At 44.4% G+C, this 288,358-nt stretch overlaps 1 protein-coding gene and 1 long non-coding RNA gene across 10 annotated transcripts; one reads left to right on the forward strand and one right to left on the reverse strand.

Annotated features, from left to right (window-relative positions):
* The first annotated feature begins 14,226 nt into the window (after positions 1 to 14,226).
* LOC140258270 (uncharacterized) lies at positions 14,227 to 23,647 on the forward strand. Of its 3 annotated transcripts, none has more exons than XR_011905222.1 (3): positions 14,227 to 14,323; positions 22,015 to 22,085; positions 23,539 to 23,647. It is a non-coding gene; the product is annotated as an uncharacterized lncRNA (long non-coding RNA). The 3 variants fall into 3 exon arrangements; XR_011905224.1 differs by lacking the exons at positions 22,015 to 22,085; positions 23,539 to 23,647 and adding exons at positions 20,737 to 20,929; positions 21,008 to 21,271; XR_011905223.1 differs by lacking the exons at positions 22,015 to 22,085; positions 23,539 to 23,647 and adding exons at positions 20,737 to 20,799; positions 21,008 to 21,271.
* Positions 17,741 to 201,417, reverse strand: FSTL4 (follistatin like 4). 7 transcript variants are annotated; one of them, XM_072348399.1, is made up of 16 exons: positions 201,305 to 201,417; positions 196,932 to 197,067; positions 186,032 to 186,065; positions 140,816 to 141,064; positions 106,450 to 106,640; positions 103,014 to 103,134; positions 53,421 to 53,587; positions 43,126 to 43,246; positions 36,441 to 36,602; positions 35,379 to 35,513; positions 33,972 to 33,998; positions 29,407 to 29,525; positions 27,062 to 27,211; positions 26,376 to 26,483; positions 23,991 to 24,100; positions 17,741 to 21,056 (listed from the first exon to the last, which is right to left on the reverse strand). In XM_072348399.1, the coding sequence occupies exons 2-16, from the start codon at positions 197,058 to 197,060 to the stop codon at positions 20,357 to 20,359; spliced, it is 2,523 nt and encodes an 840-aa protein (XP_072204500.1). In that variant the 5' UTR covers positions 197,061 to 197,067; positions 201,305 to 201,417; the 3' UTR covers positions 17,741 to 20,356. The 7 variants fall into 7 exon arrangements, with proteins under 7 accessions (XP_072204500.1, XP_072204495.1, XP_072204496.1 ...); XM_072348394.1 differs by lacking the exon at positions 201,305 to 201,417 and adding an exon at positions 199,225 to 199,362; XM_072348395.1 differs by lacking the exon at positions 201,305 to 201,417 and adding an exon at positions 197,157 to 197,294.
* Between the last annotated feature and the right edge of the window lie 86,941 nt (positions 201,418 to 288,358).

Below are 288,358 nucleotides of genomic sequence, written 5' to 3' on the forward strand. Positions count from 1 at the left end.
TTAATTTTAGCTGCTGTTCTTCAGGGTGCTCTGGAAGTGGGGTGAAACAGCACCCAGCAATGGGATGAGGGTGGGTGCTTGGTGCTGGGACAGTGAAACCCACACTCTGTGCTGGGATGCTGGGAGCAGAGCTGTGCCATGGATGCAGCAGCTCATGGCTGCCCGTAGTGCAATCACATGAGACAAACTGTGGGATTTCTTCAAATCCTTCCAATATATCTGGGTGTGTGAATGACACTACCTTTCTCTCTCTCAGTGTTACAAATGCTGCTTTTCTGGCATCTTTTGCTGTCAGCTGTCTCTCTTCATTTCAGCAGATAAACATTTCCAACATGCAGTAATGCAGAGAGAAACTCACTGCTTCTCAGGCCTGTGTGGTCCTGGAGGAGCTGCTGGGTGTCCCATGGCATCGTGTAACATGCAATTCATTTTTCTCTGAAGTGGTACCTATTTCAGTAGAAAGATAAATTCATGCTATGCTGGTGGTGCTTAGAGAGGGAAATACAGAATCATAGCAGTTGGAAGAGACCTCTGGAATAGAATCATAGAACCATTCAAGTTGGAAAAGACCTCTCAGATCCCCAGGTCCATCTCCAACCCACCCCACCATGCCCAATGACCATTACCCCCAGTGCCACATCTCCACAGTTCATAGGCACCTACATGGGAGCTCCCCAAGGCGTCCCATCAAATTTTGGACACCTGTACCTCTGCAGAGCCTGTATAATTCCAGGCCAGAGCCCTTGGCTGGGGGGTGTTGGGAGATGACAAGCTCCAACTCACCCTGGTTTGGAGTGGGTCTCCAGGACAGCTGTGTCAGCAGTCACCGACCTGGTGACAAAGTGGGAGAATCAAAAGAGATGACACTGGATCAAAAAACAAACAAATGCAAATCAGGGAAGGAAATTATCTGGGTTGATTACATCGAGCATAAATTCAACCTGGCTGGTGGCACTGAAGCCAGATGAGGAGATGGGCATGGCTGGAATGTTAAACTCATTTGTTATGATTTATTTAGCAAGTTCTGACTGGGATGAAGGGGTGCAACTGTCAACCTGTTGTGTGTTGGAGGTGGGGAGAACTTGGAAGCAAGTGGTCGTCTGGGACCAGTGAGGGAAGTAGGGGAAGTAGGGACAGGTGAAGTGCAGCAGCACCCTGCTGTCCTGTCTGCAGCATGCCTTGTCCCAAGGGTCATACACGCACAGGGCTGGAGAACTGGCTACAACCTCCTGGTGAAAGTCATTCCAGGAAAAGGATGTACTGGAGGTCATTTTAACTGATCTGGGGGGTTTGGTCACCAAATTAAAACGTAGCACTTGGTGGATATCCATGGCTGTGCTTTTGCCATTTCCCAGGTGGATTTCATGGATTGTTGCTGCTCAGGGTTTGTTACACTCATGCAGACACTGATGATACAGTGTACTGGCAGAGCCACAAAGCTGGAAACTACTGAACCAAATCAATATGGAATTTAAAGAGTTCCAATTATCATTCGTGTTCCTTTGAGTTACAGCCCATTAGTGGATACCAGAGAAGTAACAATTAAGTATTCAGAGACTGCAGGACAGGTTAATTTCACAAGAATTAGGTTGATTTTCCAGCTGAAGATATCAGTGGAATCTCATTTCTTTCAATTTGGACATTTCATTTTGTTAGAGATACATTTGCTATGGTACGTATCTTTGATTGCCCCTATAAAAGCAGCATTAGGGGCATTTTGCTGTTAACTCAGTAAGGAAAGATGCAATTGAAAATACAATCCAGGAACGTCTTCTTGTGATTTGTCTTATGAATCTGAATTGCTGATTGAGGGGTGCTGGGGAGATCAGCTGCAAGTGGTATGGAAATGGAGCAGGAGGAGGAGGAGGGCAAGTCCAGTTTTCATGTAATGTTTATTTTGGCTCTTTATTCTTGTTGTTGTTGATGGCATTAATGAGAATATGCACAATTACGTGCTGTGCTGAATCAAAAGTGAAATGATAACTTGGGAAGACAAAAGGCTTTCTAATGCTTGATCAGCTGCTCGAGCTCACCATTCCTGTGTCTATCTTGAGCTTTAAATATTTGCATTAAGATCCAGACTGCAAGTAACGGGTCTCAGAATAGCATATGGAACAGGAATGCTAAATGGAAACGTGAGTGGAGAAAGTTGCATTCTGGAGCTGGGCTTACCTGAGTGAGCAGCAAAGGCACCACAGTCTGTGAAAGCAGTACTTCATAATAATGCTTTATTGGCAAGTTGTGGGATTCAGAATTTGTTCTTCCAAGCCTGATTTCTACAGTCTCATGCTGGTGTTGGTGTTCTCAGTGCAGGCTTCACAGTGATCTGCTGGCATCCTCTCCTGTATTCTCCTCAAGTGAAAATGCCCCAGTGCAAACTCCAACATTACAGCTTTTGGTGTTTGGGACTGTGGTAATTCCTAGCTTCAATTCTGATTTCCACTAACTAAGTAATTGCACGATGTTCTTAGCCATGTGTAAAACAAAGCAGGCTGGCACCACTGCTCTGTGCCCAGCGCCCTCTGACCGCTGCTGCCTTTCCCTCTTTCCTCAGCCTCATAGAGCAAACTCTGTCCAAGCCCAGGGCCAGCACTGTGCAATGAGAGGTGTTTGCTGGGGGGCTGGGAGGGCTCAGGAGCAACACTGCTGAAGCAACCATTCTGAGACTGCTCCCAGTGTTGGGATTTTCAGGTTTTTTCCCCATTTTTAGCAATTACACTTTTCTGCCTCTGCAGAGTTTCTGCTGACGGGACAGAACTGCTGGGAGCAAACACATTATTCATTGTGATTGAGTGCCTAGTAATTACTTTATATATTTTTTCAGTCCTCAAATTAAAAGCACTTACTAGTGGGAACAGATGTTAAATTCAGGACTCTTGTTGACTGTTAGTGTGACACACACACAAAATGTTCTAAATGAGGAGGTTGATTGAATTTTAAATATGCTGATCACACCGGTGGAATTGAGCGTAATGGAAGCAGGAGGAACAGAAGTGTTTCCAAGAGGAGATGGCAGAGGTGAGGTTTTCCTTTTCAAACCCAAAGCACAAATCCCGCTGAATCCTGCAGGCTAAATACAGAAACATTCAGTGTGCTGCAGTACCAAATGTGGGACTTGTGTGGCGAGAGAAGAGATTTAAAGTTGGGTGTAAAGTTTATTTTCAAGCCAATACTTCAGATACCCTTTGGGAAAGACAAAGCTTTTGTTTATCCATTTGTTACAAATGCACTTTTCAGGAGATGCAACACCATTGTTTGCTGTGGAATCAGTGCCCATCGTGTTCCAGTGATCCCCACACAATCTGAGATGGAAGAGGCGATGGCTTCACTCTGTAAGGGCTGGTCATTGAAAGCATGGTATGTTATTGCATTGGATGGATGCAGCCATAAGGCAGCCTGAGTATTGCTGAGGACAAATCTGTCAGTGCTGGTATTTTTGCAGAAGACACTAAAAGCCCGTGGATGTATTTATGAGAAAAAAATGTCTGCTTTAAGGTTTTGTGCCATTATGTGTTCTATCGCTCTGCTCGAGGTGGCTCTGATGGACAGGTGGCACCTTGGTTTGCTCCCCAGTTGCTGCCCCCAAGTCATGGAGGTCAGCATGAAGGCAGCAATATCCACTTCCTCACTGAAAGGGGATATTTTCCAGCTGCCTGGAGGCGTTCAGAGGGGTAATCACTGTTTGCTGAACTCTCTCCTGTATTTGAGTTAGAGATGATGCACGCTTTGTACACTGCGATGCTTTTACACTACCTGATTTGTAGGATTAATTGCACACAAGGAATGGAAATTTGATTTTGGAACATCATACGGTAACAATCACAATTAACCTCCACAACCCCCACGTGACCCCCAGGTGTTACACTTAAATCACATTGCTTTTAATTAAGGTTAGTGGCCGAGTACTTCTTGTTCTGAAACATTTCGCTGGCACTTCTGCAAGGAAATGCTTTAAAGTCTGAAAAGTGCCCACTTGTCCCCATGTGAACCAATGCCAGAAGGTAACAGTGGAGGGAGTTTGCAAGAGCAGTTTCTGATCTTATCTTTAGTGTAGATGTACTTTCCTCTTGCATCCTTGCTAACATACAGACTTACAGCACTTGCTGAACTTCTCAAAATGAGAGAACCCCGCAGAGACAAAAAACTGTTTCACTGAGTGATCCTAGACAACCTGTTGTCCCAGTAAGTGCCACATTACAGCAGCCTGGCACTGACACGGGAGAAAGTCTTGTGACACGTGTTGTCTTCTGGGGCCATTGTGGTTTATGATGCTCATAATCCGTGGTTGCTAATAGCAGACATTGACCCTAATTGCTGCAAGAATGTTGTTCAGGCTTATAACATTAATGACAGAAGGAAGAGGCACTTCCTAAGAAGTTAGCATGTCTTCACAGGAGATGCTGTGTTTATTTAACTGACTGATCATTTAAAGGTTTATTAAATGCCTTCTCTGTACAGAAACGCTGCGTAGTCACGTCCGTAGGAATCAAACAATGCACACAACGGTTGTTGCAATCTGATTTTCATGTAAAAATTCCAGACTTTATGGTCTTATTTACATACCAAGTCATGGTCTGGTCTCCTCGCAGTGTCAGCCTGTCACGGAGCTGGATGCAGCTGTGAATTTTTACAGTTTGGAATGACTGAAATAGAAGAGAGCGCTCTGCATATTTTACTGATTTTTCTTGCCTGTAAAAATCATTTCGGAGCACGGCTTTCTTCCAGCAGAAGGCACAAATCTTCCCCAGAACTGTGCTGCTTGTGCTCTTTGCAGGGATGAACCCATCACATTGCTCTGCCTAGCAGCCCCACGCTATGCGCTCTTCTCTGTGCCCAGGAACAAAGCCATGGTGGAGATCTGGGGCTGAGCACCTGCAGCTGCATGCACTGATAGCTCTCAGTGCTCTGAGGTGCTCAGTCACACCAATGCAAAGCTGCACACAGAGCCAGCAGGCAGGGCTGGGGTATCCTGCAGGTGGGAAGGCGCAGCCAAGCTGCTCCTTGGGATGAGTGCTATAGCAAGAGCCATCTGGAGGGTCTCTGTCAGATTTGGTGATGGTGATCTCTGAGGCAGGCATTGCTGAGCTGGTGAGTGAATCAGTGAGTGGAAGTTAAAAGCCATAGCCTGGAGCATGTTGCAGTTCAGCTGGTAGAGCAGAAGGAGAGGAGGTTTGGGGCAGGGCACAACCAGCACTGCTCTGCTCCTGGGTCCGCCCATGTGTTTCCCTAGGCTCACCCATCTGCCTCTCAGCTCTCCTCATTCTGCAATGCTTTGACTTGCACTCAAAGGACAGTTACAGCAACTTAATTTGTGTCATGTTAAACTCATTGGTTTGTGAGCCCAGAGCTCTGGAAGATGGATAGATTTTCAGGTTCAAGAGAGGTCGTTCTTCATTTAACCCACATATCTGTTGCTGCTGCTTTTAAAACTATTAATCTGCTGGGAAAATCTCAGGGGGCAAAAAAGGATAAACCATGCAGATTGGAAAGATTCCTTTTCCCTCCCCCGTCCTCATGGCTTGGGCAGATTAGGGCAGCATTCCTTCATGTTGCTTTGCAGTGTATGATGACTTCTGCATTTGCAACCACTGCCACTGAGCAGCTCAGAGAACAGATGAAGACACTGAAGGATCTGAAAAGTTTTCAGATCTGCGTGCAAAAATCATGGTTACGTCAACCTGCATTAAGTCAGCCCTGCACCTTCTTAGCAGTTACCACTTTGAACTTCTACATGAAACAGACACACCGACCTTTACAGATAAAATACATAAATAAACCTTTGCTTAAACGTCCATTAGAGAACACGGTGCTTTACTGCGGAAGGTCCCCAGTTGCCCTTCTCTCTTATGTGTCAGAAAAACAGGTAAAAACCTGCCGGCTGCAGGTTCAGTGGCTGGGAGGGGAGTGTCTGCAACCTGATTTTCCATCTTATTTTTAACTGTGTAATTCACATCAGGATGGAAGAAAAAACAGTGAAAAAACAGAAAACAGAAGTTAATGGTACAACATACCTCTGTTCTCACCACCTTCCCAGCATCTGTGCTACCTAATAAAAAAAGCAATCAGGTGGACGGATGAGCTTTCCTGGCTCCCTTTGTTCCACAGACCGCGGGAGGCAACATCTGCTTCTCCTCATTCTCCTCCTCCTCGAACAGGAAATTAAATACAAATTACTAGATTAAAGTAATGGAAGGAATTAACTTAATTAAAAATAAGAAAGCTGAGACTTGAGTGTTTTCACCTCTGTCCTCCAGAAGGTCATGCTGTTGGAGGTCCTGTTGGTGATGGAGCTGATGGCCACCACCCTGCTGGAACATGAGTGGATGCACACCTACAAATCCAACATGGTGTCACCTCCCTTTGATCCAGCTGCTGTTGGTGGCTGATTGGTGCTGATCAACTTTGTTCCCAGCCTTGACAAGTCCATGGGAGTGGTGCAGCTTCCCTGGTCAAGCTCATGTAGCACTATCAGCTCCAGGGTTGTGGTGAGCAGCCCAGCAAGAGTGCTGGATGTTCAGATGATTCCAGACAGAGCTTGCATTTCTCACCACCCCATGATGAGCGTCTGGTTCTGATTTTCTCAGCACACAACTCATCTTTCCAGGTAGAAATTCAACAGCTCTCATCAAAACTACAGGCGATAGATCAAATATTTACTTGTTCCTTCTCAGGCACTTGTGGTTCACCAGAATTCAAGCAGCTCTAAGCCCGGAGTGCAGCTGGGCTGCAGCGGGTGGGTGCTCAGGCAATGGCACAGTGGTCCTGCATGGGGTATTGAACACCAGTGCTGAGCACTGAGGGCATGATGTGGTTCTCAGTAGGAAAGGGTTGATGTTTGAGCACAGGGATGCACCTTGGGCTGAAGTGCTCTGAATTGGAGCCTGGCTGAGGTCTCTGACAGTTAATTTTTATGGGTTTGAGATCTGAGCTGTGTGCTGACAACTGAACTCATAGCTTTGTTATTTAAAAAGCAAATGATCTAAGATTCCTGTCTTTCTATGCTATCCAACCCCCCCACCCTTAGGCAATATCTGCACAAGCATTGACTGCTTTATTTTGTTTCATTAGAAACTGGTGCAGTCAAAATAGTTCTGGTTTTCCTGATGGTGCTTAAGTAACATTTCCTCTTCTTTCATAATTCATCCCAATCTCTTGTCCTGAAAGAGAAGCTCCATTGCCATGTAAGCTCTTCTTCAAACACTCTTGTGGACCATGACAATGCAGTGACAGTGTGTACAAGGCACTCCAGTAAGAACACCCCAGTGACAAGGTACAGTGGGTAGCAGTAAGGCCAACCTTTCAGTCATAACCCAACAGCGCAATGCCTTTTGGTGGGACTTGCAAAGGTAATTTAAAAACACATCCAAGAACTGTTAAAAAAGCAATCTGCACACACTGATCTGATTTCACTCAACCATATGGTCTTTATATGGTTCACATCTTTTTTTTTTCCATGTTCAGTTTTTCCCCCCTGAATGGCTGCTTGCTGGAACAGCTGTGCAGGTACAGAAAGCCCCAAAAGCTAAAGCAGAAAGTTCATGGATCTGGTGTTTGCAAATAGATATGGATTTATTGCAGGAGCAGGGGATGTCTGCTCTGAGTGCTGCAGGCTTCTCTCTGCTTTGGCATTGACAGGAGGTCAGGGGATGTATGGAGAGGTAATAGAAGGTTGGTGAATTTGCTTTGCAGCTCACATACATCTTATGTACCATATTTCATCAAAGACAGAAAGAGGAACTTGAGCAATATACTTTGGAAGTTAATTGAAGCAGACATCCAAGTCTTAAGTAAATCAGCTCTATATCATTTGACACACAACATTACTTCAATTAGTATGACTTTCACCATTATCTAGACAGAGGAAAAGATGTACCATGCTAATCAGAATATTAAAGTGACACCAGCATTTATATATTATGAATATTTACTCAACGAATGAATGCATGATAAATGAGATAGGACCAGAAGTATTTCTCTGTGGAGGAGCTGTGCATTTCCCCCACCTCAGGAAATTCTTGTGTCTAACACAGCTATCACACTGTCAGTGCATCATATACTGACACTTCTGCCCCACAGCAGCTCGTGCCACAGCTTGTGCAGAGATTTCTGCATGCACTAGAGCTGCAGTTTTCTGAATGGCCCGTGAGTCTGAGGTAGCTCCCTTATGCCTGTTTGTATGCCAGGTGACCCAATGCAGATAGCAGATCAGAACCTGGAGCGTGAAGCCACACACTGAGCCTTGCATTTACTGTTGGAGCATTGTGAGCACAGCACCCCTCAGCTAAAGTGTGGAGCATCTAAAGCTGTGCATGTTAAAGATCCAAAGTGCTTGGGGCTGGAGGCATGCATGTCCCCATCCTCCCTCGCTCTCTCAGGGTGAGGTTCATGGACACAGCAGTGTCTTCCCCCTGTGTGTTTCTTGATGATGTTTTCTTGGGAAGGGACACCTTTCCAAAACCAGAAAAACAGCAAGATCAAACCTGGCCTCTGTTTACTATGGAATGTGTGTCTCCAAATGCTGACCCAGAGCTCCACGTTGGACAGACCCTGAGATTTGCTTTGTAAGCCCACAAAGTTTCTTGCAGTGTGTGCTGACCATTGACGGGTTTTTGCAAATGTGACTGATGTGGCAGATTTATTTAAAATGAAAATGCATGAATGTCATCAAGAGATCTCTTCAGTGCAATGCTCATCTGCACAAAGAGACAATCGGGTTTTCTATTACTGCTCAGGACCTCAGTAGCACTGCTCATCTGGCTTGGTTTTCTTTCTTATGCTGTGTTGCTGGCTCAATCAGAAGTACAGACAAGCTGTATCAATGGCAGTAAAGCATCCAGCCTCCAAATCCAGGTTTCTCTAACATTCAAACAGTGGTCACTTCTGAAAACATGGTAATGTTGTGCCTTGGGAATAGGTGGGGCTGGTTTGATGTTTCCCCTGAAGTTCACTGCTTTGTCCACCTATCTTTTCTAGCACCTTTGGGGTCTGGCATAGGCATGCCACATCCATTCTAAGTGTAGGTGTGTGTGTGCTAAGAGGGCTGTATGATGACAGTAGGACTAGGTGATCTTGTGGGTCCTTTCAAACCTTATGATTCTATGATTCTATGAAGTCTCTTGATTTTTGAGGACTTGATACTGTGACCTTACTGACAGATTCTGCCTTTGCCATGCCCATGTACGCATGGGTGGAAGTTCTGTATCTTTGGCCAGGTATGGAAGTGACCTGATTTCCACTTTGCCTTATGTCTTACTGACATTATCTCATCATGGGACAGGGGTGAATGCAAGAGGAGCCAAGTGCGAGCTGATTCTCCTGCTATCTTATTGTCTGCAGTACATAAATCTTGAAAAGTGTGCTTTGAATGGGAAAGGATACCAACTTAATGATACATTTACTCTAACTACTGCGGGGCATGCACAGAATCCTAATGCGTGCTGCAGACTCTCCATTGTAACAGATGTTGCTCTCTGGTTATAAAGTAAGTTTATTGCATTAGCTGCCTGTAAGCAGTTTACTCTTTAAAAGATTCATAAAGTAAATTAAAATTATCTAATTATCTGTTATCTAATTTAATAGAGAGATAATCTTGGTCTTCAGATATTACACATATGTTATGATATTACAAGCCAGTGTGCCAGAGGTCCCTTTCTGTCACATATGGACACGTCCAGAGCGGCTGCAACGGGAGGGATCAGTGGGTTATCACTGCTGTGTATTGCTATTTTATTGTGGGTGGGACAAGGGGGCATGGTTTTAAATTAAAAGAGGGGAAATTTCAGCTAGATGTTGGGTAGAAATTCATCAGAGGGTGGTGAGGTGCTGGCACTGCTGCCTAGAGCTGTGCTGCCCCATCCCTGGAGGTGATCAATGCTATGGATGGGCCCTGAGCAGCCTGAGCTGGTGGAAGGAAGCCAGCCTGCATCAGGCATGGGGCTGGGGGGGGGGGGGGGGAGTGAAAGATCCCTTCCAACCCAACCATTCTATCCAACCCAGCCATTCTGTGGTGCTGAGTATGGCACAGTGCTGGGCTGGGCTGAAAGCAGCAGTGCCCATCACTTGGAAAAGCACCTGGTGCTGTGACACAGCCCATTGCCCTGTGCTTTGAGTTCAGCATGGGAGCGGGGCATGGGCTGAGAGCAGGAAGTCTTTAGGGGAAATGAATGAGCCCTACTTTTATTGTAATGCTGACATCTACATTTTATCCTGCAATTTTCTGAGTCATTATAACAAATTGCTGGTGCTGGTGTCACTCATTTCCCCACAGCTCTCTTTACTCCCCGGTCAACATGCAGCAAGATGCAAATAGTATTTCAAAATGAAAAATCACAGGTGTTTCCTGGATGCCATCCAGAGCAAGGAGCAGGGATTTCAGGCAGAAATCAGATCCGACTACATGGAACGATCCCCTGAACGTCTCAGACAGCCAACAGATGGTGGTCGTGACATGAAGAGCCTTCTCACCTGGGAAACACATGACATTAAGCAGCAAAAGCATGCATTTAAATTAAGGCTGCTTTAAAAGGCTGCTAATAAGGAAAGGCTAAAACAGCATTAATGCCACGTCAAAGACTTCAACACTGCAGGAGGAATAGAGGAACACTGCCATGACTCCACAAAATGTAAAGAAAACCCACATCATCTTCAGGGAGCCACTAGAATATACCATGTATATATATATACACATATGTATGTATGGAATGCAACATTAGGAGAGCCATCATAGCTGTCAGTCACCTTTGAACCTTCCTTATATTGAACTCCTTTCTCTCTGGGGCTTCTCACTGTGTGTCTGCCCCACATGAGCACAGGCTGCAGCTTCTACTGAAGCACAGCTCCTTACCAACGGAATTGCAGAACACCCGTCAAAATGGCAGAAAGGTGGAAGCATAGAAAATGAAATATAGGGCAAGGAAGATTTTTATTAGAAATATAGCAGAAAAGAAAATAGCAGATCAGTATTGCTTTACGGTGATGTGCAGGACTTCCCCTTTGCTGCTGCTGTTCCTCTGCAGTGACTACAGTGGAGCTCATGAGATATGTGTGTTAGTAGTAGACTGTCATGAGGTGCCCCGGCTCTAACACCACCACAAATACAGATCCTGTATCTGCAGGAGAGTGCTTTCTGTTGGGCTGGGCAAAAGTAGCTGCAGGAAAGCTGTGGTGCTGGGTTTTAATGCTCTGCGTTGTTAGCGATAACTACTTAATATTTTACTCATATATTCCTTTGGGTCCTTTTAAACAGCAGCCTTTCTAAGCACAGCAGAAAGAAGTAATGTGATAAATTAAGCTAGGTCAAAGAGGAGAAATTATTTTAAATGAATACAAACATCTAATTTGTCTAGACTTTTAATGAATTGAAACGCCAAAGTTGCTGGAGATGACAGCATTGTAAATCCTATTTATCTCTGCTAAAGTCTCCTTGTTTCTTCCCACTCCTTCTTCCTGCACTCATACATCAAGTCAACGTGGTGTGACTTGCTCTACTGAGGTGCAACCACCAGTTATGGTCTCCAATCCCACAGGACCACCTTTTGGGTCCAGCATGGGGCCGTGCCAACCTGGAGCCGTTCCCAATGAACACATGGAGAGTTTTGGTCAAGTGAGGAGGTGGCAGCTGGAGGGGAACTTCATTTGCTGCATGAAGGCTGAAAGACGTGTGAGCTCAGTGAGAAAATGCTGATTAAAGCACCACATTGGGAAGAGCTGCAATAGGTTTAAAAGGCATCAGTGATGGCAGGGCTGTGCTGCCTGTGAGGCTGCAGGAAGGTGAAGATGTCAGTTTTAGACATGTACCTGCTTTATTCTGTCACAAAAGATGACAAAGCCCTTTTCTGTTGGTCACAAGAGGCTCATATTTTCACTCCTGTTGCTCATTACTTGGAGCCATAGCAAGTGCTCAGCAAATTCTGTTGTTCTGGGGGAGTGCTGCCATGTTTTACAACATGGATTTGAGGGAAAAGGTTCAGACTGATGCCAAGCCAAGAACTTCCCAGGAGCCAAGGCTGTCCCTTAGCACAGGTCTGGCCATGGGCAGGGAACAAGCTGGGCATCCCTGCATTGCAAATGCTAAACAACAGAGGCATGAAAAATAGAAAACAATGAGAATGTGGGAGTGCGGTGACATCCATCGCTGCTGCCCAAAGTATTTTCCCCTGTCCCACAGTGGTGCCTCCTGGGATGGGGCAGTGCAGGCTGCTGACCTCAGGAAAAGGGACACTGACCTGCAGCTCTGTGCGCCCCAGCGCCCTGCAGGGATGATCTCATTCATCTGCAGTGACTCCATCATAACAAATGCTGTTCTGAACAGTAGCCACGTTCTATTTTAGAGGAAACAGACAGACCAAGGAGAAATCTGTTCACACAATGCCATGGAGAGTAAGATGAAGGCTTTTATTTACTTGGAAGCCAGTCGGGACATTAGTTCGGGTAATAAAGGCTGGCTGGGAAAAGGCACCCCTGGGGCTGAGGCTGTGAAGGTACCCGGATTTTGGTGAGTGCATCTTTGCTTTATGAGCCCCCTGCACCAGGAGAGGGATTTCTTTCTCCATATCTTTCTGGGTGAGGAAGAAGTTTGATGGAGAAAAAGAAATCATGGGAATTCTCTGTGGGACAGCATCCTCCAGAACCCCACCACGCTCCACATCCACTGCTTGGGCAGCACTGGGAGAAGTCTACCTGCAGCAGGCAATGGGCTCATGGCTTGTAGGAGGGAGAGGAGCCAGGTTTTGCTTTTTGCTGTACCTTTGTTTTAGGTAAGACTGCAGGCAGATGCATCTACTAACTGCCTGCTCCCTTGATGTGGCGATGGCATGGAGTGGAAGCAGATCCTGCAACATGGCTGGGAGCAGCGGGAGAGCAGCAAGAACTGGGGGTCAGCCCACATCCAAACTGCAGAAATCAGACAGCACCTTCACTGCTGCCCTTGTTCTCCCCATGCTGCAACCTGCTATCCCAGTGCCTTCTGCTACCTCCGCAAAGCAAGGTGCCAGCCCTGCTGGGTAAACATGCACTGCCTGCACAATAGCTGTTAGGAGCAAACTTCTTCCCATCCGTGCTGGGTGTGGATGGAGGAGCTCTGGGGTGTTCATTACCACATCCCAGCCCTGGGGCTCCCCAGGGGCCTATGAGAGGAGAAAACAAATGAAGCTGCGGTCGTTGACCGTAACACAAATTGACTGCTGCTTGTGCTGATGTTTTCGACATAATTCATCTCAGCTCAAGCATGTTGGCTATCTGCATAATTTCTCCTTGAGTAGCTTTACTGCCATATGGGACACTGCAGACCTCGGGCTGCTGCTCTGCCTGTAACCCCCCTCGCTGTAGTGGTGCTCAGAATGCGTGGTCCTGCAGCCTCCGAAGTGCCATCATGAGGGCTGGAGCTGCAGGTGGGGCCCAGGGGTGTAGGAGCTCTACACACCCCACAGAGCAGGAATGAGCTTTGAGGGGGCAGAGAGGATTTAACCTCTGAAGCTGGGTGTTTTCACCAGCACTGATTTGAGCTTTGAAGGTTGGAGAGCACACAAGGAAAAGGACCAGCTGAGCCCTGCTGCTCAGGAGGGCTTCAGAACCTCTTTGCAAAGTCCGTCCTTTACTGCTCAGCCTTAATGCGAAGCATAACCTCTAGCAATGTTTGCTGCAGTTAGCACTGTTGACAAGCAGTCTTTCAACGCAGACCTTGTGTCTTAATTAAATGGAATTTGTTTCAGCAAATAATGCTTGTCAGAAGCACTTCCTTTTGCCGCAGGACTCTTACAAAGATGCCATCAGACATTTCAATAATCAGCCATCTGTGTCTCAGCGTTCCAATGGCTCCATTTGAAGGCAGACTTGTTCTTGCCAGGCCAAATTTGTAATTATGAATGACAGAGGAACAGCAGAGCCATTGGAATGGAGCAGGACAGCCGCAGCTCACCCCTCCCAGCCCCCAGTGCCCCAAACCCACTGCACCCCACACAGCTGTAAGCACATCTTAAGAAGCCGTTGAGTGCAGTCTGCAAAAAGGGGGTGGTCTGCAGTCACCAGCCACTCCAAAAGGATGAACCAGACGTCAGCACAAGTTTGTTAAGTTTTACCGTGAAATAGGCAGGAAAAAAACAAAGGAGCCATTTACAGTGTTTCTAGAGAAAGCACTTTGCGGGATTGGCTCCCACCCCTCTCACACACCAGGTGCTGCTGCAAAGTAAATACAAATGCATTCCACCTGTGATGCCCGGTGGGAGCTGCCTTTATTCTCGGTGCTGTCTCCGGGGTGGTGCTTACAGGACGCCATGGAGCTCGGCATGGATGGGGGGGATCCACACAACACTGTGGCTGGACTCAGGTATTTGACTATTTATATGCAAATCAACGTTGTTCTTTGCTCTTCTGTACTTAAGTCTTGACAAAAGCGTTTGGGTTTTGGACTCAATGGATGGAATAGCAAGCTCTTTGCTGCTGTCCTGCCCTCGTTCGGGGGCTCCTACCTGCTTGGGCTGTCCCCTCTGGCCGAGCCGTGGGGATGGGGCAGTGGGTGCTGTGTGTCTGGGGGGATATGGGGGGGGGGGGGGGTGGGCTCAGTGCCTTCCCAGCAGGGGGAGCTCAGTTCTGGTGCTGAGCTGTAGGGATGCAATGGTAACTTTCCCCACACGCGTGCTTAGCAGTATGGAGACTCCGTGCTTTTTTACACCATGGTGCGCTGTCTGAAGCTGTGCTAAAACTGCTTGTTTAGTGCAGGAGTTGCTGTTTTTCCTTCTAAACGCAAATAAACAAATAATCACAGCAACCTCCCCTCCCCCCTGTTTGAAGTGCTGATACGTGCTGGGCTCTGGCTGCTCTGTGCCGCTTTTGCTAGCCAAAAAATGACGGTGCACGATGTTGGTCTGTGTTTCTTCGATGGTTTGGCAATGCTGACCTTTATGCTGGGTTTTCAGTGCTGTATTTTAAAGTAGTTCTCTGTGTAGGAGTAAGACCGGAGTGCAATGCAATGCAATGCTGGGTGCGCAGCTCAGCGCAGCACCTGTTACTGCAGGCACCAGGCTCTGGGAGTGCAGCTGTGCTCAAAGGGACTGGGGGGGGGGGGGGGGGAGTGTTTGAACTTATGAACGAACAGGCTCTTTTTTCTTTAGATTTAAAATTTCCTGGCACCTGCCTTCCTGCTCCTTCATTGTTAAAAATCAACAACGAACTTTTTTCCTTTTTCCGTTCTTTTTTTCCTTCTCTCTTCATTCTTTCCTCTCCTCGTCTTGTCTTCTCTTTCTTCCCCCCCCCCCCTTGCCTTGTAGCTACAAGCATTCTGATAATACCAAAGTAATAAGTGCTCAGGGACATGATTCAGCAGAGGGTTCTTAGTTAGGGTGGTATGGTTGGGTTGTGGGCTGACTTGATGATCTTTAAGGTCTTTTCCAGCCTGAGCAATTCTATGATTCTGTGCCCCCCATACTCCTCTGTATTTCCCTGGCTCTAAGACATAAGAATGGTGAGAGCCCCTTAGTTTACCTTTGCTTTCTGTGCCACTAGCAAGAGCTTTCATCCCTTTTCAAGAAGAATATTTCTTCTTACTATGAAGGAAGAATAAAATTACTTAAAGAAAACGTAGGAAAGCAGTGCTGCTCTATGAGCCAGTCATGCCTGGGAGGACAAACGGTACCCAAGGGCCTTACAGTGAGGCACATAGGAGTGCTGAAGCAATGCATGAAGAGCTTTGGGCATCAGTGTGGCCATCCAGTGATTGGATAGGGCTAGGGCCACGGCAGTTCTGTGCTACTCCTGTCCCACATGGGCTGTTAGTCCCATCTGCTCACGCTGGTGCCTGCAGCAGTGGCTTTGCATTCTGGGGATGTTTCCACATGTAAGCAGAGGTAAAATGGCCTGCCTGCAAGCTTCTGCTTTCAGGGTGGTGTGAAACATGCTTTCTATTTTGTTCATTGAATGAACCAGCCCCTTGGTTGCAGTGGGTTGGAAATGAGTTACACTTCAGTGTCAGTGTGCTCTTGGAGCAGATTGGAGCAAATGGTCCTTGCTTCCCCAGCTGGTTGGGCCTGGCCATGAGCTCATCTTGTGCTCAGTACCAGACACAGCTGCAGCACATCTTCCTTAGTAGGAACACAAGAGCTTCCCTGGTCTCCAGGAAGAGATTTCCCTGCTTCCAAGTGTTTGGGGAATGCATTCAAAAAGGAAAGTTCAAAGCAGTGAGTCAGGCAATAAAGGTGATGTCAGATGTAATCCAGAATGGAAGCCCCATGCTGGCTACTTGCCTTGCAGGATGCAAACAAAGGTTCAAAGAAGCAGACAGTAGATATTAGGGTATCAGGAGAAATGGCTTCTCCAAAGAGCAGTCATGCCCTGGCACAGGCTGCCCAGGGAATGGGGCAGTCGCTGTCCCTGAGGGTGTTGCAAAAAAGGGAAGATATTGCACTGAGGGATGTGGTTCAGCAGTGTGGTGACCTATTGATGGTCACACTAATTGAACTTAGTGCTCCTTCCAACTGTAGTGATCCCAGAATTCTATGACTTACCCAATGTTTTCTAAGGGGGAAATGATCCAAACATGCAGCACTGATTCATAGCACCAGTCACTTAATGGACTGCTCTGAGGACAAGTTGGCCAGTCCCAGGGGTTTAACAAAGAGCAAAGAACAGTCACGTGATTCACTCTGTGTAAGTCTGGTTGAAATAATGCCCTGAATGGGCAAAAGGAGAAACACATACAGGCAATGTGTCATGTCAGCATTGCACTGTTAATGAATAGCCAGGCTGTGCGCTCACATCAACCCCTAGCTCTCACCCAGCCCCAGGTCCTGCTTTATCTGATTTGTTGACCTGCTGTAAAGTCAGGTGGGGAATTGGTTGTTTTCTCCTCACAGAGTAGGGTGCTTGGCCTCTCAATCTGCTTTACACAGTGCCAAGCACGCTGCTGGGCACTGCAGTAATTAAGATATAATCATGGTGTAAATCAAGTGAACAAGCACTTGTCGACAGGTCATCAGGACTGCTGTGTCTCACGTCAGAGTCATGTTCATGGGGTCAGCACGGCCCAATGGCTGAATCCCTTCTGCTGTTGGGTATTTCAATGTGGCCAGGTCTCTTTTGGCTGAGCAGCTCAGCACTCAGCAGGTCTCCAGTTAGCACCGACCCCATGGCAATGCCAACCTCTGCCCACTGATACCTTTTGGAACTGCGTTACTTCATGTGGTGATAAAGAAAAAGACTTGATGTGTTGTCAGTTTTCATCTTAAGGCACTTGTAGCTTTTCTCTCCAAGTAATAACATCACACGTGGGCAGTTTCTGATCAGTTGTTGGGCTGCACAGGTAGAGAGGTTAAGTAACAATACCCATTTAGAAAATGGCAATGTTGAGGGGAATGCTAAGGGAAGACAGTAGTTGCAGTACAGTATGCAGTTACATTGCAGTATTTGCTATTAAACCTCAGCACTGATTGGAAAATGCATCTGATCTTGGGACAAGAGTCTAATTGTCAAGCAGGGGGCCATCTTTTTTTTTCCTGTGACCCTATGTCAGAATACCCAACTTGTATAGAAGAACTAAACCATTGTTACTTCAGTTTCCTTCCAATTAACCACTGTGATCAATCAGTCCATTTATTGGGTATAGATTGGTAACTGGTGGAGCACACAAAGAGTGGGAAAGAAAGGGCAGAGAAGGCAGTACAGCCTCCTTCTGATAGAGCTGGAAGGCAAGGAATGAATGAAACGCTTTCTGAGTATGGATAAAATCTGTGTTGGAACAAAAAATAAAATCCGAGTAACAAATGTGCAGCACTTTAATGTCAGAACTGACCGTCGTTGGAGCTGTTCACAAGTTGTGTGGACAATCTAAGTTGTACTTCATTTTCTAAGTATGATATATAACCATTAGGATAATTTAGAAAACACATCACCAGAACTTGGGCTGAGGGGGAAGAAAGGGAACATCTTTGGAAGGTCCAAGTGGGAGTTTTCAAGTGAACGCTATTCCAATATCTTGCGACAAACGGGGAGGAGTGAGGTCTGTTACACATCTTTCACAGCCTATAGATAAACCAGCCTCAAGAATATTTACCTGAACAGATATTTACAGCTTTTGTTTCTTGTTGTTTTTTTTTGTTTTTTTTTTTCTTCTTTTAAATATTCTTAGAAAAGTAATATTTGATCTATGACACAATGGACGTCTCTACAGGGAAACATAGGCATAACAAAATATTCAAGAAGTCATAAAAGAGAACACGAGAGCAGTGTTTGGCCTCAGTAAAACACGTTTCAGATGACTGCAATGTATGGATACAGCTTTGTTCAAGAAAGGAGTTGTGCATATTTAAAGGTACTTACAAAGCTGGTCTCCTCCTTTTCTTGACATGGGTATGTTTCCTAACCAGATGAGTAGAAAATCATGGACACCATGCATTGCTAAGGGAAGGCTACGCCAATCTCTTTCATATGCCTGTGCTGCAATGAGGGGATAGTCTCTTCTAACCCCTATGGCTCATCAGTGACAATACATGTAGGTTTAAGCCTATGGGTGTTGAAGGGCAGTTTAAAGGATGCTGTGTTGAATGAATTCATAGGATTCATCTCCTTTGTCTGTCTGAGCAGATCTGTATATGTTTTCTATAGAACTGAAATAGTATAAATTACTTCAGGCCTACAGCCATGCTGAAATGCTTTTCTCTTGGTGCTACAATTGAACACGTAAAGCGCAGATTGCAAGTCTGCATCCTTCTCACTTTAAGTCCCTCTGTGTGCATTGTGAAATGGTTGACTTTAAGCACCTCTGCTGGAAAATAATTACTGTGCCTCTAAGTATCTCTGGATGTGTTTGTGCAGCACTTGTTTCCATACAACTCTAGCAATAGGGTCATTCTCAAAAGGAGCTGGATCTTCCAAAAGGGCAGTGCACGGCTCTGACGCAGCAGATGTTTACCTCTGGGGAGAGCTTGCCCCCACATCAAGGCCATGTTTCAAAGCAGTGCTGAGATCCAACTGCTCGTGGCTGGCTGAGCATGGTGGCTGTGGTTCTCCCATGGCTTGCACCATTTGTGAGCCAGAGCTGCTCCTGCCCTGATTACTTCACAGTAATGAATATAGAAAGTTACAGAAAAGCAGCTAGAAAAGTTTTTATGTCTTACCAAATGGATCTAAGTTTTTATGGGAACTGAAGTGGAATTTCTTGATGCCAGCTGTTGCATTCTAGGGTAATTCTGCTGGTTTTACATGAACTTCTTTGCTCATAACTAAAAGATAATTGACTATAAACGAGTGTACTGGAAATAAGGAGGAAAAAAACAAAGAATGATTTCCCAGAATGCCTAAAAAGAAACAGGCAAGTGAAGGCTACAGCTAGAAAATGAGTTTTCTGCTTAAAATACCCTCTCTCATTGTGGTTATTTTATGAAGAGCCTAGCGACTTCAGCACTACTAAATATTTGATAAGAGCAACCAGCAACTTCCAGAAGTGCTGCTGCCTCCTATGGGACCAACTGTGATTAATTTCTCTGCCCTCTGAAGAGCAGATTTTGCATCCTGTGCCCAAGCCGACCACACTCACAAGCTGCTTAAGGACTAACACCCTCATATTGTCTCTCTCTTTCTATATATATTTAACAAAATGTTACCCCCCCAGTCCTTCCTGGCTTTTATGCACTCTAATGGCCTGGATATTTCATGCTGAATTTCTCCTATGCAATCTTACACGTATGCATTAGAAGAGGCAGGGCTCATAACATTGCTTTCAGTAGTACCAGGAGCAAAATAAAGCACCAAAGACAGAGAGCTGACAGTTACTATTTCTGTTATGCCTCTTCCTGAAACCACAGCCACGAATCCTCCCAAAGCCAACCTGCAGAGAAAATGGATCGGTTTCCATTTAAATCTCTCTCCCAGGTCTCTGTGGTTTGAAAACTGCTCCCTGATGGTTATTTTCCTTTGTCTTCATGTATTTTAGCTGCAGACGTTAAGCAGGGCAGCTGGCATGGCGGGTAGGGAGAGAACGGGTGGTGTGAATGTAACAAAAAGCCCTTCAATATGGAAACTCAACATTGGTTTTGTTCTACAGAATCACTAAGGAAGTTTTGTGGCTTTATGTGGTAGCTCAGTGGAGATATTTGCTTCCCAGCATTTTTCTCATAACCACAACTCATACCCCCAAATAAAAAAATATCCCTTCAAAACCGCTTCCTATTAGCAGAGCATACCTTGTATTATAAAACTTGCAAGTAGACCAGTGTTGTACCATGAAGCCTATACAGGGTTGGTTTGTTTTTTCTTTTTTTTCTTTTTTTTTTTTCCCCCATTGTGAAAATATACAATGCTACTGCTCACTTGTTGCAGCATAAAGGTCCGACTGGTGCTGTCTGCCAAAGGCTCTGCTGCTGCTGCCCCTTCATACCTCCCCAACCCAGACCACTGTGTTACCCCTCCTTATACCTGAAACCTCACAGCGTAACGTGTTTTGCCTCCCATTTATAACAAACAGTGAATCTTTAGCTGGTGTAATGAGATACTGTCCAAACAACCCACTGTCTTTCATAATTCTGTTGTAGCTGCTCCAGGGCCAGTCTTTGGATGCGATAGGGTCCTTTAAATTCTTCAGTACATTCATTTTCCCCGTTGACAGCTCCACGAAAAGCACATCTGTTTGCAAATGTGAAGTCGCATATATATAGTACTGATTGCCTTCGGTGAAGGAGGGTTGAAATGTCAGATCAGATACGTGTATGTTTGTTTGTAAGTCATAAATCAACTTGATTTCCCCCTGGACAGTCACAGTCTGGACCTGGATCCTGCCTCCATCCCCATCTGCGCTGACCAAGAAGCGCCCATCAGGTGAGATGTGCGGTGTGCCCAGCACGGCGCCATTGGTGCCAATGACGGCATCGGTGACGCTGTCGATGAGGAGCTGTGGGGCAGCAGCCCCCCACCGGTCCCTGCACTGCACCAGGAAATACCCCCCCAGGTGGGTGTAGGCCATGGTCTGTGGTGCACAGCTGTAGTTCCTGAAGCTGATGGTCTTGATGTGGGTTACTGTTTCCAGGTCAATCTTGTGGATGGCGGGTTTCGATTTGTTATAAATGAAGCCAAACCTGAAAGAGAAAATGTGACACTGAAGTCATCTCCAGAGACTCAGATATACTCAGAGAAAGAGGAAAGTCAGCAAAAGTGGGAAATTCTGTCCTCTTCATTTTGTGTGCAATAATGCTGCCTGCTTTCAGCAAGAAACCTCTCCTGTTTCAGTGCTCCTAAAGAAGGAATTTGGTTACAATTAGCAACCTGATGCTGGAAGCTTGAGTGTGTGCTTTGCTTGGCTCACATCCTCCAGATTCCATGTCTCAGTAACAATGACATCAGAGCTTGGGGTGTTCTGTGGGCAGGCACTAACAAGCTACATATTCAATCTGTTTCCCTTTTAGAAGGGTGTAATTCGTTATGCGCTCAAGACCTTCAATCCTGAAACAGGAAATTGCTCAACATATGGCATCTGTCAGGTTGGGTGGAGAGCAGCTCTATGTAAGTAACTACAGAGTGCCCAACCCTGCGTCCTAAACTGGAGCATCAGAGGGTACAGCAGCCTGTTCCACCAGCCTGGAAGGTTCTCAGTGAGCAGAACGAGCAAAGGTGGGCTGAAGAAAAGTGTCTTTGTTTTCTTACTCCAGCGAGGGCAGACAGCAGTGAGCAGACAGAGAATAAATGATCTCTGAGAGATGTAGGTTGCAGCACAGCTGACCTCTGCTGAAGACAGGCCGAAAAAAGAAGAGGTCAGGAAGAGCCAGGAAAGGTTTCAGCTTAATTTGAGCGGAGCCCATGGAAGCAGCCTGTTTGTGTTCCCCTGGATTCACAGGTCACTGGTACTGACTTAAACAACCTGATTTTACACTGGCACTCTTTTCAGCCATTCAGTGCAGAGGGAAGGAAATGAAGCGAGTGCTTAGTTTTGCATCTTTTCCCTGAATGATGTAAAATTGCTTTTAGAAACATGGAGTACTGTGCCTACATGCAGATAATAGCTATTTTGCTTAAAACACTGTGTTTATTTTTTTTTAGCCATCCGTCAATGAGATGCTCAGCAATGATTTCACATCCAATGCAGTGTATGATCCCATGAAAATCACTGGGTAAGCCTTCCATTTTCCCATTATACTCGCATCCATTAAAGACTTCACAAAATACACGCAGCAGAGATTCGTAGTGCACTGTGTGTGGGGAAATTGGATACGACACTTATGCTTCCCTTGGCTGAATGCATTTTAAGTACACCTTAAAAGATGCTTTTTCTCACAGCGTATTTAGTTTATTTTTTTTCTTGAGACTTCCTCAATCCTTGGCCAAACGCCTGAAGAAGTTGAAAAAATAATGTTCTTATTGTGAACTTTGATTTAAAGAAGTGGGTCAGCACGTATCCAGGGTGCACAGAGCTGCAGAAGAGGCTCAGTGCTCGTGTGAGATCTGTGATGCAAAATCTCAATGAGAACCTTGCACTTACCTAGAGAGATTTTAATAGACAGCAACCTACCCTTGGAGCTTATGTGCACGGATACCTTTCCAGATATCCATCTGAAATAACAGGCAGCCAAAATACATGTGCAGGGATATTTGCATACAAATATTTTTGGGCTCTTGGGAGAGATGGCTTAAATATTCACCTTCCTGGGAAATGCTGGTATCACCATTTACTGTTCTGAGTGCAGAATTTAGCACACGATCCCACTAAGTCTCATTAGACTGTGAGCAATTATTTTTTGTGCTGAAGGTGAGAGAGAACTGAGAAAGATCTGGCCCTGAACAAATGAAATAGGAAATTAGGCGCAGCGTTCTCTGCTTTGCACAGGGAAACCTATCTGCAATTGCCTACATTTCATGCTTCTCAAGGAAGATGGGCTGTTTGCAGCTGATGAATTGTACTGGAGCAAGAAAAAACCCACACATAACCAGCAAAGGAAAAACAACACAGAAAAGGAGCAAAGTAAAACTGTTCGAACCCAGGATGTGCCACCTCATCCCAATACATAACATTCAGCAGCCACACAGCCTTGCACTATTCTCACTTATAACAGTGGTTTAAAAGCAAACTGGAAGGAGGAGGTAGGGGAAAATGAAGAGTGACAGCCATGAAGTATGGCTTATTTTATGTCTTAGCAAGCGAAGTTAGTTTGTTATTTTATATCACATTTAACCCCAAATCATTTAAGTGTGACCCTCTGTCCTCAGTGAGCATTGCAGGGAACCTAAGCTTAATGTAAGGACTTAATTGTGATTTCTGGAGAGTTTAACTTAGTTAGACTGTATTGGTGACAGGAGATGATTAAGCAGTTGTTGTAACGTGGTAGGAAGAGTATAAATTGCTGTGAAGTTATCATCCATTTTGATAACTTTAATGGGAAGCTTCCTGTTCCTGCTGGGAAGCAGTCAGTATTACTCTAAGTTATTAGTATGTTAGTTATAAAATCTCATTAACCACTACATCACATTAACATTCAAAACTGATGGTTCAGAGAAGTGATTTTTTTTTTTTTTTTCTTGTTTTTAACATGCACAGCATATCGTTTTTTTTCTGCTCTTCCCATACAGAGCCCACATTTGAACAAGCAGCTGGAAACATGGAAGAGCCATGCTTTATGCCTCAAGTAGGGCAAACCTTTACCACTAATGGCAATAAATCTTTGATCCAAGAAGCAACTTCAAGATTGGGTGGAAAATTGGCTTCCCTTTGTGTTTCTGGCACCAACACACCAGGGCAATGCTGCACAGAGGCATGGCTGGCCAAGCCAAGGTTTGAACCCTAACGCCAGGGCCAAGTGAGGCTGAGATTTGTTCCTTTCTGTCTCACTGAGCTGCTGTATAACAACCAATGTGCTCAATAATTTCTCCTTTTTTTTGTGTGTGTGTGAAAATGATAAGAAGAGTATTTAGCTCCGCCACACATTTATTAACAGTTGTAAAGTGCTGTAGGGTTGTTTGGCAGATCCCACTAGCAGCGAGCAGTGTGGCAACCGTCGCTATTCATTAAGGTAATTTCTTACCTAACATGATTAATAATAAGATTTGTAGGTGGTATAAAGAAGTCATCCACTCCTTTGAACGGCGTGCGGATAACGTGCTGCTCCTCCCCTGCGCTCGCCTCTGGGATCACCTGCAATAAATACACACAGGGAAGCAGTGACTGAGGCAGAAAGGTAAATACAGATTACACGGTCAAACATGGTACCTTGGCTTTTCCCAAGGATGTGGTAGACTCAAGTTGATTAACGACTTCAAAATCCTGTTTGGTGTAGCTGCCTCGAAAAAGTGGGCTAATAAATAGTATTTGAGGCTTGACATTTGTAAGGCAAGTACACAACTCTGCTTTCATAAGATGTTTATATTGCGAGAAAGAGCAGTCATGCGGGAGCTGAAATAGCATGACAGCACAAAGACCACAATAGTTTATTCCTCACTGTCTAAAATAAACATTTAGTTCATGGTCATATTTATTAATCTCACTTAGGTGCAGAGTGATGATTTACCAGCCTGAAGGCTTAGCCGCTAACTCACAGCACTCAATTATCACTTTGAAGGAGAAGACCTGTCCATCCATCTGCCACACCATGCAGGACTCATGGGCTGTGACTAAGTCCCTTCTCCAGTTCCTCCCATTCTGTCCCCCAGCACAGAGACCTTTCCACTGCCAGAGACTCCTCACCAGACACAGAGAAGCTGCTTTCAATACTTAAAATGTTCTCAAACAGTTTGCTTGGCTCAAGATGACTTCAGTCCATTCATTAGGATACTCTGCCTGTGCAACAGCAGTTGCTGTGAATTTATGGCCACATAATTCATTGAGGAAATGCTAAAGTCTTTCAAGGTTTAGTTCAGGAAGCCGTTCTGGCCACGTCATTTAGATTTCTTCCAATTAAACTGCTCAAGAAAGATGTCTGTTCTTGCACAGTGCTTTCTTGGGGCCACAGACAGCACTGCACATTTCCTTCCCAGCAGCTCATCATGGCCAAACAACAGCATCCCCTCAGTCAGCTTCATGGGCCATGTGACAAACCTCTGACACCCAAGAGCTGGTGGAAATTTAGGCCAGCTTCCACAATAGCATTTTTTGTTAAAATCAATCAATCAATCAATAAATTATGGCATTTCTGCTGGTCTCGTGAATGAACTTCACCAAATGAGCTGCTCGTCACCTTTTGGGAAAGACAGTGGGGAAAAGAACCAAAAAGGATCTGCTGGTGTGGATGCTGATCTCACTCACCACATGCGTAACTGCACTTTATAACGATAACAGAAAGCACTATCAGAGCTGGAGCTTCATAACAAGTTTCCAGCTGTGCAGATGGTGTGTTCTTCTCAATAATCACATGCTTGAGACACCTCTCCTTTAATTACAGAAACCTCTCACAGCTGGATGGAGGAAATTAAGTCAGGGAGAGTAAAGAGAGCCCATTTTGTCTCCTTATACCCCATACAGCGCACTGCAGTCTCCAGGTGAGGTGAGTTGGCAGCTGTGCCTCAAGAACCCTTTTTCCTTTTGCCTCCATTCTGTTTCTGGTGTCTTACCCTGAAAGTGCCCACAGTGCATCCTCTGCATGTGCTGTTTTCGGGTCAGAAAGCACAGACCCCTTCCCCACACTGTTAGGGTATGCTGTTATACAGCCCCAGAAACAGATTTTGTGCTACAGGAAACATTCACCCTTCTTCTGTTGCCTGGAAAGGTTGGGCAGCAAGTGCTGGAAATTTACTACTGCAGAAGGGAACGTCTGGATAGATCAGATCAGGGCTGGTGTTAATTTGTCATATGACATAGAGCAGCAGCAAAACGCCCAATTAGATGCCTACACTTAACACTGCTGTGCCACTGACACGAGATGAACAAATCCCATAGGGCCATACAGAAGAGGAAGCTAATTGGGATGGCCAAGCCCATGTGCACTGCCGTGCCCTGGGAGCCCACAATGGTGCTGAGCACAGGCAGCTCCAGGCAGCAAAAAGCAGAGTCACAGACACAGAACATGTCCCTCAGGTCCTATTTTGCTCTTTATGCCTCTTTCATGCCCTTGAGAGTTCTTTCTATTTTCTTTTTCATTTTATTTTCTGCTTCTTTTATTTTTGGGGGAGAAGACGTGAAGCTGGATTTACAGAACACTTCCAATGACTTCACCTTTTTACTTCATAATACACAGCTTTCTGAAGCAATGAACAAACTACCTCCCGTGCTATGGCCTTGCATTTTACTCCAAGAAGAATGTCACTGTGCCACCACCACTGGGAAAGAATAAAAGGCAGGGGGAAGCAACAAAATAAACAGAGTTTAAGGAAAACAAGAAACCATTTAGTGCATAGGCAGAAAACATGGACTTCTACATTAAAAGCTGTTAATTACTCGCAAGCAGCCCACCATGCTCAGTGAGGGAAAGACTTACCTGCAGTGTTGGTGATGAGCGCTGCATGTCACCCCAGCTGAGCACCCACACCTGGTCGTGGGATTTGTCATAATGCAGTTTGGTTGGCAATGGGTCCACATCCACAGACTTAAAAAAATAATAATAATTAAAAAACAGGAGGTGATCCATGTTTACACAGTGACACAAATGTCCCCAGGCACAAGGCAGTCACAGCAGTTCACTGCTGACATTCCCATGTACCACAGCTACACTCATTTGTAAGCTTTATACGATTACCTTTAAATCAATCTGGGGATCAGCAGCAGCTCCAGCAACAGAAAAGCTGGCTGCTCGGCTCCATTCTCTGGCTGCACATCCTGCTCTGTTCCTCACAGCCAGCAGCTCAGGGGCCAACCCCAGCCACACCTGCATCAGCTCCTTCTTCCTGACCTGCTCCGAATGGTGAAGGAGCACCATTTTACCAGGGTAGCTGCAAACCCAACTGCAGATGTAGCCCTGAGATGATGATCAGCAGCTCATAAGGGATTCTTTCCCTGGCAGTGTGGTTTCAGAACAGCCAATAACGCAGTGTGACCCCATGGGTGAAAACAACAGGCGCAGCATCATGCAGAGCAATGTCTGATCCACCAGGCAGAAACCTACTTTTGTTTTCCCACAGCAAAGTCTTTTGCCATCAGTGAATAAAGAGCTCCCCTTGTAGGTACCTGCACGGCTTTCTGTGTCTGGATATCGATGATCATTACTCTGTTCTGCTTAGGCTGTGTCACATAGATGTACTTGTCTCGGACATTGACTGCAGAGGCCCAGAGGCAGGACTGAGTTCCTTCCCCTTCCACTCTGGGACAGATCTCCTCCTGTGGAAACAAAAAAGAGGAAAAGCAGCTTAATTTCTGCAAGTTCAGAGTCTGGAGCAGTATGAAGTTTGGCTTTGAAAACCGCAGAAAACATTTCCATGGGGTTTCGGGATGGCTTTTTATATTATTATTTTATTTCCTTTCTTGGATAACGTAAAATAATTACTCGGCGCGGCACTGCGCTGCAGCCTGGCTCTGCCCCAGGACATCATGCAGCCAGACCTCTGGCAGACACACACTGCATTTAAATGATGATGTTGTCTGTGGATCTGTGTTTTGAAGGACACCCTGGTTTATCGAGGCTAGCAGTGCTGTCAGCATTTATATTAACTAAATCACAGCTTCATATTTTTTCATACATTCTTCATTTTCAGCTCAGAAGAGCCCACTCCGTGATGGCTGTGAACAAAGACATGGGAGCAAAGCAGGCAGGGTCCCATCGGATGTGGCTCTGACATACATAGAAACTTCCCCTGTTCCAAAGGAACCAAATTCTGATGCCTTGGACCAAACCCTGATCTCAGCTGCCTCATGCCCTATTTTGTTGTGGATCTTCCTTTTTTAAGCCTTGTGCAAAATCTGTACTAGCTTCTGTGGGAGCTTGCTGGGACCCCAAGCAGGAAAAGCGATGCATGATCTCACCACAATCTTTTTCCTTCTCCTGACTTTCTCTTCTGCTGAGATACACTATAGGAACAAGCATTCGTGTTGGCCCCGGCTGTGATGTGGAAAGGATAAACCAAAGGGAACATGTACAACAGCACAAGTGTTGGGTTTAAATCCTGTCAGCAGAGCAGCTGGGTCACTTTAAATGATAGCACTGCCCCTAGGGGGTAAGTAAATGGAGCAGCAGAGCTTGTTCAGTGCAAGAGGCTGCAGAAACAAAAGCAAGCCACCACCAAGTCTGTGTCAGAGCACTGAGTGGGGATACAGAGATTGCACCTGCAAGCAACACAGCCCTGTCAAGAACTTGCTGGAGGACACATGCAAGGGATGATGTGATACTGCAGCAAGGTACAGCATGGTGCAAAGGCAGCAAACAGGCTCTGGACTGCCCTCCTCATCCCCAGCAGTACTGGGAGCTCCTCAGCCACAGAACCCACCCCACCAAGGAGAGGTCAACCCCAGCTTTCTGCTGCACTGCTTTGCTGCACTTCTAATAGCAAACAAGCTAAAAGTTCCTACGCTTTTAGTGTAGGAACCCACCTAAAACTGTGAGATAATATCAACATCCACATGGCAAACACTCAAGATGCTGAAAGGGAAAAAAGAAAAGCCAGACCTCCCTTCAGCGTGGCAAAGGGCCCTATGATATCTGCAGGAAATGCTGAGAGGTCTCTGTAAGGCAGCCAAATAATGGTGATAAAAATCCCTTCCATGCCCACTGTGCTGACATTCTCTCTCTAAGAAGTGCCCTCTCACCACAGTGCTTTGCACACTGTTTCTCCAGAACCACCCCTTCGATATTTACAGCTCTTTGAAAAGGCAACACAGGGTGTGTACACCTGTCTGCAGTAACAGCTGAAGTGTGGGTTAATATTATTAAGTTTATGCTAAGGGTCAGTCCTGGGGTGAGCATCGGTGGGTTTCCACTAAAGTTTATCAATACGTCAGTGGAGAAAAAACAACAAACCCAAATTAACCTATTGCCAACCACAAACATATGAGACTTGAACACCGAATGCAGACACACAAGATGATGGTGACCCACAGCAGCAGTGCCTGACCTGGCCTGCAGGGCTCACAACCATGATATTCCCTGTTATTCTACCAAGAACTGAAAGCAAGGCTGAGCCCTTTTCTTCAGAAAGGAACCACATGCTCAGCTCCCTCCATTAATTGGGTCTTCCCATAAAACTAAGCAAAGGAGTGATTAAGAAAGCATCTCTTAAGCCTGTCCCTTTAGGAGGTGCAATAGTTCACAATGTGTTTCTGTGCAGTACGCACACACAAGTCACTGGGATCACTTGGCCTCCTGGAAGCCATCCTCTCCACATCCCTCCTTGCCTCCCTGCTTTGCTTTAATTTAGGAAATAGATCCCACACTTCTCCCACGTGGAGGACCCTTAATTTTCAAGAGGAGATGAGGCACCCCGGGGATGCCACGTGAAGCCCACCAAGCTCCAACCTTTGAGGCAATAACAACCTTTTGAGAGACTAAGAAACATTTCCCAGCTGCCAGCTGCAGGACTTACATAACTGGAGAAGATCCTCTCCTCGGGCCTGATGTGCCTCCGGATTTCACATTCGTTTGGCTGAAGGACTGTGATCCCATCATCAGAAAAGACGTAGAACATATTCCCAACGCTCAGGCCTGGAAGGGAAATAAAGCAAAAGAAGCAGAATTTTTTCTGTATGTATCCTCCCCCAACAAAAACCGCCTTACATAAAAGTCGGTCATTCGGATGCAGTCGGTGCATTCACAAAATCAAATTTCATGTCACAACGAGGGCTTCAAGGAGTGCAGAGGTACAGACACCTTCAAAAATGCATTGCCTTGGTGGCTGCAGCCGTGCACGAACGTCACCACTCAGCTCTACGTGGATATAGGCAGCGGGATGTGGGTCGCACAGCCCCTTCACGACACTGCAGCCAACTCAGATGGTGGCTCTGTTTCATTAATAGTTCCGAGTTCGTTAGTAGAGTTTGCTAAAAATTCGACAACTTAGAAATTCTAGCGGAAATTAATCCGGGGGTTGTCCTATCACAGTTAACTTCTCACACCATGCAAAATGCACGCACTTAAAGGCTGTCCACAAATAAAAACCTCTACTTGCTCAAACTCGACGATAGCCACCAAAGCAAATGCATTTTTGAAACGTTGCGAACTGTAATTCACAAATGTGGAGTACTTCAGCATTGCAATAGCACTCGTTTATCCACAACGGGGGCATTCCAGGAGCTTTGGGGAGCTGCCTGTCACTGCTTTGCTGTTAGGTCACGCTTTCTCATTTCCGCCATGCAGAAATGTTGTGAACCGCTGACAATTTAGTCCTTCAGCTACATGCAGTTGCAGGAATGTGCATCTTTAAGAAATGGTTGGGATCTTTTCCAACACTTGAGTTCAAAAGATCCAGGCCTCATTTCTTTTTTTCTGTTTCTTAAATTACTTTGGGTACCATCACCAATAAACGTTTGCGATGACCGCTGTCACCCCCAGTGATGTTGATAGTGTACTTATCTGCCAACAGTGTGCTGATAATTTGTAATTTCCTGTTAATTATATTTTAAGCGTGGAGAAATAAGTTCTATGGATCTGAACATCACAGTGCCTTCAGCTGGGCCTGTGGTGGCAGCTGCCTACAGAGTTTCTCACTTCTCTCAGAGGTGGATTGCAGGATTGAGGCAAATCATAGCAAAACTTCACAGTATATACAAGCATAATTTGGATAAATGGCTTTTTTGGAGAATTTCATTGAGTTTAGTGATGCTAGGAGGGTTTTTTAAGTCAAAAAACCCCTCTATTAGTGCCAAATAAGTGGCTTCAGAGTACAACTTCTCAGCATCAGCTGCTTGCTGTTTGGACAGTGTTGAAGCTGAGTCTCTCTACAACACAGCACGGAAACACCCTGGTTTGGGCACCGGGAGTTGGGACCCTCAGATGTGATACCACAAAAGGGATCATGCACAGAGAAAAAAGGCACTGAACTCCCATTGACAACTAAGTTACCTTATTGACTGAGGGCTCATTTTCTGAGTATAATGTTAAAGCATTTTCACTGGGGCATTTTGGACCAAAACCTGCACTCGCAGCATGCACACAGCTCCCACCTGCTGCAATGGGATTTGAGTGAACACATCAGAGGGCACAGCTTGGCCCCACCTGGAATGAGTGCACACACTTCCATGAGGAAAAGGTTTTAATCCTAACAAGTGGAAACAGGCAGGCAACAAACTATGACCATTGTGAAGATGCTCATCGTTACTTTCATGCACGATAGCAGCGTGGTTATCTGATGCTCCAAATACAATGAGTGTGTATTTCAGAATTAAGGCCTTGATTTGTCACAAAATTACTTTTCTAACGATTTCACCTCAGTAGGCTTTGACTGGGCAAGTCCCACCACTTATTTTGGAATAAAACAAGTGCAAGTTTTCCTGGTGACTGGACACCACTTCCTAATAGCATCGAGGTACACTGAGGGTGCACCCTTGTCAGAGCTTATGGAATGAAATCAACACGCTTCTGCACTCGGTAATAACCTTCACACTGATTTTTAAACAAAGCAGGCTTTTTGCTAGGCAGACTAAGCATTCTGCTGCAACTTGAAAGGATTACCAATTTGCCAAGTCTCGGTTGGGGTATAAACATGAACATGTCCTCTCTGGGGCACCTTCTGGCTTAAATGATGCTAACAGTAAGAGCTCTCCTTATTTAAGGAATAGAGTTCCACCTAAGATGGGTGAATTTGTCACTGGGGAATACTCTCCTCTGATCCAGTATGTGCATAATTCTCCTCAGTTCAATCTAAATGCTTGGAAGTATTTTAGAACTTACATAAGGTAACTAAAAGGCTTTCAGCTTTTTAAGTGCATTGCCTTTATGTAACTGATGGCTGCCTGCTGGCATGATAGGCTCCTGTTATCCAGGAATAAAGAAAGCAACACGCACTGCAAAAATGATCGCTGGCATGAAAACAAATCTCTGCTTTACATTTGGGGTATTCATAACTTTTTATGCACAAAAACTAAGAACTTGCTTGCATACTGAATAAATATTGCATGAGCTTCCAGTCTCATGTTTAACTGGCAGGTCATGTACGTGTGCTCACTTCTGGAGCTTTCCTTGCATGTGGTCTATGAAAGGTGTTGAGGACAGACTGATAGACCGACTTCAAGGGACCAACTACTTGTGATACAACTCTGACCTGCAGCAAAAGCTTGCTCTATGCAGTGCTCTGAGTGGGATCTTCCCAAGGGCTTTAGCTGACACAGGCATCATGCCGTGAGGATGTGACCATTTAAAAGGAGCTCAAGTCTATCAACTCATCTGTTAATACTTCCCCTTGCTTACACAGACACTTTCATTTTAACAGAATTGATGGAATATGTTAAAATGCAAAAACAGACACCATTCCTCCCTCCTGGCTTTATCCGAGCAACATTTCACATGCTGAATTCCATTCAGTGGATCCTTTGCTGGAATGGAGGTATGGAACAAATGTAGTGGGGAATAAACCTCCTTTAAAGATGCTCAATTGCTTAGGAACATCAACACTAAATCTGCCCTCAAAGCCTGTGTTTTCCATGTGAACTGCTCATAATTTATTAAAAATGAGCAAGGTTGATAAGCATTAAGTCCAAATTGTTAAGTAAAATTATACTAAGGGTTTTTGCAACCAACTTTTTAGTTTTCTTTGAGCATTGCTATGCTTCTACGCCTGATAGGGTTATCCAACTACCTTCTTTAAAGAGGACCACAAGGGATGATTAGAAGCACTAAGATTTAACTTCTAAGCAGAAGGGAAATCGCAGTTCTTAGTGCCTGGAATGCCACTTTAAGTATAAAGGCACTCTTTGTGGCCATGCATCAGGCACCTGCAGGTGGCATATCTGGGGATAAAAGCTGAAGAGCTGTGTCATATGACCTCCAGCTGGCTGCACTGGGTGGGTGCACATACCTGCACTGTCAGTAGGACCTCAGGTGCACACGGGGACAGCACTGGTCACTGAGGGCTGGCACTTTCCTTCTGCTCCCAAAACCATCTGAGCAAATCAGAGTTCCAAGCCAACGCATGGAGCACAGCTCTCATTTAGGTAGATGAAGATGTTCCTTATGAAATGGTCTTCAAGGCCCTTTCCTAAGCAATCCCCTGGATGGAAGGGTGTTAGCAGCAGGCAGCTCTGATGTGCACAGAGATCTCCATGGGCTGGAAGGGCTGCAAGGTCCTGGCTTCCCCATGTGCATGTGGCAGACCTAAGCAGCAGCTTATGCCTGCACTCCTTGAGCAATGCAAGAGCCTTCTACCTGCAGGATGCCCACTGTGGGCATCTCACTGTGTGTTTTAGAAGCATTCACAGTACTAGTGCATACGAAATCAAATCAGTTCTGACTTCAGGTGCCTCCACAGTATATTTGAGTCAATTAGCTGTTTAGGATGCTTTGCTTCTCATTTAGCTTCCAAGATACGCAGATGTTGACCTTGTGCAGGGCACGCTATAAATTTAATCAAACTGAAGATCTTAACTGCCAATTAAAACAAGGAGAAACGGGGCAACCTTTACCCTGCATCGATTTAAAGGACAGAGGGAAGTAAAACTTGAGGGATTTTTTTCTGCTTAACAGACAAGAACACAATTTTGTTGCTCACCTAGTAAACATCAATACATGCTACTGAGGAGAAAGGGCTTGAATTGTTTGCTTACAAATGCAGTGTATTGAATTTATGCCTTACTTGTTCGATTATGGTAATTTGGGAGCACTTCTGACACTTGTGTAATTGTTAATGTAGCTTGAGAATCTCAGGCTACTTGCTTTGGTGGCAGTTTCTATAAAAATCCACATTTTTATGTATTTTCTTTTTATCAATTATTATTTCATGGTGGGAAAACATAAGAAGCTATCAGCAGGATTGATATCGCTGGAGCAATACCTTTCAATTTAATACTTTATTAGCTTTTAAACTTCTGCTCTGTACGTAATCTGGTAACTGCAAACACTGGCAGAGTTAGTGGCAGGTCAGTGGAGAATGGCCCATCATGGAATTACTAAAGCAGACAAGCACATTATCACTACGACAAAAGAACTTTACTGCAGTACCTTCCTCTCGCCACAGTATGTTTGCAACTGCAGCATCAGAAAATTGGGGAAGCCAGAAAATAATCAAGGAAAAGAAAAAAACAAACAAACAAACAACAAAGCAATGTCAAAATTGTCATCGTAGCAAGTAACGGAATTAATATTCACGTTTAAATGAACTGTTTAGCTTGTGAAAAGTCCGTAACATTCATCCCAACACAACAAACCATCAGGACAGGCACTTATTTCAAAACACATCTGCTCTGCTTAGAGGCAATTCTGAAGCTACGACACGGGCAAAATCCTTACTGACAGGAAGACAACTTCAGCCTGTGCAAAGATCAAAGCCTTACAGAACTGAAGATGCCATCTCCAAATGTAACTGGAGGTACAGAACAGGCTGTGACTTTGCTACAGTCCCAGTGAGCACACACGACATCTTTCAAAAGCCAGAGATGGGCAGTTATGGCAGCTACACGCTTTGCAGCATTTCTTCTCTGAATTTCATGTGAGAGCTGCATTTTCTTTTAGGATTCAGACCCTACATCTACATTTGAATTTCTATTTAGGATACATCCAATTATTTCTCAACATACTGTAATTTTCCTTGCTCAAGTATTCATGATATTAACAAGAGTACATAAATCTGTTTAATGAGGAAAGGAATATATTTCCCGAAGAATTGCCAGGAGAATGCATATTTATGGCCAACTTCTGTATTAACAGCCAGAAAATAGCAAAAATCACATTTGCACTCAGACTTTTAGTATCACCAGCAACCCAAGCAATCTCCCAGGTAGTTAAGGCAGCAGAATTAGGAAGGCTCGGGCCTCTGTGAGCTTTTCCACAGGGACAACTAATCACCTCCTTCATTAATTGTGTTTTGGGGACAGCGCAGACAAGGTAACAGTGCCACACTCCAGTGGGAGATACGCAGCTAGGAGTTGCTGCGAGAACATTCATCTCTGAAGTGGAAGATAATTTCATGCCAAGGGAAACCTATTTTACTAGTTAGAGATGTAAAGAAAGACAAAATATATAATCCAATCAGAACACCTTTCAAGCATCTAAATATTTGAGAAATTCAACTTTCAGCTGGCTGAAAAGGTCTCGTACAGAAGACAATAAAATGTTATTTCTGAAACTGTATCTTGTTCCACAAAATATGACACCTTGATCTAAAAATACTGCCAGTTCATTACTTCGGTCAAGTTGCTACCCATATCAGCACAATTCTGGCATATGAAAGGCATCGTGGTCCTGCACAAGTGGCTTTTTACCTTCCCCACACAATTCCTTCTCAAAACCAATCCTTACGAGTCAGAGCCCCACGTAATGCATGCAATGGATTAAATTCTTACATTGCATGTGCGCTATCTCACTTCAAATATGCCTTAAAGAAAGAAATATGTGGTAAATGAAGCTTACGGGTCTTTCTTGCGGAATCTTCTATGAAAAGTGAAGATATGTCCTCATCCACTCCCACTTCATTCTTAGCAATGCAGGTATAGGCACCAGTGTCTTCATACCGAACGCTGCTGATGTGGAGCTCACTCCCGTTTGCTGCAAGAGAGATACCCATGAGCAGAGCTCCTGATCGCTGCTATCTGGCTCCATCCCAGCATGGTGCTCCCACTCCCTCAGTAGCAGCTTTGGGGGAACTCTTATGAGAGCTGGCGTGGTGCTTCTGTCCGTCAACACAGACAAATTTTGTGCCAGAAATGAACAAAGATAAATCCCAAGGGTAGACAGTCAGGTAAAGGTATGCCTTGTTAGCTATCCTTTGGTTCAGCAGAACAACAGAATCACATGGACTTTGGAAATGGTTCTTCACCACATCACCAAACAGGTTTGGAAGAGGTCTCTCTAAACTCCTCCTATCGTTCTGATTTCCCAAGTGGGATCATTGTCCAAAATCTTTTTGAGACATTGCTCACAAGGCAAGGGTAGCTGTGCTGCCAGTGCTGGTGGAGGGCTGCAATGCGCCACGGCACAGTGTAGACAGTAAGGAGCTGGTCCTTAATAGTATGGCAACTCACAAAGAAATATGATTGTTTTTCATTGGGTCTGTTACATCCCAATTTGCAATACAGGGGCCAAAGAAGGTGGCTGAGAGAAGACATGCAGATTCTCAGCACAATTGCACGCTGCATAGTCCTTATGCCCGAACAAACTATGTAATGCCTCAGACCCGAACAAACCATTTAATGCACTGTTCCTCTGATGTGCAAAGACGTACGCAGGAGGAAAGGCAGCGAGAATCAGGAGCAGTGTCTTTTAACAGAGCACTGTTACCACTTACATCAATCAATACTGTATTTCCCGAGAAATTCACCGGAGAAAAAGATAAGAAGAAGAACAGGGGGTTTGTAACACCATTTTCAACAACCGTGGCTTAGTGAAAGTACAAGAACTTCCATCTTAAAGTGCAAAATAATCCTCTGTAATCCCCATCTACAATACTTTAATTAACCACAATTCTGTTCTTACCTAGGAGCGTGAGCTGTTTGGATAGTTTTGGCATGATATCCATGCCGTTCTTCAGCCAGGTGATTCGGGGATTAGGGATGCCTTCGGCGTGGCACTTGAGGCTGGCTGACACGCCGGGCTCCTGCGCCTGCGTCTCCGGGTAGACGCGGATCACCGGCGGCACTGTGGGGACATGGAATGGAGATGCTGAGCTCAGCCCATGGCTCTCAGCTCAAGGCTACAGCCCAGCTTGGAGCAGAACATGGGAAATAAAGAAGAGAACAAACCAATAATGCAACGCCAGGAAACAACTTGGATGCTGGATGTGGTATTTAGGCCCCTCTGGTTTGCCTTCGCTAAACGACTGATTGAGCATTAGTGAAGTTGGATTAACACCTAAGCAAGGTACTCATACAGTGAAAAATTAAAGTTTAAATTCTATTGAATCCTTTTAAGGGAGGATTTTGGGCCCTGCCCATTATTTTGCTATTAAACAGACCATGATTCAACACTTTAAATAAATATGCGTAAGAAAATACCCTATATATTTACTACCTGTTATTCTAAACAAATATAGTGTTAATTATTTATATTTCTGAGAGACTTTCAAACTGTGACTTACCTTGTTTCGGGAAGCTGCCTCCGAACCATTTAATACACTAAATTGGCAGAACGACCAATTATATTACCATTTCAGACAAGTCCATTGATTTTCAATCATGCTGCTTTACTGCTCAAACCAACCAGACTTAATACTTCTCATTAACTATTTCTTAACAATACTCTCACGTTCTCTCCACAGTGCTCCTCCTGGCACTCCCAGGGCACACATATTCCAGAATTACACTGATTAGAACTTTTCTGTGATAAAATTTGGGGGAGAACAGAAAGGCCAGGACCCTCCAAGTTAACAGTGCTGATGGTGGTCTTGACCTGCTCTGCTCTATAATTGAGTGGACAGCTTTGAGCCATTCAGAGGGGTTGGCAGAGGGTCAAGGAGAATGTGAGTGTGGATGGAGGGCAATGCAAAGCCAGAATGAGTCAACAACGAACTAATGTTTTCCAGTGGAAGTTTAAAGTACCTAACTCCCTACTGTGCTTTTACGTAGCCCATCGTTAGGCTACAGGACTGACAAAATTAAATGCACTCAACAGTTGCTTTAGAATAAAATGAAATCTGTGCTTGCAGCATGCTATATATCCATATATCCATCTGGGGATAGTTTGAATAATTACACTCACTAGCACACACTTTACATCTTTCTATTTCTGTTTTTTTATGAGCCTTACCAGAGAGAGACGTATTTTACCCCTGTCTAACCTACCAGCTGCTTAAAAAAAGCACTGAGTCATCACCTCTGGTTAATACTCGGAATGAAATCAGCCATGACAGAAAGCCCTCAAGTCTACTTGTTTTTATAGCTTTAAAAGAGAGGGATTGTTCAAGTGTAATCTGAGAGGAAACGCCTGGAGGCAACTGGGAAGCAAAAAGAAAATGAGGACATTTAGCAAAGGCATGTCTTTAAATCCCACTTCTGCAATGGCCATGTGGAGTTACTTCCTTTTCTTCCACTCCCTTTGCTTACAAAGCAAAGGAAATGTGCTGTAAGAAGCACGGCAGTCAGTACAGCACTGCATGAGAGCTTTTTAATCAGGAGGATACCAAAAAGTCAAGACTTTTATTTTTTAATTTCTAAATAAAAACACTCACTGTTGGTTTTGTTTTACCTTCTCTTTCTGCCATTACTGTCAGGACTGATGCTCCTCCTGACTTCAGGAGGTGCCCAATGGAGTGGGAGAAGAGCAGAGAAAGCTCTGCAGCCAGAATAGCTGGAGCTGCTCTGTGCATCAATATGAGATGCAGCATCCATGTGGTTTGGGTAAATAAGACTGAGTTGGGAGCACCTGATTCCTGCTGTACCTTGGAAAGTTAATTTCAGTTTCTATGAGCAAATATCTCCAGGTACTGCAAGAAATTCATTTTCATCCACTTTGACAGAATTGTACAAAGTCCTGCAGCCAACGCCAGTTTCACATAAGACCTGTTTGCTATTAAGAGCATTTTTAGAACTAATTTAGGACTGAGGTCCACTGAAAGCCTACATAATTTACTGAGGTTCAGAGATGAATCACAGAATAACCAAGGTTGGAAAATACCTCCAAGATCATCCAGTCCAGCCATCCAGCCACCACCACCATTCCCCCATTAAGCCATGCTCCTCGGTACAACAGCAAGCACATGGTTTGTCTTCTAGAAAAACCTCATTAAGAAGAATCTCACAAGACTTGAACCAGTGAGATTCTCAAACCCTGGTGAAGCTAAATGGTGCTCAGTGCTCCAGAGAGCTTCCCTAGCTCTCCAGAAGGAACTCATATTGCACAGCATAGCTCGGGTGTCCCAGATACTGCATCAACATTCTGGGTGAAAACTGGCTGAACTTGAAAGTACAGCAAGGTGTGCATCTTTTCAATAGTGATTACTAGGGAGACTGCTTGTTTACACCTTGCAAAAAATGCATTGCAGCTCTGTTGTTGCTTTCTTATCATTCTCCTGCTCCTTTCATTTTAAAACTTTTTATTTCTCCTTACTTGTCTTGCATAATTCATTGCACAGGTAAATTACTGCATGCAACTGCCTTGCGATAACAGCAAACTGCAGAATGCATTTTTATTGTCCTTGTTACAAATTAATACATTCCAAGTAAGCACATTTTACTTTAAACTTGCAAAGATTTCAGCTCCAGACTTTGGAATATATGGATTACCCTTTGCTATTTCCCTTGGTGAATATATATCTTTACTAACCATTACAGTGCCTGCAGCCAAAGGCAATATAAAAAGGCTATTATCTTAAGCAAAGTTGGAAGGAAAAAAAAACAGGCACTCGAACAAGTAGGAGATTAGGTGGGTTGCCTATTACTGCATACTGAGTAGTCCCTTCCTTACAGTTCCTTGCAGTAAAACAGCTCAGGTGATACAGCACACGGTGGGTACAAATAGCACTATCAGGCCCTAAAGACACACACACTGCTGCTGCTGCACCCATATACTGCAGTGGTTATTTAAATTAATACATTAATCATTCACTTCAGATGGTTTAATCTTCCCATTTATGATTTGAAAGGAGTTTGCAGCGTTACATATTTTCTCTTGAAATGCCACATGAACAAAAGCTGGGTTTGAAACATCTCTGTTATTCGAAAACTTGTCCTATTGGACATTGGGCTGAAGATTGAATTACTTTTTTTTCCAACTGGTTTCAAGGAATACAATATTCTGATTTATGCTGATGTTTTGCAGAGTGCAAGGATGAAGGAAAACGAGGCCTCACACTCAGCAGTCTCTTGCTTTGCAAACTATCAATTTTCATAGTTGATTACAATTTTATGAGATCCTTTATCCTCACCAACTCTTTTTCCTCTTGAAAGTGATAAATGGCCTTTCCTCCCTACAGTCGGTGCACGCTGAACACATTTCCCAAGCAATATCCATACACAGGAAAGAACATAATTTGCCTACTGCTCTTCACTTTTCCTGATCAGCACCCAAGATGAATTTTTCATTCTTAAACTCAGTGCTGCCTTTCAACGGGTTTGTTTCTTCCACACACACGATGGGCCACAGCTATAAACGCACTGACTTGCATGTTATAACTGCTGGGAACGCTAAGATCAATGAGCCCACTCTAAAGGTACCCCACCACGTGTTACATGTGCTTTGTGCCTCGTGCCCAGAAGACACCAGCCAATGGTTTGGGCCAACTATGTGGTGTGCTTCACGTTTTCTGCTTAGCAGCGCTCTCACCTCAGTTTGTCCACAGGAACCTCTGGGTCTGCCTGTGTTATTTGTGGGATCCCAGAAGAGCTGAGCAAGTCCTGATGAATATTGCACACGAAGCACTGCTTCCTGTAGCCCTGTGCTAAAGGTTCTGATAAATATTTCAGTGGGTTTGCTCAGATGTTTGCACAGGAGCACCAGGACAGCACTGTTCGGATAGCTGCCCAGGCAGGTACCTCAGAGGCCCAACAACTGCATGTTTCACCTGATACTACATGCTTAGATGTAGCTACAAGGGAAGCATTGCATGGCAGTGAGCAGTTTGAGCAAAACCATTTTTTTCCCCCCACTTCAGCTAGGTCAGAAAGAAAAGCATGCAAAGAGAGTGTGTGTGGCCAGGACTGGATTATTTTAAGGAGAAAAAAGGCAAGAAAAGGAGAAGATCTTGTAAGCTGAAGCTATGAGCCTCAGCAATGAGCCAGACAGTACAAAAAGGATCAGAGGGGACCAGGAGAGGGACTGCAGCAAAGTCTGGGAACAAACCCACTGCTTCCAAGTGGTTCTTCTTTCCCTAATTACTCCCCATAGAGAAACTTGGAGTTTTCTCTATTTCAAATGAAAGAAAAAAATCACTTTTTTTTTTTTTTTTTTTTTTTTTTTTTTAGAATAAAACAGAACAAAACAAAAACTAAGTCCAAACTGCCTGTTTGATGTTAGAAGTGCATTACCCCCTCCCTGGGGGAGGCAGGCAAGCAGATACATCCCAGTTCTGGCTGACTTACTGCTGTCACATCCCCTTACAGCTTTAGTCTAATACAGAACAGCAGCAGCAAAAAGTCCACATTGAAGATGGAGTTTTTAGTCTGATACGGACAGACAGAGACAGTCCCAGTGCTGAACAGAGACAATGAACTATACTTAGATTCTCTACATCTTCACTCAGTTCAGCTCAGCTTCTCCCCTCTTCTCCTGTCAGGAGAAATTCCTCAATTTGTCCATTATGGTTCTGAAAAGCAAGGAGGATTTCTGAGTTGTGCTCAGCCTTGGGATATGTCAGAGGGTGAGCAGTGCTGTGCTGCCATCAGCCCTGCAGCCTGACCATCAGTGGAAGCAATGACACCAGCAGGAGATGTGGGCAGCAAACTGCAAGATCCTGGTTCTGCATAGCCTAGTGGCTCATCTGGGAATACCAGGTGCTCTAAAACAAAGTGTTCTCATCCTACAATGCTTTCATAGAATCAATCAATATGGAAGAGACTTCTAAGATTACCACATCTGTCCCCAGCCCACCCCTATGCCCACTGACCATATCCCCAGGGGTCACATCCCCCCCATTCTGGAATACCTACAGGGACAGTGACTCCCTACTCCCTGGACAGCTGTGCCAGCGTCTGACTGCTCTTTGGAGGAGGAATTTTCCCCTCATACCCAAGCTGAACCTGCCTTACAACAACATAAGGCCATCCCCTATCACTGTTACCTGGAGCAGAGGCTGACTCCCACCTCACTACAGTCTCCTTTCAGTAGCTGTAGCCTTCTAGTGAGCCCAGGCTGACAGCAGAACGCATGGCATTTTTTTTTGCAGTGTTTAATGACCACATAGCAACACTGAAAATACAACATACAAATACAACAATAATATCATTATTCCTTATTTTTCTTTTTGTATCATTGAATTCTTCTACTAGTAAGAAAACCCACATGGCAGCTGCGCCATGAAACTTCCAGTCAAAGAGCAAATATGGAGTTCAACCCAAGCAGCAGACACAAGCACACTGCAGCTCAGAAACATGAGCACAGCCCTCCCTGCATTCACCTCAGCTTTCCTCCCGTTCTGGTTTTAGTTTCAAAGCATTTGAGCCTTAAATTCTCAGTGATGATAAAGACTACATTGTCGCCTGCCAACTAAACTCCATTCAGGCCTCATAATATATCACATAATATAACAGGATTAAGTTGTTAGCATGCTTTCCTTTCAGCTGCCATTCATCAAACAAATAGCACTTTGAGGAAGGAAACCTATTTTCCCAGCTGCAGCACACACAATCTAGTTACCCGTATTGCTGAGATTTTGCAGTTTACTCTCTCAAAAGATGACAAATTATTATGTGGAAACATTAAGTCTGTTTCCATTCAAATCAAGTGGAAGCTTCGTGCTCTTCCCCAGCCACACGCTACAGGTGGAGCATGTAGGCATGGCCCAAGGCCTGAGCTGCAGCCAAACCTACACCCATGAAATACCAGTTTGAGTCAATGTAATTTTAAACTCAGCCCGACTGAGTCTGAGCCCAAAAGAAAGACGGCAAATGTCTGAATGGAAGTTCCACCAGGCTCAAATATGGCCCAGGGAGGTGGCTGAATGAGATGCTGGAATACAGCCTGCATGGTTCTCTCACTCAGAGAACCATTTGCCCTCATTTTACAGCCCAGTGGGCCGTGCCTTCAGCTGATGCGAACAGCCCTCTGCTGAACCAAGCTGGCTACAGCCAGGAAATGACTGGTACATAGCTGTGAGGTAGATCACTAGTTTTGGAAATACTGTGCTGTATTCATTTAAATATCCTGGCCTATTTCATGCAATGGAAATTATTCTCTGGAAGGTGGAAGAACTGAAGCAACAAAAGCAGTCATTAGTCCAAGAGAAGCTCTGAAACACCACTCTAAAACTCTATGGAAATGCTACACCAATGGTAAAACAAGCAGTCAGTGCCAGCTATGGCCCAGGCAATGGCACACACGTCCCCATGTGCTCCCATCCTTCCCAATTGCCTGTGTGATAACAGAAGTGAGCCCGCTGCTGGTGCCTTTGCTCTGCTACACCAAGCCCATTAGTTGCGTGGCTCTTCGCGTCTTTGTGCGAAGGAGATTAACCCGCAGCTTTGCTTACAGGAACGTTTTCAGTGGATTGTCACACATGCCATTTACTAACCATTCACCTGAAGGATGTGGGTCTGATACAGCTCTTCATAGCCGTAGGCATGACAGGTGTAATTGCCCATGTGAATAGTTGTTACCTTGGTGATGTAAAGGGAATCGTCTTCTCCAAAATCCTGTAGCAACAAAAGACAGGAAAGGCACCTTATTATATAGTAAAAGTGCGTTACACACCGCGGGAAGGGAGGTGACCTGCTCAGTTGTTTGGAGAGCAGCACGGCTTGGGAACACAGCCTGAATTCCGAGCAGCAAATTTCAGAGTTCATAAATCAACGCGAAGAAGAAAATGAGCAGCAATTTCAGAGTAAGGCAAAGTAACTCATCTGAGAATATGAACTTTTGTGCCGGTTGTTAACAAGGTGCTTTTTGCACATAAAAAAAAAAGATAGCAATCTCCAGCTGTTTAATTTATAGAGAAATTTAACATCTACCCGTTAACCTCAGGTGCACAGCACACAACTTCGGGGCGGGCTGAGGCTTCTTTTAGCCGTGCTGGTTCTCAGAAAACACACAGTAACCTTGAGACTTGACGAGGAAGAGCTGAAGCTGTTTGTCAGCCCTCAGACCGCATCCCAGGCAGGAGACAGGGAAAAAGACAAAGGCTTTCTTTCAGAGAGTCTTCCTTGGAGTCAGCCTGCCTTCATCTGTAACTGCCTGACAAGTATCCTTTTCTTTTCCCCTTCCCTTTCCCACATCTGCTGTTGCACCACAATGTTTGGTTGTCAGCAGGGTGCAGGTCCGTTATTAGGGAGGTTTGGGCACTGAGTGTTTCGTACAACTGCTCTCATTAGGAATATAATTTCAAATTATATTTAAAGCGCTGATGGGTACACAAAGCAGCTTCTTTTGTTATTCCATTAACAGCTCCCAAATGTTCATACCTTCGTGCAAACCCAGAAGGATATACTTAAAGAACAGTTAATGAGCTTAAAGAATGATTTTCCCTTAATTAACTCCGTGCATGAAGCATGCTAAATTCAACTCCTTGCACAATTTCATCACAAAAGTATAGTAAAAAGCAATTAAGAATCGGGGTGGCACGAAACCAGTACAACAGGGTGGGCACTGGAGAGCTGGAATGGCAAAGTCACACTCGTTGTGCAACCCCTCTGTTGCTCTTCCTCCCCACAGCCCAGCAGCAAAGTGGCAGCAAAGGGAAGCGTGGGGACTTGCCTACATTTTAGACATGCTACAAGGCAGAGCTTGCAGGTGGGACAACATCTTGCTCTCCTTCTGATCTGAGGGGGGATGGAAATAAGGGTGCTGCTGCTCTGACAGCACCGCAGACCACAAATGCATGCACAGATCTGAATGAGAACAAATCCAAAGATGTGCCCAAAATTCGTTATCAATAACCATAAGCATCACAGATATGAGTGCTGCTTTGGGTGTCAGGCAGATTGGGTACCTGGAATGAGCAGGTTAAGCTACCCAATACATCACAGATATCTATACTGAAAACTTCTCATTTCCAGCATCTGCCTGCTTTCTGGCCAGCTAGATCTCTCCTGCTGAAAAGCAAAGGTGCATGAACAACCACAAACAGAAGAGCTATCACCCCTGCTCAAATGATATTTGCACGAGATAGAGAAGATGCCTGCAGCAGAGGGGACTCAATAACAGTTTTTCAAGTTAAGCCCAAAGCAACTCAGATTGAGTTCAGGTCAATAAAGGCAGGACGACTGCTTTTATGGGATGATTTATATGGAGTGGTACAATGCAATCTTTTCAGTTCTAAGCGCCTGCTTCCTTCAAGAGCTCTCAGCAAAATATTGTGAATGCTTGGTTGGTGCTCTGAAATTGTCTTTAAACAGACAAGCTGCTTTTTTCAATGCGTACGAATGTATTAATGTAATTCATTTAATACAACAACCCTTATGTAAACAAACTGATGCCAGGTTACGGGATTATTCTCTTCCTCTCCAAACGCGTTTTTCTTGTAAAGAGAAGCTTTTGTTGGTAAGAGCATGGTTTATGGCACGTAAGAACTATTTTCTGTCTTCCAGCACTTAAAAAAAGGCCATCAAATGCGATTTAGGCAATGCTGTGCCCTTCACATCAGGTTCAGAAGGGAAATAATCTGCTCTACGTTAGAGCTCACATGAGACCACAACTGTTGTCGAGAATCACAATGTTAGGGGTTGGAAGGAAAACGTAATCACCAAATTTAGGTTCAATACTGAAACTTCTGTTGCTACAAAAAGAATGCTGAGTTCTGTAACAAATCACCGCTTCTTTCCGTGCGCTTATTTATTGCAGCTTACAGTTTCTCCCTGTGTTTCCCTGTGGATATAATTAGCGCATGAAGATTTCACGGTTACATTTGCTACATATGCATGCATTCTTATGCACAAACACCTCCTGTTTATACTCAGTTATATAAAGGTAAAGTTTTTTGAATAAAAGTTCTTAAATACCATTTACCATAAGACATTTTTAGAGCCAAGTTTGGAGCTTGTTCCACCATCCATCCACCAACCCGCCCACCCCTCCATACAAGCACATTCATGTAAAGCTTCCTGGGAAGAACTGGAGGGAAGAGGTTGAAACAGGCAAAGGGAATGTGAAGAATTAATGCTTGGAAGAGGCAGAAGAAACACTTCTGTGTGCTTTGACTTTTCCAGATGGCTTCAGTTTGCAAAGCCAAGTTCCCAAGTCACCACAAAGCCAAGTTCAGTCACACCAAGCCTGAAAGCAGTCAGAAGGAGCAATAAACATCTATAAATCTGATGTAACACAATTCTTCCCCCCTAAAGCTATCACACCTTTCAAGCAGAGCATCTCATGGCTGCCCAAAGTCACAGTGCTGTGCAACCCTGGGAGCTGGGTCTGCCCTACAATTCCCCCACAATGCAGGAAGGCAAACTGCAGAGACATCTTTATGTACAGTCCCATGACAAAGGACAAGCAAGCAGGAGAAAGGGTAGAAGGTCACTTCTGGGGCACAGATTTCCTCTGTTACTGCTGAAGCTGAATCTCCTTGTGAAGAAATAGAAGCAATGAAAATGTATGAACAAGAGGCAGAAACGCTTCTAAGAGCCACAGAGCAACAAGCCTTGTGGGAAAGCAGTCAGATAAGGACAAGGTGTTCTTCACCTCCATTTTATGAATTTCATTATAAAATAAGGTTACATGTTCTGAGTTAAAAGCTAAATATATATATATATAAATATATATAAAATAAAGAAAGAAAAAACTCAGCAAGCTGTGCTTGTAATTTCTCATAATTGATGAGGTCACGTAGTGACAGCTGACAAATGGACTCCCCCAGCAGTCTATCTCATGCTCCTTCTCCCTGTCTGGAATCAAAGTTCTCTGCCCTTCATGAGCTTCTTTTACACCTTGCAGGAACCCTTCAAACAAAGGGCTGATTAAGTGATCTCGGGATACATTTGAACTTTTCAAGATTAAAAGAAAACCACCACCCTGCATTTAAATTGATAACAGCTCAGTAATGTGAAAAACACAACCCAAGTTGCCACTGCACACACTCCATTTTAAAAAATAACTAAGATCCAAGGAAAATGGATATGCGCTTTTTTGGTACTGAATTTCCCTTCCATCACCACTGATTACCCAAGGCATCAATCCCTCCAAACAGAAGATTTTTCATATTTATTTATCCCATTCCTCCTCTCTAATGCATTCCCTGGTCATGCAATCTGCTGCTGCTCGGAAACACGGTGCTTAGAAATGTGTAAAACATCGCCTATTGCTTGTAAATCCAGCTCCTGTTCTGTCTCAGGTGCAATGCATTACAGAGCTGGAATGCCACAAATCTCCAGCTCTGACACATGGGAAGGGGAGCAGGCATAGTGCTGGGGCAGCCCACTGACACTGCCATGTGCTTTCCTTTTCAGACCTTTTTCGTAAAGCTTTCCAACAGGACTTGGGGTTGTTCTGACACAGAGGGAGAAACGTATACAAAACGCTCCGAAATTTTGGCAAAAAGGAGCTGTTTCCCCATAAGGTCTTATTTTAAAGAGCAATCAGCATACGGCAGATTCAGATTTATTATTAGAATCACAGAATGGCCTGGGTTGAAAAGGACCACAATGATCATGTAGTTCCAACCCCCCGCAATGTGCAGGGTCACCAACCACCAGACCAGGCTGCCCAGAGTCACATCCAGCCCAGCCTTGGAATAGAAGGCCAGAATAACTTCCATTTACTTGAGGAAAATAAAACCAAACTGGTCTTAAATGATTGGAAGGAACAATCCCAGCTGAGCCCAAGGAAACTGGGAACCTTCCCCACACAGCTCTGGTACCTCCTCCAGACAAAGCCAGCCCTGGCACCGGGGCTTGTTGGTGTCACTGGTTTTCCACTAGAGGGAAATCAACGCCGTCACACTTTCATAACAACCAACACAGCGATGAAAATTCAACTGTTCGCTTTAAAAAGCCTGTCTGATCCTCAGAGTCCTGGAAATCTCTCTCTGATAATGTTTACGGGATTTTAAAACAAAATGTACCCAAGCATTTAATGAGATTATTATTATGCAAAACCTCCAACAATGGCTATCACTTGGAAAGTGATTTCCCCACACTGATCAAACGGCTCTGATCTTTTTCCACAATAGACTCATGAGTGATTCATATAAAAATAATAAAAACTAAATTAGTCATGGCCTCTTAAATCACTTTCTTTGGTGCTCTTAATAATTCATTTCCAGAGACAAGCTGAGAACTTACGCTTCATTAATATTATTTGTTCTTGGTTTTACACACGCCATCTTACACTTTAGTACTCTACATGGGGAAAAATTCAGCCTTAAGCAAATGCCAGAAAACTGTTGCAAACACAGCCCGGTGGGATATTAATTTATCTCTGTTCCTGTTTTGCTGCTCAAAGAACTTGCACAACAGAAGACTTGGCTGGTGAGCCAGAAAAGTTGTTTTTTTCCTTGAGTTATATGGATACAGCCTTTTAAAATAACCATACAATTTTAGCATAGATAAAAATGGATGACTTCATATCCTGAGAAACCCAGAGAGACAAGATGAGGAAAATCCACGGTGGGTCTCCCTGCTGGAGCTGCTGGTGGAAAGGAGGGATGACTCAGTGAAGCATTCCTATTAGTCGGATTACTGCCCATTGCAGAGAAAAGCAATGAGTCTGATCAAACAACTACTGACCTTGGGAGAAAACAGAATTCATCAACTCTCCAGCTTTCTGCCCATGGCTCAGGGGCAGGGACTCACAGGCTTTGGTTGGTAACCCAACTCTTGGTTGCATCAGTCTGAGCAAGTGTTGTACAGCACATCCAATTCCAAAGAGCCATCTCACCCTCAGAGCTCTCCCAATGCATTTTGTAAGCATGCCAGCCCAGTTACCTCAGCACTTCACAGCAGATGATTTTAATTGGCTCACTCCTTTCTTCCTGCTCATTTCTGGAAGTTTCACACTGTATTTATAGTTCCCTGTTATAAAACCCTGATCGAGCGTGAGCAATTCATCTCTAGGAGAGTTACAGCTCATGTGCCTCAAAAAATTTCACAAGGTCTGTACCCATCTGTAAGAGGCACAAACCGAACTACCCAGGCTGCTGGGAGAATGCCTTCCTTCATAGAAATGAGAACTTTAGGGAGGTGAACCCTTATAACCTAAGGGAAGTTAGGACCAGGTGAACAACTGCACTGTCTCAGTGAATGTATTCCTGCACCTGCAGCAATCACCTGCAAACTTTGGGCCACAGCACAAAATTAAGCTCTCCCAATGAAGGCACCAAGTGGATACAACTTGGCTTTAAACATGCAAGTTTAAATGCACTCACATCACGGTGTTACTGCAGCATTCAGGATAACACAAGGTTTGATCATTTTAAGGGCCTCTTTCCTATTAGCAGGATATTAAGTGGGGTTATTCACACCTGAACTTTATTATTTAACAACGGAATTACATTAAAACCATCATCAGGGATGTACCTACTTCATGCAGCCTGTTCTAATGAGCAATCTGGTCCAGGTGACTTCTACTTTTAAGGTTGGCCATTTGCTTTGGTCTCCAAACATTACACAGCTGAACCTGTGTGAAGTTGGCATCGGTCCCTTCTAAAGAGGAGCACTCCAGACATGAAGAGGCTGGCATGGGGATCTCTCATCAGATGGACACCTCTCCCTGCATTTTCTACAAGATCAGCCAATTGATACACACAAGTGACAACCGCAAATGAATGACACGCCACACATCAGCTCCCAGGAGCATACTTTTTAGGGCCACTATTGATTCTTCCATCAGACTGGGAGAAAGCCTTTACTCCTCGAGTGCTCCCCCTGAGGGGAGCTGGCTCTGGAGTCTTGCATTTGTTCCTAGATAAAGACTTTTTTGGGATCTGGATTAAACTGTACAGAAGAACATGAAAAGAATAATGAGAACTGCTCATGAATTAGTTTAAACTCTTTGCAACATACTTGGTGATTCACCAAATTCCCCCCTACCTGTGCTCTGTTACACTTGTTTCCTTGTGATAATACGCTCTTCTCTGTTGTTTGCGTACATTTTCATCATGCTTCTGTAGATAAGCTTTTGTTTACAAGTTTAGTTCATAAATTTATGTATTTCTCTCCAGATGATGTCAAATCACATGAAACAATACCCTATAAATACTGTATAAATACACTTGACTCCATGAGGAGGTTGTTTTTAATGTTTTCAAATTGAGGAATGCTTTCATAATCGCAGATTTAGGACAGCATATTGCCTTTCCCTGGGAGGCAGAAGTATATTACTCTGAAAGATAACACATTTTAACCAGTTTGCTATTTGTAGTCAAGCATCAATTTACAGCTATCGCAATCTCTCCCGTTTCGGATACACTGTAGTTATTTTCTTCATCAGAAAAGTTGATGGGGCTTTTCCCCCCCTCCCCAGTACAGCTGCAAAAACATTTATAATGGATAAATAACCTGGATGGGAAATGTATGGATAAATAGTATTTTCATGCAAAAAGCAATCTTAAATGTTTGCAATAAAATCACTTAATTACATGTACCATTAAGATGGCTCTTTCGTACCAGCTACGCAACAACTCATTAACAGAGCTCTTCACCAACAAGACAAATTAAGGTTGCTTATGAAAGCTTCTGATTAAGAGAGAAATGGAAAGTTATTAATACTTGGTTGCCACTCGAGATATCTCAAAAATGATTTAAGCAAAGCACATAAACATCCAGGCATTACAGTAATCTTCAGCCTCTCCATTCTGCATAAATTTCAGGTTACTTTGGTTTTTGTTGAACTTCTCATTTCTAGTATTAATTTGGAACACAGGCAACCTTCTCGTATCATGTTTATCAATAATCTTAAGGGAATAAAGCCACAAAGGACTCCACAGCGGTTCCTTCCCTCCGCTGCGCTCACACCGTCTTTGAAGAGTTCTGTTCCTTCTGACTCGGACCAATATTTAGATCTGATTCCCTCAATTAGCATTTAGAAGAGAAAGAGCATAATTGAAATCTAATACAAGGATTTTTCTAAGTGTATGAATATCCTGTAGGTTTCTATGTGATTACCACTGTGCCAGGAGCAGGGAGGATTTTCTTGAACTTAAAAAGGTACAATTAATCTCCTGTTGCACTTCCAATTAGCCAAATTGCTAACCTTATTGTGAAAAGCAGAAATGCAATTGAGTTTCTGCTTGAGGCACTCTAAAAGAAAACTGAAGTAATTTCATTAACTGACTTCAAGTGTATTAAGAAGCACACTGCCTTCACTTTCCTGTTGTCAATGCCCTTAAAGAGATGACTGCTTAATGTCCTTCTCCGCACCCACAAGGGGCTGCCCACACTGCAACCTCAAAGCAAACACTGCAGCTGCCCCTGGTGCCTACAGGCAAGAACTAACTGTGAGCACAGGTATGTTCACACTTCCAAAGGGCCATCTCCACCTGAGCTCCCAACAAGTGCACCCAGCATGCAGGGGCCCACCTGGGTAGCCACAGACACGCTGCCCAGAAGGGCGAAATAAAAGGGTCACAGTCCCCAGATTGCCTCACCTCAAGTCACCAGACCAGAACGCAGATGGCAATGGTATATATATGGAACATAAAGAGCTTTACAGTTTAATTAAAGATGGAAAAGATGCTGAAGTGTTTATTAGATTAAAAAAAGAAACTGACATGCAATAGAACCAGGTGTTACACGACAAGGTGAAAGAGATCATAAACTGACAGATCAAACATTAAAACTGAGCGTAAATCCTGTTTTGCCTCCTTTTAAGAGCCTGAGTGCTCTTTATGTGGTTTCTCAGTGATATTAGTTCAAACAGATCAAAAATGATATTTTTTTCCCCTGCTATTGCTTTAGACTGTCCAGGGAGTGTGCAATCATGCAGGATCCAGTTTGTGTTCGAGGACCTAAGTCCTCCTAGCATTTAGCAACAAATGCTCAAGTGAATTACTCATAAGTAAACCACAAGTCCACTCAAGCCAGCGCTAAATTATGAAGGAACTGGCATTTGAGCTTCAAAATTTACTGCTCCAATCCTAATTAAAATAGTTGGGTTACAAACGAAGCCTCAGAGCCAACATGCCTTCACCGTGCTCCACTTCCCCAATTGCTATCCTGTGCTCCATTCACAAACCAACTTCAAACTCTCTGAAGATCAACATCATCATAACCAAAATTTCATAAAGACCAAACAAATGCCCGGAATTTTCATTAGTTTGAGCCAAAAGATTCTATTACCACCCTTGAGCCTCCAGAGGATGAGGAAATGGGATTTCAGAATAGCTGACTTCCACCTTTAACTCAGTTGGGCTCAGCAGCAAACCTGAGCCTCAAAACTGGGCACCTCAGATCAACCCAGCAAACATCGCTGCCCATAGAAAGGCTCCTTCGACCTTCAGATCACACCAAGTTTGCTTGCTATGGATTAAACTAAGCACGCTGGCAGCAGGTGTAATCTTTACTCAGCTTAATCTGCATTGAGGACTAGATCTGTTCTGAAGAATATCTGGACAGGACCATAAGCTGTCAGGTCAACTGCTCTCCCACTCCACGAGGGAACGCCGGATTTTGCATCTCATCCTGGTGGTGGCTCCATGTATTTTTATTGCAATGACCCAATGGCCATTATCCCAACCACAGCACCAACGGATGGATGGAAGAAACCCGGTCAGCTCTGCAAGCCTTGGGCTGGGTGTACAATCCTAAGCATCCTCAGCACTGCTCCTTACAAACCTGTGCCAGCACTGCAGTGGGATGTTTGCTGTTTTCACACTGCATGTCAATGCCACGCTCCAAAAGGCAAAAAAATGCACTTAGGAAAAAAGTAATTCTTGCTTTGATTGAAACAAAAATTTTAGATGGCTGTAATTACTGAACTCGTGTGTACAGTAATCACTTTAGTGCGGTGTGCACCAAGTTCCTACCCAGGCAGAGGCAACAAATAACGTGTTATGTTGCAGTAAAGAGTAAAACAAAGACTTCTTGCATTTCAGCAATCCCAGACACACAGCAATTTAGAGAGCTATGGCTGTAACAACCCTGAACTGAGTGGTCATCAAATTAACAAGAGCTGAACAAAAACATAAATCAGCTCTTTCCGTAGCATAATTAAAATAAGAACTGATTTACCATGTACTGCAATTGAAGGAGAAATTAAATACAGACCATATATATACACATATTCTTTTTTAAACATGACTTTCCAGTCTCTCCATAATTAAATGTTATTAAATAAATGAGGAAGTTTATGCCATTACTCAGGTATTGTCTTTACGATCAACTGTGACTCACACATCAGACCAGCACTGAGAATTAAGAGAGATCCATCTCCCTTCCTGCCAAGGTATCACCATACCCTGCTGAATTACCCCATATTTTAAACTGCTCCTCAGAAATCCTGAGGAATGAGAGATGGGAGCAGGCTGAAAGGCGAGGGAAAGGGGAGAAACAGATTTATTTGATTTAGATAGGGGAGAGATTTCACTGCCAGCCGTAAATGCGTTGTTTCATGCTCTCAATGAACCTGCAGCTCTGTAGTGGGAATGAGAAAGCCAAGAGGTTAATGGTGTGGAGAGCTCCTTTCCCTGCTTTCCAGGGCTGCTCTGGTTGCACTGAACTGAACAAGGAACACAGGATGAAGTATCAGTGCTAAGCAAATTGCAATAACCTGAGCATTTCAAGTACCCACTCTTTCAGATGTTTTGATTAAGATATTACCATAAACACAAAACATCACACCAGCTTTGTTTTCCATGACAATAACGAGACAAAATTTGTTCCCTTCAAAAGCTGCTAAATGAAGCTGCATTCAATACACAAGAAGGACTAACTCAGGACTTACATTGATGTCTTCCAGGTCAAGGAAGTTGAGGATGATGCCGTTGCGCTTCCAGATGATGGGTGGCCGCAGTGCCCCGCGGATGCTGCATGTCAGGATGGTGCTGAGGCCCACTGTGATGGTGGTGATGCTGACACGCTGCTCCTCAGGTAGGCTGAGCTGGACCACCTCTGCAAAGGAATAACACCAAATAGCACCAGGGTTCCCTTTCTTCTCCATTCCAGGAATAACTTTGAAAGATTTTCTGCAAGGAGTTGGACGTAAAAAAATCTCTAAGCAACAAAGCCAGGAGGGAAGCTTTCCCACTGAGCGGAGCAATGAATGCACACAGCCCACTGGCATTATGCTGCCTCAGACAAGACAGAAACTTGGTCAGGGGAATGAGCCCCTCTGTCCTCATCCCACTGGCACTGTCTGCAGTCAAACAGGGATGAAAGAGATGGATGCTGCCTTGCCCCAGGCTGTATGCTTTAAGAAAACCAAGTGCAGCAGCACTGACACTACAAAACAGCAGTAGGCTCATGTTATTCCCTTCCTTGCACCAGCTGGCAGTTCCCCTACTCATCAGGCTCACTCTCTTGTATCTGCAGTGTGACCCACACAAGATCTGCGCATCGCTTGCAGTGTCCGCACTGGGAAGATTTAAACGCCTCGTGCACTTTCTTCTGCTGACTTCCAGCGACTGCAAACACTATTTTTATCGTTTCAAGTCACAGCTTAAGATGTGATACTGCCTTAAGAGTTAACAGCTTTGGTGGTAAAATCCTCTTCACGTGGCCTCCACTACAGAAATGCACTGAACAAAACCCAGCACCTACTCCTTCAAGGAACATTTTCCATCTCTTCAGACCCTCTACATGAAAATCTGCTTTTAAAACTCTCAAGTAACAATTCTAGAAAATATTTGATGCCTTCCACAACCTCGGGCAGCTGACAGGACTCACTTCAGGGCTCCATCTGCTGATTGTGAGGCCCTCTGCAGAACCCACTTGCGCTGCAGTACTGAGCAGCTCTGCATCCCTTTTCCACCCAAGCAAGAAGTCAATTCAGTGTGCCACAAACCACATTCACTACCGGAGGTCTGAGGCTGATTTAGGGCTGCAAAGATCAATACATTGCACACCGTGTCTGCCAGCCACGAGCTGATCTCCCACTTAATATTCCCAGCACTTCTTAGAAACACCGCGAGTTAAACTAAACAGCTGTAGCATCGATCAAAAAATAGGGAAGTCTGACCAACATCATGCTTGTATTTGGGGTGCAGTCACTCATATAGGAAAAACACAGGAAGTGTCAGACCATCAAACTTTAATCCCCCTGAAATCTTAAAGCCCAAACGGAGTGGCAGAAGAGGAACAGGAAGAGGAGAACATTGGCCACCCATGGTCAGGTTAGCAGCTAAGCCAGGAATGAACACCTCATTAAACACCACCTCATTAAACTACATCTCACTAGGCATCACCCTCAGGTACCAGCTGGAGAAGGTCTCATGCTGGGGTCAGTGTACAGTGCAGTGCCCCAGCCCTCTGCCTTCACCCACCTGCCCGAAGCATGTAAACCCCACAGAGGTGCTCATAACTGTCAATTTCTGCATTAAAAAGAGCTCCATTTTTATAAATGAAATATTTGGAGCACACCTGTCAGGATAAAGAATCAATAATTACAATAACTTGTAGCACAGAGAAGGGCTAATGAGGACCATCTTTTCTTGATGAAAATGAAATAAAGGGTTATTCATTTATGAGAATTCTTTATACCTTCTTACTGCTGCTCTCCTTAACTCTGTGCACTGTTTCTCACACTGCCCAGCCCCTGAGCTCCAGTGGTCCCTAAAGAAGACAACTTGGGTGGCTGTCACTTGCGTATAGTTGGAATAATACAAGCATATAGTTGTAATTACAAAGTGAATGGATAGCCAGAGAGTATCTAAGAAAAGACTCACCAGCACTGAGGCTTTCAGTTGAGATGGATGCTCACCAATATTGAAGCTTACCACAAAAACTCCAAAAAGGAGCAATCTCCAGAAAGAGATGCTACCTTAGTGCTGGTCAGCCCTTAAATGGGATCTGGGAGAGGTGGAGTCAAGCTCCCCCCCTTTTGGGAGCACAGCTGAATTACCTTCACCTGTGCTCCCACAGCTGACCCATCACTTGCCTCAGATGGTTAATGAGAGATTCAGGCTGTGATCAACAGTTTCCCTTACACACTTGTAAAGGAACTGAATAAGGGCAAGATGGGACTTCTTAGACTACAGCATGTATGTCATATAGATCACTTAAATAATTCTCCCCTCAAATACTTCTCTGGAATATATTTGAAGGCATCCTATCATGACCACACTGACTTTCAAAAGTCTTTCCATTAAGAGGATTATGTTGTCTGGTTTTAGTCACAGCTTTCTTGGCATCGCTAGAAAAAGAACGCACTTAAACAACCAGGTGCTTTGGGATGGAAACAGAGAAGCCCCAAGAGGAGATGAAGGTTGTGCTCCTTGGTGTAAGAACACACATCTTCTTAGAAAAATCAGGCTCTTGTACTTAAGCTGCAGTCCTCAAACACTCTGATGCTGGTCACACAAATTATTCAAGTCACCATAATGATTTTGGGTAGAACCCTCTAGATTAAGTATTGAGCTTCTCATTTTATGTTTAAAAATCTTCATGAGATAAAAGGATTTTTTACCACACACATAAAAAACAAATGGAACGAATGGGTAATATTCAGAACATGCTCACATGCGGAATGCAGGCTGGAATGGAATCTGGTCCTAAACTGGGACAATTTCAAGTTCATTGGGAAATTCTGCAGGCTGATGTAAGCACAGTAGCTCTGTATACATTCCATGGATTCTCTAAGTATCAGTCCTTGATTACTGCATTTATCAAGCCACGTCAAACCTTGTATTCCTCATTGATATTTCACCTGAAGCAAAATAGCATGGAGAGGAAAAAGTCGTTCTTGTAACCCATCTGCCACCAACAGGGGAATGGGATCCCAACACTTGCGACTCAACTTTAGGTAGCTCAAGACAGGGGTACCGCCTCAGTAACAATCAGCTTCAGGAAGGAACAGATGCAATCATGTTTGCCTATGGCATTTTAATTCCAAATTAAATCACGGTCACTAAAAGGAGGCCAGGATGGCCCCATGGTCAGGGCAGGAGGGCGGTTCAGGGAAACCCTGCTCCTCACAGCTCTTATCTCTGCTGCTACACCCCATCCCAGAGGGGCTGCAAAGCAGTGCAGACCACTGGGCCAACCACGCAGCCATGCCACCATTTAAATGTCTTGCATCCCCTGATGCGACGCTGACACGTTTGACGCGGTGAAGGCTCACTAATTCCTTTTCTTGTTAAGAATGGCAAGATACTGCCAAATGTTTTCCTACACCCCTCCTCTCCAATTTTATTTCTTAAGGCTCTAAAGCAGGAGTTGCGCTTCACCTCGGCACACTCTGCATACTAATGCACACAGGTATTACTTGTTGTGCTGTTTTATCACGGAAATCTTTCCTCTGCTGTCATTTGCAGCCCGCCAAAGGCAATCATAATTTCACAATGAAGACATGTATAATTGAGGTCATTATAGGGAGCAACCTGGAATGAGCATCTATGGAGGAAAACTCATTGATTTAGCACGGCGTAGAGATAATTTACATAGTAAATGTCGTTTCCCTGCGCGCCTTTGCTCATGCTACACTATGCAGAAAAAGATTTCATGTCTTTTTAAAGTGCTTCATATCATTAATTAGATCTTTTCACTTAAACCTAAAGAAAAAAAAAATATTTTTAATACATTGTTACCACCTTTAATCATTGCTACATTTGTTCATGGGTATCTGCTTTAGGAGGACGAGAATCCAGAGCAAAGGACTTTATTGCTTAAATTATGCTGAAGGGACAAGGAAATAATTCTTTAATCTTATAACAGGCTCTTGGACAGTACACAACGTACTAAAACACAGCACTGCTGGAAGCAAGGGATGGGAGAACTCACTGCTACAGAAAGTCTCATGCACAGATCCTCACCTCCAAATTAGCTCACACGGATGTTTAGCTCGGGAAATGGAGCATTGGGTAATGCAGCCCCAAACACGTCACTCTTTCCCAGCAGTGGGACAAGTTGAGACTGATTTAATGGGATGCAAACTTTTGCCCCCACTCGGTTCCCCAAGTGCTGCAGCTGCGTTCAGGCACTGCACTGAGTCAGTATATGTCTGTCTATTGCCCTGTGGCCAACAGTGCAGCACGAAGGACAAGGGTGATATTAGCGTTTGTTTCAACAGATAGAAATCTTCTCTGATTTTATCTGCAGGTGAGGACCTAACTGAATCAAGAAAGCCAAAGCAATTAGTGTGCAAGTGGGTAAAATAAGATATTCCTTTTTTAATTGCTTTTTCTCCAATAGTTTTGATAAAAAGTGTTTGGCTCGCTATAGAAGAAAGAGATCAATTTCAGACCCTCTTAAACCTGAGAGGATCGCAGCTAATGGATTTTAAAATGAGTGTTCTGTAGGTGAGGTACAACACAACTGACCATCAGGTCTGACCAGCCAAAGAATGACTCCAACATGAGGTGTTACTGTCTAGGATGGGATGTGCTCACTGCAAATATTAAGGGCAGTTCACAGTGAGTCTGAATGTGCAAAACAGCGGTTAACACACATAAATTACTCGGATTAGCACTAGAGTATTTTCCAAACACCCCGTGATTTAGTTTCTACCCTACTCCTAGAGCAAATAAATGAATTAACAAAACCACTGCTGAACAAATCACCCCGGGTCTGTGCGCTCATGCAAAGCTGTCACAGTGGCTGCCTCCAGGACCAGCTCTGGAAGAAATGTTGCCATGTTAACACAGTTTGCTGGAGATTAAGGCTCGACAACCCGCCCTCTCCAGCAGTATTTACATCCCCTCACCTGCTTGCTGGCGGTGAAGGATTATCCATCACTCAACCCGAGATGAAAACTCCATTTTCCAAACACCAACCTTGAATTATGGGAAAGCCAATCACGCTACCGGGAATGTTTGTGTTATTAATTAACCACATTAGAGCTGTTAATGAACTCGATTCAAGTTGTTCACAATTAATTAATCCGGAGAATTCCATCAGCTCCCACCTGGGGTCAGAGCAAGGGATGGGATCAGGATTCTGGCCTCACAACCTGCAAAGAACATCATCAGGACTCCAGGTGACCCCACAGCCCTCCATAGGATGCTCAGAGAGTTTGGTTTCTCAGGAAAAGAGTGACCACTTCACAGCTTTCCTCTAAGGCTTAGAGGCTTAATTAATGTGAATAACAAAATGATTTCTAATGCTAAGTAGGAACGCTCATACTCCAGCTATATTTTGTAGCTGTAATAATTCAAGTTCTTAATGTAATTTATAAATCCTCGGGACCTTGGGCATGCTACTTCAGGAAGTATCTTATTGTAAATTCTCCACTAAATTAGTAATGCTGTTTCCTAAGTCATAAAAAGGCATAATTATATTTCTAGCAGTATGAGAGAATTCAGCACTCAGAGCCTTCTTCTGTCATTACTCACAAAGGCCATGGGTGAGGGCTCCCCAGGCAGGTCCCAGCATGGCACAGGAAGCCTGCAGCCTGTCTTATTGCACAATCTGGCATAAATACATGCGAATCTTCAGCGATATCCAGCACCGTGCTGCAGGACGAGACCCTGTCTCACATTCCTGTCAAGTCTGGACACCCTTCTAACAACACTGTGACAAGGAACCCAAGATTCAACACAAGAGAGAAGCAGATAATAAGGAAATATTGCAACGCCTTCTTGCATTCTTCAGCCCAGCTTTGCCACATGAAGTTGTATCAAGAGTGTTCACACAGCTAACAAGCTTGCTAAAACCATATATATTGACTTTCAATCAAAAACAGCATCTTGATGCACTGTATTCTAAAGATCAATTTCTTTTCTCTTTAAGAAAACGAGCAGTACACTTCCCATTGTAAAATCCCATCCCTGCCCTCCTGTTATTAATCAAAGAACATTCACTTTGTGCAGAAAGGGATAATTCATTCATTCTTGAAAGTACATGAATAAATATAAGTTGCTCAGTGCTTAATTATCTAATCTCCTGGGGGTGATAAGTGATGGATTCATTATGTAAATAGGCACAAGTAGTCTATTTTAGAGACTAGTTTACATAAATGCATTTGTTTTTATTTTAAACTCCTATTTCCCACATATTGAGAGCAGTGTTGATATGATTAATTTTTGATAAATTATTCCCATGTTGTGTCAACAGTGTCCTGTAACAGCCATGCACTTTCCCAGTCAATTTATTAATCTGAAAGGTAGAATTGCTAATGGCCTGATAACGGTCTTATCACTACTTCTGTAGTCGTGATCATTGTAACACTTGGCTCCAAAGATTTCTCTCTTTTACTACGAGTCAAAAGCGCCCTCCCAAGAACCAAAGGACAGAAGTACCAAAGTTTTCCACTGAACACACAGGAAAAAAAGAACGTGATGGTCTGGGACAGGTGTGAAGCTTCACCTGCTCTCTGTAGTTCTGCACTTTACTGCATCCAATTGGAATTGAAAGAAACCATTGGTAGCAACTGCAGTTTCACCACTCCAAAAGCAAGAGCTGCCTCAAGCAAAAGGCTTAATCCAAGAACCAGCATTACTGGGAGCACGGAGGATTTTGCCTTTCCATCAGCAATTCCTTAGCTTCAAAATGGGAACTCTTTAGAATGGTTCATCCAAAGGAATGGAACTTTCAAGAGCAGCCATTACCTGTATTTAAAATGTGGTATTTCAGAAATTCAGAGGTCCAAAAAACATGAAACTACTGGACTTTTTTATTTTGAACTTCAATAAGCTACAGTAGCTGAACTGATTTATACCTGATTTAAGGCAGAAAAAAAGAGCTTCTGGTATGGGACGTGGCATGCCAAGTTTCTCCCTGGAGTGAATTTTTATGGCTGCTCTATAAACCCCTAGGGTTTATCATGGAAATGCTGTCAGATCATTAAGTACAGCATGACTTGTGGGAACCACTGTAATGTGTACGTAAATTACTTAGCAAATAGAGCAGAGTCGGGCTGCAGGGTATGTGGGTTCAGGAAGGATTCCCAAGCAGCGCAACAACATTGAGACCCCTGAAATGGCCACACTGAATGGCTGCAATCTTATCCTCCCCACTCATTTCACTTCGAGGTCTGGGCCAGCAATATGCAATGAATGTGATAAACTGAAAAATGCATGAACCGGGAAACAAGGAGCTGAGAAAAAGGGCTCACACTGCCTTTAAAGCCCAGATTAAGGGTTTCTAAAAAAAACCCCAAGCATTTCAAATGGGATCTATTTATTTCCTTCATACTCTCTCATATTCCTGCGCTCATAAACCCTCAAATCAATGATACCACACTCTCAAGTTGTAAATAAGCATTCGTAATAATATTCACGGAGCTTTCATTGCTCTTTGTAAGGATGACTGCAAACTTAGCTGTGGTGATTACATGGATCTGGCATCTTTTCTGACTGTGGCCACGCTCAGGACACTTACAGAAACACAAGAACTCAGCTTTCCCAGGCTCGCTCCATCCAACTGGAGCTATTCCATCCCTCTCCTTCATCTTCCAGCCATTGCTCACTTGGGTTTTGCCTCATTCAAGTCAGAGTTCAGCCTCCCCAGAAGGCTTCTTTGGTGCTTTTCCACACCAACAGCAACCTTGCTCTCGAGCCAGTCGTGTAAAATCAGAGCACATTTCATTTGTAAATTGCGATTATGTAACTGGGGGAAAAACCAACGACTCAAAGGCACACACAGCTATTTCTGCCACATGCTCCAGGCTCACACTGTGGTATATGGAAATGCCTTCTCTAGGCTGTGGAGTGGGATGGCTGATGGGAGGGCCTGGCTACCCCAGGCTGAGCTCAGCATGCCCAAAGAAAGCATCTTTCCATGTGCTGCTGTGCTGCCCTGGAAGGGCAGGCCTCAGCCCAATCTGATGTATGCTGCAGCAATATGCAGCTCTGCAAATAAAGAAATGGCACAGATTTGCCTGGGAGAACTGTACTGTACTTGAACTCTCAGAATCACAGCATAGTTGGGCTGGAAGGGACCTCACAGCTCTCCCCAATCTCCCTGCTGCAGGCTGACTGCCCTGCACCAAGTAAGGTTGCCCATGGCCCATCCATGGCCTTGGGTGCTTCCAGGGATGGGACAAAGCCATTCACCTTCTGCCAAGGCTAAGGCACAGCAAGGCTGTGCTGCAGCAGCAGCCCAGATAGCATCTCCTGTTTTAAAAACATCAGTTGATATAAAGTTTTGCATCAGCATTCTCATGCGTGCCCTTCCTATCTTACAAACACAAAGGGTAGGGGAAAGTCAGAAATTACTGAAGAAATTTGGCAAGAAACAGATAATTAAAAATAACATTTCCTTCTGGTGAGGAAGGCGAATGGAACCAAAGCACAAAGAGCAGCCCCTGAAGAAAATCCCCTGCTTCATGCTCTCAGCACATCTTTTGTCCCAGTTAAACCTTTGCCAGCCCAATCCCCCGCAGTTCAGAGGCTTTTAAGAACCTGCAGAAGGGGCTGGGCCATGCCCAGTGCTGGTACCGGGCCCAGCAGGCAGTGTAGATCCACTGCACAATACTGAAGCATCACTTTAAAGCCTGGCATTCCCCTGGGTTTTGTCTCTGCAGGGAATTGCAGGATGGACAATAAAGGGCTGGGAGGAGGCTCTACAGAGAGGGTCAGAGCTGGGGATGCCTCAGTTTCCCTGCAGGAAGAATTAATCCATCTGGAAAGATTTCTCAGCATCCAAGGCAATAGAGGCCATGCAAATAGCCACAGGCATGTCATGTCTGTGGATTTCTCATTAAAATCCCTCAGAGGTTTACAGATAAAATCCACATATAAAACTGAAATTTAATTATACGAAAGTACTTTGAAGCAGAGATTCACAGCGACTGCTGCAACTTAAATTCCAGAAATACAAGAATGATAAATGCTGCATCGCTGGAAGTAACAGGGAAAACAAATCATCTGTGCTATCATACGAAAAGGCATTTTGAAAAGCAAGATATGGCAGCAAAGCCCACTGAGGCCAGTACTCTTTGTGTACCGACCAACAACATCAGCTTCTTGAACCTTTGAAATCTTCAGAGCAAAACAATTTATAGGAGCAGTTCTTTCTTACAAATGCCATGGCATGTAACCCCAGGCACCAGCAGGGCAAAGCTGCAGGTCAGCAGCTGTGGGACACAGGCAGCACAGGGCTGCAGTCCCTTCTCCATCCTGCAGAATGGAGCAGACCACTTGTTTACAGAGCAGCTACGTCAGCACTTTGGTTTTCTTACCTTATATCCTCGACTTTATTTTAAACTCTTCACATTTGGCTCTGACAGCTGAAATGATGCGTTTTCTTCATGTTCATTCCCTAATATCCTTTGTTGTTAAATCCCCTTCAGAATCACCTTTGACATTTGCTCTCAGAGGCTGTGCAACCTCACAGTGGGATCACAGCACCAACACCTCTCAGCCCCTCAGTCTCGGCCCTGATGAGCCCCAGCTGCCACCATCCCAGTCCTCCTGCTGGCACCCAGCTTCCTTCACCCCATCCTGGTCTCCCTTCCCCACTGCTTCATTCCTTGAAGCTCAGGTGAACTCAGGCTGCCGATCCCTGGTACACCCAGCCCCACCTCACCACACCAACTGGATGCAAAGGGTGCTTCAGTCACCTGTTCCAATCCAACAGCATGTAAACACAACATTTGAGGAGCGCATATTGCTTTATATACCATGAACTACTCCTGGTTAAGTCTGTAACATAAATACAAACAGTCTTTAAATAAATATTTGATTTACAGCAGCCCGGAAAAAACTGAGTGGACCAAATGAAAGCTTGTTTAATTCTAAATTATTTGCTAGCAAAGCGACCATATGCTGAGTGCCACAACAACAACATTCATCACATCAAGAGTCTGGGGATACTCTCTTTAAGATCTTTGGCACAGCACTCATCACAAATATTGCCAACCAGATGCTCTGTTTTTCCAAGAAACAATTCACTCCTAAGTACAAACACTCGGAGGGTGCATTGCCCCTGAAAGAGGCAGTGAGAATGTGCTGGGCTCAGCCATGGGGGGGAAGGAAAGGCTGGGTGGGAATCATCTCTCCTAACACACCTGACCAACTCCTGACCAACTATTAATGCAGACCTATCAGCTGACTTTGTTTGCACCTGTCTGGTCAGGGCTCACCATAGCACTCAGGTTGCAAACTCATGTGTTGGCATTTACAAAACATCTTTTCCATTGCATTGTACACACAGGCACACACAGACCTCAACCCCCAGGTACAGCCACTGCGCTGCTATATTACATCCTTAGAGCACTTACAAGGAATGAGATCTCAGTGCAGGAGTGAGGGAGCATCATCACAGGAGTGATTAAAGCAGCGTCCCTTCCTCAGTGCTGGCTTTTACCTGAGCACCCCTCCTCACCTGCTGCAACAGAGCTTCTCTGCCCTCTGTTTTATACAGCTGTGCAGAGCCACACAAACAGCACACAGAATGCATTCATACACTCACCAAAGGTCAGATACAAATAAGTGCACCATAAAAAGACACTATCTCAAGCACTGCTGCCTCGATTGGTTTTGCTAGTATCTTATCTAAATAACAGCTCTGAGATAGGAAAACCTCAGAACACAGCATTAAAGTGTAGCTACAGCTCATGATGATAAAGCAAAAATTAAAGATTTCCAACATGAAACCTACAGCCAATCTGAGTATTAACAAGATCAGTGCCTGGTTTGTGTTTTGCCAGTAAGTATAATCCGTTGCGTAAATCACTGCTTTGATAATGGACTGATTTTCACAAATGTAACATGACATTCAGCCACTAAGATATAACACACACCTGCAGGGCATTTGGTGAACGGCGTTCTGCTGTACTTTAATTGATGTACAGTCCTTTGTGGCTTGTATCCCTTCAAAGCCATCTCACATCCGACAGCAGACAATGCCTGACAAGGTCTGGTGAGACAGCACGCCAAAAAGGCCCAACCATGAGCAGGGATTCTTGGTGCAAAGCTTTCCTCAAACACACTGAAAACAGCCTGAAGACTGACTGTTTCTATCAGTTATTAATTCTAAGTGGAAGGGATTCGATAATAACTATTGAAATTATGCTATTGGAACCAAGTGACAGGAATACTCCTTCATTCGTCTTGCAGTTATGTTTCACCTTTTGCCATGCCTCCAGTTTCTCTGTCCTTCCCTTCACTACGTCTTCATCGAGCAGCACAGCAAAACACCAGCACTGCTGGAACAGAGAAGGATCTGGGGCATCACCGAGTGAAAAATCAAGATGATCATTTGCGTCAGAAGGAACCTTTGATTATCATTCAGTTTGATACCCCTGACATGGGCAGGGACATCTATTGTGAGATTGGGTTGCTCGAGATGCCTCCAACTGGAGCAAAAGCCAGAGATTTTGCTCCTTCAGTCCATGTCTAGGTTAGATGGAGGGCTGCAGATGCTCACCCCTTTTCACTAAGCCACCGAGTACATCTGACCTCAAAGCACAGCAGCGTGGTCCCAAAGCATGCACCAAGGGCTGCCTTGCACAGGAACCTCTGCTCTTAGCCCCAAATTAAAGCACTGCTATCCCCATAATTTTACATCCCCACCCCCAAAACTAGGGTGATTTTGTTGTACTTCACGCACTTCAAATCATTAACACTCAACATAAATCAAGAGCAATGCTCATACAAGAACTGTCAAGGATGAAGTACTGAAGTCAGGGACATATTGTGAAAAAAGGCTCCTAATGATTCAGAGTAATATATGTCAGATGTTTGAGCAAACAAAGCATTCATAAACCACTGCAGAACTGCTCCTTTCAAACTGAACCGAGCCTTTATTCCCACGCTACAGATAACAGTGATTGAGGGAAGGAGAAAAGCCAAGGACACCAAACCAGGTAAATCACTGCTCCCCAATACTGTCAAGCGAGACAGCACAGAAATATCATCTCTCATACATTCTACTGACTACTGCTCTGTGGAAAATTGCTTAAACTATTTTTCTAGATTTTTCACTTAGCAATGGCTGAAAGTATGAAATGTTCATCCAAATTTAGGACACGTTGAAGGAAAATGCATGCTTATCAACCAAGGTCAGGAGGCAGAACTCCAGAGCCCTGCTCATAGACAGCACGAGGGCTCTGCCCAGCAGCACTGCATGCCCTTGTCCTTGTGTGTCCCTGGGGAGGCTCTTGGCTGTCACCTCTGCCAGAGCACCAGGGGGAAAAATCACATGTGGGCTGGTCTCTGGTGAACAGTCCTGAGAGGACTCTATGTCTGAAGCTCCAGGAGGACCACGTTACTGAGGCTAAGTTTGCTGCAGCCTGCAGTGGGAGACCCACATCTGCATTTGCTCCTGAAGCAAGAAACGCAGCAAATGCCCAAGAACTCAAGAGGGTACTACAGGACTGAAGAGGCTGCATCGGTTTACGCAGGGTGACTAATACAGAGTAGGAGACATTGGCATTTGTCCAGATGTCAAGGTTGACAACAGCTCTTCTGCTGCAAAGTGTTCTGGGTGAATCTTAAATGACTACAGATGGTCAGGTGTTGATTTTGTATGTCCTTTGAAAGACAGTGCTGTCAGCAAAACAGTGCCTTCTAACCAAATTCTGAAGTTCAATCCTCTGTCAGCAGGAAGAGTGTTGGCTCTTTAACTGACTCATCAAAACAACGTTCTCTTAGTTTCCTCTGGTGACTTTCCATTCAAGTACCGCTCTGTTGCTGGTTCTCCAGGACAAGAATATCTGCACAATTCATGTATTTATGTTTTTTTTTTCCCCTCCCAGCAGTATTCCTTTATGGAAAGAACGTAAAACCCCTTGCTTTACAGATGGTGAGCTAAAGCAGAGACAGACGTTATTTAGCTGCAGTTACACAGCGTATCTGAACCAGAACCAGACACATGCCTTATTTCCCAAGGTTACTCTCGCAGCCTCTCTGAGATTACTTTATAATCCCATTATGGGTGGAATTGCTACGTACACACAGCTGCCTTCTTGGAGAGCTCTTAAAATGTGAGCAGGGTCTGAGCTATCAGTGACTGCTATGTTCTGCTTTGACCTTGGCTTATGCTAAAGTTTGCACAAGGGCAGAGAAGGGACAGTTACCATCATACCTGGAAAAACAGTCTCGGAAGCAACTGGAGGCTGAAATAAAATATACAACCGTGGAACTAACAGCCTGGCACCAGAGGAAACGTCATCGCAAGACCTGCTGCATTCTCCTGCTGTTATACTGCACTATAAGTCATCTGAGTCTGCATTGCTGCAGTCTTTTGGTCCTTCCATGGCCTTTCCATGTGCCACAAAGCCCTGTGCATCTACATGTTCCAAAACAGTGTACTGCCCTGTGGTAACGGTCCTGTAACACTATGATATGATGGAAAGTACAGCAATGGTAGCAGGGTGGCAAAGCCCTAGGCTGAAGCAAAAAAAGATAAACCCAAGTGCAACAATCATGGATGTAGAAACAAAAGACCTCAGATAAACAGGAACATCCAGTGAGATACCCTCAGCTCCACTGCCAGCCCTTAAATAAGGTCTGGACAGGGGTGGATCCTTCAGTCCTTCTGGTCACTCAGCTGCATTGCATACACCTGAGCTCCCCTGTATTGGTCCTGCCTTCCCACCAGGTGCTCCGTCATGGCTTCCAGACACGACTTTAGCATTTTCACTACAGATGCCTAAGAGAAAAGGGCAACAACTCACCCCCCCCCCTTTGCTGGCACCTTTCTGGTCACTTTTCCATTTCACAGAAATTTCTCCTTATCCCCCAATTGTGATGGAGAAGATGGAAGTGAGTTGTAGGCGGGATGCTCCCAGCTCCACTCCTCCTGAGCCTCATCAGCCCAACACTGCTGTCATATCTATCAGTGGAATTGTATGCAAACAGAAAACACAATGGACTAACTCATTTATTTCCACTTGTTATTGATGACCTTTCATGACTTTCATAACTCTGCTTTGCTCCACCACTCATGAGTTATGAGGTCATCCGTAACTCAGGGAAATAAATGAAGTTTCCCATCAGTCTATTGTATATCCCATTTATTACCTTTTTATTACCAACCTTTAAAGTTTTATCCCCTAGTATCTTGTTTTACAGTGGCATAACATTCAGATGCAGGGATGTATATGAATCAGGCCAAAGCGGTTCCTTTCAGTTGGGTTTCACTGCAGGAGGAGTTATGCTGATCCACAGACACAAGCACCATCATTTTTTTATGACCCATCAGACCCCGTCCAAGTCCACACAACCCAACTGTGCCCATATTCAGGATCATCTGCTTGTACTAACCGAGGAACAATGCTTTCTTCTGACTAATTTGCACTAAGGTCATCTGTAGAATGAGGTTTGCCATAGAAATGACACGACACATCACACAAATCACTGGCTCAAAGTTCTGGAGCAGGTTTTTGAAGGTCAGCTGCAGGAGGACAGCACGGCTGCACAGCTCTGCATACAACAGATTCAATAACGACCCTTTAAAAAGCTTCAGCTGCAGCATTGCTCTGCAAGTGCACAGAACGCTTTTGTCTTTGACCTGTCACTAAAATGCCAGGAGAATAAATCAGATGGGATGGTTATCCTCAAGGTAATATTCAGATTCTGCTTCATGCAACAGAAAACCACAAAGGACAGGAGGCTTCCCCAGGTTCAGAAGCAAAGCAAGCCATGAGGACAGCTAGAACTATCTTCCAGAAGTTCTGCATGACACAAGAAGCTGCAGCTGCAGAAATGAGCTGTTGAGCAGCGCAGATAAATATGAAATAATTATCCCACACGCAGAGAATCTACAGAGGGAGCAGCTGCTAATTGCTGCAGCCATGTACAACACTTAATGGGATGTGAGAGTGGATTTATTAATTTATTCATGTTGACCAGAAACCTTTCAGACCATCGCTTGCAGCAAGAAAATCAAGCCAAAGCTATTACGGCAGGAGAAAACAAACAAAACCATCGTGCCTTCTCTTCTTGCTCACTGTACCTGGCTCTGGTGAGGAGCAAAGTGTCACTGCCCCATGAGACCAACGCTGCAGCCTCAGAACTGGCCTGAGACTGAGGGCAAGGCACAAATAATGCCTCAGTCACATGAGAGGACAGTATCAGCATTACCCATGGAAACTCTCAAGATGTTAAAGGATTGGAGACCAGATAACATTGATTTATTGCCACACTCAGGAAGAGTAGAGAGCGCTGTAATAAGGAAATACGAGCAGAGTGGAAAACTCAGAATAACTTCATAAAATAAAACAAGCAGATCTTCCAAAATATATTTTTTCTGGCAATTAAGTGAAGTCAAGAATGTGGAGAGAGCACTGGCTGGTTTCGGAAGGGAAAGCTAGAAAACAAATTGAAATGACAAGGAAATTATTTTCTCTGGAGAAATCAGGACTAAATCCCATAGCTCATGGCATCATTTCCATTGACGGTGCTCTAACAATACAAAGGTCACTGAATGCATCCCTGGAGCAGGGCAGGGGACTGGTGGGTCCAGGCACGTGAAATACATTCAGAATTTAAAACCAGAGGATTTTGTGCTAAACAAACCACTGCTGCACATCCACATCCAGGTTATGATTCACAAAACTCACCTGTCTGTAATAAATGATGACAGTTTCACTCATGCGATGCATCTCAAAGCATGCTGTGTGTTATCTGTTAAGGCTTCACACCATTTGTTGAACAGATCAGATACATTAAGGCAAATGTACCACTCGTGCCAACCCTGACCCAAGGCTGGGAGCTCATCCTAGGAACAAGGACAACAGAACTCAGCTCTTCTTCCTGGGAGGATGCTCAACACCCTGTAGATCTGTCCTGGAGAAGTGATACTGTGTGCATAGACACTCACTGCTCTTTGGAAGAGAAATGAGGAACGTGACCCTCTGCTCTTCACATAACAGTTTCCCATTAAGGATAGGTCTGTTTTATTTGTAATGGGAAATACCTTTATTCACTATCCTTTCTTTCCATAATTCCTCCTGATTTTGTGAACCCTCTCCAGCAGCACTTCCCTGAGAGCCCCAGGAAGAAGCTGGATCTGTAGCAGCTGAGCTGCAGAGCATGCAGCCTGCAGAAGGTGGTACTGGCAGTAGAGCAGAAGCCTTTTACAATCCTTTACAGGTGAACAGGGAAAACTCTATAATGTTCACCATCATTATTGAGTATAGTTATTAGCTTCGAACGCTTCCTAAAACAAGCCTGTCATTAAGACAAACTTCTTGTTAATGGCAGGAATCTCCCAGCTGAAGCATTAAAAAAATCTGCAGTGCCCTGCATCATTAGCTGCCTCAGAAAGCTTTTCCAGCCCCACTTCACAGTGCCAGGGCCAAGTTCTGCTCCATGCTGTGCCACCTGCACCCTGCAGCCTCTCCCCAATGTTTCCTGCTCTCAGCAAAGCCTGTCATGGCTCTGCCATGTCCTGGTCCCTTCTTCCTGCACTGCAAAGAGAATGGTAATGGTTTCCTGGAGGCTCTCTGTTCCCACATCTCAGACTGTTCTGCCTTCATATAATGTTATTTATAACAAACCAAAATGACACAGTCCAATCAAAGAGAGCAGCTGGCTCCTGATAGCGATGTGTGGAATCAAACTCTATAACACTAGCAATATAACATAAGCAGTCTTAAAAGCCAGTATGTTTACCTCCTCATTTCAACAGACGCGATCTACAAATCCGAACCTTGAACCTGGAGAGTCCCATCACAATTAATAGAGAGCTCTTTCTTAAAGAACAGAGAGAAGGTCAGGATGCCTGTCTGCACCTGGTTAGTCAATGCAGTGAAAGCCAAAAGTAAATGAGCACAAAGTTAATGAGAAGTCCTGCATGGGGTGGGATGAAGAATGGATACTTCAGGAGGGCTGGGTGTCCACTGTGACACACTTGCATCACCTTTCTGTTAATAAAAGCCACGTTTCCCATTACAAAATGCAATAAAAGCAGGTAAATATTTTATAAGCCTGAGGGAACCTGATAGTTTTTTCCCTCCTTGGTAGGGTGAAAGCAGCATTAGCTCTCTGTTTCAGTACAAGAGAAGTTAATATTTTCAGTATTATGCACTATCCATAAATCCAATTTCATGCCAAGTGTCTCGCAGCACCGCGTGTACTGTGGGAATAGTCAATTTTAGGGCTAGACTACAAGGACTTGTTTAATATTTAACATTTCATGTTTGTAACTCCTGATTCCTGTCTTCTAAGTTCTGATTTTTAACATTACCTTGGCAATAGAAACTGTAAGCATGACAGAGGTGTCTCTGAGACTCTGCACTGTTAATAACACCTGACGCCAGCAAAAACCATCCTGCACTTGAACTGACCTTGGCAAAGGGACTTCTATTGACATAACCGAGTTTCCAAGGTTCTGCTCAAAACAATAGAAATACATCTCCTGTAATGCAATTTCAGAACTAGCTACTGGGCTGAGGGCAGTTTTGATTTTATTGATATTAGTTTAGTGAACACCGCATATTGTAAAACTGATAGAGTGGGAAAATGACTTCGGTAGATATCAAATTTGATGGAGCTGGTAGCTGACTGCCAACCTAAGTATGGGAACCATCACCTAAAGAGGTACTCGGTATTTCACTGGGGATATTTTAATGTTTCATATTCAGAATAACCTCAAACAGTGGCCCTGAAAACAATAAAATATGCTTGTGTAAAACTGCCATTTATGTGCAGTTACACTTCATTATCCCTGTAATCTAACATGGTGGCTCAAAGAGGAGAACACGAACATTTTCTGAGTGATTTAGCAGGATGCTTTAATGATGTATTGAAAATGAACATTGACCCTATGTAATAGGTGCTAAACTGACACTCTTAAAGCACTCCATCCGTTTCACTCAGACTGACTATCCTTCCTAAATCATCAGCGTGTCACTTTTATGATGCAGATCCATCCATTGAGACTATGGGACTGTGAAATGTCATAAAAGAGGCAATAAGAAAAAAAATAAAATTAAGTTGCAGGTGGCAAGTATTAGCATTTCAAAAATGTTCTGTTGCATTACACTATTATTCCATCTTTGTCAAGGGGCAACAAGATTCAATTCTCACTTTGAAGAGTCTGTGCTGTTGAATGCATTAGCTCAGCGTGCGAGGGACGCCGGTGCCAGCTGAAGGGCATTCCACAGCAACGGCAAAAGGTATTTAGGACTAAATTTGATAGGACACAAGGGTCAGCCTCCTCCTCAGATGACAAAGCTATGATTGCTTCTTTTCTTCTCTGCTGCATTCCGTGGCTCCCAGGCTCTCTGCAAATTATAGCATTGAAAGTTTGTGTCCACCAGAGAGGCTGAAATACAACTGACGGTGGCAGGGGAGTTAATTGGAACCCTGAGAGGTCGGGGGCTCTGCTTCTCCATTTGGCAGGGTTTGTCTGAGCGTTCACACAATGCGGACCGAGGGCACTTTGTTATGGAGAACAGCACAACAGCAGCTCCCCTCAGCTGAGTTCTAACCCTCGAGCTTCAAACTGAACGGAGATTATAAACTGAGTTAAATCTCCTGAAATCACCACCAGGCAGACACTTCCCATGCACGATGTCAAGGACTTCTCCTACTGTTTATGGACCTACCAGAGGCTCTGAGTGGAGCTAGAATTAAAAAGCAACAACTGATAACAATTTCCTAGAGAGGAGCAGGTGGCACTTGGACAGTACGAGGCCATCAGACGCTCCCATCTTTTGAGGGTCAAGGACTCACTTTGGCTCCCACTAAACCCAGCCACCACCCGTGGATTTCTGTACCAAAAAACACTTTGGGAGAGCAAAGTTACCGACTCAAATGTGGTGAAATAACTCAGTGAATCCACCCCTATTCGGCAGCACCTAGGAAAGTCCTCACACTGCAATGTGTGTGCACCTCAAGAACAGCAGCATCTATCTATCAGACCCTGGGAAGAAGGGGGAGAGGAATGAATGTCCACCCAGGGACTGGGGCAGGCCCTGTTCTGGGAGCGCTGCTTCTTCCTAACTGACACCTGGTGGTTTTCAGCTTAAACCAGCAGCCTCCACTGGAGTCCAAACATGTGAATGTGAGAATACATGCAGATCCATATGCACACAGCTATACACCCCCAGCACGCTTCGGTATATGCACTTCTATAGACATCCCCAAACCCATTTAATTTCCAAACAGAAATGCATAGGAAATACTTTTTCTTTGACAAGCCTGATATTTGTGTGGTGAGTGAATTGGGAGTGATTCACCCCTACAGTAAGGAATCTGCAAAACATATTCTAACTGTTTACTATATCAAACAGTTTAAATTATGGCTGCACTTTATCTTCCTGCTCACAGAAGGCTGGCTTTTTCTTTATACGCATTCATCTAATGGGATTCTGTCTGTACTAGTTTCCCCTGGTAGCTGGAGCCTTCAGTCAGCAGTTTCCTTCCTGGAATGGGTTTTTATTTCAGTGGGTTCTGGAGTATGTGTTACTCAGTAATATATAAGCACTAACCAGGCCGGGTTGATTAAAGATCAATTAAAGCATAATAAATTTTAGAACAGATTGTGGCAATAGAAGATTGTTGTGCCTTTCTGCCTAGGACTGCACATCTCAGCAATGGGAGAGCTGAAAAAAGGACATTTTCCTGGTTCCCTCGTGTCAGCTGATCTGTGTAGATAGAGGGTGATGGGAAACAGAAGGAAGGAAGATACAGAACTGTAGAACCACAGAGTCATTCAGGTTGGAAAAGACCTCTCAGATCCCCTGGCCCAGCCCCAGCCCACCCCACCGTGCCCACTGACCTGCAGTGCCACATCCCCATGGTTCTGGAGCACCCCCAGGCATAGGGACTCCCCACTCCCTGTGCAGCTGTGCCAGTGCCCGACTGCTTTTTCAGAGCAGAAATATCTCCTGAAAGGAATGGGGTGGGAAGGGGCTGGGAGCTGCGGTGCCATGTTCCTGGCAGGCAGCTGGGTGGTGGCTATGAGCTTCCTAAGGGATGCCATTGCGCCCCTTATCAAAGCCAGGTCCACTTCAGGACTTAAATATAAAATATTATTTATTTTATATGCATTTGATCTCACATACTGCTGCATTTCTGCTAGCAAGTGAACTGCCAAGCTCCCTAACACCGAGCAGCACTCAGGAGGGTCTCCTACTCCTCCCACCCACAACCTTCACACAATTACCTGCCATTCATTAACATGACAGGTGATGGAAGTATGTGAGACAGACGGAAGCGTAGGATGGCTCTGTCTGACTGACTCACCAAATCTCCAGGGCAAATAGAAGATGTTTCCATCACACTGTGTGAGCACGAGAGCTCCCCAACTACACACCCATGGATCTCAGCTTGGTGTTACAGACATGTAGCCACGTGTGCTGGTTGCTCTGCAGGGCAGTCAGCAGTGCAAAGGATTAGCAGGCTCAATGAACTCACCAACACCAGCAGAATCCCCCTCATTCGCCCCAGTGATTGTGGCTCTGGTGCTGAGCGCCCAGCCTTCTCCCAGAAGAGCTGGGGAATGAACAGTGGTTTCCCACATGGACATTTCTCACGTACTGTGCTAGATGTATGCAAAATATATTAGACCTTATGCTTGCACTTACGGTTGCCCCCAGCTCCGCTGTTGTTGTGGAGAAACATTTAGAACTGACAACAAACAGACTTCAAGCACACATCAGAGAGGAACTTTATGACACCACGGAGCCAAAACCCATCACATTACCTGCCTGGTTTTGAGACTCAGCGAAACACACACACAGCATCTGCCTCTTACCCAGCACTGAGTCTTTGCATTTCTGTTGGCTGAAGTTTTAAATATCTTTTAATCATCCTAATATTCTTATTATTGTAATATATTACTGGGATATTAGATTGCGATTCAATTACAAAATGTCATCTGCAGGTAATTTATTCCTTGCTTGTTATTAATGGAATACTGTAGCCTCGTTGGCTTTTTCAGACAGTAATGCAACTCACTGCGCTACTTTAGAAAAAATCAAATTATATTTTACCCCTTATCAGCCAGAGGAAGACCTGCTTTTGCAAAGGTCTTGCTTTGCATATTCTCCACCCTGGCTGCAAGCACTGCTCTGTTCCTGTCGGTGTCGCTGTGTCGGGTGATGCTCCCATTGCCCACATTAGCACAGGAGCAGCGGTTTGCAGCTGAGCCCTTCTCGGTCTCCCTGCATCCATAAAGACCGGCAGCATGTGTAGGCGATAATAAGGATATGAGGATGATTAAAAGGTATTTAAATACTAAATGCTTGCAAGCAGTGCCTTCAGCACGCTATGCTGGCTCAGGGCTCAGACAGAGTCCAACCTGGAGGCTGACTCCTGCTGGTCCGGCCCCATGCTCTCCATTTGCCATTTATGGGGAAGGAAACAAGTTCTGCTGCACAGCCTATGGAACCCACACTGAAATACCTGTCCCAGCAAAGCAGTGATGTGCCAACCCACCGCACCCGCAGCAGGGCTACCCCAGGGGTTAACTTCACCCCCAGCCCCGACAGATGTTGTTCTGCCCACTTTTCACCCTCAAGCAGCAAATGGGATCAAGCAGAGCACCCTCCTGGCTCAGCTCCCACCCCACTGAGCCCTTCACTGCATCTCAGGTTCAGTTTGTTCAAGCGCAGTCGTGGGTGCTTTGTTTATCTGTGGTTATTCGGACTGAAATAAATCCACACACAAACCTAACCCTGCTCCACAAATCTCCAGAAATCTTTAAAACCACACGTGCTCCTGTGACTCTGTGCCATCAGAGCATTGCTCAGTGCTCCACTCCATCACGCTGCTGTGCTCTGTGCCCACAGCCAGAAGGGATGGGTGCAGGAGAGCCATGCTGGCAGCCTGGGTACAAGCCCAGGTAAATGCCTGCGCCATCCTTAACTGCTGGAGCACACTGCATGGCAATTTGCATCAGAAATTTAAAGAATGCATTTTAATGAGTTCCTCTGCACCGGCATCTTGCAGGTGTCAAGAGGGAGCCGCATGGATTGATCACGGATTGTTTCTGCTGGGGGGGGTTGGACTTGAGGTTAAAGGACCCCCCCCACACTGCACTGATAGATTCCTCTGCTCTTTCCTAATTAGAGGCAGATAATCACTGTGACAGTGATAAATGCCATTGCGCACAGCACATTAAATGTTACAAATATTACAGCGTTGTTCTCACTGCTGTGTCAAAGCCCTTTGAAGCAAATTCCAGACTGAGAGTATGAAGGAAGGTTGTAAAGTATTTCCTGATAGAAACCCATACGCACCTCAGACAAGGTTACTTCAAGGCCTGCAGATCTCATTAGCAGACTGCTGCTCAAGCAAAGCACTTGTGTAACTTTCTGGTTATGGCTCTTGCAGAGTGTTTAAATCCCAGCAATGTATGGAAGCAGCAATTCAGCATGAACGCCCCGCTGGATGTTACCGCTTTGTTTTCATTAAATTTGTAGGAGTGCAGGGAAACCCCAAATCCAGGAATGAAGGGCACATTTCATAGCAGGTAAATGAAAGGGTTTTTTTCTAATTGCACAGCCTTCAACAAAATGGTTTTAGAACAAAAAGGGATCCACAATCCCGCAGCATTTGAGAGTAACACTGAATTATTAAAGCAAAGGTTTGCCTCTAACTTCAGGCAGTGCCACCCTTGTGGGAGTCCAACACCTCTCCCTGTGTGACAATCCCAGGTCAGACCCTCACACTGAATTGTCCTGAATGCCCACTTTTCTAGCAAAATCATTAAATCACCCCTGAGTACCAAGGGAGCAATTTACCTCCTTCCCTGCCATGCCTCAGACCACTGGGAGCAGAGGGAAGCTTGCTCAGAATCTCCTCAGCCTCTGCAAATGCTGAATGCAGTTTTGCTTCCTCAGACGTCGAGCAGCTCATTTCCCGTGCCCGTGACATCCCCCTGTGTCAGCAGCAGACCCCTGAGAAGCTCTAATGAAGGATCAATAGAAAAATCACATAACATCTTAATGTTAATTTCCTTTCTCACTGTAGTTACGTTATTAGTGTCACACTTCTCGGAAAGGACCATACACGCTACTTGAATGGACAAGCAATAACATAATGAAATTAAATTAACAGCTCTGCGTGTAATAGATTGGAATAGCCTAATTTTAAGTTACGATCATTTAATCTCAAAGACAACCAAGCAAGCAAACATCACATTTTATAGGCATCACTTTATCTTCTTCAAGGTACCACAGAGAGCTGCTGCCTGGGTGCTACGCATAATGTGGACAGCAATACAGTGGAGCAACAGTACAAACTGGAACTTGGTGTGACCATGAAAATAAACCAAGGGATGGATTCTGCCCTCGGCCAATTCAGAAACCAGCTCAACCTCCTTTTGTGCTTCTCTCTTTTCAATTGTGGCTCATCATTGTTCCCCACCGCTGGGTTTCCACATTAGTGACAGCCATGGAGGTGACGTTCCCAGCACATTCCTGCTAAAGGCCCATTTTCTTCTTTCCTGGGGAAATAAAAGCAGTGCTTCCCCCATGGTTATGCTCCTATCCCCCCAAATCCCGCAGCACTCGCTGTGAGCCAAGCAATGCAAGGGGAAAGCACTGCCTCACTGTGGCACCAATGTCAGCGTCACAGTGTGCATGTAAGGATCAAACCAGCTCTAACCAACTTCCCAGCTAAATTATGCACACGTAAAACCTACCAAAAGTAGTGTTTGACTTTGGGAATGGAAGAAAGCAGTGCAAAACTAATCTGCACATCTTTAACTCAGCAACACATTTGCAGGGTAATTACATAGCAGGAACTCTAATGTAATTAAAAATAATGCAATATAAATTGTTGGGGAAATGTAATATTTTAGGCATGCCTTATTCCTTACTCCACTAAAAGCAGAGTTATTTTGATTCAGATCCAGGTGGCAGGAGGTTTGTAAATAAGCCAAAACACTCAGTGTGGGTATTTCATCAACCAGAACGATACAGAAAGACCACTTTGGGACTGCTAACAGCACTGAAACAACCGTATTCATGTTGGTATTCCATTAAAATTTGGGGGATTGCATCAACAACTTCAAGGCTGTCAGTGGGTTTCTCCTACTTTGTCGTTATCTCCAGCTCTGTCACAAGGCAGACAGCACACCCACGAGTCTGTGACATTGATGCTGAGTGTGGACAGGCACTGCAGAGGTCATTCAGGACTGAGCTGCCCCACAAAGCAGTGGGAGGGCACAGGGGCAGCCTGAGACTGCTGGGGACTTTCTCAGCATGGTGGTGTTTTTTGATGCAGTCCCCTATCCTGGCAGAAGCTCTCTCATGTTCATACTGTCTCTCCTGGTTTAAGGATGATTGATACTGCTCCAACTTCCTTTGTCTCAAACCTCACTAACTCGCATCAATACGATTCTTCTGTCCTAGTGTAACCACATCATTCACTTCAAATATGACCAGATATATAAAGATGCAAAACCTTCCAGCACACACAAACGAGGTGCAAAGTACCCGAGTTCTGTCTGTAGGCAAAATCGGGATCTTCTTTATTTTCTCTCTGTTCAGAAGTGTGAAACACAAACCCTTTGTGCAGCCCTGTCAGTGACCTGTCAGAGAAGGTCACCCCCCATCCAGAGAAGCACTGCTGGAGCACACAGTGCTGAGCACAGGAGGGCACTCTGCTCTCTGGCTCGTGCAGCCATTCCCCTTCTTTGCAGGAGCAGCCATGCAGGGACGGCTCCAGCCCTGATGCAGCCAAGAGATGCTGGAAAGGTCACCCTGCCTATGTCTGCAGTGGTTTCCCTACAAGTGTCTATTTTAGGCACCTATGTCCCTCCCATCCTGCTCCTCTTGTCCTTCCCCCTGCACTAGGCATACAGCTACATGCACCTCCAAGAACACAACTCCAAGCCAGGTGCCAATATGCCTATATTCAAATTGCACAACAAAATGCAAGCAGTGAATGCTATACAACCATCCTGCTTTGCAAAGACGCTTACATTGCTTTATTTGCCACTGGCCCCACTCTCCAGCAATTAATGGCACCTAGCAGGGGAAGCTCCAGCTGCACTTCCCCCATTGCTGCTTTTGGAGATTTGTAAAATGATGATGGATGTGGTCAGATCCTGGTGAAACAAGGAAATCTGCTGTGCTCTCCATCAAATACAGCCTTCCAAGATCACTAATTCTGAAGTCATTAAAGCAACTATTCAGACATCTTTTCCTTTTGTTCATAATGCAGGTCTCTTCCGCCTTCCTTCCCTCTTTCTTGTATGTGTGTGTGCCATGATAAAGTGAATTCATTGACCCATGAAAGAAGTTTCAGTTCCTTCGCTGTATCCCAAGAATTTTCTTCCCTGTTTGTTATGGTGGAGGCGTTTCCAGCACCTCCCATCCCACCTCACAGGAACACAGGAAAGCTTTCCCAATCAGTGCATCGTAGATTAATGAGCAATTTCAGCTATCAGCTCCTGTTCTATTACACTGTTGTTAAACATTTCATACTTTTACCCTAAATACTACTGGTACTGAGAAGCAATATCAGTGAAGGACCAGGGAAAGATCCAAGGGAAGCCTCAAGGCTTCCCATGGGTTTCTCCTTCCCAGAGATGCCTGTTACACACAGCCAAGAGGGAGGACAGATCAGGACAGGACAGGACAGACTGCAGTGCATCCCAGAGGTACATGAGGGCACAACAGAAATAACAAGAGGAACAAACAAATAAATAAATAAAAAGTCAAGATGTAACCTAATGAGCTCAGCTGCTACCAGCCTTGTTTTGCCCAGTGACCCAGCAAGGGGATCAGAAGAGCTTCTATGAACCTCATGAAGGGATCTCGATGGGGTGCAGAAGTGGGTTAACAGGAACTCCATGGAGTTCAACAGAGAGAAATACCCCAGGTGGGCAGAAAGATGCTCGTTCCTGCAGGATGGAAAGGTCCAGCTCCCCCAGGCATGCAGTGCACTGTCTATAGATGGTCTGAAGAAGGTATGACATAGTGACAAGCAGAGGCAGCCATGCCCCTTCCTGCAGGTACCCTGCCAAGCCACCGCTCCACCATGAGGAACCAAGCTTTATCCAAACCTCTAGCAAGCTGATTTGGCAAAAAACAGGACATAGATCTGAATGTTGGCTTGCATTTCAGATGTGCATTAAATTTCCCATCAGTGACTCTATCCATCTTTCACTTGCTGTGGAACTGTGTAGATTGTTTATAGATAAATGAGAATGAAATGTAAACTCCCTTCAGATGAGTAAGATATACAGGCCATGTCACTGGGGCTCCGCAGCACACATTTATATAAGACAATGGCCTGCATATGCATGGAAGAGCAGCTATTTCTATTTGGCAGTGACACTTATCCCTGCCTGATATAGAAGTATCATTACAGCAGGCCCCAGCTGGAATTGTTCATAAAGAGCAGGATTTTATTTCAAGTGCACCAGTCTAATTTCAGAGATGTACACACGAGTCTATGAATTTCTGCAGAGATATAATGTTAGCCCGATGATAGTGTATTTTATTAAAGAGAGGCTCTAAAATAGCAATTTCATTATTTCCATTTCTGCAGGAATGGTAACAAATTTTATCTACTTGGCTGGGATCAGTTGGTTGATTCGGGGCTTTCTGTCACCTGAAGAATTGGGTGAAAAAAATGAGAATGTGGCTCATAGGCTCATGGTGTGCCAGGCACCACAGCTGCTGCTCCACACTGGGCTGTGTGATGGGCAGGCAGGGCTGGCAGTTCTGAGGCTGGGATGAAGAAGATGCTCTGAATTAAGAGAAGTTATAGAATGGCCCGGCTTAAAAAGGACCACGATGCTCATCCAGCTCCAACCCCCTGCTGTGTGCAGGGTCACCAACCAGCAGCCCAGGCTGCCCAGAGCCACATCCAGCCTGGCCTTGAATGCCTGCAGGGATGGGGCATCCACAGCCTCCATGGGCAACCTGTTCCAGTGCGTCACCACTCTCTTAGTGAACTGCAGGTGATGACAAGACCACTCCTATGCTCTCATAATATTTGGCTAATTTACGGCATGTTCTTGCTCCTGTGTAGATTTAATCCTGTCAGAGATTTAACCTCTGTGCCGGCAAATGGACTCTTCTTCCAATGGGGGAAGCAGGGGATGTCAAAAAACGGTTCCTCCTGTGCTCTTTTGTTAAAATGGTTCTGTTCAGACAACAGGGATGAGTGGCACAAGGTGGGCTTCACCAGCACATCTCCGCTGGCTGCAGAGTAACTAAAAAAATAACAATGGGGCACAGCTTTATGGGCTCATTCCCTTTGCCGCACACCACCCTCCTCTCCCAGCCAAAGCTTCTGCATTTCCAGCCATCCCCAGGCTTTGCCAGCACTGACGCTCCCTTCAGGTAAGAGGATTTTTAGGTTTTCCAGTCAAGATCGATGCACCTGAGCACCTTCAGCGACCAGCAGCCATATTCTGCTCACAGCGTCAGGAGGAGGATAGGCAGGATGCTAAATAACTCGGCTGCCATCTTTCCACTCTCACTGTTGCAAATTGAGAGCTTTCCAAAGACAGTCCCATTATTAATGCTGTAAATCTGTTATACGTTTTATTCAAACATGCAGACAGGGATCCACGACCCTTGTGACAGGTAATTTACTGTAAGGGACTTACAGGAGAAACCTTGTAAATCAGTTTGCCATGTTTTAAGAGATAAAATTCTCAGCTTGAGATGAAATAAATTATCTTTCTTCCTGTGCATGTGAGACTGGGGAAGGACCACAGGTTTAAGATTTTATTAGCACCTGAACCACTGGGACAGTTGGCTGCTGGGTCTTACTCTACTGCTTTCTATGCTTTGTGAAAGAGATATCTTTGTTTTCCTTGATCTTTTCCAGGCACAAATGAAAAACAAAGATGCAAATGCATTTTTCTGATGTGGGCATTTTTCCTTTGTGATCACTGAACAAAGAGCTCTAATTTCTCTTTTCATTCTGCAGAAAAGACCCTCCAAACACTCGGGTTCTTCATTCAAAGGCAGCGCTGCTCCTTATTGTGTGCTGGGACTGCTGCAGCCCATCTCCAGGCTCATCCTCCACACATCTGTGTTGGATTTGCAAATTCAGGCAGTGAGCAGCACTTGTACACCCACACCTGCAGGTCTGCCTGCAATGGGCATGGAGCAGCAGATGGTGAATGTTGTCACAGAGCCCCTACCTGCACAGAGATGTGCTGGTGGAACACACTCATGTGCTTCCATTCAGAGTTTTAAACCAGCCCAGACCAACCTTTCTGCTGCTGTAGGTTCGGTTATTCGTTCTCTCACATAGATTGTTAAGGATCTGGATGAACACTTTGCATGAATGTCAGGGATGCCAGGCAATGCCCAGCACTGACATCAGCACGGTGTGATATCCTCAGCCACAGAACATCCGCTCTCATGCTCCTGACCTCCCACCCCACCTCCCTGTGCTTCTGGGACATGAAATGCAGGTAACAGCACGGCTGGCATCACCTGGTGTTCTCCTGTACCGCTCCCTGGAGCAAAGATGGGATCAGCAAGACATTTCCTTTTTCAAAACCACGTGCATAATAAGCTCAATAACTGCACCCAAGAGCAGCTTGACAGGCAGAACCATGAAGATATTAAAAATGGGCATAAAACTGAGGTCTTGAGGAGGAAGCAGAGAGAAAAAAGACTCCAAAACCAAACCCAGACATCCTGGAAAGTAAGGACTGAGGATGAAGTACATTAGGAACAATACAACAGGTATCTCTGTACTGAGTGCAAGGGCACCTGGGCTGCAATAATTCTCAGTAACCCTCCTTAATCCTCTTCTTGAACTGAACTGCACAGTACAAGCAGCGTTGAGTCCAATTCAAGTAGAGAAGCAACAATATAGGCTAATCTGTGAAAAGCTTGTTTTTAACATCACAGGTCTAACATATGTATTACAATATAAACTGTAGGAGTCTACAAACTGTCTCGGGCCTCGCAGAGCTCCATATGCTCCATCAGTAATTATTTCAATCCTAAAATATTTATTGGGTTGGATTCTCATGCTGACTGCACAGCAGTGAGCAGCACAAATCAGCTCCTCCTGCCTGCACAGGGCAGCACCGTGCCAAGCACCCCACCAGTCACTGCCTCAGGTCAGCACAGCACATGCTAAGTCATTGCAGACCATCTCTCTTTTTGCTTTCTCTTGGTGCTTCTGGTTCTTAGCCAGAGAAATGCATGGCATCTCATGACGAACGACTTCCATTTCATTAATTAATTTCTTTGTGTTTAAATTCAGAGTGGAGAAGTGAAATCTCTTCCAGCTTGGCGCAGGGCAGCTCACAACTCTGCTCTCCGCAGCATCATTTCACATTCATGAAATAAATGAAATACGTAATTGGAAAACTTGAAATGAATTTCAAGCCCATTAGAAACAGAATAATATTTACTCCAAATGGCGACGTTTCTCATGAGATAAGAAAAATACACAGAATCCTACAGCAGTTCTGCTGGCCTAGAATGAATTAGGAGTGAGAAAACAGCCGTGGGTTATGGTGTAGGACTTCACCATCAGAGCTCGTAGTCCACATCAGGCACATAATTCCCACCAGATAATACAAGAAGTTTTACTACAAGTTCTTCAGCACTGGATTTAGGAGCTGATGATGCCTCCAAAGAGCCAGAGAGTTGTTCAGAGCAGTGGTTTCTCCTGCACAGCTTCTACAGCACTGTTTTTAACCAACTCCGTATTACATGGAGAGTTACAAAATGAACACATCCACAGTGGTGCAGAAGGTTTCAAGAGAACATCTCAAAAGAACACGGGAGATCACTGTGCTGGCATTATGGATGTTTCAAAAAGCACATCTATACACACAGACAAGATACGTGTATGAGGCTCAGACCATTTTGCTGCAGCTGGATATAAAGAGTCCTAAGGCCTGTGGGAACCCATCACTTTCCGCTTCTGTTGCTGAGGTTTCAACGCATTGCCCTCAATCTGTTTGCTGATTCAACAGGAAAGAGCCTTAAACCATTCTATTTTTTTTCTTCCATCACAGGAACTATTTTTGGTGTCCAAAGCAGGTCAGGAAGGAAAACAATACTGGGATGCAGAAAATGAAATCTCAGAAGAGCTGAGATCCTGCTAGTCCCCTCAGAGTGGGAACATCTTCATTACCCAGTGCCACTGGTGCTGCTTATCTGTAATGCTAATACTGGCAAGCACGGGCTCACATGCAGCCCACCTGCTGACACACTTCCCATTGCTTCCCACTAGCAAAAAGCTCAAAAGTTCTCCAGAAACAAAGTGCTGCCAAACCAATACCCTCATTTAGCAGCAAAGAAGTGTTCTGCAAATGCACAGTGAAGCGCTACCTGGCTCCCTTTGCAGACCCCAGCAATGCACACAGGCAGACTGCTGAGTCCTTTAATTGATGCACAGAGCTTCTCCCTTCGCTCCTTTCCCTCATTCTCGTAAATCCCTCTTCAATTTGTAAAGAATATGCTCCCGCTGGGACCCCTGCTAACCACCTTTTCTATTCTTACAAGGCTTCTCTTGCTATGGCAGCTACTGCCACGACATTTATTTTCCACAATCATTAAAGAGTAAAAAAAAAAAAAAGAAAAGGGATTTTGTCATGTTGAATGAGCTCGGATTTGAATCTTTATCTGATTTTCAGGCCTGATATATGAATCCTTCTAAGTTTCCTTTTCTGTAGCTCCACAGTTATACTCTTTCATATAAAATATTTGCTAAAGAACCCACACGCTGCTCACAAAATACTATCTTCCACTGAATCAAGGCATTATAATAAGCCAAGCGGTGTGTATTGTGCTATGTATGTGATCACTCAACTCTGAAATAGTTTCCACTGATGCCGTGCACAGCAAGAACTAACAATCCCGCTGCAAATCAGGTAATTTGTTTTGAAATATCACCAGTTAAGTACTGCAGCGCTTTCTTTGATGGTCTGGAGTCTGACCTGAGCTGGGAGAGTCTTTGCTCTCACTGGGAAAACCAGCATCAGCCAGCCTGTGCTGGGAATAAAGCAAGTCATGCTGTGAGCACTGGCTGCTGATGGCATACCCTGCTCACACAATGAAGGGGATGGTCTTCATGTGAGCTTCCAAAAGTCATGTGGAAGAGAGAGTCAGATCCAGCAAATTCAGATTAATGGAAGGTTGGTTGTTTGGGATACAGATGAGGGTGCATTATTTTTGAGCCTAGATTAAGAGAGATGGACATCAGGAGAGAAAAGGCAAAGGTTAAAGCAAGGCATTCATAAAGAGACGGTGTTACTTCTCATTAAAAATGTTTTCAGCTTCTAAATTGGGCCTGCATTTTAAGGGTGATGGGCAGCGATGTACACTCAATACGTTTCCTACAATAGCATGAAAAGGCAAAGATGTGCTGTAGGGCTGCGTATGGATTTCCAAAATTGTAGACTGCTTTATATGATTAGAGCAATCAGCTCTTTCCTGGAGGGACAGAAGCATTCTGGTAAACTACAGCTGACACATATAATGAACAATTCCATTTCTTGAAGATTCAATAAGCGATAATCTGAAGGGTAAAGTTCCCTGTTGCTGACAGCTGCCAGGTGAGAAAGGGGATTTGGTTTTATTAAAGACAGAGCAAGACCAAAAGGTTTGTATTCACAGGGATCTAAGCAAATACACGCTGACAAGTTCAACATTTTGGGTGGTTTTGATAACACGTGAGTCCAACTTTTGCAAGGTTATAAAACATCTCTACCATTGACAGCCATGAGCTGCTGTACACAACAGATCTGGTGACTTTGGGTACAGGGTAGGACACAGACCTGTCAGATTTAATGCTGAATGATGGAATGAAACACTGATGTTGGGCAGCACTGAGCTAGAAGACATTGGTATCAATGTAACTCTGTGACCATCTATTAAACTCTGCAGAGATCCACACCAGGCTTGCCATCCCACTCCGCATCAGCACACTGTGGCCCGACTACCCACTGTACTCATTTACACTGCTGTGTAAATGATTTGGTTCCTTTCAGTGTGACATCCACAACTGGAAGGACTTACAGCTGCATTACAGCTGCACCTCCTTGCTGTTCCACAACTGTTAAAAATCACGACGTTTATAAAATTATTCTCTAAAAAATACAACAGTTCTCCGGCAAAAATTGCTTTTGTACCGATGATAAAGGAAACAAACCAGCCAAAGATAAAACCACAGCACTGAAGCTAATAATGCACAATGTTCAGGCACTGGAGCTTTCTCCTTGCACTGCAAACACCGCCGGACACCTGGAAGTTATTAGATACAGTAATCATTTCTACTTTGCCTCCAGTCTACATTTTTCCTCTGGGTCACTCGTGAGACATTTTTAATCCTATTAAAAAAGAAATCTAATTCAGAAAGTATTGATTCCAGATATCTTTTTATCTTCCTGACTCCCAGCCCTCCTGGGTTGCAGCACTGTCCCAGCCGACACAAAGGTACACGGAAGGAGCTCACGTGCCCCACATCTCACCATCACCTTTTTCCTTTTACAACCAGAAAAAAAGCAACCCCTAAACCTGGACAAAACATCACAATAATGTAGGTGGTGCTTCACAGCCAGAGCAGCGCTCGGCCAAGAAGCCCTCGGTTGGCTCTCCCATATCAATGAAGAGCACAGACGATGACACTGACCTTGTGTTGGCCATGGATCCTCTCAGAGGTATTGATTGAGGTTTTTCCCACTGACTTCAGTTTTTACTGAGTGGTGACAACTTTCCCAGTCCATCAGATGGAATGAAAGCAGAGCTAATATATCATCTTCCAGATGAATGGAAAACTCAGGCGGCTCTCAACTGACTGCGAACATTAAAAGTCTCATCTATCTCTTGGCAGTCCAGGTATAAACCGTGGCTACTTGGCCAAATCCCAGCTTAGTTAATTACAGTCTTACATAAAATAATATCCTGTCTAATTTAATCGGGGAATGACATAACAGAGGATTTATACTAATCAGAAAATTCCTGAATAACAATTCATTTAAGAAGCAATTTCATTATGGATTTCTACGTATTAGTGGAAGTTTTCATTAGAAATGTAAGCTGTAACCGTCACCTTATTACATTTTTGCAGTCATCCATCCTAAGGTTTAATATGATTGGCACCACTGTAGTATCTGAGCATCTTCTATGTGAAATCAATAGCAATATCAAAGCCCCATAACTTGATAATGAAGTCCCCAAAAGGAGAGTAGAGCCAAGATTCTTTCTCTTGCACATCTGTTCTTTTATTTAACCATTTTAATTTCAAGGTTTTACTTGTGTGTAGTTTTATGGTGTGGGTTTTTTTTCACTTCCTGCACTGCCCACGGCATTCAGCCTGCGCTGCGCATGGGCCGTAATACAACTCCAGTATTTTGTGTGTCTCATGTGTCAACAAGTGCAGCCCAGAAGGAGCCGCAGCCCCATGCAATAACGTCACTGCATGAGGAGTCTACAGCTGGAACAAAAGCTGTGTGACAGCAGGGAGCAGCACACCGCGTGCTGGGAGTGGCACATCTCCCACCCCACACCAGCGTCCTCCCTTCTTATTTAATGCTGGGAAAATAAATTTCATTGTAACAAGAAGCTCAGATAATTTCCTCGCCGAGGTTAGGCGCTTCCTTGACTACACCAAGTGCTACTTCTAGCAATAATGCCTTAAATCTCCCTGGGCAGGGTTTGATGGCGCAGTAATAAAAATGTCTGTGCCCTGTTTATACCTCAGCTCCTGCTCCTGCAGCAGCGGTGATGAACAGCGCGTCAGACTCTCTGAGCACAGAAGCACCCTGGCTGCCATCCCTGCCGGCTCACGGCTGCTCGCCTCCTGTTTATTACTTTCTTTCATTGGAAAATCAGATTTGGGTACAGCAGCATCTTCCAGAGGGTCTGCACAACAGATAACACGGAGCTGCACCAGCTCATCTCTGCCACAGAAGCAATGGCTGATGATGACTATTAGTGTTCAGCCACATTAGCTCCACTGGGAACAAACCTCACTGCAACGTGGCTGATCCAATCATGATGGCAACTCCTGCTGTTAGTTTTGTCTTTGCCCCCCCACTCCCTGGAACTGATCAATTTGGGCACCAGCTCATAAACATCATAAACAAATATACTTCCTGCCACACGTGCAATGGGTATGCTTGGCCATTTAAGAGGGGAGTGGACAGCTGTTTTGAAGAGAACATCATAATGATGCGATTTTTTCCCCCCAGTTCTTTTGAGTGTCAATAACCCTGGAAAAGCCAGAAATTCAGGATTCAAACTGATGTGGGTACCTCGGTGCCAGATCTGCAGACACAGAGAAAGATGAGAAAGGATGCTGTCACAAAGAGGGATGTTCCCCCCCTTTCTAACAGAACTCTGTCTCAAAAGGTCAAAGCCATTGGAAAACCAGTTTGGTTGGCATGGGACAATCCTTCCTCTTGCGCTGATAGCAATTAACACAGAAGAAGAGATCAGAACTACACTGTTGCCAAGGACCCGGGACTAGTAATTGAACCTCAGTGTGCAGGCAGCACTGTGAAACAACAAAGTATAGGGTGAAAAAGGCAAATTCAACCCCTGGATGGTCAAGGATGAGGCTCCACATCCTAGCTCTGCTCCTGGGCCACCACATCAGGAGGAGAATCCCAGCACAGAGAGAGAAGAGCAAAGAACCAAGCAAGGGATGCTCTGTAGGCGCTGACCCTCAGATGATCCCTCTGCAGGAGCTCTGGGGCTGTCTGGGTGCAGTGCTCACTTTGCATTTTCAGCATGTGTGAAGAAGCCCATGAAAGCAGGCAGCGTATCCCCATGGAGTCACCGAGCAGCCCATGTGCTCCTAAGGGCATCCCAAGGCTCCCCAGCAATGAGTCCTGAACATCATTTCTCCATCTTGGTTACACAGCTCAACTGCACACCTCATTTACGGGAAGTGAGATAAGGGGAGCCTGGCCTGCGGGGAGTACGGAGCCCGAAATTCATTTCATTTAGCTCACAGGCACGAGACTTCCTTTTCTGCTGAATTATTACTAGATAGCATTAAGATGTATGGCCTGCCAAATATGTTTAAATGACTTTTTGGTCTCCATCATCACCATGAGAAAGCTAACAAGATCTATCCAATCTATCTAAATAGAGATGGGAGGGGGCTGGGAGGAGATGGCAGGACTTAATGAAGCCATGAAGAACTGAGCCTTTTGAAAGAGCCGATAGACACGAAATAAGTAAACATAAAGCAGTAACAATGGCACAAATGCCTTGCAGGATTCTCAGAGTGCGCCTGTTAGAACAGCTGGGTGTGTTTATTCTCCCTGGTCTCTAGCCAGATCTCTGGTAGATCTGCTCACTGACAGAAGCACCAACACAAACTAATTAAAGAATCAAAACTCCCATAGAAAACTGCAGATTTACGTACTTCTTACGTAACGAGTAAGCAGCACAGATTAAAGACAGGAAAGTGAATACATCTCTGAAAGGGATAATGAGCAAAGGCAAATGTGCAAGAGAGGAAACATAATTTTAAAGCCTATTACCGGTGGGTACTCCTGTAAGTGACATAATTAAGGAATACAGCACATGCTTTCCTATTTCAGGTCAGGACAGAACTTCCTGCACCTCCCACGTCCACTGTGTGCATTTTTTTACCAACATGTCAGCAGAGACCAACAGAAAACGCGGAGGGAAAAGCCCCTGCCATGCTATGAGATGCATCGGTTTAATGCAGCTCTGCTTGGTTTGGTAACTGCACTGCTGCCCCCGAGGAGGGCTAAAATACAGAAAACCTCTCTGGAGAAAGCAACTGGTTTGAACTGTATTTTTATGCAAATAACGTAAAGATAAAATCTGTGTCCTCTCTTAATATATTTCCGCTTGTCCACAGATGCAATAAGAAGAAGCCAATTGAAAGCTTTTCATCCCTCCAAGAAAGAAAGTCTGAAAGAAAAATGAGTGCTCCACACAAAGCTGAGCAGCCAATTTGTTAAGCATCCGTGCAAGTTCCTTCTGCTTGGAGCAACAGAGCAATCCCAACCAGGGCTGCATCCTGCCATGTGAGCTGCATCAGGATTAATTAGCTTGCATTATGATGTCTGGATGTAAGGAGGGCGAACAAATGAAGTGGCCCTTTCTCTGGGTTTGGTCAGGAGGAAGCTGAGGAGGCTCTTTTGTCTTCTGTGAGGGAACAGACAGCTTAAAGGTGAATCAGCTCAGCTGCTCCTCATCTCATGGACTGACTGAGATGACAAACTTAATGACAAGCAAAGCAGGGACAAAAGGTATGGAACAGTGACAGTGAGAAATGCTGAAACTGCACTGGGTGAACTGCTTGGACTATTATCCTTTAAAATCTTTCACAAAATAAAAGCAGATGAGCAGTGTCTATTCCATGATTAACCAGGATGTTCTACCAAGGAAAGCAAAGCATCCTTCACAGCTCACTCAATGCTGTTACTGTTATTACGAAGGAAGGTAACAAGGCAGCAACTTAACAAGGAACACCGGTGCATCTGCTTACACTCACAAAGGAGCATCTCCATAGCACTGGGGTAGCTGTCAGCACCAGCACTGCTGGGTCAGCATTGGTGCCCAAATCAGTGTGGGCTCTCAGGGATGCTGTGTGCTGCAGGAAGCTCAGCAGAGCTACACTGAGATGTGGTCCCCTCCTTGCCTTCCTGCAGGAACACTTGCACACAAAAACCATCTTTTTGTTGCTCTTATTTACCGTTCCCATCCAGGCAACACAATATGAAAAGAGCCGTTCTTCTTCCTCCCATGACATGGTTGGTGATTTAAGGGACCATTGCTGCTGTTTAAAAAATTCCCTCCAAGGGAACTGACAGGTGGTTCGCTCCGATAGATTCAGGTTCACTGATTTAAGGACACAGCCCTGGAGCACAGACAGCACCTCACTCCCTTGCTGATTGTTTCCTACAAGGTACGTTACAGTTTGTGGCAGGCAGGCAGGCAGACTGGCTGCCCCATGTGCTGCAGGGCCCACGGGCTGAATGCTGCCTCAGAAACTCTTTTGCTGAAGAATCTTTTCCATCTGATTTCTTCATCTTCTGCCACCATGAGCTACAGAAGAGCCTAACACAGCACCTTTCTACAGCAATGAAATGATGCGTTCTTTTGGCAAACTTTTCCCTCGTGGTGCAGGGTAAAAGCCTCAAACTTTTACAATCACACTTAGGTTACGTCTACATGTTGCAATAAAACAACATTTCAGTCACAGCAAAATTTGACACCTTGGTCCTATGGTTTCTTGGCAGCCAGAGGGTTGAAAACTTCTCAGCACTTTCCTTCAGCCTCTCTGTAAGTCACTCCCTGTTATTACAGACACTTTCAGGATCTGCCACTGCAAAAGCAGCACCCAGACAATGCTACAGCACTTATGGGAGAGCCCAGGAGAGCCCTGCGGTGCTGACTGCATGACAAGCACTTCTCTGAAGGACAAAGGATGACACTGCGGATCTTTAAACCCAAAGCCAGGGCTGTAGGTGGTTTCTCTCAGCACAACTGCCAAGAGCCAAGCACTGCTGAGGGGTGGAAAATGCAAAAAGAAGGTAAATAGTATTGAAAAAAAAGGAATGTCTTTCTGAACAATGACAGCATAACGCAGCACAGAAGCCTTTCCTTCAGACAGCAACTGCTCTGCAACTGAAAGCAAAAGCAGAGGGAGAGCGCAGAGGAAAAGCTCAGTTGGCTGTGGTGCTCAGGGCCATGACTTAGCAGAGGGCTGTTAGTTAGGCTAATACGGCTAGGTTGCAGTTGGACTTGATTATCTTTAAGGTCTTTTCCAACCCAAGCAATTCTATGATTCTATTCTATGATTCTATGATTCCAGGTGTGTGCTCCTGCGCTCCAGAATTCACCAATTTCCTCCCGTTTAAATCAATCATCTTCATTTTGTATTTCCTTTTCATATTAACAAAAGGACAAGGATCAGCAGATTTCTTGAGCAGTGCAATAAGATCCCAGTAATAACTTGCGGGCAGCTTTAGGAATTAGTACGAAGAAGAGGAGGCAGGAAAGCTACTTCTGTCTTACTACTTCCAGCCATTCTTCAAACTCAGCTTGATGTGCTTTGCTCTACAAACTCAGGCTCCAGCCAAGTTGATGGGTAAAATCTGAGGAAATTTCCTGTCACTTCCATTTAACTCAAACCTGCAATGTGACCAGATTGGGATGCTGACACTGTACTTTTGTTCGAGCATATGAAATGGTGAATATTCTTCCTCCATTAAGGACGACTCTCCCCAGTGCCTCATTCTCTGCCAAGAAACGCCTCTCCCCCAGCACAGCCAACCCAAATTAACACACTATCACAAAGACACATTCCTTGGCAGCTGGCATTTCCATGGGACCACTGACAGTCTCCAGCCAGTGCCGGACACACCACAATTCAGGGTGAAGCTGCAAAGAAGCAGTTATAAGAAAATTACATGACATGAATTCTGTGTGCAACTCTCAATTTCCTGCCCACTGTAATGAGAGAAGAACTCCTGAAGTGTTATTTCCATATCCCCACCTGCTGTGGCACAAGGAGCTAATGGTGACACGGAACCGCCTAGGTAGAGCTTGCAGCATAGGAATCTTGCTTGCCTTATTGAAGTAGCAGCACATTCCTTTCTGCTCTGGACAGGGAAGGGACACTGGAGACTGTCCACAACAAGTCCTGCAGCAGGTATGGCTATGGGGGATTTATTTCAGTGGTGAAGCAATTTCATTCTCACTCTGATTAGGAACAGATCTGTGAAACAAGAGACAGAGATTACCCCAGAACCTTCCAGACCTTCATTGTCTGAACTGTAGAGAGGTACTGTAGCCCCTGACAGCTGACGCCCATCTTCTATCAACACAGGATCATTTCCAAGTAGGAACAATGTTTTCAAAACATCTCTAAGATATTCATGGTCAATATTTATCAAGAGATATGCGAGGAGGAGGCTTAGAAGTCCTTTCATGGGCATTGCTCATGTTCCTCTTGTGCCATCATTTGAACACCCTCCTCTCCATATCCACAGCAGAAAGAGACAGGTATGAAAAAATACAAGTTAACTCAGGAAAGACAGGCAGCCAGGCAAGGGCAGGGAAAGGCAGGGAGATGGCAATAAAGCACGGTGTGTGAGGATGCTGCACCTGCTTTGTGCTCTGCTGAGTTCTACTGACCTGCTGGAGGCAGCAGTAATGCTGCTAACAAAGTAATGAAATAGATGCATTGATGAAAAAGATAAGAATAAGAGGAAAGCAGTTTCTGTTGCTTTTAGTGTTGCTGTCCCTTTAGGCTGTCATTAGTTTATTTATTCACTGCAAAGTAGTTATAGGCTTGTGCCAGTGGGATTAGACAGCCAGAGGTCTTACCAGCTTAAACCTGGGGGTGACAAAGCAATTTGGTGTATGCAGAATTTGCATTTCTTGTATAAACTTGGTACGAGTGACAGATTCACAAAACAAATGAACCAAATCTGTTATTTCAAGTGACTAAAAATGGTTGTCATCTGACATCTTGGGAAGCCAACGTGACCTTGGTTGGGCGTCTCCACTCTACTCCTATGGGGCATCATCCACAAAAACTAATGACTACAACAACTGTTACAATAACTGCAGGAAGCCAAAAATCCCTACAAGAAGCGCAACTATTTCACCAGATATTTTAACCTTTTCTATGAGGCTTATATGTAGTCCTCAAGGTAAATTATCCAGAACAGTGAGAGAAAAACAATGAAATTGCTTTGCTGCAGGCCCTGTTGTTTCTTCTGAAGTTTCTTTTGTTACAGGAAATTGTGGATCAATTAGCAATTATTTTATTTTTATTTTGTGGGCAGAAGAATGTTGCAAAGCAGCAGGATGAGAGAGAGTTATGCTGCACCAGGGGAGGGGCAACTTGAAAAATGCATTCTCCAGAAGAGCAGTGATGTGCAGGCACAGCTGCCCATGGAGTGGGGACATCACTGTCTCGGAGGTGTCCCAGAACGTGGAGATGTGGCACACGGGGACATGGTCAGTGAGCATGGTGGGGTTGGGGCTGGACTTGGGGATCCTAGAGGTCCAACCTGAATGATTCTCTGAAAGTCTGATGCAAGATCTGCAACTCAGCTGCCACACGGGAGCATTGCAGCGATGGTTCTGTCCAACACAGCACAAAGCCCCTGAGTTCCCCCCTTAAAGGAAATTGCACCTGTCAAGTCCTCCCCTGCCTCACATTTAACGAAGGGAAAGCTAATCAATGAGTGCTTGGAGCTGCTGGTCTTCTCCCATGAGTCAAAAGAAGGAAGCTAGCCTGCCACTCTTCTTTATTTTTTAAAGCTATTGTATGCGTGATGCCTATTACAGGGAAAATCTTTTATTCCCCAATGTCCTCTGTTAAAGAGCTTTTACAGAAAAGGAATCCAACAGTTCATTACTTCTATCTGCTCAACATACTTTTGACATAATTGTATTAGTGCCCAGTTGCAGGGCTTGAAAAGGGAAAGCTGAAAAACAGCTTTTTGCCGTCGGTTTATTTATTTGTGGGAGTCCTGTTTGTGTACCAGAATACAAAGCATGTTATTTGCAGTTCATATAATTTGTTTAATGCACTGCGTTCGAGAGGCCACCCGTGCTAATGCAGCAAAGAAGTAAGCGGGTTACTCTCTCACTGCATTTAAGAAAGGAAAAAAACCTACTTTCTGAGCCAAATCCCTCCTGTTGCTGCACTCAGCTCTCACCAAATTCAAGCCTGTGAGGGAGTAGAGGAAGGGAACTGGGGAAGGGGAGCGCCTGGGGGCTGCGAGGGGCACACAGCGAGGAGGGGATACCAGCAGCACCAACAGTGCTCACCTGGATGCCAGCAGCCCACTTTGTTTTCTCACTGCCTAGGTGCCTGTCTCCATCCTGGGTGCTCGATAACAACAGAGGGAAGTGCTGCTTGCTGGAAGAGGCAGTACATCAGCAGCCTGCTCCAGCCATGGCCACAAACCCCCCTGTCTGACAAAGAAAATGCATTTCTGTTCTCACCGAAAGCTATTTGACTCGGTAGCTGTCCATGCATCACCACAAGATGAATGAGTGTTATGGCCATTATAAGTTGCTTTCATCTTCCATTCAGCTATAGAAGCTGGATGTCAATGCATTAATTACAATCCACAATGCCTGTTCATCACATTACACTGAAGTATTCAATAAACACCAATTAACATATTGGAGCCTTTCCACGAACACATCTTGCCTGACTTGGAGCGAATGGATTCATAAAAACACATCTTAAAACCAAATAAGGAGGAAAACAACAATTCTGTAACAAATTTAGACCTGGACACGCTATATTTTAGCAGATGATTGGTTGGTAAATTGCATTTAAAAGCAAAACAAGTCTATTAGCTCTGCCAGAAGATGCATTACGCTTCCCAACAGGCTCCAACACACTCCACCTGAGTGAAACACACGTATGTTTGGTAGTTCATAATGCACTTACACCGGCTAACGGTGAAATAAAACCAACAGCAATTAGTGCCAAAAGAAGTGGAGACGTGCTCACTCCAACAGTCAGTACTCATGCCCATTTTATACCTTCTGAAGCCCATAAATCTCCATCAGGGTTTATGTCTGGGGCTGAAGACAGGCAGTGCTGACTCCTGCTACAGCAGACTCTGGCACAAAGCTCTTTTTCTTAATATAATAAAGTGCCTCTGATACCAGTGATAACCAAATGCAACCAGATGCTGTCACTACTAATGAAACTGCTTTGCTTTTTTGTTCCAGAGGAGTACAAACCCAATTCAGGGATGCATGCATTATCAGCTACCAGTGGGAAATCCACGCATCCCCAACCAAGCATGGGATCACAGTCCAGGATAGTCATCCTGTGCAGGACTTGCATGTTAAAGAACATGCCAGCTTTCCCTGGATCACTACAGAATGCCTAAGAAATGAGATGTGTTGTTTCTGATGCATCAGAACTTCCTGGTGTAAGTGAGGAGGGGAAGAAGATTTGGCAGCCATCAGCCTAGGAACACTGCTTTCTTCCAAGCAATTAGGCCCCATGGATGGCTCAATTCTAACTTAATTGTTATAAAGAGCAGGAAATGATGATTTTACACGTGGACTAACAACCACAAATGAGAAGACCGTCCTTGAGAGAAGCCCTCCCCTGAGCTTTCTGGGAAGCTGCTTTCTAGCAAGGGACACAGCATGGCATTCTCCTGCTTCATCATATGAGCATTAGCCAAAGTATTCCTTCCAGCCCTCGATTTTATTAAGAGTATTCAAGAGGTCTGTGCTAATGGAGATAGATTAGACAACCAGAACAACATTAAGCCTGGACAGGCAGCAGTAGCGCTGCGTTTTCTCTCATCAGATTGCTACAGGCTCAGAATACAGCTCCCGAAATTTCACGGCAGAAATGATTTGTTTCTCCCCAGGCAAAGGGCTCCTTAGATCAATAGCCTTAGGGAGGTGAGTGGAATATAAAAGGGAGACATTCGTGCAGCAAAATTTTTAGGATTCTACCTACGAGAGCTATCAAACAGCAGCCGTGTGACTGGATATTCAACATATGCAGATGACAGCTTTTGTTGTAAAGAGGAACGTGGGGGTGGGGGTGGCACTGCCTGAGCCCAGCTGATACATGGCAGGACTGGTAATAGATCCTGGGCCCTCACAGCCCCAGGACAAACTAATATGCTTCCCCCTCACCCACACCCCTCCTTATTTTCTTTTCTTTTTTCCTTTCTTTTTTTGCTTTCCTACGTGAACAGCAGCAGGGAAATCCAGGCTGGGACTGCAGATTTGGTTTTGGCCAAGTGGGGTTTGATGGATAACCTCACGGTACAACAAAGCACTGCACAAAGCTGTGTTTTCTACACAGTTCAAATGAAGCACGCATGACATGGAGAATCAGGTCACAGAGCCAGACAGGAGAAGAGACAGTCAGGGGAAGGCAGGTTGGGCATCATCTTGCATCCTGCAACTTCAAAACCAGTCTCTGCCTGAATGCAATCTGAGCAGCAGCTCCAGCAGAGCGGAGCCCTGCACTGAAACCACACAGAATCCAGGAAAGCCCCGTGAGATACAGCTATACAGCTATACAGCTCGTGTTGAAATACGCCCTGAAAGCATGTTTTGAAAGTTACCAGTGTCTTTCAAGCTCCCTAATGTTCCATTTAATTTCGCATTTCAAAAGCACCTATAGCTTCTGTGATCACAGCGTGAGGATATTTTTACTCTCCCTTTTCACCCTGCTCCGTTTTTGGTGCTTTGCTTTGGAATTAATGTTATTCCCACTCCTTTACATGCTCCCACCTGTCCCCCCCTCCACACACCAGGGGAGGTTCGGGTTGGATATTGGAAAGAGTTTCTTCTGAGAAGGAGTGGAGAGGCATTGGCACAGATAGCCCAGGGAGTGGGGGAGTCCCCATCCCTGGATGCATTGAAGGGAAGGGCAGATGGGGTACGAAGGGACCTGGTTAGAGGGCAGTAATGGTGGTGGGTGGATGGTTGGGCTTGATGACCTTAGAGGTCTTTTCCAACGTTAATGATTCAATGATTTCACAGCCTCTCCAGCAGTTCTCTGGGGCTGTGATAAAAAGTGCTGCAGTGTTTCAGCTGGGTCAGCATCAGTGGGTACCTGCCAGCTTTTCTGTAGTCCGCTTTGCATGGCGAATGTCAACCAAAAAGAAAAGCCACAGACTGGCACACACTTAGCACGTTTCTTTTTGCTTCCTGTAAATCACAGCCACGGATCCCTTCTGCAGACAGTGAGCTCCCAACAGCGCGCTGGGATGCCCTAGTGATGCATAGGGTCTGAGTGTGGCATAAAGCACGAGGTCAGAACCATCCTTTCAGTTCATCCTATTCAATTTCCAACTGCTTTTTTGTTTTTTTTTCTTTTTCATTTCAGTTCCTATCAGGACATTCTGGATTCGTCAAGGAGATTTTCTCCTGTGAAGAACATGAAATAATAACATCTCAGCTGTGGCTCTACATAAATCGTATCACTGCACTGGGGATACGGACTGTACTCAGTAATTTTCTGATGGCTGCTCTGGCATTTTGATTATAAAATTAGCACTGCAGCTCTGTAGTGCTATGCAGTATCAATGAAGCATGTGCTAAATGAAGCAGGAACCGGCTGATGGACAGATCTCAGGGAGCAGTTCCCACCGGGGATCGCTATAATGGGGCTGTTTCAGTGGCATCACACAAAGCTGAACCTAAAAGGCACCATCAACTCCAGAAAACAAATACAATGCAAACCAAGGAGAGGTAGTGGCAGCCAATGCATCTGAGACAGATGTTGGGTGACCTCACGGTATGTTAAGGAACAGTTTTGGCCTTCGAATTAACGGATCTGCTGAAGCAGTTGAGGAAAAAAAATAGGGAGGGCATGTAGATGGAGAAGTGACACAAAGCAGCCATGAGATGCCATGCCTGAAAGTGCAAACAGAGCACACAGCAGCGTTCCTCATATGAATGCACGTTTCACAAGGCAAACACAGCTCTAGCACTTGCTGACCATCATTTCCCTCATTTTTAGAAAAAGAAAAAAAACACCATATTTTTGCTTCGTGACTTTGCTTCATTTGTTTCCCAAATTCCTTATAAAGACACAAAAAAAAAAAAAGGAATGGCAATGTGGGAAGTCTAGGTCTGACTGCAAAACCAGCTCTGCTTTCCTAGGAATGGAACAAAGCTGTAGGACAGCCTGCAGTTCCACATCCCCAGCCCATTGAAAATGCAGATTGTCACATACAGATCTCCACCGGTGGGATATGAAGGCGTGGATGCCACTCTGAAGGGCTGTCAGTCATCTCATGAGCTCACCAACATTTGTATTTGCTGTTCACTGACGTAATTTTGTGTCTGCAAGCAACTGAGAACGGTGATATTTTGTGTGTATGAGATTGCTTCAGTGAACACTGCTGGTACGGATCAAATCATTCCTTGAGAAATGGCATTTGCCTGGTTTTATGCGCCACTGAGTCACTCATAAGTGCTTATAAATATGTAGATATTCTGCTCCTGCAAGGGTGTGTCTAGACATTCGATACGGTTTGCACGACATCACCTCCGAAGCACAACTCCACACTGCAAACTCTTGCATTTAAAACCAAGATTAACAAATCGATGCACCCCGAGGAGCAGTTTAAAACCACCGGTACGTTGTATTCCACTGAGTTTTCTTTGCTATTCGTAGAGAATGGATTTCCAATAACAACTTGTAATTAGTTCATTTTCTCTTATTCAGTCACTATATATTAAGCCCATTGGCATTTTCCAGGTGGTATCTTTTGAAATGAGAGGTATTTGAAAAACTACTGGAGATCAGCAATTCCCACCGTGGGCACCACCAGGACAGACACTCTCTGCCTTAACTGGACAGCAATTCCTGACCAAAAAACACAGAATCATTCCAACCATGTCTACCCTCGCCAGAAGTTTCCACTTTGGACATTGAGGTGCAGAAATCTAGTTAAATGGCTTTAAAATTCTGCTTTTTGTCCCATGTTTAGCTTTTCAGCTTATTTTTGCTGTAAGAATGCACTATTACATGCATTATTCCAGAAATCCCCACCCCCCCCCCACTCCAGAATTGCCTTTATCCTCAGCAACATGGGCTGCGTGGGATCCCTTAAGGCAGCCTGGAGCCGCTCACATTGGCCGGCTCATTTTGTTCCCAAGCACTCTGCACCACCCCAAGCATTGCCGCCAACCCAAAGCACTGCCGCGCTGCTCTGTTTGCTGAGGCGTGTTTGAAGTCTGGATATCACATCGCTCACAGGAGAAACAAATCAATGTTGGTAAGCTAATGAATTATTTCCAACTCCGTAGCAATATCTGCAGCAACATGAAAGAAAAATCACATACAAAGGAGACTGCAGCCGAAGAGGCTGCGCACGGTGTGCAAACCGTCAATATTTCACGAGTATGATTTGATCCTGTAGATAACCGGTGCTACAACATTGCTAAAGAGAACACCTCAAGCAAAACATTTTATCTCACAATATAGTTGTCCGATATAATTAACCAGGCTTGACCAATCTGGCTGGGAGATAGCAGCAACACATGTCCAACCCTACGTGCCACACCAATGGGGAGGACAGGGCTGCAATGCACAGACCTGGACTGGAACTCACTCACAGCTGCAACTCCTGCTGGATACCTGGGCTGCCAGGCACACATGGAATACATTGATTGCAGACATTTCCAAATACACGTGTCCATTCTCCTCAAATACAAGTTATTTCTACCTTTCCTTATATCCTGAGAATAGAAGCTCTCCCCACATGCCCCGCAGCCCCTGCTCAGTCTCTGCTCCTCTCCCCAAGCGCATCTCTGTCTGTCCTGGCAGGCACGAAGCCTCAGGGCTTGGCTGACAGATACAAAGCTCCAACTTCAAGTCGTTCCCAGTGAATCACCCCTCAAAAATAAATCCACTTTATAGTCTGCTCTGCAGATGGGGCTCAGGAGGATGCCTGGAGGAGTCAAGGAAGAACAGCCCCATGCGACTTACTTACAGCCTGATGGGAAACAGAGCTGCAGGAGTTTTAAGACCTCTGAAGGAAGACTGGAGCCTGACCCACTGCTGCTCTGTGCTGCACTGGCACTGATCTATCCAATAGCCGTGCCCAGCCCTGGCTCCTGATGCCTTTATTTGCCCAAATTCACCCACAGTACGTTGTTCACTAAGCATTAAGGGCAGTTAAGCACAAGGGAAATGTGAATTAAAGCAAAACAGGAGAACAGCACAAGCTTCTTACAAAGGGCACAACAGCACTGTCAGGGCCAACACCAGCAAGCTTAGGAGTGAAAAGAGCACACTGACCCCGCAGTCTCCTCTGCACTCATTCCTGCACTAAACGCGCTCCGTTTAAACTGTGTTTGTGTTCTTCAGATAACAGCACATCTCACAGCCAGCAGCATTTCCCTGCTGTCAGAACAACAGCCATGGGGTGGGAAGGATGCTCACAAAAGGCCTTTTTGTGCTCCCTGAGGTAGAGCAAAACACACAGGCAAGCTGTCAGAAGACTGTGCTGCTTAGGAGAGTGCCCTAGTTGGCAGGGAGCTAGAAGTTAAGGGGATTTTATCATAGGGTTAATAGCTTCTTATTAGCTAAACAATGTTGACAAGATAAAGCCATTTTGATGGAACGCATGTTTTCCCTCTCTTCGACATATTTGTGTTACAAATGGACCTGTCCACATTGATGCTAATATAGATCCAGAAGATTACACTGATTTTCTCAGCTAGGCTTTCACTTCTGCCAACCCGCTACTTTCCCATTAGGGAAGACAACGGGAAAGCCAAAAGTGACATGCCTAATTCTAATGACCTCCAGTCAGCCGCTGTTCCAGAAGTTACATCCAAAAATCACTCATCTGAGTGTATTTAAAGCTCGACTCAGCTGGGTGACGTGCTTGCCAATTTCCTAGACCATCTCCATGCTGATTAATTAGGTGCATGCTCTGCTGTAGTACTGATATAAACTAAGCTTCTTATTTATTACCCATCTATTGAATCTTTTCTGACAATATCAATAAGAAAACAGACAGGTATACTTAGTAGTACACTTTCTATTTTCAGAATGTGAATATCTTTCAGTTCAACATCTTGAAAATGAATTTCTTTTCATTAGGGCCCTAATCCTGCTTATCTAATAAAACTTACTAATAAGATATTGGAAGACACCTAAAATTTGTCCTTTCCAGAGCTGCCAGGAGAACTTTTAAACTGTCTCAGATGTTACTCATCGTGTATGTATGATTAGGATGATTTGGAAAGTGATACTTTAATCCTCTGCTAATAGATCTTTCCATTCATCCTCATACACAAAAGCAGATTTCTCAAAATTGTGTTCTTGGTATTCAGGGATAAAAGAACTTTCAGAAAAAAAACCCAACAGATTAAAGATGATACATTAGAGAGGGTCAGCAGGAGGGCTGCTATTTCTATCCGCAATCTGATATTCTGCATTGAGATACGTACATAATTGATTATCGTGATTAGAAACGGTTATTAAAAGAAGCACCCATTGCGTGCAGGAGTTGTAATGGTGAGACCAGGCTTCAATAAGGCGAGGTGCTGCATTTCTTCTCACCCACTCACACAGTTTTCATTCACTCTCAGCTGACCAGCAGGGCACGGGACCAAAGATGCCCTTTGGACTACTGTGGGCCCTGAAGGGAGAAGATGGGTCAAGAAAAGGCAAGAGTGAACCATGGAGCAAGGAGGTACAATTTTGTGGCTCTGTAAGCTGCAGAAAGGCCATGAGAGTCAAGAAAATGAATTGTGACTTCAAAAGTATGGCAAGAATGACAAATTGCAAAGCTCTCTGCTTTGTCAAGGTCATCTTCAAACCTTTCCAAACTGCAACATCTCTCCGGAGCGCGGCACACTGAGACAAACCTAAGAGAGGTTTTGAGAGGATAAATCAGATTGAGACTTCCTGATGTCACTGAATCCCGAAAGTTTGGCTCCTCAATCTGCAGAGCAGCCATCCCTGCTGCTGGCACACAGAAATAAGTGACTTGGCTGAATTCTAAGCAACAGAATGCAAAAAACATGCCTGATGTTGTACTACAAAACTACTGTTAGGGGCCAGGTCTGCCTCATAATGAAGCACAAAGCTCACAAACATATCTTTGAGCAGTTGTTCTCAGACAGTGCAATATAGTAAAGGAAGACGGACTTTAACCAGGCACTGAAGTTCACTCGCAGAATCCTGTAAGGTTTCTAAAGCTGCAAGCAACGTGCTTTGCTTCTGAATTGAAAATCAATGGCCAATAAATGCTCTTGATAAAAGCAGGGATTCTGGGAAATTGAAAATAGAGAATCTGAACTCTAGCTTTTTTTAATATTCAAAGTCCTTTTGATAAATACTCAGTATGCCACGCTTTTTTTGCAACAATACTTCTTGCAGGTTATCGATTATTTCCTCTGTTCCTTGGCTAATATTTTGTACCTGTCCTATTTTCAACGGCCTGCTTAAAATTCACTGAACCACGAACTCATACAGATGACTTGTGGAATTCAGCTGCAAGTTCCTGTGACTTTGAGAACGCGTTGATCCAAACACGCTCCCAAATAACTGCATGTCAAACCTTTATAGCTGGGGTAACTCACTTTATCACCTTCTTAACGGATGAAGTTTCATGTTTTACTGCATATCTGCTGCTTTGAGTGTGCTGTGCTGAATTAAATATAGATGTGGTTCAAATAGCTGCACGGTGATTACTGGGGCTAGTCTTAAAACACATTAAATGTTATTATCCAAAGTTGCTCTTTCTCAAGAAAACAGAAAAACCTTCTCATCAGAAAAGAGGACTTCTTGTTTCCTCAGAGCTACTCAGAGCCACACGCACATGGCTACATACACGGCCACTGCCCCAACACCTCTCCACAGCCACCAACCAGATGCCATCAGCCCAAAGCACGAGAAAACCCACCAGAACACTGAGTCCCACACACTTCTACCAACCTCCTGGCTTTTGCTCATCCTTTGGAGCACAGCCATCTTTAGAAACAAGCCTTTCATAGTGATTGGCGCAACATTAAATACAAAAAGGGGTCATCTTTGCTGACCACGTCTGGGCAGACAGCGCTGCCATCTCAGATATTCAATTGCTTTCAACACTGAAGACGGGCAGAAGCATCAGGACTTACGGAAGGCTGTGTAGAGCTCTTGCAGGGTTAAGTGCCCATCGTTGTTATAATCATCAAACCGGAGGAGGTCTTCCAGCGTACAATCCAATAAATCATCTTCCAGATCCTCTTTCTTCATTACCTGCAGCAAAGAAAACACTCAACCTCAATGTAAAGCTACGGACAGTGGCTCTGGGTCACTCAGCAGATTTGTCATCTAATGACCCTAGGGTAGGAATCCTCATCCTCCTCCACAGAGCGGCATGGAGGATCTTAACAACTTGGTCTCCAGCACCATGAAACCCTCCAAGCTGGAGCTCTGACTTGGCACAAACTGGAATTGGGGTGCCAGCTGCTGGCACTGGTGCATGAGGATCCTCTGAATGCCTCCAAGCAGTAAAGGCTTTGGAGAACAGCCGCTTTCATAAGCCAGCAGATTAGGACCAGGTTTGAAGGGCAAAGAGAAATAAAAACAACATTCCACAAGCGCTTTTACCTTTCCCTTTAGGACTAGAACAGGCAAGAGATGATGGTATATTCAAAATGAATGTGTTTTCTCAGTTCTCAACAGTTTGTTTCTTCTGTATGCTAAGGATTTCACACCTTCCACACAGAAAACGAAGAGAGCTTTGAAAGTCATACATCCAAGTTAGCCAACAGCTAAACTCAGACCTAAGCATAATGAAAACAATGGCTTCTCTCAATTTATTGTGGAACATTAAGAAAACTCCTGAAATATTGCATCTCCCATGCAGGAAGGCTTGTGCTGCAGCCCAGAGACTCTTATTTACTCCTCTAGTCTTGGCCCATTATATTGAAGCAATTTAAAGTAATAATGCTAAAAAAATGACCCTTCACCCAGCCAGTAAAAATGTTCAATAAAAGTGAGATCAACCATAGCATTCAAGATCAATCTTCTAAAGATGGAAATTTCCCTCTGTCTATCTCTGTATTGAAAATTGATCAGCTTTTCATCAGACTACAAGTTTTTTACTCGTCCTTTTGATTTAATGTCAGGAGACAAAAAAAAACCAACAACACGAGACACTTCAGCTGCAAAGTGTTCAGTAGATTTATGAATCTGACTGGAAAATACATTCAGGTTTTGAATGGAAATACTATTCCAATTACTACCTTTGTTAGTAGCTTTGTACACCCAGGGCTGCAGGACTGCATGGGTGCTTCACACTGCTGGGTCCAGAGGGAAACAGTTCAATGGAGTCTGCTGGCGGTGAGGACACAAAGAGGGCTCTGCACAGAAGGGATGGATCATCTGCTGTCACTCTTTTGCTCAAAGCAATTGTGTAAAGGGAAATCAAACAAAGAAGCAAAGACCCCCACTGCATCCCGGTGCTGGAGGCTGCTCTGGCACTGGACTGTCCTTGCCGCAGGGACTCTGCTTCCAGTTTCTCCTCTGGGACAAATCCTTCTGCACTGAGCCTCCTAAAGACCCCTTCCAGGCTTTAAAAATGACACTGTTTTGTTTCTTGTTTTTTTGCTTTTCCTTCCTGCAGCAGTGTGCGTTACCTGCCTTGGGTTGTTTCTTGCAGACAAGGTTATGGTGCTCGAGAGACTATTTTTCTTTTAAATAAAACAAAGAAAATGCACAACAACAGCTCATCCAGCGGCCAGAGAGAATGAGATCACATGCCTCCCTGTGCACTACGCTCATTTTATCTACCTCTACCCATGGGCAATAAAACTCCCATCTTCGGAGGAACTTTAAAGTTGTGGCGAGCTTCAGATTAAAGGAGCTGACACAAATCAGTCACAGATCTGAATCGCAAGGCAAGGAAGTTTCTCTTAAGACTGTAATACTGAAAATTAATAATTGCTCATTGCTTAAAATAATCCCTCGGAAACGGAGTGAATAAACCAGAGAGCTGAAAGCAGATGGAATTCATCCTGGCTTGGAGTTAACAAGAAGAAATAAAGATGGTATGAGCACCCCAGGGATCAGGTGGTGCCCAGTACAGCCCAACCTGCCCAACTGCCCCAGTGGAGCCCACAGCACAGCAACTCAGTTCAGGCTTAAAGGCATCCCCAGCCTCTCTGCACTCAGCATTACCTGGCGTTGCTTTGTCTTTTGAGAGGTGCTGATACATAGTCAGCCTTTGTGCGTTCACAGAGGATGTGTAGCTGAGTGGGCTCCAGCTGAGGGCTGGACTGCGTCAGTTCATTACATCGCAGAAAGCAAAAGGGCTGCAAACACGTTTACTGAGTTTGATGATGTAGTTTGAAGAATTAAAAAAGAAGTAGCAGCCAATTCCTCTGCTTGCTGTTGTGCCTGGAGCCCTCTCTGTGCTCTCTCACATCAGCAGGTGAAGCCCACAGTAACTTCACAGCAGACCTTGAAGCACTGAATTTGGCTCTTTTAAAATGCAGGTCATTCCTTCTTCCTAATGGCGATGGGCTTGCAGGATGCCAAACATTTATTTCCATAAAGCAAGCTGAGTTTAATACCCTGACAAAATAAATTTCTTGTAAAAAGGGGGGGGGGGGGAAATGGAGAGTAGAACAGACACTAACAGACACTCAGATGTAACTGTGCAAAAGCTGGCTTTGAATTCAGAGAGAAGTGCTTTCTTATCCCTACCCATGACTTTATAAGAAATCACCGAATTCAGATGAATTATTGTATATATTCATAGCTCAGATCTAAGGGAATTTATGCTGACACTTTGCATTGTGCAGGCAGGACTGTGCATCATGTCAACAGCTTTAGGATTAAAATTCAGAGCAAATCCATTGCAAGTGGTCCTGCTTGGGGAGCAACGAGCTTGTTCTGTCCTGCTTGCTCAAAGAACATAGAGAACCACAATGTCAACATGGGGACACTCCCCCACATCTGGTACGGCACTGCTGCTCATATTGATGAGGCTGTTTTGTCAAATTTTCACACTAAGAAAACAAGTTCAGGACACAAAGTAATCAGCACAAGTGCCTGCACTGGTTCACTTTACCAATTAGTTTAATTCCAACAGCACAGCAGGCCCATAATTAGAAATAACAGATTCTTCAGGCTCTCACCTTTTCAAATGTTATTAGGATCAGCTAATCAAGATTTCACTATCTGCCTCACCGTGGCAAAATAAAACTCTCAAAAGCATTCTGACTTTACTGTCTTGTCACTGTATGGACCAGAAAAGAGGAGGAAGAAGGAAGGGATTTCTTGCAAACTCAGAATCAAAAGCTACCTGGAAATGTTTGAGGTGTCTGCTAGCAGTGAGGATTATCTGCTGTTCCCAGGAGCAAGGATGATGCTGGAAAACTGCCACGCTGTTGTTGTGGAGGATCACCAAGCATTGGACACCACAGCAGAGATGCAGAGGCAGGTGTGGGGGCTGCAGCATCACTGCTCCACCTACTGCCACACAGCTGGGCACAACCAACCTCTCCTTTTAATGAGAAACACAACCTGCTCTGCCACTCCATTTGCACCCAACGCAGCACCCACCTGTGCCAGCTCTGACCTGCTGAGCTGCCCATCCCTGTTTGCATCCAGGTGCTGGAAGAGCTCCTCCACCAAAGCACGTTTCTGAGCAGCCCTGTCGGTGGGTGGGCGGCGCGGTGGGGCTGAGCGCTGCGCCTGCAGCTCCAACAGGACGCCCTTCAGCTGCCTGTAGCTGGCCATGGTGCATGAGTCACCTGGAAGAGAGGGAGGGAGGGCTGTGTTACTGCATGGGGATCCTTTAAGGGACTCTGTTTCTGAAGCAATGATAAATAAGGCATAGCCAAAGCCGGGCTGTCTGCACATGTGGCATCACGCCAGGCTGTGCTTTGCAGCTCCTGCAGCGGTCATCCTTTGTAGGAGCTGACAGTTTGGCCAAGCCCTGCTGTCAGGGCTGTCTCCAATACGTTGCTTTGCACATTATAGGGCTTTGCTAACAGACTCCCATACTTAGTTTCATGATCCCCACCCATATCAAATTTGCTCCACATCTGTCTAAATATTACCTGTCCAATGATCACAACGTGAAAAATAAATCACAGGAAGCTGGTCTGAGATAGCTCAGTGAACAGAAACACTGCAGTGTCACGCCATGCAACACAAGGGACTAACTCTTTTGGGGTAGAGGCACAAAGCCCACAAGGACAGCACGTACATCTCACTCTCAAGGTGTTAGAGGAAGAGGAAGCCTCAGACACAGCACGAGGTGCCAGGCTGGTGGGGGAGGATAGCAAGGAGCAGCATGCTGCCTGCAGTGACATGCATGCTGCCACAGACACCTCTGCCTCTGACTGGGGAAAAACGTCATGATCAGTGAGAAGCCCTCAAGCTGCTCACTCTGAAGTGACACCAGCCTGGCTGGAGCAATGAGACTGAACCTTTGCGACCCTGAAAAGCTCCCGCTATGCTGGCGGCTGCCAGCAATCCTCTGAGCAGCGCCCCGCTCTGATTTAAAGGCATCCTCTTAGGGAGGAAGCTGACCCACGTGCCCAGAGCACCAAAAGCAATATTGCCCTTTTCTGCTCTACTGCTGTCTGGGCAAAACTTAGCAGAATGAAGTGTGGTCACTTTCCTGTTGGTGCAAATCTGTTTGCTTTAGTGCAAAGCACAGCAGTGCCCACTGCTTCTGCTAGATACCCTTTTCTCTGCACCTCTATTCTCTGCATTGGCAGTTTTGAAACAATTCTGTTTCAGCTCTCATGTTGGACTAAATCTGAGGGGTCTATGCACTCTTTAATGGACAATATTCTTACAGATCAGTTCCCCAAAGACTTCAAACGTTATTCCTCTGAAAGATGACAGGAGGTCGTCATACTGACCACCAGCCTTCCTGTCCTTTGATTGCTGAGCTGCATCATTTTTGGACCCAATTAAAATCCCCGGTGGGAGGCATTTCTCTGATAGCAAATCCCTCTACTGGCAAGATTTTTTTTTTCCTTTCCTATTCATTGCCTCTAACCTCCACAACATTGTGACTTGAGAAGGTGGAAGGGGACAGAAGGGCTGGACATGCACCAGTCACTGGGCTCGGAACCGTGCTGATTTGCCAGCAATAACCACACAGCCAGGCTCACTTCCCATCCTGAACTCAGACCCTTCTAGAGGAGAGCTCCTCACCGCCCAGTGATACTGAGCAGCCAGAACGTTTTGCCTTCTCTTTTGAACAACCACCAAAGAGCACAAAACTGGAGATCAATCTCACGGAAGGACAGGGCTCCCCTGCAACTCAGTTGCTATCAGACTTGTTTATTATTTTTGCCCTTTCCCCCGCCCCCATTTGATAGCTATCCTGAACATGGCAAGAAGAAATGTCTTCCTTACAATCATGTGCTTATTTAAACGAAAACTTGATTGCCTTCTCCAGCGCAATCACACAGTTTTGCAGTCTTGTCATAAATACAGACTTAGCTGCTTCAATAATTGCTTTTCGCTGAGATGAAGCTTTCCTTTCTTTCCAGTCAAATCTTAATTCTAGAGATGTATCTTAGGCTAATGAAGACAGGGAAAACTATTTAATTTGCTTCCCACCCTGCTCCTGTGTGGTGCCTCCCATTTGCTGGATGCACCATGATGCCCATGGCTGCATTGCTAAGAGGGGGGAGACAGCGATCTCCTTCACATCCATACAGCCCCCCCATGCTCTATCCACATTCTGACAACAAAGATGCCTCCAAACTGCTCTTCCCTAAAATGCAGAGTCTCATATGGCTGCAGGACAGCCCAAGGTGCCAACGTGGGGACTTCCGGAGTGATACAGCCATGCTGTCACCTCCAGGCAGATGCGATTGACACGAAGAGTGAAATAAAGGAAAGTGGAGGGCAGACAGAGCCGTTGGCAGCCACAGCAGCACACCCCAAATGCTGCTTTGTGCTCACATCAAAACTTCAAAAGACATTTTTCCCCTTAGTTGCAATGGCTGCTGTCAGAAACCAAGCACCCATCCCAGCAGCAGGGTAATGCCAGACTGCCCCACCAACAGCGAGGGAAGCCAGCAATAACACAATTACACCTTCTCTTTAGAGCAAATAATCAGTCCTGTTTCACATTTTGCTAATGCAAAGCACAGCTCTGCCCTGCTCACACTGCTCCAAAACCTCATCACCTTCCCTTTCCCCTGGAGAAAACAGCGCTGCTCAGCTCTGCTGGATGCCGTTCCCTCGGCACCTCTTAGCAGCACGGAGGTGACAGACTCCCCAGCTCTCACACCTCTGGCCATCCTCCCCTGACACCTGTGACACCTGAGCCTGGCAGTGATGCAGAAGTAGTTGCTTCAGGACAAGGCATATACTGGCACTTGGTGGCACATAAAGTGGAAAAGAAAGAGGAAAAGCAATAAAGTTCTGTCCTAGAGGTGCGAGATTCATCATTTGTGCTTGTTCGGTGGAACTGAAAGATGGATGAGAAAATGAGCTAAGGCTGTTATTAAAAAGTGCATATAAATATTTAAATAACTTATATATCTAATCTCATTAGCGAGAAAACAAACAACCAACAATGAGAAAAACACTCCTAGTCAAAGGATGTAATCTGTCTGACCCAACTTCCCAGTACACCTGGCCAAAGCACTGGTTTCATAGCCATCCTTGTGTGGATGTCAGACCCACACACAACACGGACCTGATGCTCCTCCAAAAGCAATGGGAAGGCACATCACATGACCCTCTGCCTCTGTCCTCCACCAAGGACACATGTAGTCAGCTTAGATAATTTGGCAAACCAGTGCTAGGGTTAACCAGGTTCTCCTGCTATAAAGACTCTTCCCCGTCCTTACCAGACGTTGCTCTTTTACCCTTAATCCAGCCATCTTTCCCATGGACTCAGCTCATAGTCCTTTGGGGCTGTCGTACAGGTCCTGCAAAGCACAGCTCAGTGCTTTCTTCCCACCCCCCCATCCCATCTCCTGCTGTCAGTGACACTTATAATCTTCTTACACCGTGCCCAGGATCCATCAGTTTTATCTGCTAAATACTCTCTTTAGGTTTCTGGCAGCACTGCTGTCTCTTCTACGTTTGCTGCTCTTTCAGGTATTATAACCACAGCTGCTGCTTGAACCACAGAAAAATCATCATCATGCCCTCTCTCATTCCCATTCTTGTCTGTGCTTTGCTAAGTGCCTCCAGCAGTTTCCTTTGCAACCTGAGCTCAGCGCTAGCCACAGACTGCTCTCCCTGCTGGAGCCTCTCGGCGGGGTTTCCTTGTTAGCACACCCCGGGCACTTGGGCTCTGTATGCAATTGCTGTCCCACAGACCCCACAGCTGCCTTGTTTGGAGCTCAGATCTCAGCCTGCACACCAGGAGCTGCCTCTGTTGCTTTTTGAGAAGAGATTTGAAGCACTTCTTCCCTGCTCCGTTTCTGAGCACTGGAGATGTCTCTGCGTGCAGCCCAAGTGCCCGCTGCTCCCATCTATACCGCCTTCAGGTGAGGAACCTGCAGACTGCACAGCTCCGGGATGAGCTGAAAACTGCTTTTCTGCTTCCATGCCCTAAACTGGATCTCTACACACTCGATCATCTTTTTCCACTACGCTGTATAAGGACTGGTTAGGAAAAAAAAGTCACTCAAGTTGTTTTTCCATCTGTAAACATGATCCCTGTAGGGTTTGTTCTGCTGACTGCTGAAGAAGAGAGCTCAAGGCACACTGTGGACACTTGATATCAAAACTAAGACGCTGATCTGCTAGTGCAGGGTGGGGTTCTTTTTAAGTTAATAGCATTAACAATATGTTGAGCCACGTCTTTGGATCCCAGTTGAGGAATTTATTTCAAACCGAAAGGCAAAATGGAAAAAAAGAAGGCTACTTTCCCCATTCCAAGAGGCTGCATCACTGCTTTTGATGGCCCCTCTGCTTTCTGAACAAGAACCTAATTTGACAGCAATGCTTTGTACAACAAACAGGAGCCTTCCCTGGGATGAGCTGCACGCTTTTTGCCCAGCCGTAGGATGCTCTGGGCAATGCTGCCTTTGTTCCCAGAACTCTGCTGGAGGTCAGCCCGGATCCCTTCTGAAAGCCTGACATCTTCCCTTGCAGCCCTAAAAGGAAAAGGCTGGTGACTTTCAAACAAACCCCACGCAAGGAGCAGCTCCTGGGATAAAACTTCTATATACTCGCCAAGCTCAAAACACAAGGATTTCTGATTATTATTATTTTTAATACGAATAGACCATTAAACACATCCTCCCAAAGCACCCACTGTGCCATCCCCAAGCCTGGCAGTGGGCAGGGAGCTCAGCGTGTCCCCAGCCATGCTGGGAGCCCTCTACAGATACAAGCCCTTTTTATCTGTTCACAGCGTTTCCAGAACCAGTGAAGCCTGGCACTGTTTGTATTGAAAAAGAAAAGAATGACAGGCAAAGAAAAACAGTAAGACAGAAGAAAAGGAAAGAAAAATCCAGTGTCTCAGGGTCTGATTGCCAAAGTGTGGCCAATAACTGTCACATTTACATGCTCTGCTCACTCCGAGCAATTCTGTTTCTTGCTCTGTTTTGCTGCAGCTACGTAATTCGTCCTGTTTAGCACTTCTGTATGCTTTGGCAGATAAAATATTGATCAGCCTGCCACGAAACACAGAGTGCCATTCTGTTTTCATGTCAGAACTCTGTAATGAACTGCATTTATCAAGACCATCCTCTCTGTGAAAGGTCAGCGGCGAATGTGGCTAAACTGTGATGACAGATCATTAATCCAGTTCCCTCAATAATTGCCCTCTTTAAGAATTTTACTGCTGGTTTCTGTGAATTGCAGCGGGATTTTCAGGAGGATCCCTGCCCAATCTGAGCCGAGGCAGATAACAGAAGCAGCAAGGCTGGGGATTTGCTGTCCTTCACAGGAATGTGGTTTAAATTGAACAAAAACAAAAATCAGGTGATGAAATGCAGAGCTTCCTTTGATGGGAGAACAACCACAACCACAGCTGGTGCCAGCAGTGCTCCACAGAACCCAGTACAGAAGTGGGATGGTTGTTCAGATCCAGGCTAAGCACCAAGCAGGTGAAGACCCACATGCGTAGCTCTGTCAAACCTTTTCTGACCTGCCAACCCCCAAGGGGGGGATTCCCCTCCAGACCACCAGCACCACTCAGGACCAGCTCCCACCAAAGTGACCTCCAGCAGAGCCAGTTCTCAAAGCCACACTTCACTGCCACCACCACCAAGAGCTGCTGGGAGCAGGAGGCACCACGGGGTCCTTTTGTTTGGCAGTTCCCCTTTCAGCACATTTTATGGCTGTTCCTAAGGCAGTTTGCTAGCACTGGGACAAAATTCGGTGTGGGATATGGGGGCACTGAGCTTTGTTTTCACATGAGATGGTTACCAAAAAGACCATTCCTGGGCAAAATCAAAGGGATTTGAGAAAGCCTTTTTTTCTTCCCTAAGAGTCCATCCTTTCATATGCTTTAGAAGCATCAGAAAAGGACTAAACTAAAACATTATGGGATACAAATCTATTTATGAGCGTAGCTCCTTAATTCTTGTGCTGTTTACAGCTAAACTGACTACCAGCAACGGCCCATTTTCATGCATACCAAATGGAAGCGTCTTCATGCCTAAACTGAGAAAATGCTGGCACCCGCAGCCCCGGCCCATCTGACCTGGCAGAGCAGATGCATACAGGGACAGGAAAATAAAAGGTGACTTCAGTCCTTATAAATCTCTGTTCCTCCAGGTCAATTTTCTGTCTCTATCTTCTTCTCCCTCTGATTGCTCTGTTTTGCATGTGCATGGAGATGTCAGAGGGACTTCCCTCCTGCTTTTCCTGAATGGTTGGAAGGAGGGAAAACCCTTCTCTCTTCTTGTGAAGGTACATGGACAGATCCCATTCCCAGCACTCTGTCTGCTAATGAGCAGCTCACTGCATACTGAAAAAGCTGGATGAGATGCAATGATTGCCTACAACACAGAGACATCTGTGACTCTGGAGCTCCCTCATACACACACACTGATTTTCATGGGCTGGAAGCACTGGGTTTGAGTGGAGCCATTTCAGATGAATAAAAATTAACCACATTTTAATCCAACCGGTCACATCAGCCATTTGACTTTTGCTTGTTCAGAGGATGCTCTGTATAAAACAGCAAGCAGGGCTCTGCAGCAATCATAACTGCAGGTAGCTACACTGCAACATCCCTCCAGTGCCTGATAATGACACAACAGCATCCTGCTGTCTTTGAAGAGTACCAGTGAGCGTGACCCTGAGCAGCACCGAGCAAACAGCGAGCTGAAAGCTTGCAGGCAAAGCTGGCTCATGGCACACACTCCCACTGCTGCGCTACCTGCCCATCTGCTCCACTCATTGCTGCGCCCTCCAAGCCTGAGGAGCACCTCCTTTATTCCTGATGTGAATTTACAAGTTAAGTGAAACTCCGTGGAAGTTCCCAGCAGGAGGAGCAGATGTTTGACATCATGCACATTTGTGAATGTTAGCAATCCTTCGGCTGCTACTGCTGAAAAAAAATCAATTAACAATGAAAGCTGAAACTTACTGCTTATCTTAGGGATATGTTTCAGTTAATAAGATGTACATTTATCAGATGTCCGTATATAATTTAATAGCAACTGGGAGCTCACAGAATATAATCACAGAAACGGGATGGGATATACTACAAAGTGATAGCATTAAAAATTAGACATTTATGACCTGGGAGAGCTAAAACTCACCTCAGCATATATTTATTTCAGCATCTCATTTTACAACAAGAAAAAGCACCCATCTACTGCTCTGGGGGCTTTTAAAACACATTCAGAACTTGTAGTGTCAGAACATGAGCTCACCGCACTATAAACTATAACTGTCCCAACCTTACCCTGCTCCCTCCCAAACATGAATGCCCACACAAATGCCCACCTCGCCCCCAAACAGACAGCAGCATCCCAAGCCAGGGATTAACAGACATTACAGCAGGGCTGTTCTCAGCCCTACAGGACATCGCTCCCAAAGAGGCACTCAGGCAGCACTCCCTAAGACTCACTTGGCACAGCAATGTAACTAAGAGCAGTGCTTGAGCTGGGAGAATGCTGCTTTTTAAACTGATAGAGGTCATTAATGTTTGAGGAGCATTCCTTTGCTAACGTAGAAGCCAAATTTTCTTAAGCAATTAAAAAAAATAACAACCATTAATAAAAATTCCCTGCAGCCTTTTGAAGCAGGTAAATTCTATGGCACATCCACTTGGGCCACTGAGTTAGGGCAGGTCAGCTCCCTATAGCAACAGCTGGGCAATCAGCAGCTCTCCCCCCAGACCCCCATCCTGCTACAGCCTTGAGCAGCCCAAAATTCCCATACAGAAAATCTCAGATATCCTGAAATTCAAACGAACCAAATGGGCTTTTATTAAATAAACGTCTGCTTCAGCTGCTGATGCTCCGCACCCTGCTGCTTGACATTTTACAGTCCTCCACCTTATTCTTATTAGAGAAAGCAAAATTGGCTGGATTCCTCTGGGATGGAACCAACACTCACTTTCTTACAGCTGACTGGCACACCTATCAAATATTTCCAGATAGCAAATGTATTATTTTGAAGCTTTAATAAACCTTTAAAACCCTCTGGCACTCATGTAAATCTTACCAACGCTGTGCTCTGAGACATTTACCTTTCTAACCAACTCACTGGTTTCTCTGCTCAGAACTCCATCACTCTGCATTAGAGACCCAGACACCTGGCTGAGCCACCTCTTACAGCCACCACAGTGTCCAGTCTGTGCATGGGATGAGTGGCCAAGGGCCTGTACGACTTCAGGCTGTCCCTGGTGAGGTCTGGAGTCAGCAACTTGGGAAGGTCCACCAGTTTGGGGCTTTTTTCTTCATAGGGTATTTGTTAAGCAGCTCTCCCAGGGAAGATTCTCTCCCCATAACCACCAGCATTTGGAGGAACAGCTGCTGATGGGACACACTTCCCCACTCTGCACTTGAACCATGAAGTCCCTGAGTTCCTCCTGCTAAGTAATGAAGGACAACACAATTACAGGAAGCAGAGTATTTATTATTGTTAAAGATGTGTGTAATGGCCTGATAATGATGTGCTATGGCTGTTGTTCAGCTTGTCATTAGGAGACCTCTAAGGCAACTCATTAGTAGATCGTAATGTACACCCCCCTAAAGGGCACTATGGCAATTATAAAACACCGACTTCTATGTAGGAAAACGCACACAAGGAGGGAGAAAATACTTCTGGTGTAAAAATAAAACAGTAAAGAGGAGTATGAAGTTTCACATAAAGCTCTTAAATGATCCCGGCAATGACGGATCAAAGGGCAGCATTTACAGCACAATCATACACTGCTCCAGAAAACAAGAACTCAGGAGAGCCTCCTGTGATGGACAGTCACGGTTCACTGCTTAATTATAGGAATTCCTGACTCGGTCAAGTATTAAATCAGATCTGTTCCATGTGGCAAACAGTGCAAAGGAGGACTCTGATTCCTAGCACAGGAACATGGCCCATTGCCTACAGCACTCAACACAGGCACACCATGGCCCGTCCACACCAAAGCAGCTGCAGCACTGCATGATGACCTGAGAGCAGCAAAGGGAAAAGTACAAATCTATGTATTGAGTTACAATTGCCAACACAATGCCATGCTGCTCCTCCTGTCCTCTCCCATTACAGCCCAGGCAACAGAAACAATTAGGTTTTTATTTCTACTCAAAACTCAGGCACAAGGAGTAAATGCAGCAGATCAAGAAACAGAACGAATAAATAACAGCTCACGAATAAAACAGGCTGAATTTTGGGGATGAACACTCCTGTTTCTACGTGGGACTTTTTATTTTTTTCTCCCTTAAGTGCTGCAATGATAGATGATGAATGGGACAGCATCTGAGCACTGGAAGTGCTCTGCTGCTGACAACGCAAATAACCCTTCTGCGATCCAGGGTACCAATTGTGGAGTAGATCTGCTGGAGGCCTGTCAAGATAACAACATCCCTGCTCCGAACCGTCGGCAGCGGGATTTTTCATTATATGTGTCACTAAAGTACAGAGGGAAGCTTCTTACTGTAAAAATAAGAGGATGAAAACATGTTTTTCCTGAAGATTTTCAACACCAAGAGTGACAGATATTCCAGGGTAAAGCACAAGTGACAAATCGCTGTGTTGTGATCTGCAGAAGCACTGCACTGAGCCTGTGCTGGGAGGGAATGAGCACGCGTTTAGGGCTGGGATGCCAGCAGTGATGGCTTCCAGGGAGCTGCCTGCCAGGTGGCAGCAGTTTAGGGCTTCTGTCCTTGTCCCACAGAGCCTCAGCTTGTGCTCTGCTCTCCAAGACCCACCAAAGAAAGGGGCTCCCCAGATTTCCCTTCAGAACTTGGATGAGGATTTCCTCTCCCATGGCAAACCTGCAGTCCCTGATGCACAGGATGTGGGCACCCCAGCAGTGCACTGCATCTCAGGGCAAGAAAGGAAAGGGAACAGAAGGAAAGGCATTCAAAGCCAGGATGGATGTGGCTCTGGGCAGCCTGGTCTGGTGGTTGGCAACCCTGTACATAGCAGGGGGGTTGTAACTGGATGATTGCTGTGTGATCCTTTTAAACCCAGGCCATCCTATCATTCTATGATAGAACATTGCCACACCCTGCCAAAAGGAAGAGCTTAAGCCAGTTACACGAGACTATTCCAAATGCAGTTGCTTTCAAACGTAATTGCCATCTTAATACTTTCCTGCCCAAATGGCACTACAACAAACAGACCTGACTACAGGAGTGAAATTGTTTCATACGCCACATCTCTGTTCCATACTCCTAACACTCTGAATTTGAGGCACATGAAATACAGCACAAGTCACAGATACAGGAGACGTATCCACTAGCTCCCAGGGGCCTGCTGCCCCATGACCTCTCACACCCTCCTCAAGCTGTGTTTGAGCAGCAAAAGGCATAGCCGTGCCCTGCTGTGCTCACCAGGATGCTCCTCTGTCCCTGGGGTTGCTGCTGCCTCGCTGTGCTGCACCATGGAGATGCTGCTGGGGTAATGCAAGGTAAGCAAGGCTCACTGAAAACGTGATGTGATTGAGTTTGATGTAAGAAAGCTCTTCCATTGCAGCACATTCCATAAGATATGAAGACATATTGATAACAAGCCTACTTCCTGGGTGAAAACTGTTTCTAACCATCTCAGGACTTTGCTAAACTCACCTGCAAGTGTGCAAAACCGTACATTAATGAAAGAGCCCAATTGGTTTGTGTGAAGTCCTGCACCAATACTTCTCCCCTCATTTTCAGCAGTGCATAACATTCAGCAGCTCTGGAAAATGGGTGAAGGTTTCTGCTCTATGAGGCACACCAAGGAACGTAACATCATTTAGCAGCTGCAGGGTCAGGCCCTCGGTCACGTTAGGTCGCTCTCACACGCCATGCAGTTTTGTGATGCACAAAGCAAGATGTTTTGGAATAGATTTCAGTTAAACCATTTGCAAAATGAGAAAAAGTAAAAAGGGGATTCAGTGTTTAAGCTCTAATTAAGGATTTAGCCAAAGCACAAAGCAGCCAATGGGCACAAGTGGCACTGCCAGCCCTGATCCTCCCACAGCTGCTGCCTTAGAAGCATCTCCAAACCACAGCCAGGCATGTTAAAACTGCACAGAATCTGTAGCCTGCCATATTGTTATCGCTTTGCACTTAAAGCAAATTAAAGGTAACTCTATTAATGCTGCAATTTCGGGGCAATGGCATTTTCCTCCCATGAAAAAAAAAGCAGAAGATTCAGCTCATGACTGGACAGCTTTGTCTGCATCCAGCTTCATAGAGATAAATTAACCTCTCCCTCTCCCACCGCTGGTTGATGCCATCTCTGACAAGCAGTGGGCAGTCACAGTGCTGGCACTGAGTTCCCAGCTGCAGCTTCTCCATGAGGTAAAGTATCCCCTCGGGTTTTGATATAGTTTTGTTATTATTTTAAATCTAACAGCAGCTGAACATTTGAAAACTTTCAGGACTAATATTCTACACTTTTATGCTTCAGAAGCTTGGATGTGTGATATTGCAAAATGTTTTGATTTGTGGTCAGCCGAGCAGAAAATGCATCTACGACTGTCAGACGCATCTATTTTAAGCCATGACAAAACATTATATTGCTATCTAATGTAAGGCAGCATCCTGTCATCCTGATGATGCCAGCCCAGAGCCCGTCGGCCTGGCTCATACTTCCGAGTTACTGCAAGCGACCCACATAGGAAATGTGATGGTGGCATTCCTGGGTAGATTTGTAGCAGCAGTGTAACCCTGTCACATTTTAAATGAAAGAAATGTAGAAAAGATTGCATACCCAAAGCAATGTGAAAGGGAACAGAAGGTCAGCAGCCACTCAGCCGGTGCAGTCTGCAGTGTCTGTATGGCACTGGCATACAGAGGAACTACAGAAGTGCATTCTCACCCAGTCGGTTCTTTGCAAATCACTGTGCCCAGCATTTCTGATCCTGTCTATCTTCCCAGAGGAAACAACCAACATATGTCAAGGCCCTGCACAAACCAGCAAACATCAGCAGGGCAACATTTTTTATGATGCTCATTAAATTTTGATCATCCTTCCCGGCCATACACAAAGATTGCTCTTTGGCTAACTTCCCCGCTCCCCAGGTCACCATCTTAAACTGTGTTATTTACTGCCTCTGGCTTCCAGTTCACTCACTGAAACTTATCTGCTCGTAATCACAATTAGATTACTGCCCAACAGTTCAAGGTCATCCACACATGACCACATTTAATAGCAACCATTTACATAAAGAGGAAGAACGACTCATCCCACTGTGGAATAAAACTCTGTGCTCTGTACCAAACAGGTCAAGTAACACAGCCATGGATGGCCACTTCAGCCTTGCAGACTATCATTATGAACGCATCATACAACAGAAGGGTAAAACTGGTCACTGATCTCTGTGCCAGGGGATGCCCTGATGCTCCTTCCTTTGGTCTCAGGGAGAGGCAAAGTGCCCCAGGCATCAGGATGAGTGGCATAAGCCCATAGGTAACAGAGGAAGCCTAAATAACCAGCGTGGAACCTTTTAAACACTTCTCACTAGGCAAAATGAATCCTCCTCTTTAGATGCCAGATCAGGTCTATGTTTCGCACTTGTGTCGCTGAGGAAGCATTCAGCAATACTGGTCCCCATGGCTGACTGGTGCAAAGTGTTAATGGCCTTATTGATACAGCTCCATGGGAACCACGTCCCTTCCCCCACATCTCCCTCCCACCTGTCTCTTCTCCCTTTCCATCCATATGTTCCATTTGTAGGAAGCCTTTACAGGAAGCCTTAAGTATTGAATTCTGCAGGAAACCAGCCCAGAAGGTCTATGGGATGGGAAGCTGGCACAGCCCGATCCTGCTGCAGTACAGCCTCGCTCTGCCACGCGTTACCAGGAATTTTTGTCTTGTGAGCTCTGTGGCATACTGTCATAACTGCTTTCCTGGAGATATTCAAATGTCAAAACAGTTCCCCTGCTTCTATTCATTGAGTTTCAAAAAAAAAATTAAGTGTTCATGTCAGATAGGAGAACTCCAGTTTTCTTAAAATGCCTTTTAACTCAGAAAGTGAAGCCTGAAATTCATAAAATCAGTGTTAGAGGCCAGGGGGACCCTGAAATCGGATTATTTGCCCAGGCTTAATTTATTAACACCTCAAAGGACCTTTACAAAAGGTTTATTGGACAGGGGTATGTTCCAAGAGCATGTGCATCCCATGGAGGGATGTGAAGAAAGGAAAATATTAGTACAAGGATGCTTGGCTAATGCCATATTCCTGAGTACTTCACTCCCCACATGCTCATCCTCTGTGTGGCTGCCAGGAAAGGATGTAATAAAGACCAGAAAAGAACCTGAGACAAGACATGAATAGCACAGCTGGAAGTGATGGTAGCAGCACATTCAAACAACACCTGAAGAAGTATTTGCAAGTGGGGAACCTTCAGGCCATAAAAGGAATGACTGCAGCCATAGTACTTCCTTCATGGAGTGAGATGCTAAATAACCACAATTGCAGAAGGCTTGGAGAGAAGAATACTGACAGATTACAGCTATTGCTAGGAAAGGACGCCACCAGCAGCCTCCTCCATCATCCCACCATGATGGCTCTGCTGTTATAGAGCCTAAAGCTTATAGAGACTGCACTGGTACGTACAGAATGGGAACCATCCACAACATCAAGGCAAACTCCTTAACACCACCGTCCTTTTTGTGGCGTTGTTAATGATAACATCAGATGCTATTAACAAAGCTAATCTTCAAGCCCCACGTTCAGCAGCTATTACATATCTCCATCCCAATCTAACAGTCATCGAGTAGAAATGAGCTTCAAATTATCTAAAACTCATACCAAGGGCTTTTGGGAGGCAGAGAGGGGAGGAGGGGCTGGGGCCAACTTTTAATTGTACATTTTACAAGCTGCTGCTAAAACTCTTCCTAATTACACAACCATGGCCATGAATACTACTGCTCAAAAACCCCACTGCCTGCATCTGTAGGAAAGTCACTCTTCCCCTGGGGAGCAGACATTACCAGCACGTCCTCATCTGCATACAAAGTCCTCTCAGCCCACTTCAAATTACGCAGATTGGAAAACACTGTAAGAACTGCCTTTATGAGACTTCAGTTGAAGGTTTTCGTGACTACTAAACTTATGAAAATTAAATAAACAGCTGCATCTGTTGCGAGCCTAGGAGATACACTGATCTGCATCCGTAGGAAGACTTTTAAACTCCTTCCAGCTTTAGATGTGGAGCTGAATTAAAAGGCCCTCAAACGCAGATTGCAACTCAGACAAGGACATCCAATGTCACAATTCCTCTTGCCCATTAAGGGCCAGCAGCGCAGGGGAGCACCAATTTACAACCTACAAACTCAGAAACACTTCAGCCTAACGTCTCCTGGGGCAGCGCACTGCTCAGCAGGGCACGCACACCATGCTGATGGCTTTAGATGACTGCATGCACATGGACACAGAGCTGCAATACGGGTCTGAACTGCTAGGGCACAGAGGAGCTGTTTGCTGCCTAGTGCAGCACTGGCATCCTTGGTGCTATAAATTGCACCCTCCACTGCAGGAGCTGGCTGCTGTATCCCTAACAGGTGCAAAGCTTCAGATATACACCTGCTTCTGCAGTGAGCATCCTCTGCACGTGGAGCCTAAACTCAGAAAAATCAATATTAAATTAAAAAAAAATAAATCTCTTAGGAATGGAGTAATGCTGCAAGTTTGTCCTCTCTTAATCATCAAATGGTTGGTTGGGAGGGACCTTAAAGACCACCTCGCTCTAAGGAAACCAGGAAAGGAAATATCAGTATCTGCTGTGGCAAAAAAAGGCATCTCAGGAGCCAAAGCCGGGACTTTTCAAAACACCCTCTGTACCTGTTTAGGACTAGCTTAGTTTTATAGGTTTTTTTTCCCTTTTCTTTGCAGTCTGTATACCGCATTCTTCATCGGGGTCCATCTCTTCACAGCTCACCCAAGCCTGCAGCCGTGCTCACTGAGGGAGAACTGGACACACCATCACCTTTCTGGCCTTGAAGCCTGCAATACCAGCCATGACTGCATGTTGGCAGAAAGACTGTTTACATGCAACTCTCATTATGTTAATGCACAGCAGAAAAAAAACCCACCACCTTTCATTAAAATAAGTGACTGGGAGCTCTTTGTAAACACTGGAGGAAAAAAATAACATCATTTTGGAGTCAGAGGTTTTGCTTCTTTGACTTGGATCAAAAAGTCTCTCCTTTGGCAACTTCCCAGCACACTCATTCATCAGCTGTTAAAAATATACTGTGAAACCCAAAATGAAATGAATCACATTTAGAACCAGTTTGCACAGGATTCTGTTTTCTAAACAGTGTTAAATTCAAATCTGGGTCTTGAAAAGACAATATCAGCGCATTAAATTTGATAGAAAAATGAGAAGTGGCTTTACTCATGTCATGCTTACTGGCTGTATACCCTTACCAAAATACCTGCAATTAGAGCTCTTCAATAACTTAATGGAGCTAAATTTGTGATTTAGATCACAAATTTAAACCTAAAAGATAAATAAATGCAAAGGCGAAGCGCTTCAGTGAATAACTACCCTGCAGCCAGACAGCAATGCAATGGAGTGCTTTGAGCCCAGCCCAGTGATGCCCGCTTGGACCAGATGGGCAACATGCTGCTCTTCTGCAAAATCTATTGCTTATTGATTCCTCTTTAGAGCACTTATTCAGACATAAACATGCTAGCTTGTAATATCTACCCAATGCAAACAGTTCATCAAACTGTATTTGTGACTGCAGGCTGTGCTCTATTTATCTCACCTTCAAGCTTCACAGGTGCGTAAAACTGTCATTTATCTGATATTGAGGGCAGCACAGAAGTTCCAGCTCAACAGGGTGAGCTCCGTTAGTGTTACCAGTCCCCTTTCTGATGCTCAGGTAAGCAAGAACTGGCAGTGCTCCACAACAGGCTACGTCTCCCCTCACATCCTCCCCAGCATCACTGAGCAGGCTTGACTGCTGACTGATACCACAGCGCAGCACTGGGACCTACAGCTGTGCTTGTGCAATGAGTGATGGGGTATTTTTCAGTAACACCAGCCTGCTCCTTTTGTGACTTCCTAATGGGACTGCAACTCCACACATCCCCCTCTGAGCACTTGGTTTGGAGCTGAGACTACAGCAAGAAGTACAAGGGAAGCAGCTGATAGCAGCAGCAGGTTTTACATAAAGCAAAATCGGGAGCATTTAATCCACCTGTGAAGAAATCTTCAGGAAAGTCTTACTGTTCTCCCACCAGTATTTCAAAATCAACAGCATTTCTTTCATCTGGGCAACAAATAAGGAGCCATGTTTATTCACAGCTGCCCTTTCTGACCTCCAAAGCAAAGCAGCCATTAAAGGAAATCAGATGCTTTCTTCCAGCATACTGGCAGGTAGGAGGGCTGAGTTACCAGAGGGCAAACAGCCCACAGCTGACAGCTCTGAACTGAGCCATCCTTCTGGCAGGAGGCTGATGGCACAGGCAGAAACAACAACTGTCACATGAGAGTGCAAGGAGGAAGGAGCAATATAAATAACTACAATAGGATGAAATAAATATCACACCAGGGCCCACACCATTCAAACATGAATGAAGCAGATGATATCCTCCTTACAGATGGGCAATTTCTTCATTAAAACAAGCAAAGATGATCCCTTCACTGTCAGAGACAGTGACACATTCCCTCGCAGCACAGAAAGCCGACTGTAACCTGGGCTACTCCAACAGAAGCATTGCCAGCAGGATTGGGGAGGTGGTCCTGCCTCTCTGCCCCGATATGTTCAACCCAATAGAGAAGATACAGTAGAAATGGGATCTGGGAACAGCATGTCTTGGATGCTGTCTTCAAAGAGACATCGAACCCCTCCATCCCTGTCTTCCTCGAGCCCTGACATGAAAGCACTGTGGCTCTTCCCATATAGCCATACAAACAAGAAGTCATTCCTGTGGCACTGGGATGCACTGAGCTCATTTCCATATATTTTCACACCTAACATCTTCCTCTGGTATCAGCTCTTTAGTGCCTCTCACCAAACAGCCTTGGACTCCCAGGAACCTGCTACAAGTTCTTGGATTTCATACAGGAAGCTCTACCCACAGCCTCTGCCTCCACTGTTAAAGTTGGCTGAAATTACACAGATGGATCCAAACGTGCTACAGAGGACAGGCAATTACCAATACCACGCTACAAAAGGCATTCGGTTGTTGCAAACCGTGTTTAAATTACCCACCATATCAGGAAGGTGTTTAGGACTACACTACCTCTGGCCATTGAGAAGATCCACCGTGAGGTCTCAGCAATCTGAGTCCCGCCTGAGTCAGCACTGAGACTACTGCCTCAAAGCTGATGCTTGAGCTGGTTTCTTCCCTGGCAAAGCATTCAGACGAGGAGCATGGAGGATATGCATGCACTTAGTTTCCATATCAGTGTGCCATTACCCTGTGCGCACAAGGAGCCAGCTACTGCTTTGTTGTTCATTTAATCCAGAGCTCCCATCAATAGCCTGATCTATCTGCAGAACCAGAATGCAGCAGAGGGTCAGCCAGGGCCAGCAGTGCACCTCTCCCATTGATTAATCTATTCATGGGATTTGGAAGGGAAAGTCATGCAGATGGAGCAGAAAAAGCATGTCTGTGGTTTGGTTAGAAAGCTGTTATTTTGTAAATGGCTGCAACACCAAGAGGCAAAAGCAAACCTTACTTGATCAAAGAATGAAAAGCAGTGCTACCACGGCCATTAGCTCTGTATTTCAGATCTCAGTGTACTCACAACAGCCTATCATTCTCACAGGGATTACACAGGTAGGCTTTAGGTTTGCAAAATTTGGGATACTCGAGAGGTATCTTACTTAAAAATAAATCAGATTGAAGATCTTCCCAGAACTTCCCATTCACCAAACGCAGCCACAGGTCAGCACTGCTTTGCTCTTGCTTTGCTATGAACAAAAACGCTGGCACTGTTGTGTTGGGAGGTATGTTGGACATATACTAATGGTGCAGTGTTTCAAAGACAAATTAGGGTGTTCCACCTGGCACCCCTGTAACCAGTGTATCTTCCAACACACAGAGCATCCAAAAAGCTTTAATTTTACTCAATTCAACACTTGCATTCCAAGAATCCAGGTTTCTTTAATAAAACCACCTTCGTGCAAAAAGGGTGATAATTACTTGAGGGGTATTTTGCCCCCTTTTCTGAATGCTAATGTTGTGTTTGCTGGTTTAAACAACTAAGGCAGCTCAAGGCAGAACACAGCTAGAGATAAGGAGCCATTCCGAGCACACCCTGAATTTTCAATGTAGTATTTTAATTAATATATGAATAGTAATTCTGTTCAAAGCTTTTAAAAATAAAACGATAGCTGTTTATTAACAAGGTGATTATGTTACAAATAAAAATATCACCAGACTTACGCATGAATTTCACCAAATAAAACCCACGTCTGAAAGGAAAAAAGCTGTCAAATTCTCCCACTGACTGTCACCAAACTTCTTACAAAGTCAAGGCCACATCAAGTGCTCTACAATAAAACCTTTCTGAAACACTGTTTTGCTAATAAAGGCAACACTGAAATCGTACCCTCTGTGTGTCAATAAAGAGGCAAAGCTCTACAAGGCAAGATTCTCCTTTCTTCTTAAAATCCATTGAAAGTCACTTCTGAGACACCTTTCCATTTCAGTTCCACAACAAATGATGGCGAGTCAACCTGCCCCAAGCACAGCTCCAGCACTAAGAGGCACAGATAGTTCTGGGCCCCGTGATTCTTCGACCCCAAACATATTAAGAGTTACATTATAACAGAATTCCGTTTGGAGCCAGCAAACAAAAGCCATGCCTTACATTTGGCTAAATGAAATCATGGAAGTTGATGTATCAGCAGTTGGGATGGTGATAAAAAGACCACAATGGAGACATATGGTGCAGACAGTCCATGCAGGAGCTCACACACTGCTGCCAACATCGCTGCCCACTGGGGCTGCTTTGCTTGCTGATGCTGAGAGCTACCTTACTAATGCTTCCACTCTGGGGTTATTACACTTCAAAGCCATGATGACAAAACTCAAGTTAAACAGCCTGCAAGCCCTGCCTACCAATATAAATGCGTTTAACTTAAAGACATAGTTGTATTGATCCCGCAGCAGCTTTCTCTCTGACATTAGCAGGAGCTCTACGCTTGTCTCACAGGGACCAGAGCATCATCTGTGCCCTTTTCATTTGGATAGGCCTTTATTCAATTAGACCCACGAGCCTGGGAACAACCTTTCTCATTTTGTAATATGCTGAAAGCAGAGCATTTGATCTGACGCAGTCTGAATGTTCTCCTAAGCAAAACAGCAGGTAGGAATTACGTCTTAATTGCAGGATCTCTCCTCAACACACAGCAAGACAAATCCTTCTTACCAAAAGGTTTATTTTTGTTGGCTGTCTTGAGACGGCTCATTATAAGAGATCACCAGATGTCACCAATTCTTCATAAGCATACAATGGAAAGAACATATTTCCTGCAAAAATCCCCTGCAACTGTCAGCTGAAGTGCAACAAGAGATTCAAATGTACCATTCCTGAGTACTTTAAGCTGCACTGTATTATCCCTTTCTCAATCAATTATCTAAGACACACCTACTGAAATATGAAAATTGCATTCTTATTGCGTCTACACTAATAAGCCCTTGTGAACAGAATCACAGAATGGTCTGGGTTGAAAAGGACCACAGTGCTCATCCAGTTCCAACCCCCTGCTATGTGCAGGGTCACCAACCAGCAGCCCAGGCTGCCCAGAGCCACATCCAGCCTGGCCTTGAATGCCTGCAGGGATGGGGCATCCACAGCCTCCTTGTGCAACCTGTTCCAGTGCATCACCACCTTCTGGGTGAAAAAACTTCTTCCTAAGATCCAACCTAAATCTCCCCCCTCCTCCAGTCTCAGTTTAAAACCATTCCCCCTTCTCCTATCACTATCAACCCTTGTAAACAGACTTGCCTCCTCCTGCTTATACGCACCTATTAAATATTGGAATGCCACAGTGAGGTCTCCCCGAAGTCCTATTTCATACCAGCTTCCAAGAGGATCAAGAGATGCCCAGCCCAGGGCTGGTGCTCAGCAGTGTGCAGCCCCCAGCAGCCAAACCCAGCAGTCCCCAAGCTGCCACGTTTTGAGTCAGCAAAGCAGAATGGCAGCTGAAATGTGGCCATGCTCTTCCATCTCAATTTAAAGGAAACATTTAAAAGTAGGGTCAAAAACCAACAACAAACAAGCCTGTTACCTAGAGCCATGTGTTTCACCAAGGGAATTCCCTGGGATGACATCATCTAGCTGAAGGTTCTGCCCTGCAAACCTCAGGTGTGTGCTGAGCTCAGCAGTCCCAGAACCTGCAGCATCACAAGAGGCTGAAGTGGTCTCCGTGAGGCAGCAGACTGGGGGGTATTTTCAACTCCTAATTTCCACAGGCAAATTCAATCAAGGAGGCTTCCTAAGGTAAATGATGCGCTACAGTTGCCATAATGCTTTCCCCGTTTTCAGTAGACTCTATCTCAAATCAAATTTGGTCACTTTGTTCTCATTATCAACACAGTGAAGTGTTTGAATGACTGTCATCCAAAATATATTAGACTGTATCTCTCTCATCCTTCACACACAGGTATGCAATCCGGTGCTCTGAGCATCTAATCTACTTTTTACCTCTGGGCCGCTTCAAGAGAAAAATATTCTGTGCACAATCTGTGTATTGCTACTTGCAGATCTGTCAGTTATATTTATTTTACAAGCAGTTTAAGGCACCATGTGAACTGAATTGATGGAAAGATTTTACAACAAGCTACCAGCACTGTAAGAAGCACACAGCACCAATGTGCTCCCCCATCCTCACTGATTCCCACTCCTAGTGCCCACAGTGAGAGCAGCCACGGCTCCAGCTGCCCCCTTCTGACACGGGGCCCCTTGCTTTGCTTCTCAGGCATGCCTAGAGTATGCATGCACAGGTACAAGATACACCAGTTTGAGCTGAGAAAGCATTAATGCATCTGTGAAATTTAGGAATCACTTATCAGGACTGTGAGTGCCTTTTGACCAAACTCCCCCGAGATGCCTGGGCTCCTGCCAAATAATTCCACTTGTGCAAAGGCTGATTTGGGATAAGCCTCCATCATCAATTGGCAAAGCTTCGTTGTCATGCTGAGGCTTACAGAGGAATTATCACCACCTGTCTGAGCTCACAGTGAGGGTTACATCAATTCCACTGCACATCTATGGAAGCTCCTCCCTTCCTCCCTTCACAGCCCCAGGACCAAACACACTTGGTCTCACTACAGCTTTGCTGCCAGCCTCAGCAACCCGTACTCCCACCCCAAACACAGGGAAAACACTCGGCAAATTGCTTTAGCTTAGGCTGTGACCCACGGACACTATTTTATGGTAACAACTGGATCTGAGAAGAATGAGAAAGACTGCTTTCAGCTGTGGGATGTGAGCAATTAAACCAGAATCCATTAAAATGACAAGGCATTAGATAGAGTGCTTGACCCTGTGAAGTTACTTTGTATTAGAAATATATTCGGCTACTTCTACATGTGAACCCAGTCTGAAGATAAAGATTTATCTGTTAAATATTATGGGATATCTGCAGCCATGACGGTTAAAAGCAGCTACTTATAAATGTAAATTTGAGTACAAGACCCAAACGTGTTTTACACAAATGCACATACTTGCACTTCATCCCACAAGTAACATTTACATCCACTTCTTCGTCTATTTATTGCAGTGCAATTTGCGAAAGCGCTGACAATTAAGCCTTAATCCAGCCACAATAAAAACGCAAAAGCATTTATATAAAAAGCAAAAAGAATTAAATCGTGACTTCAACTGAAGTTGTAGTAGGCCCCAAAAGCCCAAGAACCGTGAAAATCCTTCCTCATTATGGCACATAAAAGCATATTCATTCATACTGCCTCACCCCCCACTGACTCCACGGTGCACTTAAACTTCATGATCATAACCAGCACCTGCAAAACCTACAAAGGTTCTACATAAAGCCAAGGGTACCATCAGTTTTTGCATGCAACCAATGATAGGCAAAGAAAACCAGCATTATATCACAGAATCATTAAGGCTGGAAAAGACCTCATTGATCATCAAGCACAACCAAGCAACCCACCATGCCCACTCACTGAATCGTGTTGCATTTTGCCTATGTTACCCTCATTTCCTACCTGAAAAGTCTGCACAGAGCAGGTGTGGGGCCGTAGTATTTAAGGATGTCCCCAACAGATGGCAGACATGTGGGAAAACTGCCAGTGTTTTCAGAAGCTGGAGAGCAAAGCTTTGGAAAGCTCTTTGGAAGCTATTAGCATCTTCATTTGCAACTGCTGCATAAAGAAATCGCGCAAAGGGTGCAATAAAGGCACAAGCCACGTGAGCAAACTTTTTAACTCATGGAGGAAAGTGCTTGGTTAAGGCAATAAATAAGACATGTTGAGCAGCAATTTTTGCACAGTTAACTTGATGCAAGCGCTTCTGTACTCACTGGTATAAAAGGAGCCCCTCTCTGCCCTCCTCCACCTCCTCCCTGGACGGAGGAAACTCCTTCTGCCCTAAGAGCAGCATTAACAGCAAAACACCCCAAAAGGGTGAGCTGTGATTATTTAATAATTATTACAGTTTATCCATGCTGAGAATCCCTTCTTGCACCACAGCTCAAAGCCATGCAGCAAAGAACTTAGAACACAGACAGTGGTTTTTTCCCCCCACATATTCTCAATTCTGTTTTATGCTCTTTAAACATTTTATTTTGTTTTAAAATGACAGACTTGATTACCGAGGTATTAAATTACAGAGATGCTCCGAGGGGAAACTGCTTCATAAAAATAAAATTAGAAGGCATGAGTTACTTCCCTTCGTAAACTTTTCCATTTTCTATAGCTTAAGAGGGATTTAATACTGTATTGAAATTCTGAGTGTCAATACTTCACCTGAACAGTTTCCCAGCTGTAAATTCCCACAAACGATCCCTGTGTAGTTAAGGATTAAAAACTTCTCTTGCAGTAATAAGTAAGGACAGCGTGCTGATGAAGGCCCTACATCAGTTCTGATCAATCAGTGCCAGGCTAACTTTAGTAATCTGGATGTTCATGTCCAGAATTCCACACTTGGTATTTTCATCAAACAATTATTAGAAGTGAGGGGGACAACCCAGAAAGACAGGTTGAGTCGAGGAGACCAATGGAGGATGCCAAGAACTCCAAGAACCTACAAAGGGGATGATGCCCACGTGGGACGCATCTCCCCTACCAAAAAAACCCACAAAAGAACACATCAGGTCTCCTCCCTGCACCTCTTGTTGCATTGAGGAGCAGCGCAAAGCAAGGACTGAGGCAAAGCAACACTTGATAGAGCAGTGGTATCTGTACGAGGGGTGACTGTCACTCCTACCACTCCCCAGTGCTGCTGAGGTCCGCAGAGAAGTCACACAACCACCAGCTGCCACAGCTGCTATGTTCCTATGTACAGCTCCTCAGGTGATTACAAACAATATTACTGAGCTCAGGCTTTGCAGATCAAAGATAACTGTAAACTGCCAGCAGAAATATAACTGCAATAAACCACCGGCTAATATCTTGTTTGGTGCTTTTTGTGATGGAACACTCGGGTTCTTCCCCCTTTGTAGCAAGTATCAAGCCAAACCCAGTGATAACAGAAACACTGAGACAAGCGCTTTTGGAGTGCTCAGAAGTTTCCTCGCTCTGCATTATTTACCACTGACCTCAGAGCAGAAGATTGGTGTCAATGTTAGGAGATTTTTAAAGCCTTTAAATGTCAGATGAAGGCAGGTGCTAGCATGGCTCCCAGAAACACGCACAGCTGCATACAGCAGAGAGGCAGGATTTGCATCAAACCACCACGTGATCCACCTTACTACTTTCTCAGCATCTGAAATCCCTCAAAAGGGACAAAACTCACTTTGGCTCTGCTGTAAACAGTATCTGCTCACTCACACTGTAAATCAGCCGCAGACTGAGTTGAAACTTCAGTTCTTCAACAGCTTAAAGTACTTTCTTCCATACATTAAGCTTGCTGGTTTTTTCCCCATTGATCAGAGCGAGGATTTTCAGATGTTCATCTCCTCCACTCAGAAGCACTGCAGGATGCTGACCCACCCAACGCTCGGAGTGCTGCCCTGCACTGCAGGCCTCCTTCTTATCCCAGATTAGATCTGCAGCCTCTTGACTTTCCCAAAGGAAAAAGAACACAGCAGCCCACTGCCTGGCACCAGGAGCATGAGAGCACTTGTTGGGTGACCAGAAGCAGGAGAAAATGGGAAGCTTAAAGTAAGTGGGGAAAAACATGCCTGCTTAAAAATGAGTAGGGATGTTGTGCTCCCAAGTCTGAAATACCTCTTAAAGCATTCTGGCAGGTGCAGCTTTCAGCTGCTTTCTGAGCCAATGAACACCATGAGATGACGTTAAGAAAATATCAGTAAATAGGTTAAAGATATATTTAGAGATGTGGTAATTCTACCTGATTGCTTTGAAATGTCAGAGCTCTCCCAGCTCCATGTAGGGGACAACAGCTTTTCCTGAAGCTTTTCTGAGGAGCAAGGAGACAAGGCTCAGGGATTCCAGGCAGCCACTTGTCTGCTGGATGCACTTTTGGATAACTGGTGGTATTTTACATGTGCTATTGTCAGGAAATATAAGTGGTATTGCTTTATTTGTAGCTTAGACTACCAGAGATAAGGCAGCACAGGTCAGTTGCCATTACAAACGAGAGCCACTCTTACGACCCTAACAGCAGCAAACAGGGTAAGAAGCAGTTCTTAAATGTTTCTCCAACTCTTTCTCTGTTTTGAAACCTACAAAACAAAGGCGAATGCAATAAAGTGTAAAGGAGACAAGATGTGACCTCTGCTGATTCAGAGCAGGTGCTCTGCAGCAAGACTGAAAGGGAAAAGATGAGCCATATGTCCATGTAACACAGGGAAAGACAGTGCAGAAAAGGAAGTGTTCCCAAAACTACAGCCAGTAATTTCTGTCCAATAGGAAAATGCTGTCAGTCTAAGAAATTGACTGAATGCACCTTGAAATAGAGGCCCAGCTGGAAGAGCCTGGCAGAACCGAGCTGTTCAGGTGCAGAAGAGCCCAAGGAATTGGCAGGAACTGATGAGCCCAAAACTGCAACCTGTCCACGTTTCTAAAGTGACCCCAAAATGACCGTGCTCCAATCTGTACTGACTCGTTATGTAAAATAAAACCTAGCTGAATGCCAGCTGGGGCTCCAAAATGTCTTCAATTACCTGCAGGTTCTGTTCCAGCATCAGTGCGGTCAAAACCTCATGGGCCCAGTAGGGCTGGGGTTTCTGTCCTAACAGCCTTTTACCTCCTTGACTCCATGCAGCTTCAGCAAGATTTTCTGGTGCTTTGTTTGGCTCTAACAAGCAATTCTACCATTAAAACAAAACAAAATGTGTCTGGGAGAACTAAACATTTTCCATGAAGCCCTGTATTACTGTGATGCCCAATTACAAGTGCGAGGCAGATGTCTGCCAGGTGTGCTGACACCTCATATGTGCTCTCAACATGGGGCTCCAGCCCAGTGCAACCTGGGGTGTCTCAGATCCCAGCACTCCTGTTTATCAATTATATACTCCAAAAAACAGCCATATCTCCCTCCTGCCTACAGCAGAGCCAAGGATGAAGTCTGATGATTATCAACACATGGAACAAGTGGGGAAGTCAAAGGAACTCATGGGTGGAGATTTGCAGCACTGTGACCTCCCCACCCCTGGTAGTGCCCATCCAAGGCAGCACTGCAGTGGTTTTCTTTCAGCCTGAATTACACCTCAGGACAGAAGAGCACAGCGGAAGACAGAGTCTAGCAAAACCCATCGCATGGCAAGGGGCACCCAAAACAGAGATCTCTTCGTACTTCTAAGTCCTCCCGTCACTACAGCCCAAGCTGATCCAAAACAAAAGCAAAATATCATATCAATATGAGAGCCCACAAGCACTTTGCTAAGGCATTTTACCTGTAAGGCACCCAGCTGCTGTGCTGGGGGACCGCTTCACATGCAGCTGATCCTGCCACCCATCAGCCTTTGACGTGGCTTGAGAATCCTATTTCCTAATGAGACTTGCTCTAATTGGCCAAGCAGCTCCTCTCAGAGGAGCCAAGGCAGAGCTCCCGCAGCAAACACGAAGCTAAACCCCATTTTCCACAAATAGCCAGGAACATTTGCTCACTGGCAACACGCCTGTTAGTAAACCAATTTGCTAAAATATTCATGAATAGCAAACGAAAGGGCCACAGATTCAGCCAAAGTGATTATAGACAAAATTAAAATAAAATATTCACCGCAAATGTTTTTGCAGCATTTCCTCCAGATTTACTGAGAGGGGGGAAAAAAAAAAGCCAACCAAATCATACTAATGCCAAAAATCTCAGCAGGGGGAGAGTAGGGATGGAGGGAGCTGCACCACGTGAGCAGGGCATCACGGTGTCCCTAACCCTGCAGGAGGAACCAGGGCTAGGACTGCTGGGCCAGCAACAGAGAGGTGATACCACTGCCCAGCCAAGCGCTGCCTGAGCTCTGACTGCAAGACAAAAGCTCTGCGTGTATTCTGGATGCAATCAAATTCTGTCCCATGAGGCTTTTCTGTGCCTTGATCATAATGATCTGAACAGGATGAACAGATAAAATCCCACTGACACTTCAGTTATTCTCCTGAAATTGTTTCAGATGTAAAATTCCCCGTGTTATCCCCAAACAACAGGTGCAGTCACTAAATTCTCTTTAACTGCATTGCCCGTGTGGCAGAGGAATGCAAAGCAAGCAAGTAAAAGCAAATCCCTGAGACAGACCCTGAAAGGAGACCATAATCATTATGGGGAGAAAACACCAAGGCTTTTACAGGGAGACCCTCTGCAGGCAAAGCTGTGTTTGCAGTATTTCCTTTTCTGCCCCAAAACTGAACACGAAGCCACTCTTTGTGTAGTATCACAGCTGGATGGGCTTCAAAGCCTGCTACTGTGAGTGCCACACACAGCACAGCTCCTTGTTCACAGATATCACTGCCCACAGGCACATCTCTGCTGACTGGGACTCACAGCCCCAGCCAGACCCTCCTTCTCCTTTAGCCTTGCAAATGTATAGGAAAAAGAACAGCAAGTGCCATGGGATTTTTAAGGGATTTACAAAGGTGCCACAGAAGGGGGGATCTGGCAAGAGCTCTGATGGCCACTTCTATGATCTTGAGGAAGCCTCTGGTTCCCTCCCAGACTGCAGCCTTCCTCTGTAGAATGAGGATTACTATTTTTTCAGTACATAGGGCTGCAGCAAGATCTAATTCATTCATCTTTGTAAAGCCTTCTTGGACACTGATGGAAAACACAAAATACTATTAGCATGAGTCTCCCATTTAAATCTCACCTGGAAACCTTCCTTGTGGGTCTTAGTTTGTGACCGATCCCCATTCCATCACAGGGAATGGGATCTGCAGGTGCAGCAGAGATGCTTGCACCCACACAGAGCAGCTGTGATTGAGGAGGAAAGGCCGACAACTTCCCCCACCTCCTCGTGTGCCTCCAATGCAGCTTCAAATACAACATGCAAAAAAAGCAACCAGAGAATCACACAGGCCTCTCTCAGTGCCCCCCCCCCAACAGGATCCATCCTTCTCATGCACATCTGTTACACTGTGGAGCTGAGGCAGGAAGGGCAGCTTATAGGTTTTCCTTGCAGTTACTTAATTGAATCCACAGCGCTGAGTCTGACAGCATTCCCCAGCATTCAGAATCCCAGTTTGTTCCAAGGATTTTTACACTCTGCACCCAGTGAAACAAGCATTTGGGCTGAACACCTTTTAATCAGCCACTCTCAAATGTCAGTCCTTTTCATCTTTAAAGCACTCCTAAATCTCCTCACCCAAGTCTCTCTTAATTCTAAAACATATTTGGTATCTGCAGATTCCTTGACTTAGTTTCCAGCAGCCTCTATTACATTCAAATCACCTCAATCTTTAATGCTCATCTCAACCTTTCAACCTTCTCAGCTGTCTTTTCAAGTGATCTCCTGGTCTTTCTCAACTGCATTTTAGTTTTTTTGGGGGCCTTCAAGAACATTCACTTCCAACCTCCAAAACCAGAAGCGTGACGTTTGTCAGTAACTGCTGCTCACTGTAACCCTACCACCAGGCCAACAGCTTTCCATGTAATGAAGGCACTTCGTTACTTTGCCTTGGATTCTAGAAAAAGCAGCAGAAAGCAGAAGCCAACAGAAGCCGTCCCACGCCTCTTCCAGTGAAGGAGGACAACCAGCAGCTGGCTTTGGAAGGCTGTCAGGCTCTTCATGGTTCATCTGGCAGCAGCAGTAAGCTTTACATGGTATCATCACTATCATTAAACGCCCTTGTTTCAGTAACAAGAATAAATGAAAATTATCCTTCCACTTGGAACTGCATGATCCTTGAGGTCCCTTCCAACCCAGGTCACTGAAAATTAATAGGTGCTTGCAACCACAATAGGTACAAGAGGAAATCTCAGCGAGCTGTTTGGTATCAGAAACCGATTTACGATGAAGGAAAGCATCTTCTATTAACACCTGGGACAAAAGGCAGGTGAAATTTCACCTGTACAACAACGGATGGGAAATAATCTGACAGATCTTAGACATACTCCTACAAGATCCCTACTACCACAGCCAGGAGCAAACCGCCTCGTGTTTGCATCATCACGTAACTCAGTGGACCTTCCACAGCTTGCCCCAAAGACAGATGCAGTCAGTTCACATAGGAATTACGTTGTCGATCACATTTTAAAGGAATCAGCCTAACAATCCAGTTAAAACTGATCATCCCTACAAAGTCTCAGAGGAAACACCTGATAAAACATTATGGGAGTAACAAGGGATCCTTTGGATATTCAGAATCTTGAAGTATTTGCTGTATTAAGAACTGTATTAGCTCTAGTGAAATGAAACAGAAATCCCTATTATATAAAGTGCTTCCTCTCTCTTTCTAACGTTTGAAAGCTCTAGGATGCTTACACTGGGCACCAAAAAGATCATTAAAGGCCAATCCTGCATGCTGAAGACCCCAGTCTCCTCCCCAGAGGCACTAATTACACACATCCCAGCTCTCCAAGCCCATCTCATCGCCACCAGCCCGGCAGCAGTGCTGCAGGTTCAAATTGGCAAATATTAACTGTGGGCTGGAAATCATGCCATTAACTCACACTCCGATTTTACCACCTGGAAAGCTGCAGTGCTAAATAGAGCAGGTTTCTCTGCAGCCTGCAGTCCAGCCAACCTAACAGGTCTGTTTTGCCACCACTAAATGAGAAAAACACCCAATATATCCTCCAAGATATTCTGAAATGCTCTTTTCTGGAACAAATTACTTCTGCAAGTAACAAAGCACAGAACTAACACATGGACAATAAATAAAGTAGCGAGGAAACAAACCACCACCACCACCTGAGGCTGAATTCATAACTACTGAAGATTGCTGCAGTGCTACTTTGCATGAGTTACCAGCCTGGTGGATTTTTTTTACTTCTCCCAGTATGCAGTTCTTCCTAACATTTAAGCACTGAAAGTTTTCCACCATTGTGCAGAAATTATAATGTTCCATAACATAAGGAGAACAGACAAAAACCAACTTCTTGAAAATAGGAGGAAGGATCTACACGAAGTCAAAAATGAAAGATACCATTTATACCATGAAATGGTGAGACCGTGGATGACCCAAAGCCTCAGCACTGAGACCTCCAGAGTCACCTCCTGCTCTCAGCAGGATGCTCAGGGCTGCTCCCAGCCAGGTCTGCAGTGGCACAGCCTCAGGCATTGGCATATAGGCAATGCTACACTGGGAGGCTGCATAGAGGGCTTGTGGTATGCAGTGTCCCCTGAGCAGCACTGCAAGGCTCAAACTCAGCAGTAGGACTGTGTGCAGAACGTGGAGAAGGCAGCAGGTGATATTCCACACTCATTTCCTTCTACTTTCCATCCCAAACCAGTACAGAAGTATGATTTATTTATTATGGGGCAAAAACTGCCCTTGGATGAGAAGGAAAATTAGAAGTATTTCCCTAATAGAACAAAATATTTTAAGTCATAATAGCAAATTATTGAAAAAATTACTACTGACATTTTGGGAGAGGGTAGAGAAAGAACAAGAACAGGACTGGAATGGCAGAGCACAAATGGGCTTTTATAATGACCCATTTTTCCACATAAGCTCTGTCAGATGTCATCAAATTGGACATTTAGTAGAAGTTGGGCTGAATTTAAAAGAATCAAAGAACAAGGTAATCAGAACAGATACGGCACATTTCTGTAATGTAAAGTTGAAGAACGTGGTCAGCTGTGCTGCACTGAATCCGTGTGAGAGCTCCAACTAAACCTGACCAGGAGCAGCAGAAAGCCACGACAGATCCCAGCAAGAAAAGCTGAGCTCCTCATTAGAGATAATAACAACACACCTGGATAAACAGTACACCAGAACTAGAGCTAATAAGGAATGAGCTTGGGCAATAACATGGCTGCCCTCCCTTTCACAGCGCTGAGCTGACATCGGGCACTATAGGACTGCTGATCTCATGGAAAAGAGCAAGAGGAAAGAAGTGGGAGAGGTGAGGAATAGGACTGGAAATGGAAAAGCAGGGCGCTAAACAGAAGAGCTGTTTTTTTTTTCCTAGTGTATGTTCACTGCTAGAGAAGTAAATAGTTCCTGTGTTTGAGGAGAAAGGGAAGAAGTAAGAAGAAAATCTGTATTGAGCAGTGTTTGTGCAGCTTCTGCTGACCAAAAATAATGAGAGATGGAAAAAAAACAACAAGAGAAGAGACTGAGTGGGTGTAAGAACTCAAAAGGAAAGAAAAATGAATAGAGTGGAAATAAAGGAACTGCTGCCGTGGAAGAGCAAAATATAGTTGAAATCACTGAGCTAAAATGACATGGCTGCATTACGTGAGGCATTTATTCAGATAGGAACATTCCAAGGGCAGCGGCTCATTTTGGACATCTGTGGGACAACTGTCATTACAAGCACAGACATCTTTCTGGTTTTCAGTTACTGGAGTACTTTCAGGGAATAGAAGCTTCTTCTCTTTGGCAAGGAGCAGAATCATTTTCTCCTCATGTGTTTTGTTACAGAGTCAAAATCTCCAAGCAATTCTATGACAACAAGAAAACAAAAAAAGAGGTAAAAATACATTTAAAAAAGACTGAGAAACAAACGAACAGTGCTTCTGGTCAGACCATGAAGAATATGCTGAAAGACCTCAATCATTCCTGGACATACCAATGCATGAAAGAAACAGAGCTCTTTCCTGTCAGCTTTTTTAGCAGCCTACTTGTGGATAAACTGAGGTCAGCCCTAAATAGGGAACGGAGGTTCTTTTTACCTGTTGCACCTGACAGCCCTCCAGTGTGTCACTGATAACTGGGCAAACCAGCAGAGCACACAGATGCTGTATCTGTGTACCTCCGGGCAGGGCTTTTGGTCCTAATTGAAGAAGCTAATTGGGACAAAAAAACACAAGGAAGCCCACTCAGCAGCCTCATTAGACTCAAATAAGTAAACTGCTTACTTGAGGGAAAACAAATAGACAGCACGTGCCCACGATCTATACATCACATGCAGGTGAAACAACGCATCTTGCACCTTTCAGATACTTCTCCAGCCACAAAACCTAAGTTACATTTACAGTGCTACTGTGCATATCTGTAGATTAACAGCTGAATATAAATCTATTGATATAAAGAAGTTGTACTTTAGTCCCCTGTTTGTAAATCAAGAATGATAAAGAAATGAAAGGATACACAGATGGTCACCTCAGGAGCCACATATCAGAAAGAAGAGCCGAAACCAAATATTCCTCAGTCCTACTCTGCCTGTTTATTCTCCCTTAAGGTAAACTCTTTTTTTCCTACATTTTATCTCTGCAGACAGTCATGAAAAGTACTTTTTTATTACACACGGTGGAGAGAAGAGAGTTTGTTTCTTTCTTTCCTTCCATAAAGCTTTTATTCCGCTGGAAAGCAGATTTAAGGAGCGCCCCATTGCAAGAGTTTAAAGGTTACTTAAAACTGGGACACGAAACTACAACTTCTGACATCATTTCATGGCGTGTTCAGGAAAGCATTCAAGCGTGACATTGTATCATTAGGTATAATACAGCCATTCCAGTGGCACTGATTACTGCAATGAGAACTCATCTTCTTTAACAGTATACGCAATAAGGTGTGAATAAAAACCCAGGCCAGAAACATCACTGTAAAAAGGCATGCTATGTACAAGAATGGAAAAAGCGTCTGTAGGCATCTTTTGGGGAGCTGAAAAAAGAAAACCTGCAACACTGAGTGGGATCTGGGGGGTGCTGAGAACCCTGGAAATGATGATCTCTATTTTCCCCATCCAGTCCCAATCCTTGAGGTTTAAGGTCCCTTCCAACCGTAACCACTGTATGACTCCACGAGCCAGAAACAGGCCCTCACATTTAACAAGACTTTGCAATGTTGAGCAAAGCAGAGGCTATACAAGTCCTGAATTTTAGGGCTGGTATCTCAGGACTTCCTCCAAAGAACCGTAAGGTGTCCCCATCTACAAAGGGTATCCACAAAGCCAAATTAAGTAAAAACCTTCTTTAAATGGGCCCTTATTTCTTAAATAGACTCTTCTACCATCATGCACTTGCAAGTGTTAGTAAATGAGTTCTTCTGATGGATAGCTTTGCACGCAGTCAAACTCCTCAGGGCCTCAAGTGCCCATTCAGTTGGAGACAGAAGAATTATTTTCATATTTGATCACATAAATGTCACTGGAGATATTTGCAACAGCCCACTCTAATCTTCCTGTAGGTAGATGGAGGCATATTTGACAAGGAGTTTTCAAGATATACTCCAATGAGGCCCTTATATGACCTCTCATTAGAAGTAAAATAATTTACGACTACTTCCACTCTCTGGCATTCTATCACACTCCTCCCACTACTGCAGCCTCACTTGATTTGTGACAGGAGGTACACAGCCCACAAGTTATTAACAGAAAAAGACACACAACTCCATCCCAACAGTACTTCAGGGCAACGGCGATAATGAAATTGACTATCGTACCTGTCCAACAACAGCAGATGATTTCATCCTACTGGTAAATCACAGCTGTCTTTAACATCATCACAGCTGAATGCCTACTGGACTCAGGTCTCATGGCACAAGGGGAGACGCAATGCAGGGGGATGAAGCTTCTCTTCCCCTTGCAGTTCCTGTTCACATACCTCCTCCTGCACACGATCTCTGTGTGCTTTCTTAGCAACTTCACTGCTTTCCAAAATCAGAATAGGAAATCCACCAAGACCAAAGCAAGGCTTCGATCTTAGAAATTTCAGGTTTCTTATTTGCAGGAGCCCATATTACTATGAGCTAAATCTCAGCAGTAAGCCATTTCCCTCTGCATTACCTATGTAATTATTTGGCTATATAGTCGATTCAAAGATCAACTAGATCAAAGATCTGGAAAAAAAGCCACAAGATAGCAAACATTTCGGAACAGCTGCACATAAGCCTTGCTTCAGAGCCCTCTTCTTTCTGTGCAAACACCCAGCCTCAGAAAGCCATCTGAAATGTTTCACTTCTGGGCACAGACATTTTTGCAACCAACAGATCTGACACTTTTTTTGCAGGAATACATCTCCAACATGTTATCATTTATCCTCCTGTTGTTGTTCTTTGGCTCTGATGGTATGTTTCCTGCTTCTCTAACTTCATCTCAGCAACTTCTCTCCTTTTCCTGTGTCATTTGCCCACATGGGCTGAAATGCAATTATCAGCTGTGATGCTCTTGGGGGAAACGTTGATGCCATGGAGATGATGGACCCCTAAATGTTCCCAGCATGACCACACTACCCCATCCATCTGACCCTCACTGCCAGGACTTGTATAGCAGTCAGCGAATGATACTGCTCAGCTGGTAGAGATTCAGCTTCTACATTCAGTATTAGGTGAAAATGATTTTCCCCCCCTCACTTGTGCAACAGATTTTTGTTAACTCTGTACACTTTCTTCATAATGCCTTAGTCCTTGTCAAAGCCAACGAATCAGCTTGTAAAAGGTTACAACACTGGAAGCTGTAAGTACTGAATAGTACAACTACAGCGCACACAAAGCCTGCACTGATGTTAATTATTGATTAGATCACAGTTTGATTGCATTTTGGGTGACAACACCCAGGGGCTTAGATAACTGCATAAAACATTGCGTTCTGTTCTACAGAGACCCAGAATAAATCAACCTTTATAAATCCATCTCTTAGAAATAAAGCACATTATTCAGTCATTTATCAGAATTACACTAAGATGAGTGATGGATGTTATACAGAAGTATTCATTTTTAATGATGTCCTACCTTTGAAGAAACAGTCCTTGCTGTGGATAATGTAGATTTTCTTCCTCTGAAGACATGAGGCTCGATGTAACTGACAGTGATTTTCATAAAATTTGCCATCAGATCCACATACTGGCATGTAGCTGGACTTGCAGTCTTCTACACACCTGCACTCAGGCTGGTTGGTGTCCCTGTTCACCACGCACCTACTCCCTCGGCCACAGTACTTCTTCTCACATGATGCATGCAGGCCATCCTGACCATAAAGCACTGGACAGAGGGGGAAAAAAAATCAAAATCAGTGTTAGCAATATTTACCTAACAGACCATCCTCATCCGCTGCACAGCACTGCACAACCATTACAAGTGCAGAAGCTAAAAGATTTCCAAGGCTAAAAGCGCACTCCTCTGAACAGCAGCACGATGGCAATCTACTGAGCATCTCCACTTCTCTGCTCCCAGACCTCCAGCTCCGAGTCATCCAAATCTCAAGTACGTGCTGAAAGTGCTTCCCTGAGAACGGGTGGACGTGGGCCCAGAATAAAAACTAGTGAGAGTATTCCAGTGCCAAAACTTTGGGCATGACTTGGACTCAAAAAGCCATTCTGAAAGCCTACGCTCCGGCAGACTTACTGAATATGATGTTCTGAATGTTACTGTAACTGTCTGATGTTTGATACCAATAAAAGGCAAACTGAGCTGCCCCGGTGCTGTAACATTTTCTGCTTCTGAAGTCAGAAGGCTCGCAGCAGAACATCATTATAATTCATACAGGACAGGATACTCCCAAACAAGCCACTACTCAGAGCAATAATTAGCATTATACTCAGCAAAGAGAGTTGCAGGGAATTAGATTATTCTATGCTAATTGGAGCACACAAAGCAGCAAATTGTAAAGGGAAGCTGCAAAAGGCATGATTAAAGGAGGAATAAACATTTAGCAGTGCACACCCTGCTGCCTGCTCCAACAGCAGCAGTCCCTGTGCTGTGACAGCCTGGACCAGAAGAGCAGGTCTGATGCAAAGCCCAGCTGTTCACATTTACCACATGTAGGATCGGCTCTCGGATAGTTTTTGGTGTGTCCCAACATCTCACCCCAAAACCTCCATCACACATAATGGAGACGTGAGGAGCATCAGTAAACAGCTGCTTCAACTTACCGGTCCTATTTTTTTAATGCTAAATTTCTTGCTAACATCCACACAGTCCCTGCTTGCCCCAACTACTTTGTACCATGTGAAACATCCCAGTGTTGAGCCCACTTTTCATCTACAAGCAACGAGGGGTTAAAGCATGTTGATAAAGATGAGCAAAAGTTCCCACAAAGCCCATTTGGTTGGGTCCCCGTTAAGTCTTTGCTTTATCTGAAAGGGGGGAAAATATCTGCTGCTGGAAGATTAACTATTTGATTCAGTAACTCATTAAAATTCTTCCAACCTTGGCAAGCTAGGAAATATTGACTTTTCCTGACTCATAATAAACTAGAAGGTCAGATCATCTCTGAGCAGTGCAAAAAACACAGTCCCTGGAAAGTGTATCTGAATATCCTTTATTTATTCACTAATTGTCCCAGGGTTTCTGAAAAACATCCTCAAAAAGACACGCTTTGTGACCTCCAGGTGAGTTCACTGCCAAGGCACTCAGCCCCGCTGCTTTTCGGAGCAGCACAAAGGCTCAGGTCAGCCCTGGCCAAGCATCCTAGAATCACTGAACCACCAAGGTTAGAAATTACCTCTAAGATCATCCAGTTCAACCACCTACCTACCACCAGTGCTGCCCACTAAACCACATTCCTTAGTAGCACAAGGTACTCCTCCCTTCCCTCACACCTCACCTATCGCTAGAGACCTCAGCAAGACATGCTTTGGACACAGTAACCACTGCGAGACTTTAAAACCAAGGTTCAGGTGTTACTGCCCACATACACGTAATTCAGACACAACTGCAGCACAGCCCTTCCCATGCTGATTGCTGCAGTTCTCCCCAGACCCAGCACCAGCTGAGGACCACATAATGCACCTCACCAAAGGTTATTCCCCCCTCCTGCTGGCTACATCCTACCCCATTGGCCATCACACAGCAGTAGCAAAGTCCTCTCAGAGCCTCAAGTATCATGATTTTTAATATGAACTTGGCACTGCTGAAAACAAAAGCAATTCCTATTGCTTTTCTGTTGTTGTTATTTTTCTTTTTAAACTACACAGAAAAGATTTGTTTACCACCAGCTTATACAGCGAAGTATTCTGGCTTTTCTATCACCACCTGGTTACTATGGAGAAGCCTCATAAAGCCTGTGTGCTTTCATGTATTGCTCCTTTTGTTCAGTTTGGTTCATTCTGTGCTCCCAGATGGAGAACTCCTGTTTGAACACTCAGAAAGGGAGGTGGGTTGGACACCCTGCAAACAGCACAGAGGGCAAGAGCTGTGATTCAGTAATCCTGACACCCAAATCCACTGATAACAGCACATGAGCAAGCAGTGTTAATATAGGGTTTCTTTCCCAGAACCCGATAACACTGATCACAGTCCTTTAATTGAATTACTCCCTGAATATTCCCTGGAGGAGCTAAAGGTCCCCACACGCGCACTCAGCCACGCAGACAGTCCTTGCACTGAGGAAGAAACACAGGACACAAAACACAGCAGAGTCTGTGGAAAGCCAGAAGATGGGAGGTTTCTAACTGTAAAAGCTCTGCTGTCTTTACCCAGGTAACCAATCAACCCCCGGCAGCACTGCACACAAGGACCCAGTGCCAAACAGGCAGGACAGCAGCAAACAGCCATGGTTAGCTCTGCCGTGTTATTAGAAGTGACTGCATTCCTCACTCTTACAAGGATTATTAAAAACAGAAATAGGAAAGGTAATCAAGTGAAACCACCATGTAAGCACGTGTGGTATTGATGAGCCTCGCTGCACAACAGGATTTGTTTAATTTATTAGTTGCAAAGAAAGTCATACACTTGGGTTAAAAATTGGTCATCTTGTCAAACAAGCCACTTTTCAATGCTAATTAAGTTTACCTGGCATGGCTTGTGACTGAGTTGTGGCGTCATATTCAAGTCGGTTTGCTGGAGAGAGGAAGCCCTTTTGTGTACATCCACAAATCCCCTCCACTTCCTTAAATCAACTTCTGGCTGCCCATGAGAAATTTGGAATTCCACTCAAAACCCAACAAAGCCGGGTTACAGGCAGTACAATAACTGAGTCTGGGAACTGTGGAAGGGTGCTAACGGCTGCCTCCATCTCAAGCAAGACTTAAGGAACGAAGACTGCTATTGCTCTGTTTAGACACTGGAGGGTACGCAACCTTTGGCTGCTCATTAATTTATAATGACTGAGGTCACAACTGCCTGTTACACGTCACTAAGCATGTTACAGATCAGACTTGAGCTATCAGGCAATCCATTGTTTTCAACATCCAAATCCAACCCTATTCCTTATCTCAGCAAAACTCAAACAGTTCAAGAAAAGGCTGAGATGGTGACAAGCATCAGCTTCAATTCAGACCAAACAGACAAACCCATCACACACAGAGCAAAGCCAAAAGCCAAACAGCTCTATCATGCTGCTGCTCATACTAGGTTGCTTATACACCGCAGAAATGTAAATTATTATATTTACATTTAAGAAGCTGGTTTGATTTGAAGGAACAGCACGCTGCTGTAGGCAGCTGGACACCCATTTCATCGCTGAAGGAACAAGCTGTGGCTTTACATCAGCCAGACCTGGAAGCTTTAGTTACGAGGAACCAGAGGTGGGTATAACTACAACTGGAAGCTCCCACTCCAACTGCTTCCAAGGCAGGGCTGTACTTTGCAGATGTTGTAAAGCAGTAAAATAAAAATCTTCCATACCACTGCAAAAACAGTCTCCAAACTTCATTTGTTGCTTCCAAGAAGGAACGCAGTGAGCTCGCAAGTCTGCAACCACTCCTCCCACACCTTGACACTGAGTTCCAACACCTTCTTTTGCTACATTAAATAATCTGCTGTGGTCTGAAGCATCACACCTGCGAGCACTTTTTCCTGCTGTAAAGTACACGCTGCTGGTACACGCAGGTGTCCATACATCAAAAGAATACTTAGCTATGTCTGCTACAGAAAGATACACAGACATGCAAGAGCGACCTGCCACAACTTCAATCTTCGCTGGCAACATGGCATCCAATGCAAGGCCTCAAAGCTTCCCTTTCCATCACATCTTTAACACATGCCTTGAAGTAACAAAAGTTCAGATGCGTGACTATTGCACCAGGCGGCTGCTGTTAGCAAATGCCAGTGCTGCACACGTTGTTAATACTGCAATAAAGTAAGAAAGAAAACAAAGCAATAATTTCACAATGAACTGCTCGATGAGTTTCTCTGTTTTTCACTCTACTCCTCTTATGGAAATGGTGAAGCAGAGAAGCTGCAGTGGAACTCCCAGCACAGGGAACAGCAGCAGCACGGCCATTAGCTCTGTTACTTGCCCTTGGTGCTATAACTTATTTATTTTTACAAAGCAAAACCAGCAACTTGTTTTGGTGGAAAATACAGACAATGAGATGTGTTCAAGTACATGTCTTTCCAAGGATGCAAACTATTTGCTTTCCAGGCTCATGAGATAACTGGGGGAGACATCTTTGGGCAGGAGGGGAAGGATGCATCATGTCATTTTCTGTATCCGTCAGCCTATGAAGCCCATTAGAGGAGATAATATGAAAGGGTGTTTGGAAGTTTCAAGTAACGATGCTGGTTCCAGTGCAATTAGACTCATTGCTGCCCACTTACAAATCCCACGATGAGACCAAGAGCTTGATTGAACTACATTTTTGGATGGCACTGTGGTTTATGAAGGTACTAACATGGAAAAATAGCCTAAAGAAATCAAAAGATCTAAACCAATGTTGAAGTATTTGCACAGGTTACTGAGGAGAGAGAATCATGGACCAAAACGAAACCGTATATATTTAGGTCCTTGCCATGAGACTCCACCACACACAATTTGTTCTGCTCTTTCAAGTGCCAAAAAGGCGATTCATAAGATTGCTCTTTATTTAATGTTTATCTGAAGTTATCTGTGATAAGTACTTCTTATTGAAGGCAGTTTCATCCTGGTGCTGCCATGCAGCAAGCCAAGATCTGTGCCTGAGCCTGCACTGCTGAGCTCATATTACATAGGTGTCCATGCAGTTGCTGCCTGCACTCATCAGAGGGATGGAATTTAGGGTTTCCTTCAGCACCCACATTTAGCCTGTTGTGAACAACCTGGTAAAGTAGGACAGTATGAGCACACACATGGATCTGTTTTACTTGATCACACATTTAATTATCTCACTGCTGCACTGTGTGAATAATGCAGAAACTTTCCAGTGTCAGATCTTGAGGGAACAGATCATATTAATACTTGGGTTTCTTTGACAAAACTCTGTGTCAGAAGAATACACTCTTCTGAAGAAAGGCAATGAATTCCCACAGGTGACTGCTCAAAACCAGCCTTGTTGCCTTTAATCTCTCTCATCAATCTCCTGCCTGCCCCAGCCCCTCCACCCCCCCTCCCAGGACCTGCCTCGCTCTCCTTGCTTTCAGTTCCCTTTCATCCTCTGACCAGCACAGCAAGCCCCAGCACTCTACAGGCTGCAATAAAAGCTATGAGAAATCAATAACAGTGTCATGCATCTTTCTGCTATTCCTTCAATGAAGTTCTTGTGGCAGAGACTGTGAAGAGGGTCAAATTCAATAATGAAATAACTACAGGTGACATGCGTGTTTTCCTGGTGATTTCTCCAATTATATAACCAACAGAGCTGCCAGAGGCGAGCTGAACAAACAAGATGCTTCCAGTTGTCTGTGTTATTAAGCCTCAAACTCAGCCCCACACATTGCCTTTGCTTTGTTCATGGTTCCCCCCAACCCCCAACACACCATTGCAGTGGAAGGAGAACACACTCAGCCATCATTCATCACACCAACACCAAAGTTACAAGACACCCTGTAATATTAGCAGTGGTTCAAGAGCAAAAAGATTCCACATTTCTCTCTAAGGGGAGCATTCTAAAGTCTCACATCAATCTATTCTCTATATTTGTTTGACTCATTACCTTGCAATAATACCATTTACTGGAGAAGTATTATTTTGTTTACCGTGTATTTCTTTTTGTCTTACCCATGCCCAAGTCAAACATCATTTCACGCTGCATGCAATTTTTTTTCCAGTTCCCTATTTGTTTTCTCACTCGGTGCATCAATTTCTCAGGCTCACTGAGTGAAAAAGAACAGCTCATTGCTTTTGCCTCAGAAAATAACATTTTTCTAATAATATATTTTTGGTTGAAAGACGAATAGACAGAACTTTTACAGTTAATACTCACTGTGAGCTTTTATTGCATTATTCTTGAGTTCTGCTCTCAGTGAACGTCACCAGGCTTGCACTGGAGAGCAGCACTGGGTATGACCTAAAACACAATGATCAGACTCCAGGTCTTCCTGTAACTTCCATATTCCACCCTAATATTAGTGTTACTTGGAAGCAAGTTGTGGCTTGGAAGAATGGGCTTCCTGCTGCTCCACCACAAGCAAATACTCAAAACATGGATCCATAGCAGAGCCACCTCTCCTACAGCAGCTGTATATGAAGTTCTCATCAGGTACCATCCTATACCAAGGGAAGCTCTCACCCTCAGAAGGAAGCGAGAGCCTGCAAATCCACTTCCAGGGACACTCCAGCTTTGTTATGGCAATACACCCATAGGTGCCTTTCCCACCTCTCCCCACACTCCCAACCTGTGCTGATTTTCAAATCAGAGGTTTCCAGAGGGAGCCCATCAGCAGCTGCACACACAGCTTGCAGCACTCCTGTTACTTGGTACCATGTATGCAAGAAGGCAGAAGACTGGGGGAAAATGAGGGGCTGGATAAACCTTTTGAGAGAGTCTCTTTCTGAGCATCAACATTTTTCCATTAAACTTAACATCTGCTGAATATAAATTGAGAGAATGGGAAGAGAAAAAGTATTAAAGCTATTTAGTCGTAATGGAGTTTGTGTTAGTGCAGGTGATCTTTTTTCACCTCTTCACGAAGCATAATGCATTTGACTCATGACTACTTCACCTGATTGCAGAGACAGCCCCAGCAATGGGATGAGCAGCATTCCTATATCACATCTACACCAGCACCAACTTCCTGCTGGAAACTGCTGAGATTGCACTGTGGCTTTTTATGTTTTTTTTTTCCCCAAGACATTTCATTTATGTTTTCCTGACTCGATGCCTTTGAGCCTCATACATTACAAGTGCAACAGCTTGCCTGTATACCAGAAGTGGGAGCCAAACAGTATAATTACGGGGAGAAATACAGCCACAAAGCAGCCCAATGGGCACTCATTACATCCACATTGGGACGCATGAGGACACATATTTTAAATCAGTCTTAAGCCACTCCTCAGAAAGAGAAATACCTGTTGGAAGGACCCACTTAGCTGCTCCATGTGAGGGAGTTGGCTGTTGGCCTGCAGACACCCCATTTTCATTCTTAATGAACCACGTAGTATCAGTCAATGAGAAAACTGCAGTGTGAAAGCGGGTGCAGGAGAAAGCCATGGGTGAAGCTTGCAGCCACGTGTCAGCTGCACCTCAGCTGCTGCCCTCTGACTCCTTCCTCTCCATTCCTCCTTCAGCTTTGCAAGGAAAAAACAACACAAGGAAAAGGGAAGCCCCAAGGACCACCAGCTGGAGGAGCAGCTGGCCAGTATGGTGCAAGAGAAGTATTTCCCAGCTCAAACTCACACACAGCCAAAATCACTTCTTTTCAGCTGCTCTAAAACCAAGGAAAAACTTGAGCTCCAAAGGGCACCACCCTCACCTACACGTCCTCCAAGCAAACAGCAAGATCTTTCCTCCTCACCCCACCTGCTGCCCAAACACTGCACTGAGAGAAACTTGCCAAGGAAACACATTTCATTGAGCTAAATCTTAAATAGGTGTTACTACCCGGTGATGGCAACGGGATCGGCAACTCACAGCTGTACCAAGTTGGGCTGGCTGCAGGTTGAGGGAATGCTGCATTCGGATGTGCACACTGCCAGGCAGATGAGCCAGTTTTAATTGGGATGCCACCAAAACAGCCAAAAAGAACAAATGATGTCCACCCAAATCCCCAGCTATTGATGCTGCTCTAGCAACAACCTGGCCTCAAGTGCAGGACACAGCAGTACCTTTAAGCCTTAATTCAGTGCTGGTCAGCTTGGATGAGCAGTAGGTGCTCCCTAAGCTTGGAGTCTGCCTGAAACATTGCCACTGCACCACACAAATCAATAACTATTTACATTCCACTCTCCCATTCTGTTATCTTTAATTAAGTTATTTTCTTCACAACTCTTGGTCTTGGAAACACTCTTTCCCATGCACCATCACCCAGTTGTTCTGTGCCCTACGCTAAGGTTCACAGCTCTCCACTGGTTATCTTTCCATTTGTTGTCCATACCATTGCTGTGTTCCAGCACTCCTGTATTTTGTGTACAGACCCAGTGCTCATTCACAGGAACCACCACCTCTGATGGGGCAGAACCTTGACATTTTGGCCACAGCCAGCAAATATACATCACACCGAGCAGCCTGTAGCTCTAAGAAACCTATCAACGTCTTGTCCATGGGGCATGCATCTTCCCCAGCACCCCCATATCACAGACTGCACTTTCTCATCAATACACGAATGAGACTGAAGGTTTTCTCTTTCTTTACATAGCTTGATGCCTACAGAGCACTAACAAACTTGCTCCTGAAGACCAGCTTTCAAGATCTCCCCCTGTTCTCAAGGTGAGCACCCCATTACACGTCACCTCCACCAGTACTGCCCAATCCCCATCTCCCTCCCCATCCCAGAACCAGGCACCATTTCTGTCTTAGGAACCACATTGCTATTCATCCCTCTTCTCTGCAAACTCAAGGTGGTAATTTTAAGTTTCTGGGAAAATTTTCTCATAACTCCTTGTCATGTTCCAGCACTCTCTGTATATTCATTTGTCAATCATTTGTCCGTAATTTCAGCCTTGTTCTGACAGATATTAAATGTTTTAAAAATATACTGCACCAAGCGGTTAGAAAGATAGGCATCAACATCTTAAGCTCCTAAATTAAACAAGAGACATCCATTTTATCCCCATTTACCCTCCAGCAGTTACTTCTCTCCACACTTCCTATACAAAGCAGGACAGAAGAATTAAAGCCATTTCTAATGCATCACAAACCTTTTATTCCCCCCACATTTGCTCCTTGCTGAGGAAGCAACATGAAATGCATTTACCTGATGGAAGAGCTACATTTTACCAAACAGATAACACAATAAAGCAAAAACCTACTAAAAAGTTTGCTTGGAAGTGAAGACTTCAAATTTCACATACTGTTAAAAGTGACTCAGAGGGTATCAATGCAGAAATGGAACACCAACACTGAAACGCTGACATTAACTACTTTGTTTTTATTCTGAGGAGTAGGAAAATCACCAGCTTTGCTGCTTGTGAGTCACAACAGAAAACAACCCAGAAGAGGTGAAAATAGATAAAAATAACTGTCACAAATTAAGGGTTTCTGCAGCGAGTGTTACTTGCCTCAAACATCACGATCTGAATTTTGTTAATTTGCACAGCTGGGGTTTTAGGCTGGTAGATATTACAGCCAAGGAAGGGATGGGCTCAGCCACGTGAGACGTGCCCACCTTTAGACACCTCCATCCCTTTGCCATTAGCAAATGGCATTAATGCAAATACCGCCTAGAAGAGAGGCTTACAGCCATGGGTCCCTGCAGGGCACCTGTCCCAATGGGACAGAGCACAGCCCTGCAGCCAGCCTCCCTGAGCTGCATCCCTAGGGCACTCCTGGGCCATGCTGTACCCCATGGATGAAGGCAACAGCCTGCACCTTTAATGCAGGAGCAATATTCATTCATTCATGTTGGGAAAGCACATGGAGAGCTGAATCTGAAAGGGTACATATATAATAGCACACGTATTCACTACCTTCCCTTCAAAGTTCCAGATGAGGAACAAAAACAAACACAATTGATAGAAATCAACACAGTATTATTTCTCTTGGAATACAGAAGGCCCCAGTGGAAACAAAAGGGTCACATTTGATAGCAGAAGAGGGAAAGCTTGGGATAAAAGGCAGGAATAAGCCACAATCATCAGTCATCAACATCAGAGCGCACTGGGCTGAAACAGCATTACAGGGCTTTTTATTCTTTTAAGATAGGTAATGGAATAAAATGTATTTCAGTGCAAGGTTTATCTCTGCCCTTAAGCTGATCCACACCAATACAATACAGGCCTGATCCTACAAGCAGAAGAGAGGAGTGCAGACACCCGAGGCTACAGTTACACCTGACCACAGGTTGTAGGAAGAACCCAAGCAGCTTACAGCTGAGCCAGCAAGTAAGGATGCCCAGCACACAACACAGGACAGGCGCTGTGTTTCAGACTGGAGACTGGGATTAGGCTTTTTCTCCATCAGTTTACAACTCAGATTCATTCCCTGGTGCCTTAGAAAACACACCAGTAAAATATTCATTTTCAAACTAAGGAACAAGGGAAGAAACTCCCTGGTCTGCCTTCACTATCACTGCTTCTGGCACAGGCACATGCAGCTCTCAGGCAGCTTGGGAACTGGATCCAAGGCAAGGCAAATCTGCCTCAGTCCCTTGAGAATGCTGTCCAGAAAGGAATAAAGAAATGAGAGGCACCATACTGGACTCTACAGTGAGAGCAGCTGCACAGAAACAACAGCTTTTACCAATTTACCTGACATTACAGCCATCCTTTAAGCTACCTTTTAGTTATGTCAGCAGATGAGCAGCCTTACTATTCTACCCCTCAAAGAAAAAAAGGTTTGAGCAGCAACAATAAACTTTCAAAATTATTTTTTTTAAAAGGACTAGATATTGATTACACTTTGGCACAGCTGACAGCTTGTAGAAGAAATCCATGAGCGACAAGATGACTGCAAAGGTCTGGGGATTAGTTCACTAAACAGTGTCTTCACTAGAGAAGAATCCTGCTCCTTTCTCACCCAGCTCATCCCATTGCACCCATCACTTACAGCTGCAGCTCTCCTCTTGTACCCACACACTACTCCCACAAGGAGAGATGTTGCTTCAACCCATCAGTAATGGGGAATATGTCCATAAGGCACCATCCAGCAGGCGTGTTGTGGCCAGGATAAACAGGATTACTGGCAGCAGTAAAGTCCTCTGCTCAACAACACACCGGAGATGGCAGCCGCTTTCCAGCCTTGGACTGCAAATACCATCTTACCAAAGCTTTCTTTACTAATGGGGCCTATTTTCTCTATAGGGAAGAAAAAGGCAGGGAGAGAATTCAATTTTTATGCTTCTGAGTTCCCTACCGATGCGCATGTATTTGACTGCTCCTGTTCCCATTAACACCCAGCATGGGTGGATTTAAACAACCTCAGAGCTGCTACAAGCTGGGATCAACCAAGAGATGGAGCAAATGTTAAAACAACCAACAAACAATCAAAAAACCAAACCAAAGTTGTATTTCATCTGAAGACTTTTCTGCACTAAATAATACAGTATAGATTTGACAACAAAAAAAAAACCAAACCAACGTACTTCTCAACAGAAATATTCTTTGGCAGCTATGGCACACAACAGAGTGCTGTCTGCCTCTGTTTGCACTCGCAATCGTTACCAACACCTACAGGAGCTGTGCTTGCAGAGCAGGTTCCCGCGGGGGTCCTGGGGGCAATGCACTGACTCCAGCACGACAGGGACTACATGGCTGCCTCCAGCTTAGTCAAGTGGAAGAACACACACAGTGCTCGTTCTGGAGGAAAAAAAGGGGTCTGAAACGGTCAATGAAAGAAATCCCTCCAGGCTCCAGCATGAAATGGAGTGAATGAGCAGCTGGAGAAAGGGAGAAAAGCGCGCTGTTCTCTGAGTGTGATGGCAGGAATCATCCTGAGCCAAAACTAAGTTCCCCCTAAGTTCACATTTGAAATTGTACTTGTCTCAGCAGCACTCAAGTGCACAAAGCACGTGAGAAAATTAAACACATGCTCTATTTGTGTATTGATGCTCTTCTATCAGGAACAGGGCTAGGTTTCCCAGGAACAGAGTTTGCTGTGGGGGGTAGAAATAAGACCACTGCTTCCTGATTTGCAGCATGAAAACCCAAGGTGCGTCCCAGTCAGGAGCACAATGCTGCAGCACAGGGCCCCACCTCTGTGATACATCTTCTCCCACTGCAGCTGGGAGGCACATTTGTGCTGGCAATTTCAATCTGTTTGATACTGAAATGTTGCTGCATCACACAAGAGGTGCAGATGCATTTCACACAACCAGCAGCAAATACATAGTTATTAAACAGGAAGACAGGAGAGTGAAACATTCCTCATTCAGTATCTACACCTAGAGCAAATATTCTGCTTTGACAGAACAAGAAAGGATCTGCTTTCCCCCCCTTCTTGTGTATCCTTCCCAGCACAACTGTTTCATGTGCTCAAAGCAAATAACAAATGCCTGACTGTCTTTGCAGACATAAATTGGGAAACAGCAAAGAAAGCTGCTAACACCGAGCTTTGTACTGCATGGTCCAAAGGGAGTCCACGGCAGGGACAAGGCAGAATGCATTAAATCTCAATTAGATCACAGTACACAACAAAGCACAGAACATTATCATCATATTTGCTCACCCAAGGATTAAGTGGTTTCCTTCAGAGAGGGTTGTGCTTGCAAAGCGTCTTGGGGACCGAGTGACTCTTTGTGGTGGTGAGCAGCCACTGTGCTGCCTCCTCTTAATGACTTGCACTCACCAAATGCATCTCATAACACAGCTCTGTACATGCTCCTGTGTGACAGACTGCGAGCTGCAAAGTGATTTAGCTCAGCATTTTGGAAGTGCTTTCTGAGTATTTTTAGCCTATGCAGCACACTGGTGCCTGCCTAGATATAAAAAAATAACTAAAAAATAGCAATGTAGAAAAAAAAAAAAAAAAAAACAACAGCAAAAAATAGAGAAAATACCAAAGAAAATGAAGTTTTGGTGGCATACTCACATTACTGTAATGACGTACTGGTTTAGTCATTGTAAAGCACCATGATTTAGGTAACATGACGGCACTCAGGGACATGGTTTAGTGATGGGACACAGTAGGTCAGGTTCACAGCCAGACCTGACTATCCTGAATGCTCAGCATCCATGAGTCCTCAAAGTGACACACACAGATTGTTGTTTCCCAGCATTCCAAACATGATGGCTGGCACACACAGCCAGGCAGCAGCACCCAGCCTGGGCTCCCAGGCCCCATCCCCATGCATATGGTGACACAAGCTCCAGCAGCAGGATTCACCCATCCCCACCTTCTCAGGTTCTTGCCCCAGTACCCAACCTTCCTAATTCCCTCCCCCCAGTCATTTCCACCGTTCTAACCTCATCTGCCTCCACTCTAAGCACAAGGTTTACCTAAAAATCTTCCAACACTGGACCATTCAGATGCCACCAGCAATGACAGACTTCATCCAACCAGTCCACTGTGAACTGTTTGCACTTCACTCCCAAAGAACAGCTAATAAAGTGCAAAACTTCCGCGCTGTTTGATTAAAGCCAGTGAAATTGATATGTGCAGCAAGGAGCTGGCCTCGTCTGGAGTCCTAATGAACCTTTAAGCCCCATGGCTGCCCCCAGAAACCCTCCCATGTGTGAGCATCTCTGCACTCCCCATAGAAACAGCCATGGGAAAAGAAAGAGTCATATTTTACAGAGAATTCAAATGCAATAGGAGAGCAGTTGCTTCCACTGTGTATTTGTGTCTGGTTTATACAATTTACAAACACTTGCTGCTGATACACCTTGAAGCACACATTATTCAATACATGCAGTGGAAATTATCTTGGAAGTGGCAGCACCTTGACTTGCTCCTGCAGCAATACTGTGATACCTGCCCACTGCATTAAAGCCCCTTGGAAGGCTTTACTCTCCCCTCTGAGCATCAGAATGAGCTGCTGAAATCATGGCAGGACCAGCAACCTCAGCAGGATCCACGTTACCCTCTGAGGGCACTTTTTAGATTTACACCAAAAAGGGAAGGAATCAGGTGCCACACACCAGAGCCAGGATTTGTGAAGTATTAATAAAACTGATTTTATATATATATATATATATATATATATATATATATAGACTGCTATGGCAAACAAACTGCTTGAGCTCAGTGTGTTGATAACAGGGCTGTCAGTTGTTATAAGTGAATTGAATGGAGAGTCACCAGAGCCCCTCCATCCCCTGCGCCTGGCACAGCCCAGCTCTGAGCATTCAGACGCAGTACTTATTGCGGTCCCTCCCAGGTCACTTTAAGGGGAAGCGAGCTCAATTTTGAGGGGAATTTTGGAAACACAGCACTGCTACACAACCAGACCCACCACCTACCAACATAGGAACGTGCTAACAAAAGCACAGCTTGCCAAACGCACTCAACCACCACATGTACTTCCAAGAAAGCCCATCATAATACCTTCCCCTAACAACCGAAGCTATTATTTTGCTCTACAATGAAGACCAAGACGTCCACAATGGAGGGCTCTCCTGAAAAACAACCTCATGCTGCCTTTCGGAAACACATCTGGAACAAGTAGCTCACATCTACAAGCCCTGAGGCTTTCTGCCCAGACACAGAAACAAAGCAACCCCCCACCCCCAAGGAAATAAACACCCTGCCCAAAAATAGCCTGAGTTCCTGATTTCAAAACTCCCTTAATGGTTGGGATTCAAGCTATATGGTCACAGCACAAATTATATCACGCATCCCCTGACTGCACACACTGAGATTATGACTGCTCAGTGCACTCAGCATACAGATGCTCACAAGGGAACACTAAAAGCAAATTCTGGCCCTGTCTATCATCCATAATTCAAGAGAAATCAGGGTTAAAAAAAGTGCATGAGCAATTGACATAATTTATATGCTGTGAGTGGGAGAGCTGGCAGTCTCTCGCATCATAAAGTTTAAATAACAGTAGTTTAACACCAGATGTACCCGCAGCTGTCCTGAGCATCATGCCATTAGCTCCATTACAGCACAGCACTATCCCTCCTCTTGCTCAGTACCCAGCCCTGCCCCATCGAGCGCTGGTGAAGGCAGGATTTCCCCAGGAATCTCAGGAACAACCAGCCAAGCACTCATTGCAGCACAAAAAAACCCACCTTGAAAAGTTCTGTGATGCCATTGATTGTGAAAGGTGCTAACTTTAGAAGTGAAGGAGGAGAGACAGGAAGAAGTGTTGGCACCTTCAATGCAGCCAGTCCTCCAGCAACAGCACCAAGTTATGGAGATGCTGCTCTGAGCTTTGATCGATCCAGTGACATTTACCTTTAGAAGATACACTTTCTTCCTGCTGTAAACTAACCCAAAATATTCTTCCCACTGCCTTCACAAGAGGGAATATCAAATGAATTCTCTGTGTGTGCACCGAGGGGTATTAATTGATTGTTCAATCTAAACCAGCTTTTAGTCAATACATCCTACTGAAGCTCCGCTGATACAAGAGAAGCCTGGAACAGCGGCTGCATCCTCCGAGCACCCTCAGGTTCATCCACAGGAGAAAATCCAAACTTCCCAGAAATGAAGTATTACACAACAGTATTACATTATTGGGCAGTGTTGGGATGAGCTGCAGGGAATAAGTCACACAACTCACACCTGTACATTCATTCCTTCAACTAATTTGTTCTCCACCTCCTCACTCCCACTGCAATTTGTTACAGAATGACTAAAGAGGCAGAATATAACCAATACCATCCACAATTACAAAGCTGAATTTGAAGAGTGCCAAACCCAGAAAGTGCAAACCAAAAGCCTGCAGTCCAGCCGTGCCTCCTGCTCTACACCTTCCTGTTGGCTTTGCAGTACCCTGCACGTACCAGGATGCCATCGCTGCATTACCAGTCCAAGCACCACCTCTCTGCAGTTAGTGCTCAAGTGCCAGATTGACAGCTTTGTTGCTTCCTTCATCTGCACTCAGCTGGGAAGTACAGCTAAGCTGTATTTAAAACAAGAAGTCGCCATCAGCACACAGCATCAACACTTGGTCAAGAAATTCCTTTTCTACCTCTCAAGAGCAGATTCAGCAACTCCACAGCATAAAGATGATGAGGCACTTCCCAACCTCTTCACAAAACACAGAACTTGGTGAGCACACAGCAAGAACAAACATGGTGGGGAAGCAATTTGGGTCATTTTTAGGGTGTTTTTTTTTTTCTTCCCCACCATCTGATTTCAATAACTTCCAAGCAGTAAAGCAGGATCAGATCCAGAATGGTGCTAACACAGACCTAAGTCTTCCCCTCTTTTTTTCACAGTCTCAATCTCAATTTTACTGCTCCTGATGTGAGCAGCACTTCTGCTTCTCAGAGTCACTGCTTCCAGGGCCATAGCTCTCCCTCCCAGCTGTGCTCAGCCATGCCCCACACTACCTGAAGGAAAAGGCCCCAGCCATCTTGTGGGCTTTTTTCCACCCTTTTTCTTCCTCTGGGTCACGATCCAATATTCTTATCAGAGCATGCAGTGCACATTGTCTAGACAAACTGCTCCTGCAGCAGCACCCAGGAGCACGATTGCACACGGGATATAAAAGGCACATGTCTGAAATATGGCACAGTGCATCCCTTTTAACACCGCCACGTGAACTGCCAGCATAAAGCACTTCACATGGGATTTACAGCACCCATCTCCCTACCCAGGAGGTGGAGAGAGAAATCTGCAAAGAAGGCAGAACATAATTTAAGTTCATGATTTATTTTCTTTCTTCCAGTAGCCAGAGAAGAATTTAAATGAGGCATTTCCAGCACTTCCTTGAATGCCCAAATCTCCACATATATCCACAAAACTCAATGAAACCTCAGGATTATGTTATTCCTCCGCTCACAAAACACAATATATGGCATCCCCGCTGCCACTTCATACTGACTTAGTGTTACAATTACTGGCACATCTGGAACTAACAAACATTCTGAGCAAATTAATAAGATGAGCGACTCGCTAAAATCTCTCCCTGTGGGCTGGATACCCTACAGCTTTCTGAATAATGGAAACATGGAGGAAAAAAACCCCAAGCCCCTCAACTCCGAAGTAACAACCAAGGGCCAGGATTTCTGCAGCCACCTTTCTGCACCAAAGGACGCATCTTCACAGAGTCTTCAAAATATTCTTTAACTTGTTTTCTGCTGAAGGCTTGCCCGCCCCCCAAAAAAATACTACAATCTCTAAAGAAGGAAACAGGAGAAAGGGAACACTGGGCCATCCTGGATCATATGAACCACTGGCCATCGCTGTGATGCTGCTCTGGGGTGCTCATCCACCTCTGCCTGCTGCTGTACTTCTCACTGCTTCTTCCCAGTCCTCTTCCATGCTGACTCTACAACTAATCAGAGCAACAGCAAGGCACCAAATGGAGGGAGCCTGGGTTTACCAGCAGGACAAAACGGGGCTCCTTGCCCCAAATGAGCACCACCAGCTGTGATGCATTAACAAGGTGACCTTGCTCTGCCTGCCACCCACACTTGAGCCCCATCATTCAATCAAGAGATCGCACTCCCCAGGTGCAAACAGGTGCCAACTTACATCAAAGCAACAAATTTCCCACTGCAAATGAAGCACAAAGCCCACAAAATAGGAAACTGTGGAGGCGTCAAGTTTACAGCTTTTAAGTCCAAACCATTTTAAGTCCAAAAAGATTCTACCCATCACGTGCTGTCAGCATAACCTCCTGATGAAAGCCTGCCCTTCCCAAACTTTGCACGGACTTCTGCATTTAAAACACCTTCTCCAGCTGCTGAGCAGAGTATGCACGCAACAAGGCACAGCACAGCCTGGGACACAGGGATGCAGCAGCAGAAAGCAGCAAAGCTCACAAAGGCAAGTTCTGTAGCATGATAAAATGCAAGAGAATCATCCACACCCAGCCAGAGGGAATGACACACCCAATAACTACAGTTCTAATTACTCAGGATTACATTGAATACTTCTGCTCATTTACAGCAGCATTCTGCCCCATGTACAACATTACTAAATGTAACGAGCACAAAGTACTGCTTTGCAAGAGCATGGATGGGAGGTGCACATTTAACAGCAATGCAATAAACTAGACATCCTTATTTTATTTGTTTCCAGAAGCACAATCAGGGTCCCATCCCAAATCCCCTGCGTGTGGTGGGAGCTTTGCTATTAATGCCTGTGAGAACAAGAACTCCTATCTGTATTTATTCCCTCTGGTCTACCAAACCGTATTTAAATCTGTTTCCTCAATAGGAAGGAACTTAACCAACCTGGAAAAATAACAAATCAATGCTACCTGCATTGTTTTTCATGTCTGACTACACCATTAATGCTGTGTCAGACAGCATCAGCATCAAAGAAGGCATCAGCCTTTGCCAGAACTATAGCATTTTCTGAATGAAAAAGATATGAGAAAACTTAAGTTCCAAGGACATTTTTCCTGCTGAATTTGCCCATTGCCAACAGTGTGATACCCTCCATGGCCCTGCCTACTCAGCCTGTTCATACAGTGCTGTGCTGGGAGTTCCTGCCCCAGAAACAAGAACTGTGCCAACCTGTCCACTGAGAATAAAGACTTCCTTCCAGAACAGCTGGTGAAAGGAGAATTGGTTTCCCCATCAGTTGAGATGATCCTGAAGGTCCAGCTGGGAAGCTGATTCCCCTGCTGGAGTAGGGGAGCTTGTAAGCAATCATATCATGCCAGAACTCAGCACTGAGCTGTCAGATAAAATTCTCAGTCTTATAAATGAAGCACCACAACAGCTGCAATAGGTCTGCTGCTCCTTAACCAGGTGTGGTTAACAGGTGAAACTGGTTTGCAACAGGACTGAGAAGCAAACCCCAAAAACATACAGGTTTTCACAGATCTTTGTTTTCCTGAAGCACTTAATTGCATTTCAAGCTGTTCTTAATTCCAGGTGCCATACACTTGTATGCTGCTTGCTGTGGGTCTCCCCAGGAACCCTACAAGGCAAAGCCATGGGGCAGTGTCACAGCCAAGAATGCAGACAGCTGAGCGAGCAGAAATATTTAAGTCAAACTGAGTACAGAAAATAAGAAAACATATATAGCTATATATAAGGAGAGCCAAGTATAGAAGGACTCCAAAACCAGTGCTTCTGGTTAGCAAACATTATCCTGCTGAAATTCAGAGAAGTCTTCTCATGTTTTCACTTTCAGACGTAACTATCCCTATCATTTGAGAGGGGTAATCTCGTCAGGCTAACCCTGTAATCCCTCCCCATAATACTGCTTGAAAGCAAAAAATCAATGTTTTGTGACACAATGGGGACAAGCACTCCCAGCACCCTGCTGGTCTGAGAGCTCACCCTGCCACGCTGCACCATTTCAGATCGCAGAGCATTATCCATAATACCGTGCTGGTGAAACAGGCACTCCCACAACAATATCTGCTGTGACACCCCTGATGCTGCCCCTCCAGCCTTTCCTCACATCTGTTCTCTGTTAGTCACACTGATGCTTTCCACAACACCATGCTGCTGCACCCACTTGCCCACTGCTGTCCCCACTGGAGGATGCTATTAAATACAGGGAGTGGTATCAGATATCAGAGATGAAATGTACAACATTATTTCATATCGTCTCCCTGCAAAGTTTGGAAGGACTGTGGTGGAATAAGAGAGGAAAAAAGAAATCCTTATCCCTTTTTTCAAGAGGGAACTTTAATACATTATACTCTGCAAAGTTGGCACAGCTAAGAACACCTAGCAAACGCTGCACACTGTTCATAAAGAGTACTTAACATTGTGTAAGACAATAAAAAGGCAGTAGAGATTTGCAGACCATTGCAGACCAAGGCTGCCTGTCATACTTAGATTAAAATACAAACCCCCATAATGTATTCTCCCCGATAGCTCTCCTGAAGTACTAACCGGGGCATACTGCAATCGACTTTGGAGAGAGAAAGGGCCATGTCTTTAAAATACAAAAGAAATGCATTTGCTCAAGGACAGGAGAGCTCACAGCCCTTCTTTGCGCATTGTGGGTCTTAAAGCAGCAGCTATTTAACAAGCCTCAAGGACCGACCAAGAATGCAATAAATTTTCTACCGAAACCTAAAGGGCCTCCAAGAACCCAGGAATAAGTAACAAGTTCACACAGCTTTATTTGCTGTCCTCCCACCTGAGCAGTTCCCATGCACTGCACCACCTGGGCTGGGTGCTATGGGGAATGCCCAACAGCAGAGCCTTGTCCAGGTGGGACGATGCCAAGCTGACCACCAGGGCTCTGCTCTCATCTACACACCTCACAGAGCCCCAGAAGATGCAGCCAGGGCACCCAGCCGCAAGCGTTCCCATGTGGAAATGCTGCAGCCATGATGGCAGCAACATCTGCATCAACACAGCCTCACTCATTGGCACTGCCCTGCTATGCCAGGCAGCCAGGAACACAGCTCAGACCTGGTATGTTCTAATCAATTCCTCCTCCAAAGCTCTGCAGTGCAGTCGCATGATGGTCAGTTTGCAGAATATCAAAGCTCTGCCTCTGTTCTGGATTACTGCAGACTGAGAGCAACCATTTTAGCAATTAACTTATTTGTGGTAGCATTGTTTACTTCTGCAAACTTGAGCAATGCTGGTTCTCCCATCAGATATGTCCTTTTTAGCCAGGAAAAAAAAACAGCTTGAGTGCATTAAAGCATTTTTCATCTCTGTTCTTCACATGCGGTACTGAACTTTGAAATATTCAAAGTTTAACCAATTGATTTTGCTTCCGGCAAGTCCCAGTTGCAGGCAGCTCTGCAGAGAGTGCAGCCTCTCACTCTGAAATAGCTACTTCTTACCTAACCAGATCTAAACACAGAAGAATGAACAAACACCCATTAATAGAGATCTAAAATCAAGAAGACAGAGCAGTCAGCACAGAGAAAGGGAATGAGAGAACAGAGTGAGAAACTTGTGATGGAGAGTCCCAACATCTGCTGCCTTTACTGAGCAATACAGAAGGATCAAGAAGGTAGGAGGGCAGCAGGGCTGAGGATGCAAGGTGCAGATGCCCATCCTCCTTCTCCTATCTGTGGCATTTCTTGTTTGTTCAAGGATTTCATATTAGGTTCATCTTTGGAAAATCATGAAGGAATTTATCACTGTACTCCTTCAAAATGCCATGTAAATATTAGCTGCCCTTACGAGCTTAATCGCTGTGCAGTAGGCATTATGAATTCTTGATGCAGGGAGTTTCCAAAAGCAGCCCAAGTGAGCACATCCCTGTAAACCCTTCGCTTTTTCCTGTCACAGCCCCAAAACTGTCATATGGGATGGTGCTGTCTAAAAGTGGATGAGGAAGAAGCTGGCACAGCAAGGAGCAGTGATGCTTTCAGACAAAGGCCTTATGGCCCCCTGGCTTTGTGCACAAACTCCTTAATAAAAGGCAGTGCTTAACGTCAAGGGGTACAGTGACAAGGTCAGAAACTGGGAGCAGAAGCTTTACATATGGATTGCTTCTCCCTGTCCCAAACTACTGTAACTTTGCACACTTCTTCCGTGCTGAAGCAATAAAAGCAATACTGACCCTACACAAACTGAAACTCTGTGCTCACCAGCTGGGAGATCCCGATCCCCACGGCCCATTCTCTATTAATTCTTTAAGACTTACTTGCCTGACTCTGAAAACAGGTTTTCCTGCTTTACAATTCACTCAGCCCAGCGAGGGCAGCTGGTAGGCGCCATAGGCTGACTGCTGGATGCTGGCACTGCAAGGCAGCCACACCAAACCCCTCCCTAGGCAGGCACAGCTCCCTGCTGCCAGTGCTTGGGCAGCCTCCCCTCTGCCCAGCACACAGCTGCCTTCCTGTGGAGCAGGCAGCACCACCCAGAGCAAAGCCTGAGGGCAAAGCCACTGCTCTGCAGGCGCTGTGACCGCAATACTGAGTGTGGAAACTCAGAATAGATCAAACAGCAAGAAATAAGACAACACAGTCATCATTTTTGGTAAGGTCTTTAGAAGCGATAATGGTAACGTTGCTTTTTCTTTTACTTAACAATAGAGTTCTAGGAATGTGAGAAAGAGAAATACTCACATTTACGATGCCTTAAACAGACCCAACAAGCTTCCTGCCTATCTATTATGGCTTCAGCTTAACTCAGCCGGCTCACAACATTCTAGCATGAAAATGACAGTCAGATCAGTGTAAACTTAGATGCCTTTTTGAGATATGATATCACACTGCAGAAATACCAACCCAACTAAGCCAAAAACAAACCACCACGAGAAGCAGGGACGGCCAGAACTTATCAAAACATTTGCATGCTTTTCAAAACACAACTTGGCACTCTTCTCTGAATGCCAGTAATACTTTTTTCCTTCAATGAGACATATCCATATTTACATGGGAGAACAAAACTCCTTGGCTGGGCTGTCCATGCTGCTGTCCACGAGGCAGGAGCTGCCCACTCTTACTGCTGTGCAGGCACAGCTCTGTGATGCACTCAGTAATTTCCACTATTTTGATGTAACTGTTAGTGCTCAAAAAAAACCCAACAACAAAAAGGTATTCACAGAGCTACTGCAAGGTGCAGGCCAGCACTTAGGAGGAAGTTTTACCGCTCAGAGGATGGTGATGCACTGGAACAGGTTGCCAAAGGAGATTGTGGATGTCCCATCCCTGGAGGCATTCAAGGCCAGGCTGGATGTGGCTCTGGGCAGCCTGGGCTGGTGGTTGGTAACCCTGCACATAGCAGGGGGTTGGAACTAGATGATTATTAACTCCCAAGAGGATTTTTAAGAGGGATAGTCTTCAAATGCTGATGTGTATGGGCAGTTCTGGCACTTACCAGTTCTACAGCAGAAGTTGAACTTGCAGAATGAAAGCTCTATTGACGTTTTCTCTACAGCCATCACCTCACAATATCACGTTATCCTGCAGGATGCCCCTGGGGGCCCAGCAAGCTCTGCTCTCACCAGGCAGGTCTGTGTGGTAGGCCAGGACTTACTCCTTGGCAGTCTGTCACCACCACTGTGCTTCTTGCATGGTGCATTCAGACATGAGTCTGCAAGCATTGTAGACTGCTTTATCAATACCTTGACTTAGGTCTTAAATCTCTGACCTTATTAATGAGCAAGGAAAAATCCTTCATGTCAGCTTCTCTATTTGGAGAGCTGTTGCTGTCTCTGAAGAAGAGAGAAAACCACTGTTGTGTGCATTAACAGAATAAAGAACAGATTTTTCAGGGAATGACAACATCCCATTTCAGTTTTTTTGAATGCAATTCAGACATCACACATTTGCAAATTTAATGGCAAATTCTTCTGTGGTTTTCAGTTTTAAGATTGTATTTAGATCCTCTGGGTCTAAGCAGAGCAACGCTGTGTATTTACCCACCAAGAACACTGGAATTCATGTACTAACATTGCTTCATTAGCCTGCTTTACACTTTCCAAATGATGAAAGCAGGTCTTAATTTTTCATGAAGAGGAAAACTGCACCTTTTTGCATGATAAAACAACTGGGTTAATCGTCCACATTAACGTTGCATCTGTTTCCCAAGAAGCCACCAAGTCTTTCCATCAGAACATTGTAAATACAAGTCAAAGCAGAGAAAGCAACACCATTTCCTTCAAGCGTGCCAGGCCAGCAATTTTAATCTGGTATGTAACCTTCAGGATTTTAATCTGGATCTGAACAAGCCCCAGCACTGGGAGAAACAGACAACGTGGCAACAGCATCCACTTCTTCAGTAATTTACAACTCCAAGAAGTAGCACAACCACCCCACTCACCCAGATCCCCTTCTTCACACTTGAACTGAAGTGACAAATTGCATCTAAAAGAAGAAGTTTAATGAACAGAAGTGAACTTCTAATGAAGGCAGTATTGATAAAATGTCAAGCACCGGGGGCTCTGCTCCCAGCTCTCAATTCGCAACGAAGGAGAACACAAGGAGCTCCATTTGCCTGCTGCCCCAGTGGTGCACATCACCCTCAGCCCAGTTCTGGGGCAGCAGCAAGAAGGGAGAGCAGAAACTGGAACTGCTGGGCACAAACCCATGCCATGGAGCACACAAAGCTGCACAGGACTATTCAGTGGACCCACTCTGGTACAGTACAGTGCTGCCATCTCCCTGTCAGGGCTGCCTGCCTGGCAGGGTGCTGCACATTTCATGTACAAAAAAATAGGAAGACTAGAGAGGATGAGACTTGTTCCCACTGAACATAAAACAGAAATAGTAGAAAAAGCATGACAAAACCATGAGAACCCATCAATGCTGCACTGTGTTAATCAAAGCTCCATTTATGTCATCACACACAGAGACCTGCAGTGAAGGATTTTCATGTACTTTTATCACAAAGCACACTTCAATAGATAGGGCTCTTAATGGCCTCTGGTTTCATCTGTCTGTGCAGCAGACTTGGTGTTCTAACCTGCACTCCTCTCCACCTTGCTTTGTGGAGGATGTCCTCCAGAAGCACAAAGCCAGTACTTACTGTAAGTTCATTGTTCTGACATCCCTCCAATGGATGCTAACCCCTCCTATTTCTCCAGTATGCAATAAGAAATGTTGATTATCAGTGGTGGCGAAGAAACAAAGACGCTGCTGCTGTTCACATTGTGAAAGGTAGATGCATTCAAGAATCAGGCTTAATACTGTACGCCAAGCAACTCGCCCATGGTGACACTACAAGGAACTGGATAAAAACAGCTGGTCTGCTGGAAAACTGGAATCTGAGCATGATTGATTAGACTGCCCGTGGAAAAATAATGTTTTACAAAAGAGAGAATCTAAATTGAAGCAACAGAATGGCAATTTTGTGTGGTGGGGACAAGACAACTCTTCACAGCAGCAAAGCAGGATGCTTCTGTTTGAATTTTATTGGCTACTCCAAGTCTTGTCTCTAGCAGGTATTGCATCCTAGACAACGTTTTGTCCCCATGATGAAGGCTGAATCATCCCCTTTTCAGGATCTAGCATTTTCTACATAAAACAAGAGGAAGGAGCAGAACAATAGCAGCGGATCAATTAAAATGTGTTTTGACATTTTTACTGAAAATAGCTAAGAGAAAAGAAACAATCCACGGAAAAAGATTTAGAGCTACCAAGATCAGAACAGTTTGACGTCTGTGACAACACGCTCATCAATCCCTCAAACACAAATCGTATCCTCATTTTTATAGAGTTGTGGGTATTAGGCAGCGTTCTCTTTATGGAAGACAATCTTGCAATGTTTTGACTGAAAAAATAAGGACAGCAGCCTTGACTGAGGGGCTGGGCAAGATATTGTGGCACTTGGATGTCCTTGAATCAATCTGAAAGCACTCACAGAGGTACTGAAACATTTATCAAAAGGACGTCACCATAGATGCATTTCAGAGTCTTATCTGTTTGGTTTGCCGGCACATTAATTTTCTGTTTTCGGTGGCAACGTTGTGATGTTTACAACACCCCTTCATTCAGTTTTAATTAAATGTCTCCCATCATATTTACTCCAATCACCCCTTATTATAAATAGTTGAGGTTTGTTATTTACAATGATGTTTAGTTTTACTACAGCCTCATCACAGGAGGTATTTTACAGCTTTCTGTCTTACAAATGATTGGACATTGCTGCTGCAATATTACACATCAAGCAAAATTAATATCCCCTTTTATTTCTCGTCTTTTTTTAATCAACCATCATGTTTTAAAGTTATAATCAAGACACCATACAAGTGCAAAACAACCTAACTTTAATCACTTGTTTTGTGCTTCAGGAAACAAAAGCTTATCTTTATCAAGAGGGGCATCTAAGTGAGGAGTTAGCTTGTATGCAGTGATGAACAGATAGAGCAAGTATAACGACATAAATCTACATCCAGCCTGAATACCTTTGATTCCACGTGAATAAGGAGGGAAGAGTTGCCCTCTGGGCAGCACAAAGATGATGGCCTTGCACAACTCTGGCTATCAAAGGTGAAAAAAAGCATGGAAAACACTTCATGCAGCATTGCAATGCTCTGCTCCTTTCCCTTGCTCTCTGCTGACCATTACCCTATGAAGTATCACTACTGGCATCCTTGCAAGGTGTATTTTAAAACCTTTTGTCCTCTGGTGGAGCACAGAGACTGCAACGACTGGCTGATGTGCTCATTTCATGTTGCAATTGGTTTCCAAAGCCATTATTTGAATTTTCAGCAATATTCTCACTCTTCTCCAAGACATCCAGCTGCACAGAAGAATTTAAGTCAATGATTCCAAATGCTCTCGATAGAAATGCTTAAAAGCAAAGAGAGGCATAACAGGAGTTCCTCTGCTTCAAGAAGTGATAAAACATGGAATCACTTTTCACATTGTACGCACTCCTAGAATTCTGATTTTGAAATGATTTGAAAGGGTTTCTGGATAAGAGAATGAGCTGCAGGACTGGGCTCTGTGCAAGGAGGAAGCCCAAGAGGCTCTGACAGCCAAGGTCGCATGGGGACATCGGGGCCAGCAATGGCTCAGGGCTGGATGCCCAACTCAGACAGCACAGGGAAAGATGCCCTCTGAGGAGGGGAACCATTCTAATGAATGCAATCAGGCTGAGCAACTGTGCTAGCACATTAAATACAAAGCGGGACTTGGAAACTCCAACTAAAAGTGGAGACCTGGCATTTGGAATCGCTCTTATAGGTCACTCCCTACAAAAGAAATCCAGAGCTTCTCCAAGGCTGAACAAAGACAGAGATGCCTTAAAAGACAGCAAAATATTATTATTAGCTGTTAAACACTTGAGGAAAGAATGTGTTGCCAGTTCAGCTGCAGGTGTCAATTAATTCTATTAGTTAAGCATACTCTTGTAAAATAATTAAGCTTTACAAGTCCACAGAAAAGGTTCTGTTTTGCCCTTCAGTTGCTTGTAGGTGAATCATTAAAACTATAGATACCAAAAATCACACATTGGATGAGATCTTGTAAATTCAGCAAGCCTTCGGTATTTTTCCAGTGCTCACAAAAAAACAGCCACGTGCTCACACTGCTCAAATGATCTGCTAGATTCTATCAATACTTCAGCTTGTGGTGCTGTAGCATTTCTTCCCAAGAAGAACAGTAATTCCAAATGAAAATCCCTCTAAGTGTGATCCTTTCAGAGGCTGAGACAGACTTGTAACTCCAAGATGCCTGCACTGGTGATAATGTTTTGCAATCTTGTTATAAAACCCTTTGACTCCTAACACTGTACAGAGTGCCACATGGGTTTCCATAAACCCTCAGCTCCTCTGCTGGGTGAGCTGCATTTCTGCCCTTGGCAGGCAGCCGCAATGCATCTTCCCTCCCTAGCAACAACAAGGAGAAGCTTCCCATTTAGCTTCTATCTTTTAAGACTCTCTGGAGTATCCTTATTCCCAAGCAAACCTGCTCTGCCTGCTCCTCCATCAGTAGTTCCTATCTTAGTCTCTGGAAACTAGAAAGCAATATCACGGGGGGGGGGAAGCTTGTAATACTCTAAAAATACCCCATAAAAGATTGTGATTTAAGTGCCTTATGCACAGATCTAATTTAAACCTACTTGGCTGGCCAGAAATGCATCACTTTTGACACAAAATGATACATGCATCATGATCCTTCCTCAGTAAAAGCCTGAGCATTTTTCAGCACAAGCTACTTCCAACGCTTGTCTGTTCCCACTCCAGACAGGTGCCTCCCAGCTATGGGCTCATCAGCTCTACTCTCTGTCTGCAGCCCAAGATCTGCACCCCTCCTGGGTATCAAGTGAAACCATGAAACAGAGGAGGAAGAGGAAAGCTCCCTTGTCCAGAGCATCCTGACTACATGGAGAGTTGCCAACAATGCCACCTCCATCCACATGGGCTAATTCCCACCTGCAACAGAAGCTTTCTACCATGAGTTGCTCCCCTTCCCAAGCTTGTCCTCCCCATTCCTGCCCCACTGCTTTCTGCCAAGAGCCTGCCTTGACTCACCAGCATTTCTAGCTGCTACACTGCCAACATTCTTTAACAGAGAACAAAAACCGTGCCCTCAAAAATCCAACACAGGCATACGTTAGGCTGTGGAATGGCAAAAATACCCAGGTTTTTTTTCATTACAGGTTCCTAAGCATCAGAAACAACACCTCTCCCCCCCACCTCCCTTGTTTCTTCTCCAAGAATGGGACATTAATTGTCTATGACAACATTTGCAGACCACTGCAACCAACTTTCCCCAGCACTGCCAGAACAGAGAACCGTCCTCATGAAAATTAGGCAGAGGGAGAGAGAATTAAAGCGATGGGTGAAATGACATTCTTACTAACTTAAAATGCAGGTATCTTGGTTCTCTCCTTCCTTATTGGACATGTTTAAGACCAGTTGCTGTCAACAGTCATGCCAATAGCTCCTTACTTTGAAAATCTGAACTGAGATGAGCTGTTCTTATCAGGCAAAAACACACTGGCAGTGATTTTTGACTGTACCATCTACCATAAAATCCTACTGAGAAGCACTTCCTTCAAAAGTATTTTAATCTGTAGCATCACAGGGACCTCTTCTTACACCTGTGAAAGAGTGGCCAGAGCCACCGTGTGACCCAATACTAGAGGCTCAGAGGAGGGCTTAGACAACCTGGATGAAAACAGATCAGTATGTTTACTACTGCATTTCACACTGAAAATATCACTCATGCAAATCATTTTATCAGGTGATTTTCTCAGTCACCTTGGTTATTCTCAAATTGATTGTGCCAGCAAGTGCTCTGCCACACCAGTGAATTCCTGCACGCAATGTCAAACCATTTCTCAAAGCAATCACAAGTAAAGCCTGTTCCTGTTTTCCTCACCACTGGAAAGGGACCATCCCAGCACAGCACCAGAGAAGGCAACGCCACATCCTCTCAAAAGGATGCAAATAAATTAGAGGTGTGCACAGTTATACAAACATTTGCAGACGTACACAGCAGCAAACAGCAGCAACTAATCCCATAAAATCCTCTGAGAGAACAGAAAGATTTTTTACTCTTTGAAACGCGATAATGAAAAAACAATTCCCAGATGCTCCACCAGATGAAATCATCTTGTTTGGAAGTTTATAATTATATATGTTAAATGCATGGGTCCACTTTCAAGATTAGTGATAATGGATCCTACATTCTTAATAAAGCCCTTCATCCCTAGGGATTCAACGTGAGCTTACGCAGGCATTCCAAGATCGTGGCAGCTACCTCTGCCTCAAGATGTGGCAGCTGTTTGATACAGCTGCACATGCTGTAAACAAGGCACCACAGCACAGAACAAACAGAGGACGTTTGTCAGGAAGGAGGAGAAGGACTCCCACAACCCTTGATGCTTCCATACAAGAGTTCAACACAAACAATGAGGGGATGGCTGTGCAGTCCCTGAAGACAAAGGAGGGAGTTCCTGCTCTCCCCCACAGTTCCTTAGCTCAGAGCAGTATTGGGTCCAGTCTCCATGCTGCCCTCTAAGTGCAGGCTCATTCCTTTGCCCACAGGCACCGCCTGGGCTACAACAGCTCACCAAAACCAGAGTCATTATGAAGGATTGCATGCAAGTTATACCACTTCAGTAGAACAGAAGAGCATGGATCAGCCCTAGTCCTTCAAGAAACACTCTTCAAACTGCCCTTGAACAATAATCTCCAAACAAGACCTTCATACCTTCATTTTCTACTTTCAGGCATAGCCCTTGAGCCTTTCTGCAAGTAACTGGAGATGTGGGAAGAGAAGGTATTTAACCTCTTGGTTATGAGGACAGAGTTCTCAAGGCTTTTAAAAATCAAACAGTCAGCAGAATATAACACTGCAGAAAAAGGCTCGCAAGTCATTACTGGAGATGTTGTACGAAATGAGTACAAGCAAAAGAGGAAACCTCCTTACGGTTTTAATGGGTATGGAATTGAGCTCTTCAGAATGGAGTGCAGCCCATAAGAGAGGCACAGCCTGCGAGGGCTGCATCTCACCACTACAGATGTTACAAGTGATCACAAATGACCTCCGCAGCAAAAACCATCTCAGTGCTGCAACTGAGGCATGGAAGTAGGAGGAGGTATTGTGATTTCTGACTACTGCATCCTTTACCTTCTTCCTTGCTACACAGACAAGCTCAAGCCAAGGAAATAGTGTGTGCAGAGGTGTGAGGGGGGGCTTTGACCTTCCTTAAGCACCAGGAAGCCCTTATGCATTTTCCAAAGAACTACTCCCAGAAAACCACTGTTCAACTTGCTGTTAACGCTACGATCTGAAGGTTTCACACAGTCACTCTTCCCCATCACAGTGTGAGGCCAAACTAATCAATAACAGGTTGTTAATGCCAATGAATTTGCACCAGCAGTTTGTTTATAAAATGAAAAGTTACTGGAACAGAACTAAATATTGCCTAAATCAAATTAGCTGCACTGGCAATAAATAAATAGAGCAATAAAGTCATTCATAAATAGAGAACAATTTAATTAATTTTACCACCAGGTACAGAAATATCAATACATACTGCAGCAAGAGATGGGGTGTATGGGAAGGCAGGGAGGTGAGGCACTCCTGTATCTGCAGACACTCAGCCAGCACAATAGCAAAATGATTGTGTATATACAAAAAAAATCAAATCCAAGCAGTAATAGAGTACTTGGAAAGAATAAGTAGCTGTTGAGAGCCAGATAACTGGCTCAAACAGAGACATTGCCCACGTGAAATGTATTTTGTGAAGCTGAAGGATAGGAAGGACGGTGTAGGATGGATTATTTGAGGTAAAAAAATCTTCACAAGCTTTAGATAAGCAGCTGTGTTTGTGATCTATTCCTGCCCATGGCTCTGCATGCACTCTCCAGTGCTCACCATGACCACAGACATCTGTAAAGGCTCCACTTCTCTCTATCTATCCATCAGGTGGGCACCCAGGAGTGCACACACACAGCTGCTTCTTTCACTACTTGGTATCACAGGTACACACGTTCTCCTCTCAGTCTAAACCAAAACCTTCAGGGATGAGTAAGATCAGCTGAAATAATGGAATACAAAACTGAGGTGTCAGCTGTAGAGTATTGCAATACTACAGTTTAACAAAGCCTGCCTGTACTTAAAGAAGGCACTACAAAATATCAGCATAACAGTTACCTTGGGCTGTTAAAATGTTTCTGACTCCTTTTTAAGGAAGGTAAGCACAGAGTTTGCAATCTCATCTCTCGCCATAAAGCACAGCCTTCCCCAGAGAGGGCTGTATGAAGCCATTCTGCAGTTGCGTATCACAACAAAGTGCAGTAGAAAGTCATCTGAGGCCGGCCATGTCACAGAAACATCCATCAAAAGTAATTCAGCACAGCTAACAGAGAAGTCAGACTGACTTTGACAGCTGAGCTCTCCTCCAACAACACTTCACCTCGAGCACATTTGGTGCTATTCACCCCACGTGGGAATTGCTGCTAGGAGGGTGCAAAGGAGGGGCTGCTCCTGCAGGCACTGCTGAGCACTGAATTTCATCCATTTTTTCTTTGCACACACCCCTGCTCCAGAGGCTCTGTAACACAACCACCACAAAGGCTGCCTCTCAAACTTGGCTCAAGCAACACGACACACCAGGCACTTAATAATTATTCATTGCACACCACTGCATCCTTTTGTATGTTCTGCATGCTCTCTCTAGCCGTCAACGAGATGGGAGACCAAGCAGCTAAAGGCCAAATTTGCAAACACAGCCAGGTGCACAGCTCCCAGAGGAAACAGAGCAGGGTGAGCCTGGAAGCAAGCAGAACAGGGAAAGCAAAGGCTCCATGAGCAGGTCCAGCCCAAAGCAAAGCAAGAGCTGCAGGCAGGAGGGCCCCACTTTCTGAGGGATTTTGGGACAGGCTGGTATATCTGTGTGGAAGTGAGGGTTCAATGCCCCACACACCAGAGCGAACTGCAGTCTTTCAGTGTTAAGGGGACCTCAACACACCTGCTGCAGCATGCCAATGCTAAAATGCCCTGGGTATCCCTTTAGGTGTACTCATCAGAGCAAAGCTAAGAATGTCAAGTTTCATTCCTTTGCAATATACAGTGTTCAACAAGAAAACCACCTGCTCTGAAAACATACATAGGAGAAACAGTAGCACCAATAAGCATTAGCAGCTGCCCAGCAAATAACTTCCCCAGCAAGCAAATCCATCTGTTCAGCTCCTGGTCTGAAGTCCCTGACACACCTTCATGAATAACTAATTTGATGAAGATTTAGATCAGCAAGGCAGACCAGGCCCATGGTTCTCTTCTTTCATAGTGTTAGGCTCTTCTTCAAAACAATCCTCTTGCTCACCCACCCTAATTGTCACAGGACAGAAATCACCTCTTCCTGACCCTCCTGCTCCTCCTGTTGGGTTTTCCTTCCCAGCATCAAGCAGGCTCTCAGGCAGCTTTTTCATTCTGCTGCTTTTCTTTCAAAGAGGATCTGATTCAACTTAGCCAATAAATTTATTTCCAGATAAGAGAGCCTGAAAGCTCTTTCTGTAAAGACTTGAAGAATTGTTTTCTCTGCCTGCTTGCACGTGACACAACATTGCAGAGCAAGCCTGGCAGGAACCAGTACTTTTAAAGGGCTGAGATTTGCAGGAAACCAAGCACAGCCAAGGGCAGACCTGCAGGGCAGGCAGCTCTGCTCCACGCACCATCAGCCTGGGTCACCCCCCAACCTCCTCCAGCATCACTGCTGTGTACGTGAGACCAGAAATAAACAGCCTTATTTTTAGTTTTCATTAGATTCCCAAAAACCTAATGCCTCCCCCCTATAATTTAACACTGAATATCAGGCAACATCAGACTCGCTTGCCTACAAGAGGTGGAACTGCACCATGGAAAGGGGCTCTGCTGGGTGAAGGACAGGAGCTCAGCAATCCACTGTCCCTACCCAGTCCCTGAGCCCAGGTCCCCAACCTGCATGTATTTTTAGCAGCTTACTGTGGCTGACTCAGTGTCATCTCCTGAATCCAGACAGAGCACTGCTGCCCGCCACTGCAGAACGTATTGCTGGCACACATGCACAGTTTCACTAACAGCTTTATTTTAAGGATACCAAAATGCTTTCACCACCCCACGCAACGTTTCTAAGTTTATTTGGTGTTATCCTCACTTTGTACATGAGAAAGAGAAAGGTTACTTGCTGCAACTGAGATAATACAGAGGCTTTTAGGCCAAAAAGGCCATATTCAATTTGAATTCAACACAAAACTCTGAAATCTATTCAAGAATATGCATGTAGCCAACAAAGACATAATAAATTCCTATTAATTCCTGCTATTCTCAGAATTGCATGAACAGAAATTGAATTATTTCTGAAGCTCAGAGACTCAGCTAGAGGTATAAGGCTCTGAACACTCAAGATGCATCTTAGAGTCTCCAATACAATAAAGACCAAAGGGTGGGGGTTAGCTGTAACATAATCCCAATACATCCATATAATCAGTGCAAGTACTGCTGATACGGGATAAAGCATCAAAGCACCAGTGTTAACAGAGGCACCAGTACCTCCTTGCTGCTGTCTCCTGTTTTTCCTCTTACAGCTTGTATCAGATCAATGGATATTACTTTCCCTTTAAGACTTGCCTCGCTGAAATCATGACAAAGGCAGAAAACAGCAACCGAATGAGGTTTGTACACAGAAAGCAAAGCATACCAAATCACTCAGACTAATATAGCTCCAGGAATCAATAGGAGTATTTTTAACCACTCTCATAAATCTCTGCTCTGCTTCTGCTACTGAAAGTATCAGAATAGATAGAGTCTCTCAGGCATCAACAGGGTTGGATCTGCAGGAGTTGGGTGTGCTTCTGCAAAAGCCTTAGAAAGAGGCACCATGTCTTCCTGACAGACACAGCGTGCCAGGGGCAGGGGCACAGCTCACAGTCTCAGTGCACCAGTCATTCATTCTTAAAAGCAACACAAAAAAAGACTAGCCAAAAGTGACAGGAAAAGCGGAGAAAAATGCTAAAAGCTACACTACAGATTTGGAGGATAATCTGCAACTTAAACATCTCGCCTTTCTTCCTTCTTTAACATATGCACACGGCTACTTGAAGCTTATCAGAGTCGTAGGGATGCGATCAGCAAGGAGCACAGAGTGCCCCAGCAGGCAGCCACAAGCTGCAACTTATTAAGGCTGAATGCTAACCAGGACATGGAAGGATTTGCTACTCCCTACAATGGAGAGGCACATCATAGCCATGAGATTACAGAGGACTGACATTCTGCCAGTGTTATGAAGTTAAATATTGTAATTAGCTTTAAGTAGATTTTTATTTTGGAAATCACATCAGCTTTGGTGATGTTCGCATCCCAGTAAGCCATGCTGTCCTGTGTCCCACCACCACAGAACACCCCTAAAGCCTTGGCTGCTAGGTCGGAGTATTTTTTATCTATCCATAAATCCTACACATATAGCTGGCATCATATTAAATACTCTGTCAAAACTGTCTCTTTTTTGACCAAAGAAAGAAATGTTAGAGGTAACACAGACAAAGGAGATAAAGAAGGGAGACCTGAAAGTCGTTTTTAATTTTCCAGCTAATAAAAATTAAAATGAAAATGCTGTCAAAATCGAATTGTGCACGTAAGGAAAGCAGAATGTGTTCACAGTGACACAAATCAGCAAATTCCATTCAAGAATAAAGAGCTGGAATCTGATATCTGACAATTGCCATTAATGTTCTAGACCTGACAGAGCACTCCTGCACTCAAGTTCCTCTGGTTTCCTTCTGTCTCAGTTGTCATAATAAAAGATAATGCTTTCTTCTTACAAGCCCTGACTTCCACATCCTAGCACCTGATAAATAACGGGCACAGAGAATAAACATTTTTATCTTAAGAAGGAAATGTGTGTCCTCAGCAAGGACTAACCACACCCTACCTAAAGAAACCCAACCCTCTGGCTTTATAGATCCTACCCAGTAGATCCAAGGTATGCTCATGGAAACCTCAGATCTTTCTGCTATATGGAACGCCTCAAGGGAGATGAATGTTGCCATTGGTGGCATCAGGAATCTTTCCAGTAGCTAAAAGGAAATACTGCAAATGGTGATGTTTGTGAAAAACTCATTTATCTTCATAACAGCATCTATAGCAACAATCAATGAGGAATTTACCTTGCTACAGACAGACTGAATCAAAGAGTCACAACATCACCAAGGCTGGAAAAGACCTTCAAGACCACCCAGTCCAACCACCCACCTACAACCAATATTTCCTCACTAAAACATGTTCCCTTAGTACAACATCCAAACATTTCTTGAACACCTCCAGGAACTCTGCCTGGACTCAACCACGTCCCCAGGCAGCCCTTTCAATGCCTGACCACTCTTTCCTTCTTTTTCCTTTTCACAGATATTCAACCTAAACCCACCCGGTGCAACTTGAGGTCGTTCCCTCCAGAATTTGAACTTCTCTGTATTTAAGTCAGCATGGGTCTCAGCTTTAAAAACAAATCATTCTATTAGTTCTACCTTATTCTTGCTCACAAGAAGTTTATCTACAAGCCACAGTAGCTATATGGTGCTTCATAAGCTACAATTGCTGAGACTTTGCTTGTGCGAAGAATTAAGATCCCAATTAACTAAGTGAAATGGACATAATTGCCAGTGACAGAGATGAGGGCTGATAATGGTAGGAGGGCTGTCCCATTGGTGCTGCCTCCCCCCAGAATGCCATGCCATTGCTGCCCAGTCTCGTTGCCCTCCCCTCTCTCCTCTGCTTTAAGGCAGCCTTCTGAAAGGAACAATATTGTTGTTCTGACAGAAATCCTGTTATCCCATGGGAACTCCTCTGAAATAATACCAATAGGTCTGGTTTAAAGGAAGTTAGAAGCTTACTGCTGCAAAACCACAAAGGTGAAGTGGAAGCTCTGAAAAGGGAGAGCATCATTTGAGTGCCAAGACAATATTGGTTTATCTAAACAAAAGAAAACAAGCTGGGTACTTCTACTGCTTTTCCCTGCATTCCTTCTGTTAAATGAATACAACAAAATGTGTTTCTGTTATGCCATTCATTCTATTAATTGTGATACCTGTAGCAGCTGAAAATAATGTTTCGGGCTTTCCAAATAAACAGGGAAAAAAGTCCATGGCAAAAGTCCATGTTGGGGCACGCATTCAGCAAAGACAGCATGCAGAGCTGCTCTCACAGTAAGAATGGACTCTTCCCCTCCGGTGAACAAACATCTTGTGAAATAATCACAGAGCTCCTGCCTGCTGGAAGGGAGAGGGGTGAGGGAGAAGGCAGGGAACTTAATTACTGTTTCTGTTTTAAAATACTAGAGGTGCACAGTTAGAGATGTCTGAAAGATGGCGGGGTCATCTAAGCAGCTGCAATACAGCTCAGCTCTGATAAACATGCCCCGATGAGCACACTTCCTTTGAAGAGTGAATTACAGCCCCTGATACACAGATCAGCAAGGATTTGTTCTGATGGTGCTACTTATATTAGGTGAACATTAAAAAGTGGTAAGTAGTTGCTTTTAGCAGTACTACATTCCAATAGAAATCTCTTCGAAGCTCACCCTGAGCTGGATTAGCACCCCAGCACTCCCACACTCCCCAGAGATGCTTCAGGATGTTCCAACAGTAACTGCAAACTTAGACTTAACGAAATGAAGCCTCTAATCCAGGTGACCTGTTTTGAATGCATTTAGAGATGCTGTCCAAATACAAACCTTCAAGCTCTGTGGGAGGCATTTATTCTATTCCCAAAAGGGAAGTAGGGGACTTTCTGCTTTCAACATTCCTTTGCCACTAAACTTCATATGAAATTTCCTTCTAAGATGGTGCTTAGTACTGAGAGCAGTCAGGGCCTCAGGGATAACTCAAGGTACCTGCATGGGCTCTTATTATGCCCCTTCTGGGACTAACAACAAGGAGTGGCTTGGCAGTGGTTTTAAGACTAACAGACCACCACAAACATGTTCGCGATGGTAGCTTACCCTGTCACAGTGGCAGAAGCAGCTATAGGGCTATAAGGCATTTCTGCATAGTTATACGGTAAAGATAATGTAGTCCATTTAGTGTTTTCTCTGTGTCATACAGTCATCTTGTTGCTGAACTTCCCTCATAGCTGAGACGCTGCTCAAATCCCCACTCCTGTATGCTGCGTATATCTCATCAGCATCTTCCCATCTATGGCCACAAGAACACCCAGCTCACACGCCTGGCGGCACGGCTGAGCTAATTGCAACAATCCCATCCTTTACAAACTGTTGTTTCTCTGTACAAACATCTCTAGCAATGGATCATCCCTCATTGACACGGGTGCCAGCAGAGTCAGACGTGCTGATAACAGCTGCACAGGGCTGCCTCCAATTTCTGGCTTCATTGACTCTATTCCCAGAGAATAAAGTTTGCCATACTGTTGAATCTGCTAAATGTGGTTGATGAACTTAATTAATGGGGTATAAGGAAGAGCTGAAACCTAAATTCAGGGCTATGATGTAACTTCAGAAAAAACTGATAATTTTAGGAAAAAATAAATAAGTCAGTGAAAAGAAGGACTATGGAAAACGAAACAACAAACTTAGGAAGGATAATAAAAGATCCAACTTAACTAACTCTGAGAAAAAGCGAGTTTAAATCATCCAAATATGTAAAGTAAATTCCTAGGACAGGCAGCTCACATCACAGCCTTTCAATGGCAGAAGGAAAGCAAATAGATGAAGGGTCATTGCATACTATTGCCACTTGCTTTGTAGTTGCAGTGAGAAGCTAAATTGAAATCTTGTAAGAAGTGACATTTTGAAAAACTTCCAATTCTGCAGATAGAGAACAGGGCACTTTCTTCTCCTTGTACGTTTTATTCTCCAAGCAGGAGCATAACTTCCAGCTATTATCTGCTGGCTGCACAAGGTGCGTTTCAGCTGTGGGTCTTTCCACCAACTATTTCATACAACAAACTACAGCAACAGATGCTGATAACCCAGCAGAACTGAACCTATACACTGAATAAAATTAGAAGCCAGGCTCCAGCTTATCCCTTTTGAAGGAACAGGCTCTGAAATCTATAGATCCTTTAGGTCCAGAATCACTTTTTGCACACTAATTTCATGCCACCAGAATAGATAGCTTGATTTCTTCAGCTTCCAATAGTTTTCTTTGTACAGCTGGGCTGGGATTCAAGCTCTCCAAACGTTGCCTATCCTAGGGGCAGACAGAAGTCAGAAGGAAGGCACATTATTAACCTCACCAAAACAGGGAGATTAAAAGGAGTGATCATAAGACAAAGCATTTCTGGGAGAGAGGCAAGGGTGAGAAGAGGGATGAGAAGAGGCTGGGATGTGAGGACCTCAGTCAAGCTACTTTCTCAGCAAACACAAAGCCTGTCCCTTCTACCTCATCCCACAAGGGAAGCGGCTCTCAGTGGTTATGATACCTTACAGATGCATGCAAAACAACTAACTGCTCTCATATTCTCCTACAGATCTCATCAAACAGCAAACAAGCAGTATGGCATAGATAAATAACTACTGCCTTGTGACAAACAAGGAAATATTTATGGAAGGCTATTAAACCTTGATTACTTGTCTCAGAGACTGGAGCGGACTCAGAATCACCAATCAGCTCTGCTGGCAAAATACATATTTACAAATGCTTTAACTTTCAGAGTTTACCCAACGGACCAAAATGGCTTATTCATTCTATTCTAGCTCTATTTTGGTCTACCAAATACAGTAAATGTGCTGTTAGGTGCATAATGAAAACCCGTTTAGAAAAGTAACTGCATCCCCTTATGCACATGAGATTTTTCTTTCCCAAACACCAAGAACAACTGGAACATTTTACAGACTCATTATTTCCTATTAAAAATATACTGGCATACTAATCACTGAGCTGAAATCTGGCTTGGAAATGTGAAGCATGAAAGGAACACCTGCCAACACAACACAGCCCCCTGATAAACCACTCATTTAAGCAGGGTATTTCCTACCACAGCACTGGCCAGCCAGCCCCTGCGGTTTGGTGAGGATTTGACACAGTGGAAGATGACACTGAACCCCAAATACTGCAAAAGCCATCAATGCTCACCTTGTAGCCACTGCCCTGACAGAGTCCAGCAGCACTAGGGACCAATGGGAGGGCAGCATTAGCACTCCCTGCTGCTTCACAGCTGGGCTAACCAGGGCAATGCTTGGCACACCACTGCCATCACAGGTAAAGGCCACAGCCACCTGGTTAGGGCTGCCTGAACTGAGAGAGAACAAAGAGGGCAACTTCTGTCTTCATTTATCTCATGTTTGGGCAGTGAGTTGAAGCTCTGGAATGTTAAATTAATTGCTCTGCCTTGTGATAAAAGCTCAGCTTAGGAAGAAATCGCACACTGATACCTAATAAGCCTAACTGAAAATATACCGTGCTCTTGCACATTAAGTGGCCTAAGCAGCATATTTCAAATCACGACTTAAATTCATTGAGACCAGAAGAGATCCTGGATGTTGAGCTTTCTGACTGTAAGTCTGCAGTCTATTTCACTGATCTGAGACACAGTGGATAAAAAGACTTGAAGAATATTTACATACTACACTCTGCTGCCTTTACTAGAAACACCTGCTCATTTTTCTTCAACCCTCACAAAGCAGTTCATTGTACTGTGCTCTGGCAACTCAGGGTTTCCAGCAAATATGCACCTTTCAACACTGTGTGCAAGCCCTCCCAATAGGAGAGAGGCTTCCACATCATGCACTGGGCTGCGTAACAACTGTATTTGACTTCAATAATTTACCAGCAGCCCTGTCTAACAGGGGAGGGTTGGGAACAGAAATCAGGGAATGCAGCTGCAATCCACAAAAAGGGCAGGAAGGAGGATCCAGGGAATTACAGGCTGTCAGCCCGACCTCAGTACCAGGGAAGATTATAGAGCAGATCATTTCAATTGTCCTCTCTGTGCTGTGGGATGACAATTGAGAGATCAGCCACAGCCAGCACATGCTTATGAAAGGCAAGTCCTGCCTGGCTCACGTGGTCCACCCTCCTATGACAAGATGACACTCCTAGTAGATGAGGGAAAGACTGAAGACAGTATTTACCTGGTTTTTAGTAAAGCATTTGACACTGTTTCTACAGCATTCTCCCAAAGAAAGTGTCTGCCTGTGGCTTGGACAGGTGCACAGGTTATTAAGTGAATGCCAGACTCAGAGGCAAAAAGGATAGCGAGTTTCTTAAACATGCACACAAGAGGGTGACAGCATCAACAAATGAACTAGAAAACAGGAGTTGGAAAGGAATGACTGCTGAAATTGGACCACCTGAAGCCCGGTCACAGCAAGGAAGCCACCAGTCTTTTTCAGGTGAAAAGTGATAGGAAAAGGTTACAGCTTCAGGTAGCACCAGGGGAAGTTTCCATTGGATATTAGGGAGAATTTCTTCATGGGGAGACTGATCAAGCTCTGGAAAGGGCTCAGTTTTGTTCAGAATGTTGAAGGTGTTTGCATCCACTCATCCTTGCTCAGAGCCCCATACATGTGTGTGCAGTGCTGACAGCTACAATAAGGCAGTATGGGACCACTCATATCACTAATTAACTACCATGCCTAACACCAGCAAATGTGTCAGCTATTCTGGATCCTTCTCCCTCCTCACAGTTCTACTCCCTCTGTTAACCCACATCACCTACAACCATAAAATACAACAAATCGTAATTAAACACTAATGCTGACATATGTGGGAGTAAACAACTTTGTCCAACCTCCACTCCCAGTTTGGGTTAGTCTGCCTCTACAGAAGCATGCCAAGTTGATACACACATAGCATACACACAGAGGTATGAACATCTGTGCAGTACCTTTAAATCTAGATGTCATTTGAACAACCTGACAGCCAAGATCTTGTGGAGCACAGCTATTATTTCCAGGAGATCTGACCATGCCATACAGAACGAGGACAGACTTCTTGGACTCTAGCAGTAAGGAGAGAACAATGGGATGGGAAATTAATAGGTGATGTACTACAAAAGAAATTACAGCTAATCACTTTGTTGTGTTCCTGAAGGGTCTGAGGAGAGAAAATTGCTGCTCCTGCCAAGTTTTGAGAGCCTTTCATCTTCTGTGGATAGATGGAGATGTGCAAAAGGAAAGGATGAAGTCAACAGACAGCATTATTGTTTTATAACCATGACTCGGTTTTTCATCTAGGGCATAAGTGGCAAGTAATGAAATATTTCTTAAGCTGCTGGCGGAATCCTCCACTGCTGCTCACTGATGCACACTCAGAAACTTCCCATATAAAACTGCTGCAACTTTGCTATTTTCTATAATATAGTTCTTCATGGTGACCAGCAATTCACTGCAGCAATGAGGATTCCATATCATTAAACATATAAAAACACAAGTAAGACTTTCACAATACAGAGCTTGTGAATACTTTTCTTTGAAGTCAAAGAAAAGGCTTCATCCCTTTAATGCTGAACAGATAGCCAAAGTTTGGATCTTTAATGTAGTTTGATGTCATCTGTTTGAATAAGCCTGGAGTTGCATCTCATTTAAGATTATATGGACAAACAGAGTGGAAGCAATCTGCTCGAACACTTCTTGGCTGAATGGTTTAAAAAGCATCTTTTGACACTAATTTGTTGAATGGATGATTGTGAGCAACATAAAAACAACTTAAGTTTTACATGTTTGGACTAGATCCTCAGCTAGTAAAAACAAAGAGAGGTCCATTAAACTCAGCATGGCTTTGCTTGTGTCTGCAAATCCATTTCTCTCCTCAGTGACTGTCCACACGTGGTCATACAGTTCTAGTCTGCCTACAACTTACTCCAGATACTGAGCACCCCTTAGCCCTGCACTGCCATCATCGTCTGGTCTGCATGAACTGCAGCTTTCCTTCCAATCTCTGTTCCTGCCCCACTGTGTCCAATCAGTCCTCCTGCACCTTTACACTATCCTCAGCAACTGATATAAAAAACACCGGGTATTTTACTCAGTTTTCCTTTTTTTATTGCTGGTTTCCTGTAGCACTCCTGATAGCATCTGACATCAGAAACATCCACACCTGAACAGAAGGGCCAGATCAAACCCAACTCACCTCAACAGTGCAGGGAGCTCATCTGCTCAACATACACTCAGAGTGGCAGCAGGCACTGAGATGAGAATAATCCAGAAAGTAGGACTTTGGAGGTCATACTGCATCTACACTGCAAGAACTGCATGGAGGCATGGTTGTGTAGATGCATGGAATAAATGACCAGAAAGTATTTAGATAGAAAATGGGAGAAGATTGGATAGTTTGGAAAAAATCTGCCTGCTTTAACTTGCTCCCTGACTTGAGTTTATAAGAGCAAGAAAATGGTATTCAAATCCTGAGCTTATTAACCACACGCTGGGTTTTGTTTTTCTCTTTAAAGAAGGCATCCCAAAATCCTGTGTCTCGTGTCATGTTCTTTCTTCCATTATAGGAGTATAATGCAGATGCGAACTGCAGTGGGTTATGTCTGAGAGCAAAATTTCAACGCAACAGGATTAAACGGGAAGTACAAAAATATTGTTGCAGCTTCTAATCAGCTACCAGAATGAGGGTTTTTTTTCAGTTCACAGAGCATTTTTAGTCTCAAAGGATAATAACCAAACACCAGCTTGACATCCCAGGAACAAAACAGATCTGCTGCTTCTGCCCCTTAAATTCAGATGTCTTCAAACATCACAGAGGAAGGTGGCTGCCAGCTGCAGCCAGGGAGGCATCTCCCCTCCATACCACAGCAATTAAAAGTTCATGTAATTATATTTGATCCCATGCCCACAGAAGCCAAAGGAAGCCATTCATTGATTGTAATGGGCTTTGGAGCTGCTTCAAAATTTCTCCAGCATATGCAGTCCTGACTCTGGAAACCAAAAGCATCCCCATTTAAATAGGCTTAGCCACAGCTGAAAAAAGAAGAGCTTTCACATCTTTCTTACATCTAAGAAATGCAAACCTACTAGTCCAGGCAGCACTGACCATCAAGTGCCTATTAAATGGGCTATTTGTTGAAAGACGTAAGTACAGTGAGTCAGTGTTTACCCATGGACCATTTGACAACAACCAAGGCTTTGTTTCCTTTGAAAGAAGGAAACTCCCTCCTTCAATCTAAAGAAATCAAATCTTCTGCCCAAAAGGAAAAACATCTGAGAAGTGTAAGCCAGGACTGCCCCTCACTTCAGCAAAAACACTTAGAATTGCCCTTGCCCATCCACAATCACTACATAAGGAAAGCAGTAATGAATGTAATAAATAGAATATGCATGCTATGGCTCTCATTCGTGGTGATTTTTCAGCTTTCAACCACAAAGCCAAACGTTGCACCAGGGATAGGGAACAACATTCGCCTTCCCCAAAAAAGGATCACTCAAACCTCTTGTGATCTTCAAGTAAAAAAAAAATAGTCATGATCCACAATTGAATTGCTGTACTAAAGAAGAAAAGCCTCCATTTTAAAATCAGATCACATAATATAACAGAATTTATAATCAGTTCTTGTGCACATATATATTTTTTGACATTCCTGTTGTTTTTTCTAGGCCTAAGTATATCTGCTCGGCAAACACCGAAGGCTCATTGGGCTCCTGAAGGAGACTTGGATTGTTTTACAGGAACTACTGAGGACTGACTCCAGAGATGACAATCCTTAATCATTGCTGAGAAATCCCCAGGCAGCTTAGCAAACAACTGGCTTTACTGACCAACCTGTACTTCCCATGTTAGCATTTTCTTCCTGAATTCCAAGGAGTCTACAGTCCTTCAGACACCTCATTTCTGAGACTGCACTGAAGGGCAGAGTCTTCTTGGCCACCATTCTCTTCTCCACTCCCCTCCACACCTGTATCTAAACCTCCTGACAGACAACTCCTTTGGCAGAAACACACTCAATATAAAAAGCTTTTGTTCCACTCTCACAAATTGTTTTCTGTTCAGAAACTGACACATCCTCCAAACAGAAGTCAAGCCTTGCATACTCTGTGAAGACAAAAAAAGTCTGCCTAACTGAGCCTGGAAACTCAGTGTTTAGAGCCACTGAACTCAAAATCCAATCAATGCTCTCAAGGAATGTTTTCAAAGCAGCTGCGCAATCCATAAACTCAGTATTACTTTCAAAATTTGCTATTAGATGTTCTGGATCCTTTCAATGGTAAGTAGCCTTTGGAGACCCAAATCACATCTCAACTCAGACTTGTGGTACTCCCACAAAAATTTGTTCATTAAATCCATTTTCATCAGCACAAGACTGGACTCAGTCTGTACCTCAGTAATAAACCTCACATCACACTCCACAGTCAGATAAATGTCTCCACATCTGGGAAGCAGAAGCGTTTCTCTGCATCTTTGATCCACTTCAACAACCCAAGAGCCCTCCTCACTTTGAGGCAGATTGAACTCTGATAAAACAGAGCTTCATTAGAAAAATGGTAGAAAATCATTTGGCAGAAGTTTGGCCAAATATACACATGTCAAAAACCTGAGCTAACCAAACTTCTACAGCAACAGCTATTATTTAAACTGCTCAAGTCCCTCTGCTGTCTCAGCCTTGATGGGCTGCAGAGCCCTTACCTGGAGAGTGAAAAACACAGGAATACTAATCTTTGCCCAGATGATGAGTTACATTTGTACCTGGCCTTTTCATTTATACAATAAAACAGTGCTAGTTACAGCCTTTTTCTGATATACAGGATGCCGGAAGCAATTAAAGTAGTTACTGAATAAAAACAGGGAAGGCATTCATTTGTTCAACAACAGAGTGCCTCCCACTTCACATAATATCAACAGAGATGAAACTAAACTGTGTGAAAACGTCCAGAAAACTTTGCCTAAACAAAATCAGAAATGAATAACCAGAAGGAGTTTTTTGGCCAATTCCAATGCAGCTGCCAGGAACCATCAAACCAGTTACTAACACTAATGCAAAAGAGTGTGCAGGAGCAGGGCTTGAGCTCAGGGCACCAGCAAATTCATGTTCAACATTCATGCACTTTGGGGGGGGATTTGAAACACATCAGCACATTGAAAGCCTCATTCAGGTCTTTTTTCCACCCCTAAAAAGCTCCCAGGGTCAGAGTTCAGATCCTCTGCCAGCACTCCAGCATTGACCTGCATCCCCAAGTCTGTTGTGCAATTCAGTGCAGAAAGAACGACTTTGCATTTAAAGAAACAAGTCACTACTCTAAAAAAATCTGTCAGGCAAGTGCTAGGAGGCAGCCTTTGAATCCTGGCAGCAGTACACCCTTTCAAATGTGTAAACTCATGTTTGTTTTAAGAAGTCACTGCAAGAAGACTCAACACCAACAAGCAGATTGAAAGAAAACTTTCCTACCTTTTCTTCTTGTGTCTTCAAACCTTCCAGATACCTGTAAGGAAAAAAGAGAATTGTTTGTGGTTTTTGGAGAAGTACAAGAATTGTTCAAAGGCAGCAAGAAGAGAAATCCCTAAAAACATTAGTCACTGTCACAGGGAGGCATCCAGGAAGCTCCACACAGTAACTGAGTAATTGCAAATAATCATTTCAGTTTGTTCACAGATGTTTTGGTAGATTAATACATCACCTGGAGCAACTCAGGAGGTCACACAATAGAACACAAAATCTTACCTAAAATTGATTATTATATTTTTCAGCTGTTAAAAGGTTTTTTTTTATTTTTATTAATATACTCACACAATTTGGGATCAAGGGGAAAAGGAGATACAGAAATTTTTAGCAGGACCTGTCTGAAATACCTGAATGATTTCAGAATGAGCAGGGTACTCACACTCACTTCAATATTTGCGTACCTACACCTGCTCTGTTTCCTGCAAAGCATCTCTACTACCTCCCACCACGGAACTTTTAAAGACACACACTGCTTAAAGTCCCAGTGGGTACAGCACTCCCAGACAACACTATCTACTTATACTAATGGTGATACTCCGGGGTAATAAATACTTAATTCCAAGCAGGAAAGTTATTTGCAGATTAATTACAAATACTTAGAATTTCCATCACTCAAATTATTTCTTGTATCCAGAACTGAATACAGCCGGATCAGAGGACTCCAGAAGGCCATCCCTCCCACTACCTGCTCTCCGTCACATTCACCTGGACACTGCCTGCTGGCCCAAGATCAGCCCCCCTCGGCACAATACAGCTGGAAGATCCTGAAGATGCCCAGATGGATGCCAGCACAGTTTCAACCAAAGAAGCTGGGTATTCATCAGATGACAGCACAGGTGCCAGCAGCAGCTTCCAACCCAGCCCCATGCTGTGACCCAGGGCTGCATTTGCTGCGTTATAAAACCTCACTAGCATCTTACCTCTTGATTATCTGCCTCCCTTTTTTAAAAGCTGTTTTCCTATCCATGTCCCCTGGAGCACAGACACAGGGAACAGCAGCAAGCTTTCTGGCCCTGCAATAAACACTCATTATGGAGTCCTTTCGTCTTGCAGCTATGCCTTATTTAACTTCATTTCATCCCCTTAGTGTTCACGGCTCTCGGATGTTTATCTGAGAATGAAATAAAAAGGTCTTTTCCTTCTTTCTTTTGATAGGAAAATAACACACACAGCCTTCCCAGCCACCTGAGCCTTCTAACCCACCTGATGCTTATTACAGTTTTTATTTGTGCTTTGCTTGCACTTACAAATAACTCCCTGCAGACCACGATCAGACAAAGGGAAGTAAAACAGTGCAGCGTGTCATGAAATCTGTCCACTTGCTGCTGCTGGAGCACACAATGAGAAGAAAACAAAGCTTTTCTAAATGACAGAAGGTAGGAATAAGCAGAAGCAAAACAAGCTCATGGAGTAATAGCAGCACCTGCTCTGCTAATTCCCTCAGGCCTTGCATCCCCAAGCCTGGTGGACACCAGGCAGCATCACGTCAACCTGAGGGGTTTCACACACAACACACCCTACATGGCTGCAGCTGTTTCCAACCCTTTCTAGCCTGTCACCCCAGGCTCCAGCAGTGAGGCTGGGGCTCCCAGCCATGCCATACAGGTGGGCCTGGCCCTCACTGCAGACTGAGGACAAAGCCCACCATGCAACCTGGGCCAGGCCTGCTCCATCCCAGTGACAAGTCATCATTACTTATCCATCATCATTACTGGTGGGCACACCACAGAGGAAGATTCTGTCCCCTACAAGGGACAGACGTGTTGCCTGGAAAACAAAGTTCTCACCAAAAAGATGATCAGAAAGGCAGGAATGGGCTCACTGGAAGGTTATCTCATTGGAGATAAACAATAAAAGGGGGGTATTTGCTTATAAAAACATTTATTCGTTATTCCCCATAGGATTCTACCACAGTGATCTTGAGAAATATGTGAAACGGCAGTCAGGATTAGCACAGACTTCAAAGCATTTATCCTCTTTAGGCAGCAAAGCTCCGAGCTGTGTAGGCAGTTACACTCCAGGGACCTCTCAAAGCTTTTCAAAATATTAGTTTGAGAGGTGGGGCACAGGATGAAAAAAGCCAGACACAGCCTGCTATCATTAAGCCCGTGTTCGTGTAATATATGCAAAAGGGAAGAATACTTTTAAAGTTCCCCTGGAGTCCCTCGCTGCAACAAGCTGCTTGAATTCTCTGCAGTTCAAAGGCTCAGAAACAGTAAAACTAATTATGACTATTATATTGATCAAAAGAAAAAAAAGACAATCATGCACTACAAAAAATTCAAGTGTCAACTCTCTTGTATTAAATACCCTTTTGGTATTTCCATGAAAGAGCTGCAGGAAAAAAAAAAACACCAAAGGTTGGTCTTCAAAGTTCTCCCTTCTTTCACACTGCTTCCCTTTATAATAAGCCCTAATGAATGTAAACTATCCAAAAAATACAAACCAAACCCAACCCAGACAGTATACAGAGAAACATCTTGATGGCAATTCAACAGGAGAATATGAGGTCACGCTACAAAGCATCACTTCATTACCTGGGAGAATATCAGTGCCTGCTACACAGACTTACACAGAGAAAAGGCCAACGGTACTGAGAGCAGACAGTACTGCAGAAATGTAGACAGGGACTGAGAAAGGGGAAAAACACACCCAACAGCCATAGCAAAACTGCAGTGACCACAGAAAGGCATCAACTCCAGGCACAAACAACTCGGTCCCTCCAAGTGGAGCTACAGCAAGAACTTGTTCTGCTCTTAGTTTGCCCGAGCCTCATCATTTCATTTTTGTAGCACAGAAAATAACAAACGATGCTAATTTCCCTCCTTGAGGGCCTGCTGAACGAGGCGACCTTTCTATTACTGATCTAACACACCGCTAAGACACGCTGCCGGTCCGGCTGGCCGCAGGCACAGCGCTGTGACGCACACTGTGACGGCAGCAATCCCCACAAAAAGGAGCAGCCTGCCCTTCTTTGAAGTGTAAGATGCTGCTCTCCGGTAACAACGACACACAAGTTTTGATAGCATTAGCAGAGAACCAAACCATTTCGATAAAATGCCATTAAAGTTCTCAGATGCGCTGCCCGAGGAACAGTGTTCTGCAGAAGCCATAAAGCAGATGGTTATATATTAGACTTATTTCACAGCAACCTTCCGGTGACTGCAAATTCCTTTAACTAAAAACCTAGTTTTATCAGATCGTATGTTTTCAGAGGAAAAAATTGTCCCTTCTATAAAACTTCATAAAACCTGTAGCTTTAATGCAACAGAGCAGTTCTATTTATCAAGGCTCAATTTCAGCACCTATTTCCTTCCTTTTTAAAGTCAGTTAATTGAACACAGAACAAAAGGCCCCTCTGCTCTGTATCCGAAGCGCCTAATCATTGTTTATGTGGAAATCAATGCAGTCTGTTTGCTCCAGCATTGCTTTTCACAAGGCAACTACCTACTGGAAAACTGTTCTCTGAAAGACTAACCAAACCAGCGCCTACAAATCAGAGCAGCTGCGGTGTCATTAAGTACAATTCTTAATTCTATCTAGGTTAGATGGAACAAGAAAAAAAACAGAGCAACAGTTCACTGCCTCCTATTACAACTTCACTCCCCCCTGTAGCTGCTGTGTGGAAATGTTACACACATTCATGCATGACACTCATGCAATTCAATGACTTCTTTTTTTTTTGCACCAAATCTTTTTCTACCTTTGTAAAAAGGGAATGAGGGTCTTTCTGAAGATAACATTGAGATGTCCTGCCAAGACATAATAGCCAGTTTGTTACAGGCTCCTGATTAATGCTGAATCGTGGGTGCACAGAGTACTTCTGGAATAAGAATCACATTTCATTCAGGACAAACATGAGGAGGCAGAAAAGATTTGTACAGAGTTAACTGCAACTACACATACAGAATACATAATATAACACTGCTTGGTGGCTGAGGACCTAGAAATGGATTTACTTGCAATCATTAGTGATTGATATAAGAGGGAGTGCAAGAACAGGGCTCCCTATCCTGAAACACTGTTGAAAAGCATGCAGAGATCAGCATTCTCAAGAATTACATGAAGTAATAGCACTTCATACTCTGTTTGTAATTGATGTGTAGTGTACATTCATAACCCACCAAAAGGGAGCAGAAAACCTTCTGCAGCTGTTTTTTACCCCCCCACATTCATATTCACTCCCATGCAGATCCTGGCATTCTGATTTGAAGAGTGACAGCACTGCAACATCAGTAACTAAACAGTCACAATTACATCTGAAATCAGGAAAGACAAGTTCCTGTCCGCTTTCCTTCAGCTGAAACCAGAATATCATTTCTTATAACCACCCCACACACCCCACATGACAAGCAGCAGAGCAATAGCCCAGAATGATATTTTAAGGAGTGAATCTCTGCAATACAGCGCCTTTGAACTCGTGTTTCCTTCCCTGATTCCCCCCCTTTCACACACCAGTATTTACATATTTATAAGTGGTTGTGCATTTGCTATTCTCATTAGCAGCCCCTCATCATGCAAGCATGTGTCTAACAAGTACCAAGTTTGGTACCACAGATACAAACTGCCCTTTAAGGGGCAGTTTACAGCAATTCAAAGAATCATTTTGTCCTGTTTCAAAGAACATTCAAGTCTTGTCCTTTAATACTGATGTTAATTTCATCACTAGATTATGAAATACCCTAATTAACAAGGTTATTTACTTGAAGTAGCTATAAGCAAATGCGAGTGTGGGGAACTTGGCCAAAGCCAACTATTGCAGCGTACAGAAGACTAAGTAACATTTCAGATCCACAGTGTTGCTATTGCTGGACTGTAGCAACTCTTACCAAGTACTTAGGACAAGACTGCAGCCCTTCACGCCTAGGTAAAGTAAATTCAGCACCGGCAGCTGCACTCACGTTGGGTCTATCACAAAGTGAGACGTTATATCTGACACACCAAATCACCAGGGACCTGCTCCCAGGATCAGCCTACCTGCTGTATGATCTCCAAATACACAGCCCTAACTCAGTTAGCAAATTAATAAAGAAGTAGCTGTTCTATTAACAGTGCTATGCCAGGGATCATTTTTTGCCCCCTTCAGAACACGTTCTTCCCTATCTCAGGGTGGGAGGTCTAGAAAATTGCAGACACTTAACACAGTGTGGGTGAGCCACTCTACATAAGGGCTGCAGCAGCACATGCAGCTGTTAGGATAAATATGCAGCTTGCTTTAACAACCAGCATTTTATGCTTACAGTCACAAACACCATGCCTTATTATTAAAAACCAATGCTAATGAGGCAGAACACCCACCTCACTTCTTTTTCTATCCAGGCACAAGAGGGGAAAAAGATTTACCCTGTCTGATAAGAAAGAGAATCCTTGATGTCCAACATCCTACATGATCATCTGCTCACACCACTGGTCGCCAACTGAGATAATTACTGCCTCTGATTTTACTCACTATTTTTGGACTTCAGACTAGAAGCTCAGGTAGAGCTTCATAAATGTCCATACCGTGATCAGGAAGCTGACAGGAAGCCTGGTTCAGGAATTCCAAGTACACAAAAAGTATTCTTTCATCCTGGTTGATGCTAGAAAAGTACCCTAAGTCACACTGCCTTCCCTTAAAAGCCATGCCGTAAGCCTTTTGTGAATGGAAGATACACTACATTTGGGAGAAAAAAAATATCAGTACTTAGTATTTTAAGGTTAATTAACTTCTGAAGAGAGTATCAGAAAACATAACCCTCCAGCACAGCATACTCGAATTAAAATTGTCTCAGACTTCCTTTTTTTTTTTCCCCCCCAATTTGCTCAATAAGTTTTACTCTGATGTTATGGTCTGCTTCAGGCAGCTGTCAGCATTTCCCCAACTAGATATGATTTTTCACAGTTGCTTAACTGTGACATCAGAAACCAATGCAAACTTGATTCCTGCTGGTCAGTCTGTGCCACCGCTCAGCAGAGCCAGGTACCCCCATCCTCACAGTCCCTCCATTCCTCAGAAGGCAGCATTCAACCCCAACCCAACCCCACACAAAGGACCCCGACACGTATCCCAAACACCATGAAAATATTCCACAGTACTCTCTGCTGTGGATATGTTGATACCCAAAGGGATAAAATACCAGTTTAGATTTGGAATGCTCTATAAGCAGCAGTTGCAGTTTATTTGAGACGCCACATACGCACCTAACAAGGAGTGAGTTATCAGTAAATAGCTGAGTGACACAAAAATAAATGTCGGCCTTGTTTGTCTCCCTTCCCCTTCATTAATGTTTAAAGCAGGGACAGGCTGGAGCCCAGCACAGATTTTAATTCAGCTGTTTCTCTCCTTCCTTTCTGCAAACTGACCTACAGGCAGGAAGAGCACACAGCAGAATACATTACTCATAACAATTCCTAAAATAAATACCAGGATATTAGATCTTCAGCTGCATATAAAATTGACACACTGTGCCTGCCTTACCCCAAGCTCAAGCTCTAAATTACACCTCTATCTGAATTATAAGCAAAAGCTTTTTATCAAAAGCCTTTGCAGTTTTGCACGTTACTTCCCAAAGCGCTCCCTTCCCAGCCAGATTCAGAAATAAAACTTTGCTGGGAAGGAGCACAAAACTGTCCCCATCGCTCCCCTGCTGCTCAGATTAAGCAGCTGCAGTCTTCAGCTGCAGCATTAAGTGAAACAACATGCAAAAACCTGCAGGTAATTAGAAGCTTCAGCAGTCACTGATGCTCCTGGAGAAGCACAGTTCAGGCTGTGTGTGGGCACCAGAGGGATGGCTCACCCTGTGCAGGAGGGCTGGCACCACACAGCTGGCTGCAGTCACAGTGCAGGTGAAGGTGACATTTATTATGTGCAGATTTTAAGCAGTTCAGGTGCTGCGCAAGTAATAACTAATGAGCAAGTCAAATAATAGATAATCTACACAGCTGAAAGCTTCCAGATGCCAATGAGAAAACTGTAACACCTTAAGAAAAGAATACGCTTTCAACAGCCATTAACATAAAAATAAGTATGACTTGGCACAGCTACACATGATATTTTGAGGCTGATTATATAATTAAAGGCATAAAGTGACAATCGTAGGCAAAAATGATCAAGGAACCCAAGCTGAATGAGATTATCTCTACAAAATCAGAGCAGTTCTGGTTCTGTGGCACAGGAGCAGCAAAAAACCCAATGAGCTCCCACTGATCTGGGAGCCATCAGTGGCATCCAAACACCGCTTTTAGATCAGCACCAACACAGGACTATTCTCAGCTTTCACACTATCCAGCCACTACCAAATGAGCCAGGCTACCTGCCGGTTGCACCCTGGAAAGCATCATAATACAAGATTTAATGGAAGATGCAGCACTGTGCCGGCATGTCTGTGCTCCCCTCAGCAGGTGAAGTCCTGCTGGCAACCCACAGCAGTGCCCTGACCAACCACCAGCTGAGAACTGCACCTTCTCCTCTCACTGGAGGAACTTGCCCCAGGAAGCATGGCAAGCAGCTTGGCTTCAGCACAGACAGGAAAGCAGCCCCATACTGACTGCAACAGGAGGAAAATACAAATGTTAACTAAGATACTTTGGTTCTCCTGAGAGCTCCTTCCCATGTAAAAAGGGAACAGAGATCCCCAAACTCCCCATCCATTGCCTCAGAGGCACCTCAGAGCCCTTCTGGGACTGCACAGGGCTGTCCACAAAGCATGGCCACCTCTAATCATAGAATGGTCTGCATTGAAAAGGACCGCAGTGATCATCTAGTTTCAACCCCCCTGCTATATGCAGGGTCACCAACCACTGATCAACCTCAGCACAAAAACAACTTCGGCGAATACAGAGCAAAGCCTTCTCCATAACTCTCACCCCAGCGCTGGTGAGCTCTATATATTCAGTTTTGACACATACTCTGCTCAGAAGGACTTGGTTCATGATGGCTCACCCTGGAAAGCTGCACATCCCAGCTGTACAGTGCTCTGTGTGCAGCACCCAGGAGCTGCAGGAGTGTCGGAGCACCCTGTGGAAGCAGCCTGAGAAGTTTCACAGTGCAAAAGCAACATCAACACCCTCCAGAATTAATGCGGACCAGGCAAGCTGATGCCGTTCAGTGCAGTACTAACACTGTCCTTTTTAATTAGGTTTCCTATTTTAATTCATTATGTACCCAAGGAAGTTCAGAGCGCATCCACATGTTTACCGCTATTCCAAATCAAGACTAAAAATATTTCAGAAAACAAATCTCTTCTCAGGAACAGCCATTAATCTGAGAGGTGAAGGGCTGAGCACCAGGGAAACATCAGTGCAGCACTGCAAAGTTAATTTCTCATGCAGAAGGGCTGTATATTGCAGCCTGTGGCCTCGATACTTATGTTTCCCTTTATAAATGCAAAGCACAACTGCAATAATTCCACAACAGACCATGAAGAAATCGATTTGGCAATCTGAACATAAATTAAGTAATGTTTTTGATTCAGTAAACTCGTTGTGATCTACATAGGAACAAGAATTAGTGGAGGTCAGGGACCCACAGCCAAGCGTTCGCTTTGATGAAGTTTGTAGGCATTTCAGATCAGAGCAGACTCCAAATTATTTGACCTGTAAATTAACACTTTACGTATTCCTAAAGTAATTTCAGAATCACTAGGAGCTTTTCCATTTGTGATTCAACATATTAAATGCACGTTAATGGAATTACATATTAATCAGCAGCCACCCACTTGGTAACTAACAAACATTCCTAATGAACCAAGGGCAGCATGGCAGGATGGCACAGACTGCAGCCTCTGAGCTGCCAGATGCTGTGGGTCCCACGGATAAACAACAGCCACCACTGCCCAGCTCGGTAGATGAACTCCCATCTGATCATAGCCAGACTGCACTAGAAAAAGATTAAGTGGTTTGTTTTGTTACAAAATGTATTAAGACCAAATTTTTCTGAAAGATAATAAATGCATTTTGAGATGAAACAGCAGTTCTCAATTTCACTGCCCTGCCTTAAAGCTGCATTCAGCATCCAGATTCGTCTTGGTGTTTGGTGCCGCACCACATAAGCATTGCTCTGTGGAACAAGCTCTCAGTGCAGTTAATTTATTAAAAACCTACATTCTGACACCCCTTGAAGCTATTTTAACTGCATCCTTTGTACATTACAAGTTTAAATATGCACACCTGCTATCAATTCTGTACACATCGGAACAAATACATTTCCAGCTTAGATCCTTTCACCTCGAGCAACATCAAGTAATTGGTGCAATAACTTCATGGTTTTTAGAGCAAGATCAAATGAATGAGTGCCTTTCATGTCCTGTAATAGTTCTACAGTTTATATTAAAAAAAAATATCATTTGAGTAATGAATTTAATTATTCAGGGTAACACTTTCAGAAATCGTAACAAACATGCATTAGTGAAGAACGACTTCATTTTAAGATGAAAATTCCCTTTTCTTTAATAGGAGGGCAACCGCGATCCAAGGCAAGACGGGAACATGCTTAACATCAGAGTGCCTGCATACGGGGACTCCAGACAGCAACAAAATACAAGGGGAGGGGAGGGCAACCATTTCCTTCTCTTTTGCAGAACAGAGGAGGGATACCTCAAGGAAAAAGCACCTGTGGCAGAACTCAGAACTGCACAACATCCAACTCTGTTCAAAGGACGCCAGAGTCCAGCTAAACAGTGAGAGCGCCTTTTTCACCGCCTTAGGCTGCCATACTGAAATTAAGCACACAAACACGGGTATTTGTAGTTGGGAGTCAGACAGAAGAAATGGGATTCTCCAAGTAGAACAAAAAATCCCGAGACTTAAATAGATCTGAGCGCTGCTGGAATCCATCATGGGCTCATCGTTAGCTTGGCACTGACTAATGAGTCTGCCAGCACACAAGTGTTTGAGGCAATGGAAGTCAAAGAACACCCAAGTGTCCTCCCCCTCGCCTCCCCATCAGATCCCACTTTCAACTATTTGAGCAATCATTTAGTAAACCTGTGGTAATCAGAAATTCATTAAATAATTAAAATTGCTCCAGCATTCAGAGTTTTATTCTCATGAAAATCCGCATTTGTGGAGTTTTATGGCCCTGCTGTCTTGCCTCTCTTTCAGCAAAGTGAGAATCTGAGCAGAAAGTTCACAATGCAAACTCTGGTAAAGACAGCCTACATGGGACACACAGCACAGCAGGGAGCAGACTCCTAACCAGCATCACCCCAAGGAAAGCCAACAGTGTCACCTTCAGCACAGAGTGGGTTCAGCTGCTTCACCACTACCAAAAACCCAGGGCTTGAACACTGGTGAGCATCACCACGCTGCAATGATGCACCCACCTCCCCTTCAGGCCACTTATTCAGGTCCCCTTATGCTGGATCAACATCACTGTCACTCATTACAGCCACACCACCACCTTAGTATGTACCCGGTGGCTTTGTGCTTTGCAGCAGGGATCCTGTGGCCCTTTAAGCTTGCTGATCCCCTCAGAACAACACAAGCCTCAGTTTCCCTTTGGCTAAGCAGGGAAAGGACTTCTTCAGGTTTCACCTGAAGTCTCAGTGACCCAAATAGATCCAGGTCAGGGTTTGCTTGTTAAATTTAGCTAAATTGTCCCAATGACCCAGGACAGAATGTACCATGAAGTCTTTGGGGGCTGAGACCACATCTCCACTAGGACCAGATGCACAGTTTTACTCCCAGAGCTACAGCTACTCATGCTTCATGATCTCTACACAATCACTGTTTCTCGACTGATCTCATCAGGTGCTTTGTGCAAACAGACAGGGATAGAAGCCTCCACTTGCTCTGTTTTCACAGTACAGAAAACCTTAGAACAGCACAAACACAGACAGGAGCTGCAGCAGCAGCCGATCCACCATACCTCTTGGTGCAGCCTCCCCAGGTCTGAGTGCAGCCTTCTGCTCCCATCCAAGTCCATCCATCCCCTTGTGAATGACAGGAAAGCCCCAAGCAAAACGAGAGACAACAGAAAACGTCTTGACTTCATCATTTCACATCTGTTGAAAACAAGAGAACAGTCATGAAGCAGCCTCAAAATAAAACCCAGCTCACATTCAAGAAAGTGACAGGAGCCAAGAGAGCCCACCTCCACTTGCTAACTGCTGGTGGGGCTTTGCAGACTCCCATGGCAAGTTCAGTGAGACAGTCTTCCTATTCTGCACCCATGAGTGTGCAGGCAATGAATTCTAATACGATAACAGCTTTGCAAGCTATTTCCCCACAGGGCATGCTGCTCCCAGCCTGCTCCTGCACAACCCCTGTGGAACTGGAGCACTGGGATTTCCAGACCTGTGACAAGCAGCAAACCACACCAAACAGGGCAATGTGACTAAAAATCATTATTCCTCTCACATTCAGAGGATGTCGCTGCCCCAAGCAGAGCCGCGGGGCCAGCCAACAGCCTGGGGCTCCAGCTGGCGCCCAGCACACAGGAACTGCCATGCCTCCCCCAAGTGACTGCACCCAGCCAATGGTCCCTGACCCCACCAGAACCTGTGAGACCCACAGCAATCCTGTACCAAAGTGGTCTGATGCGTTTCTCTCACCCTCATCCATGTCATCCCCTGAAGCTGAGATTTCTCTGCTCGCCCTGCTCACTGGCAGGGAATTCAGATGTGAGAAGTGGCTTTTAAAGTGGGTTTTCTTTTTTTAATTCAGAAGAATACAGATGCAAGCTACTCATAGGGTTATCAGGTGGAACTGCTGCATGTTTGCTTACATGCATAACCCTGAGCTGATGCCTGGAAGAGCAGCCAAGAGCATCCCAAGGTGCAGCCAGCACCAGGAGAACAGCCCAGCCACAGAACTTTGCACCTCACCTCCAGACTGTGCCATTACTTCTCATAAAGATAATATGAAACAAGTCCTCACCTCTGGTTCCATTTCCATAGGAGCTGAGGGAAGCTTTGACCTTTCACAGCATATGCTAACACAGACCATAATGAAGCATAATGACCACTTAATGAAACAGGAGATGGCATTTCTATAACATGCAAGTGACAGGTTTGAGCAATATGCATTAACAAGACACGTTACCTGCTAATGGCAAAATGAAGCCCAGCTGTATTAAGTCACTGTGACATACCTTGCCTTGACAGAGCTCATTTTGCAGCGCTTTCATACCGCGTATTTGCTGCAGGGTAAATCCAAGGCTTGGTGCATCGCTATTAATTTTGGAGCCGTGACCATTCACACCAATGCTGCCCCAGTCTGTTTGTTGCCCAGACACGCCGCCAACAACGCCAGCACAGCCAGCAGTCTGTGCACACCACTCACCCATGCAGTTAAGGCATCGCTTTTCCTCAGCACTAATGTAAACACCCTGAATTGAGAGCACTCAGGATGAAATCAAAATTTATTAGCCTTTCTAAATTCCAATTAGAAGCCTCAGATGTAACGTTACTGAGGCTACAAATAAATGTTTAATAAACCAAAGTCACTATATCAATAAGCTACAAGTACATTGTTACATTATGGATTGCTCTTGCAGAGCAGTACTATTTCTCACGTTTTACAGAGGTACTTGGTATGCTCTGTTGATAGCATCACAGCAAATACTCTCACTTTGCAGTTCTGGAGACCTCTCATTCGTATGCTGCTTGAAATCCCAGTCCTGGAGCAAAACAGAAAGCTGGCCACTTTCATGTGTATTTAGTAAACAACTGCTGGAAAACACTGTGATGCTTTGGATTAAGATGCAATAACACTAATGAAGCCAAAAGGGCAGCAACTGCATGCTGGTTTTATGTGGAATTTAATGGAATTGGTCAAACATCCTCTCAGTTTAGAAATCACTTCTTTTCATTGCAGACCAACTGACAGTACGCTAATTGCTCCCATTCATAACAAGGGAAAGATATACATACTATGCAACCAAATAGCTCAAAGCAAGCAACAAGTATGCACATAAATACCCAAGCAAGAGTTAACTGAAGTCTCACAGTGATTGTGTCACCTGACATCCCAAAGCTCCCTCCCATTTACACCACGGAGCCACACACCTGAGTCACAGCCAAGCTATAGCCGGCTTGCAAAGCCTGGTCCACAGCTGCCCCACACAGCACGGCCATGGGATTGTGGTCCAGTCCCCAAAGTCAAAAGAGAAATTCGAATGGCTTTGGATCACCACTGTAAATGCATCCAAGCTTACAAACCGTCTCCTCACTTGAGCAAGGCACAGATCAGCAGATGAGCCCATACAGACACCACTGCCCACAGCACTCCAAGCTCACAGACCCGGCACGAAACAACCTGCTGCACAGGAGAAACTGAGCAATGTTTGCAGCTGAACAGGAGCTGCCCCTGGGATCCAAGGGGGGAGGGGGAAGCGCCACCCACCTGCTCTCTGCAACGTGTGAGAGCAATCAACCAACCTCCAGTGTAACGCAGGCACCAGAATTAAACCCAACTGTTTTCAACAACGGTGAGCACCACACATCTATTTACAACATCTCCTTTGGCTTCAGGGCAATTCCTTCCAAAACCATCCATGTTCTTGTGCTACAGAAAAGCTAAGACCACCAGCAGCTCGTGGCTCCTTGCATTGATCTAGAGCTGCAGCCTGGCTTGCAGCTGGCATTGCTTTACCAGGAGCTGCTCCAGCAGCGCAGCGGCACCATTACTGGCCCAAGACTGGCCCAACCTGTGCTCAGATGTGTTTGCGCACAAACCAATGCATGGAGAAAAACGAAAATCAGTGCAACGCATCTGAACAAAAAGAACAACAGCAAGAAGGCAAACCAAAGGCACCAGCACAGGTCTCAGGGCTGCTCAAGCAAAAAGAGGGTCACCTTGAAAAGACAGGGACTGATCCATGGGCCAGCAGAGTGCAGAGCCCCCGAGCTGCTCAGAGCACTCCGTGACACACAGCAAGCAGTCAGGCTGCTGGATCATTGCACGGAGCACCCAACTTTTTCCTCCCCCTTGCAGAAGCAGCACTTGGAACTCCTCGAGGGTGCCCACAAGGAGATGCAGCCATTTGCCCAACCCACTCATGGGTTTTCTGTTCAAGGCTCCTTCAATCGCAGCTTTGTTTTTAGGCTTTATTAGGGCTGGAAAATTAATAGCTCACAATAGCTTTCAATAATTTCTAACGAGCTCCACATTAGAATGAGAATCAAGTTAATTACCTGAAGCAATGGCTGTTGCCATAGCAAAAGGAAAGCACTCGGACCAGAGCTTTACCTCTGTAAATTGGCTCTGATGACACCAGATAAGAACCTGATCCTCACTCCTCTGCCACCAACCGCTCTGACCGCTTCAGCCTCCTCTAAACAGCATTTCTAGGCTCCGCAAGTAACGCTGACGTCCAGAAATTCTCATCAAGAGTGAGAAAGTTACACAATTCAGGACAGATCCGTTCCAGAAAAGCCTTTCAGCAAAGCAGAGGGAAGGCGATGATTTCAGCCAGCTCTCTGCGCCCTCGGATACAAAGTTTAGATGCATTAAGAACTCGCTGGAACCAACTGCACGACTGCTGCATTGCTTTGGAGCACACTGAGGAATATTTCAAAGAGTATTTCGCTTTCAATTCTTCAAGTCACTTCAGCGCTCCCAGGAAGAAACGCTGGGAAACATCAGCCCCGTGGAGACGAAGGACCACGAAGAAACTCCCGAGCCCGACAGAGCCGTAGTGCTGCGGGGCGGCTCCGAGGCTGAGCGAGCGGCAAGAGCGCAAAACCACTCGTTCCCAACGCAAGAAAGCGTTAAGACAAGACAGCACGGCCGGGATCGGCACCGGCAAGACCCGCACCGCTCCGCCGCGGCGAGATAACGGCACTGAGCCGCCGGACGCCGCCCGCGTCCCCTCGCCGCTCCCGGGGCGCTCCACGCGCGGACCCGACGGGGCGCTCCGGCCCCACAGCGCCACCCAGAGGCTGCCGGGGGAAGCGCCATCCCCACTCGCGACCGCGGCGGGACGCTGAGTACCGCGGACGTCGGCATCGCCCGCTTTGGTGCGGGGCCCTGCCGCAGCCCTGCGCCGGGAGGGGACCGCCCCGACCCTAAGGAAGAAACCTTCCCCTCTTTTTCCCCACGCTGCGGGACTCGGGGGGTGGAGGGAAAATCTCTCTCCGAGGGCGGATGAAGCCGGCAGCGCTCCCGCAGCATCCCCGGCAGAGCGCACGGCGCAGGGTCCCCACGGGCGCTCCCCACGCAGCGACAGCGCTCCGGGGCTGCGCGGAACCCCCCGCGGGACGGGAGCGCTGAGGGCACGGCCGCGCGGAACGCACTCACCTGCGGGACGGCGGGACGGGGCGGGAGCGGCGGCGGCCGTGTACGCGCCGCGGGCCGGGGCGGCCCTATTTCTGCTCTCTGGGCCGGAGCCGCCTGACGTCAGCGCCGCATTTGCATATTCCACCCAATCGCCGGCACCTGTGCGGGACCGCGGGACCGCCCCCTCGGGGCACGCGGGGATGGGGATGGTGGTACGGGAGGGAGGGAGACGTCGGGGGGCACCGGGAGCGGACGGCGGGGCCGCACCGTCGTGGGGCGGAGGGCTGCGGAGCCGTACCGTTCGGCACACCTGGAGTATGGGCGGCGGGGTCCCACCCCGTGGAGGTGCTGCTGCCCGGAGCTGGCAGGACGCAGGAGGGTCTATTGGGGAAGGGGGAGCGAGCCCCAAGCCGCGGGGAGATCCAAGGGATCGTGGGGGCATCTTGGCTAGGAAAGGTGTTGGGCTGCCGGGTGTAGCCTCTGCACACCCCAGATTTGCAAACTAACTGCCCCAAGCGCCCTGCTGCTGCAACCTCACAGCGTGTAGCCGCTCAGTGGGGCTGACATCCACAGGGATAAGGAGCAAACGGTGCAGCCAGATCACAGCTGCTCCACCCCAATGCACTGACAACGTCTCTGCGACACGGGGCTGCCCTTACGGGGCACCAAATTCTCCCAGCGGCACTCTACTACTCACCAGCAGCAGCAGCAGCACAGCAGCACGCTGTTTCACGAAGGGCTCCTTTTCCTTCCGTGGTCGCATAGAAAACAAACATTAACATTCACTCATTCTCCCCCTCCGCCGTCTCATCTGCTTAAAAAAATAAATAAATAAAAAATCAATATGATCATTGCTCATTTGGCTTTTAAAAAGTGTGGAGTGTTTACAGGAGAGGAGCACACAGCCGGACTGCAAAGTGGATTGAGGGTGTTTGCTTTCACAGGCACAAACTGCATCGCCGAGGAGCAAATGCCCACAATTAGCAGCAGGAGGAGATGAGCTGCCTAAATGACCTGATAAAATATGATAATTTGTGTCTGCCTTCGCATATAGAAATGTACAGCCGGATCCGAGCGTATTAAATAGGATTTGTCATTGGCTTTGGTGTGGAAGGGACAGGACCCCCCGCTCAGCTGCTTGAGAAGACACAGATTTGCCCCAGGAAAGCAGCCCTTCCTTGTCCGGAAGGAAATCCGCTTATTAAAAACATGGCTACAAAAAATTAACTCCCAGATTGGCAGCAAGAGGCTCTCTGGTGAGCACAAGCTTCTCTGTTGTCATTACTGTTCATGGCAGGAAATGCAGAGTGGTCAGACAGGTCAGAGCTCACACTTGGTTATGGCCGGTGCGATGCTGCACCTCTGAAATACTCTCAGTATATACAAAATCAAGAAATATGAATAGATGGGGTTTATTCTGCCCAAACGAAGTGTAAAATCTTGAAGGGACAGAAAAACCCAAACAAAATAGGAATAATATCAGTGGAGACAACTCCTTCCCACTTCCCAAAGGAAAGGAAGAGAAGTTTCGTCACTTAACACCATTCATTCCATGGAAACACCTCTCAGACCGTGCTGTCAGCTTGAAGTATTTGGTCATTTCTCTGCTTCTCAAAAAGATGGGCATAAACATCGGATGTACTCATAGACACACGAGGTATCCCCACAGCCTCTCTCTGTTTCCACACACCGTGTGCCAGGCAATGCTGCACTTGGCACTCAGTGCTCATTTTGCATAATCTGGTGCAGTTTGAAAGGCACAGACTGGGGGTGTTGAGATGGATGAGGGGGGCAGCAGCACCTGGCCGTGCCCTTGGGCTGGGCAGAAGGGCGATCCCTGGGAGCACCAAGTACCAAGCTTTGGTTTTTCCCACCATGATGATCCCACTCGTCCTTCTGCCCAGCTGTCCCCATTAGCAGGGAGATTTGGGGCAAACAACCCTAAATCTGGCCATGCGTGCCCTACCTGCCCCCAGCCCAAAGCACCTCCAGGTCTCTGCATAGCAGGAAAGCTGGACCCTGCAGTTCTATGCCCACAGCCACTGGGTCTTGACAGCTGAGTGAGGAGCATTTACAGGGCAGTTCAGCTCATGGTAAGTGCTGCCTGCTCCTCCGTCAGCTGTGCTGACTGTTCCTCACTAGGCAGCCCCAGAGCCCAACTTCTCCTTGTGTTACAGGTGCAGTTAGGAACCAAAACCCATTTGGGGGACTTCTCTTACGCACCGGGCAGTCCTTTGCAATTCTCTGATAGTTTCCAGCCTTTCCAACCTGTTGAAAACATTTCTAAAAAGAAGAGCCCTTCCTCGCAGCCTCTGGTTTGCCCCATCCCTCTTTTCAGTGCAAGCTGCACCGAGGCAAAGTAAGCTGCAGAAGCCACTGCTTTGGTAAGGGAGATGTCACTGCGTTCCCAACCTTCCCAAAGCCCCTCTGCTAAAGGAGCCAGGGGGGCTCTATGGAAGAGCTGGTGTTCCCCCATGCTGCGTAGCGCGGCTGCAAAGCAAAGAGCTCTGATACGGAGCTGGGGAAATAAAGGAAACATGAATATGTTCCTCATCTTTGGGGCCAGGCAAGATAGAAGCAAAATAATTCCTGCTTTCCTTTGAACTGTGAATTGGAGAGGCCCAAAAGACAGTGATTAGAGCTAGGAGGAAAAGAAAAACAGATGAATTTAAAGACAGACTACAGGAGGGGAAGATTCCCACACAGAGAAAGGGCAGAAACAAGAGTTTGCCATTATTTTTTCAGAGGGACAACCCACTGGAATGAGAATGAGCTGTTCTCCCTTCCACGCAGTTCAAAAATACGTGTGTGTGTTTAAACTAAACATGAAGAAATCAAGTAAAAGCACTCTGGAAGTTGAAGGGAGCTGAAGCATGGGGGGGTGGGGTTCAATACAATGTGGGCACAACCAGGGGCTGTGAAAAGGAGAGAGCTGGGCCGGGTCTGGGCTGCACCGAGCTGAGAGGAGCTGGAAATGTGCAAACTGTTGTCAGCTCTGACAGCTGCGGCTCCGTGAAGTTGATGAGAAATGTTAAGCAGCAGATTGGCGGCACGGAGCCCTGCGCCACCGACGATGCGATAGCGTGCAGGAGTGACCGCGGCTGTTAGTTTAAGGGAAACAGTTTTGAAGAACAGATGGTCTTCTCTTATTGGACTTCAAAATGAGAAGGGGGAAAAAAACAAAAAGAAAGCAGCAGCAACGTGCATAGCCAAGGCTGCTTGCTTCTACCAGCAAAGGAATGAACCGGTAACCATCTGAAGTGATTCCAAAATTCACTCCGCGATCTTCAGAGGAGGAAGATACGATTACTGCTTTGAAAACTCAAGCTTGGAACGACAGCAAATCATCTCCCCACTCTTTGTCCTGTCCTGCTGTTCAGATGCAGTAATTGAACACGAGTCTTTGAAAGAACATTGTATTCAGCGGAAAGAAGCAGCCGAGGCAGTAATAGGACAACAAGATTCATGCTCACCACTCCCCGTTATTTAAACCAAGAGCCATAATCAGACCTGATTAAAATAAGAACTCAACCGTAGACTCAACCCAAACTAGGGATATTAAACAAATACAAATGTGACGAGAGTCGCAATTCAATTATTAGGAGTCCATCTTTTAATTGCTCATTAAGATGGCAGCGTGTATCTTTGCCCACATACGTTTAGCAAAGGCTTTTCACTTTGACAGCGCATAAAATTCTCCATGCCAACTGTATATCTCTTACTTTTTATGTCAACTTCAGAGTTGCCGGTTTTTCATTATCTTCTTGGTCACAAATTAATAGTGAGGAACAAATTTAATAGCAGCCTCAAACCTTTGGAGATTATGTCAGCTTCGTGTATCTGTGCCAGTTAAATTCCCATTTATTTCTGCTTAAATTTAATATGGTCATCTTCATACAAACACACACAGACTCCAAGACCACTCTCACGGTACAGCATTCACACAGCGAGGGGCTGCTCTGAATAGCTGACACGGAGCTCCGATGTGAACCCTTCCAACCCCAGTAGGATGCAACAGATGGAGAGGACCAGGGTCAAGAGCCGAAAACATGAAGGAGTCTGCAGGCATCATTCTCCCATTGCAGTACCAGCAGGATAGCTCAGGATGGGCACACACACCAATGCTATGTCCTTTAGGAGGCCAAAATGGGTCTTGGCTCAGACCTACAGAGGTGCTGCCCTCGGTGACCTGCTCTTCATTGCCATGGCCATGCTTTAGTAAGTGATTGCTCTGCTGGGCCAGTGGCCCTGGCTGCTGGGCAGCGCTGGTAATCGCAGTGCTTCGTCACTGCCGTTGGAGCTGCCAGCCCAGAATAATAAAAAAATAAATCGTAAAAGATGTTTTATACCAAAGGAAATACTAAACGTAGGAACAGCCGTTTGATTCATTTCACAGCTGTAGTCTTTTTTGATTTGTTCGTAATTTTCTACACTACTGCTTCCAATTTGATACTGTCTGGGCCCGGGATGACAATGCGAATGGGATAACAGACGATGAGCTCCAAATACTGAACACAGTCAGCGCCGCCCTAAGTGTACCCACAATCAGTGTGTCATTGGAGGGAGGAACCATCAGCCACTGGGCAAAGTTTGGACTTGAGTTGCAGGGACTCAAGACACAATTCTGATTTCTTCAGAGCTGTCAGTGCAGCTGCATATGGGACACTAGAATGGGTCCGATGAGTAACCTCAGATACCCGGATTAAAGGTGATGTAGGACCTTCAGCATTCCTCTGTTCCCATTGCCCTGTGAGATGGAAGGCAGCAGGCTGGCAGCAGGGCCAGGGACTGCACTCAGAGCTTGGGGAATGATGCTTTCCTCTATTTTCCTGTCCCAGTATTTTGTTGCTCTCCTCGCCCAGATGCACTGGAGAGATCATCAAAGACAGTGGACAGTGTTCATCTGAAGACAAGAAAGCACTTTGATCTGTAGGCACAGTTGATGGTAAGGCTTTTAGCTTTGTTTCCAAGCTCTCTGGCAATTCATAGTGCAGTCATTCCACAGGAAAGTCCAGGTGCGTATTCTGAAGCATACGGTGATCTGCTTTATTTCCACTTGTTTTTGAGAGGGGTGTCTATATGAGGAGCTTTGTAGAGCTGTGAGTACACAGGTGAGCAGGCAGCTGCTCAGAGGTGGGGGCTGCTCACCCTCCTCCCAGATTCCCCATGCCGGAGAGAAAAGGGATGAATGAAGCATGTGGAGATGAAAGCATATGCACCAAAGCAGGAGGAAAAACAAGTAAGAAATGCATCTGCCTCCTCTGAAACATCTGAAGAAGTTTTGTGAAGCATCTCCGTGTTTTAATCTCATCACTTAATAGGTTTTAATTTATTCCCGCGCGTAGTGATGCTGTATATCAAGTTCAAGGAATACACTGAGGCAAAGGTGACTTGGCCATGGATTTCTGCAGGCAGATGGCTGGAGTGTGGGCTGCGAGGAAGAAGGCAAGCAAGGAGGATGAGATTCTTTGAGTACAATTAAGAAATTCAAATGGCACCAACGCAAACGGAAAGACAAACCCTTGCAAAGCATTAGCCAGGCTCAGCTCAAACAGCAATGAAATGATTTAGAATAGGACTGCGATCATTTACAATTTTTAAAGGTGAAAGATGTGATTTTGGTAATACCTTAAAATTAAAAGGCCAGCCACTCCATCTTTAAAATGATGGTTTCTCTCCTGGAAGAGTTATCTCACTGTCAGTCCATTAGCAGCCAGCCAGAACCCATCCATTCAAAAATAATTGGCTATTGATATACGGTAATGCTGAAAAGTTATTCTTATTTTTGTTCATTGCTACAGAAAGATGTCCTCTCCAGCTACACTTTCAATCATTATAAATGCTACCGTGAAAAACTAAAAACACTTATCAGAGATGGATTAAGATCTACTTCACAAATAAATATATTTTATCACTAAGATAAGAGGCAAATGTCACTGGCATTGAGTGCTTTATACACAGTAGAGACCACTTACACTGGAATTTTCCCCTCCTGGTAAATGAATGTTGCTGGCTCTGTATGGCCCCTCCATGTCAGCAGGCTCCATCACTGGGTTGGGACTCACTGGGCACACCTGAGGATCAGCCTATGAACCACAGCTGTCGGCTCTCCTTTTCCTTTGAGAGGCAAACCAGGATGGTTTGCTGCACAGCTCTGAGCATGGCTGCTGCTTCCTGCAGGTCCCTCTTCCCCACTCTCTGGTGAGGACAGCATCCTGCACCCCAAATCCTCCTGCAGGGCCCAGTGCTGGAGAGGCCAGCAAAGCAGGACCAGCAAAACCCGCTGCCACCAGCAGCCCTCGTGCCCCAGCAGAGGTTATTTGTGCGGCGGTTGGAAGGTTGTGCTCAAGTCACACCGAGGCAGCGCCAGATGCTGCACTTGCCAGCTAAGCACCCTTCAAGAACAGCTAATAAAACCGGAGGACATTAGGCTTTGCAATGCCGTATTTTACAGATAAAGAGTCTCCAGCTGGAATAGTGACACCATTTGTACTTCCTGGCGGACAGCTCTTTGGCTGCACAATCTCAAGCTGAACTGAAACAAGGAGGCATAAAACTGGAAGTAGAACGATGCACGGGGAGATGGAAAGGTGGAGTGGAGAGAGTGGGGAAGTAATTGCACTTGACAGAGAATCTGGGGGACCGTGGTTTGAGCCAGCAGGAGAAATTTCTCACGTTTAAAGCTCAAACATACACCAGTAAGAAAGCAATGTGTTGAATGCCTCCAACAAATCTGCCTTGGGACATCGGGTAGACATTGATTTTAGGCAGCTTTGCCTTATTTATGGCCATTCTCCTGCAGCAGTGCTTGATAAAGAATTTTAAGTAAGAAAAATAAAATAATACTGATAATATTACATTTTGGCTGCTAGCGGAATTATTTCTTCCTACATATTGTACTTGTTTGGCCAGATTTCTACTAACAGTTTTTGTTACTTTGAAGCCGCTTTTAGAAGCCAATCACTCTTAGTCATCACTTGGTTATCCTTTTAGCAACACTCTCTCCCACAGTAAAAGAAAATATGTTTTTTCTCTCATCTCTTATTGTCAGAATAACCCCTGGGTGCCGCAGACGTCAATGTTTACTATTAAATCATTTCCCTGCCAATTCCTTGTAATCAAATCTCCCACCAAGTCAATAGCAATAACATTTTTACAAAGGCATTGTCTCCCTCAACCTATCAGATGCTTTCTGATCTTTACATTTTCCATTCTGAAAAAGAACAAACTGACCTGGAAGAAAGCATCAGGTCTGCCCAAGCCTCACGAACAGCCGTGTAATTGCTCACACTTACCAACGCTTTGAGTTGGGGCTCTGATGGCTTCAGGCAGGTTCCTTAATCACAGCGATGACTTTCAGTTTCTGTGGAAAAAGAGATGCAAAATCAAACAAGGAGCAACCAGCCCCACCGGAACCAATAGTGATGTTTCTGCTGTGTTGGTGGGACCAGATGTTGGCACTGCAGGATGATGCCTGGTGCTACACTGGGTACATCTGCAAACATTCCGTGTGTGAAGGAGCCACCATGGGTCACAGGCAAAGCCAAAATGTGGTGGAGCACCTTAGGTGTATGCTCACAGCTTGCACAGAGGGCAGCAGAAGCATTGCATAAATGTAAACTGCAGGAGTAGTGCTCCTACTTGAAGCTATTAGCAAACATGGATGGGGACAATTGGACCAAATGATCTCCAGAGGTCCTTTAACAGGATGGAGTACGACTGCTTACGAGGGTGGACAGTGATAGGACAAGGGGAATGGTTTTAAACTGAGACAGGGGAGGTTTACGTTAGATATGAGGAGGAAGCTTTTCACAGAGTGGTGACGCACTGAACAGGTTGCCCAAGGAGGCTGTGGATGCTCCATCCCTGCAGGCATTCAAGGCCAGGCTGGATGTGGCTCTGGGCACCTGGGCTGCTGGTTGGCAACCATGCACATAGCAGAGGGTTGGAACTGGATGAGCACTGCAGGCCTTTTCAAGCCAGGCCATTCTGTGATTCTATGATTCAGCCATTCCATAATTCTGTGATAGTTACACTGTGCTAACAAAGCTCCCTGTGCTGTAACTCCACAAACGAAAGAAGAAGGGATTATCCTAATGAGTCTGTTTAGCCTTATAAAGGGAAGGCTGCTGAGGGGCCCTCACTGCACCTGCAGCTGCAGAGAAGCATTGAGATGGAGTGGGGTGCTCTGCGGGGCACTCGGTGATAGCACAAGACTTGAGGTGCAGCAGCATCCACTCAGCATCTTCAAGAGTTGTCTCTTTGCAGACACACAGCTCACTTCAGCCTGAGGTACTTGGCTTGGCTTGAAGTTTTGCTGCTGCTGATTTGGTGCTGCTGTCATCTTCCTGACTCCAACACTTCACAACACACTTCCAGCACATACATCCCTCTCCTATGATTTTAAGGATAGCAGAGGCTCTCTTGAGGGCACAAAGAAGCTGCCCATTAGCTGTCTTAGTACTTAACGTCACAGCACTGAGCTGACATTAGTAAACAACCTACATCTAGCAGCCTATAACTGCAGAACTAAGCTAACTAGGAGCCAAAGTGCCCCAGGTACAACAAGGGCAGCAATGTGTTTGTGCTCTCTCAGTTTCAGGTGAGCTTTGGTGGAGCTGTTGAGATAGGAAGAAAAGGAAGTTGTCTTCATCAGTTCATCTTAGTGTAATAACCTCAGTATCACTGAGACGTCAATGTCATGGCCCTCCATTCACTTAATAATTTGTTTCCATACCAACGAGCAAAAGCAATGGTGTTTTTCTGAGATACTTTAATTTGTCTAACTCGAAGTTACTGTGAAGCAATAGCAATGATCTAAAAGTGACTGCACTCTGATGAGTGGGTTTCTCCCCAGGGCAGCTCGAACACCCTTACCCACTCCAAAGACAAAGTACAGAAGTAACTGTCAAGCACTTCTCATTTGCAAGCATGAGTGACAGAGCTACATCTGTGTAAGCCATAGTCACGAGTTTCATTGATTCTGATGGGTAATTTATTTCTGACTCCACAAGGCAACCCCTCAGAGACCAGCAGTCAATACCGGTAGAGGTGGATTAGCACAATAACAAATCATTTGGGTCAGTGGGCAGGCAGCACAGTTATTATTACTATTAGCTCGGGCTCAGGTGGAAAAGAAAGGAAAAAGTTAGCATCAATTGCAGGCTGTGTCTGTCTTGTTTCTCCTTTTTCTCTGGCAGGGTTACAAAACATGCTGCTATTTTTTATTTATTTTTAATATCGATGCATTTTAAACAGGAAGGAATAGTGAACGGGGACATCTCCAGTCCCTATTCTCATCTCACCTTCTCCACATATTGTGTAATTCCCCAATGCTTGGGAACCTGTTCAAAACTCCTCATTCTGTCAGTGTGTTCAGATCTCAGGGGATGAGACCCGCAGCTAATATTCAAGACAATGTATTCTTGTCTATGAATAATATGAAGAGCTGAATCCTTTTTTCTTCTTTATTTTTCCAGCTCTCCCATGGCCTTAATGAGGATTGTGCGATCCTGTCTCCCTGGGGGCACGTGGGTACAATCAAATGTCTGCATTTAAACATTCTTTCAAATCCCAAACCCCAAAATGAAAACTAAAAAACAATAATTCCTTCCTTCCAGGCTTCCTGAGCAACAAACAAACAAATCTCTGCAAGCAAGTACAACTTTAAACCTAAAAAAGAGACACAGCATAGAAAGAAGTGTGGCCTGCACCCATCCTGCAGCAGGGATGTGAGCGTTCCTCCTCCAGCAGATAGAAACGTGCACATCACTGTGAGTGTTCCTGGGGATAACTGCAGTGAGTTATCCTTCAGGCATTTATTGGCAGATCGTTCCGATCTCAGTAGCCCCAGACTTCACCTCTAACCTTCATTTCCCTTCGTTAGTTAATAAGGTTGAGTTCTGCATTCTTGTTCAGATAAATCCCCCAAGTGCTGCTGGAGGGAGAATGGATTGACAGGTCGAGGCTTGGTGCCAGTGGAACTGTTGGAGCTGGCGTACAGCTTCTATGTGATTCAGCTTTGAGAGCTGAATGAAGCTGGCTATGAGAGAGCTGCTTTGGAGAGTGGGAAAGCAGGCAGCAGTTGCACAGATACTCATGACTAAATAAACTCTTTTCTTGTGTTATTTGGGAGGTTCTGAATATTCTGAGCTTCCAAAATGTTAGATCATTTCAGAACCGACCCAAACATCAGTGTTCTACTGGAAGAGTTACGTCCAGGCAGGAGTGATGCTGTGGAGCATCACCACACTCTGATCCCAGCAAGCATCCAGGAGGGAACCCAAAGAAGGCCACGAATGACTTAACCCGCTGGCTGGAAATTGTTTGTCCAAGCAACGTGATGAATACTTATAAATAAGAAATACAATAGCACAGGCTGTAGTTGGCTCAAAAAAATATCCACAATTAATAAATTGACCCATCCTATGCAGTGTTATTTTCTCTGACATTTTCACAAGCTACAAATCTGATAATACAATTAAGTGACAAGTTCAATCACTTCTCTATTTCGTGTATATGTATATTATAATATTTTATAGCTGTATTATAGAAAAGACTGTTTACTCTCATTGTATCTTCCCTACCATAATTCAGAGCTTTGCTTGCCTAAGAAATTACTTGTCTGCATTTTGATTAAAAAAGCAAAACCTCATTGTTCCTGTGGCAAATGAATTCAGCCTTTAAATGAAACTCATTGTCACATCCTTTTCCTATGCAGCAAAAGCATTCAGCTCCTGGAATGGGTTTAACCTCTAACACAGCACTTCTGTGCCCGTATCTGATCCAGCCTCGATCCATTTTTCTTCCAAAGCCTCGTCAGTGTTTGGGCTCTGCACTTAGTTCTCAATGAGCTGCCTATAACGCAGTAGTTACAGCTCCCTGGAAAATGACACACAGTAACTCTGTCGAGTTTTTTATTAGCTTGGATAGGTCTTTTATTTTAGCAAGGTCTTTTATTACCACGGACGGCTTCGAACTGGTTCTGAAGTGGATGAGTGAAGACCTGGAGATCCAATTTTATACCAAGAACCATTAATTTTGTGATTACTGATTGTTCTGTCATTGCACGACACACTGGTTGAAGTGAAACTGAGTGCACAAACTTCCACAGTTCCTTACCAGAGCTTGCACAGGCCGCAGCAACCCGCCGGCAGAAATCCTCTTCTGCAAAGGATGCAAAGAGACGCTCGGATGTTTCCTCCCATCACATTCCCTCCAGGCACTTCCACCCCTAAAAAGCAACAGGTTTTGCTGCCATGAGTGCAAAGTTGTGCTGTTTTGCAGCGCCTCCCTCCCCCCCCCCCCACCATGCACACAGGAGCAGCCTCCAGTGTCAGTCAGCAGCAGGTGAATTCCAGATGACTTGGTTCAGATCGATGCAGACGCCCGAGGCTACAGAGTACTGACTGGGGGCTCTCAGCTGAAGATGTCTGACCCCATGCATCTTTAAGCTCCTTGCTTTTTAAAAAGTATCAGATTCCCTTTTCCAGCTGCAAATTTCATTTTCGGTTGAGTCAAATTGAATTGCTACTCATTTTTTCATATGTTCTGCCCTAGACTGGAAGATAATCGGATCCTTTTTATTCCATGACATTTGTCAGAAAACATTGTACGAATGCTACAAAGAAAAGAGGTGCCTGAAAGTCTCAGGGAGAATTACTCTTCTGTCCATTAACCCACATGGGAGGAGTGCTCTTAAAGTAATGCCTCCTGTTTTATAATGTTGACCCATGACAGTGGAGGCAGATATTGGTGCAATGGCCATGGAGGCTGAACCTTCCCACCAGTATTTTACTCTATTTTGCTGCCATGTCACAGATTGGACATCTGACGTGGAAGTGTGAATGAAGCAAAGGGATGGAACTGAATTCCACCATGAGCAAAAAATGTCCCTCATTGACATTCATTGGCATTTGCTGAATGTTTGTGGAGACCAACCAGTGGACATGAGCACACCGCGGGGTGGTGGTACATTTCAGCAGTGGTGACAGTAACAGTGGTCCCCTCCACTGGGACAGACATATATGAGCGCAGCATGCAGTTCTTGTTCTAGCTGGTGGAAATGCACAGCTAATGGTGGTGATTGTGTTGAAAACAGTGTTTTGCAGCTAAGAACTCACTCTGTCAGTATTACTGTGCTCTTTGTATAGGTGGTTGTTTTCACAGAGAAAACAGGAGGCATTACTTTCAGAACAACCTGCATATATACACAAACCCACCACATTTTAGCAGCTTATCATTCCACATCAATGTCTACATAAATCAGATTGGACTCTGGCACAAGAAACAAGCACAGATGAGTCAGCATCAAGCTGCTGAAGTGCAGAAACACGGAACTATTACTAATAAACAGAACATAATTGATAACATCCGGGTCTATAACATGGTCTGAGGCCGTTCCTAAACAGCATGCAGTTCACCCCAAACCCATCTCCCTTTTGCCCAGTAGTCAACTCTCTTCACTTGCATTCCTTTAGTAACACTTCTGTAGCTTCAATGTTTGTTAAATTGGAGCTGATCTCATAATGGGGATTCTTCATTGAGAATAAAGTAATAAAATGCGTGACTGAAATCTTGGAAAACGACCAAGAAATTAATTTCCTTCTTTTTTTCTACAAGAGACTTGGTCACATTATCAAACCATTTAAATACTCTGCAGCTGAAACACTTTGCAAAAATCTTGATATTTTTTTTTTTTCCTAAAAAAAATTAAACTAAAATAAAATAAAATTACTGGGAAAACAAAATTTCCTCATAAAGTCAGTTGTTAAATTCGTATTCAGTTTCTGGGCACATTTCACCCTCTCTGTTTTAGTAAAGACAAAGAAGTGTCTGTAGATATTCAATGTTATTTCATCCCTCCCTCATGTAAGTGCCCAGACACTGCTGAGCTTTGTCCTCATGTCCAAAAGTGCCTGCAATCTGCAGGTCTGTTGCAAAGGATGTAACAACAAGGGGAAAAAAAAGGAAGGGATCACAGATTTTGCACGTAATTTGGACCACTGATGTATTGCTGGGTGCGCCATGTTGGCAAGACACTTAAAATGAAAAGGACAAAAGCAGCTCATGTTAATGACAGGAGGTAATGTCATATATCAGGTGTGACCACTGGGTGAATTCTACTTCATCAGGAATTCTGTAAAAACCTCAGCTAAAAATGGATTGTGTTTGTTTTCAGGGAATTCAGGGTGCAAATAAACACACTTTAATTCCTGCCTTGCTGTGAGAACCTCAAAGCCAGACTCGTGTGTTTTTCTGTAGCTTGGTAACAGTGCTATTAACAAACAGATGCTCTGAAACTAGTTTAATATCATTAAATGATTATTTTCGTTGGAGTGCTGGTTCCAGTCCAAACAGAACACAAAGCAAGGCCAAACAACTCCAACATGAAACGCCACATTGCAAAAAGACCCATGCACACGCACACTGCATTTCCAGGAAGCTGCAGAAGCGGAGCAGCAACACCGTGAGACCTGAAGCAAAGGGCAATGTGATGGAGCAGGGTGTTCTATCTCAAAAGTCCAATGGCTGATTTCAGTTTCACTGGGACCTTAATGGATAAAAAATGAAACAACGGCATAGGGCGTTCAGAGGGAGGTGTGTGGCTGCTCCCTGATGAATCTGAGGCTGGAGTTTGCAGATCCATCATGTTGGTGTAAGAGTCACCCCTCTCATGGCTGGAGCCAGACACCAGTCACCATAATCCCATGTCACTGGGTGCCACTGGGTGCCACTGTAACCCAGCCTGGCCAGAAGCTACGTGCAACCCCTCGATCTCAAGGACAATTCCCAACTCTGTGTCATCATTTCACATCAGAACCCTCCACTCCTCCCTGAGAGCTGAGCCTTCCTCCTACCAACATCCTCTTCATTTTTCTTCAAGACTCACAAGTTTGAAAAATTCATCCAATAACCTGCAATGTCACCAAGAGGAACTGGGAGCTAAGCTCATCTGGGAAGACAAATTCCTTACCTGAAGGACAGGGTAGGTGGCATTAAGTGAGCTAATTGTTTACTTGCTTAGCTAATCTAACATAATCTGCAGTGATTAGTTTTTGATTTCATGCTGGATGAGTATACTGCTTCTGTGTGCCTTCCAGTTAATTTGTGGGTCATATCAAAAAGTCATTTTTATAACATGTTTAATTCTCCAAAGGTAGCAGAGAACAGCAGCCAGAGAGATGCAGCCCAATACTACTGGTATTAAAAGGGTCATTAAACTCAACATTAGGGAAAGGTCTTTGTTTAGGTTGCATTCACTTTGGTTGATTAAAAACAAAGTGTAAGCAAAAGGTACGTGGGAGAAATATTCACATGCAAAATATGTTGTACAGCCTTGTGTACACAGCTACACGGTGCCTACAGACACTGACTCGCATTCAAGCTCCTTCCAAAAGACGTCTTTCAAGATCATAAAGCCTCAGTTTGTGGGCTCAATATGCCAAGGGTGAATATTTTGTAATGCAAACAACGAGATCACCATTTGCTTGACAATTCTTTAATGTTTGCATGAGAAGAACAGGGGTAATTTTTAGCCTAATGAAATGTTAGAAGTGCATAATTTGTGATCACGTTTGGGTTTTTCTCCTAAGGGGCCTGAAACTTTCCCCACAGGAAGGGGCAGGGTCAGAATTTGACCCAAAGAAGTTAAATCTCAGCTTTGATGGAGGTAAGTACCTAAAATATATCGTTTATTGCATTTAATGCTATGCAGTTAGAGCAAATAAACAATACCTTCTGCACCAGAAGAATATAGAAATACTGTTCTAGATAAGAATGAAAAAGCTTGGATGGCTTCATGGGCCTGTAATAGGTATCAAAGTTCACAGCCTTCACCTTGACGTCTCCAGTTGAAATTTAGATTGATTGTGACTAAAAGTAATTTCTGTCTGGCAGCTCATGTGAAGAGAGTTACTTCGTTTCATAACAAATGTGTGGCCAACAGCCTAAAAATTATTATCACCATTTAACAAGTCCATTGGCAGTCCCAGAGGCACCGCGGACTGGTGGAAGTCAATCCTGCCTGCCTGGATCGAGGGAAGCCAAAGTGGGAAGGAGAAAAACAGAGGCAAATCTATGAGTGTTATAATTCTTCCGGGGAAGATCTCACAAATTTAATTTCTTGAGCCTCTCTGCAGGAGCAAAATTTACCTACTTCCTCACACAGCACTGCTGGCTGACTCATGGATTATTTTTATTCCATAGAACTGAGTATTCCAGCTTGTGGGAAAGGAAGAAATTATGGTTTGGGGGGTTTTATTATAGAATAAGTAAACTAACAAATAAACAAAAAAATTATCTGGCCAGCAATATGGAAGAGAGATAAAAAGAAAAGTCTAAAAAATCCCAACTGAAAAATGAAGCCAGAAGTATAAAATAGGATCCTGGAATTATTCAAGTCTGAAAAGACCACTGAGATCACTGGGTCGTGGCTGCTTAGGGAGGAGATGAGTTTTCTCAGATGTACTTTTGTGTCCTAGGAGGGAGACAGGCATCACAGTGCACGTGTTCTGGCAAATGCCAAAAGTGAGGTTGTGCTGTGTGCATCACCTCAGATGAGGTGGGATGAGTCAGGCCACGTTAACAGCACAGAGCTCTTCTGCATCTGCTGCATGACAAAGACTTTCCAGTACGGCTCCTATTACCAGATTCAATATACATTTTTCTATTTCAAATAAAACTGAAGGGGCAATGAAGCAAAGCAATAAGTGTATATTCATCCAATTTTAAATTATTTTTCCTCCTATCTGAGAAAAGTTCACCACCTTTCCCAGAGTAATTGATATGGTGCAGAACAAGAATTTAAAGGACTCGGAAAGAAAGGTGTTTGTGAAATGTGGATTTAAACTTCTCCTAAACAAATGTGCCACGCAAAATGTTTACCTATGTTTCTGTTCAGGAACCTGAAATGCAAAGTGATTTCTCTGACCAACCACAGCTGGAAATATTCATATCATTAAGAGCTAATCATCTGTTATTAAACTTAAATAGTAATTAAGGATTAGTCATTGCCTATTAGTGACAACCCTAGGAAGAGAAAGTGAGTGTGAATTAAGGCCACTGGCAAAGCACATACTCAGCATATTGTTTTAGTCACATCTCACATTGGCACTGCTTCACACATCTTTGCTTACACGTACGGAATATGGGAGCAAATCCAACAAAGCCACACTCGAAAACCTGAATTTTACAGCTTGGTTTATGGGATGTTATACAGTACAAAGGACCCATCAAGACAACCATTCGTGGACAAAAAGCAAACCTTGATGAAACCAAGTGAATTATCACCATGACAAGAGATTTTACATGCATATATTTATCTATCCCTATGCATGTCTATGTGGTAAGAGCCTATGGATTCATTTTGACAAAAACCTGGATGGGTCTATGTTATGTAGAAACTGCATATAATTGAGGACTGAATTATTTACTATGACCCAGGGCAGCTTTAAATTATGAACTTTTTCACATTTGATTTTATGGCAGAGAATATCAGCTTTTTCCCCCCCTTTCTGTGTGTTCCATCTTTTCTGTGTCAGCTCAGTTTTCCCACTCACTGCATGGGACGAAGTCTGTCCTTAGGTGTGTGAAATGGCATTCAGTCACAGAGTGATGTATGTGTGCATCCAAGGACTAGGCTTTGTTCTGTATGAAGCAACATCTCCCGCTGATTTATGCTGTGTATTCTCAACAGTGCAATAGCCACATTGCATCATTTAAACAGCAAACATTTAAATTACCCAAAATGCTGAGGTATGCGATTTGTGCAGGAGAGCAGAAGAACACCTTCAGGTCAAGAAAAGTGACTATTGCCATAGCTACCAGCAACTCTCAAACACCATAATAGCCTCTATGCTCAGACAGACGTTGTTAGGTTGGCAAAAGACAGTGTGGATGTTCTTTGTGACAAAACCATTAACTGCAGAAACAAACACACAAGAAAGTTCTCAAAGTACAACTGAAACATGAATGAGGAGAGGAGAGGAGAGGAGAGGAGAGGAGAGGAGAGGAGAGGAGAGGAGAGGAGAGGAGAGGAGAGGAGAGGAGAGGAGAGGAGAGGAGAGGAGAGGAGAGGAGAGGAGAGGAGAGGAGAGGAGAGGAGAGGAGAGGAGAGGAGAGGAGAGGAGAGGAGAGGAGAGGAGAGGAGAGGAGAGGAGAGGAGAGAAGAGTTCACCCCATTCTTCTTATTTATAGAGAACTAAACTTCCAGAATCAGCTATTAGGGTGAGCAATGCTCAGAAACCCTCAAGTTCATGAGGTCTGCACCAGCATCAAGGAGAGATGCAAGTTTGTCTGACTCCCAACTGCAGCTCATCCCCAGATGAGCTCCTGATGAAACCTTGGTCAAGTTGAATAACACCTAAAAGACACTGCAGCGAGAATGGACACCTGCTGCAACCACGGAAAGTAGCATGAAAGGGCCAGTCAGTCACGTCAGTGCTTTAGGGCTTCACTTGCACCAGTGTTCAGAAAGCAGCAGTTTCTCACTTCAACATTGGTGGTGGTGTTGAGCAGCAGAAGCTTCGAGCAGGTGAGTTGTTTTGTTCCCTGGTCAGGCTGTGTGCTCAAAAATGCTCTCTGCGTCACTGATCTATTTTTGCCAAGAAAAATAGAGTTTCAGAGATCCTACTGTGAAGGCTAAGAAGATATTAAGTTGTACAGGGAATCATAACGTTTGAAGACTGTGTTCCATCACTCTTTAAAAAATCCATAGGTTGATGTGAGATTATTGAAGAACACAGTCATACTTATAACTCCAGCCCAGTCCTTTTAGACTGTGAGCTCATCAGAGCATAGAGCATCTACTATCTGGAATTTATGTCCTTCCTGGTATAACGCGGCCAAGTTTTCAATAGCTTCTCAAGTTTTACTGTAATGAAAATAATGAGTGCTTCTAGCTGGAGCACAACCCCAGTCAGGGAGGGATGGAGACAACAGTGAACACTTCTAAGCTATTTATTGGTTTGGGAGGGTCAGCTGCAGGTGACATTGTGACCAAGTCATACCTAAGTATAGGCTTAAACTTCACATTTCTCTGCACCAAATTGCACACCACCAAGTGGCTTTCAAGACAGGTTAAAAAAAGAAAAAGAGTAATTTTTCATAGAAAAGCACTAAAGCTTGTTGTGATTGCAATAAAGAGAAAAGATATTATTGAGTGGTGCATCCATCTGCCACGTCTGGAAAGGATATACAATAAACTCTGACTTACCCAGCGCTCACTTCAGGCATTCAATCTAAACAATCATATAAGAGTTTTACAGAAGACAACACAAAAACACGGCGCAATCACTGACAACGGCTTTTGATGACAAAGAGCAAATAGGGAATCCTTTCAGTTAAACAATGGAGATGAAAGGACATTTCTATATTTCCAAATGATAGCCAAGGCTCAGGTGTTGCAGACAATACAGAAATAATGCAATACTGCTTCTCTCCAATGCACTCCTACTCCTGGAGGTTAGCTCACTGATATTGATTCACCGCCGCCGCTTTTTCTCTATCAGCCTCACACACCCTTTTGTGTGTGAGGTCACTGCACATATAGAAATAATACTAAACCTAGGAGACAAAAAAAAAAGCAAACAAAAAACAGAGGGCATTTATGAGACTAGACTTGAAATTGCCCATTCGCTCCATTTAAGAACAAGCAGAAGGAAGGCACGCGTGCCACCACAGCACAAGGGGATTGCACCACCGGATCCTACCCCCATCTTCCCCAGCTCCAGCACTGTCTCCTGCTCCTACAAAGCATCACTCCTGCTCCTTCCACCTTGGGTGGAACAGCGCAAACACAAACCTTCAGCTTGCCTTCCTTTGGGCACCACAGCCAGGAATTCTGGCCAAAGACCTGCAGAGCGGCACAAAGCATTACTGCACTCCTCCTTCCACTTCTCCTGTCTCTTGCCTCTTTCTCCTCTAAATGTCAACATTTTATGGGGTTTTTACTCCCTTATTCTTCACAAAAACACTTTCAGCCCAGCATAATTTTCCAGCCAAATTGTGCACTTGTCAGATCACCTGATTAAGAGCCCCGTATTCATTACTATAAAAATCCAACGAGCTCACTGAATCATTAAAAAGCAGATTGGCCAGTAATAATAATCAGTTTTCTGCTAATAAATACAGCTTGCATGCCTAATTCTGTGTCCTACTCAAATACCAACGATGAAGAATTTAACTTTTAAAAAGTACATTACTGCATGTAATATTAGTGCATTGGTCTTGGTAAAGAGCATTACTACTGTCTTTAAAGGGCAGCCAGTTCATGCATTAATTATTTCACTGAAAAACTGCGTTGATTTCTTGAAAATCTCTTCATGCATAAAAGTAATTTGAATATTGCATATGGTTAAACCCTCTCAATCAACTTGAATACAAAGAAAGACCAAAGAAATACTTGAATTCAAGGGCTAGCATCAGAAATGCAAGCACGGCCAAACGAGTGCGGTGCATTATTCATCACAGCATGTCTGTGTGATACACGCAGGGACACGGAGCCACTCTGAGCTCTTTGCTGGGCAGGGGGAAGCAGTGGAATGGAGGGAGTGTGTGCAGCAGGACAGGGATGCAGGCAAAGGTGGTGTGGCAGCAGGATATACTTGGAGAACTTTGTTTAAAAAATGATGGAAAAAGGAGTGTGAGGAGTTTAGATGGACCCGTAAACATCACAAGCTGCAAAAGCCACATGAGGTGCTGCTCGCAGCACTGCAAGCTCTGTAACTTGCTGCTTATTGCACCAGCAGTTATAAGGCAGCCGGGTCACAGCTGCTGCTGCTGCACGTCCAGTCCCTGAATTAGTGAATGAAGTTCCAATTACACGAACACTATTAAGTAATGAATATGTAAATATATATACAGCGTACAACAAATCCTGTGTCAAAATTCAGGACGTACTTAGGCTGTCATCAACTCTTGGCCGCACCTTCAATACAATCTAGGTTCTATTTTGTGATTGAATTAGAATTATTGGGCATTATTACTTCTTTCTATTGTTTTCAACCTCTGTGGTTTGCTTGGAAGATAATTTCAGCCCCAAGGCACAATCATGTAAGGAAAGCTCCCAGTTCCATCACGATGTCTCCAAGGAAAGAAATGTAACACTCTTTCCTGCCTTTCTGATGGACTCCTATTTAAACAACAATATTTACAAAGCAGTCCTTCAGTAATAATTTCTGACAGCACTCAGCCAGGGTCAGGAGAGTTTCATGCTCTGGAAATAACTTATTTCTCACTGCCAGAGGTTCAGCTGAGAGCACCCGGAGTTCAGGAGTGCTCCCAATAGCTGCTGGGTCTGAGGCCTTTGGTAGAGGAAACAGGTCAGGAAATCTGCCATTTTGAAGGGATGATATTAGGGGTATGTAAAGGAGTTCTCAACAAACCATGGGAGTACAACCATTGGATTACTGCTACAATGAAGATTATTACTTCATTTTAATATAATCCAGGCTGGATGTGGCTCTGGGCAGCCTGGTCTGGTGGTTGGTGATGCTGTACATAGCAGGGGGGTTGGAACTCGATGATCATTGTGGTCCTGTACCCAGGCCATTCTATGATTCTGTGATTTTGATGGGAGACACATAAAGGTGTTTTCCTCCCTCTGTATTATCAGTCCCTCACAGGCTGAAGAGATTTAAAAGCAGAACAAAGACAGTGGATTGTACGGGCACAGAGAACATGGAAACACGCAGCCAGTGCTCGCTCTCAGAGGCACAGTTCAAAGCAGCAATAAGGAATTGCATGTGGGCTTACAAACTGAATTAAAAACACGGGGGAAGCAGCTCTGTTGTAAAAACAACACTTTTAAAAGCAAATCCTTTGATGAGACGGTTAGCATCTGAAACCATGATTTCTTTATCCCAGCCCAACTTCACTAGAGCTAAGCAAGGGTCAGAGTTAAGAATATAAATTTTAGGAGAGCTCTTGGCTGCTGATAGGCACTGCCCAATGGCAGGAAGTCATTTTCCTGCTCAGAAGATGCTCTCGGCTTCCATGTGATATGAAATGACACCACAAATAAAGGAATCACCAAAGCTCAGCCCTGATATACGAGCCAATTTAAATCCCTGAGGTGAGACATGGAGCTAAGGACTGCTCTTCCAAAGCAGCCAGAACAGGATCATTAAACAGTGCACTAATAGCCTGGAGTTGGCTGCTGCAGGATGAGGATGTAGTGGGGGTGTTAGAAAGGGCTGTGCAGAGGCTCTGTAGGACATGGAGTGCAGCAGCATGGGGGGTGCAGGTGGAGCCGAGCATGTGTCCTTACTTGCTCAGGTACGGGTAGAATTTAGGATGCTTTATGTGTACTAAAGGGATCGTGTTTCCCAAAGGTATCCTCTGGCTGACATTCTCATCTGCAATCTAGGGATTTGGTCCATGGTTGTTCTGTACCTCTGACAAGGAAATCACCTGCACCTTTACAAGTCAGGAAAATATGTTTCTCCTCTTTTTGTTTTTATTTTTACTTTAACCTTACATGGAAAGATAAAGTAGGAGATTCTTGTTCAGTGGGGCTGGAAAAATGCTATAAAAGATGCTATAAAAGTGCTTTGTCCCCTGGAAGAGCTGCTGCTTTCTGGGTGCTGCTGTGCACTGAAGCTGGGCAGGAACAGCACTGGTGACTTCGCTCTCCCATACACACCAGACACTGGTGCTACACTGCTCTGCAGGACTTGACAACTGAAACAAACTCCTTAACCATGGACAAAGCAGGTAGAAAGGTTCCAAAACAATCTGTTCCCTAACAGTTTTGGCAAAGCAGTTTGCCACTTATTTTGCCCTTCTCTGCAGATTTACCCCCAAATTCCCATTTTAGATCACAATAAACTCAGCTCTGTTCCAAATCATGACAATTCTAGTCATTTCCTTTCAATGGGCTGAGAAGGTTCTGCAGAGCAGAGACCTGGATGTAAGCAAACACATCTAATATTTTTGAGAGAAAAATCTAAAAGGAGTTGGGGATCTGCAGCTGGCCACCAGAACCAAGCGATGCTGGTTGGTCACACTGGTGCATTATTGGTGTCCAGCCTCAGAAGTGTCCTCATATTCTCCCTGCTCCCCCACAAGATAGCTAAGCCCATTTAATAAAAGCTGATGAATGGCCAACAGTAAATACCGTGCTTCTGTTTTGCATTCTTGGCTCATTTGTGCTCCCCCTGATAAAGCACATGGGAAATTGTCTAAGACCTCACGTAAACCCACTGTCCAGCCCCAGTAAAGTCAATGGAGAACTGAGGATGGTGTTCAACCATCTCCTCCATATTGTCTCTCAAGACACGACACCCACTGAATACTTTGTAAGAGATCATAGGATACCTCCTCCAATAGATCTTTTCCTTCTTGAACAATTACTATGCAATAAACTATTTTATTGGTTTTGCTTACATACTGTATTTCTGAAAACAAAACAATAAATGGCTGTAAAACCAATAAAATGTACTAGGCTGGTGTTTTATTACAAACAAGCCAATACCATACACTGCAGCATATTTTTCAGCTCAGTGCACCAGGCTTCTTGTTGTCCAGGTGAATGTTCCTGGCTGTAAATTGCAGCACTATAGCTCTTTTCCGGTGCACTCTAAAACTTCTTTAGGTTGATATGCCTTAAAACACTCCTAGTCCTTGGGCAAATTTATGGAAAGGATAAAGCTTGGTGGTTTTATGCCAAGGCATTTTTAACTTTGCTAGCCACCCTGGAAGCGCATTCGGGTGCTGAGTGCAGAGTTCACGGTTCAGCTGCCTGAAGCCCTTCACAACTCATAGAATCATAGAACCATAGAATGGCCTGGGTTGAAAAGGACCTCAAAGATCATCTAGTTTCAACCCCCTGCCACAGGCAGGGTTGCCAACCACCAGTCTGGGCTGCCCAGAGCCACATCCATCCAGTGATCCCTGCAGATGCAGCCCTGGAGCAGCAACTGCTTCAGCCAGTGGACTGTTCACCAAGAGTGATGGTTCCCAGGGCAGGAACCCTGCCTGTGTTCCTGGCAATTACCATACTTACAGCAGCTATGAACAAGAAAAATATGGAGCAATAAAGTTTTTGGTAAGACTCTTCAGTATGGTTTTGCTGACTTTTCCTGTTAATGGTTTTCAGTCTTTTACATTCCCAGCAACAAAACATTTTTGCAAGGACCTCTTTGAGCATCTACCTGGCAAACATAGGTGGAGTGCTTTCAAGCTGGCTTTGTACCAATCATTACACAACCAGTTTGTCTAAAATCTCTTCACATGGGAAATGGTCACCTGTAGAGGTGGTTGAGTGCTTGAGACTCCGTGTACGGTTCAGCCCCTCTGAGATCTCTCAGTGAAAACACAAGTATAAGAACACAACTGAAAATGGGATGCCTTGAGACCCCAGTTTTTGCAGACTTAGAGTCTTCATCTGTGAAATGGGTACAATAACATGGACATAAGCAAAAAAACCAAAAACAAACAACAAAAAACACATTCATTACTCCAATTCCTGTTCCTCCCTACTGAACAAAGCAAGTGGTTGGTTTTGTTACTGATTTTATAGTGTTAATGCAGATGTTATTTGTTATTCAGCAGTCTCCAGTTCTGAGCAGTGCAGCAGCACTCTGAGCCAGCAAGAGCTGCCCATCAGTCTCCAGCAAGCATAAAATGGCAAGCAAAAGTTTAAAACCATCCTTTCCAGAAACTGATGTCAGAGTTCATCATGTTATGACAAAGACCAGTTGCTTTTCCTTGGCCATTTGCTACAAGAGCCGATCATCTCTAAAGAATGCTTCCTACACATTTTTTTCTCATCACTGTCACTCAGAGCAGCCAGTTACTAAATCCAATATTGACCACAGAAACCAAAAGTACTTCAGAATTGAAGGCTACCTTTGAGAGCAGATACTAATATGTTTGAAATCAATATCATAATCTATGCAAAAGGCATCTTTCTTCCTCCTGCACCTACACATAATTGCTGCTATGCTTAGTTCATGGCCAGCCTGACCCAGCCTTGGTGAATCCTTGGTTTTCACATAGAGTGTATTAAACACATGGACAGACTGCAGGAAATGGGGGTCAGGCATCTACAGGAAGAAAGTTTTGTTAAGCGAAAATACTTTCTGGTATTAAACTTAGGCAATAAGTTTCATAATCTTCTCTGAATCTCGCATTTCATTTTGGTTTCCTTTCGAAAAAGGCTTAAGATCAAATAAAACTTGATCCTATTACATGGAAATCCATCATAGCCTTGCAAGTGATCTAAGTGGAGTGCAATTAGGAGGATATAAATATGGTAATGAAGCTGTTACATCACATCGTTCTAGTTTGATACTGCATGAATTTACTCTCCTTGCCTATTTATAAGCTGAGCTGTGCATGTCAGTGTAGGAAGATGCATCCACTCCTTGCTATGGCTGATACAAAATGGGCAGCTCTGTAAGTAACCTCTGCAAATGCCAGCTAACAAGTCCTAAAAGCCAATAAGATATTGGAGAGAAACCCATTTCAGAGGTGAAGATCCTCTCTAGTCCCTGGATGCATTCAAGGCCAGGTTGGATGAGGCCATGGGCAATCTGATCTAGTACTTAGTACTAACTAGTGGTTGGCAAACACCTGTGGCAGGGGGGTTGGAATGTGATGATCCTTGAGGTCCCTTCCAACACAAGCCATTCTATGATTCTACAATTGCCTTAAGCTGGGAAATCAGGCTGATAATCCCTTGCCAAAGCTGTTCTTTCCGTGTGAGATGATGGCATGGACTTGCAGATAGGGTGGTTCATGGCCTTCAAAAATCACTACAGCTTGGCGTGGGGACCTTAGGTCTGACCAAATGGCCTGCATGGAACTAGTGCAGGTCTTGGGGCAGTCAGGGTGTTTGCTGCCACTGGTATTACCCTGCCTGATCATCCCCAGTGACTCTGATGGCAAAGCAGCCACACTGGGAAATATCCCTGCGCAGCCTTCAGCAAAACTTCAAATGCACACAGCTCTGCAAAGGAGGAGAGAAATCCTCAAGGGCAAAAGTGTCACTGGAGTCAAAGTAAATCACATGAGTGATAACTCTACGGGGAGAACAGCAGACATCAGTCATCAATGCGCCTGCTTAATATCCCCTGGTTTGGAATATTTCTGCTGTCAGTCATTTTGCTCATCTGCTGGGCAGCCAGGAGGATGAACAGAATTACTCTTAGCAGAGTAAAGCTACGGACCATTGGAAATAGTGTCTAACAAGAGCACTTAACAAGCACCTGAGAATGATGATTCATCATTTCCCCCTCTTTTTATAGGCATCCACTTAAAGGTACTGAAACCCTCCATCCTTCTTAGAGGCACAGCATGCAGAGGGCAGGGCTGTGCTGCAGCTTCAGCTTGCTGCCCTTCTTGTACTGGGAGAGGCCCTCAGGGTCCAGACTCCCCTCATGATAGGTCTTTTTCACTCTTAGATACGGTTACAGTGCTAACCTTTTATTGCACACTGTTATGAAATACAAAGCAAAGTATGCTGCAAAGGGAGGTCATACCACAAATGCCTTTTTTAATTAGGGGAAACTGAGGCTGAGAGCAATAAAATGACTTGCTCAAGGTTAAAAATACGTTGCAATAGCAAAAATAAACCCTAAATCTCCTGAGCTCAAGCTTGTTGTCAAGCCTGACTGCTTAGGTTACTTTTCGATAAGAAACCGAAATGTTTCCCACTGTCATCTGCTCTACAGCCTTGTTTTCCTTCAGTCTCTTAAGATGCTGTCCCTACAATCATCTTAGCTCATTGCTCAACAAGTTTCTCTTGTAGTCCTTCCAGTGTTACCTGTTTCGAATGTACATAAAATATCTTGTCCTTGTCCTTAAATATGAAACTATTCACAGCCCTATCTTCTGCATAGCCCACTGATCACAGAATCATAAAGACTGGAAAAGTCGTTTAGGACCACCAAGTCCAAGCCCAACCCATCCCCACTATGCCCATTAACCACATCCCCAAGTGCCATATCCATCCTTTCTGATGCAGCATCCCATGACTCCAGTACCAAACTGATCCAACATATTCCTCCACTATTCCTTCCAGTTAATCTCTTACACACTGGGATAATCCCAGCAACATCTGCCCAATCTTCCTTTAAAATCTGGTCGGCTACAATGGCTGAACAATCTGGTCATGATCAGAGATCCACGAGTGAGACATTCTGCTTTAGCCACAAATTAAAAAGCAAACCACACCACTTCCATTGAAACAAAACAAAGCCAGATCAGACCCACACAACCTGAATGCTGACCAAACTCATTTCCTCAACACATTTCTGAGTGAAACAGCGGTGAAGTTTGCAGTGGTTTCTTTGAGCCTTGGATATAATTGCAATGACTGTTTTGTTTGTGGTGTTTTGTTTTGTTTCATAAAAGCTGACATTTAATGTCACACCATGGCAGAGCACAGAGCACAGCCACTGCCTGCACTCTCTCTGAGCATTGCAGAGTCCCAGCTTGGGAAGCTCAATGGCTTCAGACTCCCAGCCTGTAACCCCCAGTAAGAGTCTGCTACAGAGGGAGGAAAGAACCCTAAACGCTCCTGAATTAACATTGATTTCATGTCAATTGCTTTATATCCCTACTTACACAGGCTGAAGGTCATCGATGGAGAGGATCCTCAGAAAGGAAAATTAAAAGGAACTGTCAGCAGTGAAAATGAAAGTTTTCCTAATAAGCAATGATGATTTAGAAGACTGCAGCATCTCTAGTGACTCTATAGCGTGGTAGAAATACAGCTGTGCTTCTCCTCCTTCCAGTAGCTCATAAATCCAGCAGAGGCCACGCTTAGCTTGAGATGAACCAATCAGCAGATGCTGGTAAACTCAGGAACAACTCCAAAGTTTGTTATAAAAAATCAGCCTGGGGTGAGAGTGGCTTCTTTTTTTCCCAGCAAGATCTGACATTGGAAGTTCAATGATAGATCTCCAGGTTAGGTGGCTCTCAAGCTTTTTAGCCTCACTTTTCTTATATCCTGATATTAGTGGACAATTGCTCTCAGATTACAGCTTCTTCCCTCAATTGCACGTAAACAACGCGAGGCACAACCTGGGAGAGCATCAAACCCAGCACAGCAGCAGGCACTCAGTACTGCCTCTGTGTAGCCAAGGAGCTGGATTCTTCCAGTGGAGTCACCAGCACTGAGCAGACTCCGAGGTCTCTTTCCTTAATAGATATGTTTGTGTTCACAGTCTTCTCTGGGTCCTCTGTTCTTTTCACCCTGCCTTCCCCTCCTATTACTTCATTTCATAGAATCATTAAGGTTGGAAAAGACCACTACGATCATCAAGTCCAACCACTTTTCCTACCCTTGCATCTTCCCCTTGCTGTATCCCTGATGACCATTACCCAGCAGAGAGTGAGCACTGCCTCTCTCATTGCAGCCCACACACGACCTCCTGCCAAGGTTCTAAACCAGATTCAAGTGAAGCTTTACGTATCGCTTTGACATCCTTATTTCCCAACACTCCAAACAGATTGAGCTGCATTTAACTTTCTGCTTTCCTCTACTCCAGAATTCATTACTCTCTCCCCCAAGCTGCACTCTTGAGCTAATAAGAGAGTAATGAGAAGGCACTTACTGCACTCGAGTTCTACCTCAGAGTTTCCCAAGGAACAATCGAGAGCCCAATACCTGAAACCAGAACTGAGATCCGCCTGTGGAAATCATCCCTTGGACTACCTGAGCTCAGTTGCTGCTGTTTAAGCATCAGTGCACACCATGACTTCATGCAAAACACACACCAAAACATGCGCCCAGTTAACTGAGGCACTGCACCTGAATGTGATTAACACAGTTAATAAAATGATTGACACCAGGATTCAGAGTACAGTACTGAGGAGCCATCATGAGGTGCAGAAGACAAAAGCACCTCAGGTTCCTCAGTTGATCCTTTTCAGTTTAAAGTCCCTCAACTTTTCCAAATCTGGACCCGAAAATCTAACCCAAATTTTAATGCAGGCAGAAAGCCCAGATCACTGCATAATGCAGTCATCCTTAATGCTGAATTAGAGCTGGAGGAAGGAGATGAGCTGCCTAACATGTTTGCAACCTCCTCTTTTGCCCTCATTAATGTTTTATTAATATTTCGTATTACATGAAAGCAAATTTTACTTTGTGTCTGGCATTAAATGCTGATCAATATTAATGTTTGATCCATATCTCTGAGAAAGGGACAGCAAGAGAGAACAGGGGTGAAATTGGAGATATGATTTACATGAACTTCAATGAGGCTGTTTAACCAGCAAGGCTAGTGAAATAATCAATTGGACAAGGAAGGGGCGAGCAAATGAGGCCTGGGCTGTGACAGAGCTGGTTATGGTTCAATCAGGGCTGTGGGCAGGAGGAACTGTGAGCCTGTGTGAATTGTGTCATGCTCTGAAAACAAAGCGTACAGAAAGGTGGGAAAGCATGTAGGGGGTAAATAGGGCTGCACCTGCAAGAAGGGGTCAGGAGCAGAGAGGAGGCAAAAGAGGAGGGGCAAAGAAGAGGTATTGTATGGGAACAGCTGGGTTATTTGTGTTCTGCGGGACTCAGGCTGTGACCAAAGGCCTTGGGGGAGCCTTGTGCACGGCAGAAAGGCAAAACCTAGTTAGCAAGAAGAGACTTTCAAGGGCAGGAAAAGGAGTGAGCTTTAGATGGGAGGAAGAGGTCAAAGTGAAGGTTTGGGAGTGAAGATGGATGTTTGGAAGAGCAAAGGAAATCTGTGACCTGATGGCAGCAGGTGACAGCTCACGGGAGGAGGGACAGTGCACAGCACCAGAAAACAGTCTGACAGATAAATAAGAGAAAGGTCGCCGAGGTGTCAGTTTTTAATTGCTTGATAATGGAACTTGGACTTCCACGCTGCAGAAGAAGCAAAAGCCTTCTGCCAGCCTCCATAATGAAACCACACCTGGCTGAGGAGAGGACATCCCAACCATTTATGCTCTGAAGTTATTCCTAGTTTTATCCTTCACTTTCACTTTCTCCAAAGGGAGAGCTGGTGGTGTAACTGGTATTGCTGGTACATACTAAAGGACTTCTGCAACTGCCCCCAAATCCAGTGGTTACACAAGCCCATCTGTGAGCAGATCAGCAGCTTCTGTGCAGCAAAGGGAGATGGGCAAACAAGAGTGGGAAGCAAAAATGTATTGGTCTGATGCTAAATGCTGGCTTGATTGCCTGCAGCAGACTCAACCTGGGCTGTTTCCTGGGCCAAGGCGATGCCTTAATGCCTTTCCTGCCCTACTATACCCACATGTGGTCCCTAAAACCCAGCTCCCAGAGGCCCATGGAAGGCAATAGGCACAGTCGTGTTAAAAGCTGTCTAGGCTGGTGGCTCTGCCCTCCTGCCAGCAGACTGGCGCTCTCTGACAAGTGATTAGAACTACACTATCGTGCAAAATGCAAATATGCCTAAGCAGAAATGGAAAATTACCATAAAATCTTTAAGACGGCAGGAAACTTCAAAGCTAATTTGTGCATTCACCTAAAACTTCAGTCTCCCTGTTAGCAGTGTCACAGCACTCCATTAGTAATCCTTGTAATTAGAGCAGCGTGGACGGGTGGGTACCGCAGATAATAGCTCAGATAACAAAATTATGCGGGTTAGAAAGCTGTTGTTTAGTTCATCCTGGGCAACTTCCATTTAGACTCTTCCCTTTTGAGGCAAACCTCTCGGGGACCAGCAGAAGCCTTACCTACCCCATGCCAGGTTATCTGCTGTACTTAGCAGTGAGAGCCAGGGAGGGTGCAGACATTCTGCTGTGAGGCTGTGACGGCAACGGGCAGCTCCACTATTCTCACTTTCAGGTATTAAAGTTCAAAAGGAAAGCACTTTATTCCTCGCATAGGCATTAGCAGATGCATTAGCAGAACTTAAATCCTAAAATCAGTGGAAATAGGTTACAGTATTTTAGCTGCTGCCTTCCCAAGGCTTTAATGCAGTGAACCACTTCACTTTCAAGGTAACATCTGTGAGTCATTTCAGAATAATTTAAAGCCAGGGCAAATACAGCCTTCCCTGTGCTGATGAAGAAAGCTCTCCTGTAGCAGAGCAGCACAGTTTTTCTTCTTCTGGGAAGGGCTGAAGGAAATAGATCACAACAGAGGTTCTTAGGAGAGAAATGCAGGGATAGTTCTTGGGATGCCACATGTTAGATATTAGCAAAAGTAAGACTTCAACACATAGTAATTGTTTGTAAAAGCTATTACTTCACACTGCCTTTCAGTGCACTACTGGTCCTTAGCACTTCAGTAAATGTTGATCTATGCAAATAATGCATTTTCTTCAGTACATTTGCTCTTCAGAACTGTGGATACTCAGGATTCCTTCCTAGGTGACCAAAATTACCACTTGGATGACCAGCTCTGCTCTCCTTTTGCTCAAGCTGAGCTCCAACCTCAGAGCAACAGCCCAGTGAGATGGAGTCCCTGCTGCTCATCACTGGGTCTTCCCTGCCTGAGAGGGGCTCCATTAAATAGCATTCCTCCGTGATCACTCAGATCCTCGCTGTTCTTTAAATCATAAACTCTTGTAAGATGAAGCTGTTGGAACAATTTTCTGAACCATTAGCTCAGGCAGCTCTGCATTATGCCCAATGCTCTTCCTGTTGTCCCTTAGGAAAAGCACCATCCACTGGACCAGAAAGCAACCCCAGCTTCTTCCCAGCCCAGGGCAGTCCCAAGGCAGGGGGTACAATTCCATTCACCTGCACTGATCTTTAGGATGATTTGCAGTATCTAAACCAGCAGTTTTACAGCTCTCTGTGTCCTCTTTGTGCTGCCCTGCAGTCCCAGGGCTCCAACCACAAAAAAAGCCTACCCCAAAAAAGCAGGCTCCCAGCTGAGCGCTAATAGCACCAAAGGCTCCAGTTCTGTATTTGCAATTCCTCCTTACCTCGGCCATCTCAGCTCATCACGTAACACTCTCCGCTCATTATGTGTGAGGAAAAAGATGCACAAAATTACTGCCTGAAGATCAGCAAGAGCTGCAAACCTGATGAGCTGCAGTTGCATCTTCGGAGCTTTATATTCCAATGAGGAAGTAGTAAAATATTATACAAGTTGCTTGCAGTTCATGTCAAAGCAAGAGGGTCTGGGGTAACCCTTGGAGAGGAGGAAAGGCAGAATAAATTGATCCTCAGCTCCCGCAGCAAATGTCCTGCCAGCAATCAGGGATTTATGCATTCACACAGAGGCACATCTCCACACAGGGTTGAATTGTCTCATCATTGTAAAGATAAATATTGCAGATGGGTGAATAATTCACTCATACAAATGTTCACTGAAAACAAATTAACCAGCTTGTGTGTACAGGCGATGTAAAATTGTAACAGCTATTTCACAGGGCACTGGAGGAGGCAACTCCTAATATTCATTGAGTGTATCTCAGCAAGAACATAAACTACCAAAATCTCCAAGAGCTGTTTTTGGACTCTCAACTTGGTGTTAACCTCCAGGTACCAAAGGGGGGGTTAATTTGACTGCCACTGTGTGCGTTCACAAGGCCACAGCTACGGGAGCTGGCACTGATCCTTCCAGAGGAAAACCCAGCACTGTATTTCAGGCAGAAATGTCAATAGAAAAATCTCTTTAACATCAGACTGGAACAGAGATGCTTTCAAACAATGGGCAAGAGGGGCTGAGCCTGCCGGGAGCTGCTTGCACTGCGCCCCACCACCCAGAGGAAGACCCATCCCTGATGCTGCAACATTTATCACCAGCCAGATTAGGTCTATAGAAAGGGGATTATGGGCAGTCCATCTGCAGCACAACACAGACATAAAGCTGTAATAAGTTACGGAGATAACGAGGCAGAGGGCCATAAAAACTCTTGCATGCAAAGAGAAGCCCCTGCTTCCAGAACCAGCAATTTGTTGGAAGCACACCTTGCCTGCAAGCACTGCAGAGCAGCAATTTGCCAATGCTTGTGCTGTCTGCTCCGGTCCAGCTGAGGAAAACTCCCAGAGGCCAGAAGGGAAAATATGTGATTATTTTCTATGCTGTCTGGGGGTTTTTCCTCTAAAATCTTATCGCCTTCCTCACTGCAGCTCTAGCTCAGGACTTTGGACTAAATACATCAGCTCAGCTTCAGTATTAATTGGAGACTTGATTTTACTAATGACCCAAAGGGGACACAGAGCTTTATAAACATGTAAATGATTTGTTCATCTTAACTCAGCTTGAAAAATGCAAAACGCACCAACAACGGAGAGCACTGCCCAACAAATGCTCGTTCCTAAAGTTTGAATCTGCTATAAATAAACCTTCAGGAAAACGCTGTTTAAAATATTCTGCATAATGCAGCACAAATTCAATCAAAAGAAAATGGGTCGTGATAAAATCACAAGGTGTCCTAAGAAATCTCCTTCCATGATGCATCCTTCTGCCCTTGATCGATGTCCCTAGCTCCCTGCTGGCCGGGCTGTGTTGGAAATGCCCTGTTTTATTTTCCACCTCCTTTGCTCCTTCTTTCCTCTTGCTCCTTGAATTTGTCTTTGCCCCGATCCAAGGAGGAAAGCTCTTAATCAAAGTTGGCCTTTGCTAAAGGAGCATTTCCAAGACAGACCTGTGTAAATAGACAGTATCTCAATTACCCTCCTCTAGCAGTTACATTTGCTGTTTAAAATAGGACAGCCTCCACATTCCTACTCATCACAGTAACCCTTCAAAGTCTGCAGCAGGCCAGTAGCAGAAAAGGTGTTTTTGGAGCACAGCGCAACTACCCACGATTAGAAAAATACCCAAAAGCTGAGCGAAAATATTTTATTTTCACACCAGCCAATATATGAGATGCTACTACAGGGATTTAAACACGATACTCAGGCTCATTAGCAAAGCAAGCATAGATAACAAGGATTTACTGAACATTACCGTCTGACTTGGGCAGCTCTCCCAGAGGGATCATTAAGAAAGTAAGCAAGTATTTTGTCTGCATATTTGGGGGAATTAAGTCTGCATTCGTGAGTTCTTGCAACTTCAGCAGAAAAAAAAAAAAAAAAGCAATATTTGAGTTTTGCATGTTGAAAACTCAGATGAGTACAGCTGTGGCAAAGTCAGGACTCTTTACAATCAACAGGGCCTGCAAAGTGCCAGCCCCAGCACGAGGGCGTCCCGCAGGATGCCCACGCCTCTGACCCCAGGCAATGTCTGTTGATTCCCAACTTGCACTTACTTCTACACAGATGTATTCCCTGCAGGTTGCACCACCTGAATGCGGGCTGTGGTTTTCACACGCTGTCATATAGTATGGAATATCCCTTTGAGCAGTTTAGGTTAGCTGTCCTGGCTCTGCCCCCTTGCAGCAGGACAGCATAAGAAGTTGCAGCACTCAGCTACAACTAAAACATTGTTACGTTATCAGCGCTGTCTTTCTCCCAAAGCACAAAACACAACATCATGCCAAACACTATGAAGGGAAAAGAAAAACAACCGTCCCAGCTGAAACCAGGACACCTCATTAATAGTTCTGCAGCAAATGAAAGGTCTGCACTTATTTTTTCCCCAAGCCTTGGGCTGGCAGTGAGACTATTGTGTGCTTGAACCACAACATGCTTCTCATTGCCTTCATCTCTGTTTCCAAGTCAGTTCAGGAAAGGTTGGTATTAGAGGGATGTTCACTTCAGCTTAATTTGTACATGCTCGGGAGCTGCTGTCAAAATATGGCGCTGTTTAGTGAGTTGAATTTATTTGTGACTTCAAATAATAGATAAATAATAATTAGAGCACTGCCCAATAACAGAGTCATTGTGGCTCTACTGCATCTACTTGCCACTAATTTTTGGCCTTTGGCATTACCAGAGAGCCTTGTTTGCCTGTGTGTAAGTAAAACACGATCCACCTTGGAGCTATATATTCTGTGCTGCCTGATATTAACAGGATTTCAAGGTTTTTAAGGTCAACATCAAGTCCTTTTGGACACAGGAGTTTAATTCATGGTACAGACAGCAAGGTTTGCATGGAGAGCAGCGATCTTTTATTAACCCAGTGAATGTAGTTGGAGGACAAAAAAGCTTCTGGGCACACAAGTTCTTCTTTAGGTCAGCTTTGCACTGTGAAGAGCCATTCAGCAGAGCTGCAGCCACATCACTACTGCATTTGTAACGTGGTAAACCCTTAGCAGAAACCATTTTATTTTTGAAAAGCGACAATTTTCTCCCAGAATTGCATTAAAAGGAGAGCAGATTTCTTTATCAATCCATTAGGTCAGCAAGGGCACAGCTTCACAGCATCATGGACGACAGTACAGAGACGTTGGAAATAGCATTGACCTGAGGTGGGACAGACAGCACGAGCAGATACCAGCACGGCTCCTGAATTATATCCCTGTATTGATGCACAGGTATATTCAGTTTTCTATGTGGTTCTTCTGCTTCCAGTTTTAAAATGACCTTGTCCTTCTGGAAGGACACACATGCTATAGATTAGATAGCTACTGAGAATGGTATAATATAAGCAAGCTTTGCTTGATGTCAGGACAGAGAGAGACAGTCATATACAGACCATTCATCCCTAACCATACCATTAGCAAATGGTGCCTTCCTATAACACACCTTCATTTTAGTGTTTCTTTCCTCACTATAAACCTTCAAAGATGCACCTGATCAGTTGCTCATCAGTTAAAGGAATAAGCAAAAAATTTGAGCTCCTTTTAACTCCCATTTCCAAGTAAATGGATCTTCTGCTACAGCCAGTTGGGAAAAATCAGTTTTCTGCTTAATCAAGCTTTCCCATCAATCAGGTTAATAGGAGGGTTCGCGCTTTCCTAATTATAACTACTAACATTTGTAGGCTTCCTACTGATGAAAGCTCATCCCATCCCAACCCATCATGTTAAATCACCTCTAGGCTGTCTGATGAGCAAAGCAAACTCAACAGGATGTCAGCAGCACATCAGCTAGATGTAGTTTGAGGTTAGCAAGGCTGCTGGTCCTCAGTCTGCTCCCCTATAGATGTAACACATTCAGGCTGAGAGGCAATGCTCCCAGGGGTGTCACTCCCATATAAAGCTCTTTCCTCACTGCATATAATAACCTGACATGGGTCCAGGGCAGCCTTTTCCAGCCTTGGGCTTTGGCAATGAGCTTACAGTATGAGCAGGGGAGAGGTCAGGAGGGAACATGCGTTACCCTGCAGGCCAGCAAGGAAATACCACAGAGCCCTAAGTTTCTGGTGTATAAACAAAAAACCTGGAACCAGAGATGCTGAAAATTGATGTGATTAATTGGAGTCATTCAGCCCCAACTGCACGCTCAAGTGTATAAAAAAAAGCCCAACATAAAACAGTCATAAGCCCATATAGACGGTACAAGCACAGACAAATATACCCCAGCAGGCTCCCAGTACGAACGTATGATGCTCCCCAGAGGGAAGAAATACAATTATTTTGCTCTTCAGATTTATTTCAGAATTTGTTTAACCTAACAAATGAGTAGCATTTCCATCCTGCTGTATATACTGCAGCACTGCCTTATGCCCTCAAAGAGTTCAACTAACAAACTTGGTTGTTAGTTATTTTCAGGGCTAGTAATAATTTCCTAACAAAACACACAATCGTCACACATATACACACATATACATAGGTATATGTTCTAGTGTCTTTCTATAGGATTTGCCCACTTCTCTCTCATTAATACAAACTGAGCTATCTGATTAAAATTAATGTTTTAGTTCCAAACTGCCCCATATCCATTAATCTCACAATAGTCAAAGAGTGTCTTGAAGAATACCTAGACTGCAGACCTTGAGTTGAGTTTTTAAAAGTGCTATTAATAGCTTATACTTATCTAAAAGGAACTGGCTGGCACATACACTTGCACCTTCTTAAAGTTTAATAACCTCAATAATGCTGTTTCAAGTCAGCTTTCAAGTCACAAGAGGAGCCTCTCCTCAAGCCCTTGCCTGAGGCATGGCAGCAGGTAGGAGCTGGCCAAGTGAGCCAATGCCATCAACAACATCAACGATCCACCAACAGCTGAACAGGATGCGCCCTGCTCCAACAGCACCCCCAAATGCGGTCACCTGGCTTTGTTCCTCAAAGCAATTGCAACTTCTCCACAAAGATCATACATCGCTGTACAGAACAGCTCACACTGAACTGCCTGCAAGGACAATGGCGGTGCTGGCATACAGTGCAAGATCCAGCCATGGGAAAGGAGCCCCCTGCACCAAAACCAGTTGCTTGGCTGGCTAACAAAAGCAGGTAGGGCTGTTTCAGCACAAGGGCTGCTTGGGCTCCAGAGATCTCAGCTAAGGCATTCCCAAGCACTGGGAGGTGCCCAGGCAAATCAGACTTGTTGACGGCACCAAGCATGCATTCATGCTTTATTTCTAACTGCAGCTTGCAGGAAGCTGGAATGGAAATTTTGGCAATGGAAATTTTGCCAAATCTGCCTCCTGAAGGTCTAACAAATATGACAGTTGGAGTCTCATCACTGCAGCCTGCCTCTGTCTTCCTGCAGGCAGCAGGAGGCTCAGCAGAGACTGAGCACCTTACCTTTGCAGAGGTTGGCGTGCAGTTGTGGGAAGGATGAAGTCTCTCACACTTCCCTTTGGCTTTGTTCCGCGGAGCCATTTCTTGTTTTGTTTTGCTTGTTTGATTGAGACACATTATTTTGTGTGGGTATATTCTTGGAACAACAGATCACAAAACATGGGATGAATGCTTGGAGCTACCTGCAAATAGGAGGGAAAAACAGCACCCCGAACAAAGCACCTAAAGGGCTCCACGCATCTTGGTAATGCTCCTCAGCTTCTCCCCACACCTACAGCCTGCCTCCCACACTGCTCATGCTCGCACTGCAGTCTGGCCTTTCGTTCCTGAGACCCTCTCTCACTTATACCTCAATTAAAATCAGCCCAGCTTGCTCCAGAAGTTACTCTGTTGCATTGAGTGGAATGATCATTTCAGGAGCAGATGGAGCAGGGTGTTGGCAATAGGAAAGTCTGATGAACTCTCAAGAAATAAAAGATTGTTTTCATGCAAATTCCCTCCAGTAAGAAAAGTTGTCAAGAAATCTGAAGGGAAACTACTGTGCATGAAGAGCTGCTCAAAACCCAATTGCTTCTAGATACAACACTTCTGAGTCCCTTCCAGCAACCATAAACAGCTCCTGAAATGTTCCTTTTCCCTCTGCCTTTCACTGTATTTTCCACTGACTCTAACAAAGCGCTGCATAACCACCTGAGTCTGGGAAGCATTTGCACAACAAAAAGAAGTCGCTGAGAGGACAAAATGTTGTCCATTGCTGGCAGGTGTTTCTAAGCAGCACTTACAAAATTTCTTTGGGTACTTTTCCAAGCTGACTCACATTTGTGTGTAGTACAGATATCTCTGATGCTGAGCATGTGGTGTACATGGACAGCTGTGTGTGCAATGGGGATTGCATCACTGCAAGACTGTACTCCGCTCTCAGGTGAGAAAAGCTTCTGCATCAGTAAAAGGAAGCAGCAGTAATAGCAAACAAGCAAGTCTTCTACTTCTTCTGCTTTCTCAGATATACCAGAATAAATAAATGGAAACAATAATTAGGAAGGGATTGGAAATCACCGTATACCTTTTGGTCTTTGAAAGCTAAGAACTAAATGACTGTAATTGGCAGTTTATTAACAGGAAAATTATGCTAAGCAACTTCATGTTGCTGTCAGGAATTATATTCAGTAAGCTGTGAAGATGGGGCCCTTGGTGTAACATTTGCATTTTCTCATTTAGAAAGAACAATGATAATAGATGAGCGAAACATGTACGAATTATATTCCAAAAATCATCCGCATAGCTGTAAAAGGGCTATCTCGATACCTAAGTGATTAAGCTGTTATTCATCACCACACAGTGTAGGCTAAGGGGGAAGCAGGGAACACATCAACTTTAGAGGCACATGTAACAATCAACTCCAGCCCCAGCCACTTGAATTTCAAGCAGAACTAGACGATCATGGGTTCTGATTACATTCTGTTTATTATGCTGTGCTACCATCAGGGCTTTTCCAGCCTTGGATGAGGTCCCAAGATGGGATGACAACAACTGGGCTGCTGTTACCCACATCCACATCCCAGCTGCCAGCACCCCATGCCCTTTGCTGCTTGTGCAAAGGATCTGCTAGCGGAACAGACACCGGCATGCCATGCACATCCATGAGCCAAGAGGCTGCCTGCAGGAACACACACCCCACTGGTCCAGAAGTCGTTTTTGTGTGCTTTCCTGTATTAGCAATTCCTACTCCCTGTCCTCTCATCTCAGCAGCTGACGTTTCCTAAGGAAAGCTGACTTTGAACATCACCAATACCTATAAGCAAGAGGGAGGGCAGCAGCAACACAGGAGAAAATTGGGTCATTTGAATGCACTGATGAAAACCAACAGGGACAGCGCATGGAGTGACATGGGCTGCCTGTGAATCCAGGACACAGCGCCCTGCTCTGCCTCTGCACACAGACATCCTTCTACCAGGGAAGGCTGGAGGACAGAGGGCTCAAACAAGTTACTGAATTACTGTGAAAGTGTGGTTTGTTTGAGAAGTTATATGACTGAAATGGAGCGTCATTCGGATCTGAAAAGTTCCAGGTTAAATGGCTTTTATCAGAATTTATCACTTGTTGCTCTGCTTGGCCCGTGCACTGCCCTCAGGCAGTTGTTATTTAAGAAGCTGACCCATGACCTTTATTTAAGGACACGGAGGGTGGGACAGACAGAGCGGAGAGCAGGAGGATCTGCTTCCATGGCTGTCACAGGGCAGGTGTTCATCCAGCCCAGTCCCAAAGACATCAGATGCATTGCACAGGGAGGGTTATGTACTCTCTGCGGCTCAGCATAGGATATCATGCATATTTTTACAACACGAGCAGCATCACCAAACCACAAATGACTTTGGGGACCGGCTGCTGGCAGGGGCTCCTTTGAGAGCATTTTGCATTGCCACCATTTCAGCTCTGGAAGTGGTGCTGCAGAGTGCCTGCACCAAACAACTGGAGCAGAGTGAATTATTTACAACAAATCAGGCATCTGACAAATCTGGCCTCTTTCTTTGCTTGCAGAATGCCCTCCAGCAAACCCCTGCTTCCTCAAAAAAGAAGTCCCTCTTCAATTAGCTTCCAGAATCCACCCCAGTCCCTCTGCTGCACTCAGGCCGGGTGGTGGGTCTGGCAATGCACAGCGCATGCAAAGCTCCTTCCTGCACAACTCAGTGTGCTTCATCTGGTGTGCAACCATTTGCACATAACAAGGCAGAGCTCACTTTCACCGCAATTAGTCTGGAATCTGGTACCAATAACTTAATTAGGCCTGACCCCTGGAGTATTTGACTTAACATCATTTACCAGCTCCAAAATATGGCTACATCCACAGTGCAAACAACTGTCCTCCCAGCAGCTGTGGGCTCTGTATTTGCCTTGTGTCAGTGCTGCCCTGTTATAGCAGCTGATGCAGACATCCCTGGGATGCTCCTGCAGAATCCTGACTGCAGCTCCCCCTGCCCTCTCCTCACCTCTGTACCTCCAGTACACCCGGCCAGGGCCAAAGCTGCAGTTACACTCACTTAAGATAACCTAATTAGTAAAATTGGGCTGAAGGCAGCAGTGTGTGACTCACCCTGGGCTGGTCACCTAATTCTGTTGCCAGCAGTTATCTAGGGAAACTCCCCCAGTCCATGCTCCTACCAGCCTGGATGCATCTGCAAGGCTTCAGTCACACCTTTATCTCTCAGAAAGGACCAAAAGCAGCAGAGGATGAACGGCCCAGATCATACGTGTGGGTCACATAAAACATCACCACGTACAGAGACACAAAGCACTCCATCAGAGCAGCAGTGAGCACTGCATGCAGGGCATTATCACTGAAGCACAGTGTGATTTTCCTCCAAGAAAAGCATCCCATACATTATGCAAACCATTTGCTGTCAGTTGTTTGCTTGGGTTTTCTTGTTGTTGTTTTTTGGGTTTTTTTTAATACTACAGAGTAGGAAGAATGAAACGTGTCAGATGTTCATCACAAAACAACGCACTACTGGAAGGAATACGGATAGTCCAGCAAGGAAAGTGATGGAGAAGAGGAGATTAGCATCAATATTTTCCATTTAAAGAAAAAATAAGGCTTTCAGCTGCACTTTGGTTTATTTTTAAGACTTAACTCCAATCTACTGCTGTATAATGCAGCACTATCACTTTTGAAGTTAAAACCATTATTTGCCACAGGCAGAGAGAAAGGAAAACAAGCTTAGCATCCAAAAAACTTCTGAGCTTGCATTGGTAAAATGGGCACTCAGAGCAGGGGTGATGATCCTGGCTGCCCCATGCTCAGGAGCAAGGAAGAGCCCCTCCTCTGCCTCAGTGCTGGAATAGTTTGATTTCCTCTCTCTGCCAATGGCAGAAATCAGGTCCCAGCCCATGTGTTACCCATCCAAGGGAGGCAGCAGCTCATTCTGCTGTTCCGTCTCACCCTGAAGCTTATCCTCTTCCCCCAAGTTGCTCCATATTACTGTGCTTGTAATAAACTAACCTCACCGTCACCTTCCCTGATCCAGGAGCAGTAATTTGGCTGTGGCTGAGTTATGGGCATCCTCTGGGGATGCGAGAGTCCTGACATCAGTTCCAGCAGGTATTTAGCTGCCATTCGCTCCCACAGAAGTTCCTCTATTCCTTTAATACACTGAATTACCTGGGAACGTAGGGGTGGTGATTTGTTTTGTTATCTGATGTCCCCTCTCCTGACCCCACAACACGATGCTTTGTAACAAAGCGCTGTACTCAGCTCAGTGATGGCCTTAACAGGGAGCAGTGCTTCCATGCTTGCAAGAGCGCATGGGAAAAGTAGAGCCACAAAGAGCTTCACCACCAAACAGCAGCCCCAGCTTCACATGAGGGAGACAGAGGACTTGGAACATTCCCAATTATCAAACCAAACATGGAAAGGAAAATGGTGTTTGTTATATTACTGAGAAGACTGGAATGCTTTCATTTGGCCCTGTCTCTTTGTTTCATCATTGAACATTTCAGTTATCACAGTGCTTGGGCCACACACAGTTCAAACACAGATCTGTGTGTGCCCAACAGTACAATTTTCATCCCTGTTTTGTTACCTTTAAAGATTTCTTTATCAGAAAATCCGCAACAAATCCCATTTCCATTAAGCATATGCTAAACTTGATTGCACAAAGAGCCTGCAAGTAGTTTATGAAGCCCATCAACCTCCAGCACAGGACACCAGAAGCTCATGCAGTGTTTGTCTTCTCCAGTAGACAACCAGCACAGACCCAGCACAGCACTGCATTCACTCTTAGCAGCACACAAGCACTCTGCCCAGCCCAGCCTACACCAGCACCACCATGAGCCCCACCTGCCAGGAAACAGAGCAACCCCTGTCACTTCTCCCACTGTGCCCCTGAAGTGCTCACGGCTGACGCTGGGTTACGGCAAACAGCAACAGCAGGCATGATCTATTGCATGGAAAGGCAAAACTCCCATTGACTTAACGGAGAAGGATTAAGACTTGTGGTTTTTCATCTCATTGTGGGTGTTAGCAGAGGTCTCTTGCCACAGTCACATTATTTGCGCACGTATTAGCACTGAGACTGGCTGTGTAATTAGTTTCTGTCAATAACAGTTGCTGACAAGCCCGTTCAGACTCACACTGCTTTGGTTTTAATGTTTCATATATACACAATCACAAAATACTGCTACCCAAGAAGGAAAAAATAGTTGGCTTTTTTTCGGATGGAGCCACACACCTCCACTGCTTCCCAGCTAGGATTTATGCAGACTTATAAAACAAAAGGAGAAACAATAAAAATAGATGAAAACGCTTATGCAGTATTTCAGTCCCACTCATTAACACAGAGCACTGCGCTGCCTTTGCATCGGAGGACCTCAAAAGCTCCGCAGTGGCTTTGCCTGCACACCACAGCAACTTGCCATGAGCTACAGCCAACTGGCCACACCATCCCAGGGCTGATTTGCGATGCTGCCCGTTCAAGGTTATGGAAATGCAAAACTTCAGAAACACTCTTTTAACCACATCCTTAATTTTACACAGTGTCAGCGCAGGAGATTTAAAAAGCAATAAACAAACTTGTTACTGCAATAGAATCGAAGAGGAATCATAAACTCGCTGGAGTTACAGAGCTGAAATATGGCGTGGGGAATGGACAATGGCAACATTTATTCAATAAAACTCATTTATATGTAAAAGATTGAATAAAAAGATATATTATTTTGCAGCTACAACGAATTACTCAAGTGGGAAAAACCAAACGGTCTAAAGGCAAGATGTTGTATATTTCACATGCAAACATCATAGCTCTGTGGGCAAAGGTGTGAACCATATCAGCAACCCAGCCCTGAGTGGAGTGGAGATGGGAGCTGGGGCACTGGCCATACAGAGGATGACATTTTAATAGTTTTCTGCAATAAGCCAGCTGCTAGACATATTGCTGTTTACTATTTGACTCTTTCTGTTGAGATATGAAAACAGCCCGCTATCTGCTTATGGAATCTGAATATCCAAAGGCATTTTCTTCAAGAATGGCGGTGAATTAATCCTGATGGTATTAATCCTGATGGTCGGGTCAAATTTCAGGCTGGGTAATTGCTTTCTGTGAAGACATAGTTCAACTTAGTTTTAATTTAGAGATGCTCCTCTACAGCCTCTCGCTGCACTGTACACAGTTACTGCCTGCTTCTAAGCAATCCCAGCTATGAGAAGTATTATAAGGTGGCATTTGCATCCTGCTAAGTTCTTCTTCAGCTTCTGAAATGACATGGCTGTTATCTATCTGGAAAGGTCACCTTTGATTCCCCTGCCATAAGTTTTGCCTTAGCACTTGTGGTACCTAAAACCGTTTATGAATCCGTTGCAGTGACTCAGACCAACAGGTAAGAGAGATGCTACAGGTTTCTATTCAGACCTGTTCCCAGTGTTAATTTGGAATATGGCCTCAGGTAACAGCGCTGCAATAAATGTTTGGGGAGCACCCAGCCAGGTCTGCAGCTGTCTTAACGAGCTACCTTGTGGCAATCAATCAATTAACTCAAGGTGAAAAACCATTGAAGACAAGTGCACAGATAAAAGTAAACAATCTGTGCTGGAATCGCACAGGAGAAAGTGAAATTCCATTTCCAGGGCTGTCAGAGGGGTTTAAGCGATCACTCAAGAGAAGAGTTTTCTTTTTCCCTTTGCTTTTCTTTATTTTCTCCTGGCCGAGAGTTTCCATAGATCTTCTCATTGATCTGAAGTGGCTAGGGGCAGAAAAAGCCAATTTTGGCCGCATTATCCTGTCTCTCTTCCACTACAGCTTAACACAGAGAGAAATGCCAGACGCGCCCCAGAGTGGATCCATGCCAAAGGCTTGCCATGGAACAGAAGATTTAAGGTGGATGCTTCAGAGCTACACAACAAACACTACTGTGCTGCTGGGGCTGAGCAGGAGCTTCTGCTCCCCAGGTAGCTCCACAAAACAGCAGAGGTAGAGATCCCAGAACAGCACCAGCCAAAGGATCACTACCTGCATGGTACCTACAGGTAGCGCCCAGCTGACCACTTTGGAAGAGAAGTGAGTCAAGTCCTCAGCTCACCAATGCATAAATGGAGTTGGGAGTTGCACCTCTCCCCCCTCTTCCCCTGTTTTCTGTGTTCTATTGGTTTTTAATGTAGAGATGGTAACAAATGTACAGAAGGTATAAGTAAATATAAGTAAAGGAAAACTCACCAATGGTGGTGCCGTGGCTGAAGAAGCTGGGGCAGTCCTCCCTGGTGAGCAATCTCCAAGAGATACTGCTTCAGTGGGAGTCAGCCCTTAAATGAGGTCTCAGAGGGGATGGAGTCGAGCTCCACCCCTCCCGGGAGCACAGCTACATCACTCTCACCTGTGCTCCCGCAGCTGACCCCATACTTGCCTCAGCTGATTAATCAGAGGTTCAGGCTGTGATTACCAATCTCCCATACACTGTGTTGAGATTGGGATTTCTTCCCCACCTTCCTCTGTTTTTTAATCTACAGAAGCATTTATTTCCCCTCCCTGTCTAGACTTCAGTTCCACTGTTCAATAGAGAACCTTGGAGTAAGTCCTGTGACTGTGCAATAGGCAGCCCTGCCAGGAGCTCTGCTTATTCTGGGGACCCCGCACAAAGCAATTCTTCCTCTGCTCACCACATCTCCAGCTGCAGCCCCAGAGGCAGCTGCACATGTTCAGTCACATACAGAAAATGCCTCAAAACATGAGCACGTTGTCAACAGAGAAACTCTTCTTCTCCCCCTGGTTTGGGAAGGACTGCCTTGCCAAGTCTGTGGAGCCAAATTCATCATTATTAGGTAAGTTCAAATATTTTGTGGCTGAGGAGCAGTTACCTGCTGCCCTCCAGCTCCCACCAAATCCCCACAGCAGAGGCAATATTTCTGGGGGAGAGCATCCCAAACACACGCTGCCAACACGCGGTACCCACTCCCCAAGGGAAGGAGGGCTTCGGGACTGCTTCCTTCTGCATCACAAACTTAGTGAGAGGTGGTACAAGAAGCTGGTTTCAATTAAAAATCTCACCCTGCTCGCACCTTGTTCTGGGGTATCTGGTGAGCCTCTCTGTAGCTCATCCCTATCTCTGCATGCAAGTAGCACAGGGTACATCGAGGTACATTTTTGTAATTAAAGCCCCTGGCAGGCTTTCATATTTAACCTGTGGTAGCAGAACTGGTCTCTGTTCTTCCTTTGATGTGGATGATGGTCTTTCAAAGATGTTGGTTACATCTCCAAAGCCAGTTGGGGGTGAGCTCTTCAAACAGAGGCAAAGGAAAAACTGGCATGGAGAAAGTTAGCTCAGCTTTAACTCAAAGAAAAGTTTTTGCTGCTGTTTGGAACAAATATTGAGACCTGTTTTATTTCAGAGCAACTCTGCCACATTGCCTAGGGCTTACTCCTGGCTTAACAGGTACTTAGTTAATTTCTTGGCCAAGGAGTTAAATCCTGGAAAAAAGAGGAAAATGAATGTGTCATATTAAATGAGAAGTTCAGAAGTTCCAGGGTAGAAGATCAGATTTTCTCTGTGTATTTAATCACACTGACTGCATCCATGCTGTAGACTGCAATACAATGGGGCCATCCACATTTGAAAAGGAAAAAACTATAAGAAATACCAGACCAACCAGATCAAGAGACACGTCAGTAAAAGAGTAAATTCAGATAGAACAAAATCTCCAGTATGCTTTGCACTGGCAAAACAGCACAGCCGAGTTATGAGGTTGAGGCAGGAATCTGCAGAGGATCTTTGCATGATGTGCTGATATACAGAGGGGTTTCGGGCAGTGTTTGATGGGGTTTGTCCACAGAGGGCAGCCCTCTGCTAGAGAAAAACTCTGATCGGTCCTGGGGTCATATTTAATGGCATAAGTCTTTAGGGTCATACTGAGGAGGAGAGAAGTTGGACTATCCAAAAAACTGCAACCAAAAGAGCCATCTGATAGCTGCATAGAAAGAACAAGCTTGAGCTTTGGTCTTGTTGACACAAGCTATGCATCACCGGGCTGCAAATATTCACGTAGCATAAGACAAGAAATAGGCCCTTTGGGTTGGTTTTCTTAGCTTTGTTTCTTTCCTCCTCTGCAGTCATGAATAAACTCTTGGGCACCAACTCTGGGAGCAAAAAAAGTGCCTCATGAGACCTTGTGCGGCTCAATAGTCACGGGATAAGGGAAATAAAAGGATTCACATTACAAGTTTTATAATGACTTACTGCTCACTTATCTGAAAAATAGTTGGAGTCATAATTAGCCAGGCTTTTCAGTGCTTTAAGGTGCAGAGATTTCTATCTGCCGCACATCTTAAAATTTGCATTTTAATGTGCTAAAGATGAATATCAGTAATAGCGCCAATGGATGCTCTCTTATCACGAGTAATAATACAATATATAGCTGAGGAGACTGACCTACCCACTGTATGGCGGGTTTGATCAATAAAGAGCAAAAAGTGACCAAAGCAAGTCAGCTCTAAATGTCGCTGGACTGACGTGCCTCCAAATAACAAAAGTTAGGCTGCAAGTTAAGGTCAAAACATTTTAGTGCATTTAGGAATACGCAAATGGCTCAGCTAATTGTAGTAGATAATTGTAGATATGGGGATCATATTCAGTTGTGCAATTGCATGAGGAAAAAAAAATCAATATGAATATAGCCACTGGAGAGGAGTCTTTGCATGAGAAAGTCCACACAAACTCCTAAATATCGTATTATGGGCTGTTTTTCTATTTTTAAAAAGAAAAGAAAGAAACAAAAGGTTTGACTGTAAATAAAACATTACCCTGGTTCCTGCTTACTTTTAATTCCAAGCCTGTAACAGAAGTAGTGACTGCTGGGAAGTTCTTCCCTTCAGCTTTTGGGAGAAAACCTAATCTCTCCTTACCTGAAAGCTGAAAACTTTGCTCTCAGTACAATGGAAAAGAAAAAGAAAAAGAAAGCTAACAACCTTATTATGATTTCCATAGAGCTGTGCATGGCCTGCCTAAGAGCACTGTGATCCGTACGGAGCTGCTGGCCCATACCACAAATCATCCATAGCAAACAATAGAGTTGATGATGCATAACTCTCAGTATCTCCATGCCATACTTTCAGCTATTTCTCCTGTGCTCTCTCAACAGGAGACAAGATCAGCAACTTCAGCAAACTGGGAGAGTCAGGAAATATCCTACTCTTCCTGTCCAACAGAAGGAGCTACAGAAATGAACAGGCAAAACATGAAAGCACTTCAGAGACAGGTTTAAAAGAAATAAAAGGTATGTATAAAAGCCAACAACAGAAAAACTCAACTGAAACAGTACAAGAAAGATGCTCCAATTGTGTTCCCAAAAGGAAAAGCAACAACTGTCAACTAAGCATCTATCATCAGTGCTTGTGGCTGCAGATAGTGCCCAGAACCAGATTCCCCAAAAGTTCAATGGGAACAGAAATGATTCTCCTGAAGTGAGTGGTCTTATTTACTTCATGGAATCATAGAATGGCCTGGGTTGAAAAGGACCACAATGATCATCTCATTTCAACCCCCTGCTATGTGCAGGGTTGCCAACCAACAGCCCAGGCTGCCCAGAGCCACATCCAGTCTGGCCTTGAATGCCTGCAGGGATGGGGCATCCACAGCCTCCTTGGGCAACCTGTTCAGTGCATCACCACCCTCTGGGTGAAAAACTTCCTCCTAATTTCCATCCTAAACCTTCCCTGTCTTAGTTAAATGGGAATGTCTTGGTTAGATGGGGAAATACAACTGGCACCAATGATGTTATGAACAGCTGATTTCCCTAAGTGGTAGGAAAACAAATAGTTTAGAAATACAGCTACTTCAGGTTGTACAAGTGCCATCCTGCTGCCAGTTGTACATCAAACCATGGCACTGCAGGCAGCCTGGCACTGACATGACAGAAAGGGCAAAAAGGTGAATGCAGAAGGATGTGAAACGCTCCAGTAATGGGTGATGGAGACCTTCTGACATGGAAAAGGCTTCATCACTGGATGATATATTCCCCTGACAAAAAGAATTAGACAGATGACATATTTTCCTCTCTAAACATCAAAAGAAATATTTAGCTTTGGAAGATTGGATTAAACAGGGATTAAGTTCACTGCTGAAGCTGTCGCTCTGTGCCTAGAAGGGACCGGGGGGGTCCCTCCTCCTGCCATGTGTGCTGACAAACCTTTGAGACCTATCTTCCACTTCCAGGTCTGCTTAATTGCAGATGGAAGTGGTGGGACTGCAGAGCAGGAGCTGCTCTGCCTTTCTAAGCTTGGGGAAAAAAAAAAGATGACATCAGCAGTCTATACAAACTTGAATAATGGCAGCTAAAAAGTGAACTTAAAGACAAAAGAGAAGATACGGAACTATCCCATAGTATAGGACTTTCTGGCAAGAAGTCTCCAGAGAACATCCAAGTATTGCATACTTGTAGTGAGGGTCTGTAGGCTGGGCTGGATGGGGCCCTAGGCAACCTGGTCTGGTAAATGGGGAGTTTCATGGCCCTGCCTGGCAGGGGGGTTGGAGATTCATGATCCTTGAGGTCCCTTCCAACCCAGGCCATTCTGTGATCCTATATAGCAAATACTTGTAAATAAAGGACGAATAATTCAATAGGAGGATCAAATAAAGCTCCTAAAGCCTTTCAACTGCCCTGGTCTTCCAGCAAGTGAAAATGCTGGAAACCACCAACACTTTAAGAATTCCTCACAATGGCAGAAAGTTGCCTTAGAGACCAGAATCAGGTGCAAAGAAAACAAATACACAGTTTTACTTTAGGTTTTGATTGAGACTGCCTGGAAAACAAAGTATCACTTCATAAAACTATCTCAAGGTCTCAGAATTGGTTTTTAATTGGCATTATAATGACAATGAAACACTTAAGAGAAGCAGGATAAAGAGAAATAGACAAAAACATAATGAGAAGAAAATCTGCACTGTGAAACATTGCTTACATCATTTGCTACAGTACAGGAGATCGTGGTCCAAGCACCAACCCACGCTAGCACAGCAAACTGTTGGATATGCTGCAATCACATCGTGGGACAAAGTCTGAAGGACCCATATCAAACGGACAATTACTCCAGATTGCTTCAATCACTTTAATCAAAGCCCTACCACTTCTTATCAACAATTCAGTAGCTTGTCAGGATATTCCCCAGAGGAACTCATATTACTCTTATTGATCAGTCCAAGACCATATGTTACAGGATGCCAGTCATTAAAACAGATTTTCTTGCAAATACAACTTCCTTGATTTAAAACCCATTGACATTTTGCAGTAATCTTCCATCTCATATCGTGAGGACAGTCCTTCACATCAGGAATTAACTCATGTTGGCAGCAGTGCTGGTCTGTATCAAATGAAGAGGAAATGGTGTCATTTCTCTTGGGAATGAACAGTTGATTTGGGCTGTGCTGGCCAGGTCTCCTCCATCCCTTTGGATTGCCTCTTTTGCCACCATATTTGCTAATTGTTCTTTTTTTGGATGCCATGTTAGTACAGGGAAATAATCCAATCAAAGCCAAAACAAAAGCAAAAAATAACCCATGCTGTTAGTGAATGCTCAGAGGCAAAAACATGCAATTCAGCAATGGTTTGTGGTATCAAACAACACTGAGATGTTTGAGGAGCACAACAGGCCATGGGTGTTGGGGAAATTCGGCCAATTCAGGACAAAACTGTGTCTCTGTTATCCGAGAAGTAGCAGTGTAATAAATCAGGAGTTTTCTTAATGCACCAAACAAAACCAATCACAGAATCACAGAATCACAGAATCACAGAATTATAGGGGTTGGAAGGGACCTCTAGAGATCATCGAGTCCAACCCCCCTGCCAAAGCAGGATCCCTACACCACGTCGCACAGGTAGGCGTCCAGGCGTGTCTTGAATATCTCCAGAGAAGGAGACTCCACCACCTCCCTGGGCAGCCTGTTCCAGTGCTCCGTCACCCTCACCGTAAAGAAGTTCTTGCGCACATTCGTGCGGAACTTCCTATGCTGGAGTTTCAGCCCGTTGCCCCTAGTCCTGTCCCCACGCACTACTGAAAAGAGACCAGCCTCGCCACTATAGCTCCCACACCCCAGGTATTTATAAACCTGGATCAAGTCCCCTCTCAGCCTTCTTTTCTCAAGGCTAAACAGACCCAGTTCCCTAAGTCTCTCCTCGTAGGGGAGATGCTCCAGGCCCTTCACCATCTTTGTGGCCCTCCGCTGGACTCTTTCCAAGAGATCCCTGTCTTTTTTGTACTGGGGAGCCCAGAACTGGACACAGTATTCCAGATAAATAAAACCAACCCCATTTATTAACAAAAACAGTAATAATCATTGTGGGTTTACTTGGTGGTCACCATGAGATCAAGAGTCTCATTCTCATTCTGTTGAGTTTTCACGTCTCAGAGCCATTAGGGTGAGTGGGAAATTTCAGCATCCAGAGGGACAAGACAGCAATGGATGAGACCACAGCACTGTACAAGGCCCCTATTTCTTCCCCCACGATGGTGGAGGCTCCACCAGAGCCTCCAGCACTCCGTAACAACATACTTAAAACAATATTTTTAACAAAAGCTCTCCACTCACACTTACCACTGAGATTTTCAGCCAATTTACTCAGCCCCTTTAACAACAGCAAGGAAACGACCTCCTCGCAAAACCTAAGCAGGTTTGAGCTGCTCTGAGGTCATTTAATGAACCCCAAAGCCTCGGGGCAGCAGGCTGCAGAACCGCTCCAGCATCTGGTGCACAACTGCAGGTGAGCTGTGAGCACCAAAGGGCTGCTGCATCCCAATCACCGGACAATTATTCCTGCTTCCAAATTAGATAGAACCCTCACAGACCTTTTTCTTCTGATCGTTATTAAAGGTACCAAAGCACTGCAACCCAGACTCTGAGACTCCACACAGAAGCTCTGTTCATAGCCATGCAAACATCCACCAACAAAGTGGGCATGCTTTCCCAAGCGCTCATGCCATGAATCATGAGAAAGTCTCCAGAACTAAAGGGCAGATGTAAGAGCCTGAATTACCTGCCATAGAGAGAAGCTGTGTATACAAAATGATCATGAATTTTAAAGCTATTTCCCAGGCTGTGATTTAGTTTTCGGTTGCCTCCATTCTCGCCATCGAAGATGTAATTTCAAAAACTAAAAAACATCTCCTTGTTGTCTGGGAAAACTATAGACCACTTGAATTTAATGGCACCATTGTTAAGCGAAGCTTTGTCTTGTGTATCTCTCACTGTGAAAATTAAATGTTTTCATCATCTGGCCATACCGAATAGTTAAGACTGCCAGTACTACTCATTAAATACACAGATGTTTTAAAGTTTGATTAGGAAACTGTAACAAACAGTGCAGATTTCAGAAGCATGCGGAAAATAAGGTAGCAAAGTTGAACACGGAACAAGAGTTACTTAAGGAATGAGAATCACAGAAAAGTAAAATGAAGACCCCTTGGCAGGGGAAATACACAGACTCAAAAATATAGCAGTGTCTTCTACATAGAGAAGACATTTAAACTGAGCTAAACCCCCATCAGTAGCACTGAGGTTTCATTAGACTAAGTAGGAATGTATTTATTCTGACCATTTTCCTGAAGCTGAACCATTTGAAGCAGTTTGGTGGTACCCAAGGAAGGAGGTGGGGAGCTGAGGACTTTCTCCTTCTGTGGGGCACCAGGGGAAGGAAGTAGGTTTTCCTATACCAGTATCCCATGTTTGGTATGCTGAATGGATTTTCCCCTTAAAGGGCACTGCTATTGGATGTTCACAGGGCCGTGGTTACTCAGAAGGTCCCAACCCATGGAACATTCCAAAGCCCACTGCGAGCAGACCTTGAAGCAGCACTGAGAGCCCTTCCAACCTGCAGCCCGCCAGCAGCCCAGCTGGATTTGAACCCCTGACAAGTGTTACTGCCCAATAGAAATACTGTCTTCAACTGCTGATACTGACAAACCAGAATTGAAAGTATTCTGTGTCAGCTCTCTCCATCCCATTCCTACATCACAGGATTGGATCAAAAATCACAAATATGGCTTAAAACATTTAGTTGTGGGTTATCTCTCCTTGTGATTCAGAAATATCACTAAATATTTACTTGTTTTGGAGCTGTTCCCAACAATGGCAATGATAAATCTCCTGAAGAACAGGGGTGCTCATTCTAAAGTAGTTTTTAGTAGCTGGGATTTATGCAAAGGAATTGAGATAATTGCTCTGTACAAACCTGGATGAGTTTGTGAAATACTCCTTGTTGAAGATCACGACAGCAGCAGAGAACTGTCCTACAGTCAATAGATTTATTTAAAAGCTTCAGCATTCAATAATTTCTACTTTTCTCCTTCTTGCCACATTATCGACTGTCTTGCACAAACACTTAGTAAACCACTAGCTAAATAAAAGTTAAAAGAAAATAAAGGAGAGTGAAAAGAACAAGCAACATCATTGTTTCCCTGTCCAGAGCGTCGATCTAACACTTCTTCTCTTTGCATGAGGTGCAATTAAAAGAAAGAAAACCAACCAGCAAGACGTGACAACTTTTCTATTTAACTGGCTGTAGAAAGCCAAGAGAACTGCAGCTCTCTGCACAAATAGCTGGATAAGTTTGTGTCACCAGCACCTGAGATGCTCGTAGTTATTGGATTTTTTTCCTGTTAATACCATCCCAAGAAATGGGAACATCCATCCTATTTTAGCAAACAGGGAACAGGCTGGCTGGGCTGTTCTAAAGATTTAAGCTGCAAATCCTAATACAAGGTCTCCTCCATCAAATATTCTCCTCCCACAGGCTCCAGTGTTCCATAAGACTCAATCTACTCGGCAGCCATGCTGTGAACTTCAGTCTTTCCTGAGTATTCCCAAGTATCATCAAAGCATGCTTAAAAATAAAGCTTGTCCCTAAAGCAAACATCCTCCTTTGTCCTGGGTCCACTCAGATGAAGACTTCAGAATACAGTGTGATGGAAAGAGAGCAGTGTGTGGAGATACTCCTCCCCTTGCCCAATGCCACACGCACACATGTGGACCCAGCCATCATGTCCTCTTGCTCAGAGCCCCACCAGCCAGACCAGTGCTCTGGCCACAGGCAACAGGAAATAACCAAGTCCTCTGAACTAGGAGATGCTCACTCACCCACCAAATACAACAGCTCTGGGGAATGCAGAAACAAAGTCTGCAGTTCAGATGAATGGCCATCAGGTGAATGGCCACTGGTCTTCCAGTGAATCAAGTGATCATTTTGAACCTTCACCACAAAGCATCTGTGCCTTGATACACCCTGATGGCATCAAGCAACTCCTTCCTCCACTGACTGTACAAGGGTTTGTAAGTACACATAATATTCAATGCAACTGCATGGAAATATGTTCATATTAAGTATTACATTTACTGATGTGTCTTAAGCTACACGACTAATGGCTTCTTATCACCTGCTCTACAAAAAGGCCAGAAATTCAATATAAACAGCTGCACAACCCAGCTTAACGGTCTGTGGGGATTTTGGTGGGCTCAAATCCAAAACAAACTAATGAAAAAGTGAACTGGAGAAGATTCTAAAAAACACACTCTGTGCTACTTTGGCTGAACCAGGAGAAATCCAGCCATGTGGGAATTAAACTGATGCAATTTGGTACCTCTTGACAACATACGTTCTGTTCAATGTTAACTGCTTAAGTGCTTGAGGGACTTTTAAAACCCGGACTTCAGTGCAAGTAATAGTTCAGCTTTCAAACCGTATTAAAGACATAAATTACACATTATAAATATAGTAGACAAAGACAATGTAGAGCTGGTCCCAGTTGGGCTGGAAACGACATTACGCAGGCCAAGCAGAGAAGGCTCCTGGGGTGCGCTCTGAATTGCCTCCCCTGCTGCCAGGCCACCTCCTTAAATACTAATAGCAGACACTGATGACCTGATGCTTGGCATCAAGGTGCACAAACACCATTACCCAGGTACTACACATTGGCTGCTTCACTCGATACTCTCAAAAGTGCGAATTGAAGCATTTGGAATGAGAAACACAAAACTAATGCTTACTGTTTATCTATAATAGCTCCTTTACATGTCTTCTGAGTCTTATTAGTGGCAATAAAGCATTTTCATAACAGACAGCCCTGCAGTATTTATTCCCTACCCAAACCATTTACAACACCATCCTTCTTCCATTACCTTTCCTGCATTATCCAGGTTCTCATCCACTCCTCAGACCCTCGTGGCAGGTAGTTAGGATCAGATACTCCACATTTCTGCACAATAAGGAGTTGTAACAAGTCTCCAGCTTAGAAGAGGAAGCTGTTCTGCATGGATTCAACTGCCCACAAGCAAACTCCAAAGTCTCATCTACTTCATCCCAAATGAACAGCTCAGTGCAGAGCAGAAAGCACAGCTCATGCACACAGCAGAAGTGCAGCTAAGCCAAATCCCTACTCACCACTTGCAATGCACAGCCAAAAGGTAACCTGCCACCGCTGTGCTGAGGGGAGTGAGCACAGCATCACCTGCTGCACGCACAAGTGTGCAAAACAAGTTGCTTTTCAACTGAAGATAAGATATAGAGATGAAACAACATGCTGATAGACTGTTGGTAAACAGCCCAGAGAAAGGTGTTGGATGAGCCCTTCCTGTTATCCCTGTTCATCTCCTCATAATTTAGTGAAAAAATAGTAACAGAGGAAATCTCTGAGGTCTGTTGTGCCTTCTGCTGGCTTGCAATTGGACGGCAATGTTTGATGCAAGCCACACAAAGTGGATTTGAAAAACAAAATTAAGCATTCCAAAAACTATTCAGACCTCCAGCCTTCAGGAAAGCTGTGCCCTAAATCCTCATCAATGTGTTTCCTTTAATTACTTTCTCGTAGCACTCCAATGGGTCAAGGACAGCAGCACGTTGCTGCATCTGGGATTTGCACTGTGTTTTCTGAAGAGAAAGAGTAAATGGAAGTAGGTGTTGACACTGCATAAGAAACACAGTATTTCTCAGCAGACCTGATGGGTTATTACATGGGAACAAATGAAAGGTAAACTTTGCCGTGTGAGAGCTTCCTGTCAGCAATAAGGTACGGAAAGGGGAAATGATCTGGTTTCGTTTAAAAAAAGAAAATAAATACTGTTGATACAATTTACAAAATCAAATAATAGACCAAATTGACTGAGGATGTAACCTGGTAGAATTCCAGCAGTCATACAGATGTATCACAGAGGTGAATTTTGTCCAACATCTTTTCTGTTAATGAAAATCCCCCCTTGGATTGCTCTGTGAGGCTCTGCGAGCTGGGCAACACTGGAGCACCCTGGCAGCCCTGCCACAAAGCCACCCCTACATCCGTGGCAGGAGGCGCAGCACACTGATACCCAGAACAAGGTGCTGTGCCCCATCAGAAGGAGCTCAGCTTTCAGCATCACGAGCTCTCCAAATGACCAGTTACCAGCAGATGGTGGGGATGCCATTCAGCACTGGGTGAGGAGAGTGTTTCCTGGGCAGAGCTTTGGAAGCAGTGTGGTTGCAACCTCTGACTTTCCAGCCTCTGGGAATTATATTAGGATACTGATAAAATAGCAGCTAAAACCCTAACCCGATAACACTTTCTGACAACACTTAAGATTAAGATTGCAGGGTTTTATTTTGGTGCTAGGGACTGGTTTGGGCCTTGATGAAGCAGCCCATTGATCCCACCCATCAATTTCTTGCGCAGAGGATGGGCAGACTATTAAAACAAAAAAAGACAATTGCATATGTTATTCTTCCTGCTCTCCCAGTCCCCATGTTATGTTTAGGCTAGGTCTCTTTTATCCCCTTCCCAAAGGACCTTCCCTTTACTGAAAGCTGTAGAAGAACGCAGTGAAGAAAAACTGTCCTTGTCATCAGCACCTGCACATGGTGCATCTCTAACACAGCTCGGAGGACTTTCTGTCATTGACATAGAGGAAGTCATTTCATCTTCTGCTATAAGAAAAATGTTAGCAGGTCCACAGACAAAGGGGGTATTTGTTTCTTGCTTTCTGCACAGCTACCTTTGGGGAAGGGGGGGGCTCTGCCACCTCCCCACTGCAAAGGGGCACAAAGTGAAGGGAACATCTGAGTAAAGGAAGAGAAGCAATGCCAGCAGATCCAGCCCATGCTTATTTCAATGTTCAAGAAGATTTAATTGCATCCTTTTGGATGCTCAACTTGTTTTTCCCTCATTCCTTTCTCCTTCCACGTGAAACAAAGAGGAAATGCTAAAACCGTGCAGGGAAATGTTTTTATTGTGCCTCTTTACATCTGGAAGTACATCTAATGCCAGGTGTGTGCTTGATACTGCCACATCTGCATTCTAATCACCTGAGCAACCACACTGCATGGGAGCATGAGGGATCTGAGATGACAGCACAGCCCTCACCCCAGCCTTGGCCCCCTCCATTCAGAACAAGGTAACCCTGACCTTTTCTTTATCTCCAGACCACACCTACAACCATTAGCAAACTTAGCAAAGTGGCACTGATTTTGCAATTGGGAGCACACTTAACATTTTATCTTAGCTCTTTTTTTATCCTGTCCCTTCCAATAGTCATTAAATTTATTAAGTGGCTTCCACAAGTGACTCCTCTCACTTCTAAAAACGACCAGATCATCAGCACAGAACATATATCTAGGTTCAGTCCCTCTTTTCTTATCTTTTCTGACAAACCACTCTCCTTCACAGTTTTATCTATATAATTGATGAACCACACACGACATAATTTACAGCCCTGTCTAGCAACCTTCCAAACTGCACACCAGTCATTCCAGCACCACACTCTCTCAACTCTGCTGCTCTAACCAGCCCCAATAAACTATTTTTCTTTCCTTTGAGGCTATCCAAAATTGCATTGGAATAATCAAGACCAGAGGCTCAACTGAGATGTCAGACAGAGAAGAAATGTGCTAAGTGTTTTAAAAACAAGCCAAAAGAAGCAATAAAACGGAATAAAAGCTACAGTTACTTGGAATATCTGCATTTATTGTGCAAATAAAGGCACAGATCAGCCCATTGCCTTTCTGCAGGTGAAGGGAAATCAGGTATAGCAGACAAGCTAGCATATAGGATATGGAGGGCAAGGATGCTGCTTCTGTGCTTCTTCCCCTTCTCTCAGTGCACAGAAGACCTTGCATCTATTTCTCTCTTATTAAGGAGGCAGCAGTTTGAGTCTCATAAAGGAAGCCCCTCCATCGTATTTCCTTATAGCAATGTGCTACAGGCAAATGAACAATATCAATTCCTCCACAAAGAGCAGAATACAACAGGAGATAGAAAGTAGCTCCTGCATAACAGGAGGCATCATTATGGGGACAGAAAGCATGAAAGTGCCTTTATGAGGGCTGAGAGGGATTACAAGTTATCCCAGAACCACAGGAAAACAGTCAGAGAAAAAGCCTCTCTCCAGCGATTACAAGAAATAGACAAGGGCACACATACACGCAGAGAGAGTGAGAAATAACAATCCAGCAAAAAGGCTGGATCCAGCCCCTAATACATCCTGCCTTATGAAATCATTCTAATGCAGAATATCAGCCTGGATTTCTGATGTTCTGCCCAGCAAAGCTCACTTTCACCTGGAAAAATAGCAACATCTGCCTCTGCAGACACAGAGAACCTTCCCTTTCCTTCCCAGTTCATTCAGATCATATCAGTAACAATGCCTTTCTGCCAGGGCAGGCAGGATCCCAGGAAGAGGAGATACATTCTTTTAATTACAGCACAACCCATCGCTGTGTACTTTCCCCATTGCCTGGGGATGCCACCACTCTGTTCCTCAAGGGTGGGAAACAAGCCTCACTTTTCATGGCTCTGCTGTGTCCTGCAGGGTTTTTCACAGGATATGGGACACCCATCATCCCCTCAAGGCCGTTCCAGCACCCTAAGTTACCTCTGAGAAAACTCAACAAGCTGAGAACCAGTTTTCCTTTCTTTCCAGCAGGTACTGCATAGGAAAAATATGCTGCAGTCAAAGGTGCATAACAGCTTGGAATAGCAGTCAACTGATTTATTTCTGACTTAGACTGGGAAACACATTGTTCTTAGATAAAACCATCCTTTTATTTTTAGAAGTGATGCATCAAATATGCATGAATGGGCACATGTCTTTTCCATTGAGTGAATCCCAGCACAGGGTCTGGCTCAGACACCGCCGCTCTCCTCGACAGACCTTGAAAACACACTTTGAAACGAGGGGAGCAGTTCCACAAAGGAGCAGGATAAAGCTCAGGATTGAAATCTGCAGTTGGTAGGAGAGTGTCACACACTATAAATGGTCAGAAGGGGAAACAATCAGAGAGACAAATTAATTTCCATGAACTCCCATCTCCTCCTGCAGGAGAGACCTAATTGAGGAGCATTTTCCCTGACCACAACATGAAACCTCTGGTGAATGAGCTCATTATCTGAGTGCCACACTGGGACAAGATTTGACACATATTACTTTTTAATGGGCAAGTGCTGACTATTTGCAAACAAGTTTTGGGTGTGTTTTTGTTTGTTTGTTTTTTGCTTTTAACTGAGAAGATGAACAGTGCCTGTTTCTTGCCTCTCTGCAGCATCCAGATCCACAAACCACTTGCCTCCTCCTTGCTGTATGTGGTGTTCAACATTTGTCCTCTTAGCAAACCCAACCTGCTGCAATTAGGCACCGTGAGTCATTGTATTAAAGCAGGGAGAGAGGGAACAGCTTTGAATGCCTTACAGTCACCTGCTCATCCCATTCCACCCAGTCTGGTCAAGCATCTGCTGAAGCCAAGGGAAAATCTCTCCTGGTCATCTCAAAGTAGTAGCTGAGCATTTGAGGAGATGGAGAATCTTTCACTGCTTCATTTGATGGCATACTTACAGCAAGTGTGTCAGCAGTTGCCTGACAGTTTAAAAGCAGGAATTTTGTTTCCTTGCCGTTTCTTAACATGTCTGCTTAACCAGTTTATCATCTGATTTCTGAATCGCCTTTTCAAGCCTTGCAGAAAATGTGCATAATTGTGATGGATTTTTTTTCTTTTCCTTTGTCAACAGTTGCATAATCAGGTCTAGTGAACTAAAAAAGAAGAGCAAACACCAGAAACAAGCTAACAAGTTCTTCCAGCTATTAATCTAATTTGTATTGACATGAAAACTCATGAATTCAATTCAAAAGAATAAGTAAGAGTCAGGAGCACGGCATCTACATTTATGCATCCTTCTTGTGGAACATCAAAACAAGACCCCTGCTGCGTTGGTCACACGAAAAAGCCATTAAAGGGTTTAGTACTGAAGTGGCAAATTTCAACTCAGTTGTGATAAATGCATTCAAGTAACTTTAAACAAGATGAAGCAGAAGAGGCCAAAATGATACGAGTGGCTTTCCTAGCGTTGATGGCACTGCATGCTTGGGACACTGATATTTATCTAAGGAGATTAAATGTTATCTCGCACTCCTTAGCTCATCTTTGAAGCACTCAGATCAGTAGCATGCTAACTTCAGCTGGCCATTTTGTAAACACAGAGCAACTGAAATGCTTCATTCACATTAACGCGTAAGAAATGGATGAGTGCAGGAGTATTAAATCCACCACAGTTTCATTCTGGCTACTAAGAGTGAGAAATGAAATCTGCAGACAGCAGAGATCCTCAGCACCACCAAAGGTTACAGTGCTTTTAAACTGTGCCATCTCTGTCTGTGATGCTGAGCAAAGTGACTTCTCCATGCCCTATTTTATCCTTGTCTAAAATCTGCATGATAAAACTGAAGTGTGTGGAAGCCAATCGTTGCTGATCACTCTGAGAAACTTGTGTGAAAAGGGCTTCAGAAGTGTGTAATAGGAGAGAATTAAGAGAAATGCCAGCAGAGATATTAATGTAGGGTTACGGTTTTGGGGGCTTGGAGGAAAAGCAGAGGAGGAGAGCAGAGAGATGAAGACCCCAGACGAGGATGAAAGTGGAGAAGAGGCACTGTCAGAGGTCAGGAACAGGGATGGAACAAAGGTCTGAACGATCAAAGCCAATTAGCAGCTTAATAAAGAGACAGATCTTTACAAAATGAAAAACAATATGATGGAGAAAACAAATGGTAAGAGCTGCAGCTGGGCAGGGTGTCCATTGAGCAGAGCCCTCCAGCAGAGCGAGGATCACGTTTCATTTATTTCCTCTTGACAACTTTTATTCCTGAGCAAATCAAGATCTTGACCAAGAATTTCCATTGCTTTAGGGCTTGTATGTATCCCAGCAGTCTGGTAACCGAGACTTGGAGACACTTTTAATCTCCATTGCTTTGGAAGGATGCAAAATGAGAGATGCAGGCATTTCTACGTACAAACTCACTGTCACCCTTTAAGCAAGTTCTGTAATCTCCAGAAACAGATCTAGAGTGCTCTCCATTGCACTGTGCTTGCAGCAGCCTCTGGGAGTTTTCCTTACATATTTCATCAAATTGTGACGTTAGAGATGTTGTTTTGATTCCATCTGCTTGCTCAGTACCAAATATATATATATATATGAAGAGAAACAGGAAGTTGTACTAAATCCTTATCATGACTATTTCAGTGTTCAAAAGGCAAAACTGGTGGTATAGGAGATCACCAGCTGCTTCAAAATGACAGGGAGAAAGAACACAACGTGTAGTGCAAAGATCCTAAAACACTGAGCTTTGGTGTTAAACCGCAGGAGAAAAGAGAAAAATGGGAACAGACTCCACTGCAGTAACAGCAGATGAAAAACCAGACAAAAAATAATAATAAGATGTTATTCTTTCTTGCTCAGCAGGATCCATCTTGAAAGTCTTGTTCTTTCTTGTGGCACACATTGAACGTTCACACACACACACACACACACATCTAGAATTGAGAACATTTTGTTGCACAGCCAGGAGTCAGGGGTTTTGTGGTCGTGGTCATCAGACACTCAAACACCAAAGAGAGACTATGGAGTCCCATCCCTCCTTCCATCTCCTCATCCAAACTTCTGAAGGATTTTCCTGGCTACATAATTCATTCTACTGGTTTGATAATTGCCCTCATAAGAGATACCACACCAAAACTGCAATTGCTAAATAGGATGAATAGCATAATTGTAGAGCAAGAAATCAATAGATATTTGCTTTCCTTCAGTAACCTTCCTGATGGCTAGTAATTTTTAATGGCCTTTTTGTCAATATCTGTACAGAGAGAACATATTGCCTAAAATAACATTAAGGGCATTTGTCACCACATGTTCTCCAGTGGGGGACTGCCCTTATCTGGTTCCCCCAGAATCCCAACAGACAGGAAGGACCACCTGCTAGTTACACTGCAACCTTGGGTAAACCACTGTGAAATATCACCCTCAGTCTCTGCATCCTCACTTCGAGAAGACTGAGGAAACACTGAGAAGAAATTACAAGGATCTAAGAGCTGAAAAATAAAGCCCACCTTATTTCTGTGTGGAGTTCACTGAGATGTGCTTTGTGATTTGGGCTAAGGACAAACACACAGCAGCAACAAACACAGATGGTAATGTTTACCATTAGGGGACGGGTGGCATTAGGAGAAAGGTACAGTGACAATTCAGTGGATGGAAATTGGACACACTCAGCCTCAAAAGAAGAAGTACAGCTTCCTGGCACTGCCTACAGTTTGTAGCCCAAGGTTTCACCTTATGCCACGCTGAGAAGAGTCCCCCGCTCCCGTTGCTGCACAACCTGGCTTCATGCTGTTTCTCTTCCTACTCAGCACAACCCAGCCTGGCCGAGGGGGGAGTTCTGCACCTGACAGATCGGTATCTTGCAATCATTCTGACAACAGAAAGAATATACATCGGTGCTTGGCTTTTTGTCCTTGGGAAGTTGGGGAGAGTTGAAGTTACTTGTTCGTTTTTTCGAGAACTAAAATAATTGGGTCACTAAAGTATTGAAACTGGTTATTCATGGAAATGCACCAAGGCTGCACAGGCTTGGGTTTCAGCGGGTGATCTAATGGCTCCCCCAGAAAACAATTAGAAGCAATTTTTCTCTCAATTCTATGCAGAAATTGATCTGTTCCCATGCAGCGGCCAACCAAGCCAAGCTTGACTGGCAGGTAAGTGGAAAATGATTTACAATGGGAAAACATGACACTAATTCTAATCAAAACCTTGTCTATAATGATTCAAAGTTCTTACAGCTACATCTGAGCACAGTGCTGATAGGTTTTTTGAGGAGTCCAACTAGCGGTGCTGGTGCCACTGCGGAGCTGATATTGATGCTGTGCTAAGATGTTGACATCATCATATTTCTAATAACAATATAAATCTCTGCGACTTTCAGAGCATCGTATGGCCGGCTGGCTGTGCCCACTGCTTCATCAGCACTATTTACATTATTTACTACTTGCAGCTCAGAAATTTGTAGTTCAAATTCTTGGTTGTCTTCAAATTAAAGGTGTTAACATCCCCAAAAAAGATCACACTTACCGGTGATCTTAAAGCTTTGCTTGAGGAATACGGTGGGAGAAGGGACACCCATAGATTTAAAAAGAAGAAAGTTCACTACTTGTTTGAACCTGGGAGCATGAACCCCATGGAGAAGGAATTTATGTTCTTGTGGATGCATAAGCATAGAAATAATTTATTTTTAGGAAAAGGACACGTTGTGGATTACTTGGCTTACAAATGTCTTTGTTTAGGACTCTCAACTTCTATTAATATTAATCACTTTTGCTGGGAACTTTAAATGTATAGTGGCCTTAAAGCAAGGACAATACCTATTAAGTTTAATCGCTTTCTCCTTCAACCTAAGCAATAAAGAAGCATGGCAGAGATCTGGTTATTAACTGAGCGTGGCATCCAAATGAAGACACGGTGCACAATAATTGTGTTTGTTGGGCCACAGGCTGGTGTTTCTCATTGGCGTCTCCTAGTCCAGAAATGAGACAGGATGCGGACAGACAATAGAGGTTTTCTCCCCTTGACCTACTGTGAACAGAATCTCATCCTCGGCCACACTGAAGCTCTCATCACTTTCAGCAGAAAGCCCTCATGTTGAAAGAGAAACAAACACAGAACTTCCCTTCCTGCTCGCATATCAACCATCACAAGCCAAGACTTCAAATATTCTAAGGACCTTCCTTCTGTACTTTATTGGGCTGGTTGGATCATTTTAAACAAAAGACATATCTGCCTCAACACCTGCATGTTTCCTATTTCCCAGAAGAATAATGATGCTTTCACTTCCTTTGAACAATTTCTACTGGCATTTTTGTAAAGCTACCAAAATTCACTCTGAGGATGTGCATTAGCAGAGGAAAAATGACGTTCACGTGTTAGCCTGCATTTATAACTTTGAAACTAGTTTAAGTTTACCATAAAGTTTGAAATTCCACCACAGCCAAAGTATCACACTAAGGCAAAGTCAAAATATGACAGGAAGGGAAAAGAAGGAAAGGAAATGGAAATGGAAATGGAAATGGAAATGGAAAAGGAAAAGGAAAAGGAAAAGGAAAAGGAAAAGGAAAAGGAAAAGGAAAAGGAAAAGGAAAAGGAAAAGGAAGAGGAAAAGGAAAAGGAAAAGGAAAAGGAAAAGGAAAAGGAAGAAAGCGATGCAGGCAAAAGATGATCCAAAAGCACAATTGCTTCCACAGTACCAGGATATCCTACTCGGTTCTCCCTCCTTTGATTTTTTTACACAGTTCTTCACATGTTTCTTTGTCATTTTCCATCATTATTGTTTCCAAAATGTCACTCTCTGCCATAACAAGCAGTTATTGGAGGCATTTCTCCATATTTCATTCTTCATTCCAGAATAAATGTATTCTGTGGGTCTGTTAGGAGACGATCCCACAGAGTTTCCCACTGAAATCTACCTGCACTTCTACCTAACAGCGATCCTTGGTCATCCCTGAGATATGCACTGAGTGAAGTACTACAGCTTCCCAAAGTAATGAAAAACAGATGAAAGGGAAATTAACACAGTTCTTACATTGTATATAATCTCTCTTCTTTTTTTTCAAATCAGGCACATACCCCAGCACATAAAAATACATCTGCTGCTCTCTTTCTAATCTTCCCAAGCAGGTTTAACAGTTTGCATGGAATTAGTAGACCAGCGTGTGCTAATAAGCATCAAAACGTCTAACTGCCCATTTGCATCCACAGGGACCCAGAAGAACAATCAAGGAGCAATTAGCAGAGGTCTAAAATAGGAAGGAAATTCCAACTGAGTGGCTTTTGTCCATCTGAAGCATCAGGCAGATGCTGATTGCACAAAATGAGATAAGATCCTGGCCAACATTTTACAGGCGGCGAATAGATAAAAGTGGGTACTACTTCCAGTTGTTTATTTGCATCAATAAGAAGGCAAACAAAATGAATCTATATGATGGATCCTGAGGAGAAAGACTACAATGACTTGCTTAAATCTCAGATTAACGGGAAAAGAAAGAATGCTGCAGCACAACCACCCAGAGCACAGCTCCACACCTATGGATAAGGAACAAGCAAACTCAGAAGAGTGTTTTCTTTACAGACCAAAACCTATGACTAAATGCAAAGATAACAGCATGTGCACAAAACACCGCAAGCACAACATAGCACCACTGGCTGGAAGCTTCTCCAGCCATGAGGAACAGAAATCACACAGACAAATCAGCAGACAACACAGCGCTTAGGGGTGGGATGCAAGAAAACAGCTGCATGACTTCAACAAGCAACAGTGATCCCGGAGAGGCAGGAAAGCAACAAGCAACTGGAAAAAGGCTTTAATTGCTAAACTGCAGAATGATGGTGGTCTGACAGATTGTAACAACCAGCGCGGCACAGACGTGCTATCAGCATCAGACAAAACTTTGTAAGAGGATAATTTTATCGCAGAGGAAATCACGCAGCAGCCAAAAGAAAAACAAGACGGTTTCTGAGAATTGTGCACCCATCACCATTAACTTTATTGACTTTGAAAGAGTCTTCGATATCCCAAGCAACAACACTTCCAGCACATAAGGGCTAAATGTGTATTATTGCAGGAGACGGTGAGAAGAGCAGCAAATCCTCACAGAAACCATGATGGGTGTCTGACTCACAACTGGAGTTGAGCAAAGCTTTTCTGTAGATCTTGTATCTCTTCATTAGAAAATCATTGGAGGAAGGAAACCGATAAGGCAGGATTTTGCAGACAGCACTGTAGCCTGCTCATTTCCATGTGCAGGAGGGAAACAGGCACCAAATGCTGATGATACCATAGAATAGGCCGGGTTGAAAAGGACCACAATAATCACCCAGTTCCAACCTCCCTGCTATGTGCAGGGTCACCAACCAGCAGCCCAGGCTGCCCAGAGCCACATCCAGCCTGGCCTTGAGTGCCTGCAGGGATGGGGCATCCACAGCTTCCTTGTGCAACCTGTTCCAGTGCATCACCACCTGGTGATACAGGGGAGGACTGAAAAGAGACAAAAGAAAAACACTCCCTTTCATGTGCACAGCATACATACAACCATAAGAATGACAAACAAACCAACACAGCTGTTATTCAAAAGCCAGTGAAGAATGCTGAGAAGTTTAATTCCCCTTCTGGTCCAGCAGCAGAAGAAATAAAAACAGGAACATCAGGGCAGGTGAAGACTGGAACCCGCTGGGTAGGCAGCAGAATAACAGACTGCGTGCCATTAAAAAATCAGCTGCTGGGCCTTCTTGTTTCTTAACATACCCATAAAATGTGGATATTTTTTGCAGGGTAAAAGATATTAATAATGTTTGAAATACAGTGTGTAGCACATATCAGACGCATCTGGGACCAAAGCTCACATTTCCTTTTCACACAAGACAGAATATCATTGGCTTTAGGCAGGATAGTCACTGAAATAATCAGCAGTGAAAGAGCTGATACCATGCAACAGGCCGACAGGTTAGAGAAAGCGCTGGTAGCCAGTGGGGGAGGCAGACAGGTTTGGACAGGCTGTTTTCCTCTCTGCTTTGTGTGCATGTGCTGCATTCCTCTCCCTCTGAAAAAGGGAGAGGAATGCATCTCCATTTGTTTTCCTGGCTTTCACATTTGTCATTCACACGCAACACATAATTTGCTTTTCTTCACTTCTCCTGATACCATCGTCTTCCCAGGCCTCCTTCCCAGCAGCGAGTAACAAATGATGTTGCTCCCCTCCTGCTATTTGTAAATCTCTACCTGACAACATCTCAAATTAGCACGATAATTTACTACCCTCAATTAAAATTATGTGATATTGAGACTGAGAAAGAAATACAAAGCTGCAGTAGCCCATCAGGGCACCAAAAAACAACTTGAAATGTAGATTTATACGTGCAAGTGAATAACTCATATGGTAATAACAGTTTCACACTGCTCTAGAGATGTTTGGGGGAGTATTTGCCTAAATGTGACATTTTAAAATATCATATCCTTCTGTAAAGATGACTTATGATCCTATATAAAGCGTGTGGCAAAAGTCATTAATACGACATCAAAAAGTTCTTTTGAAGAAATCAATATTTTTAAAGTATAAATTTGAAATTATGTATTTCTGAGAAGCACATCGCAGCCCTCTGCTTCCAAGCACAACAGGAGGTTGTAAAACCTCATATTAATTTTCCAGTTCACAGACCTAAAAAGCATGATGTGAGCTCCTGTTCAGCAAGGGTGAGCCTTCCTGGTTTACCTTGGCTTGTCATCATCAACAGCATCATTAATTTAAGGAACATGGAGACTAATTTATTTATATGAGGCCCCGTTCACTCTGTTTGCCATTTATTGCCTCCTGGCATCCTACCCTCATCTGAGCTGCATGGAGGAGCGATCACCCCACGCTGCAGTTTGGGGACGATGGACCTGGTGAGGGAGGTGATGCAGAGCAGCAGAAGTGGGCGCTGACAGTGATGTGGGCATGGGGCACATCTGTTAGAGAATGTCACCCCGTTCTGCTGCCAACCAGCTTTTCAAACCAACCAGTACCTTTTCAAACTTCAGTCTCCATTCCCATTTGCTGCTACTCATATCGGTTCCCTTAAATAAGAAATAACACTCCTCCTTCCCTTTCTTTCTTAATCTCCGTCTTATGCGTGTAGTAACCATTAGAAAATGAGCCTGATTTTTACTTCACTCCTTCCCTACATAAAGCAAATGTTAACCTTATAAAAAATCTGAACTCAGAGTGGATTAAACAACAATTACCTCATGCATCACACCATGGCTGGTGGTGTGGGATGCCTGATGCTCCCCTGACCAAGCCTCAAGCCTCCTCTGCTCCTGGTTTCATTATAGGTGCTGCAGGAGAAATAATCCACAACTCCTTTAAGACATTCACTTATCCTTCAGGCATGAAAGTGTCCCAAAAGCAACAGTGGCATCTATGCTATTGAATTGCTGCTTGCTGTCTTAAATTAAAGCCATACAATGCAATACAATACCCAATTACAGTAGTTAGTCATTCCATTATGATCTTGCGTTGCTGGATTAGCTCTTGAAGAAAAAACTTTTTTTTGGCTCAGCTTGCAGTTATAACAAGACAAGACTTCAAATGTTCATTAAAAAGTCTACAGCTTTTGGAGTGTTTTCCCTATGTCTTTATAATACATTACAGTAAAGATGACATGCCTATTTGGGAAAGGCGAAAGCTGCCAGGATATAAAGATAACATAAAACAAAATGAAACAGAAAATACTCAAGAACTGAGTTAGCCAAAGAATGGGCAGCTTTAGGACACAATAGGAGAACTCCCATGTTCTCTCACAGTCTGGGCTGTCTATTTAAGCTCAGCACTTCCCCACAGGGATGTTCTGCTGGGGCTGAAGTTATTGCACAGCAGCTCCTTGCACTCTGCCCTACGCCTTTCTGCTCCCACAGAAATGAGTGTGCAGCCGCTCCCAGGAGACCACAGCTCATGATGGGGAGTATTAAAATCACAGGCTCTCTTCATTATGAGGTGGGGATGGGAGGGAGGCTGTGTTGCTCTGCAGTGTATCAGCGTAATTCAGCACCTCAGCACTTTCAAAGCTGATGTGAGGGCAGACCTTTACATGCCTTTATGTGCCAGACTTGTGCTGACCTCACACCCCTAAAACAATGGCCCTTGAGAATTACAGTGGCCCCATCCCAGCAAATCTCATCAGGGCATGGGCTCAGGACCCCATTTTGCTTTTAAAAATGTTAGTGCATAGGTCAGTAATAAAAATCCATTATAAGTGATGGCTTTTTGATGTGTCCTAAGAAAAGTTTATTGCCTCTGCCCAGCTCTTAGTGGTCATGGCCCAACAGAAAAGGACTGTCGGTGCATCATTAGCAGTATTTAAGACCATGGTATCTGAGGACAGAGCTGGTCTGTGCTACCCAAACCATGGCCGTTGCTCCTCAGCTTTAACACATTGTGAGCAAAGAAGGACTGCTGCTATGTTAAAGCTCATTACAATATTTCCTACCTCTCTGGGCTCTGCAGACAAGATGGGCCAAGAGTGGTTGAATCTTTCCACTCCTTCAGTTCACGTTCTCTCCTGCTTCACAGCACTCCGAGCCCCAGCTCAGTTCGTGTCTGCAGCAACCAGGTCACCCATCCAAATACAAGACAGACCCAGAACTGCTTCTGACACTGGGCAGAGGCAGTGTACTCAGTCTGATGTTTCTGTGATCAATAAAACATCCACTGTTGTTTTGAACAGCCATAAAAACACTTAGCTTTGACACAGCATATACATCTGTGAAAAATTTAGGTACCCATGAATATATGCCTCTCACAAACAATGAGCTTTACATTACATTTACAGAAGGCCACTAAAAAGCTGAAGTATTAAAAAGAAATTGTAATAAATTATAGGAGTGAAACTGCAGTCAACCACTTCTCTTAAGTCAAACAGTACTCATTAGTCAAGGTCTCTGCAGGACAGAGGTAAATGGTATTTGTGTTTCCCATTCCTTACAGCAAACTTGAACATTTTACCTCCAGAATAACATCCATTTTCAGAAAACTGCCTGAATGTCTGAGATGGTTGGGCCACTTACAGTGACGTGTCTATCCGATATGTCAACGACTACAGCCTTGGCACCAATGGAAGTGATCAAAATCAGTGACTGATGAGTTACGAAAAATGCACAATTAGAAGAAATGTGTTTTGAACAGATGTGCCAAGCAAGCTTAGTAAAAGGTGGAAGAGGTCAACTACACCCTGCATGAGTCCTGATGATCCCGCAGCACCAGCGTCTGAACTTTCCTAAAGTTCACAATGGAATACTTTAAACCTCCCCATGGCCAGCAGCGACAGACTGCACAAACTGCCCTTCCAGAGAAATACCGTGCTTACTGCCATCTGCACCAACAGGAGCAGAACCCTGCAGATGGCTCAGGACTGCTCATCTTCTTTGGCGGTGTTTTAAAACTCTGCCCAATGTAGGCACAGAGCAGAGTGCACAAAAACAATATCTATCTAGGAACCGCACACGGTAGTGACCCAACAGTTCACTACTTGCCTACCTAATGTGCCTATAAAACACAGTAACCATATGCACAGCGTATCGGAATAACATCCATTCTCCATGTGTTCCATTTTTCAACGCACTCATTAACAACTCACAGAGTAATTTTAAAGGGTCCTTAAAACTCACAACTTGTTCTTCTGTACCTCAAATGGGCTGAGAAGATAACAAAATCCCTTGGCAACATCTGCGTGCTAGAAATCAGCCTGGCCTTTTGCTTCACAGGGGAACATTCCCAAACATTACTTCTACTGAAAAATGAGGCTTCTGCATGAGGCAAAGAATAGCTGAGGCAAGCACCAGCTGCCTTAAGAGCGTTGGACACCAAGAGTCCTCCAAGCATTATATAGGGCTGGGCCCACAGAATAAATCATATTTGCAACCAGAATATTAAGACCAAACACATACTCAGAGGATCGCGTTGTATCAATAGCCCTGTATGTTGAATTCATGGACAGATTGCCCCATCTACTTATTACACAGCATGTAAAGGAGAACTGGGACAAATATTTGCACCAAATGCCATGTTTCTGTGCTGGAGGAAAGATTCAAGGATAGGCATGAGACTTCATTAACAGCACCTATTGCTCTTGAGTGTGGTTTGAGAAGCTAATTGCTTTTGTGTCTCCAAAATACCAGCCTGATAACTTTGTTCTGACTGTATGAAATAGTAATTGCCAGGCAACAAGGACAAGGTGTTTAAATGAACACAAATGAAGAAGCTCACACCCCAAGAACTTCCAGTGGAACTTATGCTCCAGAGTAATCTGGGGAGTTCTGCAAATCTCATGTCAAGATATCTACTACAGGCAGCAAGCCAGAATAAGAAGAAAAAAAAAGGTTAATAGCATAAGCATCATTCATTTTTCTGCCATACATTTATTAACATTTTGGAGGCTGAGTGGGAGAACTAAACCGAGAGAAACACATAATGACAGACTTCCCACAAATAAGAGTTCAAACAAAATAGGTTTTAGACAGTGTAGAAGGTCACGGTCTTCAGAAAATGCTGAATGCTTTCCTCTGTAGGGGAAAAAAATGCACTCCAAGATGTCACAGGCTGGACAGCTGGAGTAATTATTCACCTGGGAAACTTTAGGCTATTATCTCCAGTCGTAGCTTCAAGGATTGGATGCTGATAATTCACAGTCATGGAAATGAAATGCTCCAGTGTGAGACACGAGTGAGGGAGATAAATTACAGGCTTCCCTGATAATGGAAAAATGAGCAGCATGTTGATCATATATACTAAAATTACAAACTTGGTCAGCCTCGCTGCAATGTAGAACACATAGCACAGCACAGTAAATTACAGTGCAGCTAAATTATGCTGTCACATCCTTACAGAAAGTAGCAATGTTAAACTGAACTCTGCCCTTGTGCTCAGAAGACCTGACTTTGTCTCTTGGCATTGCCAGCTCTGGACAAGTTGTTTCTGTGCTTTGTCGGTCTGTTGGGAAGAGCTGGCAAAAGAAAAGAATGACAACTGGGTCGCACCCTAACCTTGTGTGTAGCCGGGGTAAGAAGTTCTTGCCATACCTGTCATTCTGTAAAATCTCTTTTGTGGAGTCTACAGACTCAGACAGCCCTTCTCTGCACATACCAAGCCAGTTCTGGAGCAAGCAGAGACCACATTCCTCGGACATTTATCCCTGTGCCCTTTACCAGGCAACCCAGGTCGCTTCCCTGCCATCAGCTGTGATCTGCTCTACGCCCTTTGTTTCCTCATAAAACACCAAGATTTGATCAAAAGGATGTGTGCTCATTAAAGATGCTCTTGTGAAGAGCATGCTTTACGAGCAGTGCTGTCTAAGCAAGGATGCACAAGAGCACTTTTGTGCACATCTGTATCATCATTAATATGGAAAATACATACTTCCACGTGGGCTCTGAGACCTCCCAGATGCAATTCCAACAGCAGCAATGGTCACTGCAAGTCTTGTATCATTTTAATTTTGTTCTACTTTGATAAGAAATGCCCCCCTCCGCGTTTTGCTTAAGTTCTCATGACCTGAGCTCAGAGGCAACAGCCAGAGAGCATGGAACCTGCAAACGCGGTGCAGGATGGGAGAAGATGGTCAATTTTGGAAGCTATGCATAAGCAGAGGAGACAGCAAAGACCTGGCACCAATCAGAAGGAGACTGCATGGAGCAGAGGTGAGCCAGCCCATAGGTGATGATGGCAACTGGAAGATCAAGCTGAAACAGAATGATCTTGCAAAGTATGCAGTACGGTACTGTGGTTGGAGAGATACAGTTGAAAAGGAGGAAAAGGTTCAGGAAGAACTAGCATGAATAAAATCTACATAAAGCTTATTAAATGGTTACCTAACTGCATGCAATTAGGAAACTCTTTGAAGTCTTCAGAAGAATGCAAAGTTCAGAAGATTTCTGACTCCGAGAGGTTGGGTTTGGGACCTTTGCTGGTAAAACCAAAATTAACAGCTCTTCCTCTCTTTAAGAAGTTACCTCTTAGGAAAATCCGATTGACAGAGGTAAAGCAACATACATCATGACAGCCAGGTACTTTACGTAGCATATAGCCAGTACAATAAAAATGAGTCACATTCAGATTCACACTGTGGGACAATTTATTTATTTATTTATTTTTAAGATTTACTTTTTCATTGATTTTTTGGATATGTCCAGACACCATCATGGTCACTTCATCAATAGTACTAAAACAGAAAAAGGAAAGGAATACAGGAAGGAATGGCAATTGATTTACCTTATTTGAAAGCCTTCTAATCCAGTGCCTCCTCTGCTGTGCAGAGGCAAAAACCTCCCCCAGGACAAATCAATCCATTGAAAATACAAGAGCTATTTCTATTTTATCTGACCTGATCACAGTCCTTTGCATTTAATAACACAGACAAACCCATGGAGATCATACCAGCGCTAATTCCAGAAATACCCAACTCAACAATTGCTAATCAGTTCATTGATTCACCCTCACTCTGTAAAACAAATTCAGTCTGACAGTCCACAATGGGAGAAAGCCTTTTAGTTAACCAACTCTGACAAAGGAATGGGAAGCTCCATAGCAGCGTTGGCCAACCATTAAGTTATTACCACCTTAAAGCATTCCCTCTGGGAAATTTCAATTAGCCCTTTCCTCAAAGATTTTCTCTTCAGAGCAGTCCTTAAGAATTTAGAAATGATTACAAACAGGGGAAAAAGTCTAAGAGACAGGGAGTGCTGTAGAAAGGAAGGGATGGAGAAAGAGCCCTGTCCCAAATCCTTTCTAACAAACCATTCAGAGCTCCAGGTTGACTTTGTAGAGCTACAGCCTCAGAGCTGGAAGGCGCACAAGGGGAGCAGCCTCCACCTCACATGATGGCCTTATTTTCTTTATTGTAATTATTCTAATTGCTCAAAAATGAAGTCAGTACCTGCACGAGGGCCAAAGCTGAGAAGTCTGCTGAAGGTCTCAAATTCTTTGGAAGTTTTGTTCAAGTCCAGTTCGTATGTATGAAAATGAAAGATCTGGAAGCACATAATGAGCTCTCAAAGACATCTGACAGTCTGGACCATCTCTCCTTGAGTTTCTGAGACCAGGGAGAGTTCAGAAAGACCTCATGGGGCTGAGCCTAAAAACTGTACAGCACTGCCTCTTGTTAATGAGGTTGCATCAAGCACCAAAAACAGAGACACTGCCCCCTCACCAGGGCTGTGAAGGACTTCACTCATTTTTCTATCACAGTACAAATTCTGTCAAAATCTCACTAATGTCCCAGTGATACTAAGTCCAGAGCAGCTAAAAAGTACCTTTTTTGGCCTGTCCTCCCCTCCCAATTCAAGACTGCTCCCCCCCTCATTGCTACAGGGATCAAGGGAGGTTGTTACACCTTCTGAGATACAACTCTGGCATTTTCCTCAAATGTGTTGGACTATCTCTGCTCTTGTATTTTACCTCAGGCCTTTTCCAACATGATTTTTTTAAGGTGGCTGAAAAGCAATCTTGATGTTGTGGCTGAGCTGCTGCCTCCCTCAGAACTCAGAAACCAGATAATTCATTTTCCCTCCAGGTATGTGACCTACTCCTTGGGTACTGGATGGCCAGTTGGAGAAAATTAGATGTGACAAGTGTCAGGAGTGGCTCATGTCACACTCCCCCAACTCCAGCCTTCCTCAGCTGCTCTTCCACCACCAGCGTTTCAAAGAGCAACTGTGATTCCACCGGAATTAATTGACTGATAAGTTGATAAAGGTGGGTTGCTTGGTCCTGGACTGGTCATGGTCTCTGTGTCTCTGTTCTAACTGCCTTACAGAAACCAAAGATTTCATGGATAGGTCTGGCTTTCATAGGGATTTGGGGAGTAGGGTTATGTTTGGGGTTGGGGCAGGGATTCAAGCTAGGAGGGATTTCTGGCTGGAGGTATGTCAAGCTACAGTTAACTCAGCTCAACCTGTCATCATTTTTCTGCCCCCCAAGCTTCTAAACAAAGGTATATTCGCTACCTGGAGAAGAAAAAAAATAACCACAAAATGCATGAATGATCATAGCGGGCCAGATCACACCTCCCTGCATTGCCAGTCTGTCCAGAAAATGAGTATTAAGGAACTCAGAGCATGTGGCAAGGCAGGCAGTGAGAAAGGAAAGATGGGCTGCCCAAATCTGGTGGCAACGCTGCTCTGTTTTGTGGAATAGGGACTAGCTTAAACCTTCACATTCAGGAGGAAGACGTGAGCAAAAGGGCATTTCTCATAAAAATAAAGAGAATCTGAACTCAATTTACAGCTTGTGAATGCATTAAGGTCTCATACATACATAATTAATGTTAAATTATAGATATTTTTCTGTCCATATCCAGAAAACAGAGACTTACAACACACATAACTGCAATGTAAGAAGAGTGGCTAAATATATATATATAGCTTTTGCATTGTTCATAATTAATTAACACAGCACTAAAGCTGGCTGGAGGCTTTTCTTCTGCTTACTGCTACATTTATAAACATTTCTCTGCCTATGGCGTTGCCTTTCGTAAGACCAGAGGGCAAATGTCCAAAGAATAAGGAAGAAATATGTGACATCCAATGTATCCATTAGGAAGAATTGGCTCCTCTGAGGCATTTGAACTCATTTTCTAGCCGTGTGGATTGGCTAAAAGAAATTACCCACAGAAGGAACATGTTTTCCAACTCAAACAGAATAAAAATCAAATAAGCAATCTGAAAACATCAGAGGACTCACGGCTGAAGCAAAGAGTTAAACCTGCCCAAGGGTAAAGCTTAAGAACTTCCAGGAAATATTTCCAGATTAGAAGGGTTCCGGGTGACAGGTACAAGGAGAAATAGACTCTTCCTCATTTTGTTCAGCCATTTTCATACTATACACACAAAAAAAAGGAATCACTGGAAGCTTTAATCTCTTTTGTGGCCTCCTATTATCACCATTTACGATCATCCGACAGCTCCCACAAGCTTCAAGATGCTTCACAGAGTTACCAAACAGGGTCTCACAGCCTTGGCTGCATAGAATCCCTCTCCACCCTCATGGGCTCTGCTTCATCACCAGACCTGGTCACCAATAATGAAGACAAAAACAGCCTAATTCTGCAAAACCTAACTATCATCTGCAAGAGGTGATTTCCACAGTTTGAGGAACTTCGTTGAGTGATGATAAATGACATAAACAGATCCCACAGCTGCGCTGCAAAGCAGCGAAGGGATATTACAGGAGGGCTTGGAAAAAGCACAGTGTGCCGTTAGCTGAAGTTACCCTGAAAAAGCTGCATGCAAAGCAGAACAGGCAGAAATTACATCTGATTTATGTTAGTGCCAAGTTGTGAAAAAATGAGAAAACAAACAAATATACTTGTCTCAAACTCTGCTTGCATAAATGACTTTAACATCAGTGATGAAAAGGTCAGTGCCCGAAGGCCACAGTCTTAATGAGTCACTGTAATGTAATTGATACTGTCAGCCCCAGACATGCACAACTCAGAGGTCAGATCCCCAAAACATAAAAACAAGGATTCCGTATCACAAGCTTAAACTTTAATATAATTGAAGGCTTAAGTTTAGCCCTCCAGCTTTTAATCTTCTGAAAACATTTCCGAGCTCTTTCCTCCAGTACCATGAAGGTTAGAGCTTTATTTTCCTTTAAAAACTGGAGATGCATTTCTATCTCTCCAGCTATAATTGCAGACAAATTATAGCCATCCTATGAAAATAACGTTAATTACTACTGTAATTATTATCAATTCGCATCAAACCAGGCTAAGGCAACAAAAAACACATAGCTCTGTTGTCAGAAGAAATTAAAAGAATACAGAAAAGAAAAGAAACAAGAAAAAAAAAACAACTGTCAGGAGACTAATGACAAAACCCCCAGAGCTGGCAAATCTGTCACATAGCACAAACAAAATGCATTCAAATTAAAGTTTGTGCGGACTGTCACTGGGTATATAATATGCAGAAAACATTTTTAGAAGGGTGCAGCGCTGCTTTCTTGGTGACACTAATGCACCAAGAACAGCTGCAGATGCGAAGTCGCATTAATTTTGCATCGTTCTCCCCATGGATTTCTCAGGGTTGAGGGTCAAAGGAAGATGGATAAGTACAGCGGCCACCTACAGAGACTGATTGTGTTGCAGCACTAACAACTTTACTGAAATTAATGGTCATTCACAACATGGATGTACCAAAGAGAAAAGAAAATGTATACATATATATGTATAAATAATAGAAGTAAACAGAATTGTTTCCATCATTGAGATGACAGGGGTTTTAGGCAGTTTCATCTAAAACTGCACTGTCCTGCAGCTAAATCCAGGTACACTGGTGAGAAGCTGCTCCCAAAGTAGCACATACAGAGCCTGAACTGTGCTGGAAGGATGGAAACAGACAGTCCCAGCCTGGGGAACAGGGATAAGAGTATTCAGGAACGAGAGATCCACAGCTATTCCTTATATTCCTCCTTCCCTAAAACAGCCTGGAAATTAATGACCTGGGTAATGGCTAATGGTGGCCTAATTTCATCTCTTAGTTTTAACCTTCCTCTCCTTTTCCTTAAGCAGCACTTCTTCACTGTGCTGTCAAGTTACTCCCAGTTTCAGTCTGGGTGCCAGGGCACTGATGAGGAGGAGGTCGTTACATTCACCTGAAGCAGGAAGGGCTTTCGAGACCATTAAAAAACAACTACAGCTCGCAAAATAAATAAAGGCAGTTTCTCCTCCAGAATTCTTGATGGGTGTTTTCCATGATAGAGTCAACGTTAACTACAAACTGCAATTTCATCTCGCAGTAGCGTAAGAATTAAATGGGTTCACAGTGCAACAGAAAAACAAAGAGACAGGAAATGGTGCATGAGGAGATGTGCCCATGGTGCTGCCCCGTGCCCTGTCAGCACAGCTGAACTGCAGAGCTCTGCTCCAGCACAGAGCAGGAGCCCAAAGCACTGCAAATGCTGCCACTGACCACGATGGTACAAATGGATGAATTTCATTTACAGACCATTCCTGCACCCCTGCTGGGATGTGGCACCCAACCAACAAGTTTTCAGTGAGGTCCATGAATGGATTCTGAAGGAAACCTTCCCCAGAGATGGGCTTGGCAACATGAGCTTGAAAAACACCAGAAGAAAAACACGTTGTAAGAAATCATAGGCAAATGAAAAACATAAAACAGGAAAGAAGAAGAGACGCCTGTTTCAGTCAGAAGGGAAACTGAAGTTCTTTTTGCAACATCTAAGACATACCATGACAGTAATGGTGTCAAATACACTCCGCCATCTCATGGCACTTCAGTGTGTCACCCTGAAGCATCTTTTACAAGCTAAATCAAACATTAAAGCCTTTTCCATCGAAGAAATTCTAGGCACCTCTTGGGGGAAAGGTGTTCTGAATGCCAAGAGAGAGAGCTATAAAAACTCTAGTTTAAACTACCACCATTTCCCATTTCATATCACTCATTAAAAAACATCTGCAGCCAGAATTAAGAGTGAGCATTATTTTCACGTCATGAATAACGTTCAGGCTCCAGATGACCATCTCATGAGAAGTAATACATCATCTGTGGCTGTGAGCGGTTGATATGGTTTATTTTAATGGCCACAGTTAAAAGTTTCGTGGGCTCAGGTCGCAACCAAATCTCTTTATAATAATTCTTTAGGCTACTGCATAATTTATAGCCCTTATGCACATTTCATGATCTAATTTACCTTCCTCTTAAAATATTTTGTAAAACCACTGTTCCATTTATAATGATATATGTCCCATTATAAAACATATTCACTACTTTGTTACCAGAATAGCATTTTATGTGTGTAAACCAAGAGGCTTTAACATATGCCTAAATTATTCTCCCAATTCAGTGATATACAGAACATAATGGAATTATGAGCAAATTGGTGCACACTGTCAAAAATATAAATGCAGCGAGAGCTTAATAGCGGGCCTACAAATAATGTTGCATGACAAAAGCATATTTTTGCAAATGAGATTCCCCTAAAAGAGGAAAAGCTAGATGTGAGGTGAAGGAGCACGGGGGAAGCAGAGCGTGGATTCAGCTGCAGTGATTGCAATCTTCACTGCGTTGTACGTAAGTGAGGGAGAAAGGCAAACTCCTGGAATTCATCGTCAGCATTGGCCCAAAGATGCAGGGGAAGGAGAAAGCCAGAAATGCTGTGGGAAACGGCTGCAGTGTTTCTGAAGGAAGGTTCACCAGGAGCGATCATACTAACAAAGACACATTTTTCAACTCTGTTTAACTGAAACATCAGAAAGCGTGTCTCTCCAAAGCTGGCAGCGAGTGATCTCTGTGGGCTCCTTCAGTTCAAGTTCTTTCTACCCACTTCAATAGTATTCAGCCTTATCCAACTAAAACAAGATTTTCTTGACGTTGGCACTATCATAAAGAATGATAGTTCAAGATGCACTCCAGCATCAAGATCCACCCCACATCTGACCTTCCCTGAAGAGAGCCTCTCACTCAAGCGTGTAATACAATTTCCACATAGCAAAAGCTGTTGAGAAATATAACTTTATAGCTTTACTGCAATATGTAAAAACAATACAGCACCTGCTCAGCCAGGATTCATTAAAACAATCCTTTTTGATCATTATGAATGTGCATATGTACAGTAGACCACGCATCCGCATGCACATGACGGCTGCCTTGCTGTAGATATTTGATACAGTAGAATTGCTTCTTTCCCCAGAATACCCACAAAAATCAAGCACTGCACTTGGAAACCCAAACCTGGAGTATTACCTAAAATTCTTATGGGGAAAAAACATCAGCAGCGCCTTACAAAAGTATTGTGTCCCTTTATTTACTTCTTCTCTTATTTGTGCTTTACAACATCACACAACATTTACAACAACACACCCAGCAAAAGCACAGCCACGGATTCCAAGCTTTCTACACATTTCAAGTACTGGTGACTTTGATAACCTTACAACTGACATAGTACCAAGGAACCTGTGCACTGATCTCTATTTTGTATACCACAAAGCTGAAATAAAGGAAATTTTACCGGGTCTGCAATAACTTTCATAATACTTGAATGCTCATGCTAGAGTCAAGAATAGAATCCAAATTACCTCATTTCCAATGTTAGGTTTCAAGAACACCCACAAGTTTCATCTCAGAGTATTTCTCCTGGCAATTGCTGACATCTCAGTCCCAGGAGCACACTGTCCCTTTAGCCATCCAAAAGCTGGCAAGCTATTCTTTAAGGGAACAAGATAGGAACATACTTATTTCCCATGCAGAAGTTATGAGCACATGTTTCCAGAAAGATCCAGCCTATCTATTCCTTTCTCTCTTACAGTCTCTGAAAAGCTGAACTTACTTCAGTCCAGAGTAGCTTTACTCCAATGTAGTGACCCCACTCAAACTCACAACAGTGACCGTTAGCTGTCTGAACCACAGAATGGCCTGGGTTGAAAAGGACCACAGTGATCATCTTGTTCCAACCCCCTGCTATGTGCAGGGTCACCAGCCAGCAGACCAAGCTACCCAGAGCCACATCCAGCCTGGCCTTGAATGCCTGCAGGGATGGGGCATCCACAGCCTCCTTGGGCAACTTGTTCCAGTACGTCACCACCCTCTAGGTGAAAAACTTCCTCATATCTAAGCTAATCTACCTAACCCTATCTAGTTTGCCAGCTGTTGTGATGTACCCAGAAGGCTGTACTACACTGCACCAAGGACACATGCTCTGCTAAGTAAGACTTTAGCAATCCTGCCTTCCACAGCTGGAAGCCACGTTCTGCATTCCCAAAGTCATGCAAACACAGCAACACAAACCCTGCTGCCAGCCAAGGGCTGAGCTCTGGAGGAGGCACAGCCTTTGCCAGGCACTTTGCTGCTCCTAAAAAATAAGAAAATTAAAAAAAAATATATGTCTTTACACCTGCATTTAAAATGCATCTTGATTTCAGGAGGGTTACAAAGCAGAGAACTGCATACTGCAGGCAGCAGTGATAAAATCAAGCTGTCATTGCAACTGTAGGTTGCGCACAGCTTATATATATCTCACCTCTTCAGCCCATTCTTCGGGAGCTGTAGCACAAACAGATGAATACTATCTCTTTCAAAGCCAGCACAAAGCCACCCCTCAACCTAGCAGGAAGGGCACAACACTTATCGCCATTCCGCAGATTTCCGTATAAGCTCATAAATACTTCTCATTATTTACAGATTTCATTTAAGATTTTTGTTCAATCCTTTCTACAAAATTTGCTGGTTTAACCTCCCGCTATCAGCGTAAGATTTCTATCAGAGCAGCTACGTCTAGCCAACTGATCAGCCGTCAATGCACATGGGCTCGAGAGCAGCTGTCAAACTTCACATGCAGCCAAGAGCTTTTCTCTGCTGTGTAATGAAGAAGTTTAAGCCACTGAAAATAGCCAAGGGCTTAAGTCCACCATCCGACTAAACATAATAAAAAAAGAAATCAGTTTGAGATATATATATATATATATATATATATATACACACATATGTATATGTATTTTTTTTTCTTTCATTTCAATTTCCTTAGATAAATAAATCTCACTGTGACGACCCGTATCGACAGTGTAACAGTGTGGGAGGGATGATGGATCTCGACCTCTTTGGTCACACTGTCCAATTCTGTTCTCATCACGACCAAACTGCTGATGTTTCTTTTCCATGCAAGGTCTGGGAGGGGGGAAAGAAGTCTTATATCCATTACCGGGAGTTTTTGCTGATTCTGTACCCAGTTAGATTTTTGGATCATGTCTTTGGCCTCACACCAATGCTATTAAGCAGAATAAAAGCTGAAGGCCCAGCCAAGAAGATAGGGGGATTTGAATGCTACTGATGTGACGTTCTCCCTTGGGCCAAGGTCTAGGGACTGTCTAAGTTCTACTTATGTCCTAAGAAGACATAAGTAGGCTTAAGGAATACATAAGCCTTGCAATAGCCTTCTGGACAAGATACTCTGCTGGCTTTTTCAGTAATAAGATGTGTGGGAGAAAATCTGGCTGGATAGCTGCCTTCATCCAATCTGCCCTCCAAGGTCACACTTCAATTTGGTGCAAGACTAAGAGATAATTGAGCCCACAGAAAGCACTCAGGTGCCCAAATTCCCCACAGAATCCTTGAGAATTAATTATTCCTTTGGCAGACTTTTACTAAACAGCACAGACTAAGTTCTCCCATGTAGTACAACCCTTCTTTAATGGCAGAACCTTCATCTCTCCTCTTTCTTTTAATGCAAAATGGAGAGTGCCAATGACACCCATAATGCCATATTCATGCTACAGAAAGAAAGCTGCAGGAAGAGGACAGGTAAGTCTATACACTGCTGATTATTTGTGTGTTCCTTTTTTAGAACTGTAAAGTGTAAATTTTGCCTGGTGGGATATGAAGTAATGGAGTAATTCTAAATCAACAGTGAGATTATATTATGTTTTATGGTTTCTTTCCCAAATCTCTTTTCTTATTTTGTCTGCAGCTGCATCTTAAATTTCCTGTATATATTTCCAGACTCTTTGCATTGTTATTTATGTTCGTACTTTGTTTGAGAGAGAGACCTCTTTCCAGGAAAATGAATCTCTTTAATCTCCTGTTTAATCTCTCCCAGTAAATTTAATCTCTTTAGAAACCAAATGGAACGGAGGATGAACGCGTAATGTTTTCCTCACCTTCCAGCCCTGAAGGCTGAAGAACTCCTAACTGGCCTGGAGGGATGGTGGCTGATGGATACAGTTGGTGCATGGAAGCGTCTCAGAGAATTACCGGTAATGAGGAAAATAAACAAAAAAATAATTGTGTGGGTTTTATATAAAGTCCTTAATGACGTGATTCCTCCCATTATTTCCTCCCCCAATCCCTTCACTGAGTGCCTGTGTCTTCTCTCTGTGTGCAGATAGCCGCTCTCATCCCTGTGATCTTGGGTACTTCACAGCCTGCTTGGATTTGCCCTCACAACACCGTTAACAGATGTGCAGATCCCAAACCTGTATTGTACTGGCAGACCCCCAAATGGCACTGTGCCTTGTCCCAGCTGCAGGAGGTCTGCAGCAAAGCCCACCTCCAACACTTCTACCAAAAAATCCATTTCCCTCAGATTTCCAATTCCCAGCCTACAACTGACTCATTAAGATACACAGCACACGGCGAAGATACGCTGCCTCTGTTTCTCTTCAGGTTTCAATGAAATATCAACCTTCTGCAAAGCCTCTTAAGTCACAGCAAAACTTAAAACTCTGCTTTACTGCTACAAGTTTTATTGCGAATTTTTCACAGCAGTTGTGCAAGGAAAAGGAAAAACAACCTAGGGCTTCCATCTATCTCGTTATTGGTAACTCCAACTGACTTGAAGCACAGAAAGCAGCGAGCCCACAAGCCCAGCAGCACAGCGCATTGCAGACCATGCTGCCAGATGTTTGCTCTGTCTGGGTAAGAAATAGCCTCTCGTTTCATCCCTGCTTGCATACTAGGCGATGGATGCATTAAAGGCAGAAGTACCTTTATTACCTGCTCATCCTTCACTCCCGTGTGCATTTCTTCTCAGGTGGCAGAAGATTACCTCTTTCAAGCTGTTCTTTCCCACTTCTGTTCTTTGCTGAGGTACTGCTTGTCAACACGTTCATCTGCTTGCTGCTTCCAGCCAAAAAAAAATAAATTAAAAAAGGCTTTTTTAAAAACAACGCGTTGAAAAAGAAGCAGGAGGAGAAGGCTCTTGGTGTTGCATCTGTTGGTTACCAACTTGCCATGTGATGTGCTTCTTCAAATAAGAACCATGGAATGGCTTGGGTTGGAGGTGACCTCAACAACTGTTGAGTTTCATCCCCCACGAAGGCGGTGAATGATATAAAATTGTTCTCACAGCCAGCTCTTCACAGTGAGGTGAAGCTGAGATGTAGATGAGCACTGGCTCCAGCTTGGGCTGGTTACGTCCTGTTGTAGAGGTGGTGGCTGATCTTCAGGGCAGAGACCTCCACATGCTCAAGGTCCAGGTCGAGGCTTGGGCAACAAACAAAGTCTGTCATGGCTCATAGGGTACATAGAGGGGCTTGTTGTGCCCCTGACCAGGAAGGCACTTTCCCAAGCTCAGTACAGTGTGCATCTTTTACATCTTTATCTATCCATATCTATATGGGTGAGACACCACCCATATACCCATACTACGGGTTAAAAAATAGGCAATTTTGTTCAAACCCCAGACAGCTGTTACTGTTAGCTGGTTTTGAAGCATTTGCCTTGAGGCTGCCCAGTGTACCATAGGGTGTCTCTTCCTTAGCTTTCAAAAAATGAAAGTATGAAAAGCAGATGCGGACTTAGGTTAAGAAATCTCAGCAAAAACAGATATCCCTGTTTCATATTCACTAATTAACACCAAATCAATAGCTTAGTCATCCTGTGGCATGGCACACGTCTTTCTTAGTCTGCAGTCTTTCTTAATATCCTCATCTCTGAATTCTTCCCATATTTTACTCAGCGTTTGGGGCTCTTTCTCCCAGAGCAGCATGGTGCTAACAGGGCTGTTATGGGTACAGCTGAATGCACATGGAGCAGTGGTCTCCCTCATCTCACTGGTGAGCTCTGCTTCCAGCTGCACAGGGCACCACCAACATCAGAAACAGAAAAACAGCTTTGTAAGCACTCAAATAAATTTGACCAACTAAAAAAATAAAATGAATTCTTCCAAGCTTGCAGTACGGTTTCTATGAGTTCATCTTTTTAACTTTAGCTCAAGTTCTCTTGTTGAATTCCAGCTGATTTGTTAATCTTTAATTAAGACCTCTTGGGCAAAAAGAAGAGACAGAGCAAGAACACGTGTTAAGATAGATAAGAGAAACAAATACAAAGGCTAGAATATTGATCATCAAGGTTTTAATTAGTTGGATATTGATGGAAATAACAATTGGAGAGCTGGCGAGAAAGCACTGTTTTCTAGAAGGTCATTCTGGGCTCCTTTTGGGGTTGAAGCCACACAGAAGGAGATGGTGCAAAGCAGTGACTTCAGCGCCAGGTGGATTGAGCTTAATCGATGCAACACAAGCTGAAAGCGAGCACATAACTTCAATGTAACCTTGCCAGACTACCCAACACACATTGAGCAGACATCAGCATCATCTCCTTTAATGCAATATTTATCAAGAAATTACATTTTTCAAAGACGGGTATTTATTGATGTCTTGTGTCTGGCTGCGCTTCGGTACGCAGATGTTGTATATATTTCAAGGAGAATGTCATCATTATGAAATAGCACACAATGTTAACTCTCTCTTCTTAATTAATGTTGGGTTGTTTTCAATATGTACCATTCATCATTTCAAACTGTCGCCTTTGAATCTCTTATCACGAGAAGGAGAGCTTCTTTCTCAGGGTTTGATACCTTCGCTCTCTACTTTGCTTGTGCAGAGTAGCTCTGAGCACGTAACTCAACATTTATCCTAAGCAGCAGGCCAGCAAAATGCCTGCATACCATTCACCTCCTCCAAATACGACATTTTGAGACATAAGTGATGAACAGGGCTTGTAGTGACACTCAGTTCAGGGTGAAATTCACCTGTTATGATGAATCGACTCCCAGGGGCTCCTGGAGAATTTTCTGTGATGGTTATCAGCAGCTGTGCTCCTCTTTCTTGTACCTGCTGCAACACAGTGTGAATCCTAGCACAGGAATAGACTGAGGTCAAGCAGATTTGAATATCCTCTGGATCTTGAGATCTCTGTTCCTCCTTTATGTACAAAGTACAGTTACTGAAGTGGCTGGTATAAAGTTTTGTAAGATGACTCGCCACTGACTGTTACCAAACCAAGCAGGCAGAACATGGAGCCAAATATGCCATGAATTTCATCTCTTTCTGTGTGTTTCAGTTTAGCCAGCTCTTGCTTCTTTGCAGTGCAGAGCTCCAAAGTAAGACAGCAAGCACCAGAGAAACCTGGTTTAGGATTCACACTGAAGTACTTTTCAACCTGTGTTGTTTGCTTGCATTAATTAACAAGTTGTTAATCGTTAATGTGCTAACATCTATCCTTCCCAGGATGTGCTTCAAATGTAATAATTCACTTACAGATCTGCGCTTTAACTTGATAGATTCCCTTGCACCTACTGCCTAACTGCTGAAAGGAAGCAGACAAGGGAGGCCACAGGGACTGGTGAGAAGTTAAATCAGAGTGGGTGAAAGGTGTAGGAGCTGTCAGCAGCGAAGTAAAACAATAATTGAATCTTAAAAGCTCCATGCTACAGTAATAACCGATAATAAAATGTTCTTTTAGTTGTCACAGTAGTCTAAATTTTAGCTAATCTAGTTTGATTTCAATAGCCTTAAAAATAGAAACTTATAATAGAGTTCAGAATAAGCAACATATTAAGCAGCAACACTTATGCCTTTGCAAAGATCAGCAGAGGATGATACAGACTGACATTTACTCAGTAATTTTCAGCCAAACTGATTATGTTGGTAACCACTGAACCTATCACTGAAACGTAACTGAGGATCCTCTATTTGCATACCCCTCGTTTCACCCTCAAGCTGAGGACACCAAAACCCAAAGAGATATTTATCAGGGTAGTAACTTGAGGGTCAACACCCACCACCTCCCCCTGCCACACCAGATGCTGAAGCAGATATGTCCATACTCCTGCAAACAAGCTGATGTCTGGTGCTACCTGTACGGACAGGCTGGTCAGATCTAATTGAACTGCTTGGGTACACATGGAAAATTTTGCAGGATCGATGCCCGTGTGCCAAGATTTGAATGCATTTCTGGATGTTGCTTAGCAACTCTGTACATTTGCAGTGCGGACATGCGGTCACTGCTAATGGACACAGTATCTCCTGGCTCCATCACACAAGGCTGCTTTGCAGAAGAATAAACACAATTTTCATCTCTGACTGGGTTTTCACATATCCGCACAAATTCATAAAAACACATTTTTACACATTTACAATTGTTTTCTGATTCCACTGTAAGCAAAAGGAAGACACTTAACACCATCTTTAAAGAGGGAGCAGCAGCCTAAGGCAGTGCTCAAGAGATAATGCTGTACACTACTGCATGGTTACAGCCTTTTGGGAACATCATGGCAAGTCCTTCCAAAAAACCTGTAGCCTAAGCAGCCCACAACCCCAACATGGAATTCACAACTGCTGCTCAGTCACGCCAGGATTCAGCTCACTCCCAGCAAGAGAGAGATGCTGCATGCAGAGTCCCATCCTCACATGCATCCACAGAGCACTTACAGGGACACATAGTTCTAATTCTGGCCAAAATCTACCCCTGCAATTGAACACTGGTAGCTCGTCCACCACCTCTATTCCCTCAGTTGCAATTCTTCAATATCTACATTACAGAAACAGATGAGAAAATTATATTTACACAGCACACGCTTCCTAACCCTGCATTTGTTATACAAAACATAAGTGCTGCCAGTTGTCTCTGGAAAGGTTTTAGGCACCAGACCATTCCAGCATCTTCTCCAGCTCTACTGGCACCTGCCATTCCCACAGGTCATACAGAAGTCTGCCCTTAAAGGTACTGATCCCCAGCAGGACACAGGGCAGGGAGTGGCTTTACACTGAGTCTTTGCCAGATGCATCCATCACATTCCACTCAACACTGGGCATCTACCACTAAAGGAAAACACCTGCATTAAAGACTACACATAACGATCAGTAAAGTGTGTTCCCCTGGAGAGAGAGCTCTGTCTGCTTGAATTAAGGTTCACTTCACAGCCAGGTCCTGTTTCATTTCATTACAAAGGCTCGAAACCAGGCACAGAATAAAATATTTCAGTAAGCACGCTTTCTGTCCTCAAAGTGCTCAGATGTTTCTTGTATTTTATAGAGTGTAATTTTGTGCATCAAATGAAAAGTAGCAGCAATGAATTCAGGGTGTTATTTAAAGTATTAGTGGGGAGAAGTGAGCTGTATTTTCTTTTAACGACTGGAGCCAGGTAGAAAAAGTGAATTAAGTGCATCCCATGCAAATCTGAGGTACAGGTTATTTGCTTCTAGCCTCTTTCCTTGTATTTTCCCCCCAAAACACCCCAACAGAACAGGAAATAAGAAATACAGTTAAAATAATAGATACAAAAAAGACCCTGTGACTTTGTTTCTGCCTGTTGGTTATTTTCCCTTCCTCATTAACCACAGCAGCTAAACAGGAACGAAAGCCAAAGCCACACTTCCTCTCTTCCACTCTAACAGGATTAGGTATCGGTTACAAAGGACACGCTGAATACAAAGCACCCATGAAAACAAAGCACCCAAAGCCGATTCCATTAAAATAACAACAACAAAGGTAATTAATTAGAATACCAATTAAAAATTATGAAGCAAGCTGTTATTAGATTACCAGCTCAAAGCAGACCACCATTTATAGCACATCTCTCCACTGAATAGCTTGGAATCCCAGGTAGCCTTATTTTTGGTTTCATAAGCATTGCTTTTTATTGGTAATATTCCCAATTTCTACTTTTTCATTGGATTCTGAAATGCCATTATTCTGCAGCACAGAAATGCCCCACGTCTACCAGTAATAACAAATAAGAACAAACTGTGCCTACGCGCCTGACTTTGGACCAACAGCTGTTTTTACCAGGAGGTTTTGCTGTGCTGCTGCTCTTGGGTTTTTTATTTATTTTTAGTGAAGATTTATATTCAGAGCATCCTGCATCTCTGTAGCACTGAAAATACAGATAAAACTGGACCGACAAACAATTCTTCATCCCCAAGCCCCTAGATCCAAAAGGTCACCTTTTCAGATACGAGCTGAAACCTCTCGTATCAGCGGAATGCACTTAGTTCATGTT

The sequence above is a fragment of the Excalfactoria chinensis genome, chromosome 13, assembly GCF_039878825.1.
Source record: "Excalfactoria chinensis isolate bCotChi1 chromosome 13, bCotChi1.hap2, whole genome shotgun sequence".
Classification (NCBI taxonomy): domain Eukaryota; kingdom Metazoa; phylum Chordata; class Aves; order Galliformes; family Phasianidae; genus Excalfactoria; species Excalfactoria chinensis.

Coding starts and splice junctions, on each gene's coding strand:
- FSTL4 (XM_072348394.1), bottom strand. CDS start 199,268: ATGGGCTCATCTGCTGATCTGTGCCTTGCTCAAGTGAGGAGACG. Junction 186,066..196,931: donor TGGGGAGGCTGCACCAAGAG/GTATGGTGGATC, acceptor TTTTCCTTACAG/GTATCTGGAAGGTTTGAAGA. Junction 106,641..140,815: donor CAAGGACTGTTTCTTCAAAG/GTAGGACATCAT, acceptor CCTCTCTTCCAG/GTGACTCATGCACCATGGCC.